The sequence below is a fragment of the Aythya marila genome (genome assembly GCF_965140915.1).
Source record: "Aythya marila genome assembly, chromosome: 6".
NCBI classification, from domain to species: Eukaryota; Metazoa; Chordata; class Aves; order Anseriformes; family Anatidae; genus Aythya; species Aythya marila.
In genome coordinates, this window is record NC_139047.1 from 17,151,546 (window position 1) to 17,380,555 (window position 229,010).

General features: G+C 40.1%; 3 protein-coding genes across 13 annotated transcripts; all 3 read left to right on the forward strand.

Annotated features, from left to right (window-relative positions):
- Positions 1–48,556: 48,556 nt before the first annotated feature.
- Positions 48,557–51,784, forward strand: ATP5MC3 (ATP synthase membrane subunit c locus 3). Its single transcript, XM_082762917.1, has 5 exons — positions 48,557–48,702; positions 48,824–48,902; positions 49,813–49,890; positions 50,265–50,458; positions 51,533–51,784. The coding sequence occupies exons 2-5, from the start codon at positions 48,864–48,866 to the stop codon at positions 51,645–51,647; spliced, it is 426 nt and encodes a 141-aa protein (XP_082619043.1). The 5' UTR covers positions 48,557–48,702; positions 48,824–48,863; the 3' UTR covers positions 51,648–51,784.
- Positions 51,785–51,903: 119 nt separating this feature from the next.
- Positions 51,904–108,008, forward strand: ATF2 (activating transcription factor 2). Of its 8 annotated transcripts, XM_082762913.1 has the most exons (16): positions 56,135–56,199; positions 56,836–56,863; positions 59,476–59,516; positions 62,863–62,907; positions 65,588–65,656; positions 66,253–66,322; positions 68,560–68,656; positions 71,622–71,740; positions 73,921–74,049; positions 80,075–80,253; positions 80,582–80,696; positions 80,862–80,948; positions 89,164–89,313; positions 91,839–92,045; positions 98,753–98,858; positions 104,811–108,008. In XM_082762913.1, the coding sequence occupies exons 6-16, from the start codon at positions 66,275–66,277 to the stop codon at positions 105,035–105,037; spliced, it is 1,464 nt and encodes a 487-aa protein (XP_082619039.1). In that variant the 5' UTR covers positions 56,135–56,199; positions 56,836–56,863; positions 59,476–59,516; positions 62,863–62,907; positions 65,588–65,656; positions 66,253–66,274; the 3' UTR covers positions 105,038–108,008. The 8 variants fall into 8 exon arrangements, with proteins under 8 accessions (XP_082619037.1, XP_082619035.1, XP_082619041.1 ...); XM_082762910.1 differs by lacking the exon at positions 62,863–62,907 and having other exon boundaries at positions 56,151–56,199; XM_082762914.1 differs by lacking the exon at positions 56,836–56,863 and having other exon boundaries at positions 56,168–56,199.
- Positions 108,009–122,303: 14,295 nt separating this feature from the next.
- On the forward strand, positions 122,304–218,874 carry CHN1 (chimerin 1). Of its 4 annotated transcripts, none has more exons than XM_082763765.1 (13): positions 122,304–122,548; positions 141,660–141,698; positions 144,487–144,542; positions 152,091–152,122; positions 153,241–153,354; positions 169,858–170,146; positions 191,465–191,542; positions 201,760–201,844; positions 212,047–212,220; positions 212,936–213,013; positions 214,197–214,334; positions 215,323–215,428; positions 217,954–218,874. In XM_082763765.1, the coding sequence occupies exons 1-13, from the start codon at positions 122,530–122,532 to the stop codon at positions 218,123–218,125; spliced, it is 1,380 nt and encodes a 459-aa protein (XP_082619891.1). In that variant the 5' UTR covers positions 122,304–122,529; the 3' UTR covers positions 218,126–218,874. The 4 variants fall into 4 exon arrangements, with proteins under 4 accessions (XP_082619891.1, XP_082619893.1, XP_082619894.1 ...); XM_082763766.1 differs by lacking the exon at positions 122,304–122,548 and adding an exon at positions 132,680–132,714; XM_082763767.1 differs by lacking the exon at positions 212,936–213,013.
- Positions 218,875–229,010: the final 10,136 nt, after the last annotated feature.

Consider the following 229,010-nt stretch of genomic DNA (forward strand, 5'->3'; position numbering starts at 1 on the left):
GCAGCTTGTTAATGCCCTTTATCTGACACCTTATCTGTTGCCTTATCAGAGACAACACAAAACTTTACTGAGGGTGGCAAATGATATCACTGACTGCAGAGAAGATGTATTATTCTCTGATTATTTAATGAAAGATCCAGTAGAGAAAGTTTCAACAAATTTCATGTGAAAAAGAGATCCTCAACCTTAACTAAATTTGAATGCAATATGTTTATGATGCCAGCATTCAGCAAGCTTTACCTCAGTGACTGTGTGCACAGAATGCATTTGTTCATTTTTGTAAACAGTGTTGGACTAACAGAAAATGCATGGCTGTTGCTTGGCACTGTCAACATAGAGCTGCAACTCCAAGACTGAAGGTTGAAACATAGTAAATTAAAGACCATCCACTGATAGGGACTTTCAGAATATCCAAAAAGCAAAAATTTCAGAATATCTCCAAAAGCAAAAATTCCAAGAACACCCTAAGGAATGTGTTTGGCCCTAGCTTAGTGGGACAGAAACTACTAATTCCTCATCAAAAACACTCCCTGTCACATCATGTGGCTTCCTTGGGGCACCTAAAGGCAGGTCAAGCTCTAGTTAACTCTGGAAAACTCACAACAAAAGATACAATTGCACAATAGCTCCATAGCTATTTATTAAGTGCTCTAATTCTGCAAACTATGCAACTTTACCTATCAATCTTCCTCAAAACTTTACCTACATACTTAAGATTAAAATTTTATCTGGAGATGTCATTTTATTTTGCTGTGAATCAGTACATCAGCTCTTCTATATGTGCACTCAGTTGCTCCCTGAAGAGAGAGAAACTTAGCAGTACTGTTTATATTTCCTGCTCATTACACTGTAAAAACCCTTGGAGAACTGATACATTGATTAGCACAAGTCAGAAGTGCATCTTTGACTTGATCAATACATTTGTGTGTTGCGGACTGGCTAATGGCAAGTGTCAGAGTGCCCACCTGTTTGAAATAATTGCAGGATAGAAGCATTAACCTATTGAAAGAGTGCATTTATTGGGCACAAAGAAAAATTTATGATCTTCAACTATACAGTCTGTGCAATAACACTGACTGCCAAGTAGAGAAGAGATAGTTCAGCTATATTAAAATAGCAGGTAAATCTGGAGTCTGGGGTTTGCTCCAGGTATTTAAAGACCTGAGCAGAGCATAATGAAGGAACAGATGTACCACTTCAAGCCAGTATGGTACATGAGTAGCCTCAAAGGAGTGTTGGAACACAAAACGAAAAAGGTACAACTGTGATCAAAAATATATATCCAAATGTTCAGAAGATACAAATACCTACTTAAAAACACCCCCTGTATAACATCTCCAAAGCTTGATATATACAAGCCATAGATTTATTTCATGTCACTCACACAGGATAGGGTACATTTTTATGGCCTTGTAAATTATTTTATTTTTAAAATAGCTTTTCCAGTTGACCTGAAACACTTTGTGGATTGTTTTTAAATATTCTTATACTTCTGACTGGCCATGTTTTTCATTTTGAAGTCACAAAATGGAGGAGGAACACTTTTATTTATTTATTTATTTATTTTTAAATCCTATAGACCAGTAGCTAAAATTCTCACGAGATTGTTACATTCCCTTATTGGCACTCAAGAATGTTTTCCAGGAAAGCACCTAACCATCACTGTAAGGTTGTTCTGAGATTAACTGTTTTCTGCTGCTGCTATTCTATTCCAAATGGACTATTTATATTCTCTAAAGGAGATAACTATTGTTTGGTGGTTCGACATTGCTTTTGTAGAAGTAATGTCTAATTTCTGGAACACACTCCAAGGAACAAATGCACATGACCTTCAAAGCAGAACAAAAAATGCTCAGAGCAGGAAAGCTGCACAGAGGTACTTGGCCCACCAGGCCTCCTGGACCAGACCTGCCCACTGGCTTTACGTGGAGGGAATGAGATGTCCAAATGTTTCCTGCCATACAGAGATGGAAAGGGAATGATTTCCAGCAACAGCTAGCCTATGTTGGACTGAGCTACCATAGGTTTTAGGGCTGAGTCCTGCAATTCTAGAGCTGCCAAAGCTGTATCACTACAGCCTGGGAAACACAGATTGCAGGAAACTAGCCACCTCAGGGAAGTGCACAGTTCAGTGCTTGCACCCTGAGTGGGTGTCCTAACTTCCTTCAGAGGGGTCTGACCCATAAATGTTGAGCTGTTTGATCTGAAATCAACTCCATTTGCCTTGCTGCAAGGGGATCTCTTTCCATTTTGGAGCAGCTAAGCTAATTTTTTCCATAGTCTGTTCAAGACTTGGCTCAGAGACCATATAGTTGTGGCTTTCTTCTGGTGTAATCAGCTGGATCACCTTACTACTACAGGACAGAAAGACTAGGCCTTGAGCAACTACTTCCATTTTCAGTTTGATTATAAAGAGAACTTAGCTCTTAATTTTGTCACGTGCCTTTGAATAGGTGACAGACATGAGTATTTGAGGTCACTCCCTGGAACCTGATGCACTGAAGTTTTGTACTGGTTCCACGGAGATGGAGGTAAAACCTGGTCTTGGGAGGAGCTGTCTTAGAGGGTAAGTGCTGCCACCTGACTTCAGACACAGCACTTTTCCATTTACACCTTGAGATAAGTGAAGGAGTAACAGGGAGTTTTTCCTGCTTGGTATGTGCAGTGTTGAGTTGACAGAAGATGTGTACTTTTCAGGAGTTTTGGGAAGTGCTTTTAAATGTTTCTAACATGCCTGGAAGAGTCTGAAAGCATTTTATTTATTGAGGACTAAGATTGGTAAGGGTGTTTTTTGTTGTTTAATTCCACAAGTTATCCTATATTCTTTTCGCTGAAGCTAGCTGTATAATTAAGAGAAACTTACCCTAACATTATATTTTAAAGGAATACTAAAGGAAAAGATGCTACTGCTGTAACACAGGAAATCAACATAGGGCTATTATTAACATCATGTAGTATTCCTGCAACCCACAAAGGTTAAGAAAAAAAAAAAAAAAGATTAAAAAAAATGGACTTCAAACAATGATTAAAGGAGAGCACTGAACTGATAAAGCAACCAAGTGATTTTTTTCCTCTTTAATTTGGCTGCTTGTGTGAGAAACCTCTTAAATACTAGTGTTAATCTCACTCTCTTTTCACTAGCTGTAGGCTGATGCATTCATTATTAAGCAAAAGCTATCCCTTTAGCAGTGCTGTGGCAAGTGCCCCTATTAATTGAAAAGTGCCCTTTGGGACTCGCTCTCAGTACAACACCAACTGGTTGCCCCTGGTAAAAAGGAGAGCTCCAGGGTTTGACATTGCCTTTAATTAAGTGTAAAAACATTTCAGGAAGGTGGTGATAAGTGGCCAAAAGCAACTACATCCTGGGCTTCATCACTGAGCTAGATATGCCCATACACGTTGAAAGGCCTTCTTGTGCATTCAAGAAGAGCAGTGTAAGGTAAGATGCTGGGTCTTTTGAAGTGTTCATCTTTTGTCTTCATAGTAGCATATCTAATGCATAAGTTGTAATACTGGCTTAGGATACAGTTGCTTCTATGAAGTTCAATACTTCTTGGATGTTCTGCCTTACAGTAATAACTTCAGATGGGAACTACGTTGTACCAGCAACTGTAGAATCTGTGATGCATCTCCTGTGTCTCAGCAGTTTTCACAAACTTAATAAAACCTGGCACTGATTACAAGGATAGAAAGCTCTGAGCCTAGAAGGTGTGGTTCCTAATTAGAATATGCCCATTCTTTCCTCAAATAAGAGGATATGGCTTTCAGTTTGTCACATATGTACCCTTTGGTTGTGTTTCTTTGGTTGCCTCTGCAGTTTGGTATGTGCACACTGGCATCATGTAGTGCCTGGTGAAGACCCTGACAGTCCATGTTGGAAAGCAGTAAAGTGTACAGGGAGTTGTAGCTTAAAAACTAAGTTTGGAAAAAGTATGGTGTAAAACACTGAAATGCCCATTTTATTGGTAACCATGGGTAATATCAGTCCAAGGTTTGTCAGTGCATGGACACAACCCCTAAGGCTTGTGGGAAGGTGGAAAGGGTACTTGAAACCTCTTCTTCAAGAATAGGAAGATGTTACCAGTTTGATGAACACTGGCTATGGAAAGGTGTATTACACACGATGAAACTCCTATGTAGATATCTATACTCTATGTATTTAGTGTTTGCCTATAGCACTTAGCTGTTCACATACTCCTGAAGTTAGTGTATACAGCTGGAAGTTGGTGATGTACATATGGTAAACTTCACTCTTTCTCAGCCTGTGCCATGTAGTAGAACCTTATATTGTAACATTTCATGATGCTTTCTTACATACGCCTTGTGTGACTCCCTAATATCACTGGATGGATGGTTCCAAGGAACCATGATGAAGGTTCGGTGTCACTTTTATCCTTGCCATTTGTTGTGTGAGCAATTGTCAGTCTGCATGATGTTCACCTGAACTGAATAAGGAATCATTGTCATCAGGATTTTAGAGCATTACAACTTATTACTGCTAATATATTCATACTGTAAATCTGATCCTTTTTGGATGTGTCCTATATAATAGAATCTTTCACTACGTTATTTCACACAACTTCTAAGCAGAACCCCAATCCTACTGGGTGGATGTTTCCTAAAGAACTGGGGCAAGTGCTTATAAAGGAAAGATTGCCATAGGAGTTTTATAGAGTTACTGATGGCTGTTGTTAATGTGTTCAGCTTCAAAATTGCCTTTACACTATATATGTGGATAGGCTAATAAAAGGGAGATCAAATCTGAATTAATTTTTGAACACTTCAGAAATGTCATTCTCAGAAAATGTGGAGTACTTCTGTCTAAGCAAACATTTGGAAAGACTTAAACTCTTTAAAGTACTGCTGGAGCATCAATTATTTAAGCTGCAAGATACTTCTGAAGTATGTGTTCATGAGGATTATTTTTCTCAGTTTATGCGTGAGAGTACAATGAAAAAACGAAGAGACTTATTGAGGAGAATACAATAAGCACATAGCAAAAGCTCCAATTTAACCTCAAGACTTCCTATTCCTGGCACTTCCTGCTCTTCTTGCAAATCTTTTGGCTCAAACTGTACATATATCTAACACCTTTGGAATCTGCATGGTTTCTGACCTGGAAAAATTGAAAAGTGATGAACAAAAATTTCTGTTTACTTATGGAAATTTTTTTTCAATGAGTCATTTGCATTGTTGCTGAGATTACCATCAAACTGAGAATGGAGTATGTCACATGCAACTGTATTAACTGTGAGACCATGCTCTTCAATAATTTTGTAGAAAACTTAATCCAGGTTTTGTAGGGAATCAGATATTCTCTAAATGTTGTCTACTGCACAGTTCAGCAGAGATCATAGAATCATAGAATATCCTGAGTTGGAAGGGACCCTTAAGGATCATCAAGTCCAACTCTTGACACCGCACAGGTCTACCCAAAAGTTCAGACCATGTGACTAAGTGCACAGTCCAACCTCTTCTTAAATTCAGACAGGCTCAGTGCAGTGACCACTTCCCTGGGGAGCCTGTTCCAGTGTGCAACCACCCTCTCTGTGAAGAACCCCCTCCTGATGTCAAGCCTGATGTCAAGCCTAAATTTCCCCTGCCTTAGCTTAACCCTGTTCCCGCGGGTCATGTCACTGGTGTTAATGGAGAAAAGGTCTCCTGCCTCTCGACACCCCCTTACGAGGAAGTTGTAGACTGTGATGTCCTAGGTCATGCCTGTAAGAATTCATGTATATATAACTTAATTTTTTTTTTTAAAAAAAGATGGACTCAAACAGTATTTCACATTTTTTTTCTCTCTTAAATTAAGCAGCAAAGGGACTGCTTGAGCCAGATGTTTCTCTGATCAAAACATATACTATAAGATTTAAAAAAAAAAAAAAAAAAAAAAAAGGTGCTATAAGTGAGACTATTTCTGCACATAGTAGAGAAATAGATTTATCATGTACAAATCTCTTTCCCGATTTCCATGTGTTTTTTTTAGCTTCTGAGCTAAAATATTGACCAGACTGAACATGAGGCATGCGCTCTTGGTCAGGCTTCTAGATCCAAGGAGGAATGGAACAGTTGAAAGTCTAGAATGACAATTAGATGCTTTACCCCTTCCCACTCAGCAAAAGCTACTTGTGTTTTGTAGAATATGCTGCATGGGCTGCAGCAGATCTGGAGACAGTGGAAGCTTAAAATAAAGGGACTATGGATGTCTGTGCCCTATCTTTTACCAGGTGAGCTGCTCTGCCAGGGTTAACTTCAAGCTTTTAAAATGGATGAGGACAACGCACCTCAAAGCTGTAGAATAAAGGGGGTGGCTGAATTGTAGGTTTGTTTTTTTTGTTTTTTTTTTTTGGTGGTGGTGTGGTGGTTTTTTTTTTTGGTTGTTGTTTGTTTTTTTTGTTTGTTTGTTTTGTTTTTTGTTTGTTTTGTGTGTGTTTTGTTTTTTTTTTTGTTTGTTTGTTTGTTTTTAGGTGATGGAGCCTAGTTGTTAATAAATGTCCAGCTACCAATATAACTCACAGGAGCCTTAGAGAGGGGTGACTGCAAATGCAGGTACCCATCAGTCTGGTCTCACAGGCTTACTGGAAGAGCTTGGTCCCATCCTCAAGATAACTGTACGCTAAGGTGATACCATTCCTTAGGAAAATTTATTTTTCAGGCAAAGATCCCTTTTAGGTCTGCCACTCTGGTTTGGTTTTGTTTCTTTTTCACCCAAGGCCATTTTCAGCCCAACCATAGCAACTCCAAAGTAAGCTGCTTGAAAAATAGATGATGGCAAATGTTCTCCTGGATAACCTTGGTCAGAGATACAAATTGGCAGTGCTGTTCTTGTTGGCAGGACTTCCAGTTGGTGCTAGCTATCACTGGGAATTTTCCTCTCTGCTGTGCTCCAGTGTTACATTCTGTGCAGTGGTAGGGCTATCAGTCGCAATTCTATTTCCATTTCTCCCCAGCATGAGAGAAACAACCAGAATCCTAGCTTGCAATCTGTCTCACTAATGCTTAAGCTGGTGTTCACAGCCCTAAGGGCTTGTAGGTGATTTAATTACATTCATTTCATAATTTCAAGTGATGGTATTTTGTAAACATTTTTAATGCATCATCATTAATATGCTAAGGAAAGAAATCTATTTCTGCCAGGAAAGAGGAAATAAATCTTCACTATCTCTTTGGTCCACTAGTTTACATTTAGAATAGAACACCTTTTCTGAAAAGCTGTTGGAGACATATGCTCCCATTATTATCTCACAGTGATTTATCACTAACTCTAAAATAAACATTATATCCAAGTTACCTGCTTGCTACTGCCCTTCCTATGCTGTTTCAGAATATCTTAAAGGACCAGCATATGTACACTGATGTGGGTTTCTTGTGTTTTTTCCTTTATTTTTGGTCTGCACTCAATTTTTGTATTGCTGCTACTCTTTTTTCAGCAAATTGTATGAAGTAAGACAGAGGGAAACAAAATTGCTGACTGCAATCCTAGGTAGAGAAGGTGAAGTGCTGCATAGAAAACGCTTCTGAAATGTCCTGATTAGAAGGATGTTGAGCCAAAAAACTTTCATGCTGCAGGGGAAAGGAAAAACTCACTGAAATATAAGGTGTACTATGCTGTTAAGGCTGAGAGGATCTTGTTGTCTGCGTATTTGGAGCTGGGTGAGTTGGTGTAACTCTCAATAGCTTGGAACAGGCACAGACTATGGTGTAAATCATAATTCTGCTGTAAACTGCCCAGAATCTCTGTTTGCGATCTGGGGCATCTACTTCTCAGCCATTTGTGCAAGTAGTGAATAGCACTGTTTCCAGTGGAGGTGAGAAGGCAGCATTTTCTTGTAGCTGGAAGAGTTTTTTTGAGGTTAAGGAAGACAGAGCAACAGAATGTGCGAGGTTGGAGAACTTATACAATTGTATGGTTACATTTTAAAAGGAGATGACCTCTTGAGTACTCCCTGAAGAATGAATCTTTTTTTTAATTTTGTTTTTACAAGTTCCAAATAGCAAATCTTCTAGTTCTTGCACCCTGTCCACAATTAGAGCTCAGCTGAGGAATTTGGTCACAATATGCATCATTGTTCCAACCTGAACAATGAGAGGAAGGAGGCAGAAAGGTCACTACTCAGCCTTTCGTTACTGTCCTGTTAGCTCCTTTGTTTCTGGTGATCACTACTGCAGTAAAATTTGTTAACAGCTATATGAGAGAAGCTAGCCAAGCCAAGGCATCTCTGCTCTTTCACTAAAACCTTCATCCAATGTCAGTAACTTTCCCTTTAAGCCTGTTTGTTAAATGTCTTAGGCAGTGGATTAATCCTGAACATTTAAGATAAGTGTCTTCCTTTTGGAAAGGCTGACTTAGAATCACAAATATTTGTCTCTGCATTAAACTACTAAATTGTGTTATGTTCTGTGCCTCCTGTGGTTATTTGGAGATTGTGCAGTAGCAAAACTGTACAGAAATTCTGATTGAAATATATCATCAGGTATAAAATGTTCATTGACTACAATGGAGACTACTGCTTTAGAACTATGGAGTAGCACTTCTTGGTCTTATAACATAAAGAATTTTTATTTTTTTTTTTTAACCTTGTCTATAAACTGATGTATACGTGAATTCAAAGTGAATTAATGAAGAATTGCTTAGATATTTGCAAAATACAGTGTCATGAATGTTATGTGGTCCGAGAACAATGTTGTGTCTCATTCATGGAAGTAAGCCTTGTATTGCACATATATATTTTTTTTCTTCAATTTTTTTATTTTTTCAACATCTCTTTAGTTATTTTATCTGTTAACTGCTTAATATAAAATACAGACACCCAGTACAGAATACAGCAATAGTTTTTCCTGGCAAAAACACATGTATCCTGCTAGAGGAGATGAGCTGAGGTTAAAAATAGTTAGCATGTGGCAGTGCAAGATGGGGGTTTGTGGCTCTAAGATCCACTCTAATTATTCACTAGGCCAGTATGCTTCTGTCATCTTCACCAATTCAGAATATCACTTGAAAAAACAAGTGACCCTCACTATCATACATAATGTGGCAGCTTAATTGGCAAGAAGGGGTGAAAAGTAGGCTAGGAAAACCCTTTGAGACTGATGGAGCATATTTCAGTGGCTTCATCAAGGTAATGTTCCCCAGGTGATTGGAGGCAGCAAATATTTCATGAGGAAAAATATAAAGGTGCTTCAACTACAGAATCCAAAACAAATTATTACAAACATGGTTTTTAAGAGTTTTTCATATGCCAAGTGTCTGTGGGGGGATGATTAATTTTAATAACAATAATTATGGTGTTAGAGTACCTAAAATTGCTACCTAAAATACTTGCTTGCAGTGGGAGTTAACTAAAATAGGCTTCCAGTTGTAAAACACATTTGATCTCATCAAAGGAGAGAGGTATTCAATATGCATTTTCTTGTACATGTTAGCACATAGCATGCATGCTGTTTTGCACATGTGCCTAAACCAGAAACAATACTGACGTACCTTTAATTTCATGGTCACAGAGCCTATTGAGATCCATCTGGCTCATAAAAGCTCTCACTTTTTCAACATTCAATTTACAGTTAGATTCTATATACACTTTTAAGTGGAAAACAATGTAGTTGTTGTAGGAAGAATTTAAACTAAAAAGTATCTCAAATTGAAGGAAGACATCTTTATTTTCTGTTATGTCTGGCTTTCTGGATAGCATACTAAAACTATGTAGAAAGGAGCTTCTAGAGTTTCTGGGACAAGTATTTTAATTCTGTAATGTAAAAGCACTAAAATGAAGAACACTTAAGTAGTCAATGCTTTACTCTAAATCAGGTGTCCTTGTGTATGCTCTAAGCAGAGGCAGTTCAGTAGTTGAATGGGCATGGCCAGAGTATTGTTTGTTTTTTATGATAGGACTATGAAAATCTGAACAAAGATAATGTTTATGTTACTGGGGAAAAAAAAAAAAAAAAAAAAAAAAAAGAGGAATTTGATCACACATCCATGGAGGAGAAAAAAAATAAAAATAGAAGTTTTAGCTGATATTTATGATTAGTGGGCTCTGTCCTGATGTATCTGAAATGTTTATGCCTTCTATGACTGGTTGTCATATTTTTCTTTCTTTCTGGCCAAAGCTTTAGGTATTTAGGAGTGTCATTACAGCAGGCCATGCAAAATCAGAGGTCTCTTACTAGAGTTTGTCTTCCTAGAGTTTGTTCTTCTAATAGTTTTCAATACTGATAATTTTTTTCCTGAATCCAATAAATAAAAAGTATGAGGGAATGTTTCAATTACAGAGGTCTGTCAGATTCCACAAAGAACTGAACATTTCTTAAACTGACTGCTGTGCTATATGTTAATTACTTATCACCAGAGAATGAAAGGCTCCATTAGCATCATCTCATGTGCACCTGCCTGCTAAAGGAATATGTATGCACAGGTTCTTGAGTCTAACCATCTTATTTGCAATCCGTTACTGAGCTGGAATTTAGTTAAACATTTTGAAGATGTACAAAATAGCTTGTAGACGAGGCGCTGGTTCTTAAGTAATTGGCAGCAGCTCTAGCTCATTAGAATAGCCTCTCGTCTGACATGCCAAATGTGCCCTGTGTTGAGCTGTTCAATAATCAACAACCAATCGTTTCTCTTCTCACATCACTCAGCATGACAAATCAGTGATATTAACCACATGGGTTAAGGCCAATGCCAGTCATTGTTTACATCTCAGGTTAGCCAATTCTCTTTCAATCAATACAATGTCTCTAAAAATACAATACGAATAGACTGGTGTTGTAGTCTTCATAAAAATCATATGACTTCCCCGCATCTTAAATAGAAAATGCAAATGGTGATATGAAAGCAGTTATGTTTAACTTGAAGAACGGTGGGGGAGAGATTGGGTTGTTGAAAGGAACCAGTTTTCTGGTACCCCACTTACAGGAGATGCCAAAGCCTAGAGTTTCAGAGTGTGTGGTTAAGAGGCACATGTGGAGGAAGTCCCCTAGCTTTTATCACACAGACTCAGCTTGTTGTTCACTAAGTGACTGGTGTTAAATAGCACAATGCTCAAAGAACTGTTCTGCATCTGTTGCTTCCCACTGGTGAGCACTGATTTTAATCTGCTGTTGTGTATCTCCTATTCAGTTAGGTTCCTGTCAACCTCACAGCCTTCTCTGGTCTTTAATAAGCTGCATAATTTAGTCATTTTATCACCTCAGTGTTTGCCTGTGCTCAACATACTGGGAAGTATGGTAGGTGACACAATAGTCTTCAGGCAGTACTATATGCTGCCTTGCTGGTTGTTTTTCAGTTTTGATGTAGAACAACTGTACTTTTTCATTCTTCCACCTCCTAACTTCAGCAAAAGCATATTGTAAAAATGCAGCAATGAATCAGAGAGAAATATTTATCAGAGGCCACTCAAATCCAGCATTCTCCTTATCGCTACTTTTGTAAGCAGTTCTGATGGAAATCCAGAAAGAACTGTAACCATCACAAACTTAAAATGCTTGCTGGTGATATGCCTGTATATGTTAAGCATACCAAACGCTGCTGATTCTGTTTGGAGAGAGCTGTAGGCTGAGTGGAGCAAGGTGATGCACTCTGAAGATGGTTGGAAGGACTTGAGTCACAATTTTGAAGAGGGAGGGTGGAGGAAAAAAATAAGGAAAAGTAGCTGGTAATGTTAGGAATTACTTGATTGCTCTGTTCCTAAGCAATGTGTAAGACCTGACAAAGAGGTGTTTCTCTTGTTCTATGTGGGACTACCTGGTCAATCAGCAGGAGCCCCTCACTGAAGCTCAGGGTCCCTTTTTTCCCTCTTCTCTCCCTTTCTCCCTCTGTGTTTTGTATAGGCATAGGAACTTCATTTCAGATGTTTTGGTAGTGTCATGCTTTGTCTGAATTTTGACTTTATCTCCTGCTTCATTTGTGGTATGAAAAGGTTTTGTTACGCTGGTTTTGGTCACTTTTTTTTTTTTTTTTTTTTTTTTTAATACAGAAGATGGTAAACATCTACACACTATATTCAAATTGTATATATTTCTATAGTGTAGACACTAGATAAATTAAGGGACAGAATACAGGACACTCACAAAATTTAGTAAATATGCTTAATGTCAGTCATTAAATATATATTTATCCAGACTCCCTCTGGTCTGTCTAGGCATAGCTCGAGGCTGTCTCGTGCAGTACACACCGTACTGCTCTAGGCCAACACAGTGGGGGTGAAGTTACTCACTTATTATGGGAATTGCAAAATATAGCTATCCTGACCATCTCAGTATATATTTTCCTGTGCCTTGGCAGGCTTGGTCATTTAAATGTCTAACCATTTTTTTTCTCTTAATGGCTCATTTTATATACAGTACATCATTGTGCCACTGACCTTTTCTGTTCTGACTTGCGCTGATGACATCACAAAAATGACAAGATTACCAGTAGTGATGGAAATAGGCACTTATTATTGTACAAATTAGCAAAGAGCTGGCAGCAACTGGAACAACATGATAGGCAACTGTCTGCTCTAGTACACACGAGGAGACTGCGTCCCAGCCATTGAAAACTGGCGATCAGAATTCAGTGACAAAAGGCTGTTTGCCCAAGAGCCAGCCACCTTCGCTGTGGAAGCATCTAGATGAAAATGTCTGATTATCATCATTAAAACATGGAGTTAAAGCTATTAAATAGCCAATATTTACCAAATTCAGTAGATAAACAGCCTGTTTGTGACAAATACCTCCTGTTTTAAATGTGAAGTTTATTCATGTTTTCTAGATTGAACTTCAGTCCTGACTTCTGTGTGGAACCTTTCCACTCATTTTAATTCCTTTATTTAATTTTTATATTTATAGTAGGTTCTGACATGCTCTAACTGTATTTCATAATGGTTTTAAAATTCTAATAAGATTATAGTAGTTTTTCACTTTTAATTGAAATACATTGGTATTCCTGAGACTTTAATGTTGACTTGCTATAGTAATTTTATTAGGCCTGTAGCAGAGTTTTAGTATATACACACACTCCTTTTTAAAGTTAAGCATATTCTTAGTACCATACTGAATTGGGGGTTTGGATTCATAACTATCCTGCTTTACTAGCAGAGAGCTGTACAGTGACTAAAATAGTTAAATGGATGTCAGGTTAGAGATATGAAAGCTCACAGAAATGAGTAACTGTGTAATCATGCTCTGTGGTGAGAATGAAAAAGATAAAGTTGCTACTCATATAACTATTTCTACAAAATATATACCTGTGATGGTATCTGTGACTACCTTTCTGTCAAGTTGACATGCCCATTTCTATCCACTTTTTTGATCCTAATGGAGTGGATGGAACATAGTAACCTTAAACGTCACTCAGAAATATACGGACTTAGTGATGGCCTTCATACCAGTGTGCCATGCCATGTTTCTCCTACTGCTTCTGGGATTCTGAAGATACCAGAAGTATCTATCAGTATCTACAGTCACCCTGCCTGGGTTGGTATCTCCTTGAGAGATGCCTTTGTACAGCTGCTCAAATGAATGTATTATATGTCAATGACATATGCAAGAAGGAAGAAAGCAAGGGGTTTTTGGAGAGACCAGCTTTAATGTAGACAGATTCATCTTTTCCCTAGTCAGTGAAAATGGAGAGTTATCTTCCATGTTTAGTTCCTATTTCTCAAGCTGTTAAGTGAATATTTCAGGAGTCTCAATTCTCCCTGAGTTGTCCATTATTTTTTTCTTACCCTTCAGATAAAAATTTGCTAACTGTGACTATGCAAGAGACAATGAATTATTTTTTTAATACAGAAGATGGTAAACATCTTGTTAGTCTTATTGCTAACAAGACTGGTAAGACCAAACAGGGAATTGCTATGAATCATCAGAGTACTATAGCTAAATGCAAGGTGTAACCCCCAAATTTCTGAAAGCTAATAACTTCCAGAATATGAGTCCAGTCTCCATACCTGTCTTCCTGAAATCAGTCAGAGTTGCTCTCAGTTAAAGTACTTAAAATAGCATGTGTGGAAATATTTTAATGCTAAGTACTTCAGCCTTTCATTCTATATCTAACAAGAGATATTTGTTTGTGGCTGTGTTTCTCCAACATGCTCTATCTAGACAGCCTGAACAGGCTCGTTTCTCAGGCTAGCACTAGGCTTGGAGATCCCTCATTGTATTTATGTCTTGTGAAAATCCTATTGCACTGTCAGCACTTAACACCATATAATAACTCTGAAGCCAGGCACTCCCATCATGGGCCAGAAGTCACCTCTATTGATTTCAAATACAGTGCTTTTATCTTCGCTCCATTCAGGAAAGAGTGTGGTTGGGTCACCCTCACTATGTATATCATTTGAGTTATACAGGGAAAGTAACATGTTGGAGAAAACTCTTGTACATAGGGAACATTGCTTTATATTTTTTGAGCAGTGTGCATAAAAATAAGAATGTTTTTCCCTTTGAAAATGAAATAATAGTTCCATTGAAATGATAGACATATTGTCACTACCTTAAATGTGGGTGGGAGATGATAAATTTTCCTACTCAATTTGTAAGGGGATTGAGCAGCTGGTTAATAGATACTAGCTTTCATTAATGGCAACTAGTTAATAATTAAGTCTTAACCCCAAATAAACCATATGCAAAGTAAGCAAACAAGTTCAGTGATGAAGACAGTCTTTAACAAGTCTAGTTTGACCAGGTAGAGTTAGCAACAGATTCCACGCATTGAGGCTATTGAGGAGAGCAGGTATTTGACATTGCACCTAGCTTGCTTTTCAACCAATCTGCCTGAAGTACTTGACTAGATTAAAGAGGGGAGGTGTTATTAAAATAAATTAATAAAAACAAAAGGAAAGACATCAATGTAGCAGTAGAACCTTAAGTCACAGGCGGGCATCAGGCATGGCTGCTCATATCATGACCCAGATGCCAAACTAGAAGATACGCAGTGTTTCCCAAAGCAGCATCTGGCTTTTTGGCAGCCTATGCACTTGGGCATCAATGACTACGGATTTGCTTCTTAGTCTTCCAAACTGTTGGACAGCGGTGGCCCTTGGCAAAACCGTAGAACCCTTTCCTCCATAGCATGTTTCACATAGCATTTTCCTTTTCCTAAATAAACTCCTCACTGCCACATAAGCAAAAAATAACACTGCCTAGTCCGTTAATACAAAAAAATAATTCAATGTTGTAAAAAGGAGGACCTTTTTATAGCTTGCTTCTGTCCTGTCTCTGTGTGCATGTTGCAGATCAGCCACTGATCATGACTGTTTAGAATGACTTGGGAAATATCCAGTGCGAGTATGCCCTGCCTGTAAATGAGAAAAGGGCTCAAAGTGCATACATATTCTTACATTTACTTAATGGATTTAAGCTAGTAGTATGTCAAAGGAAAATATGTTATGCTGATATATAATGAAGCTTTCTCCTAAAGCAAGTTACAGTAAAGGAGGGAATCACTATATTTTCATTCTATACCTTTCACCAAAGGCTTTTACAATGATATTAAATATTAACTCTGTGTAGGTTTAATCCCAAGCCACAGCAGCAGCCTTAAGGTTAATAGTCCTTTTAATTAAAGGATAAGTCAGTTATTGAACACAGAAGCTAATCACGAAAGGATTACCACTGAAAATGAACATAGTCTGTGCAATTAGTCTGATAATTAAGACTTAAGTACTGGACAGAGATCAAAGTGCTTGTAATCTGCAATAAAGTTCCTAGAGTTGTAAGGATTTTCAAAATGTTAGCTTGTGCTTTATTGCACCTTCCATTTATTGTGTACCCATGATAGCAGCAAACACATTTTCCCAATGGATATCAGCATGTATAACTGCAACAGCTGTTACTACATAAGCCTGGTGTTTCTCACAATATGATTACTCTGTCAACGACTACCATAAAAGGTGGCATCTGTATTCATCAAACAGAGTTATCAATAAATGTAAAGCCATACAACAATTAGAGATCTCCAAGGAAGAACAAATCCAACCCCCCCCCCCCCCCCCAAAAAAAAAAATGTCAACTACACTATTTAATTACTAAGATTCATAATCAATAAAACGCCTTCATAACTTTTAATTAAATTTTTATTTGAACTGGATGTTTAGAGAATCTGATTCTTTGTTTTCGTTTCATTTAACAGTTGTGCTACTAAAGTACTGGTGGCATCTGCGAGCAACCGGCCTCGGGGGGACACTCCACGTCTGTAATTGCATTTTGTCACCTACAGAGGGTGTTAAGAATCTTGTTAAAAATAAAGGAAATAGTTAAGAGACATCTCACTGTAGCCATTATTATAGTGCAAATTACCAGGTAGAGCAATCCAGAAGCTGTCAGGAAAGGTTAGTAAGAAAGAGTGTCAGGAAATCAACCATTCAGCAATTCATCATGGCCTAACGCTAGCTCTAAAATGAAAGCTTTAAAACAGCATTGTTTTATGAAGTAAGGGACATTATCTTTTTTTTTTTTTTTTTTTTTTTTTTTTTTCTTTACAGCAGTGAATAAAGATAACAAGGAGAGTGGTTCTCTTATGAAAGATATAAAGACATAATGATGAAAAATGACGATTATTTTATCACACAAATTTGCAGGCAAGGTAAAAATGAGAGAGGTTGTTACAACTGAAGGAGGCCATTGCTGTATATTATGTCTCCTTTATTTTTATTTTAATTTTCTAATATGAACCTGATTTTGCAGCCTTTGTTAAGGCAAAAACTGGCAGGCTTTCCAGGTCACTAGTCTGGTCTCTGAAGGCTCTGTAAGACATCACAAAAACAGAATAAATTTGCTTTTCAGAAAATTTTAAAAGCATAGTATTGATAATGTTTGTAACAAAGATTACCTTTGTTAGGGGTTACTGGAAGAGTTTGCTAGCACTTGTCTCACTAACAAATAAATGTCATCTCCCTCTTCCTTTGACTTCAGGACCTAGCTAGTCAGTAAACATCTTTTGATGTTGACTATTGAAGATGTGGACTGTTCCACCACAGCTTCCTGCACACCCCTCAACATGGGCAGAGTGACTAATCCCCAGTGTGAGTACTCATGTATCTTCTGATTGTAGCTGGAGGCACTAACTCCTGTTGTGTGTTGGAGGAGATAGTGCCAGTAAAGCTGGAAATCAGAAAATGTATCCATGTTTCTCATCAGAAAAAAAAAAAAAAAAAAAAAAAAAAAAGAAGAAAAAAAAGGCTACCTAGATGTTGTTTCTACCTCTCCCCAAAGCTTCCATGACTCCAGTAGGAGTGTGATGTTAGCATTCATTTAATAGCCATACCTAAAGCTTCCTTTTGCTAAGAGAAAAAGCAGAGAGGTATATTCAGTGACCTGGTCACTTGCCAGCATTCACATAGCTCTACAATAACTTTTTAATATGTAACTGTAGAAGCAGAAATCCTGCAGATGATCAAAAATGTCCTTGTTTTCCATATGAAAATGTCACAAGAACCACCAGCAGAAAGGCATTACATTGGACTTCAACAGTAAGTGATTTATTTTAATTTATTAATTTAAGACAATTGTCTCAGATTGAGGGCATCCTGTAACTTTGAGTGGTAGATGGAAGGTGCATGAAGATGATAAACAAAAATACTAACAAGCAACAGATGGTATGAGATGGCATGTTGAGGCACTATGCACTGGACTGAAGCCTCTGAAAGCTTTTGGTGTGCTGCATTGTCCTATGCAAAATGATGTGGAAGAATAATGTAATTATCACTTAAGTTTTTTAAATGGAGATGATTGCCTGATGTTTAAATGGCATAAGATTTAATTACAAGCACAAACTCACAGCAAGTTTGCACTGATGAAAAAGGGTTGTGTTTATATGCCGCCTTAATGCATTACCAAGAGCTAGTATTCATTTGTAATGCTAGTGATATTCACTGAAGACTTGTCAGAATCGAGCACTCACTTCTCATAGATATAAAAATATCCTTAAGAACAGATAATAGCATCAATCACTTTTAGTATTTGGATGTCAGACATGTATGAAAACCCTGCTAACTACCTTCAATAAAGAATTTTTTAAATTACTCCTCAAAATATATATACATGTATTTTAATTCACAGGAGGACAGATTAAAAGAATGCTCTTTCCATGACACATTGGATGAGAATCTGTCTTGTTGCAATGCTAAAAATTCTCAATCCATCAATTAAATGCAGATTCAGGGCACCATCTCATATTTCCTTGTCAAATAAATTATGTCTTACATCAAAGACCACACAGAGTCCTGCTCAACAAAACAGGGGTATGTCTGAGCATATCATAAATGTGAAATATGAAAGAGAACAAAATGAGACAGCCAATAAAATGTAAGATTTGTTAGATAGCATATACCTTAGAAAATACTATTACCAGCGCTCAGAATTTGATTAAAGTAATATTTTTAATATCACTAATTTTCCCCACAGACTGAACTTTTTACAACACACAACAGCAAAAATCTGTGAGAAATTACAAGAAGAAAAGTAGCAGATTAAATGATTTTAAAATGGATACATTTCTATTGTACCATTAAGGAAAAAAAAAAAAAAAAAAAGACAAAAAAAAGGATTTCTCTTCTTTTCAACAAAATGTGGAGTTGGAAAAGGATGTATATTGTCAAATGACAAATTTTGAAGATGATATAAAATTTTGCAGGGTAGTCAAAACTAAAGCCATAAGTAGAAATTGCCTATGACTTTCATAATAACTGTCTGGGCAATAAAATTGTAGCTGAAATTCGCATTGCTAGGTGCAAAATAACACGGTAAAAAAGTTTATGGAGAAATCAGCTCTAAGCAAGCTACTGCCACTCAAGAAAGAGAACTCACTGGGTAGCTTTATTAAAACATGAACTTGGTATTTCTCAGCTTCCATAAAGTAAATGCTGTCAAGAATAATTCCAAAAGAAATTTCAAACAAAACAGCAAACTGATTAGATGTGCCCATAATTTGAATGCAGCTTATTGTTCTGGTACAACAGAAAATTACACCAGAATTACAGAAGTACAGTGGGATGATCAGACACAGGGCAGTTTCATGCAAATAACTGACTAGATGGGGACTTCTACACTTTTTAATTCTTTATAAAAGTGTTTTGTGTGTTTTTTTTTTTTTTAAAGGTACCTTAAAAGATGGCTGAAGAAAGTCTACAAGTATTCATATATTTTTATAAATATATTCATATATATTCTAAAAATATATTACAAAGGAAGTATGGTTTGTTCATATTGCTCATAACAGGAAGACTAGGCAGCCTATAGTGAAACAGGGAGATGGCCCATTTGAAATAGGCAATAAAAACAAGTTGAATTGTGAATTCCTTACCATGGCATGTTGCACAGTCCAAAAGATTAAACAGACTCAAAAAGGGGTTAGACAATTTGCAAAAGAGAAATCCACTGGAGTCTAGGAAATATGATGACCTAGATGCATTTGCCAGGTCATACATCTAGATGGGCCTGCTGTGTGACAGATCACAAATATCTCCTGTAAACAGCCAGAGCAGTAGAATTTGTGGTGAAACTTTGGTGTGATCCAAGAGGATCCTACTTTTATTCTGATGGACCAGTTGCAGATTGACCAAGCTGTCAAAGGGTCAACATAAAACCAGTTAAATTAATCACATAATTCTAAAATATTGTTATACATGGCTGTTTTCATATATCTGTATGTGTGTATGTATATAAAGAAACTTTTCTCAACCTAAGTTTCACTGACAACCCTGATCTCCAATGACTTTTCAAGGAACAAAGCCCTGAGCTCTAATCAAAATAAAAATGCATTGATACCACATATTTTGCTTCCATAATGAATGTTGCTCATTTATTCTCCATTTATTAGGAGGTCAGCGTATCAAAGCAGCTTTCACAGATGAAAACTGTCCAAATAACAACCAGCTAGGAGGTGACATTTTTAAGGTATGTAAGTAATTAGTTTCGGGCTGTTGTCATTGTTTTTAAATGGACTAGGCAAAATGGTGCACTTTATGGGCATTGTCTCCTGCCAATAGACTTTCATGTTGATGCGAAGAATTTGTCAGTGTGTACCTTGTTTTCTGATTTAAAAAGAAGTTTTACTGGCTATAACTGACCCGATGCTTCATTAAGAACAAAAAATAAACATCCTCAAAATCTTTTGTTAATCGTGATATGGATAGATAGTCCCTAGCTCATTCTCTAGGAGCTCACCCTTAACAATGATCACAAGCTTCTATTAATCCTACAGCAACCTTCCATTGATCTGGTATTACCTGTATTGGATGAAACGGATAGTAGAAATTCACCTCACAATCTATGCATCAAGTTTCTAAGTTTTTGGAAAGCTATTTTGTTTCTTTAGACAAATATTAGGCATGATATAAAATCTTCAGATAAAGATGCATCTACCATGTGGAAATAGCTGTAGTAGATAAGTACCCTTTGCACTTTGTTCTTGCTCTAAATGTGTCTCCCTGTCTTTTTTCCAATCATTATATCTTGCTATGGATATTTCACCAGCTTAACTGTTTTATAAGTAGCAAATCTCTCCAACTGTAGGTAACTATGGATCATGACCAAACTATCTCTTATCTAACTGCAGTTAAAATAAATAGATTGAACTTATTCCAAATTGCTATGGAAATGAGGTTCCCACTTCTTTTTTTTTTTTTTTTTTTTTCCCTCAGCGGTTTTCTGATATGTCAACACATTTCCAAAGCACAGGTATATCCCATGCGGAATGCCCTATCTCAGAAACAGACTTCATGCCATGTATATGTTCACTATTATAGTGAACTTCCACATTTTTCTCTGTATTTCCATCTACACCCTGAAGAATTACATTAGGTCTGTTTTTGGAGATCTGAGAGATCCTTTCTGGATCCTTTCTGCTGGTCTGCAGTCATATCTTCCAAATCTTTGTAGCCCCCACTTTCCAGGATGCAGTTCTCCACCCTTCTAACAACTGGTGCAGTAGTGGTGTATTAGCCATGTCTCTTCACTATTTCCTTTGTTTCTTTTCCCCATTAATCCATATATCAACGTAGATATTGGGGGGATGGGGGGTGACATACAACCTTTCTGCAAATAAAAATAAATCAATATGTGATATTTGCACTCACTAATTGAAACATGATCAGAATTTCTATCTACCTCCATCAGTACAGCAATATCTTTCAGATAAGAAGGAGGCATGATATAAAATATATATATACATTATGAGATAAAAAAAATAATTCAGTTCTTAATTACAGTGTGAACTTTTTCTGCAGTTGACAATTTTCCTCCCAAGAGAAATAGCTAGCATATGACATGCTGTGCCTAGCTAGATGAGCAAACACAGCATACATATATTCACAAACATGGGAGAAGCATATGAATTGTAATAATTACAGTGGCAGTGGGAATATAAAGGGGATGGCAGTTCATGACATGGATTCATTAATCAAAACTGGCTGAGCTCACATCCATGTGAACTTGCAAAATACAGGCCTCTTCTGGCCATCTGATTTTGCTATAAGCTTCATGTAAGAAATGGGTGAACTGTTTTCCCCAATCTGATACCAGACATCAGCGATAAGGATTTTAATACCTTTTAATAAGGCTGTTATTAAATTTACAACAGTAATACCATAATATTGATGAGGACGAATGAATGAAACAGATAAATGCTTCAGCAAAGTATGCTATGTCAATCTGGTATTTTCAATCATATCAAAGAAATTCAAAATCTTTTGCCTTGAAAGGCAGTAATACGCTCTCACATGTGACAGAGGTGAAAGCAGCATGGTGCGTGGTTACATAACTTCCAATTTAGTTTACGGTATAACCCACATGTACTATTTTAGGAGCTGGCTGCCTGCAGGTCAGTCAGCTGCAGCCTGTTACAGGCCAGAGAGAGATACTATGCTCTCTTAGAGGCTTTATTTCTGTTCCTGTGCTTTATCTCTAACCTGGAGTTAAAGTCGCTGTGCTGATAGAGAAAGCCATTTTTTCTTCTGTGGGGAAAAATATGACTGAAAACATGACAACTTCATTGTGATTTGGTGAAAGCCCTATCTCATCAGCTGCAAGAGAAGCTAAACTTATAAAGAACTTTTACATAAAAGGAACTTTCCTCCAGCTGTATAAAGTATTATTGTAGATAACATCCCCTGTGTTCAGCAGCTTCTAGTAAAGACCTGACAGTGTTTTCTTTCTCTGCCCATTTTCACAAATTGAAACACACAGGTAATCTATTTTACATGTTCACTATTCTTCAGGGAAGATGAAAAGCTGAAAGCAGTGGCAAAACTCTTGACCATTCAGGGGGCACCACATTTCAGCCATCACTCCTGTGTGGACACAAACATACCCCGCCCATGGATCCACCGAAGACTTTAGTACATTTTGTCATGAGAGACTGTAATGCTCAGGAGGACATTTTTCTCTATTCCTTCATTTTAAAAGTGAATTGTAACCGCCACCCCCCAACTAGGTTTGTAAATATATGTTTGTGAAATAGCATGGAACCGTTTAAAATAATTCAGTGTGTCCTATTTGGTTTCTGGGAGAGCAGTTTCCCTGCTTTTAATGCTGTAGTCACTGCCTGTAGGATTGCTGGCATGGCTGCACCTTCCTGTCTGCCATTTTGTGACACAGCTGCACAGACTGGTGCTGGGCACCACCCACCAAAATGGCCGGGCCTATGCAGAATTCACCTCAGTTGCAAACAAAGAATAAACTGCTCTACATTTCCCATTCCTAATTAGATTATCTGTGCACAGTGTGCTGGACTTTTATTTTTTCCCATTCCTACTAGTAACATTTCCCACAAATAAATAAATAAATAAATAAAAATAAAATTAAGAAAAATACAAAAAAAAAATATTTAAAAAATCTTTTGTCAAGAAAAGTCAATTAATCTGCAAAATAATTCAGAGTAGATTCCCTCTGAATACCCAGTGGGCTTCAAGCAGCTAATCTGTGTAATCTACAGTGGGACATCTCTTTCTGTCAGCATAGTGGCTTTTCTGTAGTGGCACTACCACAGTTTTCTTTGTTACTGTTGAGTTGCTGTAATGTGGGGCAGGAAGGTACAGGGGCTCACATCTGTCCATAATGGATGCATTTTCACAGTGCGATAGCCTCACATAAAATACTCTTCTCAGAGGAGGAATCTCAGTTTCTGCTGTCTTCCAAGTATAAACTGAAAACTGTCTCTGAGGTTTTTATATCTCATAGAAAAGGGAGGTTGATAAAAGAGACAAAAACAAGAAAATCTCAGGTTTGTTTGTAAAACCTCTCTCTGTTTTGGATTTTTTTTTTTTTTTTTTTTTTTTTTTGAGGATTTCCTCATCTAAAAATTTTACATTATCATCCAAACCAAAGTAGATCCTTAAATTGCTTTTGAGTGCTCCTAACACCAATATAAACAGTCTTTTGTTTTAGTTTGTTTTCCATTTGGGGCCTGTCCTGAGGAAAGAAAAGTATGGCTGCTATGCTTCCTGCTTTTCTTTTTCCACCAAGGCCAGTAAGCTGTTCTTTCTGCCTCTTCTTTAACTGTTAAATGTTGTATTACTGCTGATAATTTCATTAAAGGCTTAACTAGTGAAATTAGAAAAATAACCCAAACACTTTCTCTTTTATTTATTCCTTTCTTTGCCACATACTTTGCTCATTGTATGTAGGCCAAGAAGAATGACTTTGCATAAAAATCTGCCGAAATAGTAGCTCAGAACTACCCAGATGCACAATCTGGCTAAATCACAGACACATGATGCTTCCTAAAATCTTAAAGGACATCCATTCTGTCAATATTTTTAAGTTTTCTGGAAAGAATGTCATTAAGCCATGAAGCACGTAGGAGTAAAGTTGAGAAGGAATATACAACAAAGCCGAATAGATCTTCTTTCTTTGTGAGTAGGCCTCAATAAAATTATACATTTAGGCTTGGAAATCTACTGTTTTGTTTTGAAGTATTCAGTCTACAAGTAAAAATAATGTAATATGGTGTTCCCATCATATAGTGCTGAATTGTAGAATAGCAGGAGTAGGAAAGAAATATCTGGATCAACCTTGCTGTTGCTTCTGAATCCTGACTACTATTAGCTTCCGTATTATTAATAAAAATAAAGGAGATGGCAAAGACTGTGATGAAAAATAAGCTGATACCATTTTAGCATCAGTTTCCCAGAATAATTATATTTATTTATTGATTCTAAGGTATCACATAGGCAGGTTTTCTTGTGGTTGAGTACGTACCAAAGAACATAGACCAAGGAGATGGCTGAATTAGCAGCCAGTGTGTCAGAAGGTCTTTGGGAGTGTGTACCATTGTGTTTTTCTGCATTGGTATTTACAGTGTAAGTATGTTAGACCATGATTATCTGCATTGCTGAAAAATAACTAGCATTGTAGGCCTGCTGTGGACTGACATATTCTTGCACTTGAAGTACGAGTGCTACCAGCACTGTAGGACGTCTTTCTGCTCTCCTAGAACTGTGAAGAGAATGAGCAACTATAGATCTGAGGATTGGCTGAATATTTGTAAAAGGTATTAACGCTCCATTTTTATGAGAGATCTCAAAGGAACATGATAGATTTCCTGAATCATATAAGTCTAAGATTTAGGTTTTCAAAGAAGCCGGAATTTGTTAATGCCTAACTCTTTGGGGATCCACTGAAAATTCCAACTCAAGAAAAGGTACAGATTCCATTTCATGATATCTCTGCTAAGACCATATGCAAAGTCTTGATTTAGTGATCACTGAAACATGGACATACAGTCAAACGTAATGGAATATTTATCAATAAAATAGGTAAATACTATTCAAAAAATAGATCAAAAAGCTCTCAGGGACTATGGCAGTGTGCTGAACTAACCACTTGATAATTAAATTTTCCATAGCTGGTCTTTTGAAAGCTATCAACAAGCATCCTTCAGCATTTGCTAGAGTTTTTGCTTTTCTGTGAAGTGTGATAAGGGAATTAAATGGGATTTTAAGAAATTATTTTAGCAAGTGGAGATTGCTAAGAATAGAAATAGCAAAGCAGTTTTCTTATATTACTCAACTCTGTTACAGAATTGTTCCCATTATATTTTGTTTGTTTGGATTTTTCTGCATATTAACAATTAATGACAATATATCACTCAAGTAATTTGAAATCTGTGACATTTTAGCTAGAAGTAATATTATGTTAGAGAAACCCCATCACCTGTGGAGTCGTTGTAGACCACTGCCTACATGGACTTGGAGGACAGTGAGCCTTAAAACTAATAATAATTAGGACTCCTGGCCGAGGTGAAAAGCTATTGCCTGATGGAACTATTTTCCAATCATCCTCTTTCCAGCTGAGCTGGACTAGTGACACTATAAACTGGCAATTAAAAGACTCAAGTTTAAAAATACCTTCAGCTTCCCAGGTCCCACAATGGCAAAGGTTAAGTGGATTATATGGAGATAATTCACTCAGCTCCAGGGGGAGGGTGCTGATTGCCTCGGCTGTTGGTTACCTCCCTCCTCACTTGTTAAAGCAATGATTGCTATGGTGGTGTCACCTTTTCCAAGGTAAGACAAGGGGGAGAGGAAAGGCCTAGAAAACTTTCCCAAGGGATACAGCAATTACTATCAGACACTAAATAATACTTGCAAATTTTACTTTGATACGTCCTTGAAAACTGAACAAGGAAGTGGTCACTACTCCTCAACTAATACCTTAATGCTGCTAAATGTTGACATTCGTGCAGATCTTCCAGGAAATACTCCCTGCTTATTCAAGGGAAAAGAAATACGAATAAGATTGCTGGCCTTAATGTGAATGGCTACTATCCCCCATGCTCCAGCTGAATTAAAACCACCAGTTACACCTCTAGTTGTGTGGCAACACCTACACAGTGTTTCCAATTAACTTTGTAAGTTTTTAATCAGTGACAAATGCATTTTTGTAAATTCAATTTGCCTTTTATTGCAGCACCTATAAAATGTCTTGCAGCATTCCGGAACTTTGTGAAGGTTTTACTTGCTACTGACATAACACAGCTGTCGGACCTACAACAAAGGCTAAGGTTTATGAGCAACTTGAATTAGGCTGTAGGTTAAGCAATTAAAGTTCAAGGAGGGGGAGGGAGAGAGAACTTTCCAAAATTTGCACTTGCCAATGTGGAAAAAGCACACCAAAACCACTGCATACCAGGACAAGCAAAGCTAAAGAGGCTGAAGAAGCTATACTGCACTTTAAATTCATTATTTTGGGAGAGTTCCTTATGTGAAAAGGTCACACAGATTTCATTAATAAATCTGCACTGCTATTTGTTTCTTTTTTTAATCAAACTCAAATGCATCCTGTTAAAGGGCTGAATGATTAGATCATAAATCTGAATGTCCTTGAAGATGATGAAGAAACTGCTTATCTGTAAAGCAATCATCATACTGCCAGTTCTATCATTTACACATTTTTACAGGTGTGAGGAAAATGGTTTAATTTTAAATCATTTTCTTGAACTGCTAGCTAAGAAAATAATGCTCACAGAACTTACAGTTAAAAAAGCAACTGGTTTACTTGTGACATATGGAAACAACCCATTACATCTCATTTTCTGTCACTAAGTTCAGGGTATTAAAACAATCAACATTCAAAGTAGGCATGAATTAATATTTCATCTCAGTGAAACAACACTCAGTACATTAACTTCTGCTTCCAGTTATATGATGCAATGCTCCTAAATTCAACAACTCTGAAATTAGTGGGTTTTAATGGGGCCAGAGTATAAATTTGCCTCACTAGGTTTTAAAAGTAAAGCCAGTACAAATAAGATTGGTAACTCTGTTTTTGATATATTAATGCATGGATATCCTTACTCTGAGGGGTTGAGACCAGTACATACTGTGCTAGATTTCTTCTTCTTTGTTACTTTTTGTTTTCCTTATTTCTTGTTTTTTCTTAATTTCTCAAGTATTTATTCAATGCTTTTGGCAGTATATTCTTCTGTTGTAAGCATAATTAGGGTATTGCTGCAATTTCTCCTTTGTGCGTTGTGGGTTATAGAGCTGATCTGTCACGATGTCTGAAATCAGACTGGCTATGGCCAACACCAGCAGCATGTATTGCTGTTGTAGTGCCAGAAGGAGGTTGGGAAATTAATGTCTCTTTGGAACTTTATTAAAACAATGGATGTGGAAAATAAGTTTTTGGATTTATATACATTCTTACAAAAGGAATGAGATATGGAGCAATATTTTGAGGTGGGTAAAACATATTTTGCAATTTCTTGGCTGAATGCATGACCTTTTTTCATTTTAACCTAAATGCTGTCTAGTTTGATTAAATAGAGAACTTTTGATTTCCAGAGACTTCTGATCCATAGAAGTTAAGAGCTGCAAGAGCATCATCTATGGCACTGATGCTAGTGCCAAAATCTAGCTCAGTGGAAGTTATTTCACTGACTTAGATCAATGCACATTATCTGATGACAGTGGAAGTGTTGCATAATTTACTGCATAGAATGTCTACCCTTCAAAGATTTATGTGTTTGTTTAACTTTGTTCTGTCTGGTTAATTAATTGAAGTTGCTGAGATATTCATATGCATAGACTGTTTTATTTTCAACATATTTTTAAAATTATTTGCTAGATTGTTCACTAGTTGAAAAGGCATTCTGATCAAAGTTTATTGCACTTTGCAAAGGTTTAAGCTTCCTAAATTGTTTTCCCCACTGATCCTAGTGAGCAGAGGGAGTAACAGTATCATTAAATCAGATGCATCAAACTTTACTTCACACGGTTTTCTTTAAATGACATATTTGGTTTGTTGTAGATCCTGCAATCTCTTGCTCATAAACACAAACAATAACTTAAAATTGAGCTCGGTGAGCCAGTTTTGAACTGCATGCAGAGAAGATTAAAAGAAATAGTACCAAATCCTCTACTAGGAAAGATCAAATGGTTACTAAAATTAAAGCATCCTAAAACCAGAGTTTAGCCTGGGGTAGGGGGCAGGGAGTTGGACATTTAGCTATAATTAACATCTTCTACTTATAATCTCCAGTCTTTCAAACAGATTGTTTCCCACTATGTGTAGTTTCTTGGGAGACTGAAATCATTGTGATTTAAAAAATAAGTAAAATCTGAAAAGTTTCTGTCAACTTGTATAGCTGTATACAAGGGTTCGCTCTTCAGGCTGTAATTCTGTAATCTTCAGACTTCTATAGACAGTCATAAATCCATCAAACATTAAATTCATATACAAATATTTATGTGTGATTGTGTGATGGTAGAGAAAATATAACTTTACCCTACTTTCTAAAGAACATGTGCGGAAGTTTTGCTTGGGCAGGGACTGTATTAGTTTATCTGAAGCTTGAGATTAGCAACTTTATCCAGGAAAAATGCCTGTAAGGTTCTTGGTGCTATTTCTTCATTCCTCCATTATTTCAGCCCATGTTGCTTAAAAAAATTATCAGAAGTTCTGGGAGGATACAGTGGGTAAGAAGGATTAGCAGACAGCAGTTTACTCAGTGATTTCAGTGGACTATGGTAGTGCATCATCAAGGATTTCGGTGTGTAAGGTGTTTAAGAAAGAAGATGCTGAATTGAAGATTGTAAGATTGGGTCCCTTCTTCTCTGAGATGTGAGATAATTGTTTCCAGTTTTTTGTTTTGTTTCTAAATAAAGTTGTTTTTTTGTTGTTGTTTTGTTTTGTTTTGTGTTTTTTTTTTTTTTTAATGATAAACTCATTTGAAACAATTCCTTTTTCTGCAGATAAGGTTAGTGCTTTCTGCCTAACTTGCTCTTTCATGCCTAAGGGGTGTAACACATATGGTAAGTAACAATAAAATAAGGATCTGACTGTACAACTTTATGAAGGGCATGTGAGACTAAAACCTGAGCAATAAAATTTCCTTTCCTGCTCAGACAGAATTGTATATGCCTGTCATATTTTATTGGTTGTTAAATGGCACATACATTTATGGATCACAACAAAAAACAGGCAATCTACAGTATCATTCTCTATTTGTTATTTTCAATGAAATCATTGGGCAAATTAGACTATAGGAAGTAAACAAATACTTATGCATATGTATGCATGTAAAGCATGAATAAACCATGCTCTAACTATTCAGTATTAGTGGCAAAAAATGTTTCTGTATTTCTGATTTAGCTAAGGAGAGTGACACACCCCATGATCAGAAAGCAATGTTGTAGAGCAGTGCATTTTTAAGAGAAATAGTCACCATTTCTTTTTGGAAAGCAGACAAAAATAGTTTATATATTGAACAATTCAGACTGCTGTAAAGGGAATCCCATTTTAGCTACGTTAGTAAATATCATGCAATTAACATCCAGTGACGTGAGCTGTCTGAAAGAGAAATATTCAATATTAAAGTTACTCCATTACAATACTGAGCCACTCACTTGATTAGCCATGAGAATTCTGAAATTGTTGCTTCTTTCTGCTTTGCTTTCTTTTTGCATGGTGAACAATCTTAATAAATGATAGAATGATAAATAATTTTCAGAAGGAATCAGATATAGCAAAATGGAAAATGTATGTGTCAAATACACAGTGAAAATATGCCCAAAGTTACCTTTCAAAGAATCCAGTGACAAAGTGCTTTTGAGTATGAATGCATATGTATTAATGATATTGCACTCTGCAAACCAAATTGCACTGCTGTTTTCAGGAATATCTTTTCCAAAAAGTGTGAACATTTAATTAATTAGACTAAGAATGAGTAAGTATTGTAAAGGTGGTAAACAGAAAACACACTCCAATTACATTGCTAATCAGTTCTCTGCCCTTTCTTCAAAGCTAGCTAAAATGATATTAATAAAGCCTCCTGCTTTTGCTTAGCCCATGCAGCAGTACAGCACATTGAATAAGCCCTTTGGACACAGTAACATTGACCTTTCTCAGAGAAACTTTTGGTGGGGGGAAAATATGAATGTTCGAGTTTGTTCTTTGCAGGTGCAATGTACAGCCTTCAACCAGATAAATAACTGGTAAGACTGTGCAGCCTGGATATTGACGAGTGGTTTGTCATTCTAATGCCACCTGAGGTAAGAAGATTTAATTTTGTCATAATTCTTGACATCAATCAGCAAGTGAAGAGTACAGGAGTCACCACAGCATGTAGACAAAAAAGGAGTGAATGTGTGGACTGGATTTTGGTGACTAAGTATAATTTATACAACACTGGATGCTTCAGGCAGCTTGTGTCCACCTCCCACGTGCCAGGCATTTTAACTGGATCCTTAGTGGATTATATAGGCTGAGACTAACATGCAGTAATGTTTTTGGGCACTTTCTCTAAAGCTAGACGCATGATAATATGGTGATGGGGGAACTCACAAAGACTCTGGGATCCCTCACTTCTTTTCAAGCAAGACCACCAGCAAAACTGGATCTCATCTCTGCCTGTAACATAAAGTCTCCATAGCTGCTGTTTTTCTCAGTTTTACTGCTCTGCATCCATTAGGAATCATGTAGTAAAAGTCAGGCTAATGATCACAGTTAGGTTTTCAGCTTTCGGCATCTGTCATTGAGAGGAACTGCTATAAAACCTTACCTGCTAATATAAGCAGGTAAGGTTTTGTAAAGAGAGAGAGTATCCTCGATTAGAGTGGCTGATAGGGCTGAATGAAAAAGGTTTCATGTGCACAGACTCCTCAACCAGTGTGAAATGTCTTTGTTGGGTTGGATATGTTGGCTGAGCGTATACATTGGCCTAGCTCTCAAATTCTTCGCTATTAGGTACTTCTGCTGTTGTGAAAAAATATGGGAGAATAAGCTTAAATCCCAGCTGATGTAAGATTTTTTTTTCTATGTTTGTAGCTATGTATATTACTTTATAGGAAATGGCAACAGTATAGGTGTCCAGATTTGGTAAAAATGGCTGCTGAAATGAGTAAAACCTACCATGCTCTCTGACATATTAAGACTGAATGCTCAGAGTTCTTTAACAGAGATTCTCTATGCTGCTTTACTCCAGGAAAGAAAAAAAAAAAAAAAAAAAAGTAAAAAATAAATATTGAGCTTTGGAGGTGAGCTAGACTGCTTTATATCCAGTCATCTTTTACATATTTTTTCAACATCTTTTACATATTTTTTCAACAGCTGTGAAGTTCTTTTTTTTTTTTTCCTTTTTTTTTTTTTTTCCTGGTAGATTTGATGACTGAATGAAAATGCTAAAACATCTGTTAAGGACTGATATAATAATTCTGACACTTTTACATACTGTCTGAAATTCAGTATGGTATATTAGACAATTGCAACGCATGGTAACTTTGAAATGAATTCCAGTGTCTTTCAAAATCTCAGCTTGAGTAACCATAGTTTTTGTATTTGAAATGTGCTTTCCCACAAAGCTATTGTTTACATTTCAAAATAAGAAACAGAGCTTGCTAAACATCTTTGGAGCATGCCTTCAGCTTCCAAAATTTGATATCCATGGTTTGCATAGCCAGGTCTCAAATCTTATTCCAAATACCACTCCTGTGTGGCATTTATTTTTCTGGGTGGACAAGGGTTTATTTTGAAGAATGTATAAATATTTCGTCGCACGCAAGGATCACTCGTAGCCTCAGATATCTTTCCTCAGTTCCTGCTGCCAGCACCTGAAGTTCTACCTGGGTGTCTGCAGGCAGAATTTGGCCGGGGGAGGATGTAGAGTGCATCACAGTGCAAAGCCTTCGAGCTTCGCGCAGCTTTGTCACTGGTGCTCCCTCTGCTGGTCGTGAGGGAGAAAAGCAAAGTTGCAATCCATGTCATGGATTTATGACTGTTCCGTAATATTAAAAGAAAATATTCCCAGATCAGATATGTAAATTAGCTAATACCCAAGATATTATTATTTTTGCATCAGAATGAGATATGTTTCACCTGACTTGTTCAGTGTGTCAATGCCATCATCTATTTTCAAAAACAATTATATTTATAAAGTACCATACTATCTAACATAAATAGATAGATAGATATAGATACAGATATCCATATTTTGAAGCAAACACTAGATCAGGTTCAGGATGTAAACTAGCATCCATGAGAGATTCTGCCCAAAACTTTGTGAATGTATGACCACTGTCCTTTTCCTAGCAGAAGTTGTTCAGGGTACAATAAGTGAAACCACAAACATCTTATTCAGGAGATATATGTGTTGAAACCTACATTGTGTTCATATGTGTTTCCATCCAAGGTGATTCTATACCTCCTGCTAAATCTGCCTTTATACCATGAGTGAAAGGTCTTCTTTTCATCATAACATTAATAACATAAAAAGCTAAAGCACTGAACTAGTTTGTTGAGAATTCTCTGAAGTAAAATTATCTGCCAAGGTAAATGGATGCAATACCATGTTATTTTAGCATATAAGTCTGTGTATGCAATTTCCACTGACTACTGTAGGAGTTTCATGTATGTATATGAAAGGAGAATCTGATCCTGAGCATAGTGTTTGTCACGCAGCTGGTATTTACACATTCATATTACAGTGTAAGTTTTGATAATTCAAATCTAAGGCAGGTACAACTGTGTTGCCCTGTCATTATTCTCTAACCAGGAGAAGATACGTAACTACAGCTGAATGCCTTTAGATCACAAGAAAATGTGTTTCCTCTCATTTTATTTTTTTACAGATAAGTGACATTTCAGGAAAATGTAACAGCAAAGGTAAAACTGAAGATCTTGGTCCACTTAATGTACCTAAGTGAAATGGGTTTCTTGGTCTCACATCAGTGCATATTACAGAAACATTTCAACTCATTTGATAGTCTCTATTGAGGATGAGCATTTCGGACTGAAACAATACACAAACCTACAGACTAAATTACTTTCACCCCAAGAGATATTTATGGCTCTGATCTGTCAAGGGTACAGTTGAATACAGTGGCATGATAATAGGAGTGCTGACTATACAATTGCGTGCGGGTACCTAAGGAGCCAGTATTAGATTAGTGATCTGAGCTACTAACATTAAAATACAGTTTTTTGACAAATACAAAAAGACTTTCCAATGACTCATAAATCTTATATTAGTACTCCAGCACAAAACACCAGCAGCAGCAGTGACAGCATTTTTGAAAAGGAATACAATGAAAGTGATAGCATAATTCCAGCTTCTTGACTTTTCCTCTTATAAGAAAGAACAACATGAGCCTAATTCAAATGCAATTTCCACGTGGGCAGTGATCCTCAAAGGGAGCATTTTCACAATCAGAGAAGAATGCCAGACACTAAAGAAACAATAAATAAGATTAACTGATGTTAAACCTTTAGCATAATAAACATTACTTCACATGTTGTTTTTTTTCATGGTAAAATATTTATCAACAATTCAAAACCACCTACTCCTTTACCAGAATAAACCAAAATTATAAAAGCTTGAAGACAGTTTTCTGCATGTTATTTAGGAGTGGGACTTAGACCAATCTTGCTGAATCTGATCATTCTTGTGTAATAGAAAAAAAAGGAAAAAAAAAAGGGAGAGAGAATACTATGAAAGCGATCTTTCCTCTGTTGTACTCTGGACTAAGACACAGCTTTACCGTAATGCCTGTTAGGTAGAGTTTGTATTTTTGTCAATCCATTAGTTTATCTCACTGGGGAAGAAATTTCCACAGTTTGGCTAAGACACTGAGGAAAAAACTTCCCATAAATCTTCATGTCATGCAGCTTTGCACACCTGAACTCTAATTAGATGTCAATCTCCATGTACTTTTTGTAAATGAATAAATAAAACCAACTTTACTTCCTCACCAGACTAAACAGTCCTGTTCACAGTAGGAGACCACCTTATCTCAATTCTGGACATATCTTATCTCCTTTTACAGGGGAAGGCCACGAGAAACTGGATGAAGTTTTCTCCTTTGGACAAAATGTTAAGTATTTTCATATTGGAGACAGGATTTTCAGGAGTGCGTAGGGAAATCACTCATTTCAATGAAAGCTGAATTCCTTGGATTCTTAACCCTTAACAATGTAAAATTGACTTTTTATACAGTTCTTGAACAGCAAGATGACTTACAAGCAGATGGATGTTTGTGATATAAAGAAATGTGAGTTATGAATGGAACCCCGTGCTAGCAATGGGAGGGGCAGGATATTTTGCACTCCAAGAATGATGCTTCTGAAGATGAATCCTTAAGGTTGAAAATGTTCCAGTTATAATCCCACAGAGTAATGCTTCCTGAGTGAAGTCATGGTATTACCTCAGGGAGCATTTCTGCCCTGGAACTTGGTCATTTTACTGTTTTAAATTAGATGAGTCTATTTCTTTAGCACACTTTTACTGTGACTGCTGTTTATGTGTTTCCAGAATGTTAGTGATCAGTTATTTCTGACATTTACTAAATGCCTGTTTGTAGTTAAACACATTTTATATTTATTCTGTGTCGAGTTATCATGGAAACATATAGGAAAAATGAGAAAATGTCAGGGATATGGACTCCTCTGTAAAGAAGCCAATAGTTATATGCAGTAGGAAGGGCTGGCTCTATTCTAACTCCTGCAGAAAGGCTAGTCTGTCTTCTGTACCCTCTGGGTCATGACAGGTCTTCCTACAAGCACAGCTCCTGCCTCACTCAGCCATCCTGCACAGCATCCTATATACTCCTGGCCACCTGTGCCAGGCAGTGCTCTTGCTGCAAGCTCCTCATCCAGGGAGAAAACAAGGGAGGCTAATTTCTCAAAATGGAAGAAAAACCTGGCTTCCCTCTAGGCAGGCACCTGGGCCAAATTTAGTAATTGCTTTTGCAATCTAGTAATTAAATGCAAGATGATTCTATTGTATGACATGCAGTTTAATGACTTCAGCCTTTTTTCCACACTGCACGGATACATTTGGTGAAGATTTTAAAACACTAACAGCTTCTGCTCAACATTAAAAATGCAAAGCGTAGTATAAGCATAACTGGTGCAAAAACAGTTCTTTAATGTTCTTATGTGTTCTTCATGAGTTAGGTGGGTGCAGTATAATCAGTGCCTGTGAGCTTCCAGTGCAATATAGCAGTGTAACTTCCACTTATGGACTCTGGCAGCAGCAGTGCTCTGTCAGCTAGACATTTTTCTCTAACGTTGTTTCTTCTGAGGAGAATGGATTTGCTGTGCTCTGTACTTCTCTCAGCTAGTACTATAGTTTGGGTTTCTGTTCCTCAGAAAAGCTTTCTGCGTGGAAACTAAATGCAAATGTCATGCTGATAAAAACTGTTTCTTACTGCTACCACAAAGTAGAAAGACGCCATATAGCAAGGAAACTTCTTCCATATTGGGCCTGTTAGTCTACTTCTACTCATAAAGTATAAATTAGCATTAGATTTTTTTTATTTACTTTCTTTAAACTCCATTGGTGTGCTTGTATGTTGCATGCTTCAATTAATGTTTCCTGATAAGCAGAGACATTAATTATGTCATGTCCTTAAGTAGTTATGGATTGCCAAAGGAGGTCCTCCCTAAATTTGTCTAGCGGACATATCCATTGGTCTGTAACAGAAACAGTGCATTTAATGTTACCTATTAAATGTCTTCCCCGACCAACTTTAGCTGGAACAAATACAGACAACTGTTTGTCTCATCCTCGCAGGTGTGCAGTAAAGTGTAGTGCATTGCCTTGTCTAGTTTCCAATGAGTGAATCCCCTAGTTTTCCATTGTTTCCTGTTTGTAGTAAAGTCCATTGCTTTGAATTTCCATTTCCTATTCAAATTAAATTAACAATTTCTCACTTTTATTATAGCACATCACTGAACTCTCAGAAAAAAAAAAAAAATATATATATATATATATATATATATATATATATATAAATTTTGGTTGGGTTTGTTTTGGGGTGATTTTTTTCTTTTTTCTTTTTTTTTTTTTTTCTTTTTAATTTTAGTTAACTGTATACCTGCAAAGCTTCTCTAAAGCTTTGTTTTTACCTTATTTTTCTGATTTGTCAATTATACGCTCAGTGCTTCCCAGGATGGCTACCTCTTTAAAGTTATCAGAAAATGTGGGGAATGTCCTAAGTGGACATTTCTGAAGGATGATGAACTCAAATGCTCCATACTAAACCATGAAATTAATAGATTAAAAATAGATTTGAATATTTCGGCAGCACATAGTTGTCCCAGGTCCCCTGCCTAAAGTAAAAGCAAGTGTTGGTCCTAAACAGTTTGTAAATGAAGTGAAAACATAGAAAGGAAGACAGAATTTGGAAGGTAAGCAAAGTAATTACCATGTACAGTTTAATGAGCTTGCCGAGTTCATTGGTGTTTGATTTCTCCATCTGATTATCTGAAGTATAGATTATCCTTTAGAAAAGATTTCAAGGCTTGAAACTGACATAGAAGTTTTCAGCATCACAGAGTAGCCACCAACTCCTTGAAATTCAATATTGTAAATGGAAAGAAGCTCGCTAAGATGACAAAGCTGATGTCCATTATGCAGGAATAAAATTATGTCTTATAGCCACTCATTGTCTGTGAATACATTAGAAGCTGGTTAAAGAAAAATAGAAAAAGAAATAGTATACTGTTAAAATTGCTGGAGATTGCAGGCTGATGGAGAATGCTTCTGGATGGTTAATACTTGCCTTAATTATTTCTAAAAATCTATAGAAATATTTTAAAATATAAATGCTAATAAATGCAATAGAAACAGATTAATGTACATTTCATGATAGACAGGTTCTAAAAACAAATATGTAAACATACATATGGTTTTCTATTCATCTTACAGCACACATAAAAATCACTTTCTAAATTAAAATCCAAACCTCACTTAGGAATTTCACTTTCTATGAAAACTATTAAGGATACCCATGGGTCACATGCATAGCTTTCTTCTAGCGCAGAGCTATAATGTAAAGAAAGTTTCCTCTACTCTTCAGGGACTGGTTCTCTCCTGAAGCCTGGAGAAAATCACTCCGATAGCACCTGAAGGATCAGTAGAGGATAGCACTTCAATTACAGGCAAGAAGCTGGTCCAAGAAGGAGCTCTCATAATTCTCAGAGTGCTCATTACCTTTGGCTTTCTGCCTTAACAACTGGCGTATGCTATATCAGGTGTACAAATGTTCTGTGCAGTTGTTACATATTCTCCATGCTTTGACTTGGCAGTCCTCTGCCGCTCCCCCCATCTACCCCTCATGCTCCCTTTCACCTTCTGAAATCATTACAGCATTTACATTTAGGTAAAGCCAATCCAAGCCACTTCCAAGCTACAGTTCCCCTCTATGGCACCCTCCTTGCAAAGGTGTCAGTGGACACACATGGGGCAAGGAAACAGAACCAGGATTTCTGAGCCATAGTTGTCTTGGTTTTCGTAGTGCCAGTGTTTTAACAAAAGTTGTGCAGCTGGAACAAAGGCTGGTGAGGGCTCTGCATTGTGCTCTTTGCATGAGCTTATAGAAATGGCCTTTGTGTCAGCTCACCACTGAAAAATGTTTCTATACATGGCACAAATTGGAGAATTCCAAAGGAAAAATTCAGATAGCATTCTGCTTTTGCATCTGGCTTATACTAGTCAATAGTATATAACGTGACAGTATAATAGAACAGTGTATGGAGGGATTCTAGCACTCAGTTACCACATCTGTCTCTCTACATTATCATCATTAGAGTGTTTAGATGCAATTTATCTCCCTTTCCATGTGAAAGATTCATGTTCCTTCCTGTGAGCTGGGCACCAGCCCAACCATGATGGGTTGTGTCCGTGGGGGAACGCCTTCACTTCGACACCTGCTATTAGCCATCATCAGCCCAGCAAGCTCTATTTTGATCATTTATATGTTTTCAGTCCTTAGCCAAGCAGGGAAGGAAACGGTGAGTGTTTCTCTGATGTGGAAACAGGAGAGGGAAGTAGGGGAGAAAAAAAATATAGGTATGTCCACTTTTCCACAGCTGACAGATTTTACAGCTAAGACATATGGAAATTCAGCAAAGCTGGGCTCTGCTGCCATTTTAATTAAATATAAATAGAGAAGAAGGATGCTGCTGGGGCTAAGGCCATTGGCTAAGGCACAAGAGATCAGGAGTGAGTCACTAGCAACTGCCACAGCCTGACACTGGGCAAATCAACCTCTTGTGTCCCAGATTTACAAAATAGCTTGAGTATTTAGACTTCACGTTCCTTTGGGCAGAGAGTGGCTTTTATGACATTTTTCCCAGCATCTAGTACCCTGAGGCCCTGATCTCGGTGAGGTCATCCAGTTATTATCATAACACAAACAGGCCCATCTACGCTTCTGCTCTCTGGCTTAGATCTTACCCAAAGAAGCTGCATGTAAAAAGAAACCAAGGAAAAATACTTAGCTGAAGAACAGAAAATTTTCCTTTCCAGTCAAAATTTTAAGCAAAGTGTCATGGCTATTTCTTTTATGTTATAACCACATTGCTCGCCGCTAATGTAGGTGTAACGGGAAGAAGTGGAGATAAAGCATCTTCCTTTGTTGTCCAGCTTCCAGGCATCCGTGGCCAAGGGAAAGAGCACTAAAGTGATCACAACGCCCTTATAATTGAGTTCTCTCTCATTTAAAACAATAAAAAATGGGGCAGGGTGTACTACTGTAGTGCATACTTTGCCATATCTGGTACCCTCTTTTGGAGGTAGTTCTTGATACGTCCTTTGGAAGAAGGTGCAGGGATCCCTGTTTTCTCAGTCCTGCACCAGGGAGGAAACTGCAGGATGCTCTGAGCTTCTGCTGGGCTCATCTTTCTGGGGTGCGTAGGTGGTGCGATGCCTGCAGCAGGCTCAGGCATTCTCACGCAAGCCCTAATCCGGAATCTCCCCTACACAGGCTGCAGTGACACATCCAGTTGCAGCACACGCAGATGTTGGATACAAAAGAAGCCTGATTTGATTCATGAGATCTGGGATCTGTTAGTGGCTCTGCTACATATTTCCTGTATTGCTCTAGGCAAGGCATTCAGGGCCTGATCCAGCCTCTACTTAATTCAGCAGCAATCTTTCCTCTGGCAGCACTGTGAGCTGGATTCAGCCTCTAGCCCATCACTTTCCCAGGCTCTCCATATTCCTCAGCGGTGCAATAATACCTGTGCACTCCATGGGTATCTGATATGGCCTAAACCATTTGCTTGTAAAGTGGTTTGCTACTTAGGCATAGCATGAATGTGCAACTGAATTAAATTCTTGATTCAGCAAAATGTCCAAACCCGTAATAGGCTTAAATCAAGTAAATACGTACTGGAGAATTTCAGGCTCTATGGCCTTAGGTGTTGATACATAGTCTTAAACGCGTGAGGAGGTAAATAACTGCAGGGGAAGTCCTTGGGGGCCTAACATTAAGCACGTGCCAAGTACCTCGCTGCACACGGTGTTATTGTTAGCCCTACCCATCTGCTTAAAGTTAAGTGTCTCCTTAAGTGCATTGCTCAAGCCATCCCTAAAAACATAACACTCATATGCTTTCTAGCGCAGCTTATAGAAACATGGCAGCCTAGAGACTGGTAAAGATTATTTGCATTCAATTATAGAAAATGACACAAATTCTTGCTTTTTTTCTTTCCAATACATCTAAAGGAACACAGCAACTCAGGGCTGTAGAGCCCATGCTAATTTCCAGGAATCTCGCTTACCCTGTAACCCTTTGCTTTTACATAGTATTGAAATCACAACACGGATGTGTATTTTGAACTAATTGTGTTGGTGGTCCCTTCATGCTTTCTGAACATCTAACAGTTAGCTAAGCAAACACACGTGACTGATTAAAAGAAGAAAGGGAACTATTTTTACAGGAACCATTAAACTTTAACTACCATCTGGAAGGGAATGATTAGAGAAGATCAAAATTAAGGCAGTCAACACAAATACTGTGTGGATACCTCAGGGAATTAATGTGGATAGAAGACGGTGGACTTGTGGCTATGTTAAGAGACAGACAGAGAAGGAAGTGGTGAACACATCCTTTATGACTGCTGCCCTAATGGCCACATACACAGCAACAGGAGCAGAGAAAGAAGAAACCAGGAGCACCTGGGAATAATCAGACGCTTGCTGTCATAAAAGAGAAAGTTAAAGCATTATACAAGAGCCACACCATTTTTGCTCCCCAACAAGTCAGGAAGGAAATTTTTATTGTGGAGGTGTGTTGAAGTTGGCAGGTAGTTAATATTCAAATTAGCCTACTATCTTTACGCAGGCATTTTAAACAGGGTCCGTAATAAATCTTTTAATTGAATGACCTTCTGGAGCACGGACCTGTGGTTGATCTGACTGAACACTGGATGTCACTATTTATACACACTATTAGTCATTTTGGAGGCATCAAAAGCACAACCCAGCCATGAATCTGAACAAGCCAGCCATGCCTTTTTCAAATTAGCAAGCATATGTATCTCTAATTACTGGTGTTCCTCAGACAGCAGCTTCAATGAGGCAATGCTCGGAGGCTGTTCACTTCTCCTGGTGGTCCCCTGCCCACCCAGCCTGCATTGCCATTAGGTGCTCCCTAGCAGGAGTGCCACGGCCCACCTCATATCTGGTGGGAAAAAGCCAAGGTTTGGGTGGAGGGATAACGGGCTGGATGTTCACTGCAGCCTCTCACAGCTGAGAGCTTACTGGGGAGCCGCAGTATCATTTATTTGCTGTTGTGACTGGTCCTGAACAAGCAGAACGGCTCACCCAGAAGGACGGCAGATCCCTCCGCAGGACAGGTAACCTCCACGGAACACATTAAACAAGAGTACTACTGGATGGGACACTGCTGGGAAGAGCACCTCCTAACTGTGGTATCAATGCTACCCCTATAGAAGGATACAAAATAAGTAACTGCAGGCTAATTAACAGTTGAGCGTAGCATTGACCAGCATGTGTGGCAGGTCTCATTAACAGTGAATGTCAACAACTGTGAGGAGGCCAGTCCATTACAGTACTGTGAGAGAGTGTTTTTAGGAGCTAGGAGGAGGAAGAAAAGATGAGTATCTCTGAGTTCAAGGGGTATGGAAAGCAAATCAATGCTAGGTTAACTGCCAAAAAAACTAAGGACAGAAGACAGGTAAGAGGAGATAAAGATTAGGGTACAGCAATGTGCTCAGAAATGAGACTGACTATTTTTGTTTCTTGAGCTTAACGTAGTATTTTGGTCTTTGACTTCTCAATATCATAGGAAAAGCGTGTTACGTATGCTTAAAAGCCTTTGAAATCTTGTTAACTCTACCTGATTTCAAAAATTTACATTAAAGAAAATATGATCAGAAATACACACTACTACTCTGAAATGTACTCCTACAAAAGCTTAGTAATTTTAGACCTTGATTCTCAACAGGATTTTCCAGTGTATTCAGGTGTCTACCTGTCACTTCGCATCCTTAAAAAGGCTGGGACCTTTGAAATGTTGTCTCTTCTGCACATTCTTAAATTCCATGTTCTTTCAGAGAGATGTAAAATTTATTTTTAAGTAGCCTTCAGTGCTTTGCTAATTTAAAAAAAACAAAAAACAAAAAAAGTTTTTTGTTGTTGTTGTTTTGTTTTGTTTTTTTGTTTGTTTTGTTTCCCCCCCCCCCCCCCCCCCCCCAAGATCCTGCCTGGACAGCAAAATGTCTAAAACTCAGTAGCTATGACTGGAAATGTCCAGTTGGAAATTATCTGTCCCAAATCTTATTTTATTGCCAGTATTTCAAATATTTTTTGAGAATTCTGGGCAAAACATTCTTAGCTACAAAATTATATTTTAAATTTGAGAACAGTGATCTGTTGAGGTGAAGCTCGGGAACAGATTTTGCTCTTTCCTAAGCCATTTCTGGGTTTATATACAGAGTAGTTCTGCTAACACAGGTAATCTGTTCAGTGGGGCAAACAGGAGTCAAGTGCAGCTATAATATATTAATATGGTATTAATGTTGTTTTTATCATATATTATTATGGTATTTATAGATCATATACAAACCTCTCGTATATAATGTTTACTAAGCAGCATTAATTTTGCCTTACTTCTATACCACTTTGAAATTGGGTAGGGGCCAAATATGCCTTTTGCACAAACCTATTCAGAATCTGGAAAGGCAAAAGCCGCAGTGCAAAAAGGCAATGTTCTGTCATCTTCTTCTCAGACACAAAGCAGTCAAGGGCCACCTGAAAAAGCAGTGCTAAAATCCTGTAGTCTGCTGCCTCGGCTTTCATGCAGAGACCTGTTAAGACTGCTCACAGCATGTAACAGCCGATGGCTCTCTCCCACTAACAAGGTGCAGAGCATTCGTTCTCCACATGCAAAATTCCAAGCACCAAGCCAAACTGAAAGAGAAATACGCTACACATTTGTTGATTTTTTTTTTTATAATGCCCACAAGCATCTACAGATGTGATCCCATGTAATGAAGCACGTGGCCTTAATCTGGAATTATTTGCAAACAGCAGGATTTGCTGGCAAAAGGGATGGCACTCGCTGTGTTATGAAAGCTGTCCCTCTAAAACCATGTTTGGTTAGCACCTATGCCCTGCTGAAATTGGCATAGCTAATTCTGAGTGGGAATGGCGCCAACACAGCAGATGGGAATGAGTGCAGGCGTGCCAGAGAGCCAGCGTGTTCATCGGGTCTGACTGCTGGGGACAGAGCTGCGACATGGCAGGCTGTCCAGAGCTTCTGGGCTCTAGGTGCAGAGCATAAGAATAAACCATCTCCTCTGTAACCATGAGTAAAATTAATTATAGTAATTTAAAAATAGTTTGCCTGAGACACGCAAAGTGTGGTATTCACCACCTGACTTGGAACAGCTATTTCCCTGGGTTCTGACTGTCACTGGGTCTGGGAGGGCAGGACCTGGCACGGGCTTGGTGCTTTCCCACAGGCTTTCTGCTGAGCATGGCAGACCAAGGAGCTTCAGGATGATAATGGATGTTCTGTGTTTATACTGAGCCTTTTGGGCAGTGATCCCAAAGCAATTTGCAAGTGTGTGAGAATTTAGACTCACACTTGGAAGGTACATCACTTACAATTGAACAGATGAATCTTGCATGTACTAATGGCTATGGTTCCATCTCTCCCCACCCCCAGAGACTACAAACTGGATCTATAGTCTCTCCAGAGAGGGTGGAGGAAGAAAAAGTCCTTCTGCCACAGTCCTGGCATACATATATGTACCCTGCATTTGCTCTTTACAAGGCCAGTTAAATAAATTTTACAAACAGCCAGTTAAATAAATAAATAAATAAATAAATAAATAAATAAATAAATGCCCCCCCCCCAAAAAAAAAAAAAAAAAAAAAAACAGTAAATCCTATGTTTTTTCGAGCACTGGACAGCTACCTTTTCTATTTCTCTTTGCAGCTTGTCAACAGCCAAATATAGTTCCCACAAAGACTTGCCCAGAACCACTTACATGATTCTAAGAAACAAAAAGTCCAAAAATCTCATAAACATAGCTTAGGTACTAGTGTTTAAAAACCATGAATCTTGGTGTTGCCATTCCCCTTGCACAAAAAGCCTGTGCTTTCAGAAGAGGCCACTAACAAAGCATCCCTCCATTTGGGGTGTCTTTGACTTCAGCAACCAAGGCTTATGGGTATTTCTTGAAATGATGGTTCTACTGTGGCCAAAGTCTTGGTTGTCTGTGCAGTTCTCTGGATGTCTGTTTTAGCAGGAAGTGTGTATCATGTGAACAGTGTTGTAATTGCATTGCCAGCTGTGTGCTCTAAACAGTGCAGCCAATGTGGTCAACCTCCAGCTGAACACTGTTTTCTGTTAGAAAAGGTGTTTAATGCTGTTAATTAGAATAAAGACCATTGCTGAATGTATTCTAATTTAATCTCTCTCAGTGATATTCTGTAAACTAACAATGTCTGTGTGTGCTATCCGATTGCCTGACTGATCATTTCAGGTATTGGCTGTTCTTTGCAACACAGCACAGAGACCACCTGAACCAGCCATGGGAAACATGAATCATCTGAATAAAACACCTCGCTCACGGGAGTTCAGTTTCTTAAGTAACAAATGAAGAGGTACTCTAATTCCCCAGGTTCTGTATTTTCTGTGTGTTTATAATAAATAATTTGATTAAGCATCAATAAATTTTTTCATTACTGCTTTTTCTCAAAAATCTATTTCCAAAAAGTATTGTGGTAGATACATAACAATGCTTAAATACATGGAAACTCGTCCTGAAGGTGGCGATCGTAGCACATGCGGCTATAGATGGGAAACATAAAGCGAAACTATTTGTGAACCTGTCAAGCATTTCATTTTATATTGCAAATGCAAATAAATTATAAATTAAATGTAGCATCTGTTGTTTTGTTGTTTGTTTGTTTGTTTTTTTCTTCAGAAGATTGATAATTTTTCCTGAAATAGAAAATAAATTTCAAAAACAGAAGATTGTCTTTGACCTCATGTCATGCTGGGCTTCACAAAAGAGTGGCTATATTACTACATATTTACACTGTTTTGTAACATCCTGAAACCAACCAGCAGAACCTGAACACTGGACAACAGAGCTTTGTTATCCAGAATGAGAGTGATTCTACTTGTCTTTCCTGACAGGGCTGCTTTGGAGCCTTGGTCTTGCTTTCCTCCAGAATCCAGTAGCTAGGATGAAGATGAGAACGCCTCCTTCCCTTGCTTAATTTTTGCCATAGCGGAGTAGTTTCCCTCTTGATAATACTCCAGTTTTGATGTATAATGGCTATCGTAGTAGTAGAACATATGCATATAATCATTCTGTTATTTAAAACAGATCTTAGAGACCCAAAAATGATACGGCAGGGATTACCACAATATTTGCTTCAAATCACATCAAAAGTCTCCATAGCATCTGCATACCTTCAGAGTTTTGCTAAGTGCAGACATGGTCTGCTGTTTGTCTCTGTGGTTAATGCCATCAGTTTCTAGGACTTGGGTGTTAAAATAATCAATGGATAGTTGAGCAGAATGCTCTATAGCCTAAATTAGTCCTATGTGGTTAACTGCCTTCAGCTCTTTACTGAAGGGAGACTAAAAGAAAATGAATCTCAGCAAAAAATAGCTTGGGTAAGTACTCTGGGGGACAAAGATTACTCAAGAAACAGATTCTCCCTTTCCCCTGTAAAAGACAACTTTACAATGATGAGAAAAAGGCTTCCGTCATCTGCTTTCCTGTAAAGCATCACATGCAATGCAGCCAAGTTAGCAATTAAAACTTCCGATGTTACTTATAGCAAGATTTGCCAACTACCAATAATCAATAAGACAAACAGGTATGAAGAGTGTATTCCTCAAAGCAGAGACATATAACTATGGCTTCATTCCTTCTTTCCAAAGCTAAATCAGTTTAAATATTGTAAAGCTTATTAATTCTGCTCTATATACATGTAGCTTCTTCCCACAAGCAATTGCTCCAGTTCTCTGGTCGTCGTGATTGGGAAGAGTCAGCCATGCAGCAGTGAATGGGAGAGGTGCATGATATTCTGTGCTGAAACGTGGCCCAGGCAGTGGAAAACACTGACAGACCCTGACTTTGTAAATCAATATCAATCAATGCCCTACAAAGTACAGCATAAATCTGGAAGTTCTGGAGAGCTAACCCTGAAGTAATAACACCACTCTACGTTTTAAAGCATTTCAAAAACATTAGGACATCCTCAGGGGGCTTTTGATCCAATTTCACCCCCCTTTGGGGCTCTTCCAAGAACTAAGGGTTATTGGAATATATTGGTTTTCCAGACATATCTCCTCTTCAAAACAGAACTTTTAGAAACACTAGTGTGAGTGTGCGATATGCTTGGAGGTACTAATCCTCTTCTGGGAAGTAAAATTCAGCCTGAAAGAATAGGTTTTGATCTAGGAGAACTATCTATTTAGACTTTGAACAATGGGATTCTCCTGATTAGCTAAGATTTCTCTGTCAGCAAATACAGAACATATAGTCATCTTTTACAAGTTATTCATAATGAATATAGAATACTGACAGAGCCTTTGGTGCAAAGCACTCTGGACAGAGACATTTATTCAATGTTGTACAGTGTTTTATTTGTTGCATTTCTAGATATATTATTGCCTAAAATCTCTGTCTGAAGAAAGACCAACCTACACATAGCAGACAGAAATGCCATTTTACAAGTACCATGACCAGCTTCCTTATTACATGATTCCTGCATGGCAAACCGAGCAGGCAGAAAGGCTTGCCAGACCTCTTCAGGAAGTCACCAGAAAAATTCTGTCTGTACACCATGTGTGTTCTGCCAACACTCAGGTTGTGTGACAGTCATGGTCTGAAATGCGCAGATACCAAACCACTGAGGGTCTCAAAGTGAGACTGGACCTTCCCGTGGTGTACCTAAAAACACAGACACGGTGACCAGAAATCTTTGTGGTTTGAGTTGAAGGGGCCTAACTGGCCCTCTCTGGGAGAGACCCCTGGAAAGCCAGGAATCTCTTTCAGGAGATTTTGTGAGTGTGAGACGACATTCTCAGTTGAACTTAAGAGTTTCAGGTACATGGTGAGCAATTCACGTCAGTGCCTGGTAATATTATGGAGAGGATTATCCTTGAAGTTACTGAATGGCACCTGTGGGACAATGCAGTCTTTAGTCCCAGCCAACATGGGTTCATGAGGAGTAGGTCCCGTTGACTAACTAGATTTCCTTTTATGATAATATCACCATCTAGTTGATCAAAGGAAATCAGCCGATGTGATATTTTTGGATTTCAGTCAAGCTTTTGACACAGTTTCCCATAGGATCCTACTGGACAAAACGTCCAGTATACAGATAAACAAAAACATCATACGATGGGTGAGCAATTGGCTGACAGGCAGGGCTCAAAGGGTTGTGGTAAATGGGGCCGCATCAGGCTGGCGGACGGTCACCAGTGGGGTCCCCCAAGGCTTGATTTTAGGGCCAGTCATCTTCAATGATTTTATAAATGATTTGGATGTAGGACTAGAAGGTGTTTTGAGTGGGGCAATCAACAACCACATGAAGTTTAACACGAGCACGTGCCGGGTCCTGCACCTGCGACGGGGCAACCCTGGCTATATGTACAGGCTGGGCGATGAGACGCAGGAGAGCAGCCCCACAGAGAGGGATCTGGGGGTTGTGGCTGACAGCAAGTTGAATATGAGCCAGCAGTGCGCCCTGGCAGCCAGGAGGGCCAACCGTATCCTGGGGTGCCTCAGGCACAGCACTGCTAGTCGGTCGAGGGAGGTGATTTCCCACCCTACTCTGCGCTGTTGCGGCCTCACAAGTGCCATGTGCAGTTCTGGGCACCACAGCACAAAAAGGACATGAAACTGTTGGAGAGTGTCCAGAGAAGGGCTACAAAGATGGTGAAGGGCCGAGAGGGGAAGACGTATGAGGAGTGGCTGAGGGCACTGGGCCTGTTCAGCCTGGAGAAGAGGAGGCTGAGGGGAGACCTCATGGCGGCCTCATGAGGGGGAGTGGAGGGGCAGGTGCTGATCTATTCTCTTTAGTGACCAGTGATAGGACCCGAGTGAATGGTGTCAAGCTGCGACAGGGGAAGTTCAGGCTGGCTATCAGGAAGAGGTTCTTCACCAAGAGGGTGGTTGTGCACTGGAACAGGCTCCCCAGGGACGTAGTCACGGGACCAAGCCTGTTGGAGTTTAAGAAGCGTTTGGACTGTGCTCTTAGTCATATGGTCTGAATTTTTGGGTAGATCTGTGTGGAGCCAGGAGTTGGACTCAATGATCCTTATGGGTCCCATCCAACTCGGGATATTCTACGATTCTATAAATTGGAAATTACACCATTCCTTAGGGCACCAATGAACTTCTCTGGGGACCAAGCAGCAGGTCAAACCAATAGGAAATAGAGTGAGATTAACAGAAGTCTTTCTTTATGAAGAACTGCTTGAATTAAGCTGAACATGGTCCCCAGAGATCAATAACTGTGTTTCTGACTCCTCCTAAAAGCAACAACCGAGTTGCATGTAAAATATAATATCAGCTGTTATGCCTTAAGAGCAACAATAAACAAGTGTTTAATGGTGGTTTTTTATGTTGCTCAGACCAAACAGCTTGTGAATGCATTTTTGCAAAGCATTCCAGAGCAGGAATCATGACAGAAAATGCACAACACTCCTGAGACTCCAGGTTGATTTTAGGAACTGACAGGAAAATATGTGACTTGAGAACAAAAAGCACAGTCTGTTAGGGAATGTAAGATCACCCTGGCAAAGATGCAGAAGACATATAAAATGTACTTTTGGATGGGTAATAAATACATTTATTTTGAGGTGAATAGAATTTAAATATTCACTGGTATGTCTTTGGTAGGGTGGTGTTGATCAGCAGTACAGCAGCGTGTAAGGAATTCCACCAGGGCAGCACCCACACTTGCTTTATGTTTTTTTTATTCGTGGTGCTGGAAAGGTTTGTTACCACAGCGGCGTGTGGGTGGATTCTCATTTTTTTTCAACAAGAAAAGTTCTGACTAACTGGTAAAGGTTTTGCCACTGGCACGTGTATCTTCCTCGGTGTTTGCGCATGTACTTCTATTCCCAAACCATGGGTGCAAAGTGTGAAATAGGAAAAAAAAAAAAAAAAGCTAGATCTGCTTTTCCTAGCCTGAAGGCCAGGCAAGGCCACAAACACCCTCCCACCCCGCGGCCCTATGGAGGCTCCGTGTAGGACAGGGCGGGGGCGGGGCTGAGCGCGGGGGCGGGGCCACGCGGGGGCGGGGCCCTCCGCACCGCCCCCCGGCGCTGCCAATGGCGCCGGTACAAAGTGACCTTGGCGGCTCCCCCCCACCCCTTCCGCCGCGCTGCATCCGGGCGCCCGCCACCGGCCCCGCCGCGCCTGCGCAGAGCCCGCCCCTCCCGCAGCGCCAGCCCCAGCCCGTCGGCCCTGAGGAGCGGCAGCCGCAGCCGGAGCCGGGTGAGTGGCGGCGCCGCCATCCGCCCCCATCCGCCCCTATCCGCCCCTATCCGCCGCCATCCGCCCGGCCGCCGCCACCCGCCCGCCCGGCCGCCCCCTCACCCTCTCGCTCTCTCCGCAGAGACGCCGGATTGTGGCCCCCGGGGACGCCGCCCGCCAAGATGTTCGCCTGCGCCAAGCTCGCCGCCTCGCCCGCCCTGGTGAGCGCGGCGCCCCCGGCCCGCGGGGAGGCCCCGGCCGCTCCTCGCTGCGCCCCCCGGGGCCGGGCGGCGGCCGCGGGGCAGCGGGGGCCGGGAGGGGCCCTGGGGCTGCCATAGGGGGAGCCCCGGGGGGCGTGGAGGGTGGTAGGGGGGCGGCGGGGTCAGGGGCTGCCTCGGTTGGGGCCGGGGTCCTCGTCAAGGTGAGGGGCCCCTTGAGGCGGGCAGGGCCGCGCAGCGCCCGGCGGCTGGGCCTGGTGCGCAGCGCCCCGCTGTAGGTCAAACTCCAGGCAGTGCCCGGCCTGCGCGGGGCGGGGGATTCTTGCCCTTGTGAAGACAAGGGGCTGACCTCCTTCCAAACGTCCTCTCTGGCCTGCGGAACAGCCCCTCTCGCAAGCAGCAGGCACGGCACGGCCTGCAGGAAGAGCTTTGTGCGAGAGCAGGGATGACCTTAGGCGGCTGGAAGCCCAAGGACATACGCAGGCCTCTCGTGAAGGAAGATTCATTCATTTGTGCCTTGCTAGGCTTCAATGTCTACACTACGTCCTTGCATTTAGCAACCTGGGAATTCATTTTGGAATATTTTATTTTCTCATTTTAAAACGCATATCGCTGCCAGCTGGTCTGTTTCCCCTTTACTTGGTCGCTGTTTTGTTACGTTTCCTGTCAGTAGGAATAGCTTCATTGAATAATCTAGCTATTCACAAAATGTCATCTGAAAACGGTGCTATCAAATTGCATGGCAGCATTTGTTTCCGTATAATCTACTGTATATCCAGCAGTGCAAAGATTTCTGTCTTTCTGTTAAGACAAATGGGTTAGCAGATGATAGTCTTAAAACCTTAAATAAGACTTTACAGGAACAACTGTAATCAAGTGTTTCTTCTTTATAACTTTTTCCCTCCTTTTCCAGATCCGTGCCGGATCAAGAATCTTGTACAGACCAATTTCGGCATCTGTGTTCTCTAGGCCAGAGGTCAGGACTGGAGAGGTACCTTATATACAAAATTCTGTATCTTCCTAAATTACCTGGTGAGCCTGAATGTTTTCAGCCTAGATTTCACTTGTACTAACTCAAGATTCTCTACTTTGAAACCTACTTTATATCAAACATCTAATAACACTTGTTGCTGTCTTGCTGTTTCCCTCTGAGAGAAGTCTTTTGTGTTTGACATTGATTGCTTTCAGGTGAATGGGTAACATTCTGAAGTCTTTAACTCTTGGTTATAGTCTCATCCCTTGCAAGAGTAACTAGGCTCTGGTTCTAATGCAACTTCTATAACTGCAGAATAACACTGTATCAAGCTGGTCATGGAAAATGATCTGTGTCTGAATATAATGTTTTCTCATGTTTTGTTTTCTTAGGGCAACTCAACACTTAATGGGGCCCAAAACACTGTCTCCCAACTAGCACTTAGAGAATTCCAGACTAGTGCTATCAGCAGGGACATTGACACTGCTGCCAAATTTATTGGTGCTGGTGCTGCCACAGTAGGTGTGGCTGGTTCTGGTGCTGGTATTGGAACAGTCTTCGGTAGTCTAATCATTGGCTATGCCAGGTAATCACTCTCTCTCGTATAAAAGTCTTGATTTATGTGCAGATGTATCTTGATGCAGCATTTGCAGATAAGCTAAGTTGTAGTAAGGATCATGGAACTGTAATAAATTCTGTTAATAATTACTAGTGTTAAACACAGCTAAATAGCGTGACACTGCAGGATGGCTCTGATAAATGCAGAACTTGGTACAGTTTACCTGGAAAAGTGACATGAAAGAAATAAAATCATTAGAGTGGGTCAGCGTGTTGGTCACTGAAGTTCAGTGTTCCAGCATTCTGTTCCAGAATGGAATTCAAAATCTAACCTGGATCTTTTTCCATAAGAGGGGAGAATCTCTAAAGAGAAACTGAATGAAACAGGCATAAAATAAGCTTTACTTCATTATTCTTTCAACCACTGAAGACTTGATTATATCTTATTTCTTAATAAAGAAAAGGAGGCTCACCTACATGAAGAAACATAAGTGTTTTCCATACAAAGCTAAAATGTTCGCTATTTTTTTAGTTTTGGCATCAACATGTCAATAGAGGTTGTGGAATATTATTTAATGATACTATGATGGTTTCCCTGCCTCTCCCAACATCACTGCCACCACTTCATGTAGGGATAATTCATTGCCTTTTTGTAACAAACTGCTACATACTTGTTTCTTTGCTCTACATGGTTTCAGTTCTTTGATTTCATTGTGAGCTACTTAATGTTGTAGACATAGTCTATTTGGAATAGAGTTCTAATGTTACAGATATTAAATAAATGTATAAACCATAATGGTTCCTGCATGGGACGAAAAGTAAATTCAAAGGCTGAATATAGTCATATAGTCATAAAAGCTATGTTATTTCGGCATATACAGTCTGCATAACCCGAATTAAGTCTTAATTGCCACGACACTTGTCTTCAATGAAATCCTTGCTAAAAAATATAACAATTTGTGCATGGATTTACTGGATTTCCTGTTATAGAATCTGTGGAAGGGAAGTATGAGCTTTTGGATCTGTCAGGTACATTAAACTGTGTATGAAAAACATCTTGAACATAAAGATAAAAAGGTCTTACACCTTCGCTTTCTTTTAGAAATCCTTCTCTGAAGCAGCAGCTGTTCTCATATGCTATCCTGGGATTCGCCCTGTCTGAAGCTATGGGTCTCTTCTGTCTGATGGTTGCTTTCTTGATCCTATTTGCCATGTGAAAGGAGATCTGCCTATAATACTGGCATTGGAATGTAACTCTGCATATTTTATGGGACTCCCAAAATGTTGGTGTCATGGAAATTGATGCTATTTCCAAAGTCATTTCATTAAAGATAACAACTTTAACAACTGTCAACCTGTCGCTTGCATTTATTATCTTTCTCATTAGGATATCTGGAAGACAGCATCTTGTTTTTCAGACCCTGGGGATTTGTCCTGTTAATGACATATCACATAGGACCCTTAAAACAATGACTTCAAGTCAAACATTTTTAATGTATGTGAGAGCGGTACGTGTTTGTAAAAAATCAATGCAGCCTATCCTAGAGAAATCAGGATACACTGACACAGCACGAAAAGCTGTATTGCTGGCCTTGTTCCTTTACCTGTTTCAAACTTATCCAGAGCTGTTTCTGTGCACAATGTGTTTTTGTTTTTTTTTTTTTTCCCACAGACTAGCTAGCACACAGTATATTTTTGCACTGCTTGGTAGAAAGAGCCAAGCAATCCACAGTCATAGGAAAGTTCTGTTTACCTTTGTTCCCAGTTATACAATGAATTTTGATCACCCTAGAACAAATTTTCTGCTTGGTTCTGACCACTATCCAGGTTGAATTAAACTACTGGTCAAAGGCATTTAATTGTGGCTAATAAATGTTATTCTCTTACTTAATTAGAACATTCTTAGCATCACCTAATTAAAACAGAACTTCCAGCTTCCTAATTTTGTAAAGGCAGCCTTGTGTTTTCTTCTAAACTTTTTTAATAGCAGTAGGATCAAGGCAATTTAACAAAATGTCTGCAGTATCAGCCCTTGCTTCTCACAGCATCTGTCTTCTAATAACCTAAATGCATTTAAGTTATCTACATATACAGCAACATACTATGTGCTCTTACATACTAACTTGGTGGGGAGCTTTGAACATTAAATAATAGATCTGATCTTTCAAATATAGAGTGGACTTTGGAAGAAGGTGAGTAGGTTTATGAGCTGCCTTGTCCTGCTGTTACTTGAATTGAGGGAACTGGTGTGACCTGTAAGTATACTGTCCTTCAAGAAATGGAGAAACTCACTCACAGCTCTTAGACTGGTGTGAGATGCAGGTAAGGCCTTTGTTTTAATCTGAATTTAAATACAGTGTTCGTGTAGCCTAACTTGAACCTAGCATAAGAGGCTACTTCTCCTGTATTTTCTTTGGAGAGAACAGTCATGTCTGCAAAAGGATTAAACATTACTCTGGAAATACGGAAAACAACCTTTTATTTAACTGCAAGTTTGAGTGTAAGATGTGTGGTATCTTGAAGTATTCAGATCTAGCGTGGTATTAGTAGTGCCCTGTGTGATATCTAGAAATGGTTCTCTGGGGATTTTTTTCCCTAGATGTAGGGCAAATAATGATTACTGGAATTAAAGCTCATCTGTGTACTGCTGTCCTTCTGGCAGTAGTTACATCTACTTACCTGTATTTCTTTGTTCTCCCTGAATCTTCATCTTCCATTCTTTCAGTGCTGTAGAAATCTCTGCAGGCCTCCAAGGTTGCTAGTTTGCATTTGCCAATATCTTGGACTGGTCTAGGCTGATAGGGAAGCTGAATTACACTCCCAGCTCTACTTAATGCCAGATAAAAATTAAATTTGTGGATTTAAATATATTTGTGTGTGTGTATATGTATATTCTATGGTATTTAGAGCTAACTGGAAATTCCTCTCTAATTTCTGCTCTCCAATGGAGAATATAATGAGCTAAGAATTCGGTGAGTTTTTTCTCATCACTTCAGACTTGGATAATTGTTTTAACTCTACATGTAACTGCTAGTCTGTTCTACAGTCATTAACAAGAATTGTGTTGAAGTTGCTTTTAATTAATAGCACTCTAATTTCAATGAGAGCACTTAATTCAGGTTTCAGATTTCTTTATCACTGGGATTTGGCCTACCAAGTAACTTCAGCCTTGGTTAAGCCTAGCTCTGGATCAGTTAATAATACTTAGAAGTTGGTCTACATATGAAATAGCTCTGCTGAGTTACGATTGTGTGCTTGGTGTAGGGAGTTCTGGCTAGCAGCTGTTCTGGAACCTCGATAAGGAAGCTGAGTGACCACAATTACTGGACTTGTATCCAGTCCTTTCCCTTGTGGTTCACTTCTGTCAACATGTAGTCTTCTCTTTACGGTCAGCCTTGTTTGAAAGGCAGCACATAGACAGATTTCACACCTGACATATCATAGTAGTATCTCCGCATCTCCCCAAGCTTGACACATATTAAATCACTCCACTCACTGGTTAACATGGTCCAAAACCAAGCAAAATTGCTGTTAAGTTGTGCTAACTTTGGAAGAATTGGATGTCAGCGTTACAGATAAAGACTAATCCAGCTCTTTCAAAACATGGAGGCAAACCTTCAGGCAGGGAGGGTTATCCTCCTTATAGACAATAAGAGCCTTAGCCAATGAGGAATGGGTGGGTTTTTCACATCCTAGGGCACATGGACTCCCTTTATTCCTTTATTTTCCCTGTTCTTGAAAAACAGCGTGCTTTCGCTGGTTGTTGGAGCACTTAAACAGCTCAGTTAAGTTTGGGTGGTCTTCCAAAAAAAATAGGGTGTTCCTAAAATGCTCACAAAAGAGATAACTAAAAACCATTTATTTGAAAACCATTTATTTGTCTGCATATTACAAAGATATATATATATTTATTTATTTTTAGTGACTGGGTAGCAGTGATCTGTCTAAAAGGACTTGACCACCTCCATAAGAGCTTACATCAAGAAACATTTCTCATAGGTCAGAGAAAACAGATATAAAGTCCCATGAAGCAACAGTAGGCTTCACTTTTCCTGAAACCTTTGTTGTTGTGCTTTCAATTTGGGAAGACTGATATCCTCCAAACTAAGGACTCTGTTCTTGGATGAAGCTAGCTGCAGCAGAGATCTCCACTGTCTCTGAAGTGCTCTGCCTGCTGTTCCAGTAGGTTCAGCATCATTCCACCTCTGAAAGTGATGTGCACGAGTGTTATCCTAATGTGTGGTGAAAGAAATGTTTATTTTAACCAGTTATGTTGTTATGTTTTTGCTGCAGGCAAGTGATTCATGCTTCCAGACCTGCTTCTTTCTTTGTTTCTTGTTTTTCCCTGCTTATACTCTGTATGTGTTCTCTGCAGCAGTTTGAGGCTAAAGGCAAAGAACTTGCAGTTGAGCCTTCTGCTCAGACTCAGGATGGATGCCATGTAAAGGTAAATCTGAAACCGAAGAATACCTGTTTCAGATGCAGCTCTTAGTTGCTCTGTGCAGGAAGTTTAGAACTGCATAGATTTTTGTTCCTTTCTGCGGTATCTCTTGTTTGAGCCTTTCACGGCATACTTCGTAAAGAAGAATTCAAATTAATTAAACGGTTTTATCCCACTTTATCGTGAAGGCACAGTACAGCACTTCTGTGAAGTTCTGCCAAAGCATTTGACAAGAAATAAGGCATACCATGTTGAGTTCTACAAGTTCAGGGAAACGGGCGATGCCATTTACATAGTGTAGAATTTGCTTATGCTACTGGAACTAATACTGTATTTTAGAAGATTTTTTTTGTTGTTCATACTATCAGGTCAGGATTTTGATCAGTCTCAGGAGAAAGGATTGGTAGTTTAAAATTTCATCCATGGCTGGGAGCACATACCAGCTAAACTGTGCTGATGTCTATGATTAGGGTATTTTTGAATTCATCCAAAATGTTTCTGATTCCTTCTGTGTAAAAAAATTAGGTGAAGCTGCTTATGTTTTATGTTCTTTGTGCTTTGCTGCAGTGTTTTTGGTGGAGTGGTAAGTTGGAGGTGTTCAGCAGAGCTGTGGCCACAGGCAGGAGGCAGCTCCGGCCCACTGGGCTCCCCTGCGGGCAGGGCTGTGGTGTGTGGCGGAGCGGGGAGCTCAAGGAACGTATCCATGGCAAGGGCTGAGCAACATGGATGTGACATGACTCAAGCAGAGCCCCCAGCACTTCATAACCACCCTGCAGCAGCAGGGCCAGGGCTGTGCCGCAGCTCCTCATCAGCGCTTCCACACGAGCCCTCCCTGAGTGGTTTTACCCCGAGTGCAGGAGGAGGCACGGATCTCACAGGGCTTGGCTCCCAGGCCTGAATTGTACAAGATGTGGCCAGGGAAGCCTCAGGGCAGGCATTTAAGATCCCTGGCGAGGCAGAGATGGGTTTTACTGCTCTCAGTAGTAGGCAGCCGCCTAACGACCTGCTGTGACGGGCCCTGACCGCCCGGCAGGCAGCGCCTCGCCGCCGGCCCTTGCGGTCACCCATCCACGCAAAACCCGCGCGGCGCCCGCTTAGCTTCGGCGGCGCCGCGGCCGCACCCAGCCGCGCGGCGCTTCCGGCCACACAGGCACCCCCCCCCACGGCCCCGACCGCCCCGCCGGCGGCGCCCAATCGGCGGCGCGCGCCGCCCCTCGGCGCCACGTGACCCGCGCTCCTCCGCCACCCGCGGAGATGTCGGCGGCGCTCTCGCGAGAGGCGACGGAAGCCTGTGGGGGACCCGGCCGTTAACGCGCGCTGCGGGCCCGGTGAGTTTGTAAACAGCGGCACCGGGCCCCTCCCGGCACCGCCCGCCCCGCAGCGGAGCCCCGGGCCCGGCCCGGGGGTGGCTCCGCCGCCGCGCGCCGTGCGGGGGCTGCCCGGGAGGCGGTAACATGGCGGCGCCGCTCCGCTCGGCGGCCGCCCCCTCCCCCACCGCGGCCTGCGGCTCCCGGCGCCCCTAGAGCCGGGCGGGGCCGGCACCGGGGCCGCAGCGCCGCAGGTAGGGGCGGGGGCGGCCGCGGCGGGGCCCGGGCCGGCCTCCCGGACCTGCCCTGCCCTGCCCTGCCCCAAGGCTGCGCGGCACGGAGGGCCCGGGCCGTGCCCGGCGGCGGGCGGCCGGGGCGCCCCGCTGCAGGCGAGAGGCGTGGGCCCGCCCCGCATCGTGCGGCTCCCAGGGCGCCGCCGTAACGGGTGCGGGTGGCTGCGCGGGGTCTCGGCACGGGGGGGTTATCGCCCCGGTGTGGGGCGAGGGGGGGATGGGGGGGATGGAGGGGGTGTTGCCGTGCTGCTCCTGTGGTTTTGTCCCCCCGCAGCCCCGTTCGTGAAGTGGGAGCCGGGAGTGCGTTTCCGTGCCCCAGCCTCGGGCTCTGACACTCGCTTTTCTTTATGTTGCCTTCTCCCAGGAATGGTCGTTCTCCTCCCCAAATGAAGGTAGCCACCTGTTTCTTCATGCTAGAGCGCAAAATTCTGATAGGGATAGAAATTCTGATTCATCTGCTGCTTTGCGAATAACTAACTCAGACTGAATTTTGTGTTTCACCTTTTAAAGTACTATCTTTATCCTCATCTTGTCTCATCTATTCTGTTCACAGCTGTGAAAGGCCTTTCCCAAGCTCTTGCTGGCTGTAAAGCTACATATGGTTACCATTTGTTTTTTATTAAAAAAAAAAAAAGGCCAATGTTGCTGAACTTAAGTTTAAGTTACTGCTGTGTCTACATAAGATGGCATTAAACGCTAAATTCAACGTTCGTTTCAAGGATGAGGAAAACTTTTATTTGTGGTCCAGGGCTTCTAGTAAGTGTTTTGGATGCATCTTCAACTTCTCATTGAAACGTACATGGCTGCCCATTGATGGAACTCCAGCTGTAGGTGCAATTGACAAGCTATTGTCAGGTTAGGCATTCACTTGGATTCTCCAATCTAAGTTGGAAGAATCAAAGTTGGAAACTGCTATAGTAAGAGAAGCAACAATTTTGACATGTTGTCATGAACTGCTTATTATAAATATGCATCGAAAGAAATGTGAAATAAAAATAATTCCATGTGTATGTGGGGTGAAGGTGCTTTTAAAAAAATTCATTATGAGTTTGTTTTACTACTGATGTGCCATGCTAATATTTAATCAACTATTTGAGTCTGTGATCTTTTTCACTGTGCAGTCATATTTCTGTCCTGATTTAAATTCTAGAAATCTGAACATCTTTGTTATATCTTTTTCCAGAAACTTCTTGACTGTGCAACATGTAACATAAGGTGCTTTCAGGTCCTAAATTTAATCATGCATACTTCTATGAATAATTTTTTTATCATGTTGCTACTGTGTTTTTGTGACAGCACTGAGTGGCCTGAAATATGCTGTTCTTTTGAATTCTATTAATTAAATTTGGGTGCATCTATTGCCTAACATTCCTCTCTCATCAGCTATTCTTTTTCTCCCCAAACCATTAACTAAACTTACAAATGCGTGTTTACATTTAAAGAGTATCTGTTATTTCTAATATGAACATTTTTATGTCTTAAAATGATCTTGAAGTAACATTACCTATTTTCAGTGGAATAAACATGATTCAATAGTACTAACTTTTCTTTGTAATAATGAATTGCCTTCAAATTATCATGTCCTCCTGCATAACTTAAGCAGGTTTGTTTCAAATCAATAAGGTGCACTCTAAGAAGACGTTGAGTAGAGTTAGTGATAGAAATATGAGCTGATATTTAATAGCTATACAATAGCTCGTATTTCTGCAACTTGGTGCCACGCTGTTTCCAATTGTATTCTCTGTCAGTTGCACTTTAGCAGGAACTCAACTTGAGAATTTTTCTGTTAGCTTCGGTTCAGACTTGTGTTTGTCTTCAGTAAGTTATTTTGAGCAGTGCAGTGTGGTTCCATTTCTGGGTAAATGCCAACGGTCACTTACTTTGTTGCTTATAGGGTGGAAAATCAGTAAATCTCAATGAGCAACGGGAGTCCTGTAGGGAGATGATCCTAATATTTTAAGGATTTTTGTTCTTACTTGAATTCTAAATTATCATACTCAATGTTTGTTAGGTTGATGGACAATACTAAAACATTCACACCTAGGAAACTGAGCTGATGAAAGTAAGTCCTAGTATCTCACTAAGCAAATCATGAATAGATCAGGGGAATATTAACTCTAAATTTCTTCTCTGAGGCTCACCGGCTTTTGACTTCTTTTTAAGAGCTGCGTTCACATAGCATGAACTTCCACTAATCAAGGCAGGAGCTGCCGTCCAGAAGCTAGGCCTGGGGACCTTTCTTTATTCAGTCAGTGCTCCCTGTCTACCAGAATTGTACCTCCTTATGCAGAAAGCCTGATCCTTCAGCAAAACCAAAGTAACTTCATTGTTTTGTTTCTGTACACATGACTCTCTGGCCAGTGGACGTCTTGTTCTCATTTGAACTTGTTGAGTCAATCGGTCCTCACTTCTCACACGTTTTTCCTCTTACACAGTTGCTGCCTTCTTGTTTATTGTAAGTTAATTTCATACCTTCCTCAGTTTGTCTTAGATGTCAGTTACAAACACATAACTTAGGACATCAGGAAAAAGTGTTCAGCATTAGGCTTTTTAAAGAAGAAATCAGCTGTGTGCTGCAGGTTTTGCATTCTTCCTTATTGTTCCTCTGAAACTGACCATGTGTCTTCTAGGAAATGGAACAGCCACTCTAGTAAGCAGCAGAGTGGCAGTAGTGAAGAAGTTGTTCCTGTTTTCCTCTTTGCCAGTTTTTGGGGCTCACAGCCTTCAAATGTTCTGGACTATGACCATCTGCAACATTCTCTTGCAGAATCTACCGAGTCACTTTCTGGTGATTCTGCTTCCTTTATGAAGAGGAAAGTTTGATTTTTTCCATTTTTTTTTCTCCTTCAGTCTACATTATTCAGTTTAGTTAGTTTGTTTGTTTTTTACAAAAAATTCTATGGTGGCATTACCAAAATACAGTTGGTAAGAACACTTTTGAAAGTGGTCTCTAATGGTGAAGTATTAATTACTTTTGATTCATCTTTCTTCTTTTGCATTACAGGAAAGTGAAAAGATAACAAAAAGCTGTTCCAGTCTCTCTGGGTAAGTGGAGTGATGGCTTTTTCTTCTAAAATGGAGTTGTTGATTTTATTTACTTTAGTTCTTGTAAAAGTATTACTTTTTCTTATTCACTTTACATCTTGTAAGTGATGTATTCTACATGTAAACATCTGATTTTTACTGAAAGTAAAACTTGTAAGGTTGACTGCCTGTGTAGGAATGAAGATCAAATATGGGAAGTGATTAAAATTTATGCTGTACAATGCTGTATTCAAGTATTGTAAGTATAAAAGGTACTCTCTTTATTTTGATTTGCATTGACTAGTTTGGCTGCATGAGAAAGCCAGTGCTTTTAATTTTGGAGTGGTTACATTTGGAAAACAAAAATAGCTGTTTCTTTTTCTCATCTGAAGAGGCATCTCTGTCAAAATTCCTACATAGAGCCAAACGAATCACTAAATGTAGTTCTTCAGGTAACTGTTACTGTTGCTCTTGACTGTGACAAATATATTCAGTCCGCTTGACTTTAGTTAAAAGCGAATGTGGAGATGAAAGAGTTACGCACTTCAAGTAGAAATTGTAGATTGATAAAGACTTTGAAAATCTTTGACCTTGCCCTTTTATGTTACAGTTTTGTTTTATAAGATGGAACTTTTAGGGTATGATCTAAAAAATCTTATGCTATTAACTTCAAGCAATTGATGATTGAAGCTATGATGAGGGCTACGTTAAAGCTTACAGAGGGTTAATAACTATACACTAAGAGTTTATGGTGCAATAAAAAGGGGCACAATCCCAGATCAAATGTAAAGAATAAAAAAAAATGTTGAATGTACATGGTTAGTCTTGAGAAAATGCAAGCATTGGAAAAATACATCACTGATGGTCTAACTTAAGCACTCTGTGATGTACACACATAAGAGAGACTCAGTGCTAACAGACTACCATAATTCTGATTTGTGTCCAAAATCTAATACATTTTTTTTAATCCCACTTGCTCGTTGTGTTTTCTAACCAGAATATGTAGATGTGTCTGTAAGTGGTCAGCCTAGCTGCAAAATGTGGGTTTGCAACACATGTAAGCTGGCAGACTCAGACTGTCCTCTATGGACTGTCCAGTTCAGGCATGTGTGTGGCAGCATGACACTCGTGAGAATGTCTGCTCTTTCTTGCTTGCGGGCCATCAGAGGAATGCTGGAGGAATAGAAAAATTCTAAGGGGTTTTGGTGCTTTTGTTTGTTTCTTTGTTTTGTTTTTCCTTCCAGATTTTGTCTGTTTATAGTTGTCTGTCTTCTCAGCAGATCCCATCCTTTTATGTTCAGTTCAGGTTGTTTTCTTCTGTGCTGTTTGTATCAACTCCAAAATTGCAGGAGGTTGCTACAGGGTTTAACGTAAGAAATTACAGAGTAAGGCTGCATAGTCCAGGAACAAGTTAAGGCATAAAGGTCTTTTGGCATATAGCATGTTTGATGCTGATAAAGTGTTCAGAGTTTTTAGGAGCAAGTCTGACAAGTATTAATAGGTACGTGTAAATTATTTTTCTCAGCAAATTTGGAGATGTTTTTACAGGATTTATTAATATACATGCATACGTTTTAAACAGCTATTTAAATGTTTAATAGAATAAATTTGAAATGAGGTGTCAGTTGGATTTTCCATGCTTCTGACATGTAGGGAGTTAAGAGAAAACAGAACATTTACCAGTAAAATAAGCCAACAAGACATTGGCTAAGCGTACTATTCTCTTCTTTTACAAGTTGTCTACAGGAATGTATTTTACAAGCAAGCCTCGGAGGATGCAGTAATAGTTTCCAGAAAGTGTACTTTAGATGTTTAATTGAAGTCTTATAAAAATATACAAATGATTGTTGAAGCTATTTTTGTGGTACACATAGATGAACTCTAGTGTGGTGTGTCATAGAAACACCTTTACTTTTTAAGTAAGCACGCGGTCTTAAATATTAGTAAAATGTTTTCAAACCTTACTGTTATCGTTTCTCTTTGTATTTAAACATGTATACATACTTGCAGGTATATAGTTTACTGTGCTGTTTGCCTTCCAGATTATGAGTGATGAGGCATGTGACATTTTAAAGTACTTTCGCTTCAATCTGGTTTTTCTTTGTACTGTAAATACAGAGTAAATGAACACCAAAAATGTTAGATTGCGTTCTGGTTTTAGTATCAAAATTGATTATACTGCTGAGCTTATTTGATGCTTTTCCTGCTCAGCTCTGATTCTGTTTCTCACTGAGAATTGCAGTGAGAATTTATAGGTTTCTCTATGCTATTGAAAGAGGTTAGGATTGGAAGGCTTGTAGAAGAAAGCTGTACTTCAGTGGATTGTAATAATAATTATTTCACTGAAGTATTTGGTTTATCTGAAGAGAAAAAGTTAAGGGCGGACTTTCATTTTCAGATGGAATTGCTTCAAGAACTATCTTTTTCTTCTGGGTGGCAAGGTGTTTGCTTGTTACTTGGTTGATGAAGATGTGTAAAGTTTATCTGTAGCGTTTGGATTAGAAGTTCGTGTGGGTTGGGAGAGTAACGTTTTTTTCAAGATGGCATTTATCTGTCCTCTGTATAATAACACATAAGGTAGTGTAATAGAGAAAGAAACTAGGTCCTTCCTTAGCCTTCTTTCTCCAGGCTGAACAAACTTAGCTCCGTGCTACTCCTCTTGTATGAAATAGTCCAGCCCCCTAACTATTTTGGTGGGGCCCCAGCTGGTTTCTCTACAGTTTGTCATCTGCTGTGTTTTTAAGGGCTCAAAGCTGGACACAGTACTACAGCTGTAGCATCATGAGTGCCAAATAAAGGAGAATAATCACTTCCCCTGATCTGCTTGCACTGCTCTTGCTAATTCAGCCCAAGATGCTGTTAGCTTTCAATGCTGCAAGTGACATGCTGCTGAATTGAGTTCAGTTTCTTGTCCTCCAGGAGTTACAGGTTCTGCCCCAAAGCTGCTTGACAATCATTTGGCCCTCAGCCTGTAGTATTGCATGGAATTATTTTGTTCTAGGTGTGAGCTTTGCATTTGACTTTGTAATAGGTAAATACAATCCTTACTGATGTGGCTAGACTAATGAATGTGAGCCCTTTGTTTTCCCATCCTGTCAGATCCGGTTTCTATTTAGATTTATAATGTCCAAGGTCTTGTTGGAATGCATGCGTGAACTCTTTTAAGTGCAAAAGCTTTAGTGCTTCAAGGGACTTTTTTTTCCTCAGATGTTAACTGGAATCCCTTTACAAGGCAGTATCTCACCAAGTTCCTTGTGGTCTGCAGTCGAGTAATATTAGAAAGTTCAGGACATGAATCTGTCTCCAACTTTTTTCCACTAAGTTATCCAGCAGGACAACACTTTGTTTTTTTTTTCTTTATAAACAGGATATTCAAAATTCACAAGCTTCACAAACTAAAACATGAAACCAGGTAACTACTTCATATGCAAATGCATGCTTTGGTAATATTTGTTTAAAAGAGAAAATGGACAGACAGGAAAAATTCATCTTTATAGATTGTGACCTAAGAAAAATGCTAACAGTGTGGGTGTTGTAGATTTTTATGGCTGATACTATGCATTTGTCAAAGACTCAGAGCAAGCTATATTAACAGATATAATGCTTTGTGAGCAATTTTGTTAATTCAAATCTTCATCCTTTGGAATAAAAAAATTATCATCTTCAGCCATTTCTGATAAAGATATAACTCTTCTGTTCATCATGTATATCCATATGTGTGTATTGCAGCCATATTTCACTATATGGTGCCCCACGATCAAGATTTAACAAAGCTAATTCCTTTTGAGACCTAAAGGAGACTGACCCTGCTATTTTTGGACCTGCATTAAAAAAAATAATCTGCTTTGCATAGCTGAACAATGCCAGTGCTTATGGAATGGCTTTTAAGTGTCTGTAGAGTTTGAAATAATGTACAGTAATTAGGGTGGAATCCTAAAGCTTCATTGAGAAGAACCTTAGTTTTTATCCTAAAGCTTTAGTCATGAGTATTACATATGACATTGTTAATATTCTTTAATAGTGATAGTACCAAGTTCATAGTTTTAACAGTTCACAAAATATTTCACCTTTTCAGAAACTTGAGACAGGTTATGGACTCTCTGCAAAGAACAGCAGAGCAATCTCCATCCCTGACTTGCTTTGGCATCCTGTCTGCAGGACATAAATGTTTCCCTGGGCTGTCAGTGCCAAAGACTCTAAAGTTTCTGGCAGCCATTCATCTCTTCTTGGTTTGTGATCTCAGTCTCAGTATCCTCGTTCTGTTGAATGTATATATTTAGAAGTGACGCTGGAATCTCCCCCCGATGTTTTGCTTCTTTGCTATTTGGTGTCCATGGCCAAGGACACCGGGCTCTCCTTCTCCTTGAAGTAATACCCTTTGCAGCTGTTTTTACCGTACAGTCTTAGAGAAAAGGATCAGGTAATATATGCCCTGCAGATATGAATCTCTGCGGTATTACGTCTTAAATAGTTTGCTTAGGCTTATTTGAGCTGTTTTGTGCTTAGTGCTAAATGGTGTATATTCTTAGTATAGTTAGGCAGCTTTCAAAAGCCTTACAACTTTTCATGACTACTCTTTTGGGGGAGAGATGGATTTATTCTGCTTATGATCGTTAATCACAAAGACATCTCCATACATCAAGCCAAGCTGAGGTCAGAACTAACACTGTTAGATCTCCATACTTAGATCTCCATGCTTAGAGATGAACATGTTTCCTCCAGAGTAAACCTTCAGATGGGTTAAGAGTGCTTGTCGTCTCCTGGCTAATTAGATAAATTGGTGCTTTTTTTTCCCCATCCCGTTACTTGACCTCAGAATGAGATAACTTTAGTGATTAGTTACTCATCACTATTGGGTTTACTGATGTGACAGTATCATAATTTTATGTTTGCTGTACCAGTACTTCATTATTTTTAGTTGTTGATGTCACTCTATCTACATATTACTATTATGCTTGTCTAGCACAGCTTGACCCAATTCCATGCATGTCCCTCTTTCTCTTCCCAAAGTGGCCTGATGCTACCTTGCTTGTAGAATGAGAGTGTGACTGAGAAATGCGCTCTCCTTTCTCTTCTTCCGCCCTCTCTCTTTCTTCCTAACCCAGAAAACAGAGCCAGTGGATTCATTTTGCTTTGCTGGAACCCAAAAAAGGAAGGGGCTAAGGGAAAGGCTCATGCTATAGTAAGGTCCACTAACCAGGAAAGTATTAAAAAGCAGTAGAACCCAGTATGAACTTGAGAGATCTTGCAGACAAATGATTCAGGAACAGAAAGCTCAAAATTACGAGATAAGGGACAGTTATACCTCCTGGCCACAGCTTCTTAAAACCACCTTATTCAAAAAATTAGTACAATATCATTGATATGTCGTAGAATTACAAGGCTTTTTTTGTACTGGTATCTTGAAAAATTCAAGTAAGTCACCACATTGGTACCCAGGCATATGGTACAGATGTGCCCTGGTCTTACCAAGGTGGAAGGGGAGGGTGAGACAGCAGATCTGCATGAATTTTTTTCCTTGCTCTGCTATGGGAACAAACAATGTATTTCTTTTCATTCTCTACTTTACCTGAAGCTTCCTTGCATAATTTAGAATATATTACCTAAGTTCGATCATCAGAACTGAAAAGACCTTCTTTGCTTGTAAAAACTTCTGTGATACAACAATTTGTTGCAGGCATTTATTAATTAATAAATTAGTTGGAAAAAAATCTGTAGTTCTTCAGTATTTTAATTCTTCTTGGTGGTATCCTTGAAACTTTATTAGTTTAGTTGTTGCCCTCACTGAACTTTACAGATAATATGAGGGCTGATTTTTTTCACTTTTGTACAAGAGTTCACACTTCAAAAATGAGAGGTACTGGAATTTTTTATTAGAAGAATATGAATGAAGTAGTTTGTCCAAAAGAATTAATAGTAGAAGCACCTTTTTCTTTCTGAGAGAGGCAATACTTAATTGGTCAATCTGGTGAGGTAAACAGTTTCTTCAAAAAACTGTCGTATTTCATTGTAACATGGCATTTGTCATTACAAAATCATGGATTGTTGCATATTTAACAGGCATAGTAATTAATATTTACTTTCAATTGCAGTTCATTGCCATGAAAAGGAGGATATGGTAGCTTGCCCTATGAAACAGGTTTATATGTGATATCTGGCAGGTATGTGTATCAGTATGTGTGGTAAGTATGCAAATCAGCACAAAATATAAGAGTGTTAGTATTTATTACTTCATTCTTAAATGTTTTTAGTCTGTTAGTAATTCAGTTGTATGGCTGTGATGTTATTAAAGTACATATTTTTGTAGTTATGTTTGTAAAAGATGACATAAAGGACATCTGCTAACTTTGCATTACAGATTATGAATAAAAAAAACTTCAGAATCAATCACGTTCATCTGTTGGCAGTGTATGCTTGAGTACTCAGTATTATCTGCTGCTTTGTTCTTTTTGGGGGCAGGGAAATGGGTAGTGATCACAGTGTATTTTCATTTCAGTAGCAAGCTGTCTTACTGTGTTTTCAGGTATCTTCTGCAATTGATCATTTTGTACACAAATACTTGCCTTTCTGACTGAGATGCACATTTTAGACCTACTATGTTTCTGTTTGGTCCAGATGCTACTTATGTCCTGGGTATTTAGATTCTTAGTGCAGCTAGAAGGCAGAAGTTCTAGAATATTAAAATCTCCTGTGAATGTTAATGTATTGATAACTTGTTGCGATATTTATAAAATGCTTTCCACTCTTCTTAATACAGGTAGCACAACGACCTGTGGAATATGAGTGATGACAAACCCTTCTTATGCACTGCCCCTGGATGTGGCCAGGTAACAGTCTGACTTGAACTTAATAACATTGATCAAGTAAAAGTAAAACAGTGAACTGTATTTCAAGGGACTGAAGAAAAGGGGGTTTATGATGACTGGTAGAAAGTATGGTGCTTTCCAGTTTTGCTGAAAAGCAGATGACAGCAAGAAGTTCTAGCATTTTAATTGTGTTTATTCAGAAAAATATTATCCATACAAGGAAAAGATAATTAAATTACCCTTTCTGAGCTGAACACAATTTCATTTGTTAACCTTGCCTTATTTGTTTTCATGAAAATATACATATACATTTTCATATTCACTAAATGTAATTTGTATTAGGTAAGCTGCATTTTTCAGAATATTACAGTGTTAGTGGGAAGCTTATTGTGAAGTTTGCAGGCATTCTGTGTTTGTCTATGAAAAATGTCAATTTTTTTCACTTCAAAGTAGTTTATTACTTTGATTAATCTTCATATCTGTGGTGACTGCAGATATAAAATAGCTCTTATTTATGTATGTTTTTGTTTATGGGAGGTGCTAGAAGTATACATGCCACAAAATGTGTTTCAAATCCTATAGTGCTTGTAACATACTCTGTTAAATAGCATTAGTAGATATAGCACTGAGTGAGCAGAAAATAAAAAATACTAATAATGAATGCTTTAACAGATGGTCGCTTAAAAGGAAGCGGTCTTAACACTTTTAATTTAGTAACCTGAAAATTAATGAATTTACATTTATCTGCTGCATGAAATTGGCATCCCTGCTGCCTTTATCGAGAACTAATTTCTTAAGCTGGATTTTTTCCATTATATTAGTGCACTTGGATTTATTTGGATTTTGAGTTCAAAATATTTCTATTCTTATTCTGAAAACATGATGACTGACAGTGTTAATATTATATTAATGGAACATTTTGTATTTAAATCTGGAAAGAACTAAGATTTCTTATGTCTAATATGTTCAGAGACATGAAAAGTAACAGAAGAGGACTGCCTTCTCCTAAGCAACATTTGTCCTCATTCTATTTGAATCTCATTTTAATGTAAGCTCTGTCAGAAGTGTTTTGGCAACTAAATCTCATATAAGAAGCATCATGGGGCTACAGCAATCCTCGATTGAAGTGAAGGAGAAGTTTATGCCCCAGAGAATGGGCAAAGCTTCTCAAGATGCCAGATCGTGCTAGATCTGAGAGAGGCAGTCTGAATATGGAGAACCTGTTCCCTTCAAAGGAGCCTTTCCATCACATAGTGCAGACAGATGTATTTGAGGCTTACTATGATAAACAACGTTTGTGGTTTATGTTATATCTAGACATAAGTTGTAGGAGCTATGGATAATCAGACATTTAGTCCTTGGCAAGGGGAGTTCTAATTAATAATAAAAAAAAAATGTGTCTGGTCTGTATTATACTGCCTTTCAGTAATCTTACATTTTTAAATCCCCTTTCAGCTCAATGTGTACATGTCCTTTCTCACAGAAATATTCTGGATAACTGTGCTGTGAGGTCAACTAAGCTTTCCGTTTTGTTTTCCAAAAAATATGTTTCATGGGTATCATACGGGACGTATGTGGAGTGACTTGAATGATTGGGGAAAATTCAGAAACATAATTTGGGTTCCAAATGCTCATAAAGGAAAGTAAGAGAATATTTTGTAGATATGTTCTTGTTAGGAAGCCTGTATGTGGGGAAACCTTTTTTTTTTTTTTTTTTTTTTTTTAGGTTATCTCAATTGAAACACTAGCTTTACCTAAAATTACAGAGAAATAGTGAATTGTAGGTTAATAGAAGTAAGAATCTTCAGCACATAGTTTGTCTACCTACTGCTTCTTTCAGAGTATACCCCAAATTTTGGAGGAATTATGCAAAAAACTGCTGGGATGCATCTGAAAACTTGAGAGTTCTTAAATTGCTTTTTAGATTGCTGATAAGTTCATTCACAGCCTTTCAGTTGTCTGATGTTCCAGTGTTTCCTATTCTGTCTGCCTCTTACGTTATATAGTAAGCTGTTAGGAGCAAGAGATATACTTTATTTCTGTTTTATGCTATTAAATACAGTAAGAGTGTGTTTCTGATGATCTGATTACAGATCATTCTTTTTATTGTGATAATACAAACAATACAGAATTGAAATAGTGATAATCAAAACAGAGTAAAAACTGTTTTACATGTTGTCAAAATGCCTTTCTGTAGAGTTGTGTTTGCTGTGTTCACATTCAAAATTAAAACTGTTTCTTAAAACTTTCTGCCACAGCGTTTTACCAATGAGGATCATTTGGCTGTCCATAAACATAAACATGAGATGACACTGAAATTTGGTCCGGCTCGTAATGATAGTGTCATTGTGGCTGGTTAGTATATACTTTTATAACTAGTTTATTCACTTTTCTGGTGGAATGTGCATACGTTTTATGTATTTTCTGTATTTAATGCATAGACTTCTATTAAGACACTATGCAACATTTTCTTCAGTGTAGTTGTCTGCATCATGTTTAGTAAATGTTTTCTCACATAATTTTGTTAAAATCTGAAGCCAGTTATTCTACCTAAGTAACTTTATTTATATCTGATACAAGATTAAGTATTTTTCAATAATCAGTTCTTTAAGAATTAATTAAATTGTGTAGTAAGCATTCAATAAGAACACTCTCTAATAAAGGCTACGCCTCACAGGGTCTGTAACTAGGTTATGCCATATTTAAGGTTTACTTTCTCATTGAGATTACATGTCTCTTAAATTTTAAAATACTTGGAGTTTTTACATACTGTGATGACATTCATAGGATCATAGAATATCAGAATTGGAAGGGACCCACAAGGATCATCGAGTCCAACTCCTGCCACCACACAGGTCTACCCAAAAATTCAGAGCATATGACTAAGAGCACAGTCCAAACATTTCTTAAACTCTGACTGGCTTGGTGCTGTGACTACGTCCCTGCGGAGCCTGTTCCAGTGCGTGACAGCCCCTCTCAGTGAAGAGCCTCTTCCTGATACACAGCCTGAACCTCCCCTGTAGCAGCCTGACACCAACCCTCGGGTCCTATCACTGGTCACTAAAGAGAACAGATTGGCATCTGCCCCTCCACTCATCAATTAGGATATTAGGAGAATGAACAAATAAATGAATTATTATCTTTGAATAAAATAGTAGAAGAAAAATAACAATTTTGGTTTTAATTATTTGAAGTATTTTTTATTTTAAATTCCAACTACTTTTATTGTATTTCCACCTCTGAATTCATAGTGTATTCTTGGTCATTTGTAAGTACTATTTTTTGTCAGGGATCAGAAGTAATTGCTAATGGATCATTGCAATCTATGCTTCAAAGCTCTTCAATGAAGGTAGCACGTGCTATCTTCATGCTAAAGTTAGAGTCGGAATGTTTTTTTTTTGTTTGTTTGTTTTCAGTGGTGGAAGAGCCTAAATGAACTTGCAGAGATTTTCAGATATCTTCAGAACATTTTTCTTTTACATGGGTAACTTGCTAGGATGAACAGACAAAAATGAAGTTACTCTTAAGCCAGCAGTTATGTTTTTTAAAGTTTCAAATGTGATCCTCAACAATTAAACCATAAGGAAGGGACCTTGTCAATAATTGTGAGAGAATGAAACAATGGCATCATTCCAACTTTTTGCAACCATGTTCTAGTGTATAATCTGTAGTCATAAATGCTACATTATGTTAGTGAAGATGCGTATAGTACCACTTAGGATATTTCAAATACAGTTACTTTGCAGCAAATACGGTTATCTTTGACCAGATAATAATAGTGAAATAAGGGGGTTTTACATAGTACCAAAAATTTCATAGAAAGACCTTTTTGAAAATGTCTTGGCAGTAATCAGCAAAATACCAAAGTTCTTCTGATTCCAGCTCAGTGGTATGGCCATCTTAGGAGCCAGTACAGTCTTGTGTGCAATATCACGCTTCTTTTTAGTGTGTTCCACACACTTCAGAGTAATCACTGCTGTTTTCACAATATGAGAAGAAAAATGCAAACTGTGAGCTTTAAATACACTTTTGTTTTTATTAAAGCCTTCGTGTAAGCATTATCTTTGTAACTAGAACCTGCTAGCTCACCAAAGTGCTCTGCTATGCTAGACTAGGCACTTGAGAATAGCTCCCTCTGGTTGCTGGACATGGTCGGAAGAAAAGCTTTGTTAACCATCCAGCACTGTAAGGGGCTTGCTTAGTGGTTTTCGGACTTGAATTGCTTGTCTCCAGCAGGTGGAGTAGGGCTTGTGGTCGGTTTTCCTGCAAGACAGAAAAGAGTGTGTTTTAAAGACAAAACAGAATTCTTAACCATGTCATTTTTCTTTCCCCCATATCTGTATTCTTCAAAAGGAGACAGTTTTCTCTGTATCTGAGAGTCTAGTTGTCTATCAACATGACTAATGAACGTCAGCTTACAAAAATTAAGAATATTAATGTAAATGCCATATATTACAATGTTTTATAATGAATGTGATCTTTCACTTCTCTCTGTTAGCTGCTTTTTATTAATATATAGATGGTTTTTGCTGGCTAAGAGACCAGATAATTCTGTCTGAAATGAGCAAATTTTATGAAAGGCTGATGGGGGGGAAAAAACAGAAGAACAGCCATTCTATCACAACTGTAGGATTTGGGGTTTATGACTTTAATTCCAGGTAGGTGCACTGAAGTACTTTGATAAAGAATTTTTGTTGGCATTCTTTTCATTGTGTAGTTATCTTTTGAGAATGTTACTATCATGAGAAAATCAAAACAAATCTGTTAAGTATTAACTTTAAGGTTTTCTTCTTTTAACCAGTCTTCAAAATATGTAGCTGATTAACATTTTACAAGAAAATGGAATGTAGGAGCACCCCAAACATTCAAAAATACTTACTTAGTTTTCTACACTTAGTTTTCTGAAGAAAGTGAAGTAATTTTGAAGTCAATTGCTAAAGATCTTCAAGTGTTAATACTCACACTGATCCACTATAAAGTCACTTAGAGTAAGTAATTAACTCTGTTGATACCATCTTTGTGTAGGCTAAATACAGGTTTCTTAAATTTGAAGGTTACCTTGCTATGATTACATTATTTTTAAATTAAGTTAAAGGAAATCCTTTGTAACATAAAATTCACTTTATTCGGATGTTTTTTTGACTGTTCCTTAGTTAGCTTGGGTTAGTTTTAATGAGAGTTACTGATATGTAATTACATGAATACATATCTTGATAGCATACTGGTGCTCTCTGCTTTTACTCTGAAAAAAATTTACAATACATATGTTCACCGTATATTTAAAAATAAAATTGTGGGTTTTTTGTAAACTTCATTTCAGATCAGACACCAACACCAACTCGATTCTTGAAGAACTGTGAAGAAGTTGGCTTATTCAATGAATTAGCAAGTCCTTTTGAAAATGAGTTTAAAAAGGCTTCTGAAGATGACATTAAGAAAGTATGTTCAAATACTTTTTCTTTTCAGTGCTTCTGCTGCTTTTATATCACAAGTTCCATTTAAGAAAGAGAGCAAACTTGACTTATATATATATCTTTTTAAACTATACCAGTAATCATTGTCCAGCTGCTTATCTGTTCTGTGGAGAGAATACGAATTTAAGAATCCCTTCTGAAGATTGATTTACCTGAATTTACGTAGATAGAATGGACAGTGGGGCATAATGACTTTGTCTGTCTTCTTCAAGAATCTAGTCTATGTGTTTAAATTAATTATTAGCTTGGTTGAAATTTCATTAGTCCCTAAATAAGCAAAAAAATCAGAAAAGTAATGAGTTTTTGGAGAAATAAAAATATTTGAGAAGAAAAAGGTGAAAAGAATAGTATGTGAACACTATTTTGAATGTGCTTAGATTTAAAATAGCAATGTTATTCTCAGAATCAGTAATAACAATAATGAGATTAAGCACTGACAAAGTTCAGCAAAAACACTAAATTTAGAGGTGTCTGTAATTTGGTTATGATTATATTCACTTTGTGAGTTAAGTAAACATTTTTACCTATAAATTATTTATAACAATCTAAACATCTACAATTCTTTTTTTACTTCAGATTAAAATAGAAGCAAGATTTGTTCTGTGTTCAACAATTTCATGTTTTTGTGAGGAACTTCCCATATGTTTAAATGTGTTTTATTCTATCTATTTTAGCACTTCCTAATTATAACTGGTTTAGGGCCCAAACACTTCTGCAAATGAAAAATTTTTATTCAATATCTCCTATAAGTAATTCTACCTTTGGTCGATTACCTGGTTGATTCCCATAGACAGTGATATAAAACAAACCCCCCCCCCCCCCTTTTTTTTTTTTAATATTCGTATGTACAGATTTTGTAGAATCTGTCTCTGTCTGTTTTTTCTGTTTCAGTAAAGATTTTAGTATGCACTTATAAATAAGATGTATGTTTGGTTATTTGGTATTTTACATATAAGATGTATATTTGGTCATTCCTGACCAAAACAAAAACAAAACAAACGAAAAAAAAAACACACCTCACCTGTGCTTTGTTCCTACAGCTATGCCAAACAACAATATTTTTTTTACTGCGGCATTATAGGTTTTCTTAAAACTATACATATGATAATACCAGTTCTAGTACCAATACTATATTTTCTGTGTACTTCACCACTGTCTTAGAGGAGGTTGTAGGTATCACAAAGTATTTAAAACATTACAACAACTTTTTGAATTGATACTCATTATCCAAGCTGACCAGAAGAAACACAGTCACACCATGTATCTCTGGTTGATTAACATAAGTAAGCAAACGTTGCTAGGGGTGGAAAATTTGCCATAATAACACATTTCATAGGGGTTGTTTTTTTGTTTTTTTTTTTTGAGAGGGAAGAAGAGGGTGACTTCAGCTTTTTCTGTAGTGTTTCATATTCAGCTGTAGTGTGAAAAGAGGTTCCACCTTTAACAATCTTCCCTCTTTAACAACATATTCAGTAGGAAAACTAGGGATTAAGTAGAAAAAGCATCTGGAAGAATATAAATGGAAGATGAGCTTTGGGGGAACTTTCTTCCAAAGGTATTTGGACAGTAAATTAGACAGCAGTACAGGCCTTCAAATCTATAGTGTTGCTTAAGTATTTTTATAACTCAATTTCTCTGTGGCATTTCAGATGTCCTGGTGGATTTTAGCTGTGTAGCAATACAAAACTTTCTTTTTTAGTAATTATTTGCTGCTCTAAGCTTGAAATGACTAGTCCACGGTAGCTTTTCTACTTTGAAAGTGAAGTTAAATTTTTGTGCTTTGTAGCATGTTAAATTTTTGTGCTTTGTAGCAATTTGTATAAGGATAACATCTTAAGTGTATCTTTTAAGAATAGCATAGTTCTTCCTCAGTTATAATTAAATATAAACTCTAAAAGGGATTTTAATTCTCAAAAAGAATTACTTTATCTAGCAATGGATATTGAAAGGCAAAGTCTTACTGAAGATTGGTATTCATGCAGGTGCTGGAAGAATTAGGCTTGACTGGTAATGTACCTGTATCAAGATCCTACAAATATCAGCACCTTTTTGTTATCATAAGACTGATTTTTTCCTTAGTTACTTATGTTTTTTTATATATTTGAATTTCTTAGTGATTGACTAATTTTATACTATTGTTCTTAGATGCCTCTAGATCTGTCTCCTCTTGCAACACCAATTATAAGAAATAAAATTGAAGAACCTTCTGTTGTAGAAACAACTCATCAAGATAGTCCTTTACCTCACCCAGAGTCTACTACCAGTGATGAAAAGGTCAGAGAATGTTTTTTTTTCCCCGAGTTCATTATCTGAATCAGATGGTCTGTAGGTTTATTGTACCTGTTTATACCCACACTACTTAACTAGTTGTAAGTAAAAGACTTCCTGTTAACCAGATTTGTTGGATGCATACTTACTCTGTTCAATTCTTTAGTTAGCTTTGCCCAGCACAATTATTTCTTTAACCCACACTGGTCATCCAGTAAACCTAGAAAGAAAATAAAAAATTAATATTCACACTATGTTAAAAAAAAGGCTAACAGGGCTCTTTGTTCTGTTTTATGCATCATCAGGTAGTATTCATGAAAAAACAAAAAGTGTAGTTTCTCTATTTTTTTTAATAATTTCAACAGTTTGAGACTCTTTACATGTACTTTTTTGTGTTCATTCTGTGTTTTCTCATAAACTGTTTTGTACAACATAAGGGGAAGTTCTACAAAAAATGCACGTGGATGAATGGGCTATCTTTCACAATTAAGCATGAAATAATTTTGTTTCAAGATTGGTAACCTACAAAGCTGATAGGCTTCAGCAGTATGTCCAAAAGTGGTGATCATGAGCAGTTTCTTGTATAATGTTTACTTGAGTATCACGGAGGGATGGATTCCTGGGGTATTGTCTGTGACTACAGAACGTTGTGATAAAACTAATTTTCGAATTACTGCTCTGCTAGTACTAGAAATAAATGTTTTAATAAGTTCAATATGTGACTTGCAGTGTTTTCATCAAATGGAGTTCTCTTAGAAAACACAAAATCAAGCAAAAACAGTGAAACATTAATTATTTCTGTTATTACTTCAATAAAAAAAAAATATTAGGAGCAGAGAGTAGTAAGCAATATGGTTGCTCTAGTCAGTTTTTCTTTGTGCATCATTAATGGGCAATCTGCATTTGAGGAACTCAGATACCTTATTCCCAAAATTAGCAGGACTTTTCAGGATCACAGGATAATTCATGTTGGAGGATATTTCTCATCCAACTTCCTGCTCAAAGCAGAGTTTAGCTTTGAGATCACACCAAGGAACTCAAGGATTTGTGCATTCACTGTCTTTGGAGGTTTCAAAGTTAGACTATACAATGTCTCTGCAACATGTTCTAATGCCAGGCTGTCCTTGTGAGGGAAATGTTTTTCTTGGTATCCAATGTGAACCTCTTCTGCTTGAACTTGCTTCTCTTGTCCTCTCAACAGGCACCAGTTGGGAAGAGCCTTAAGTGTGTGACAAGAAAATCGAGGGAGTTTCAGTTTAGATTTGTCTTCAGAAAGCTGTACTGAGTTTTGTAAGTTAGCAAAGATGAGGAATCGTAGCTAATCAAGGCAATCACGTAGTAAAATAGTAAAAATGGTTTAAAAATACGTGTAAAGAGCTTCTTTGACCTAGCAAATCACAGTCCAAATCTTAAATCTATATTTCATAGTTTGGAGAGGTTAGTTTGTTTTTCTCTGCAAATATGTATTCTAAGTACTCAGATTTTGGCAAGAGAAAATATTTTTCAGTAGTGGTTCAGTATCTCATTAGCATCGTTACAAGTTAAAATTGTATCTAAATGTTTGGCAGTGCTTATAAACTTATTCATGGTGTAATTTCAGTGTTGTCACTGTAACAGTGCTGAAGTGAAAAGCTGCTGCTGCTTATTGCTGTTCTGATGTCTGATTGTAGAGACAAGCTGAGCAAGGATGAGGGTGCTGCTTGGAGTGTGCTGCTGCTGCTGAATGTGGCCTGCAGAAGTTGAGAAATGTGAGCAGAGTGTTGCTGTTTTCTCAGTTAGATTTTTATATTCTCCTTCTGTAGGTGTATTGAAGGAGGGAAAGTTTGTGTTTGTCTTTTTTTCAGGGCATAACTGGTTTTAAAATATATATGCCTCTGTAACTATTTTATTGGCTGAATATGTTTTAGTAGCCTTAAATGATTACAGCCTGTTCATGTATGTGTAAGAAGGTTCTCATTTTCTTTGTAGTTGTCAAAGGAATATCTTAGAGATGTTACAATGATGCTTAATTCTTTTCTTAGTTTTCTGCTAGAGTTCTCTTAGTTCCATTGGGCTTCATGATGTTCTGCTTGGAATAGACCAAGATATCATTGGAATTTTATAAAGCCTTTTAGCTGTAAAATAATAAGCAATCGAATCCTCATTTTTTGTTGAGAGTTTTCAAGCTCATCCTAGTTTCTTATTAACAATATTTTAGAAGAGAACCCTCAGAATTTCATAAGTTGTTGCTTAGTTGTTGCCAGATAGCCAATTCCCTAAGTTAATTATTTTAAAACCAATTGTTTTCTTACAATAGTAGTCAATTGCAGTAACAGTCCTGTCAACATTCACTTCTGTGTAAAGAATTCCATGTGTTCATTGATTGCATTTGGAAGTTATACATGATACTTGCTTTTAGATGCAAAATACTTGCAAATATACATCTCTGAAAACAAATATAAAAATGTAACTATCATCTTCCGTAAAATATTTTCTGAACTTCTGTGGTTATTAGTTTCAAGAATAAAAGGATTGGAGAGGTTCTTTCAGTAAGTTTTTAATATCTTTGAACAGGCTTAAACTTCTGTCTTGTAAATGTAAGGTCAGTTAGGGTCATGATTCTGCCAATTTATATATATATTTTTTTTGTCCTTGTTCCTTAGCAGAATATATTTACAAACTACTTGATTTTAGACAAAACGTACACTTTCATAAGAACAATTATTTGACCAATCTTTATTAGACTGGTGTACATGTTGGTTTTTACATGTTAATAAAATGATACTTTACAGTGGAGTGCTTTAGATCCAGTACTACTTAAATCTGCAGCTTATGTTAATGCCACATTGTCGAAATAATTAGCACATGCATAAATTTCCAGAGTGTAGCATACAGTAAGTTAGTATAAGAAAAGGAAGCTGAAAATGATTTGTTTTCAACTGAGTAAGCACTCATCAGTAAATGTGTTACTCCTTTGATGTTTGGAGATCATTTTTATTCTAAACAAAGTGCAAATGCTGTATTTAATAAAAACAGAAAAAAAGTGTATTCTTGTGAAGATTTTCTTTTCAAAATACTACAAAATGAAGTTGTGTTACTGCGCTAATCTTCTGACAGTCACTGAAATATGCTTACCATGGAGTGCTTCATGTCCAGGTTGCGAACTACTTTTCTCCAAATGGGGGGTCTAGCCAGGGACAGACTCAGTTCAAAGGCAAGATTAATTAGAACACTCAGTGATGAAGGTCTTGTTATTCATAGCCGGTAAGTATTCACACAGCGCTGTAACTTATGCATAGTTACCTGGTTGAAGCAAAAGTTGAGAGGCCAATCCCAGCTGTTTGCTCAGAAGCGGGAGGTTGTGCTGACAAGACAGTTAGTTCTAGGTGGGTGTTTGGAAAGTCCTTAAGTGGGTCCCTTCTTTCAGCAAGTCTGTATGTATTCTTGTAGTCTTGGCTTGCACATAGCAGCCACCGTGTTCTTGGATGCTATTGGAATGATACAGCATGTTGATTGCATGTGTGTGCACACTGGTGACTATGTACAGATTCAGCTGCTGTTCAGAGTTTATGCATTGTTGCAAATTCAAAAGGGCCCTTTTTCACTGGAACTTAACAGTTCTTGGGAGACTTTCACATGCTGCCTCTCAGCACATGCTTCTCTCTTTGGCCTTCTCTATTCTAGTAGCTATTGTCCTTTCTGCTCACACAGGCGCTTACAAAAGCTGCTCACACAAACCCATAAAGAAGGGGCTGTGTTGGCATTACTGTTGTTGAGAATGTATGAATGTCTGGTTAGTTTACGTTTTTGTCTTAAAGCTATTACACACATGGTTTTGTGGCTGCTGTTAGCTAACTGGGTTTTCCACCTTTTTATATAAAGTAGCGTTACTGTGTCATGGATATTCAATTTGTGGTATTCACATATCTACATCTATTTTTATACATATGTATGTGGTTGCCACATGCATGAAAATATTTCACGTGAAAGGAAGAACAAAAGAAAAAAACCTCTTGTAACTATGTTGGCCCTGGTAGGGGCAAACATGGGTGTTCCCGTGTCAGATCCCTACAATGGGAATGGACTTTCTGATGGCTATGCGAACCTACTTGGTTGCAGTAACAATAACAGGTAATAGTGGCAAACAGCAGAAAGGAAAGGATGAAGCTGGAACTAATGAAGAATGGCACAATACTCATTTCTCAATTAACTATTGCTAAAGTAGATTCAGAGCAGATATTCTCCCCATATGCCTTCCTCTTAATTTCTCAGTCATGAAGTTTAGTCTCCTTTATGTTTTTCTTGTTGACTCTTCTCATGGAGTAAGACCTGTCTAGCTGTTACACCAGATTACTTATTTGCAAAGGAGTGTTTAATCCTGTCCTAAGAATGTGCTGTAGTCACCTCTCTATTTTTTTTTTTCTGCAATTCCATGCTGTATTTCTTCTGTTGACTATATGCTCATCCATAATCCTAGGTACTGTGTTCAAATGTTATAATGTATAATTTTGCTAGATTGATACTGAAGAAATAATTCTTATCTTTCTCTGTTACTCTCCAAAAACTCTATTCACTGTAAATAGAATCTTTTAGATCCTTGGGGAAAAACCCTGAAAAAACTAATAAACCTTAATGACAAATCTAGCCTCTGAACTTCTGAGGGGAACAAGTTTTGTCAGCTCAAGTCCTGCATTTTTTAAAGCCCAGAATTTGCCAGCCTATTTACACTTCTATAGAGTGCTCAGAGGAGCTTGTTCATTTTCCAGTGGATATCTGCAAGATAGCTAAGATCCTACTACTTAAAGCTTTGTTGATGAATATTCAAAAATACTCAAAACTTGTGTTTAATTCAGTACAAAGGTAGTCGAGGTAGACTTGTGTTACAGGTATGAGATGCTCCATTTGAAATCACAGAATCACAGAATTTTCTAGGTTGGAAGAGACCTCCAAGATTACCTAGTCCAACCTCTGACATGACACAAGTTCTCCGTTAAACCATATCACTAAGTTCAACATCTAAACGTCTTTTAAAGACCTCCAGGGATGGTGACTCAACCACTTCCCTGGGCAGCCCATTCCAATGCCTCACAACCCTTCCAGTAAAGTTCTTCCTGATATCCAACCTAAACCTCTTGCCAGGATATTAGGAAAATGCTAATTGGAAATAATTAGGAAAATGATAGGAAAATGCTGTTTAACAATAGAGCAACTAAAACTGCTAGTCTCAAGATCATAGCTCTGTACCTTTGATTGCAGTAGTTAGTGTCAAAAGACTAAATAACGTGGAAAAAATCCTTTCTGAAGGTAAATCTGAAGTCTATCAATTTGAAGGGTTTCCTGAGAAGGAAAGCACTGTTTTTAGTAAGGCGTTAATAGGCTTTCAGAAACAGCAAAAACAGGTACTAGATTCTAATTTATATTGTCCTTCACCTGATTGCTAAGCTAAGAATTATAGTCGGTTTTGTCTACTCTTCAGTTGCAACTTAGGAAATTCAGTTTCTGTGCTCACGTCATTTCTGCTGTATGAGGATAACCAGACATTTTGCAAAGTTATCACTCTTAGCATTGGTTACTTAATAGCACTCTAGTTATGTATACATGTATACAAGTTAGGGTTAGAGACTTAAAGAAGAGAGATTTTTTTTTTCCTTTTTACTGAAAATTAAACTGTTTTTGTTTAAATGTACAACAATGGACTGAAACCGGAATGTACATAAAGACACGATAAAATGTTTTCTTTGTTCAGTTTGGGTAGCCGTGATGGTGCAAATAGTGCCACGGGTTTCTTGGCATTAAAAAATCTTAATATCTGATCAAAAAGGAATTGTTAGTAACAGTAGTCTTATTATAAATTGAATCAGGGTTGGTCATAAAACTAAAATAACACAAACAATTTCATTTTGGTGGCTTAAATGATTCTTCCAAAAGGTTTTTTTGATTTTTTTTTAATTGTATAACTTTGCATGTTGTTATACGTTTGTTCTATTGTTTCCTTGAATTACCAATTAATAATTGTATTTTACAAACTCATTGATCTTTGTTTTTTCCTCAGGAAGTGTCACTACAGCAGACTGCACAGCCTACATCAACAATAGTTCGTCCAGCATCGCTACAGGTTCCTAATGTACTGCTTACAAGTTCTGACTCAAGTGTTATTATTCAGCAGGCAATACCATCACCAACATCTAGTACTGTTATTACCCAGGCTCCATCCTCTAACAGACCAATAGTGTAAGTTATATAAATCTCAGTCAAGTTTCTTACAGCTTCTGAAACTATTTTTTCTTGTTTACTGTCCGTTACTGTTTCTAGAGTTAATGTACGACTTTGAGGTGCTTTAGTGTAATGTGGTGCTTCACAACATACAAAATATACAATTTTCACTACATGTGAAATATAATTCCATGTTTTCCACATCACTAAGTTCATATTTTTAATTGCTAAATAAATATTACATTAGAACTGTTTTAAAATAGATATATACATATATTTATATAATATAAAAGCTTGTTCTCTTCTCAGGATAAGTTTTCTTTTATATACATCATTCCTTTTTCAGTCCAGTTCCAGGTCCTTTTCCTCTGCTGTTACATCTTCCTAATGGACAAACCATGCCTGTTGCTATTCCTGCATCTATCACAAATTCTAATGTGCATGTCCCTGCTGCAGTTCCAGTAAGTAAGCATGATGCTATATTAATTTGAAAGTTTAGCAGGTTTGCATAAGTGCAGCATAGAACTTTAAACAGCTGTTTTGGCTTCAGAGGGTAGTGCTGTCATATGCTCTGTATTATGATAACATACTCAGGTTTTCTTCATTTTTATACTTTATCTGGTCAGCTTGTTAGACCTGTCACCATGGTGCCTAGTATCCCAGGAATCCCAGGGCCTTCCTCCCCACAGCCAGTGCAGTCTGAGGCTAAATTGGTAAGTGAAAAACTCCATTATTCCTCAAGAAGACTAACTTGAGAAATAAATTAAATTCTTTTGCTTTTTAAGAATGGCTTTAGTTTTCTTTTGTTAGTCTAAAGTCTGCAAGTACAAATTTAATAAAAACAGAAAAATACCTGCAATTATTTTATAGTTATGTCAGATTCCAGCATGTTAGTTCTGTTGCTAACAGTCATTTTGGTCTTTTTTTTTTTTTTATTATTCTTTTAAGTGAACTAGATTTTCAGCTGAACTCGTTCTTGCTTTTTGTATAAAAGGGTAGGAAACAGTTAATATAAAGACAAGATAAGTAGCTTTTCAGTGATGAACGTCACCTTCAAAGAAGCAGAATATAGTTGCTCCTAAATAATGTGATGTTAAAAAAAAAAAAGGAAAAGAAAGTTTTATGTTTTTTGGTCTGTATTTTTATCTCAAATATAGATCATCTGGCAAGTTTTTTTTTTCTGTGATTAGCATTACAGGCATACTTAAGAAATTGTGTTGTGTGGAAGTTGTTTCTGTGGTGTATTGGGTAATTTGGTAAAATCATGACTAAAACAGGCAGAGGCTTTTGAAAAAAAAAGTTAGTGATCACATAAGGTGGTAATTTGAATTAACTTGAAAAAAAAACTGCTACATTAAGTAGTTGCTTTGCTGTTTATTGCTGTCTTTTTTTTTTTTTTTCTTTTTGCTTGTTCCAACTTTTCAGAAGCAATAGAAAACTATTATTAAACAATATCAACAAAAACGTATCGACAAAATGCTTGTATCTGTTCTCTGGAGTAATGGGGTACCAGTATAGTGGGAACACTAGTCCACATTCACCACGTACTAAAAGTATTATGAAGTCATCAGTGAACTGACTCTTCCTAATTCTGTCAGGTTATCCTTCATTTTCTTCCTCAGTTGAACTTTTAAAATAGTGTAGAGAGGGACAGAAAGGATAAAGGTCTGTTTCTGTGCATCCTTGTAACCCTTGGGCTGGAGTGAGGAATATCTTCATAGCTGAGAAAATGTAAATGTAACCAGGTCTGAAGGGGTGAATTTATCTTAAATGTGGGAGGGAAGAATGTAAGAAAGTGAAAATGAGAACTCTGCCCTGCCCTGCCCTGCCCCACCCCTGCTGGCCAGAAATTGCACATTTAGAGTTAGACATGCGTTAAGTTTTACTTTGTGAAATCAAGGAGAAAGTAGCGTCTCCTAAGTTGGGAAGGAAATTAGGTTCATACTGAGTGGTCTGTTCTTAAGGAGCTTTAAAGAGGAGAAGGAGACACATGCATGTGGTAAATACTTTGATCTCACGTTGGAAGAATCAGTCACTCAAATGCAAAGAAAAACAAAGATCATTAGACTTAAAATTTGACAGTCTCATTAGTCGACTCGTTAGAATTTAGCTAATATATGCACTTCAGTGATTGCCTATCTTTTTTTAAATGAGACTGTAAAAAGTGTATTTGCAGTATTTCTTATTTCCCTCCTTGTCTCCTAATAGAGAACATGAACAGAATTCAAGAATATCAGAATTATGTGTATTTCTTTTGCTCATTTACTTTTATATAGTGCCTATTCACAAAAATAAAAAACTTAATTTCTTATCACTACTAAAATAAAAGCAATTTAATGAGAAACTTAATGTTTATGCAGAAAAGCTTCCAAAAGAAAGACTAACTCACTATGCCATGTAATACATTGTTCGTATATATGTCATGGTTTATTAACTGCAAAGTTCCATTTAATCTTAAAAATTAAACTTTTGGTGATGCCAAATCCATTTTTTCACATACCTCTTGAAAAAAATTTTGCTTGCTACATACTAAGTTCTGCAAAGGTGTGGTAATCAGTTTCGTTTTCATTTGTGCTCTTGGCTATGCCAAAAGAAGGCATCTTTTTTTTGCAGCTGCTTCTTTACTTTTTATTTCATTAATAATTCACTTCTGAAGGTGAAATAAAAGCTATTTTATTGAATTAAATTTAATAACCAAACAAACGATGTATTGGCTGATGGAATAGATGTTCCGTCTATGTAGAGGAGACTGTAATTTTGGACTTACTGGTAAGCTTTAAACAAAGACGAGGCGGGAACACTTCTTACATTCTTTGGTGTACCATATTCTCCCTTCTGCTTTATTTTGGGATGAAGTCTGTCAGCTTAGTGTTCTTACTGTCTTTTGAGGAGAAAACTGAATGGAGGGAGCTGTGATATTCCTTTCTCAGTGATCAAGGCCCAGGAGTCAGGACTTTATAGATCTTTGGAATTGACTTGGATGTTGCATTTTTATTTATTATTTATTAGTTGGAGATTTTCTGCTGTTCTTTAAAGATACATATTTTTAGTCTCTCAGATTTTTTTTCATATTGCATTATCAAATGTTGAAATACAATATGTAACAAATATATATACACAAAAACCATGCTCAGACAGTTTCCTAACGTCCTCAGATGTTCAGGTAAGATTTATAATATAGGGGATACAAAATTTGTAAAGCTTATGAGTTGCGTGTGTTTGTTTTTAACTCCAGAGGGTTTTGTGATACAGACTTCTGGTCATCATTGTTTGCATCCTTCCTTTCTCTCAAGACTATACTTTCCTATATACACTTTTCCTATATCATTATATACAGTATTCTGCATTTCCTGCTGTCACATGTGTGACAATACTATTTCAAGGTATTCTTAAGACAGATCTACCTGCTTCAGAGATTCTGAGTAAAGTTCTTGAACCACTTAAAACAACGTTTTTTTTATATTTTTTTTTACTTGAAAATACAATTACCCCAGATTGCTGGATTGTTGCCAGATATAGAGCTGTCATAAGTAGGAGTCACAAGTCTGTATGTTTTGGATGAAACACCAGGTACAAACCAGGAAGGGAAACAGATACTTACCTTTGTTTGTACCTTGTGCCTTTCTTTACAGAAGCCATCTCTGCAGTTCATTTCTTGCATGACTCTTCAAGGAGCTAACATATTTTAGTTTTGTTACCAGAAGAGTAACCTGTACTTTGATTTCATTCCTCATCTCAGTTATGTTTCTCTCTTACCTATTTACAAAAGGCTACTGTAATATAGACATAAGATTTTTTTCTTTAAGGTGAAGGCAGGAACTTTGACCTTTACAAAAATAAAATTAGAGATTGCAGTGCTATTATTTTCTAATAGTTATGGTGATTAATTATTTAAATGTGGGTTTGGGCAACATAATCTCTACATGTTTATTAATGTAAAAATATCACAATTTTCTTCCATATTGATGAATTACTTGTGATTTGCATATACCAAATTGTATATATATAACGCCCTGCGGTTCTATATTTAAAACCATGAGTGAACTTCAGTAAAAACAAATTGACATTACAATTTCTGAAAGCTAAAGCGTAAAATAACTGGCAGACTTGTTTGGTAATGGGCATAGGACACCTTCCTGGAGCACATTTTCAGGCACTGTTAACTACAGTTTTGAAAGTGTTTGGATCCTTTTCCTCCTGTTGCATGCAGAATTCAAGTGAAATATGGTTAGAGATTTCATTCAGGCACAACTGCCTTTTACTGGTATTATTTTGAAAATATCTTTATATCTTGTACTGAGAGTGGCACAGAATAGGAGTGAAAATGAGTTTCAAACTTTTTCAGAACACTTAAAATAAATTATCTGTTTTTATCACTATTCTTTATTTCTTGTGTCAGAGGTACTAAATTCTACATACTTCATTAAAATCAAACACACAGATCAGTTTTGTGGTATTTTAGAGAGACTCAAAAGTAAATGTAATAGTTCTGTTTAACAAAAAATGTTTTCAGATAAGGAGGGGATCGTAAGGAATTGGAACAGATGATTTTTAAAGGTCCCTTCCAACCCGGATCATTCTGTGATAAGGATGCATAATTATAAGTATTACAGACTTGCTTCTAATCAGTTTGTGAGAAGATCTGCTTTCCATATATGAGCCATGAACTATTGCTAGTTGTAACACATCCCTGTTTTTTGAATGTATGGATTGTGGATGCAAGCTTAACGTTCAGACCCTTCTGCATGGATTGCAGAAGTTTCTTAAGAAATTAAAAAAATGTTTTAACTTTCACTGAGTGTTCCCCCTACCTTCTCTTCCCCATATAAAACCTTTTGTCACAAACTGAGAAATACTTTGCACACAGTGGGCAACCCAGAGGCTTTCTGCAGGAGGTTTCTACTGAGAACTGACAGAGGGCAGCTTGGCAAATGTTCAGAAACCTACATTAACTTGCTTGAGCCTGGCATGGGACCTTGTGTTCAGCAGAATTCTTCTGACCTGTCTCTCTGCATGCCGAGCTAATCAGCAAACACCTAATGAGCCTACTCTAAAGAAACAGACCCTCTCACAACCTACTTCATTTTCATATGTTCTCTGGGGGTGGAGAGACAAGACTTCATAAGGACTGATGATGCTGCAAAGACCACAATAATGATAATTAACTTGCTGAATTTAGAAGATTATGCTGTTAATTAGTTGCAAAATAAAGATAAGTAATAGAGCAGCAGATGGTAGGATAACACCCAGGAGAAGGAGGGTTATTACTCTGATGAGCTTTTGTGGCAGATATGAAATATGGATCTGAGTTTTTCATAAATTGTTTCTGGAGAATATTGTCTTGTTTCTGTGAGCTCTTGATGGAATGATCTAGCCCTACCAAATTTTGACAGATGCGGTGAGGATTTGTTTTCAAGGATATACATGAACAATAAAACTTTGCTAATAAAGACTTTAAAAGCTATTAAGTTATCTGAAAATACCGCTTTTAGTTTGCCTCTAATAGGCAAATAATGTCAATCTTTGGTTATCATAATTTCCTCGCATATTAATCATGACATACGTTTATTCTAATATTTGTTTCAATATACTTGATTTATAAAACCGAGATTTCCATAGTGTTTGGCGTGAATATCTCCCAACTCACAGGAAGCACAACATCCATGTAGTATTTTACTACAGCATTGCCTTCTGCAATAGGAATCTTTTAAAATGCATTCGTTTAATATCTTCTTGTGAGAATCTGTAAAAATACTTGATTTTCACAGTATTTCCATATTTGTGGTTAGTTCTAATCCTAACTATTGAAACTTCAAGTTTGAAACTGTGATATAAAACTAAAGCCAATTATTTTGCATTAGTTTCCAGAGAACCCACACTTAGATTTAACAATCTAATTTTCAAAATGAGTTTATTTACTTTGAAATGTACAAAACTGTATTTTTAAAATGTTATCATTAGTGTGGAAAGTCCTATTTCAGCTGTTTGCGCATCCATTATGCCTGATACGTGTTAATAATGTTAATAGTATTGTGGTATTGCCTTCACTTCTGCTACTTCCAAATGAAACGTACAATAGATACATTTAATAGCATTGAATTCCTAATTTTTTTCTTTAACTTTGCAAATACTTTTGTAATGCAGAAAGGAAGAGGTAGAAAGAATGGACCTAGACAATAAGTTACTTGCCATATTTGGGGAAAATGAAAAAGCAAAGCCAAAAACCACCCAAGTGCTAATTTTATTTCATCTCCCAAATTTTCTGAATTGGACACTCTTTTGCTAAGGAAATGGACATGAAGAATGAAACTTTCTAAAATAGCTGGCTTTAAGTAAATACTATAAAGTATTTCTAACAGTTCATGTACTTTGTTTTTGTTGTGGAGGATGCTTATATCAAGGCTTGCTCATAGAGCCACAGGCAGAGTTGAACAGGCACACTGGCTGTACTGATATGGTGTAAATGTTTGTGCTCCAGTGCCATGAAGTTAGAAGTTAGCCTGTTGTTACTGAATTTATGTATCTAGCCCATTAAATTGGATGGAATCTACTGTTTTTACTTCTCATGGCAGTGGAAGAGAAGACTGCCTGTATATAATAAGTTGCTATGTCGTGGTTGAGTAATTTTTGGTAGATGTAACTTTTCAGAACCTGTTGATGTCGTGGCTTGAAATAGAAAGCATGCCCTTAAAAGCCTCAGTAGGAGTTGAAATACAGACAACATAACTAATTTGTTATAACTCCCTAGTCTTTATTTTGACTGTATGCTTTTTGTGTCCTGCTAAAGGGCAAGTTGTGATGCAAGAAATACAGCTGAAGTAATTCAGATAGTAAATGAAAATATATAGTGAAAAAAACAGGTGCTAACTTATGGAAAGGATATTCAACAAAACATTAAATACATTGTATTTCCTTTTTTTTTTAAAAAAAAAAAAAAAAAAAAAAGTGATTTGCAAGTGGTGTGTCTCTGTGGTAGTCCTGGTAGTAATTATGGAAATTATGCCATTTAATGACCAGAATTAGTTTGAATTCTAAAAGGCGAGGAATCATCAAATCAACCTTTCCATTTTTGTACTTAGATCATAGAGCTTGGGTTTAGTAATTTTGATTAAAAAGAAAGCACTTGGTCCTTTCTGCTCTTGTTTAGCTGAAGACAGGGACTGAGTTTTTTTGTTAGGCGTTTTTCTGAGGTGAGTTAGGAAGGTACAAGGAAGGTATAAGTTGAATGCTGTGAGTTTGCTTTACTGCAGTAAAGAAAGAGTTATGAGGTATCTGTAGCATTAGGAATTTCAGTGTACTGTTTGCATGCTAAGAATTTCAGTTGTTTTTTTTCTTTTAAATACATTTTTATTATCCATCTTTTAAAAATTTTTAACCATCTTTTAAAATGGTGCTATCTTACCCTGAAGTCTGCAACTATTCTAAATTCCTTTAGTTCAAGTTGAGCACTGGGGGAGTTGCTGTAAATTTCTTGTGTTCGTTTCTTGTTCTTGGAAATTTATAAAGGTGATACAAAGTGAAGTGTGGAACAAGACTTAATTAACACTGAATTTTTATGTACACGTTTGTGTTCAGAATTATTTCAGTGCTGCTGCAAGATCAATTATTACAAACATTTCAGTGTTTAGAAACTGCCATCATTGTGAGTTACACACATAATGTACACCTGTTCTCTTTTCCTATGTATATTAAGTCCCAACCAGCATTATTTAAGAAAGTTTTGGCAAGTCTGTAGGCAAACTAATGTCTTATCCCAGTACTTTAACCATCAAAAAACAAACAAAAAAACCTCCCACAACCTTACTGTCTCTATACTTCTATATTGTTGGCTTTGTTGTTTGAAAATATAAGATGTTTGAAAACCAAAATTCTCACAATGCATGGGGAAAAGTGACCTATAGAAGTCACTGTTTGACGCTTCCCTACCAGCAAGCCAGCAGAGGAATTTTAGGATTTTAATGATTCTCTGTGTAGTCTTCAAATGGGACGTCTGCTAGTGGGTGATTACTTGCACCTTTCAAATATAGAGAGTCAATTTTCCATATCACAGACACAGTTTTTTTGCAGTTCTGGCAGAGGTGGATTTGCAATCTGTTGTTTTAATTGTAAAACAGGAGCCAGGGAAACCTGTCATGGTAGGAGAGAGCTGTCACTGTATTCCAGTGGCTTAATTGCTGAGAGCTGTTGGAATGCTGTAGTTGATAGGGTGTATCTACATAAATGGATGCAAAGTCCTCTGCTTATTTTGAGCTGGCCAAATGCAGCCTATCTCTAGCATTATCAAGATGCTCTATTAATAGTTAGTATTTTGTCAATGTTTTGTTCATACTCTAAAACATGAGGATACAGGAGTTCATCAAAAGAACAGTTAAATGTTGCTGTTAATTAAAACTACACACAAATGTATTTGGCGTAAAGGATGTGGTAGAAAATGGTTATTTTTATTGAATTCTCAAAAATTAAAGTAAGGAATGGAAATTTGTTAGTCAGCTTCAAACCAAAGTATCATGGCTTACTGAGTACTATGCTGGTATTCCTGCTACCCTCGGGGTTTCAGGTAATTTTATGCATGTCATTACAAGCGTAATACCAGTTTCAACAATTATTTGTTCTTTGCTTTCAAGTCACCTCTTTGTGGGCACAATTCAGGCAGTTTTCTGTTTACTTCTCCATGCAGCATACAGTCCTGTTCTTTCTGAGATGCTTTCATGATGCTTGCAAGTTGTCATCTGCTAGTAGGTGTATGTCTAGATCACTGTTGAAAGCCTGTAAAAAGGCATACAGCTATTTTAGAGATGGAGCTCCTGTTGGCAAAGTGAAAATAACTAATAACTAACATACATCATAACTCCTCAAGTGATGCTATAATTGTTACAGTATTTCCATGATGTGGGGGAAAAAATGTGTTGTTGTTTTTTTTTCTTTCAGAGATTGAAAGCAGCCTTGACCCAGCAGCACCCTCAGGTAACAAATGGAGACACTGCCAAGGGACATCCAAGTGGGCTGGTTAGGACTCAGTCAGAGGAACCACGACCACAATCACTACAACAACCTGCAACTTCAACAACTGAAACACCGGTATGACAACACAGTGCACGTGTACTTTCTGCCTCCTTCACTGTATGGAAAATAGATCTTTTTGCTAAAATGTTGGCAGAATCTCAGTGTGTAGTTATGCAGCAGACTGTTTTTTCTTGGTGTATTTTATCTGCTTATGACTATACATAATTTTGAGAGGTTGCTAAGTCTCTACTGGGTGTGTTATCCTGGTGTATTACATCAATATTTCTGTAGCAATAGGATGTTTGTTGTAATGTCCTTAAATATTTCTAGAACGTGTCATTCAAGATGACAATTTCGAAATAGTTGTTATCTGTTTGTTTGGATTTAGAACTGACTCCTGATTTCTGGAGTGCATTAACAGGAAATCTTGTGGTAACTGAAAACTGTACAGCTGGTTGATATATAATTGAAGAAAACTTAATTTATTTTGCATTTATATTGCATCTGTCTAATATTTTATGTCATAAATGCTCTTAGTGTTTGTTTGTTTGTTTGTTTTAACTGCCTCAGTGATCATGGTTGTGTTACTTAGTTTGAAGGATCTTTTCTGCTCTGCTACAAGAATAGTTTCAGTACATCCTTCCAGGTGCTGAAAGGAGGGTTGTAAGGCTAGGGATGGTGGTCTTCTCCTTTTGGGGTGATAGATGAGAACAGGAGAATTAAGGACAACAGCTCTGACTCAGAGTAGAAGTGGGAACCCTGCTGGAGAAAAGAGCTATTTCCAGGAGAGAATCCTGGAGGACTGCAGCTGTTCTGCTTCTAAGAAACTTGTTGGAAAAGTGTTTCCTTAAGAAAGTGAATGGGTAACAGTAGAAGTAGTCAATATTTCTAAATAAAAGGCCAGTAAGACAAATGTGAAAGGTGTCAGTGTCTTTTCTCAGGTGACAAGTGATAGGATGCTAGGAAACAGCCTCAAGTTCCACCAGGAGAGGTGTAGGTTGGACATTCGGAAGAATTTATTCAAAGAAAGGATGGATAGGCATTGGAAGGGGCTGCCCAGGGAAGTGGTGAGTTGCCATCCCGGGAGGTATTTAAGAGACATGTGGATGTGGTGCCAAAGAACATGGCTTAGTGGTGGACTTGTAGTCTTAGGTTGACGTTCAGATTTGATGATCTTAAGAACCTTTTCCAACGTATGGTTCCCAATGATTCTGTAATACCAAATTTGTAAAACCTGTGTACCCTTGGCCCAGAAACCGAGGGACTGAACCTGTTTATGCCTGTAGCCATGGGTGTAAATTGCAGCTGCAGGGAAAGCATTTAGATTCTGAGATTGGTCAGTGTAATCAAATAATATATCAAAACAAATGTTTGGAGCAAAAGAGAGAAAAATACTAGCCATTGGAAGATGATTTCCTTCATGCTATTTTCCCCTACTACCTGAAGTTTTTTAAAAGAATATTGTCATAATACTTTGAAGCAGCATTTTCAAAATGAAAAGATTGTTATAAACTTATTTTTTTGTTACTTAATATCTAGTATTAAAAAAAAAAATATGCAAGTGTGCTATTCCTAAAAATCTAATAGGAGTTCCCAGATTTTTTGTTACCTGTCTAGAATTTATGACAAATTGGTATGCCAGATGCTGTATTTGTGGGTTTGGTTTTTTAAGTTAAAACTGTAACTTTCTTACTGTGCTGTACTGAATGTACAGGTGTACATGTACAGCTGTGAAGATACCATATAGACAATTATGTTGTGTCTGTCCTATCTGTTGAAAGAATTTTAAGATCCATTATGTTGTTACCGTAATTCACTAAATCCTTGTCTAAGGTCTCTCTACACCTATGAAGGGAGTATAATGTGTAGTCTAAGGTAATGAAATACTTTGATCCTGTCACTGTGTGTGGGTGGATATAAGGGAGGTTGGTGTGCAGTGGTGGGGAACATTACATTAACAAATAGGAAATTGCTGTTTGGAGATCTAGGGATCAGTAACTATCAGCATTGAGAGCATTTGTCAGGCAGTTTCTGTGTACTGGAAATAAATAATTCTGTGATATTTCAATTGTGATTAAGTTTTAGTGAAGGGTATTTGGGAAGAGTAAAGAGTAGAGAATATATTTCCTACCAAATCTAACTTTTCAAATTTATTATGGGTGAAAGGCTTCTAAGAAGTTGACTGTTTATGTAAAGACTTTGTCATCATGTGTCATCAAAATTGGTAAAGAGAGAGACCATCTAAATTGGTGTTGTTTCTGTGCTTTATTCATATGTAAACGTCACATGAATTTAACTTTATGAAGTGATTGACATTTTAGTGCAATTTTAAACCAAAAATAAAGCCATAATTAAAATGTTAAATGTTAATGTTACATGGTAAGTAAAGAGTGTAAATACAGTGTAAATAAGTTTTTAAACCATAGTTGTGCCAGTAAATTACATAGCTTTCCACAAAAGAAATCTGTATAACATGAATGTATGCAGAAGCGTTGTGAATGCTTTTCTCAAGATGTGCTGTGTATTTTTACTGGTGCTGCAGTTTGAGTTGTGAGTAGTATTACACTGACAACTTCTTTAATACTTCTTGTTGTTTTCAGGCATCACCAGCTCAGCCTACACCACAAACGCCAAATACAGGTGGTCGGCGAAGAAGAGCTGCTAATGAAGACCCTGATGAAAAAAGAAGGAAATTTCTGGAACGAAACCGGGCTGCTGCTTCCAGATGCCGACAGAAGCGGAAAGTCTGGGTACAGTCATTGGAGAAAAAAGCTGAGGACTTGAGCTCACTAAATGGCCAGTTACAGGTATGCTTTTTATTACAAGTAAAAATGATTAAACTTTACTATTCTTGGACAGTGATTCTGGATCAATGGAACTTAAAACTTTGCACAAAATCTGAAATATAAATGTCTTTATGGGTCGCATAAGAATTGAAAATTCAGTATTAAATTGAATATACCAGCAAAATAAAAATATAAAAGAATATTCAGATTTTTAAGATGTGTAAACTTTAGGATCATGCCCATTTATCCTTTATTCAATTTTAAATAACTTTCAGACGGTGATACTAAATTAGGATGACAAGATCTGTTGGAGAAAAGGTTTAATAGCCTATTTACCATTTTTACCTTAAAAAACGCCTTGCTCCTAACAATTTCTATCACAGTCTGAGTTATTTAAATATATTTGGGTTGATTTCCTTTGGTTCTTTTTAACTTCACTGTTTTTTCCTTTAAAGTGAATGTAGTGCTCGTGAAAGGTGCCAGATTGACATCACTGGAAACTGAAGGCCTCTTTTGTGCACAGAACAGGTACAGCACAGGCAGTGGCAGTGCAAATCTCACCACACTGCCCTCTGAGTGTGCATAAATCCTATAGGGAGGGATGTATACTGTAAGATCGTAGTCTAGTGTATGTTGCCAGTCATTTTTCTACCTCTTCTGAGGTTATCAGTCGTTGGAAAGCTGTCATGTGGACACATTTTTCTCTGTTTCAAACAATCCATGACCCTTTTGTTTAAATTAAGAAAATATGTTTTAACATTTAGTAGTAATGTTTTCCAGCAGCACACAAGAATGGGCACAAAGTATTGTTTCAAAATAAAAAATCTAAAAGCTTTATTTTGAGAATTAAAGAAAGGGACACTCATGTCATTTCCTAAATGAAGCATCCATTTAGAAAACTTTAGTGGAAAGTATTTTTGATATTTTAAAGTTTACCTTGCTGTTTCATCAGAGTTGTTCGGTGAGTCAAATTCATAGGTCTTCTGTATTAAAATCTTTCTTTCATGCTGTTTGATGAAGATGTCCCAGGTCAACCAACTGGGAGAGTAGGGCTTGCAAGATTACTTTTCGTTGTGTAACCACAATTACTATGCATCAATCATCTTTAGCTTTCTGAATAGACTAGAATAATCCAGTGGGAAGGGACCTGCAGACACCAAGTCCAACTGGCTGACCACTTCAGGGCTAACCGAAAGGTAAAGCATGTTTTTGAGGGTGTTATCCAAATGCCTTTTGAACACTGACAGGCCTGGTGCACCAACCACCTCACTAGGAAGCCTGTTCCAATATTCGCCCAGCCATTGAGTAAAGAGATTTTTCATAATATCTAGTCTATCTTTAAAACTACTCAGCATCCCAATCTGTAAAACACAAGAAATTCATATCTAAGTACACAAGGTGAAATCATTTGCTGTGTTCTAAGAACCATGACCTTTGACATGACATCACAGCATTGCTTAAATTACTTGCAAATACATGGTCTTCTCATACCTGTTCACGGTGTGTGGACCTTTCCTTTAATGTAGTCACAGCCCTCACTGTAAATCCATTAATTACAAAATGATATGTAGCACTATAACTTAAATCTAAGAAACAAGTTAAGGTAGACTTACAGGAAGAAAAGCAAAGAACAAAAAAGATTGGCTATATTTCAGCTTTCTTAGTGGAAGTAGTTTCTGGTAAGATAGGAGCTGCCCTTAACTTATGAATATCTATTTTTTTTAATTGAAAATGATTTAAGTACTGCATTGTAATGGATAACAAATTGTCACACACCTTATTTACTATAGCTGTTACTGTAATACCAATATTAATATTGTTTAGTTACAAAATTGCATAGTAGTCTTTTGCTTCTAATTAGCAGGAAAGAATCCTGCTTTTTAATACTGTGTGTGTTCAAACACCCACTTATTGGATGAAATATAGAATTAGCGTTGTTTGTAGATATTTTAATACAATGCAGTCATCTAGAGGTATGCAAATTTACTATCTGATAATGACAAGGAAGAAAGTTAATGTCTTTTATTTAAGAAATGCAGTAGTAGCACTAATAGCACAGGCAAAAAAAAAAAAACAAAAAACTTTGTCCCATAAAGAAGGCCATAGATTTTCTCCTCTATAACAGTTGTGTTTTTTCTAAATTAGTGTTGCTGTTTGTAGCAGGTACTGTTTTTGTGGTTTGTTTGTGTTTTTGTGTTTTTGGTTTTGTTTTTTTGTTATGCTGACAGTCAGGGTCAGCCCTCCTGGCCACATCCCCTCCCAACTTTTTGTGCACCCCTAGCCTCCTCAGTGGCAGGGCAGCAAACTTTTAGTGTAACTGGCTGTCCATGTAACATATTGTTGTATTTAACAGTGTACGTTGCTTAAACCTATAGTTGCATCTAAATTTTGATTGTGGTTTTTAATTATTTGTTTACGTATCTGGAATCCAAAAGATTTCCAGATTTCAAAGCATTAATTAAGTAATAGTTAACTGAAAAAAAAAAAAAGATTTTTTTTTGCAGTCTGCCAAAAGCAAGGCTGTTAACTGTGAAGAACAGAATGACTTGTAAAGAATGTTGAATGTCAGAGAAATAATTAAATTGTATTTTATGTGAAAACATTAATCAATCTTCTATTTCCGTAATAATTCTTCACTTGACAGGCTAGTACAGCTGATCAGCATAGTGGGCAGTAATGACCCATGCTTGCTTACTTATGTTATATTTAATAGTAAATTTAATAAGTTTGGAGTTTTGCCTTAGTACAGTTTTATGGACTGAGTGTTAGGGTTTAGCAGTTCATATTTTGTTTAATATCTAAACGACCTGCTCAGCTGAATTTGCTGAGATGTTGTATTTCCAGAAGTAGGTTAATACAAAAATGACTAGAAATTGCATTGCAGTGCTTCACACAACGTTTCTGACTTTTTTCAACACGGTAGATTTCTTGTAATGTCTGTGTCAAAGGTTCTAAGGTAAACATCAAGATTTTTAAGACTGGAAGTTCTCTAATGGTACATAACAATTTTGAAGAGCCTTATGTGGTTTATGTATATTCTTCTGTTCCATAGTTTTCAGCTTTCTGTGGATGAACTTCTATATGAGAAAAGTGTAGCTCCTTACTTCAATTTTTTTGAATGTAATTTTCTCTTTAGGCATTTTTTTGTTTAAAAGATAATTTCAATCAATTACATCCTGTCAATAGTGCATGTAAGTTAGATTGGCCTTTATTGGTCTTTATTATACATTAGATAAGTTACTTCATGCTTCCAACTTTTTCAAATTTTACTGTTTGCTTTTTGTGGACTGTTTTCTACTCATATGTTGATTTGTTTATTGATCTTAAATTTTATATACCCTTTTGTTTTGCTTTTGTGCAAGATATGGTATGCTATATATAAGACGTTCTTAACGAACTGTTGGCAATGTGTCCCCAGTGACCACCCACTTGCATTGCAGTGTCAGATACTGAAGTTTGTAACATGGTCCCTATTTGGTCACTGTTGCTTTAGTAAATTTAGAGGGCAAAGTATTAGTTATTGTTACTTCAGTGTTGTAGAAGAATGTCCTGTCTTCCTTAGGAGATCTTTTTAGGTGTTAGAAGACCTCTGTTATCACCAGTCAGTGGTGGTTTGTACCAATGCTGCAGAAGCTGCTTTAGGAAAGCTAGGTTAAGAAAGAAATGCACTTAAGTAAAGGTCCTTTCCCACACAACGGTATCTTGTTGAAGAAACAGTGTTTCCTGTTTCTTCTTTTTTTTTTTCAAAAAGAAACAGGAAGACTGGTGTTTAACTCAGGTGCAGATGATCCACTGGCCCCAGATCTGCCTGTCTCTGGTAACAGTCTTGGTAAATATACCTCAAAATGTTACCCAACACCTTGCTTAGTGTAATGGTTAAACTGGTTCCAAGTGCATTTTGAATCCAGAAAAAAAAAAGGCAGATACAAAGAACATATTGTACATAGCGTGGTGTACCTTAGTTAGATTGCAGAAGGGAAAATATTTTATGAAAAACGGAGTACGGGTAAAAATAGATATGTTTTCCTCCAGAAACCTGCCTTATAATGTTAACATGCTGTTGAAACGTGTGAACATAAAAATTCCTTTAGTATGTGAGGTGTATTTCATGCTTGTTTAAAGAAACATTAATGACTACTCTTGACTTGATTTCCGAAAAATGAAGGGGACTATTTGTCCTGCGCAAAAACTACATCTTTCTTCATGCAAAGTGTTGAATTGTTTATTCCATATGCTGCTTCTTGTTAGCCTGTTTTCTGTAAAGAAGATCACATTAATTTATTTTGAATGAGTTGGAGAGATTAAATATTGTCACATACGTGATGAGAAAACTGCAAAGTATATGTAAGTTGGTTCTGTCAACCTCATTTTATGACCCGTGAAAAGTGGCCTGTGCTGGTGACATGTATATGGCAACCATTGACTTGCCTTTTTGTGGGATTTCACATACCTTGTGTCTTTGCTTCTACTTGCAGGAATCATTTGTGAATTGATTATGGCACTATTGGTGCACATAGTGTTCATGTTGCTAACAGTCCTAGCTATGTATTTAATGAGTATACCTCAACACTTTAACTTAGTATAGCAATGCTGTTCCATTTTTTTTTTTCAAATTTGCTTTAATGTAAGATAAATTCTGTGATTCTGTGTGATAATACACTTGCTTTTTATGTTCTTGTTAGCAAAATTCTTAGTATTTGTAATACAACTGAGATTAATCTATAAGCTGCCTTTTCAACCATTTTTCATAATTACTAGATTTATTTGCAGTGGTAAACAGCTACTTCATTTTTATATATCCTGTTGTGTATAAAATTCTCCCTTAAATGGGAGAGATGAAGGTAGAAACTTTCTGATTTTTTTTTCCTGATTTGGTCATTTATTTTGCCAATGTTCCTATAAACTAACAGAAGTATATTTCATATTCTTGGACTTCGCTGCTCCTGTACGTTATTAAGAAGTGTCTCAAAACTACATCAGCATTTTTTTTCTTTGTCAGTTCTGTGCAGCTGCCTGCATGGCACCCAGAGTTGTGGCTCCTCAGTAAATAATATGGTGAACTAAGATGAGACTGAGAGCTGGAGGTACAAGTAGAGTGCTTCCTTAACAGCCCAAGATTTCAGGATATGTAATTACAGCTGGTAGAGATTTTGGGGGTGGGGGAGTTGTCCTGTGGTTTTTTTCATTATGACTTTTTTTGTTTGTAATCACAATTCTCTTTTATTAGAAACATCAGTGAAGTCAGATTTTTGGCTCTCTTTCAGCTCTTGTTTTTGTTTTAAATATAAAGTTTTGACAAGGGATATTTGGCACAATAAAATGACTGAACAGAAAATTAGCCCTTAATAGTTTTTTAAGAGGACTTTGCAAGTACAAAGGCTTGACATTTTTGTCCTCTAAATGGAGGGAGAGGACATGAAGAGAAGCTTTGTCTTGAAAATCTGATAGTTCAGTTACAGTATTTGTAAATCATTTTACATAGTGTAAGTAAACCAAATAAATTCTGTTCTTAAAAGTATTTTCATTATTTTAGAATCTTTTTAGTTATCCTTTTTTCTACATAATTTTATTTGCAATCCAATTATTTTATGTTTATTTTTCTTTAAATTGCTCCCTAATGCATAAACATATGTATTTACCAATTATGTTACGTGTGGTATGTATTACACTCGTGTAATACAAGTTTTCTTACAGTTTAAGTAACTTTAAGTATTTCATACCAATGGAAAAGACTTGGATTTAAAAGAAATTAACCCGTGAAAAGCATATATCATGACAAGATATGGGGATCAAAAAGCATTACAGATAACCTGATTCTATAGATATCTAAAGCTTTTCTACTGTTCTAAATGAAAATGAATCTGTCACAATGCCATACTGTTCTCAGTTTGGATTGTCAATGCGGTTATGTACTGTTTCCCATCCATAGATATCAAACAGCTTTACAGGGCAGGTAAGTATCGTCCTCTCTTTTACAAATGGAAAAACTGAAGTGCCAAGAAGAAAAATGACCTTGCTCAAGGTCACCCGGTAGTGGAAAGGCACAGCCTGGGAATGAGCCCTGTCACTAGATTCTGCAAGTGCTGTCTCCTAGATTACACTCCATTTTAGTGGTATTAACTGACACTTCAGGGTTTTGTCATCATTATTAATTTTTCCTTCATACAACACTTGGTTTATGCATGGTTGCCAAAGAGAAATGTAAAAATCAACAGACATTTTCCAAATTCTTCTCCACTACTTGAGATTTTTTTTCCAAAGTACAAGTATAGTTCCCAAAAACAATTCTGCATTGCCTGATTTTTTTTTAACTTTTTTTTTTTTCCTTATCATTGGCTGTGGCATCTGTTAAAATGTGGCTAGCTAAATCTAGGTTTACTCTGATTAGAATTCATAAAACCCTATAGAAGAGTCTTACAGTAGCTGGATCATGTGAATGAGACTATTTGTAGACTCTGCATCTGCAAACTGTAAATGTTGTATTTTCCATAAAAGCATTTCCTAATTTAAAAAAAATCATAAAATAAAGTTAGTCAAGATTCAGATAAGATTTAATATTCTAAGATAAAAGAAACATATACATTTTTGCTATATATAGACTAAATGGAAACTTCTTGAATTTTATTTACCCCTAAGTGAACAACTGAAAATCTTATAAAACTTAATACTTACCTTCAAAATGTATGTAGTTTGAGCCTGGTGAAGTACATAACTTTCTTCTCCTCTAGAATGAAGTCACCCTGCTGAGAAATGAAGTGGCACAGCTGAAACAGCTTCTTCTGGCTCATAAAGATTGCCCTGTAACCGCCATGCAGAAGAAATCTGGCTATCATAGTGAGTAATGTTCCATTACCTATAGCCTTAGGCTGCATCAATGAAATACTGCCAAAGTGAACCGAATGAGCATTAAAAATGAGAAGTGCAGTTCTAATATTACATTAAAGATTTAAAAAAAAAATCTCGAAGGTTACTGCGAGGCAGGAATGAATATGGGATATTTAGAAATATATTTTTAAATCATCTCAGTTGACGTGTTATATATCATTGAAGATTTTATGTTGGCTTAATAAATGCATATGGTAATTAGCATTTATGGACTATAGGTTACTACACCTGTTTTGGAAAATATGATTAAAGTATTAAGAGCACATGATAAAGCTTTTTTTTTTTTTTTTTATACTTAGCCTAGTACAGTGAAAGGTCCTTGTGGGTTTTTTCTTTATCGTAATGAGATTTCAGTAGAGGTAATATAACAGCTGTCCTCATTTACCATAACATCCAGGATCAGTCAAGCTATTAAAATAATCAGATGCAGGTTCATGGCTCCTACTGTACAATGTCTTCTAGATTGTTTTTATTTCCGCGTTAAGCATCTACTTTTCTATATACAGGGTATTTTAAAAAGCAGTTGCAATACTGAAGGGAATATGGAGAATTTCAGTAGCACTTCTTTTCTCATACATATTTTTACTGAAAGTTGGTCATTTGATTTTTATCCTTCCAGCATTTTAAAGGTTAATTATGCTTTCCTGACTTGTAACTTCGTTTTTGGATATGATACACAGTGCCAGAACCAGCTGCTGCTGCTGTAGAATAAATGGCCAATTTTGTCCATTGTACACAAATTTGTTACAAATAACTGAGCCGGGAATGCATTAGGCAACATTCATAATATATAACCCACAGCTTTCGTTTTTATGATTTAGTGATATTTCAGGATATTTGTAAATGTGAAGATTGTTTCTGCCATATGTAGCCACTTCATTTTAATTTGCTAGTGTCAGTAATTCAGGAGAATAAAGGAACATTTTGTATTGCATGCAAACAGATCCTCAGGTGCTTGCGATAAAACTTAATGGCCACCATCTTTACTTGTAGTCATTGTAAGCAGTTTCATCAGAATGGGCAATATTTTTTAATTTAAAAGATTCAGGAGATTTAGCAACTCTCTATTGCCACATATATTTAGAATACTGATTTTGTCAGTTTTGAGCTTATAAATCTTGGTCCTTTGATCTCCAGTCATTTTGACAAGACAGAAAATAGCATCTTGGAGTAAATTGGAACAGTATAGAAATATGTTTGGGATTTATATTAACAATGATTGCTGCAGGGATGAGGCCATTATGGCTCCCGTCTGACAGAACAACATAATTTCATACAGAAGCTACTAGGAATAACATTATACATGCAAGGGTTTCTTTTTTTTTTTTTTTTTTTTTTTTAAAAATAAAAAATACAGGTTTCTTGAACGTTGATGTTTGGAGGATACGTGCTCCTGAATTTGCATAAAAAATATTTAAACATAAGTCTGGCAAGCTAATTATATGCTGAGGATTTCTTTGTTGAAGTACTAATGGCAGACAGTTTAGTAGTAGTGCTTATTTTCTGCCCTCAGAAAAGGATTATGACGTTCCTAATTTACTAAGGAAAGCAAAATGAATAAGTATTAAAATCCATATTCCTGGGAAAAGCCTATATTTTAGAAAACAATAATAGTAAGCAACAAAATTGGAGGCATAGCTCACCTAGTTTTTTAAAACCTTTTGAAAGTCAAAGTTCAGCACAAGTGATAGTTGCAATGACATCCCTCTGGAAGAATCCTGTCACATCGTCTTCATGTGAATACTATTAGGAAAACATCTTGGCTGACTGATTTACCCACAGTACAATTTATGGGAGGAAATAATAGTTTCAGCTAATGCGTTTATGAAAATACAGTTGAAAGAAAGTATTTTTAAATAAAGATACTATGTTCATCATGTCATGTAAGTCCAATTGCTTCAGAAAAGTACCAAGTGGTTTAACAGTCTCTGTGGAATAAACTGAAGACACCAGATTACAGAGCTCCTGCAGTGCTGAATATTGTGCGCTGCTGAGACTGTGCTAGTTTATACCATGCAGACTGTCTTTTAGCAGCTAAGTCCACAATTTAATGGGGTTTCACTTATGATGCAGTTAAATAGGAAGAAATAATCTATTGCTTTGCAGGGTATTTTTGGCACCTACTTACACAACTTTCAAGATTTTTTGGATTTTCCAAGCATGTTTTGCCTCAGGGCAAGTAAAAAGCACAACAATGAAGATATCCTTTCTTTGAAAACCATTCTTGGAGTCATATTTTCATTATTTCAAAACCCTGCTTCAAAAGCTTCAAAAAAGTGCATCATCAGGACAGGAGAAAAAAAAGAAAAAAGAGAGAGAGAAATGGTTATTGCACTTTGAAGCAGTATGAATGAAATTCTGTAGCAGTTCTTCAGTTTTCGGATAGTTTAATTTTTTTATTTCCCAAAGAAGAATGGTACTGGTTCTGAATTTATTAACACTTTTTTTTTGGGGGGGTGAGGGGGAGTGTCATGTAATATGTAGGAGGCATCTAAATGTTGTTCATTTATTTTTGAGTTCTTCGATACCAGATTACTTCTAAAATTCATCTGCCATAATCAGTTTTTTCTCATTTTTTTCTGGACTCAGAGGAGGAAGAAGGTGAAAACTTGTGAAAATTCCAGTTGAAAAAAAAAATGGTTTAGATATTTTTCAAAAGGACATCATAATCTTCAAGAACAGGTGTACAAAACTGAATATAAAGGAAGATAAATAGAGGCTGTAGTGCAGGTGGTATTATATAAGTGCTTTTGTGTTCTTTCCCTAGTTAAAGAAACAGTAGAAGTTCACTAACCAGTTTCAGACCTCAGGTAGCTCAAACCACTGTGTTCCTACAGGCTGTGCTGGATAGGCGACAGTCCTTCAACTGCAAGGAGTATTCACAAAAGCCAACTCAAGCCTAGAAATGTAAATTTACCAGTGAGTCCCTCTGTAGTCCCTCTATAGCTGACAATTATCATGGGGCTTCCTTTCTAGAGGTATTAGGGGACCAAAAGGAGTTGTGGATCCCATTATGTCAGTGCTTGGTGTTCTACATGTATATTCAAATGCAGTTTTGTATTCAGTTTTTGGCTGCTATTCCTGTAAACTCAGGACTATGAAGGAAATCACACTAGCTATTCTTTAGGGTAGCACCTTGTTTCTGAATATTACTTTGCGTTCATTGCAAGTATTGACACTTTCAGTCAAACCCATTAATATAGACTAGTGTTAAGTCCGTATCTCATATAGTCATTTGCCTGCTGTAAGCTCACCACCACAACCCCAGCACCTGAAAATATGTGAATGACGTGATTTTATCTCTTCAGCACAGTGTGTTCATCTGCTTAATGGTACAAAATCTTCTGTTGTATGTTGGTGATCATGAGTATTCTCATAACTGTTTCTTCTGTTGTCTGTATGGTCTTCTGGAGCCCAGCACAATCAGGAAGTCAAGCCCTTTTCACATTTGTTGTCATTGTGATGTTATTACAAAACTTTCCTTTTTGGTAATAATTTATATGTTGAAGGATATAGAATAACGGAAGATCTTTCTTCCCTGGCTGAATGGTAATCTATCACTTCCTCTCTGCCTTCTGGCTTACAGTATTTAAATCTCATCTTTTTTTTGAGGATAAGGATGATATTGCCAATAAGAATCGGGGAGGGGAGGGATCAAAAGCAAAAAACAGCTAGGTTGAGATTCATAAGAGAAGAAAAGCAAAAAAATTGAAGAGGAGGAAAAGGTGTGATAGCAGGGAGATTGATACACAATTTCCCACTCAGTGCTTTTTCTTTCTGTCTTAAGGGAAGAATATGCTGCTCTCATAGTGATTCATTATTTTTCAGGAAGTGGCACTAGAGTTCTTCTGTTCTTAAGAAAGTTTGTGTTCCTTTTTATTTATTTTCACATCAGATCCTGCAGAACTCAGTAGAAGTGTAGCAAACGTGAAATCCCATTGAATAATGTGAGCTGAATTGGCACTCATTTATATTCTTTCTATTCTTGAATGGACAAATCCTACTAAGGATTACAAATGTATTTCAGTAGCAATTTAGTTTTGTTCTTGCTGTATTCAGTTGCTATGTAATCTTAAGGTTTGGTAATTGTCAGCAGACCTAGCTCAATATCATCTATCTAATGCATATGAAGTTTGAAAGATTTTTTAGGGAAAAAAAAATAAATCTGTAAAATAGCTAGCCTTGTGGATAAGAATAGTATGACGTTTTCAAATTATTACATACTTGCCCTTGTAATAGGGCTATAAGAGAAATTGTTACCTTCTCCATCTAGACAGTAGTCCTCCGAAAGAAGTATGCCATTTCGCTGACTAACACATCCTCTTTGACCTTACCATTCTTTTCCAGAAACAGTCAATATTAGAACTGTTACTTTCAGGCTATGATGAGGAGTGGGTTCTTAGTATGCATGGGGTTGCTTCGAAGATCTTTATGTTGGGGACTTGAGTGAATTTTCTAGTATGACGTACAAACCTCAGTACATCATAAACTTCATTTCATCATTGTATGTTCATGCTTTGTATGCAGTTCAGTTACTGCTATTAGCCAGGTTTTATATGGAAATGAGGCTATGATAGCTTTTAGTGTTAGTGTCATCCTTTCCCTTCTCTTCTTCTCTGGATACCTTGAGCTTGTAGGCCAATCTCAAGCAAACCTGAGAGGGTTTGCAAAGACTGGTATAGTCTCCCATTGCTGCATAGTGACAAGTGTAGTGTTCCAAGCTGTGTTCTATTGCTATGTCACCAGCAGTGGTTTGTGTTTCTCCTGGCTATGTCTGTGTGTCTCTTTCTATGTTGCATTATACAGTGGACAGTGGTGTTTTAAAAAGGACTTCATCTTCCATCTATATATTTGGTTTAAGTATTTTTCACAAAAGTTTTATACACTGACTTGAAAAACACTAAGTAGCATAAAGCAATACAGAAAACTTAAATCAGATGTTCAGATTTAATTTTGAGTGAAAAGCGGTGTGTTTCTTTCTGCTTTTTAGTCTTTAATTCAGAGTTCTGCTCGTCAATGTTTGCATAATGCCTTGGCTAGCTTTTGCAATTCTCAGGTTGGGCAAAAAAGGATAAGATGTGCTAGCATGGCTAGGACATTTGTGTGAGAGACAATTATGCTAACTTTGTAAATTCTAATTTCATAGAGTAAGAATTATTTTTTTTATCTGTTTACCCTTTTGTCATGAGGGAACGTGATGCAACTGAAGGGCTAATTCACTTCAGTTTTGTGGTGAAAACCTTCATAAAGATATTACAACTTTAATTTTAAAAATAATTTTAAATCTTATTGAAAGACATTTGTATATTAAACAAGTTACTGAACTTTTACTGTGTTACAAGAATGTGGGTTGAAAACTTGCAGAAGTATTGTCCACCTAATACAATGCTATAAATGACATTTTTTTCCAGAGGTGGTATTCGCAATCTCAAGTATTATTGAACATAGAATTAGCCTCTTGTTTGCTTACTAAGCAAATGCAGTAAATAGCACTTTTTAAAAATCTAAAGCCAATTCATGTAGCACTAGGAGATCTGGTAGTATTTTTAATCTATAAATATTGCTTATTGGCATGAGTATTCACCATTTGAATTAGGCATTGCACCCATGAGCTGATTGACTGATGTACTAGGCGGGACATCAGACAACATTAGTTGTGATGTTGACGATGTGAAAATGTTCTTGTTTCCTGAATACCCCAAAATGCAATCCATACTTTTGCTTTTGTAGTAGTGTTTTCGGGGGGGGGGGGGGGGGGGGGGGGAAGATTGTTTTGCAATTTGCTGCACTACATCATACTGTGAGTATGAATTATTTGAATTATTTGAGAGGTGATTGCTGTTATGTTGGAAGTAGTGTGCATTGTGAGGGGGCAAAAATAAACAACTCTTTCTTCTTAAGCTGCAGATAAAGATGACAGTTCAGAAGACATATCGGTGCCAAGCAGTCCACACACAGAAGCTATTCAGCACAGTTCTGTCAGCACCTCCAATGGCGTAAGCTCCACTTCCAAGGCTGAAGCGGTGGCCACCTCCGTTCTCACCCAGATGGCGGACCAGAGCACAGAGCCAGTGCTTTCCCAGATCGTCATGGCGCCTCCCTCCCAGTCGCAGCCATCAGGAAGTTGATTAAAAACTTGCATTGCAGCAGTTTCTTAGATACACGTTTGTGACTTTAAAGGGAAATCAACAAAAGACCAGTCTCCTTCTAGGAGAAATTGTAGCTTAAAATTAGTCATTTTTAAAAATCAAACCCAAATTTGGCTTTAACGATTGGCAGGTGAAGGTGAGACAGAACACCAGTTACTAGTCTCTTTGCAAAGACTTTTTTTTTTTTTTTTTTTTTTAAGTATTAGGTTTACTAGTTATTTTTTGTGCTTAATGTGTAAAGTGTGTGTACAGTACAACGTGGTTTATTTCATTTTTAATTTGGTATTATTTCAACAAACATTGGGGTGAAATACTAAAGGTCATCCCCCAGACTGTGATAATAATATTATGTGACATTTTATACCAAAGTTCTGCATAGTCCCTATTGACTTTGCAATGCTAGCAAGGTCATAAAGCACTAGGCAAGAGAAAGACAGTAACAGTAAATTTGCTTTTATTCTTTTTGCCTTTTTGTTGTTTTGCACATTATGAGAGAAAGAACATTGGGAGAAAAATGTTTGGGTTGTTTTATGTATAGCATTTTGGTTGACTTTTTAACCGTTGGGGTTTTTAATTTGTTTAATAGGGCCAGTACAGTATATGAGATACAGTACTCTTATGCACATACCTATCCTAGGTGAGGATCATTACTAAATAGATTTTTTCTTTTTTTTTTTTTTTTTTTTTAAATTGATGTCAGGTTATTTTTTCTCCTCCAACACTTTCATTATGGGAGGAGGAGAGCTTTATTTCTCCAGTTAGGTAGATATCTGTAACTACCCTTTGTTGCTAGGCTGAAACCAGTAAGCAAGCATATTGTAAAATACAGGGTTATCAAATATGGAATACTTAGTATTCCAAGGTAGGTTGATATTTTGTGGATTTTTGAGTTGCAGACTGAGTTTACTCATGGTTTTGGATGCCAGAAAAGCCTAAAATCCTTCTTCAGACAACTCAAGACTTTTTTTTGTCATTGTCTTGTATTTGCAAGCTAACTTGTACTTAATTCTTGTGTAAGCACTGTCATCTTTTAGTAGCAAAAATTTTGATACCTTTCTTGTGGAAAAAAAAATCAGTATCTACCGTATCTTGGAAACAATGTAATTATAATGTGGTGTGTGTGGTGTGTGCGTGAGAATGGTTCAGTAGTTAATGCCAGCAGTCTTTTGCTTGAATGTTTAAAGATGCCTTCAATGTGATGCTGGCTGATAGGTGATTGCAGTTTTAAAATGTTATTTACTGTGCGAACTTGGATAACTAACATTCCATGATGTAGTTTGTTTCTGATGAAATGATTGTAGGTACACTTTTTCTCATTATCCAATCATCTGTAGGATATTGAGTTTTTTAAATGTGCCATTATCTATTTTGATTCTGTACTCATGTTCAAAATACAGTACAATATTTTACAATAGATTAAGTTGTTTAAAAAAATTAGATGTGTGCTTTCGGGTCGGAAAACTTTGTATAATAGCAAAAACAGATGCATAGTAGCAACTGGCAGTAAAGCAGGATTCCATTATGTATATAACAAAGATTTAATGCATTTATAATGGGTTGTGTAGTTCATTTGCTCTTCCTTCTCCACACTATACTATGTGTTTTTAAGTGTCAGTGCCATCAGATTTCTATTTGATTCAATTTCAAATCAAAAAAGTGTAATTGATCCACAGGAAAAAATCATAATTTCTACAATATATATACAACCATACTATAACGAAAACTGGACAAAGAAATATCTAGGTCATATATGTATCATTGCAGGGCTTTAAGCATGCAAATAATAAGGATTCTAAATATTTTGTATTTTAAAACAAAGTTGAGTTGATAACCTTGTGTGTTTAAAAGTCTTATGTTCCCAATTTCAAGAAAAAAAACTATAACACTTGAGTGTTTCGGGGATGGTAAAACACAATGGACATCTTGTGAGAAGGAAATTAATTGCAAAGGCACAAAATGTGAATTCTGCAAGAAAGCTATACAGTCACTTTTCATTGTAGTTCTGGTGGACTAGATAAGGCCTCATTGATTATGCTATAATTTGCTCTCCTAAACACAAAGGCTTTTTAAACCATATTTATATAAGTGGATTTTTTTTTTATAACAAAGCTGTCGCGCTTGTATAATAAGTACATAAGTGTATAGGAGACGTGTAAACAGTTAATGACTTTAACAGTGGGGCTGGAAAAAGAACCATTAAAATCTGTGTTCAGCAAATAGAGAAAAGTTATTAGTTGTACTACCATGGATTCCGTTTCGAGACGTATGTCACACTACTTCTGTACTTAGCATTTTGGGTCTTTACATTGGACATGTTTCACAAACTGTACTGTTTTCTTCTATGTGCAGTTTGCATGAGTAAATCATCAAAGAGAATAAAATCTATCTTTAAGTTATGTTCCTATTTTAATGAAATTATAATTGTTCTAAAAGGCAGCACTGTCTTCAGACTTCTTTGTTCATCATTGCAATTACCAGCATTTTTCTGGAAGTCATTACTATAATGTAAAAAATGACATGATGTGTGTAAAAACACGTATGATTCTTTAGAAATTGAGCCAAATTCCATTGCTCTGCAGTTGAGATCCAGCAGCTTCTGAGGAGTTAGCCGTGTATCTTCAGGTCCGGGAGCCTAAGGTAATCTACAGAAGGAGTTCACAAACAGCTTGGTGATCACAGGCTTTGCTCAGCCATTTCTGATTGCAATGAGTGCCACAGCAAAAGTGTTGTGTGTAATCAACTTTTCCAGCTAACTTTCAAAGTATCTTAACCTCGTATGAATGTAGATGAAACTAGGAAATTACAGATGCAGTCAGATGAACTGCTTGTATTTTTGTTGTGAAAGGTTGAGAAGAAATAGTGCCCTTGTGTTTGTTAGAATATTAAAAAGTAGTTTGGTCTTATTTGTGAATGTAGGAAGCATGATCTATGGGGCGCTGCATCCTGTTATCATTTGAAAAGCTCTAGACTGGACTCTGATGTGGAGGATTTGGGGTTAAAAAAAAAAAAAAAAAAAAAAAAAGGTAAAGTTGTGTACTTGCAAATTATTGCATGTGTTGACCAAAGGAAATTAAATTTAAACTTCACACAACTTTAAGGCCAATACAAGAAGGTCCAAGCCCCTCTTCCTTCATTATTTTCTTTTCCTAACTATATTCCATTTTGAGGAAAAAAGCTTGAAGGCTATATAACAGGGCAGCAGGGGAAGAAAACAACCTACCATCTCCACTGTGTAAAAAACAAAACAAACAACAACAACAACAACAAACTCATTTTATATGTAAATATCCGATCCAAGTAAGCTTTTTCTCTTTAAAATGCTAATATAGGCTGGGCAAATAAAGATATGAAGATGGAACTGATGGAACTAGATGACAAGTGTTGGATGAGTGGTGATTTCAGCTACTGGAATTACAGAAGTAATTTGCTTAGAGACAGACACAAACATTTTAATTGGTCATCATAAATGATAATGAGGGGAAAACATAGTGAAATTAAGTGCATCCTAATAAAGTAAGGTATGTTAAATTATGCTGAAGGAAACTCCAGCAATGCTTCTTGACATGATTAATATACTCATGACAATGTGTCTAATGAAGGTTGTTTGCATTTATGTGCTGCCTGTTGCCTCCCTCAGTGGAGAAATAATTTGAACTGCACTCATTTACATTGCAGAGCAGTAAGCATAAGATACCTTGGAGTAGTATTTTCTTTACATTTATTTTTAACCACTGTGTCAACAGTGGTACGGGTATGATTTATTTAACCTGTCTTATATAACACTGTGTAGGGATAGGTCTAGATGATACCATCATGAAAAAAATTGGATTTACATTAATCATTGATTTTATTAGTTTTTAAATTAAATTAAAAAAAAAAAAAAAAAAAAAAAAGGTTCTTGTCCTTTCAACTCCAACTTTTAATGTGACTTTTTTTCTCCCAAAATTTAAGATCATGACCTTTCTTGTTCTTTGTTTGCTTCCTCTCCAAAATATTGTTCTGTTTGGTGAACTCAGGAAAGTGTGTGTGTATATATATGTATATATATACACACACACATACATACATATATATATATATATATATATATATATAAAATATATATTTAGTGTGGAATGTCATGGTTTTGCATGTTGCTTTCTTCCTGGTTATGTTTGCTTTCTATGGCAACCTTTATTTCCAGAAGTTAGTAGTCAGGAAAGCAGTTTCTGCATGCTGTGTATCACATCTTCAGCTAAAAAGATTATGAAATCTTGACATCTTCCTAGAATTAAGTATATTACAAAACCCGTATTTAGATTTGGAAGGACTTCCTGAATTTCCAGCAATGTGGAATGTTTGGTGTTGCCCAAGTCATCACTAGAGATGCTCTGTAGAAGTCAGGAGCGCTACTGGGGAGCACAGGGTGTATGCTGATGGTTTCATAATTGTGCAAAATGCAACTGCCTTCAGAGCTTCCCATTTCCTAGGCAGGGGGTTAGTTACAATCTGATTGCAGGGCTGTCAGTAGAATAACAAGACAGGTAAACTTGATACAGTTTAAACCTTACTCAAAGTCTCTGTCCATCTACTGTTAATCATTTTTATAATGATGCATGTTTCTCCAAGCACTTTTTTTTCCTATTCATTTTTGGGGAAGAGGAGAGGGAAGGTTCTTAAGTTTTACAGTGAACTACATATAGCAGAATTTAATCTAGGAATTAATCATAAAAGTCTTGTGATTATGGAAGTATATTTGTTACTTTTTTTTTTTCCTGATGTGTGCACCTATCAGATAAGGGTGCACACACCCACAGAACAGAAATGGCTGTTAAAATATGCCAAGCACCAAGAGCTCAAGATACCAAGGATCTTGTCTGCCTAAGAAAGCGTCACTACTTTGACATGGTTAAACTGGCATAAACACACAGCTTTAGAGAATGTAAACTTTTGTTTTGATGTCTACTGGTTTATTTCAGTCCAGCTCATGTTTCCTGAGAATGACAGTATTAAGCTACATTTAAAAATAAACAAATAAATACATCATTATCTTACAATATTTAACTTAAACTAAAGCACCTTCTGTAATCAGGCTTTCCCAAATAAGAGAACAGAATCTGCTTTAGCTGGCTGCTAATCACCATCTATGCCTCTGTCTTGCTGGTAAACAATAATTTAGTCAAAGAAAATGTGAGTGTAAATGACTTTCTGTGTATCGTGACCTACTGATCATATGTATTTTTTTGTTGTTTTTTTTTGTTGTTTTGTTTTGTTTTGTTTTGTTTTTCTTGTAACCCAATATTGCATCTTTCCAAGGCTGAAGTTGTTCCTCTGAAGTCATTGTCAAACCTAGCACCTTGCAGTAGCTTAGACTAACAGGGAAGCTTTTTCCTGAATATTTTCTCAATTTAGATCTTCAGCTGCTCAAAAATCTATGCTGTTAGTGTTCGTGGGTTCTCTGAATGCTGCCATAAGGCTCCGCCCTGAAATGTATGGAGAACTTGCCTAATTTAGCTACAGCCATTCAGACCCTTCCTTGTCTGTGGCAAGCAGCGATTACCGTGGCTGTTGCCAGTGGAGCTGAATAGCTGTTAACAGCAAGACACTTTGGTGTGAGATGTATACTTGAGATACATTGAGCATATATCAAAAAAACACCTGAGACTTAAGTGTTCCTGAAGCATGTTGGTATGCAATTTTACATTACACAGGAACCTCACTTGTTTTACACACACAATGTGTGGAATATCTTTCGGGTTTTGTCTGGGGATTTTTGGGGCTGGCTTTTCTTTCAGAATGCCAATGGAAAATGGCATTAACTACAGAAATAGGACTAGGAACTGTGCTGACCAGGAGGCAATTCTATGGGGCTGATGCACAGCCTTGGGGAGGGACAATGGGCATAAGAAGGATGTAAAACGTGCCTAGGCAGGTCTTTACGGTGTGGAGAACCTGGGCTTTGGTCTTCACCATGCTTATGTAGTAGATAGTTTGGCTTGGGGATTGCTTTATGCTCAAAATGCTTTGTATCCAGAAAATGATTTTTTAATTTTTTTTTCTCCTAATTTTGCCTGGTAACTTATTGCAGCCTAGCTAGTTCTGGGCTTCCAGCAGCAGCCCTCCTGTTCCTGTCCTGTGCTGCATTTCTTTCCTTTGCGGGTTCTGCATCATCAAATGGCTCTCCTCCAGCAGTGCTTGTGCTACACTGCAGAGGTAGGGGCAAAGACTTCCTGAGAATCTTTTCCAAAGTTTCTCTGACCTTCCTAAAGCTCTGTCAGTGTGCTGGCCTTCATACTGAATCCTCTTGTTTGGTTTCACAACGATCAGAATCCAGGTGCTTGGGAAAACACTAGCTTGAAAATAACTTCTTAAAAAATAAACAAACAAACAAACAAAAAAAATACCTACAATTTCAGTTGTCCATCTCACAACATGTATCAAGAAAAATCTTGTAGTTCAATCTAAGTACTGTGCACTGATCACTGCACAAGTATTTCACGGAAGTGTAAAAAGCTGGCACATGGCAGTAAACCATAAACAAAGAAGCTTAAATAGGATGCAAATACATTTTCTAGTCTTGTCATCTCTGTAATTGTGCAAGAGCACATTTCAAAACAGCTTCTCTAGACATGCAAGTCTCCAGTCTCTTCAGCATTTAGCTGCAAGTTGCACAGGCTGTGCCTCTTGTATGCAAACATGCTAATGCAGATCACCCTGTCAGTGTGCAATCCCATTTTTGACCCTGCAGTACTCCTTAGAAAATTGAAATAATGATGTTTTTTATTGTTCTTACATGGATGGTTTTCACACATTTTCTCATAGAAGTGCTGGGTGTTACGTTGCTATTCAGATTGTGAATTTTGCTCTGATGAACTGTTGAACAGGTTCCTATGTACTCAGAGCAGTGGTACTTAAGATCATCTAATGAGAAAAAAAACATCCACATATATAGATTTGTATAAATGCAAAATTAAGTAAGTATGTTTATTGGAGCTGTTTTGACTCCATGAGTAAAAATTAACTGTGCTCTAGTCTCTTACTCCTTAGAAGTTAATGGTTCACCTCTCAGCCTTCCGTTTTGCTGCACAGTAAGGGAAATCCTCCTGCTTGTTTTGTTCTCATCCAGCACCAAGCAGCTTGCGGATGCTAAACAAGACACCTCTGTACAACTCCAGGGTGTGCACAGTAGAACTCGATTGCACCTTGGAGTATGGTGTGACAAAGAATGGAAATGTCATCGTGTACATCACGGCTTGCCTGTACATGTTGAAATTAAAATGTCCCAGCACAAAGTATAATATCCATAACTGGGGCTTCTAACAGCTAGTCCTGATTGGGCATTATTTTTTTCTACTGCAGCCTGTATTGAGGATTTATCCAAAAATAGCACAGGAAATACAGTGCACAGTTACTGGAGCAAAGCATTTGTGGCAGTTGTCCATGGCACGCTCCAAGTCTGTGAACTGCCTCACATTTGTCTTTCATTTAAAAATGTGAAGACGACTTTGGTAAGTGCTGACTGCAGCTCAGCTCCCTGCCTACCAAGCAGGGGGCTGGAGAGAGGAGTTGCAATCTATAGTTAAACAAGGAGGATTTATAAATTGGCAAGTAAAATTATCCTGTGTTAGTGATGTCTTGCTTATACAAGACAATGGATAATAAATTATTAACGGAGTGAGGTAATTCCATTTTATGCTATTTCCTGCTGTCTGTAACGAATAATTCAAAATCTGGGGGTTTCCAGTTTCTCAGGAACGAAATGCCATCTAGTGGTAACTGCTAAATGTTTTGAGCAAGTACATTCTTTACATTATCATAAAACGTGTAGGTATTTGTGCTGATATCCTGCATTTTACAGCACATTGAGCTGTAAAAGCGCTTGAGAGAGGAAGATGGAGAGGCTGGGGAAAGGCGCAGCTCCCATGAGTCTGCTCCTCCATCCCCCGTTGTGCAGCGCTGCTGAAAACTCCCTTCTTTCCTCTGCTCCTGGTGCAGGCAGCCGGGCTTTCCCCTGCTAGGGGCTGGACAAACTTTCAGACGAGCTGGCAGGCGGCTGCGTCTCGCCGTTAGCTAGTAGTAGCAGACAAAAACATTAATTTGGCTGATGTTGTATGAAGGGAAGCTGAAAGCTGCCTTCGCCGACTCCATGCTCACCTGTCCCTCTCCTGGTAGGGGGCTTTTCCCTCTGGTTCTTCATTCCCAAAGGAGGTAAGGGGAAACTGTTCCCTCTTAGTTGCACAAGCCCCTTCATAGCACAATTTGTTTATATTCTCCTTAGAGAATATACATGTAAGCTTTAAAACACATCAAAATTGAATTTGGCCTCTCAAATACACTCCTGGAAGAAGTTGCTGCCATGAACTAGCTGCTGTGCTTTGCTTCCACAGCACAAAAAAAAAAAAAAAAAAAAAAAAAAAAAAAAAATTCCCCTGAAATTATATTTAAATGTGAATGTGAGCTGGGGGTTGGGCCCAGCAGTCACACCCTGCTTGTGATTTGAGCCCCCTGGTGGGCTCTGCTTCTGTTAGAAGCAGAGCTGACTGAAGGCAGAGCTGCACTCTCATCTGCCTGTGGTTTTGTGCTTCATTGTGATTGGGGCAAGTTCTGCTTTTGTTGATGCATCTGCTTTTTTCCACAGTTTGAATAGCTCTATCTACTGCTTCATGCTACCCTGTCTCAACACAAGATGATCACAGCATCTGCCTCACCAACCGTACTTTGCCCAAACTTTCTGTTAGCGGTGCGTCCTGGATGTAGCCACAGGCCTGAGGTTGGTGCAGCGATTTGCAGATCGCAAGACCAGCTGTGCAAGCTGATCGCTGACTTGGCTTCAATTAAAACTGCCACATGCACAGCTGTAAAGAGGATCCAGCTGCATCTCATCCTGTCCACCCGCAGTGTGAGGAGCTCTGTCCTGCATGGAGTTAACTCAGCTGCACTTTAGGAATTCCCTGACAAAGGAGCAAAACTTGGTGACTTTGGTGGCAGGGCTGCCTTTGCAAGGAGCCTGCAGACACACGGTGACCTCTTGCTGTCAGCATCCCAGCCCAGCAGTATGCCAAACGGCTGCCAAATTCAGGGAAAACCTCAGACTTCACCTCATGAGCCACGTGAACGGCAAAGTGGGTTCAGAACAAAAAACAGCCCCAACAGTGCTGAAGGCACAGAGTAAGGTGGGAGATGAGCTTCTTTAGGCCTGCCACCAGAAGAGCTAGTGCCTGCTCTGTGTTTTAGTTCTCCCTGCCAATCAACACGACCATCACCCAGGTATGGGGTCCAATTTCCTGGCATGCCAGAGGGGAGTTCAGGTCAGAGGAGCAGTGCCTGGTGATGACAGAGCTGGAGAGAGCTGAGGGCTCAGGATCTCTGTGTGGGAGATGGAAGGTCATTTATAGGCAACGGGGTTTCAGGCAACCAGGATTTCAGCTTAAGGGGTGGAGGGAATTCTACCTTTCCCTCCCTATTTTCTGCTTGTATGGACTCATTTCTCACCTCTGTTTCCTCCTTCTCTGGTGATTTTTCAGGTAGAAAGCAAGCTGTGTTAGAAAAAGCAGGCACATGGCATTTTCTTGGCTCCTGGCAGTAATGGCTGATGAGAGTCAAAGTACTCAGCTCTAAGGGGTCTGTCCCAGCCCCATACCACACCTTCTCTTCCACCCACACGAGCTTTGTAATCACAGTGCAAAGGTCCAGTGAGCTTCAGCTGCAGAGCTGAACTTGATTCAGCTGCCACCTGCAGTGCTGGGGTGGGCATTACTTGGTTGCATGGGTCCCCACGTGTCGTACCTTGGATAAAAGGACCAGGCTTCTAGCACAACTCCACCTCTTTTGAAAGAGCAAGGTTGATCAGTTTATAGGGACGGATGCTAGTTACAAGGCTTGCTTGTAGCATAGCACATTGCTTTGACACCTTGGAACAGAAACCCACAGGTTCTTTAGCAATTCTGGTGACTCACAGACCGTCACAGCAATAGCCAGCTGTTCTTGCACCTTACAACAAGCTTGCTTTCCTCACTGTGTATAGAGCTGTCCAAGTAACTGATACATTTTATAGTCCTATAAAGAGAATCAATAACACACCAAGTCTTAGTAATTGTCTCTGGCACTGCCAATTTAGGACCTGGATATCTGTTAATTTAGTTCTGCTTTGCGAGGAGCTTTTCACATGTCTTAGTTGACAATAAGCAAAACATTCACAGTCAAGGGATGCAAGTGTTTTATTGTTAAAGGAAGGGGAAATAACACTCTTTTCTCCCCTTTCTCTGCCCTCCTCTCCCCAGCAAAATGGTGGCATCAGTTACAGCAAAATTTCTCTCTATGGAAAGCACATAATAAGTCATGCCTTTTGGCACAGATAAAAGGGCTTAGAAGGGATCAGGTAATTCTGTCCTTTCATAAGGAATCATTGCTGTAAACTCACCTTCACTAGAACTATTTTGAGACTGGCAGATCAATTAATGAATAGTGAAAATCTCAAATCCTAATTAAATCCCACTATTACTTCCAAGGGTGGTTTGTCTCCTCTCCAGGAATACTTGATTTAAACAGCTTGTTTGTTTAACAGGAAAAGCTATTGATCCCTTCAATAACACTTTAAAATCATTAAGAGAAAAACTTTAATCTATTTCAGCTCTTTGAAGTTGCTTTGGTTAATGTCATCTCCCTGTGATCCTGAAGAGCTAATGCTGGTCTTGAAAGCTATTTCCAGTGTTACTCCGTGCTTCTCTTTGTGCTCTGCTGCTGTTACCTGAGTGCTTGCAGAGCTGGCTGTGATAAGTGCAGTAAAGCTGAATGGTACCAGCAGTGCGTATGTTTGCTCGCTCAGTTTGAAAGGTTTTATGTTCTCCTTCGGAAGTCTTCCTGGCAGAAGGCATGGGAAACATGGCTGAGCTGCAAAGCAGTTACCTAAGGCTTTTGTTATCTAAACACTCTGAGATTTGAACTTGGGAGCATCTTCAGCCCATCAAAGTTCATTCTACAAGGGCAGTTGCACGTTTCCACTTGACAACTAGGTTGCATATGTCAATAGAGTAGGAAATTCTCAGAACATTACTAAAGTTCAATTCTTACTCATATAGCCTACTTCCTAAATTTTTGCAAAAACTGCATTAGATCAGGAGCTGAATTTTGCCTTACCGGTGCCTATCCACCCTTATTCATACAAAGCAAGTTACTGAGCTTTAAAATACCCTTACAAATTTCATGTGCTTTTAAGCTTGAACATTTTTCAAAGAACCCTAAGTAGCCTAGACGATGCAGCTCTGAGAAGCAAGATGCGTGAGAACTGCCAGATAACTAACTCCCTGATTAAAAACATTCTGTTTTTATTTTTGAATGGCTTCGGTAATATTGGATTATCTAAGAATGTAGAAATAATTTAGAGGGCTCTGGTATTAGAAAATCAAATAATTGCACTAAGAGAGAAGTATTTTAAAGAATGTGGTCTTAAAGTAGTTAAAGAGTAAACAGAATTTTTCATTATTTATTGGGAATAAAAGCTGCAAGTTGAAGATCTGGTACATAATAATTCTCACTTGTGGATGTTCTACGCAGCAGCTCTTTAGAACTGCAGGTCTGGGTTGCTTATGAGAAAGTTTAATATCTTTAGCAATTCTTCAAAGCCATGCAGTGGATCTAGAAGCCTTGATTTACTGCACTGAGACCACCGCTGATTCTGTGGCATAGTTTATGGCGTCAAGTAGGAGCTCATCTGCTTGGGGTTAAAGATGTTCTGAAAATCAAGACTAGAAATATCTCGAAGATTTTTTGATGGCTTGCTTGTTCTTGGTTTCCAGTGTTTATGGATAAAATTATATTCATAACAGTTTATTCCCAAGACTGTTTGGCAAATGGCTTGCCTTATGCTTTTTCAATTGTAATTACCAGATTTTTTCAAATACATACAAGCTCTGTTTCAACTAATGCCTTAATATGTATTTTTAAACATGGTGTAAAAAGGAAATATTATGAAAGTTAAATAGAAGCTACAAGCTGCATTTTAGAGGCAATATAAACACACTTGGGTGTTTTACAGCCAACAGTATTATCTCCTTTGACACTTGAGGCTTGTCCCTAGGAGACAGAAAGCAGAAACTTCCTGGAATTTCTTTAATTACCCTGTTCATTTCACTTAATAAAACAAGCAATCAAAAACATATTGTGGGTTTTGTATGCAGAACTCTTAAAAACGTAACTTGGAGTGCATGCCAGTGTACATACAACTGAGCAAAAGTGCAAGCAATTTTGAAATTTCCTAATATTTTATTAACTTCATGAATAATTGATCATGCATTAGAGGTAGCTGATGATAGAACATGCTAGTAAGAGTACACACAAGCAATAAGAAAGCTTGCTGCAAGTCTAGCATTAAAGAACATTTAGACCACAAATAAAAATACTATTTAGCAGTTCTAAGTGGTTTGGTCACTTGCCTGTTCACATACCGCTTGCTCTCAGTGTCACCTGGAAACTGGTGTGGGAGGGAAGCTCCGAGTGCCACCGTCGGTCCTTCAGGGCTCCAAGGACCAACACGCTGCGTGACCGTAATCCCCAGTGGGAGATCTGGCACCTCGTTTGTGTGCTCACACCCGCAGGAACATCACACCCTAATGGGAGGTAAGTCTCACTTAGTTTTGGTCACATCTAGCACTCTATGCAATAGCAACTATAAAAGAAATTTGGGTAGCTCGGGGTAGCTCATATAGCACACTTTGTTTTCCAATGCTTTTCCAGCTCCTGCTCTTAGAAAGAGCCATCTTTCCTTTGCAGGGCTGTAGTATTGGAAGTACTTTTACATTCACGTTTGAAAGTATTTGAGGAGTTTGGGTGAGGTTTATTGAATAAAGAGACCAAAAACGCTTAGACCATTTTAGGATTCTGCCTCATTAATTCATTTGCATGACAATCACCTTTAATTTCACCCCTACAGCACTCTTAAAATCAAATGGACTAAAGGTGTGAAATCTTGGGGAAAAAATGGGAATGAGGCTGTTCTTGATATGAAAACGACCTTTGAACTGGACAACAGGGAAGAATTACCTATCTGAGAAGCTTCAGGTAGCCACATAATTCAGAGCAAAAAAAAAGGAATACTTCGGATGTAGCCAGCCCAGCATCTTCAGTGCTCCAGTGTCAGCGGTGTTAGAGCAAAGAGGGGGCAAAGGTGGTTATTCTTGTAAGGTGTTGCATGGGAAAAGCTGGCTATGAAGAGTAATTTGGGTGCAGCTTTTCTTTTTAAAGGAAATTACATCAAAGATTAAGATCATAGGATTTTCTCAAGATCCATAGATCATATCTACTATCAGTATTATCTGTTCATGTTGTATTTCTCATCACATTTGTGTAGATGCCTTGGAAATCCCATTTAGTGGGAGCCGTAATGTGAAAGTCTTTAAGAATTATTTTGAAAAGGGTTTTGCTCCAGCAGCATAGAGAAGAGTGAGCTTTTTTCTTTTGATGCTGTCAAAGTCAGTCAAAAACGGCATGATGTCTCATAGCAGCAATCTAAACACAGCAAATAGTTTTGATGTTAAGCAAACAGCTTTCGTTGAGTCTTGAAATTAGGATCATGTTCCTGTGCTGCTTCCCCTTAGATCTTGGGACATTCACTTCTAGGGTAACCAGAAAAAAAAACTCGTTCTAAAGGTTGCTGGTGTCACTTTGTCTGTTAAACATTTCTCATGACCCAGAGAGCCAAAAGCAGTCCTGTTAAGCTCATTTTTCACTTCCCTGATGTACATCACCCACTGTAAAGTTGTTAGGAGATACAGTGCAATGCCTACTGATCAGGACAGGACGCCAAATGTGATCTTATAATGTTGTGGTTGTGATTTAAAACAGAAAGAATGGTGGATATGGTGCACGTATCTTGCTTTCCTTGGCAATGATCATCAAAATCAACGAGCAGGTTTCTCCCTGTAGCTGCTACTTTGCTCATCTGCACCCTGCAGATAAAAGAAAAAATATCTTGACAGCTTAAAAAGGAAAAAAGATTTTATTGCCGCAGAAATCTACAGACTGGTGCAAATCTGAGCAGGGTGCTGAATACGTCTGGTTTGCAAAGGTTGCTCGTGGCTACTGTGCTTGGCGCAGGGATTCTGGCTCCCTCTGTGCCTGTACAGCGTTGGACAATGCTAGGTTTAAATGACTTCGCCATTAGTAATGAACACCAGTGGCATCAAAAGGCTGGTGACATGCAATGCCAGTTCTCTACTTGGTGATGGGCTTGATGTTACATCGAAGTAGCTGCCGCTTACAGAAACATTAATTTCAACCAGAAAGCTTAAAAAAGCTTGGTAGTCAGTCTTCCAACTTTTTATTGATGACTTCTAAATTAGATAGAACAATTGAATTTATCTTACTGAGCAAGTGGTAGAAATCTGCCTCACCGTTTTCCAGGGAGTAAATGTTGCGTTGCAAATAAGAGGAACTGGGAGGGTGCTCAGTAGCACAGCCGCTGGCTGCTCCCCGCCCGCTCCAGGCACTCCCAGCAATTACACATTAGAAACTAAATTAAATTCTGCACATGACAAGGCTTCTATGGAGCTGTTTTCCTGCTGTCAAGGGGGTCTGTTGCATGAAGACAGTAACTGTGATGAGATGCTACCCCTATTCAGGTAACATTTCACCATGTCTTCATTTTTACTATTTCCCATTAATGCTGGACAGCTTTAATTTATGTGCTTTCTTTTTTTTTTTTCCTTCGCACAATATTATATTTACAAACTGGAAACCTTTCTTTACAGTTGTGTATAAATCTTTATAAATGTCAGTAATTAATTTTAAAATCTCATTTATCAACATATGATTAGTGAATTAGTTAAGGTTTGAAGAATAAATGTCTGGTAATTAGAAGCAATTTTGTACCAGACCCTCAGACAAGGTGATGGATCAAAGGAAGACCACAGTGGGTAGCGGGCCACTGCGCTCTGCGCTCAGCAGCAAAAGTGAGGGGGCACAAGGACAGGGGCCAAAATGAAGACCTAAACACTGGAAAGCAGCCCTAAATCCCAGAAAGGAAATTTAACACAGGGAGTGAAGCAGTAGAAACTGCCTGTGGGATTTAAAGAGCCATGAGGCTTAGGGGACAAGGCAAGAAACCAACTGAAAGACAACGAGCAGACCAGAGAATAGCATCTTACATCTCTATTACTCTTCTGCAGACCTTCTTCTTAGGTACAATCTCAGTAAATGCACCCCCAGAACATTCCTACCAGGTGGCAAGTGTAATGCTTTTCCCAGAGGATGTGATGCTTACAAACCGATTTTTAAAAGGAGGGCTCTTCAAGGGCTACAGATCGAGGGGAACAGAACACCAACGTTGTCCTTGCTTCTATTTAAATCAGTGGCAAACTACTCGGTAGTGCCAACCTGGATCCTCTTCTGCATGAGGGAGCAGCAGGCGGGGGCCTTGTGCTGGTCGCTCCAGCGTTTCCTCCCTCCTCACCCCAGCAGCAGACGGCAAGTGAGTTGAGCTCCAGCTCTCTAATGAAATTCCCAGGCTTGTTGAAACGTTATTACGGGTGCACTATGATGTGCTGGCCTGGAGAGGCACAATGTAGTTTTAGGACAGTGTTATGTGCATGCTGCCTGTGCCACCACCTACCAGGGCAGGTGGGGAGCTCTGGGTACGAGGCTGACCACAAAGTCCCTTCCAAAGCCGCTGCTGTTCTTCACACGCCAAAGCACACTCCTGAGCCATGCAAATAATTTAATAAGAAATAATGATCCAGCTCAGTTTGTTTTGAAAACTCAGATCAGCTGCAGAACTCTTCCTGGCAGAGTAAAATATGATGATAGCAACTAAGTGTGGAATGACCAACACACTTCCTTAAATCTTAGCCATAACTGCATTAATACCAAAGACTTGATTAGACAATTGAAATGACTCTTAAGGTCAGCCTGAGTAATTTGATCAACTGCAGTATTGATAATGCTTATTATGAAAAACAGTATTACTTTCTCTGGAAAAGAAAACATTTCTAATGTAAACAAGTAGTTCGTGAGATAGTGATAAAGATTTTGGAGTAGTAGAAGAATAAGAGCTGGTTATCTAATTCAGGGACATTAAAGGGAAAGGTTGCTATTTAATTCCAGGAAATGTGGGGGGGGGGGGGGGGGGGAGTATGAAAGTTTAATCCCTTTCAAAAATAAGGGAAGCAAAACACTCTGTGCATGCAAAGATTAAATTGTGGAGGCAGAATGGCAAAGATTATTTATGTTGCTTCTTCCAAACCATTTTCCATCTATTTTAATCTCCTTATTTCTCAGTAGCCCAGCTGCTCAGAAAACTTTCACACGTTATACTTGCAAAATTAAAAAGTTTTGTGAAAGCTACTATTCATTTGGGAGGAAATGACTGTGTTGAGACGAAGTGTTCCTTTAAAAAAAAAAAAAAAAAAAAAAAAAAAAAAAAAAAAAAGCTTTGCACACCCCCTTGAAAGAAAACGCGTTGCAGGTACTGGCTGAGCCTGAGCACAGGTCCCGCTGCTCCTCAGTGCCCTCACCGATGCCTCTACCCTTCCCCTGGAGGCTGCGGGGTCTGCAGGGCTGTAATTAACTGGATTTGAGTGAACTTTTCGTGCTGCCCGTGCTGGAGTTGCACTCTGCCTGCGTGGCGGGGCGATGCTGCCGGGCTGGGAGCCATCGCGGCTCGCGCGGGTGCTGGGGGAGGTGGCCGAGTGCTGTCTAACTGCTGGGGTTGGGGGTTTGGTTTGGGGTTAAAGTCGCAAACTGCGGCACAGAGGCACACCGGGCGCGATGCTCGTTTCGCTCAGATGGTTCCGCTCCTAGGATGCACGGTGCCGGGCAGCTGATGGCAGCCGGGCTGGTCGGAACTTCTCGCGCCCCAACAGCTCTGAGAGGGGCTGCACAGCGCCCTGCGGGACGTGCCCGCTGTCCTTCCGCCCTGCCCCAAAAAGTTGTTTGGTTTTTCACAGGGAAGGGGTGTTTGTTGACAAGACCGCTCTTTCTTTTGTACCAGCTGCGCGCAGCTCCGAGGCGGTGCCTCAGGAGGGCTGCGGGGACGCGGGCAGACCGTCGCCCTCCGGCCGGCAGCTCCCCTCGCCTCGGGGGCACGGGGGCCGCCCCCTCGCCCCACAGCCGCCCGGGGGGGGCCGCGGGCTCCGCTCCCGGCTCCTTCCCTTTGTGCCCCGGCGGCGGCCGCGTTGTCACGGCAACCGTCCCGCGGGCGGCGGCGGCGCAGGCCGGGCGGGCGGCAGGAGGCGGGCCGAGCGGCGGCGCAAGATGGCTCCCCGAGGCGGCGGGCCGCACTGAGCGCGGGCAGGCAGCGAGCAGCGACACCGGGGCCGCGCCCGGCCCCGCCGCGGCCCCCTCGGCTCCGCGCGTCCCCCCCCGCCCCAGCCCCGGGGCGGCCCCAGCGGCGTCAGCCCCAACGGCCTCGCCTCGCCCCGCGGGCGCGTCCCGCCGCCGTGCCGTGAGCGCCGCCGCGCCAATGCCAGCCCCGCGCCGCCCGGCCAGCCCCCGCCGGTGCCATGGCTCTGACCTTGTTCGGTGAGTAGCGGCCGCGACGCCCTTTGTCTGCCGCGGGGCGCGGTCCGCGGGCGGCGGCCGGGGGGGGCCGGCGGGAGCTGCCCCGGGGCGGCCGGGCAGCGGCGGAGGGCTCGGGGCGGTCCCCGCCCGGCAGCGGCAGCGGCTCGCGGGGGCTGGCGGGGCCCCTGCGCCCATCGCGGTGCCCCAGTGGAAGCGGTGCGGCTCCGTCCTGCTCCCCGTAGAAGTTGCCACCTGTTCTGCCGGGGCTGGGCTGGGCGCCGCTCCTCAGCCCGGGCAGCGCCGCGCCGCGGGGTCGGGGTCCCGCAGCCCCGGGTGCCGGGCGGGGGCGGAGAGCGCTCAGCCCACGGGTGTGGGTGTCCCGCAGCCTGCCCTGCCTATCGTGCCGTGTCACGACAGCGGGAGCGTGTTCGGGAAACCACGGCTCGTTACACGGGGCAAGCGTTGTAGTTTTGTTAACAAAAACCCCAATCCTGGACTGTTGGACATACACACTTCTGTTGTGCGTAGCTAACGTGTCACTGCGACCTTTGGCTGCAAAACCGAGGCTATTCTAACGTCAGCTTCTGAATAACGCGGCGTTTGTAAGTCAGGTGCCTGTTTTCTAAGCTTACCTGATTAGTTTTTAACTCATGCGCATTTTATCTACTTAATGACGTTTTTCTATTAATATAAATTTGCATTACAAAGGAAATTGAATCAGATGCTTGTGTGCTATTGCATCTGCTGTTAGAGTAAATGACATTGATGCATGTAAAAGCTAATGAGCAAACAGAAGATGGAGTGGGGTGCCCTGCTGTGCCTGGTTTCTAAATAAAGTCTTGCCAAGGGTAAAAAACTCAGGACTTCATCCTTAAAAAAAAAAAAAAAAAAAAAAAAGTTACAGTAAAATGGTGTAGCAAATAAGATTACCATGTGCTGATAAATTAATATGAAACCCTTCATAAATGTAAGAGCTTTGGAGTACACCTTAACACCATCAGTGCAAGAGCCTGAGCAGGATTTGCATGAAGGCAGAAAGCACGCAGGGTGTTTGCAGATGAAGTTGTGATTAACTTACCATTTAGTTATCGTGGCTTCCTGTGTTGCTCTGTGTCCGCTGAGCTGATTTAGCTTGCCACACTTGGTCTCTTAGCGCACAACTAAGACAGACCAAACATGCTTTAGACTTAAAGAACAGCCTTCAGCTTTTATCCTGAATTTTGGCTGGCTGCGGGTGGGCACATTTCCAGTCACCAAGCCGCAGCTGACCTGTAGTAACTCATTGCACATGTAAGCCATGGAAGAATATTTTTGATTAGTGTTAACATGAGCCTCTTTCCTCCAAACCAACATCAGCAAATGTGGGAAAAGGTGGGGGGGAAAAAAAGTACCTGAATGAATGTATCTGTATGAGGGATTAAACAGCTGTAATTGTGCTCTTTTAAGGTCACACCTCTCTGATACCAGTAGAACTGTCCTGGGCAGACACCTCCCTCAGGACCTGTTCGCTTTGGTTCTATGCATTCACACAAATTCTAGGCTCGATATAGCACCTTTTTTTTCTCTAACCCATAATGGTGTATTTGAAACTTCAGATGTTCTATGTCTGCTTGTAATAGGATGTGCTATAAAGCGTATAAAACTTGAGATAAATGACTTTGTCAGCTTGGGGAGGAAAATCCACCAACTTTGCAGGGATCCTCTCAATTAATGTGTGAGCACAGCAAGAGGAAGAGGAGAGGGATGGGAAATGTCTTAACGTGCTTTCATCCATGCTCCCGATGCCTTATGGCTGTTTCAGTGCATAATCAAAGCCTGTGCCGAGAGGGGACAGAGTGAGAGCAGGGTGATGTTGTCGGGGCTCCAGATTAAGACAGAAGCCTGGTTATCCAGCAGCTGGGAGGCCAGGTATGCCACATTGTTTCTCCTCGGCAGAGAGGTTGCGAGCTCTCTGTATGCAGGAGATCGCCCTTTGCCACTGGCTACTGGCCATGGTTCGCACCTTCAAGGTGTCACCGTGTGGCTTTCGGAAAGCTGGTTGGTGAGAGAGGAGCTCCTGGTGTGTCAGCAGTGCTTTTCCTCTCCAGGAAGAGGCTGTTTCCCTTGTCCTGACTACTTCTTCCTTTGCAGTCACAGCTAATTGTCACATTTTCTTCCTATGTTGCATAATAATCTGGACAACTCGTCACTTTCTCAGCCTTAGTTACTTTAAAGTTCTCTGCATCCTGTCCTGTCTACCTGGTCGTGACCTTCCAGGGTGTCCTGCGCTCGCTGCTGCTTGTGTGGGTGTTGGTGGGGTGCTGCCCACGGTCCCTTGACACGGGGTACAGCAGCCTCAGCCCTCAGCACCTTGTAAGGGAGAGGAGAAAGAGCAGCCCCTGCTGGAAGCAGTCGGAGAGGGGAAGGCATGGAAGCTCCTGGTGGAGCAGGTGTGCAGGTGTAGCGCTGTTTTTCGTCCTGCAGCAGGTTCACCACACGCTCAGGTTGTGGTCACTGAACGTGTAGCCCCTTTTCTCTCCTGTAGCCACTTCTTCCTGCCTGCTGCAGCAGGTGGAACAGAGTTCAAGCTGTGTCCATCCCTGTCCCCTTGCAGCCCACCATCAGTGGCTTCGTGTCCTGTCTGCTGTCATTCCACTGGGATAACTCGAGTGCGGGAAGGATGACAATGTCAAGGAAAAGGGGGAAGTTGTCCCATTGCTACAGCTGTTTGCTAAGGGTGGTTTTGTTTCTGGCTGTCCTGAGAAGTGTTTAAAGCAAGTCAACATCGAACTTTGAAAGGAAAATGTTTTTTCATTGTGTTTCAGTGCTTATCAGTTCACTTTCTGTTCGTTTGTTTGCTCATCAACTGTCTTGTGTGAACAAAGGAAGACATTTCAAGATGGCCAGGAGAGCTCTTCGTGACCATATGTATCATTAGTTATTCATGCTACTGCCTCCTTGCTCAGAGCACACCCGTGGCTGAAAACTCCCCTCCTGCATACTGGTGGGAAGAAACAAGAAGTGAAATGATTCCCATTGAATATGCGGAAAGCCTGATCCCTGATGAGTGGCTGCAGGTGAATGGGATTAGAGACAGAGCTGTAGTCAGAGTGACAGATATGGTTAGTTAAGGAGATGGTGAATAAGGACAGTTTAAAGAGAAGTTTATAGGCAAAAAAGCAGAAGAAAAGAAAAAAAGCAATGCGGTCAGGAAGGGTAGGGACAATGCAGCTGATTATGCCTTCATTTCGGGTGTGCATAGGTTGTTGAAAAGGCACCCAAGTATTAATTTGCCTGCTTAACAGAATTCTTTTCCACAACTATGAGCTCTGGTGTATTGCTGCACGGAAGTAATTTTCTATTAATCTGTCTATTGCCGTGGGTATGAGGCAATCCTCTGAAATAGGCTCTGCCATACTTGAAATGCTAATTAACAACTGGCTGTGTTCAGCTCTGTGCATTGTGGTTACTGTTCTCCACCGAACTGCACTGTCTCACTGCCGCTTCGAAAAGCAGGCTGTGCTCAGGCTGCCACAAGCACATAGATGTATTTCCTGATGGGACAGCCTTGAAGTAAAGGTGTCATATAGAAGTGAAATCAGCCCTTGTTCTCTACATGCTTGTTTTGCCTGTGTGGGGAAGACCTGTAAATTTTTCTGTGCTTGGTTGGCTTAGTCAAAGGAATGTGGCCAAAGTTCCTCTAAAAGCAGCTCACCAACGTGTCATCCAATGTGTGGAGTCGCTGAAGTAGGAAATACGCAGGACTGGATCTGCTTACTTCTTGCTGTCTGTACAGAACAGGAGGTAAACAGATGGCATGCAATTCAAGTTGTTCACCTCTGTGTTCTTAGATGTAGCCCTGAACTTCTCTTAAAACTTGTGGCTAGCTGTGATGGCAAAAGTTTACCAACAGAGCAACTTAACCAAAGGGACAGTTTGTCCCAGAAGAGTGGGTTTTGAACCTGTTCCTTCATGGGAATAGGAGAGGTAAGTTTTTCACAGCATTGGTGCATTTATGACAGGGCTTTTGGCACTATAAGAAATGTAAGTGTGGTGTGCTATAGGAATGGTAGACACAGACTAATTTTAAGGGAGATTTTGGCAAGTTAGCATTTAGTTGTGATAGGAACTTGAAATTCTTTAATTAGACAAAACAATAGGCAAGGGCAGTGCTTTTTGTCTTTTTTTTTTTTTTTTTTTTAAGCAAGATTTAAAGATTTAAAAGTGAAGGTGGTTTAAGCGCGGATGGAAACCATGTTAGAGGTGAACTTGATCTTCCAACTCCCATTCATGTATCTGGGATGGAAAGTTGCCAAGTGCTGAGAATCATAAGATTATTTTCTCCTAGTTGCTGTCCTAACCTTACCTAATTTGCAGAACCTAATGAAGCAAATAAGGAGAGCAACCTTGAAAAGCTTTTGCTGGCAATGCAGTCTCAAGAAAAAATCGAAAGGGAAACCTGCTTAGGAACTAGGAAAAGAAGATGGATCTATTAACTGGCAAATTGGTATCAATTGATCAAAATATCACAGAAGTGACACTAACACTTATAAATGAGGTTGAAAAATGTCAGTCATGGCTTCTCAGCTCAGTGCTTGAGGCAATGGCTAGAATAAAATTGTATTTTCCATGAATTGTGAATATTGTACAATAATCTTGAGAAAGCAGAGGTGTGGGGATTATTTCTGAAGCTGGAAAGCTTGTGGGCATGAGTAATTAATATGGGGTTTGGGAATTTCCTCCAAAGAGAGAGATTTCTAGTAACCAGTAGAAGATATTATTGGTTTGCCTTGGGCTCTCCAGGAATCTATCTGTTCTTACTGGAATATGTCAAAACACCTGCCCAGGAACTGTAGGCTAGAATTAAGTCAAGAATTGTGTGTAATAAACAATTTCCCTTCTCTTAACTAAAGGGAAGTAAACAAGGAAGAGAGGAAAATGTACACGGGTAACTAAAACGGAGCACGGAAAGGTTTAAAATCCTGCCAGCATCAGCACGAGCCCTCTGAACTTGTCCCCTCCTAACGATTGTCTGCAGCCAGCCTTTCATCTGATAGAAACCCTCTCGTGATGCAGCCAGCTCAGGCACAGCACAGGACAAATTCACCCCTTCCTCCTTGCCTTCGGATGACCTGCTCAGACCTGGAGACATCTGCGTAGCACAGGATCTCACCAAGCAGGGTCAGAGTAAAATGTCCTTGGGATCAGAGGATCAAGGAGGATCTCCCAGGCTTCACTGATGTGGAGTCCAGCTCAGCTGAGGACTGATGTACCTGTAGGTTTTCTTCTGTTTGTTTTGGACTCCCTTTATCTTTCTGCCTTGTTGGGTGTGGGGACTTTATTTTCTCACTGCTTCTCTCCAGGAGATCTTAGCTGCTTCTTTGAGATGTATTAAAAGATTTCCATATAATGGAAAGCATGTCTCAGTGTCAAGAATGTGTTTACATAATAATGGCAGTACCCTAGTTAAATACTGTGTTAATCAGCAAACTCAAGGCATAAATGCAGTACAAACCTTTTGGCAGACCCTATTATTTGTGCAAAATACAAGCACATTAACCGGAATCCTTCCAGAGTACAGGCACAGGTAATTAAAAAAAAGCGCCATTCCTTGTCAGATGATTTTCTTTCTTGTGAATTTGGGGCGTAGCGTGTGCATCTCGAGCTGTTTAGCTGCTCCACCTTGTGGGCAGATCGCGCAGCTCTGCAGGAGCGTGTTTGTGGATGAAGCAGAACAAGACAAACCCAAGAACTGGCCAAAGGGCTGTTTTGTAATTATTTAACAAATATAATCATAAACTGGCTTGATGTCACATGAAAAATCGAAGGTCTCCATGTGAGACTTTTGCAGATATTCAGAATCTGTCATTTCAGTCTGATAGATTCTGCATTGCACATCTTCGTAAATGATGGCAGAAAATTAGCCCTCTAGATTTTGCCTTTTAATTCTGTCATGAAACTAAGAAAAGCATAATATAAAATCACAAAAATGTTTGTTAAAACATTTAACAGTCCTAGTGGGACCTTGTAGTTGTCTGACATCTGGGACTGGAGCATTTGCTCTGGCCAGATGCAGGAAGGTGCTGGGAGGAGTTCCCGTCCTGTGCTGGTCCCAAGGATTTAAATGGAAGGTGGAGCCGTGGTCAGTGTCTCAGTGTGAGGAGAGCTGGGGACACCCAGCTGGCCAGCCTGCAGTGCTTACTGGATGTGTGACAGCCTCTGCGGCTGTGAAAGAGCTGACTGATGTTTGACATTTCCAGCACTCATTTGTCCATCCTATATCTGAATTTAAAAAAAAAAAAAAAAAAGCAAAAGCAAAATCTCTGAAGTGACTGCAGCATTTCTGGAAAACGTGCTCACAAAATCCTACTTATTCCTATGGGAATCTGTTTTCCATGATTTATTTTGATTCCTTGGTCCCCCAATCTATTTTTGTGTCTTGGCTAGCAGCTCTGTGACAAGCATTGCAGGGAGATCTGAGGCTGCTGTGACAGGCAGGGCTGGTCAGAGCTTTTGGTTGCAATTGTGTTTAATGCTGATAGGATGTGGTGCTGTGGTCTGTTTTTTTGCATGCCCCTGCATTCTCTTGGTCCCCTGGGAGAATGTGTTAGGAGAACTGCAGCCTCTGCTCATGCCCCCCTGGCTGGGCTGCAGGCGAGACCTTGCTGCTGATGGTGAGCAGGCACTTGGAGTCCCTGGCGTCACTGTGGGGAGCCCACGGTCACATTCATCTGTGGTGCAGGTGGCAGGAGTGGGCTCTGCCCAAGGCATCGCATGATTGGGGCTGGCTGCAAAAGTAAAGGTAAAAGACTGCTTCCTAAATACAGGAGGTGGTTGGTTGCATACTGCTTAGTGTGTGCTGCAGTGGCCAGCAGAGTTACAATTGCAGCAATTTAAGTTGGATGGCAAATGCAATAAGGCATCATGTAGCAAAGTCTTAGAGAACTTCTGCAGCCATGGAAAAAGTTACCAAGTTATTCTGAGAGCAGAGCAGTTGGGGGACTGTGAAAAATGGAGTAATGGTAGAGGTCTGAAAAGCAAACCCAGTTTTAGCGCAGTACCTGACAGCTCCTGGCTCTCACATTGGCAAGGTCCAACTCGGTCTCCTCAACACTGAGTTAGTATCTGATAAGTATACAGTCCAGAGCAGCCTATAAAAGTTGCTGATAATTATTTGGTAGGGGCAATCTTCCATACGTTTTCATCTGCACTTTATGGCTTCCATATGAATCTGGACGCAATACTTCAGTGCAATGTTGGATCATTTTTCATTGGGGGGAAAAAAACACAACAGGATGTAGCTCTTCCTTGCCTCTGCCTTATGAACTGAACATGCACACAATAAAGGAAGCATGATTTTGACACAGCAATTAATTTTGCCGATTTCCTTTTCGGGTTTTCCAAAGGGTATGTTCAGAAACGTGACTTGAAGGTGTTGAAACAACCTTCAGCATTTTAACAGAAGCAGGGAAATATTTCAAAATAAAGCAGAGATTTTTCTTTCTGTTGAGAAAATACTTGGAAATTTTGTGCTAAGTATTACTTCAATGCCAAAATCTACATGGTAGAGGAATTACATCAGGTACTGGTTATCTGAGAAATAACATTTGTACCATAAGAACGGCTGCAAGTATGTAAGGAAGAATTACTGGCCTGAAAAACAGAGGAAGGAGAGGGAACTAATGAGGGCTTTTCCCGTTGTGTGATCCTGTGCTGGTGGCACCACCTATCTGCCCACTGCTAGTGTTGTTGGTGCCGGCTGTGGTCACAGCCCCGTCCCTCCCCGGTGGCAGAGCAGCAAGCTGTCCATAACCCGGTGCAGCATCTCTTGTTCCTTGGCTTTTGCTGAAACTGCCCTGTACAAGAGGACACCTCTTCCACAGGCCACCTCCAACCCAGCAGCAGCCCAGGATGGTCGCCTTGCCCTAACTCACTCCTCTGCAGCTTCAGACGTGGGTCCATGTTTGGGTATCCCTGGATTGTTTTGGGTGTCCCTGCCCCGCTGTGGCATGGCAGGCACTGGGACAGGGGCAGGGGACACAGCAATGCTGTGATGTGGCACGGGTGGATCTGCCAGAGCAGGCTTTGGGGTGGTGGGTTGCAAGCTGCTTGAATGGAGAGCGCACACATGAGGAGCTGCTGAGCTTGATGGCATCTCTTCCACCTCCTGCAAAGGACCATGAGGAGCAGGAAGGGCTTTTCTCTGTTTGTTTGTTTGTTTATTTATTTATTTTTAACATTTTTTTTTTTGCTGGGTTAGCCCTGCTATTATTTGTCATTCTGAAACATAAAAATGTAAACATTTTTTTTTGGAAGGTTTCCTCCTTCTGCTGTGCAAAAGCAAGCATGGAAGATCCAGGCAGGACTTGCCGTGTCGCAGAGCTGTGTTGCATCTGCACTTGTCCCTGTACGGAAATCCTGTAGATCCCAATCTCTGACAATTGCACGAACACTCTGCCTCGCAGCTGTCCCCATCTAGTCACGTAGGTAGGCCAAAATCATTTTTTAAACTATAAACTGGAGTCTTGATCAGTCCTACAGCTTTCCAAGTGTCTGGTTTTTGAGTTTTCCCAGGTCGCAAGTGGCCACAATAGAGCTCTCTCTATAAAGTCAAAGTAGAGCTAGATACACCAAAAGAGCTGTTACCCAGAGAGGCAGTGCTGCCTAGGGGATTGTTGGGTTGGCAAGATCGGAGAACAGAGATACCGATCTACAGGGTGACTTCGTCTCTGTGGGCCTCTGCTGCTGTTGCCGGCAGCTGTTCGTATCTTTTGTAGGACACAGTCTGCTTTTTGCTTGTGGACACTGCCATGGGCTCTCATTTCCACTGAGGATGGGCCAATATCGCAGAAATGCATCTGGTAATTGCTGAAGACCTTCTGCTTAACGTGGTGCTGGGGTAAATGAGAGGTAATAAACCCAAGCTCCCATTATTTGGTGACCCATTTCTTGTTCTTGTAGTTTAGTGGAAAAAGGGAGAAAGAGGGTCAAAACAGGGTGAAGAAAGCCCTGGAAATTAAGTACTTGGAGAGGAAAAAAATACAGAGTTACCCAGGAAATGACTTGAGGGTCAGCTTCAAGCATTGCTCATACAGAGCTTTCCCGACAGCTCTCCTGTTCCCAGTGGGCAGTGGCAGAGCTCTGTGCCGAGCTCCTCTGCCCACAGCCTACTCCCTGCTCACAGAGCTCAGCCTTCATCCTTGGGAGCGCAGCCAGAGCCAAGGACAAATGGAGAGTCCACGCAGGCTCATGCTTCGCAGGCTTGCAGAGCAGCAGGTATATCTACGGAGGAGGGAAAGATTTATGAGAAATAAGTATTTAGTGCTATAAACAGGGAGAGGCTGATGGGTAAATGTTTTTTGCCTTAGTTCTTTGACTATAGTTATATTGGTGAGACATGGAATCGCCCAAAAGGAATGTGAGATTTTTATCTGTTCTACCTGGAACATCCTATTTGGCGTCACTGGAGGCCTCTTGAAGTTTTTATATGAGAACAGAGGTAAGGAGTGACACCTCCAGCTTTTGGATTGGGGAATAGCTTGCAGCAACCGGATAATGAAATTTGGAATAAAAACCTAATTCCAATTCAAGAAAAGGCATCCCACCACACTGCGTCCATTTCCCTTCCTCCAACCCTGCCAATAATGTGTTTTAGGAGTTTCCTTCATAATACTGTAAAACAATGCTGGTTCCAGGCAAGGGTACTTTACTTGGTAGTCTGTCCTCCTCCTTCCAGCCGTGAGTGTTGATGTATTGCATCTGTTCTGGAAATAAGGACGTAAATGCAAGCCATATTTTTGCATGAGCAATGGCTCATATTATTGACGACTGTTTTAGAAAATGAAAAATCTGTTTGTAATAAGAATCATAATTGGTTTGTTATAACTCTGATGGTCTAAGAATGTAAATGGGTCAAGTTTGGGAAAGGAGAGGCAACAGCGTCTATTAGACCATGACAAAGAGAGAGAGAGAGAGATGCTTTGGAGCACTGAGTCCGTCTTGAGACTGCTTGTAATAGCAGTCAGAAATCAGATCTGCTCTTAATTTTCTCTGGGGTGATTCTGGTTTTGCCTGGGCTGCTAATGGGTGGTTTTGTTTTGTTTGTTTTTTCCCACAGGAGGCTAATGAATTCACAGCAGCTATCTTGGTCTGAAATGCAAGGGAGGACAAGTTCTCAGCAGATTTTTACCAATGCATGGGGAGACAGGGTCAGCATTGTGCTCTTTTGTTGTGGTTCAGCTTTTAGTAAAACCACAAGACTGTATTTAAAAATGCTTTTTAGAGCAGGAAAGTGAATGTATGTTCATTATCTCAGTGCTGGATGTGAAAAACATTCAAAGCATCCAAGCGAATAGTGATAAAACATGCCTCCCCATTCAGTAAATTAGGGCATTATGCAATGGATGGAGGGGTTGTATTTCAGAAGTGCCTGAAAGCTCTTCCTTTATTTAGGGTCTCCTCTGCTCAACCTTGACTGGACAGATTTCTTATTCAGGGGAAGGGATTAATTTACGGCTAGAAGACACTTTTATAACATATCATATTGTTCTTTTTCATTATTAGGGTGACCGGTCAGAATATTTGTGTAATCGAGCTCCACTCAAAATTCCCTCTTGGAGGATATGTTAGAGAAATGGAGACAAAAAGGTATTTTTGTGAATGCCTCTAGGCTGCGATTACAGAAGTTGTCACTGGCTGGAAGTTAGGGTAAAACTGATGTGCCATTGCTGGTGCCATTAATGCTTGGAAGAGCTAAAACAAGTGATGGGAAATGAGCTTGGTCTCTGTGCAGGAACGTTTTTAAAATGGGACAAAGAAGGATTTGTGGAAACAAAGAATAGGAAAGGAAATGTAGAAGGGCAAATATTTTCTCCTACATTATGACTCGCTCTGGTGGGAATGAAAACTGAGTAAGAGTGATAGCTTTGACAGGTATTGGTGCTCACTTCCATGCAAACTTACCTGACCATGATCAAAACAGTGTCTCTAATAAAAGCCAGCCTGGATTTACAGTAGGGAAGCTTGACTACAGCGTTTAAGTTTGTGTTACCAGGCATTAATCTGAACTGCTCTGAGACTTTACTGTCCTAACACAGAAGTTATTTGAACAAAGCATCTGTCAAATCTAAAGAGGTGATTTATCCAATAAAGGCTATTTTGTCAATTTCAAACGTGCAAAATTTTTTTGCAGATGACCTTTCCTGTACCCCTCGGGAATGACAGGGAACTGCCCAACTCATTTTCCCAGTGCCTTGGGGCTGCAGACACTGCATTCAGCTTTACTGCAGTGGGTTAAATAAATAATTGATAACTGTTTTTTTCTCTGAAATGGAGAAATTAAAGAGGCAAATTTGATTTTGATAACATTACCAATTGGGAGCTGTCTACCATGTAAACCAGGCATTTCAGGATACCTATGGGTCTGTAGAGCTATCATCAACCTTATGGTGATACACATCAGAGGGTCAGAGACAACTGGTGGTCAGGCTCCCCTGTCAGCACCCACAGCCACGTTAAGTAGTTATTCCCACTATATGGCTTTTTTTTTCTTTTAATTACTATTATTGAGAAGAGAAGATGGTGTTTCCAGAAATGCTGGAAATTCCCTTCAGCCTGTTGTCTGAAGGCAGAGAGACTGCTGTAAACTGAAAGCAGAATTAAATTCTGTGTTTGTTAAATGTCCACAAGGTGGCACTTGGCATCTTTTTACTTCTCTGAAATCTATTTTTTTTTTTAATGCTCACAGCAACGCTAAGAAATAATTTTAGAGGTTATGGAACTTTTCTTAAACAGTCAGCTAACCGTGCTTTCATGGGAAGTGTATTTTTTCCCTTATCAAACTGCAGTCAAGAAAAGGAAAGCAGCAACTGCATACTTTGCTCGTTATTGCAGACATGAAAATTTCAGCTGTTAAAAACATCTAAGTAATTTTTTTTGTTATTTTTCTTTTTTTTTTGATTGTCGTATTTCATTCTTCTAGTCAGATGTGACTGTTTGTCTGGCAAAAAGGAAGAAAAACAAGTTCTTGCTTCCCTGGCTTCAGTTCAGTGAAGATCTAGAAACAGATCAGCTGCAGCCTGTTCTAATCACACAGCAGATGAATTCATTTAACAGCAGCAGTGCCTGTGATAGGCAAAATATTACTCATTAAAGTTTTCCCATTATTCATAAAGAGGCAGTAATAGGAGACCTGATAATAAAATGCGCTGAACTCTAGCTGTGTTCAGTGGATGGCTCGTTCAACCCCATTAGAAGCATTTCCACTGGATTTATCATCTTCAGAAAAGGCACCAGGATGGCAGTGTGATTCCCCGCCCACTCACCCACCATCAAGAATGATGCCATTTTCAGAGCATGGCCTTCTTTTAGCTCCTTCATTTTCATTGAGAGTGCTTAATTAGTTATGCTTGTTTGGAGTGGTGTAAGCACAAACACGTGAAGACAGAAGGGCAGAGGAAAATAACTCTGTTTTGTTGCATTAAAACATTCCCAAGGCACAGCCTGTGCAACTTGTGCCATGCTGCAGCCAAAGGGAGGCTTTATTCTGAGTTCCCATTTTCACTTGTTTGTAACTTTCCCACAAATTGTTTTGTACTGTTACATTCCTCCCAGATGGGAATGCCTTTGGGAAATATGAAGAAAATGCGTTCAGCTGTTTCCGTTCTCTTGCTTATGTAACTCAAGCACAGCTTAGAAGTCTGGATCTGCCCACGTGTGTGGGGTTTGATGGGCTGGAGATCAAGGCAAAGGCTTTGAAGATGGAGGATTGTTGCTGGTGCCCCTGCCCGCTGCCCCATGGCCTGGGGCACATGCAGGCCTGGGACCGCTTCGCTGTGGCTGGGCCTTCCTCCCACGGGAGGAGAGCTGTGTGAGACGCAAGCAGCTCCTCCTCGGACCGGGCGTGCAGGCTGAAGCCCAGCTTCCCGCTGTGGGGTGTTGTGCTGCCTGGCCTCCAAAATGTGTTGGAAGGGAGAAAAACGACGGTGGTTTATGTGGGAGCTTTTGTGCTGCAGCTGCTTTCAGCACGTCACGGTGCCTTGCCTGAGGAAGAGCAAGACGCGTCTGCAAGTTTTCTAAGCTTTTCTTTTTTTCTTAATTCAAAAGAATTAGTCTGCCAAGAATAACATTAAAATAGCTTCAAAGAGTTGGTAACAGTCTAGAAGCGTCAGTCATCGCGGCTGAGTGTCAAACAGTGTGTTGGATATTCTGGAGAGATGAGAAGATGCCAGGAATAGCCTCAGCCCTGCAGGGATCTTCCTGTCCCCTTGGCAGATCCTGTAATGCCCTGCTGCAGCAGTCATGAAACCCATTGTTTGCCAGATGGGTACGGGTTATCTGTACCCCAAGGTACTTGTTCTTGTCTCTGCTTTTAGGAACGAATAGAGCAGCATTTTTTTTAGATTAACATTTTTGTTGTTGTTTTATTGAGTCACTTTTAAGCCCCAAATAAAATGAGAGCATTTCTTGTAACATGGTAATACAGTAGTTTTGAAGAGAAAGGGAACATACCAAAAGTTGCTTGAGGTCTCTTAAAAAACAGGAGGAGCCGCATGCTAAAGAAGTCCCTGTCTGTAGGAAAAGACTTGGCACGAGGCACAAGGCCTGACCACGAGGCACAGCAACCACCCCCAAAGCCTTTGGCCACGGCTGGCTCCTAGCACCATTGCTCTGCCCCTGGTTACACTGATCGGCTGTGGGCAGCAGGGGGATAGTGGAGGGATGGCGTCCTTGGAGAAAAAGCTGTGGGACCCCAGGTCTCATCTGGCAGTGGCAAAAGACCCATGATGTGTTCCCTCCTTACCACAGCACGTGTGTGAGGACTTGTACAAAACGCTGTCTGTGCCAGAGACCTGCGTCTCCTATCTACCCTGAAACCGTGGTGTAGTAGTCCATCTGTTTTACTGCTGCTGCCTCGGGCGGTGGCTGCATTCATCCTTTAATTACCTTGATGCTATTTGAGTTTTATTTTAGTTGGAACGCATAAAAGCCCTAACTGCTGGGGCCTGTTTGGCTGCCGCTTGAAACGTTTCGTGATGGCTTGAGTTTAGTTTCTGAAATGTTGTTGGCACTTGCTCTCTGAAAACAGAGATGAAATGACATTTTGTGTTCAACTTTGATGTTTTTGTGGCTCGAGAATCTCACCAGCTATATAAATTATAGCTTTGTTTCTGTAAGTCAAGTGCTCTTATGTGAGCCCTTTGGGCATATAGAAGGTGCTAATAAGCAACATTTTGAGCCTGGGGAGGGATTTTCCAGAAGTTGTTTTTTGGGCACAAGAAGGAGTCTGTTGTATGGGTCAGCAAATGGCCATGGCTGCTTGTCATCCGTCTCTCCGGGAGTTCAAATTTGATGCATGCTGCTGCCAAATAAAGCAAGATACATAATCTAAAAACACATGCTAATACTTATTAGGCCGTAGCATACAGAAGAAGGTTTTATACTTGCATCTTTTCCTATTTATCACTTACACCATTCTTTGGTCCTATAGCTGTTCAGAAAATGTGAAATTAGATTTACTTCTCCTGATCGTGCTGAGGTTTGGTCCCCATAGCTAAGGATCGCCCTCTTCCACAAGGTTTGCCATTTGAGGGAGGCCTCACCAGTGTCTGACAGGGATATTGCTGAATACAACCCGCGTTTGGGTCAAGAGCTGCTGTGCCAGCAGAGAGCTGGTTATTTCCTTCCAGACAGCATTAAACTAATTTCCAGCATGATGTTATGGATCACCATGCTGCAGGGAATGACATGCGGTAAAAGAAAAACAAAACCAAGTTCCCTATAGCAAACCTCACGGTAAGCCCTCAGCTGCTTCATGGGGTTACCATGCATGGTTACGCTGCTGCTGCTCTGCCCTAGAGCTGGCTGCTCTGCAGTGGGGAGGCAGCAAGAACCATTTCAAGCAGAGGTAAACACTTTTATTCTGTCTATAAAAGGAATACACAGAGACAAGCAGTCTAAACAGTTTGAGGCAATAGTAACAGTTTTCATTTCTACAGTTAAAACGTGCACTTGGAAAGTACTAAAGTTGTCCAGATTATATAAATGGATAAAATGGCAGTGGGTAGGAAAGAGCAAAATAATGAAGGGAAATGCTACGTAGTAGTGTTGCAATTAGTCATATCTGTGTTTATGGAAAAATCAAGAGAAGCTTACAGGGCATTGGTGTCTGTATATGAACTTCTCCTAAGTTGCTGCATGTTATTCTGTTGGCAGAAACACTTTTCTAGTGCAAGCACAGATTTCTGACAGTCATCTTGTGCTTTTCACTTCTGAATTGCAGGTGTGCCATGCATGAGTTTGGGTAGTTCCCTTTTTCTGTCATTAGTGGGTGTGCTTCAGGGAGGGTAAGCCGGGCCCACACAGCAATGCTTCTGTCCCACTGAGACATTTCTGCCTGTGAAGGGTCTGCTGCCTGGGCTGCTCTGGCTTCTTCTGCCTCCCTTCTCTTTGCCTGACTTTAGGCAAATTTCAGGGAAGCCTTCAGTAGAGGTGAGACAAGATGCTGAGCAGGCAGAGTGGGCTGGCTAGGTGAGTCGTAACAGGGCAGCAGAAATAGGCAGTGATCTCTGCTGTCCTTCTCCACTGGAGAGAGGGTGGGGGGCCAGCAACCCATGCACAGAAGCGGAGACAGCATGACACAGTTGCACAGGGGTGTAGGTCCTTGCCCAAACCAGAGGCACTGCAGTGAGCTTCTGCTGTCCGGACTCGCCAGCTGTTACAGGTCTGCGATGAGGTGCTCGCTTTGCAGAGTAGTGTGATTTTGCTGTTGACTCAAGAGTAAAAATCAATCTACAGGGTAAAGGACTGTGCATTTACTTTCACATGTCCTGCAGCATTATTTCCCTGTACCCTTTTACCTTGCCTATTGCTTTAGGATTTAAACTGCTTTATCAATTTAACATATTCTTACTCTATTCTGTACATATACATATACATTTATTCTCTGATGGTCCTCTGAGGAACTTAAAAGTACAGGTTTGGAGCAGGCAGCTGTTTCTTTTCTGATCTATTCTAGGCTGGAAAATTATTAAAGATCAGTATGGATTCAGGGTAGAGAACTTGAAGAAGTCCTATTATATAAAACTAAAATCTTGCACCCTTCTAAAAGAAGCAAAGTTCTGAAGAATCCAAGAGCTGTCATTGCTTGGGATGGCAGGAAATTATCAAACATTTTCATTTTTAAAGCTTGGGAAGACTGTTCAGCTCCGGCACCTGCCACCTTAAGTTTGAAACTGCCATTTCTGTACACAGACAATGTGCCTGATCTGAAAATGTCCTCGCTGGTGAGAGCGGCCCTCGTGCTGGCAGAATTCTCACCAATACTGGTAGGATCACATCTGGGCAGAGCTGGTAGCATCGGTTTATGCATTTATGTCTTCTGCAGTGCTCCAGACTGCTGGAGAAGAGCAGCTTTAAGTTGAATCGCATCTCATTTAAGGCAGAAAGCATGGTTAAGATAAAATGCTATGCACATTTCAAAGAAAATTATTCAATTTTATCATGGAAATATTAGCAGAGCTGAGATACTGTGCTGATGGGAGCTGTATAAAAATTTGAGAAATGTCAGTGTGGGGTTTATTGTGTTAATTAGGAGGTGGTGCAGTATTAGTGAGAAAACGTATTTTGGGTTCAGTGTCTTTTTTTTTTTTTTTTTTAATCATGCCTTAAAGTGCTTTTCGGGTACTTCGGACGCCTAATTGGAGATACTGTACACAGAAGCCTGTACTGTCTGAAAATCATAATAATGCATTTCCAAATGCTGATGACTTGGCAGACGGGACCATATCAATTAGTCTTTAAAAACAGGTAGTTAACAGACCAATCCAGTGCATATACTCGTTTTATTTTATCGTCGTGTAGCAGAGCGATTCGGGTACTAGAAACATCCTTGCTCAGAAAGGAGCACTGCAAACCCTTCCTTTGCCGTTGTTGCTGCACCCTGTACTTGCTGCTACAGTGTTTGTATCAGATAACATTTTTTTAAAATCACAATAGAAATGACCTTTTGTATTTTCATTAGCTCATGTGGGATGGCCTGGGGGTATTCTAACACTGGTAAAGCAGTAAAGCTTACAGACAGATTTTCTAACAAAATACTGGTGCACAGCTGCATAACATAAATCATTCCTTCCCATTTCTGAATGTTACATGTTAGTTATGTGGAAGTTACTGCTGTTCTTGTCTGACTTTAACAAGGTTTGGGTTTTGTTTTTTGATTTTTGTTTTTGTTTGGCACAAATATTGTTGCTTCTCAGTTTTATAATCATGCTGCCTTTAGCCGTAACAGTTATATGGCTTGAGTGCAAGCAAATACGGGTTAGACTGCCAATATATTTGTATTTTCATAGCAGTCAGCTCATACTTTGCAAATATGGTGCATGTTGTCCTTCACTTAAGTTATTTATTTGTAAATCCAATCAGTGCCTACGTTGCCAAAAATAAGCCATAGCAAAAGGGAATTCAGCTGGTGGGGTAAGAATCCTCTTCTGGGACTAAACCCATTACTTTTACTTTCAAGTTTTGCCATTTTTCCATGTGACACTACAGTGCAAAGGGATTACATTGTAATGCTTCTGAAATGAATCCACTTGCTCTGCTTTAATTAAAAATATCCAAGTAGGAGTGAGTAACCACTGCTGCATCTGTTGCTGCTGATTTTCTGCCACTGACCTAGCATAGTGTGGGCAGCTGAAGATCTCTGCGTGTGGCAGGTCCCCAGGACATGGCGGCACATCTGCAGGGCCTTCCAAAGGTCAAAAAATAATGTTCTGGGCAATGGCAGTTTGACCAAGTGCTGCCTTAATGCTAAAGTAATAGTGAATTGTATTTATAAACCCTGCTAACACCAAGACAGTCCGCAAGGACTGCACCTTCTCCATTCACCACTGAAATAACAGGGTAAAAAGTCAAGCAAAATGCTAGCTCAGACAGGTTAGCGAGCATGCTGGGGTGGGCCTGGGGAGGGTCTGTGCCAATTAAACTGGAAAATATCTCCTTCCTCTGAGCTCTGATTTAGAGAGATTTGGACATGACTGTAGGTGGGAGAGATGGGCTAAGGCAAGAACTTGAGGGCAGATTGCTTTACCCCGAGGGGTGGAAGAGTAAAAGCCTTTCCCAGCTTCAGGCTTGGTTTTGGAGGCATTAGGGATGCTGGAATGGAGATGTCACAGAGGCTGAAATTAAAGAACAGGTCCCCAGATTGCTAGATATTTATATAACCTCACAGCAAAAAGTACAAATCGGTGTTGTTTGGAGGCAGCAGGCGGTTGCAGGGAGAGCTCAGAACTGAAGACCTCGGTGAGAAGAGATTTCCTATAGCCAGGCTGGTGCCTGGCTGCCAGGCCGCTGCAGCTCTGGGCTTTTTCTTACAGGGAGAGCTGAGTAACTCTGTCTGCTTCAGGGCAGGTAACAGATAAGCTCAGCACCCTGCAGAAAGCCTCAGTACCTTGCAGAATCAGACCTGAAGCTGATCGAAGTCAAATAGCGGATCAGAGATTGAGTTTGTGACAGAGCCCTGAGCAAATATGTCAGATCACTTGTCAGCAATTCATAAGGGAGACAGAAAACACTGTTGGCTCTTTATTATTTATTTTTTGAGTAGTAAAACTATGGATTAGAAATATACTGTTACTTTTAATACCCACTGACCACTTCCAGGCAGAGTGTATATTCAGTGTGAAAAGCTCTCTCCTTTTTTGCAAAACATTGCATAGTATTTCCATGCTTGGGTTTTGTTTTTAGGGGTTGTTAATTGCTATCCAGAATAGGAAAAAGCTAATGGCGGGAGTTGGATGAAGACTGATTTATTAGAGTGTAAACTGAGATTTAAAAATCTTTCTAGTGTAACTTAAAAAGAATCTGAAAATATGTACGTAATAAAATAATACGCATTACCTGCCTCCTCCAATCATTTGGCTTCTCATCTGCATGCTTGTCATTTTGCAAATGGTTTTCTAAGAAAATATGTTTTCATGTATTCTGTTTAAGTAAGGAAGGGGAACTTTTAATAGGTTGCTCTGTACTTCATTAGTAAAAATGGTTATACAATTTAGGGGCAATATTTATCATAATAAATCTGCAAGGGCTTCTGGAGGGTTGTGTCTATGTTAAAATGTTTCTAATGCAACACTGAAAATTGACATTGTCCTTTCAGATACTGATGAATACAGACCACCGGTTTGGAAATCTTACTGTAAGTATCTCAAGCAAATTTTTGTTTGTTTGTTTTTTTCTTCTCTAAGTCAGAGCTAAAAAAAGTTTCAGTGGGATGCTTTAAAAAAAAAAAAAAAAAGAAAAAAAAAAGACATTTTTATTTTCTTTAAAATGTGGTTTTACAAGCATCAAAAGTGAAAGCATTCATTGCTATTAGAGAGAGATGCAGCTGTTTATCCTCAAGGCTAACAAATGCAGGTTATTCAATGGGGGCAGGTTCCCTGCACCTCACTGACACAACAGATCATGCTCCTGTTTGGGGCTGGCCAGTGTTGGTGGGGCTGCCTAGGCTGGGGCTTGAATAACCTCTGTTCCTGCCTTAAGGTTACACTGGTAAACTTTTAGGGCTCCTCTACGTTAGTAACTTGCATCGCTAGAGTTGAGACTGGAACTGGTTAGGAGAACTCAGAAATGATTTTTCCTCAGAACTTGCTGATGCAGTAAAATGAGAGCATTTGCATGGCCCAGAGTGACCGTGAAACCAAAATTAGGTTTTCTGAAGGCCTGACGAGAAGGACCTGGTTTCCTACCAACTGTCATGTAACAGAGATAGCTGGGGCCTGAATCCATGAAATCTAGTGGCAAGGCCTGTCTGTGCCTTTTGAATCACCATGTGTAGCGCCAGCAGCTTGTCATGTGCCACATCAGCCGCTTAGCAGTAAAGAATTTGACTTGAGCAAGTTCTTTTCTTGCAGTGGATGGCTAAAAGATAAAATTGAGACACTTTGCTCCCTGGCATTAAACGTCATCACTCATGACTGCAACACGTTTTTCTGCTTGTTACCGAGTTCTGTGTGTTTCGCTTTTGGATATGAGTCACAGTTCTGTACCTTGCCTGAGCTCAGGGAATGCTGCCTGCTTGGGCAATTCGTTCCGTGCCATGATCAGGAGTAGGAGAGCCCAGATTTGTTAATACCAGAACTTCACTGGTAGCTTGCAAAGAGCTGAAGGCTTGGGTGCATGCAACATGTGTGTACCAACTCTCCTCCACAGTCATGGTTCACCACGGTGAGCCTTTCCTCAGCTCAGAATGAAGCGTGTGGTCATGGGGTTTGCTCGTATTTCTGTCTCCTGACTGCTCAAGAGGAATGGCTTGTCTGACTTCCCTGGTAATAAGTGCAGCAAAGGAACTGGTGTTGAACAGATTGAAGTGCACACACCAATTAGAGGAGGAGGAATAGGCATCCTGTTTTGTCACTTAACGGGTCTACCTGCTGTGCTTCTGACTGGAAGAGGACAAAAGGTACTGTCTTCTGAAAAGAGGAATTTCCTTCCAGAAAAATCTTTTCAACCTTGCTTGAAGTAAGGTGGGAAACAATTCTCAATTTCTAGCCAATTTCTACAGAGCATGCTGATTGAGTTTCACAGAAGAGCACTGGAGAATCACAGAGAGATCCATGTACGCTTTGTGAATTTCTTTTTTCATTTGAACTTGACTCTCCAGTTCTCAGAATTGGACATGGACAAGGGCCAGCGCCATCAAATAGGGCTTTTACAATGGAAGCTAAAGGATCTGTGCGCTAGGCAAATAAATGGTCATGCTATGCTTGAAATGAAGATTGCTATTTTATATGTGTATGCTGTTTTTCATCACTTGCAAAAATCATTTTTGTAATACCAATAGAGAATGGTCAGGATTGATTTTAGTAACATCAGGAAAAAACATTGTCTTTTTTATTTGGAACAAAGGGAGTAAATTTTTCCAGTCGATCTTGTGATTGCCATATCATTGGGCATTTTGCCATTTTTTCCATTCTCATGTAATTTAGCACATAAATAATGTATTTCTCCATGGAGAAGACTCATCGTCAAATGAGAAGTGTAACGAAGTCAAATCTTACTGGGTAAGTTAATGTGTGGTTTTATTACCTGAAGAAGGTGACAGCACACGTTGTTAGACCTTGGTGTTAGTACTAATGTTTGAAAGACAATTGAATTTTAAAAGATTACAGTTCCAAATGTCTGTTTTATTTGTTCTAGAGTACTATTCAATTACTAATTTGGTGTTGATAACCTTGTTTAATAGGTGACTTGTCAAACTCTTGTTTGCTCTTTTTGTTTTGGGAGTCAGAAGTCACTCCATCTGCTTACTAAACAAGAAAGTCCATACATTAATACCATTAAATTTACAGCTAGCTCCTATGAATTATACTGGTTTAATAAGGCTTATATTAAAGGAAAAAAGAAAGTTTGGAAGATAGTGATAAGTTTAGGTCATAATTTGGACCTTAACTGCTGCTGGACTCCTGATGTTGTTAGATCTGTAAATGCAAAGGTCTTTTTGTTGTTGTTGTTGTTTTTCAGCAAGGTCATCACTGAGTAGTGAGAAAAGCAGAGGGTTTGTGCAAAGTTCTGAATGACTCCTGTAAGCTCTCATATTTTGGGTCACCAAAAGTGTGCCCAGCATAGTAAGATGGGACTCCATCCGCTTACTGAAAAAAATCTGCTATCTGCCTGATTTGACATATAGTAAATTTTAATTTGCATTTATCCTAATTCCTTTTCTGATCTGCTTGATGGAAGGTTGGACAGAGACTCCCTAGTGCTTGAGCAGTTAATCGTAAAAATAATCAATAATCCTGATTTGGCTGGGAACATTCTCTTTTCTGACATCTTGTAAGTAATTTTTGAGACCTTGATATATGTACATTCGCATTTAAATCTTGCAGCAAGTCTTCCTTTTCTTAACCAGAAAAATGTAATGTTAAAATGCCTAATTGATGTAGTGATTCTGTATTAATCAAAATTTAACTTTTTTCTTTTCTTAGTGTATCAGTTGCAACAGGAAGCTCCCCATCCTAGAAGGATTACCTGCACTTGCGAGGTAGGTATTATAAAACATTTTGTTTTATAAAGCCCAGTAATTCCAAATCTCTTCTCAGTGTTGTGCAACCCAAACAGTGCTTCCATGGCGCTGTATGGCACTGTGATTGGAGTAAGTAGCCTTGGGGTCAGTGGTGCATGGAAAGCCACTTGATCTAAAAATAGAATTAAAATACATTTTGAGTTTGCTGTATATACCTGAGAATCATTTGCCAGTTTTTAACTTATTCCTACATAAATGGAAACATGCCTTTCCTCTTCCTTTTGGGGACAGAAATTCCCAGAAGAAAGAACAGAGCTGTAGAGGGGGAACACGCACCTGTTGTTACACACATTGCTGCAAGATGCCTGCAATAAATCAGCAGACAGAAGACTGAAACCTCCTCTCACTCTTATTTGAGTCTTAGTACTAAGAACTCATTAATTCTAGTAGCTAAACTATGCCCAGCCACAGCTTTTAAGGATCCACACAGAAACAATGGAACCCTGTTGAGATGCAGCGATACAAATCACTGTGATTTGTAAAAATGAGATGCTCACAGGGCCAGGTGCTGAGGCAGACCCTGAATGGCCAGCGTGCCATGCACGGTGTTGCAGCAGACCCACACCTTTTTGGGGTTGTCGTGCTGGTAGGTGCCATCGGTATCAAATACCCCTGCCAGCAAATATTTGCTCAGAACTGCATCTCTCATGCAGCTTCAGTTACGAACCTGGAGAATATTAATTTCAGTTACAAAAATGCCAAAACATTAGGTTCAACATGTCAAACAGCATTACGAACCACATCTTCATAACCACTGGAAGTTATTACATCGCTGCAATAAAACTTGAGCATTTTTATCATGTGCCAAGAGAAGGGGAATTAATCCTTGAAATATGTTAGTCATTTTGACATAGTATTAAATACAGAGGGACATAGCACTGTCAGGAACACTAATAGCTTACAGTTTAGATCAAAAAAAGGATTACTATACACAATTAAATAGGTGTTTTGCTGTCATCTTTCTAAATGCCCAATTGTGATTCTATGAAGTAGTCTGTCAATTTTTAAGATAAGAGGTAGAGATTTAACAGAAATTAAATTTTTCATTTAGAGGAAGCACTCCTGTCTTCTCTTAATTTGATGGATTTGTATTTTTATAAAAGTTGTAATAACAGCTGGTTGCACTTAAGCAAGGCATAGCTGTAGGAAAGAACAATACATTAATTTTACAAGAAGCATTGTAGCAAAAAGTTTCCCTTTAACCTATGTTTCCATTGCTAATGAGTGTCCAAACAGGGAAAATCCTGCTAAGGTTGTTGAGCAGATATCTTTTGTACATCAAATAAGGTGGGAGGGAGGTTTGAAGAAGAGATCTGTAGAAGACTTGAGCTGTGAAAGAAGTTTTGTTTACTCTCATTGCGATGTTATTAGGAAGGTTCTTTTCTATTTTGTGTGTTCTTTCTGTTAGGGTTTTCCATTACATTACTATACAAAATACTTGAAGTCTTGTAATAACAGGCTTGTAATTCTAAGGGGGCTGAATGTCCACTTTTAGCAGCAGGACTATTTCCAGTTTGAGAGTAATAACTTGGCACGAATGGAGATTTTCCCATTGACTTCAGTGGGACTATTCATGGCCAATCTGTTCGCAAGCTTTGTTGTATCTTATCGTGTCCAGGCCAACCGCTGGGCAAAATAGACGTGGACCCCATGCCAGCTGGAACCTCACACACTGTTGAGGGGGGCATCATTTTCTGTTTCTCTCTTTTTTTCTTCTTTTCCTGTACTATGACCCATGTTGTCATTCTTCACCCACTTTTCCCTCTTGCACTTTTTCTCAAAAAGCAGAAGGATGTTTCAGAGGACAATTACAAAAATGTTGACAGAAAATAGAGTGCTGAGAGCCCTACCAGCCTGTTGTGGCTCAATTGGATGGCAACCTACCTTTGTATTCCATCGTGCCTGTGCTCACCTGGCTAGGATGAAGTTCTTAACTCCCTGCCTCCCATGTGTTTAGTGTTGTTAAGTGTTGTCGAATAGCTGCTTTTTCTTTCCTCTCTCCAAAAGTATTTCACTGGTGGAAGACATGCTAGTATGTGTGTAGGCACATGTATGTATGCACATACATACAATGTGTGAAGGATTTTTGGTAGTCTTCTCATGCTGTTCCTTGTGAGGTGCTGATGCTATGCCTTTGCAATCACTGCAGTCTTTTGTTTGCTGAGTCTTATCTCAAAGCTCTGCTGTTATTTACTCATGTAACAACAGCCTTATAATGTATGCTCATAAAGTTGCCTGGGCCCTCTGCCCAGCAGCTATTCTTCAGTTTCTTCAGTTAGATGCTTTGAGAGCTGCAGGTGTGATGGTTTTAATGCTTACAGAATTAGAATCTTCATATTTTCTATATTCTTTTTGGCTTCTTAAAAAAAAATAACAGAAAGAAATATAAGGGGTGGGAAAATATCAGTAGTTTTGTACTAAGGAAATCTCAGCAGATAACATCATGATTGTAATTATTGCCTAGCACAATGCATATGTCCCTGACATTCAGGGAGAAACTGTAAAATGATAGAAGCATCCAGCATATCTAATAAGATCTCTTGCCATTTTATCCCAGACTAGTTTAACTGCAGAGAGTTGTTCTGAGGTCTTTTTGCCCTGGGCAATACGAAATCACAAGCAGATTTTATACTGAGTTCTCCATCATAGTATTCTTAGAATACTATTAGCCTATCCAGGCAAATAAGCAGAGATATAAATGTGTATATATAGTATTGGCATATTAAAAATGTTTCCTCCCTCTGGACTGATGGAGATCCTTCAGCTGTTCATCAGATCCAGGTTGCCCTCCTTTTAGAATCAAACAAGAGACCCATTCATGTCAGGCAAATACAAAAACATCTGTATAAAGCTGCTTCACATACAAGTTACACTGACCGCTGTAATTCTCTCATCTTAATTTCAATATTGATAATTATAAAAAATAAAATTTGTTAGGTATGATAGAGGTGGTTTACAGGATTTAGAAATTAGTAAGAATTGGACTAAGTAAAAGAGCTGTGGAAAAAATCAGTCAGTTGCAGATAGCTACAGAACATTTTGCTGCAGAACAAAACATATTAAGTACATGTTTTCTCATTAAAGTATCCCTTTATATAAAAAGCCTTTGAAGCTTATTTTTACCTAATAAAGGTAAAATTGAAATAATACATTACAATGCAGATAAGTGTTTTTCGTTATAAATACTGAACAATTAATGCAGCTGCTTCAGATTTGATGTGAAAATATATTCAGTGAGCAGTAACATGTTTAACCTTTCTCTGTGGTCTCAGCCTCTCCTGCTAGTGCTGAGCTTTGTGACCTGCTCTTTCTCAGCTGGGTTTCTATTAGCAGCCATGCATGAGTCAGTGGGGAGCAGAGTCTTTTCCTAAGTGGTTGAATTATCCAGCTGTATAAACAAATTCATAAATATTAGGACGAGAATTTTGGCCCAGAGAACATCAAAGAGGTCAGTGGGAGGGAGCAACATGTAATTTGGTAAGATATTAGCACCTAAATTGCTCCCCTTGCGTTATTGTATTCTAGTTATTGAAATAAGCAAGAGTGAGAGTGATGATTAGAGGAAAAAGCACTTGTTAAAGAATAGTTGGAAGTTACAATGTAAAAAACAACAGCAAAAAAGAAAAAACACACAGTCTTTTATTTTAGGTGCAAAGGCACGTGGTGTATGAGTGCTGATACTGGGAGGTGTATTCAGCAGAATGACCTACTTAACATGAAATGCTCAAATACAGAGGATTTGAGTTTCTGCTCTGCTACACCAGTTTTGTATCAGAGCAACATGCAGTTCAGAGGAGGTACACTGAGCTAGGAAGAACAGTGCATCCACTGGGAATTTTTTATTGTGAACACACAGTGGAGCCAAGGCTTTTAACACTACATAATGCTCATTTGTAAACTTAAAATATTATGGAATCATCAACTTTGAAGAGCATTGGATTTCTGTGTGAGACTTGCATCAATATTGTGATGCCATTTGTCCAGTTAATCTTGTATTGCCTCCCTGGGATTTCTGTTTGTTGTACATACAATCTTTTATATACACACACCTGTGCACATGCAGGCACATTGAGGGTATCCTTGCCCGTCTTCTGAAGGCATTCCATGATAAATTTTAAATAATTATGCGTGGAAAAAATATCAAACAGTCCAATGATGGAGGCAATCACTGCCCTTTCCTGCCCTGTAACGAGGCTTCATCATGATCCAGTGCAAGCAGTTAACAAGCTGTTAAACGGCATCTCTGCGTAGCCTCATGAAAATGGCCTCTGTGAACGGTCAAGAAGCATGGCAGAGCTTGGGCATATATAATGCACATCGTTGTTAGAGCTGTTTGCAGAGATGGCTTAATCTATGTCACATTCATCCAGAACAGCGTCCCAGCCTTCATGGTAAGGAGACCCTTTTCCAAAGGAATGGTTACTGTAAGGTGCTTGCCAAGTCTCACCCATTTGTCTGTTTATTCACTTGGTTTTCATGGCTTTACCTCAGTTGGCAAGGGAAAAAAAATCAGAAATAAAGCAATGGTGGATAACTTCATTCACCTTTGTGTTTCTTGCAGGTATCACAGTGAGGTTTGAAACTTCTCTGTGGCCTCAGTGCATGTACAACACAAATAACAAATTGAAAGCCAGTATCTCACAATTAATGCAGCTACTTCCCATCCGACTTGCAGATGAAATTTCCAATAACTCTGTGAGGCCCTGTGAATAAGGGCTTTTTTTTTTCTTCTAAGTAAGAAGCAATATTAAAACTGTGCCAAACATAGGGTAAGCAAACAGCAATAGGACTGTTTTCCCATAAATAAAGATTTCTGAGAAGTCCAAGGACATAGCATTCAGCCAGTCTTTGCTGCACACAAAGCAAATGAAGTAGCTAAGGCTGCTTTTACTCATACTCAACAACACTTTGGTCCAAACGCACTGCCAAATCAGACAAACTGCAGAGGACATTGGGCTGTATTTTCAGCTAACAGCTTTAATTAAAATGACCACTTTCTTGCTACTTCTTTGTGTTTTTGTTTGTTTGTTTGTTTGTTTTGTTTTGCTTTGTTTTTTGTCAGAACATATTTCCTTCCTAAGGTGGGTTTTAGTTCCAGTCCAGCTGGCTGTTTTGGTTTTTGAATCCTGAGCTTGAGGCTGACCCAGTGTGAAAGTCAGGAGCTAACAAAGCTTCAGCGCTGGCTTCTTTTGGTTTTTGGTGTTCATGTGTAACTGGAAGATATGCAGGTACCTGCAGCTGTAATTTACAGAAATACGATGTGGCAGGAAGTCCAAACAGACATGAAAAATCAGGAACGTTGCATAGTGTTAACTTAGAGCAAATGGCACGCTTTCTTTCATGCCTAAGTTGGTATGAGTAAAGCTGGTGTAATGATACTCATAGGAAGTGTTGTAGAAAGCTGAAGCACAGTGTTTACTGTCTTACATGATAAATCTGGCCTACAGGATCTCTGTTTTTGTAAGGTCATGTGGACAGCACTAAATGTGTAGCCCAGCTAGTGCTGAGTGAATGAGAAGGCCCCTGCTGAGTTCAGATGGAGTTGCCTTCGAATCTAAATGCATACATTCAATCTAGGTGACAAAAAGCTAATATTATGAAAAGTAAAAAAAAGTTATGGAAAAATAAAATACAGAAAACCAGGCTATAAAACTAAGTGAATTCTGTTTAGCCACAGTCTGAAATGGGTTCCTGTTGCGCTGGGGTTTATACAAACTAACCATGTTGCACATCAACATTTATACAGACATTTTTGCACAGTTTGTAGAACTGATCAGGAGAGAGTCGATGTTAACAAAAGCAGTTATTTTGCTCTTTAACTCATCATCCACCAAGATGGACTGCAAACCATGCTAAAATCACCTCTGAGCCCATTGGAGTTTTGCTCTGCTGCTTTGCCCCAGTCTTCTGCCAATTCACATTTTCAAGTCGTTTGCACAGAGGGCAGTGCTACAACTTGTCGTGTGATTTGCAGGTATTCTGAGGGGGACTTGTCACATTACTAATCCACTGCTGAAATGTAATGATTTTGCCTATTTTCTGGTTCTATCATATACATTCACTGTATTGCTGAGATGAATATAAAATCACAACAGACAGACAACAAAATCTTATTCATAACACAAGTCTCAGGGAGTTTTTAAAAAATAATGTCTTTTCTTGAGAGTTTTAAAGGTATCTGTGCAAAGATAGGAACTGTTGCAAGCTTATATCATAATAATAATAAAATACTTTCACTTTTTCTGTTTTCATATTGTTTTCTTGCTGTTAATTAACTAGTCTGATTTTAACAGAAATATGTAAGAGGTTTTTTTTTTTTCTTTCTTTTTTTGAAATGATCTAGTCTCCTTAGGACCTTTGAAAATAGTTCACGTTGGTTAACCCTTGTTTGTTTTCATGTGGGAAAGGGAAATATTTTAGAATATGATTAATCTTTCCAGTGATTGAATGTTTTTTTCAAAAATGATGAACCATCAAAACAACTTTTTGTTTGCTGGGAGTATGGAAGAGTTGTCATTAGACTGTAGATCGGGTAATATTTTTTGACGTTTTGGACATCTGAAATCTTTATTTATACTCTACTGAGATAACTAGAGGGAAGTGCTGATTTTAATAGGCATCTTTTGAAAAGATGGAAAAAGGGAACTGAAGTGGCAGTTTACTGGAAGTATTTTGTATTTTATTATAGCTGGGTCATTTTAGACTCTTGTAGTTCAGGTTGTGTAATTGTCAAATTTTATTCCCCCCAATTTTTCAGCCTATAAATTTAGCAAAGAAGGATAATCTGGTGGTTTAGATCATTGTGCTGATTTGTGGGAGCTCTGTCTGTAATTCCACAAGTGTCAGAAATCTTCCTGGACAATTTCAAATAAATTACTTCATCTGAAATACATAGCAGGCACATTGTCTCCTGACACCTTGACACTGTATGATCTCTGGAGCATGGACTGTCTTCTGTTACATAGCGTGACATATGCATACATGCTGCGGAGGTCTTTTAGGTGATACTGCAGATCACACATTTCAGTGAAGTCTAGTACTACATAATTAGGTACTTGCTAATGATCCCTTAATCTGCCTCATGCCCTCACTCTGATGGGATATGATAGTGGTTGAATTTCTCGCAGCAGAGACAGCAACAGCTTTATGATGGGCGATACCCTGTACATTTAAGAGTTTTGTAGATGTTTCACTGTGTAAATGCACTTAATACAGTACATTTATGTGAAATGAATCTTTCATTTAATTTCTTGACAGCTTGCACAAACAATGCTCACTACCCAAGTAACCCAAGCTGTTCGTTCTTTCTCACCTCTTTTTAACCCGCTTAGAAGTGCAGTGTTCTCCCGAAGCTCAGCCTTAGCTCTCCTTCTGTTCCACTCCCATGGAAAATGCTATGGTGGAAAATGATTTTGATCCATACTTCTCTTCCTAGTTCTAATTCTGTGTTACAGTGTGCTTTCTGTGTCAATGTGAAACATTACAATTTCCGTTTGTTTTTTCTAGGTAGAGAACAGACCCAAATATTATGGAAGAGAGTAAGTAACATACATCTCAACGTGGTTTATCCCCAGATGTTGGTTGATAATATTTACAGAAAAGGTTGAAAGTGTTTGCTGTGAGCACGTTGCTCCTTAAGCCTGTTTTGCAAAGAGGGACATGGGCCTGACACGCCAGTGCTCCCTTTCACAGGCAGCTTTCCCTTGCAGCAGGTGGCTTCGCAGTATTTTGCTCTGGTAGCTGCTCAGCTGTCTCTGTGTGGGACCGTGGCAAGGTCAGGAGTTGCCTTTTGGTGGGCAAACCATGAAAAGTCAGTCCTGCAATGCAGAACTGCATTTGCACCTCAGCCCTGTTGTTTCTGCCAGGCTGCTCCTTATGCATTTGCAACAAGGGACTTGGCTCCATTTCCTTGCACTGTGTCTTGTGTGAGCATCAGGTTATTATTACAGCATTTTTGTCTACCTAAAATTGCAGGGGCATTTTCTGATGGCTATAGATATTATTGAGTGATACCTTAAGTGAGAAAACGATGTGTTTCTGTTTTATAGGGGGTTGTCTCCAATTGACTTTTGCAAAAGATGTATGTGTATAGAAAAAAAAACACAATATTTGAAACACAGATGTAATGCATATATAACATTTACGTGTATATTTGTCTTCAGAATGCTGCAGCAAATATGGTTAGGTTTAGTGTGGGGAAAAAAACAGATCTGATGTGTATATTCTGGTAGAAGATAATGTGGCATTGCTAGGTTCTTACAGCAGTAATTGCTAATATTCTGTGCAATCCCTAACATTTTAGCAAGTTGCCATAATATCCCTGAACGCTGCAAAGTGTTGGATTGCATGCCTCTGGCACAAAGCATGTGAAGCCAAGAGGAGAAAATGGACTTCTTTCTACATACGAATTTCATGGTTGCAGATTGTAAAAGCAATGTACTTGTTTCATAGATGAAGAGAAGCCTTCCTAAACAATTTAAAGTGACTTCAAATATGGGGGGAAGGGAGGTTGATTTAAGGTATAGGTTCCTGCAAAACAATCATTTTACATTTATTTTTCTTTTTTAAATACCATAGTTGGTCTTTTTTCAGAAGAAGAGGAAAAGGTGATTTGAAAGTGAAAAGGTGTGTGTTTCAAAATGTCTTTGTTCCTCAGATTCCATGGCATGATCTCAAGGGAGGAAGCTGACCAGTTGTTAAGTGTTGCAGAGGGAAGCTATCTCATTCGTGAAAGCCAACGGCAACCTGGAACCTACACTTTGGCGTTAAGGTTGGTAATTAATATTTCATTTTGAAATTTATAAAATATTAAAAAGATTATACTGTTGTGTTGACCTTAATGCTTAAACTTCCTTATGTTTTTTTAATATATTTTTTTAATCATGGTAAGCATTTAATGAACTTGAACCTTTTTTAACCCTTATTAAAGATTTGGTATCTTTAGCCTTTAGCCTTCTGAAGTGCTTTAGCCATTTCTGAAGTGCTAACATTCCTTATTGTTTGCACTGCCAAGATAATAGCAGTTGTGCTTTTGCTGGTTGTCCTTCATTTGGCTTTTTTCCATGATGAGACCCCATGTGTAGACACTGAGGGAGCAGGCAGTTGAGAAATAGAAGGAATCCTATGAGATCCCATGAGTGGTCGGCTCTGTGGGTTACTTGCTAGCTAGCTGTTGCTGAAGAGCAATTAGTTCTTTCTAGTTCCTCTACAGAGTGGCCAATAAATCAGTTGATTTTTTGTCTGAACCCCTCCTAACTAGCAGTGTTTGCAGATCTGTTTCCTCGTTCTGTAAAACTCTAGCAAGTAGATCAGATAGTATCAGATAATAAATATTCACATATTTAAAACATGTAAATTTTAAATAGTTTAATTACTTTTAAAGTAATTGAGATTATTTTGGTCTGAGCTGTCAAATGGGAAATGGTGGTTTTTTTCTGTTTTGAGTTGTAGTAGTACAGGAAAACAATGAAAGAGAAATATACAGTTACTGAAAGTTTTATGTAGGTAAAATAAGATTATGATTAAAATAAAAATATCCTGGAACACTAAGTTAACGTAAGTTAGTTTTCTTTCTCAGAAAAAAGAAAATGTATGCTGTACACAGATAATTGTTTCTGTAGTATTAAGATTCCAAATAGAAACATTATTAACATTCATACTGATTTGCATTAGCAATGTGAATGAATTGGTATTGCTTATTAGGGTCTAATACTACCTCTACTTCTGCTCTTACAACATTCATTCACAACTTAAAAGAGAACAGTTGTCTTAACTCTGATCTTGGAGACAAAGAACTCCTGCTGTTTGCTCCTGATGATGCAGAATGCACAGGGCCTGGGCCTGTGACTGATGAAGCTGCTGAGCATCTTGCAGGATGCACTAGTGTAGTTTGTTTTACAAATGCTCCTCAAGTCCTGCAAGACAAAAGACGGGTCTTTTCTAGGTTTGATGGTATCTTTTCCAAACTGGAAAACCCTTTTGAAAGCCATAAAAACTCTTTTTACAGCGAATATAATAGAGAATGTATAGCTGTTGGTGATCATTTTGGGAAACAGTTTGAAATGATAGCAAAGGTGTTGTTATTTACTTACTCTGAAGAAGTGCAGCATTTGGCAAAACACCTCAACCTGAACCTGCAACACACTGTAGCCATTTCATTACATTGGAGCACAGGCATGATTACCTGAGCTTGATTACACGTTTATTAAGGGTTGTGTCCTAGAATGCTGCTTTCCTTTTCCCGGCAAGTAATGCTCTGTTGTCTTGCTGTTGGCCTTTAACATCTATGAGTGAGGGTCTTTGTTTGCTTTCATACTTCAGGTGGAAGATCTCTGTGAACTGCAGTAGAGAGATTTCTTTTTTCTCTGCTGGGAAGTATGGCATGAGTCTGCATTCCCTTTGGTTGAAGGCAGAGTTTTTGCTGAGGTTCCGTTCTTCCTCTCCCTGGAATTAGATACTCAGAATATACCAATATTCCCAATGAATGTGGTTTTGATTCTGTCAAAAATATCTTGGTGTTTGTTGTTTGATTGATTTACTTATTTTGTAACACATCATATCTAACCTACTTCAACGTCAGGTATCGGCTATATAAAGTTACTGAAATAGTTTAATTGGAAGTTAGAAAAAACCACCAAATAAAATCTTGGCGATAAAGAAAGCTACACCAAGAGATAGAGGCAGAATTCCTTATTATGACTATCCGAACATATTTTTGAGCGCATCATTCTCTATGCTGCAAACTGATAAGAGATTAATGAATCGTAACTCATTTTTGAAAAGTGGTTGTTGATCTTGTTCTGAAATTAATATACAAGATCATCTCATAGAGGGCTATATTTTAGGGGAAAAACACCCACTTTCTCTCGTTTTGTCGCTATCCTAATTGCTTGCTCCCTTCTAGACTGTACTTACAGTGGGCATCTTCCAGAAGTACTTGGATTGTCTTTGTTCTGCACTGAAGTTTTCCACTTGTTAAACAGCTTTATTCTTTCTAGAAGATAGGGAATAAACTGTTAACACCACGAATCATAACTCCTTTGTAGGCAGACAGAATTCACAGACATGAAAACATGTTTTTGTGAAATCTGGAACAGATTGGACAATCACATGAAGCTGCAGCGCTCAGCTACAGCCAAAGAGCACAGAATCCAACTGCAGTTGGTGCATGAAGCTCTCTGAGGTGCCATCCCGCTCCTAGTGCAGCTCTTCTGCATTTCACTTTTTTAGCTCATTCTAAGGGATACCTTAAGTCATCATAAATGGAGCAGATCTGAGAAGAGATCTGGTTAATTGTTTGCAAAGAGTTTATACCCAGTTATACACCTTTGTACCTGTATCAGCAAGTTCTGTGACTATGAATACATGGGGCTGGATACAGTACATAGTCCAGTCCAGTATCTGCTCTCCAATACCTTTTAAGAGCAGATGTTGAAAGAAAAGCATGCAAACAAGATGAATATATAGTAGTAGTTATCTGGTGTGCTGTGCCCTCTCAATCTCTGAAGATTTGCTGTTCAGAGACTTCTGAGCAGAACTGTTATAGATGCTGCTCTTTCAGGGTCTCGATGGAAAGAATTTTTTTTCATATAGTAGCATTCTGAATGCATTTTTGAACTCTCATAGATTTTGCTGTGTGCATCTGTAGCCTTAACTATGCCTTAACTATGCTTGATGGGGAAAAGCATCCTTTTTTGTGGATTCCATCTCATAATTTCATTTGACACTTCCTAGTTTTTGTATTACGAGAAACAGTGAACAATTGATCCCCATTTACTTTTTCCATGCCAGTCACGTCCCCATTATTCTTCTCTTGATAGGTCAGTGAGCCCTAGGCTATACATTCAGGTTTTGTAGTGAGGCTGTTCCATACCTCTCATCATCTCTCTCATCTTTCTGTGTGCCTTTCCCTTACTCTGTGATGATCTTTTGGAGGTGAGGGGACCAGAACTGCACATCCTGTTCAGGATGAAGTGGACTATGAAGATTTCTTTCTTTGTCCTCTAAGCCTTTCCAAATGATTTTTTGGACCACTATGGAGCATTAGGCTCTGATGCTTTTATAGAACTAACTTTAGTAAATCTAAAGGACTTGTTCCTGAGCTGCAATAGCTACATACATAGCCTAGCACAGATTAAATGATCTCATGTAGGACAGGACAAATAATAGGTTTTACAGGCTTAACAAAGTCAGTCGGATGTTCTTAGTGCAATGCTGTGGAATGGTTAACTGAATTCAAAATTCAGATATTGAATATTTATTTTTCTTTAATAAGGTAGAGCAAGTGATTCTTACCCCAAAAAAACTTCTCAGTTATGTTGCCTGTGAGTTACTATAAAATCTGCTTGCCTTTTGCATAAGAAGCTGCATTTTGATCATCTGATGAGCTATTTTTGTCCACTTTTGACCATTATTGTGCAGTTAGTTTGCTTCATGATTTTAAGGTAGAGTACCTTTTAAATCGAAATTTGAAACAAAAGAGGTTTTGTTTTCAGAAAACAAAATTTTCAAAATTTGTAATGGAGGTAGAAGTATGTTGTTATGGAAAAAGAAAATGATAATTTAATTATTTTTTTTTTTTTGTAAATGTATGAGTTTGGTTAAATATTCAAAGCTGTCCTTCAGATAAAATGGATGCTCAGAGCCTAAGAAGGTCAGTGAAATTGTATCAGTTAAGACACCATGTGAAACAGAATGAAACGTAAATACAAATGAGAGCATCAGATTAGCACCCTATTTTTAATGCATATACTTAATCATGAATGCATTTTTTTGCAGCTTATTAAAAAAAAAAAAAGCACAACAGAAATCACCAATGTTTACTATTTAATTAGAGAATGCTAATGAAAAAAATTTGCATCCCTGAGGTTTAAAAAAAAAGACTATCATAAAATTATTTTAGATATACACGTGTGTCCATATACATCAGGACATCTCTGTGACTATAAAACATACAAAATACATTTTATTGTTAATTAGACTTTCCAAATGAATGAAAACTGAAAATTCCTAATTAACTCCTGGAGGTATTAGATCTGCTTTTAAATGTGGCAAAACAGTAGTACAGTGCTTAATGCTAGGACGTATAGCAAATGACAGTAACAATACGACATGGTTTGCAATGTAGCCTTTTGTGGTTGAGAGCTTGTTTAATAATTAGGATGAGGATAAAGAGGAAATGGGTAGAGATTGTGCTAGCGGTAGGCGTTGAAGTGTGATGGTACTGCATGTTCTTTTGAGCAGATATCTGCTGTAGCACGTTTAGTTGGTTACCATGGTTTCCCTTCCTGCAAATTCTATTGTTGTGATACTGAGAATGAATTGAAATAAGGTTCTGCAGCAGGATTAAAAAAGGTAATAATGTTAGCTGTGATTATGAGTCATGTTTTTTTTTTGTTGGTTTTTTTTTTTATGTTTGGGGGCTAGGGCACATTAAAGATTATATGGCACCAGGAGAGAATTCTTAAGGCAAAATAAATGTCAGAAATTAGTAATCCCTATTTTAGTCAACCAACTGCATGTATTGTGCAAGAAATTGATACATTTTCCCTCTCTTCCTAAATTATGAAATTGCATTAAGAAACTAGCCACTAATATTTTAAAAGGAGTCATAATTGGTGGGCTCTTAGAGTATAATGCTGCAAATGAACCTTTTTAATTTCAGAGGACAGTCACTTTGATAGCTGAATGCTGTCCATTTTCAGTAGGCTCTTCTGGGACACGTATGCAGTTCTCTTCCAGAATATGCACTGATTGCCCTGGGATTACTTACCCATCTAAAATTCAACATCTGCAAAAGGCTTCTTGACTTCAGAGGTCAAAACTGCGTGCCTGCATTCTGTTAGGAAGCCTAGTTGTACACACTGGGACACAGGAGAGAAATGGGAGAAAGAGAAATGTTTGAAACCACTTTCATTGGCAGTAGTTGAATTACATTATTTTTTTTTTTTTAATTATCAATGAAGCAAAATTTGGTCATACCTTATCCTGAATCCAGAGATGATCTCTAAGTAGTCTGAGAGAGGGAAGCCAGCAAAGCAGTACCTGACTGCATCCCTTCACCCTTAGTAACAGTATTCTGACATCATGTCACTTGGTAGGAAAAAAAATACAAAGACCTTTTTCAACACTAAACTTTGCACATCCTTCTATCGCTGTATGTTTTTTACCCAATTTGCAGCTCTGCACCAGGCATTGATTGGCAGTAGCAAGGGCTAAATTCAGTTTCTAGGAACCTTTCTAGGATATTTACACAACATTTCTTGGTCCCCAGCTGAGAAACGTGGGAATCTATGTCCACATAACTGTCTGTGTGTATATATACACACATGCATACGCACAACCTTAAAGCTTAGCTGGGCTAAGTAGTGTTGCTCTAAAACCTGACCAAACATATCTGTGGGGTATGCTTGTTTCAGTCTGGCCCATTTTAATCAGTTTTCTCTATTCTGTGTGAAATGATGAAAGAGTGCTTCTTCCTCTGTGGCAGGCTGAAGCTCTCGGGGAAGGACTCTCCTTTCTCCCAGAGGCTTAGGCCGTCACACTTCCATAGGCACAGAATTCAGGTGAGTGTTTCAAAAATTGGCCACTAAGGTATCTAAAGCTTCTTTTAGATGGAGGAAACGGTTCATGCCTAAAGCTATTTCAATAGGCTAACATAGCAGGTATGCCAGCTGATATGCTGGGCTTTTTTTTCTTCCTTGTGAAGAGCCAAATATTTCTTTTATGAAGGCTTAAATTCTACTGAAACTAAAGCTGTCATCCTGTTGGCTGGAAACATTGTATGAGCTAGAGCTTGCCCCAGGGAAAGGAGCATGCTGATAAATTTTGGAGCTTGCTTTTATGCTCTGAAATAAAACAATTGGACCTCTATTTAAATGACATTCCATGTAAAAGAAGTTTATTTTTCTATATAAAATTTTGTACTGAATAATATACTCTATTACTTTGTCAGTAAAGTGGAATGTTCAACTACCAGTAAATAGCAGAGCTGTCCAGCGTGCTGTCTTAGGTAAGTGCAGCTGGGCACTACCGAGATGTCTTCGCTTAAGTATTTAGAATAATAATAAATAGCTACTAACCTTAATGAGTAATTAACTGGTTACCTAGGCCTTCCCACAGACTAGAATGCTTTTTTCCTTATGGTTCATGTCTTCTTGCTGTGTTCCTGTTCTCCTTCCCTCCTCTTCCCATCTGTTGTTGTTGTCAGCTCTGTTTTCTTTTGGCTAGAGTGTCTAATTTATCTTTGGCAATTCAGCTTGCTGCAGACTTTCTCCCGCTCGTGTAAGTTCAGTACTTCTCAGAGGAATATTCTCTGCTTTGGTAGCAGCGTGAACTTTTTGGTAGCTTGTCCAAGAGCTGCCTGCATTCAGTGCATGTAACTCAGGTTCATTTTATGCCATGTCCTTCACCTCTGACTGTAGCTTCTGCTGAGCCACAAAGATCTATTGTAACCTGGTGTACAGCGAAGGCACTTGGGTTTGTGGTGAGGCACCATCGTGGAGCTCAGGTCTGGGTTCACTTCTTGGCTTCACATATGACGTAGCTCAAAGCTTTTCTGTTCTCCATGCTTTACTTGCTTCTCCGTTAGGGAGAGTATTTTCTTTCCTGTGTTGTCTCACAGGTTTGTTCAGTACATCAGCCTAGGATCTCTTAAAAATAGCCTAGACAAAGAACTGGAAAGTTGTGCCCCATCTCTCAGACCACCCTCAGTCAGAGCTCCTGAGCAACAACCTGTATTGTACTGTGCTGTTCTTAGGGCCTGCCCAGGCTGAAGCTTCTGGGTGCTATCAGACTTGAAGCAAAAATGTCAAATTATAATGCAATTGGTTGAAAATTAAATTATGTATTTGTGTACATAGCATACACTGCTTGATCCTCCTTTCCCCCATTCCTTCCCTTTCAAAAGGATGCATTTCTTTTCTGTCATCCACAGGTTCTACTGGAGTGTCTTTTTGCTCTACTGCTCTTAGAAAGTGATAGAAGCCTATCTTCAAGTTAGTCCTTTGGTTGGCCTCTGCTTTTGTGTGCTTTTGAAATACATATTTATAAACCTTTGTGCTTTGAGAAACAACTTTTTTCCTGTGCCTCATCAGTAAACATAAAAAGTCCTCCAGCTGTAGATACTATGGATGCTTTAGAAATAGGTTTTCAAAATAACACACAATAGCCTCATATTGTCATTTAATCTCATAATTGTTTTCATCAAAACGTTTATGAATTATTCAAACACCAAAAGAACTGACAGCAATAAACATTCTGTCCCACTTTTCCTCTTCCTTTTCCCTCTTTTATGCTTTGCTGAGTTTAGTGTAGTTCGTCCTGTTTTCATAGGTGCTAGGAAGAGCATCAAGCTTTTTTTTTTTTTTCTTTTATAACTTGAGTAAATGGAGTCTAACAGTTTCAGTAATAAATCACAGTCTGCCCCGCTTACTGCTGCAGTTGTGCCAAGGATGAAATTATATTCTAGAAAACCAGAATGTAATAATAGAAAAGTTGTTGGTCTGATCTACTAGTGGCCCAGAAATTTCTGTTATTTCAGGCAATACCTAAACACACAAACTAGGTATGCACATGTATTTGTTTGTATGTATTACATACATTTTAAAACAGTTAGGGTACCAGCTGGATGGAATCTTTAAAGTTATTCTGTTTCACTGAGTCCTATTAAAATGAAAAATCCATGGTATGCTACATAATTTTAGTGGGAATATTATTTTACAATGAGTTTTTATCATCTGTTCTCTCCCACTGTTAATTCACAAAGCATTTTAATGGCAGATCAGGCATCACCCTAAGAGAACTAAATCCTTATAGATGGGGAAATGCTGCAATATAGTAATTAAACTATTCTTCTATCATTTATTTATGTAGTCATGGTTAAGAGACATTAAGGGGAGTTGCCTATGTAGAGCAGTTAATTTTTTTTCATTAGCAACACAACGCTGTTTTGAAAATAACACAACATTGAACACATTCCCATAAAAAGTTTACAGATTTTAGTCTGGTGTATTAAAATGAAACTTTATTTGAAAAGATTTCCCAGTATAAAGCATTTTATTTTTTAACAGCTACTGTGCAAGACAATTTATACTCCTTTGAACAACTGTCAAGCACGTAATGTCCTAAATTCTTTGCAGTATGTGCAGTGCACTGTATGCAGATGTCACATTACAAATACAGTATGCAGTCAGTGCCCCATATGCTGACTCCCTCTGTGCGCTGTCGTGCCCTTACAAATCAGAGAACTGGTTCCTGGCTCTGACCAAGTTCTCTTTGCTGCCTGGTTGTACCAGTGGTTGCATGTGTGCACCATGGCTTGGGCACGTCTAACAGCACGTTACTGCACGTGTGAGAACCAGGGAGGCTGTGCTGTGATGTTGGTGACCACCTGTCACTGTGGTCCATTCATTTAACCACTCCATTTCTTTGTGGGAAAATGGAGGCAGCAGGTGCTGAAATCTGTAGATGAAAAAATTCTATTTTAGGACTTAAACGCCTTTTATTTTCTGTACAGTCCAGTCTTCACAAGTCTTCTCCACAAAGGATTTTTGTCTTGTGAGCCATCAGACGTTGCAATAGGTGTCAGAAGAGCTTCAATGGAGATTTTTAGCCTAGGAGTAATTGTACTTGTTGCTGCCAGTGAGTCACCTATGGCTTTTTTAGTTGTGTTCAAGTGACTGTACAGTTAATAGTTTGTTGGATTGGTGAATCTTTTATTATCATACATATAAACATTGTTTCATAGGTTTCATTGTTACACATGACAATAAGAAAGCTTCACCTTTTTTGCCTTTTAGAAATGTTTGTGAACTTTTCATTTTGTATATTTATGCCTGTTCATCGTTAAGGAATGTAGCTTAGAAGAAAAAACGGTTTAGAAAGCAGTTGGTGAATCTCACTGTTGTATTAAAAAAAAAAAAAAAAAAAAAAAGAAGTGAGTGATTACCAGATCAGAGGTAGAACACACTGAGAAAACAGCTTTTAAGTAAGTTACAAATAGTGTAATAGCTTTAAGTAAGTTGAGTAAGCCTGCTCTGAAGGTTAGGATCAACAGTGGTTAAAGACAAATCAGATTTGACAAAATCTCTCTGGAAAATAAATCTTCCTGTAGTTATTTTTAATCTAAAGGAAACTTAAAAATAATCCCCTCCTCCCTTTTTTTTTTTTATATTTAAACTTCAAGTTCTTGAATAATATCCTATGAAGTTTATATTTAGAGACAAAAACAATGTAGGAACAATAAAAAAGCAATGTTTCTCCACTCCCCTCTCCAGAAAAGTGTAGTCTTTTTTTCATCCTAGCAGATAATGGAGGGTAACAGAATGACATAAGTATTGGTAAGTTAATTGCACTTGAAAAGCTATTTAATGATAATGACATTTCTTTGGGTTTTCACTTGATATCTTGCACTCATGTTTTCTTGATATATTGAATAAAAATATTAATATTGTCTTATCAAGATCAATTAAAAGCAAGTTACTTTTAGTATGAGAGCGTCAGTACCAGCAAAAAGAATTAAGGTGCTCATGAGTAACTTAAGCCTCATAGGAAAAAGCATTGTAAATCAAACCAAAATGATTGTGTTTGAGCATTATGTTGTGGCAGTTCTCTCTCAGTTGTAATGATTACAGTGAAATTTCCATTGTAGACCTAATGTTGTTCTACTTCTAAATTTACCAGAAAAAAAAAAAACATTGGGTATAACCTACAGTAAGAATGTTATACTCAGGATGCATAAAATTTGCATGCACATTTAGAATTTACTGAGCAGACAGTGGTGAGAGTTGATAGCTTAGCTTAGAAAAATTAAAGCCCAGTTCTGCTTTAAAGGAATACAAAAGATCTCAGTAGCATGGAGTCATGCTGTAGAATTAATTCACAACAAAAATTTTGAAAAATGTTCTCTAAAGGAACAAAACTATCTGCTTAATGTGAAGCTGTGAAAGTTGCTAACGTTTCCACTAGTAACGTTTCCAGAAGGTGTTTATTCCATGCATGTCAACAGGTTTCTAAAGTAATACTTCCTTTTAAAGAGAAAATATTAGGCTCTTGCTGCTTTCCCATGTATGTATATATAGAAAGAGGCTTAAGTGTCTTAATCATTAACCACAATGATTCTTTTCCCAGGAAACTCCAAGGTTTTGTCAGGTACAGAAAGCAGTAGACATTACCCAAAATATTGGTATTGATTCTGATCCAATCATCACAGCAATCCCAGGGACTTCTTATTGAGTTTAAGTGGAATAGGGCATGCAAGCACAGTACTAAGAATGTATCATACAGGAGCTTCATTTCAAAACCAAATGTTATTTTCAAATGATCTATCACTCATCAGAAACATTGTGTGATCCAAAGTGCTAAGTGGTCTTACTGCATATTTATTGATCAGCTGACTTTTGTTCACAATTTGAGATGGTTAAAATCAGCTGTTAAAGATAAGACATTGAGACAAAACATTTTTTTTTTCTCTTAATTTTATTAGATTTATTTACAAAGCACACCACTACATTGCCAAGGGTTGATAATCTTTCCAGCCTTCATTGTTCTCAGCAGCTGTTTCCCTACAGCAGTTGCCTCTCCCTTGTGTTGTCCCTGACACTGCTCATCATCTACACAAAGGTGCCATTGCTCTGGTTCTCCCTGCCTGCTGTTTGCAGCATTCTCCTTGCACGATATTGTTTCCCTTTTGGACGAGGAAGTCTGGGGAATGATGCAGTGAAACATCCTTTGGTCTCAGTTGAGAGAGGCTGCTGGGAGGCTACTGTCAATGATGCAGCACCAGCTCAGATTTTTTTATTTTATTTTTTACCTGATCAAGTGAGTTGGAGGTTGTTTCTATATTGGCGTGGGGTTGCCACATTTCAGTTCCAACTCTGAGATTTTTTTATTTTTTTTTTCTGAAGGATGCCACTTTTTTTTTTTTTCCCAGGTTAAACTTAATTATCATACATTCACCCAGCCCATGGGTCTGGTGAGGTTTTAGGGATAACTTTACACCTAATTAATATTCATCAAGCTATACTTAAGTCAGTCAGTAAATACTGCACTTCCAAATGGCACAGGAAAATTCTCTCTGGCCACAGTACTCTGCCACTTTTCCCAATTTTATCAGAGAATGGGGATTTTTTGTATCCACTTTTTATAAAATGCACCTTTACTTTTAAGAATTAACGTATTTCATTTACACATCTTGTGTTCTTGCAAGCTACTGCTGACTTTCAGGTTTCGGAGGAGGTGCCGTTTCTCAGGCAGGTACCCTGGGAAGATGGCAAGTCCCAGCGTCCTCTGGTCGTCCTCAGAAATATTGCCAATTCATAAGAAATCATTAACAAATAAAACCAAAAATAAGCTTCTCTCAGGAGTCAGAGAACTTCTGGGGTAACTGTAGATTTTGGCAGCATGCAAAACTTGTACTTCTTTGATGAGGAAAATGGCCAAAAGAGGATCTGTGGGATCATTTGTTTTCTTTTGCGTGGACATGGCATGATCAGGAGACATTCCTGGTTGCAACGTTGCTTACATTTCTGTAGCTTTTTATGGAGTGTCAAGACTCTAGTCTTACGTATTGGGTGAGAGTTTTCAGAAGTTATAGCTGAAATTCTGACACCTAATTTTAAGCGAGACTTCTACCTTCTGGCCTCAAAGTGTGTTAAGACACTTTCTCCAAGGGAAGATGAAGCCCAAGTGACCTTCAGGCACATGTACAGATCTTAATATTTCCCGGCTCCAAGTACGAAGATGCTCACAACTTAGGAGGATATGAGTAGCCCTGTGGGGTGTTAACTTAGTGGTCTCACAGCAGCTTTGCGTTTTATATAATGCCTTTGTCTTTAGGTTGTGGCTAGATACTCTCCTGATCATAAAATAGCCTGTGAAAGAGGTGAATAGCTACTGTACAAGTCTTTATTTGGACTGTAAAATCCATCTTCTTAAATGGTAAGAAAGTGTGGATGGGCTCTCAGTCCTTCACTTCTTCCTTTTGTTTGATCAATGAATGCTGCATACAGAGTAGGTGGCAGAGTCTGAAGCCCGTCTTTCTCATGCTATGATACCTAATTCAGCTCCCCAGTCCTTTATTACTACCCACATTTGCTCTACCATTTAATCCGTTTTCCCACGTTGTTATCCACTCTGCCCCACTGGCAACCAAGGGGACTAGACAGAGTGATTGCTTTTCAGACAACTTGCAATAAGAAAAGTCTTTTATCTGTAGCCCTGCTGCTTGCAAACAAATGGACAATAGACACAATGAGACTGTTTGACGGGTCAGAGGTCTATCTCTTTTTCTTGGAAAAACATCTAATGTTCCCCTTTTTAAACCAAAAGAGAACATACATTATCTGTGCCCTGTTTTCTATTTCTTAAACAAAAAATGGCTGGTACTAATGCTTGCCTCTAGGAAGAGACTATCAGGAAGTTGAAATATCAAATATTGGCTCTACTTAGTTTCCACGGTGATGTATAATTAGCTAGGCTGCAGTAATGTTATAGAAGGTAAACATAAGGAAGTATTCCTGCTAATGGAAAAGTTTAAACCATAATATTAAATAAGACTGAAGGGACTGAAGATTAAATTTGAATCGATTATTTGCAAATGGATGTGTAGGTTTGCATTTATATTGTCATTTGATCAAAATAGTATCATTGTGTGGCCAGAAATTTAAATGAGTTTGAAAGAAATAAAATGGAGGATTATTAGACATGGTATTGATGGTACAATCTCTGTAAGAGGTTGTTGGTGCATTGATTTGTGTGAGGTTTTTTTCTTGCTTGTTGCTAATACCACTCAATTTGAAAAACAATAAGTTTCCCCGGAACATATCCAATAAGGAATGAATAGAGAGAAAGTGGTTCGATCTGGAACAAATGGAAAAACAGATAAAGGCAAACCATTCAATTTTCACCCCTTGCAGCACCTTTTCCATGTGATTATGGCACTGATCTAGAATAACTTGTTTGTCTAAATACTTTCCTTTAAACACTAATTGTTAAATTATCTTAATGTATTTTAAACTGAGAACATTGAATGTGGCCTTCAGAAGGCCACATGTACAGAAAGAAATTGATGTTCAGTTCCCCAGATCCGTGTAGGAAGAAGTTTCAGTCTGAGGTTACAGGATGAGTTTAGGCATGGGGTGCTGTTAAAGAATTAAAACTGTGGGATGTTTTCTATGAGATACATTTGTTGAAATGTGGGGTCAGGAGTGGTGGGATAAAGATGATGTTCTTTTGGGAATCCTATTCCTTGTAATAACTATCCTGCTTTATGGGCAGCAATCTGAATGGATGTACAATGTAAAACCTACTGGGGTAGGACCACCTTCTGACCCTGATGGGAAGAGGGTGTCCTGGTTTCAGTTAGCACAGAATTAATTTTCTTCCTAGTAGCTGGTGGAATGCTGTGTTTTGGCTTAGAATGAGAAGAGTGCTGATAACACCCCGATGCTTTAATTGTTGCAGAGCAGTGCTTATACTAAGCCAAGGACATCTCAGCCTTTGCTCTGTCCTGCCAACGGGCAGGCTGGGGGGTGCAGTAAGAGCTGGGAGGGGACAGACCCAGGACAGGTGACCCAAACTAGCCAAAGGGGTATTCCATACCATCTGACGTCATGCTAAACAATATATAGGGGTGGCTAGCCGGGGGGAGGGGGCCGGACTGCTCGGGGTTAAGCTGGGCATCGGTCAGCGGGTGGTGAGCAATTGCATTGTGCATCACTTGTTTGTACATACTATTATTACTTTCGTATTATCACCATTGTATCATCATTATTATTATTGTTATTATTATTTTTGTTATTTTTTTTCCTGTCTTATTAAACTGTCTTTATCTCAACTCACGGGCTTCACTTTCCATTTCTCTCCCCCGTCCCAGAGAGGGAGGGGGGAGGGTGAGCGAACGGCTGCGTGGTGTTTAGCTGCCGGTCGGGTTAAACCACGACAGAGGGTAAACTTTTGGTGTTTCTCTGCATTTGGCCATCTTGTTCTTCAGAGCTTTGTTTTAGACTCTGGAAGGATGTTATTGAAATCAAGACAACGTGTGTAGTGATACGCCCTGAGGAGCTTTTCTGTGCCTTATCTTCCCTTGATAAGATTAGTGTAATACTTTCTCTTAGAGAAAGCTAAGAATAATAAGTGACTTTCTGCTTCTATAAAACTGCTGTAAGTACTGTCAGAGCATATGTTACCAATAAGAACAGCAATTCACCTGATGCACCTCCTAATAAAAATCACTGTATTGCATGTTATCATTTAGATATATTATTTTTCACCTTCAGACTCACTCTGTTTTTCTTGTCAAATTTTAACGTTGTATGTTCTCTGTGTGCATGTTCCCACTGACTTTGGCAGGATGCAGTGAAGGTTGCTCACTTTAGCACTGTGAGGTACTGAGCGCTCTTAGCTCATATTGACTTTACTGACAGTGGAGGATGTGCAAGGAATATGGCTCATGGTGAAAACTTGTTTGCCACATACTAAGTTGACTAGTTTTTGCCACTTTGTACAGTGAAGTATTTACATTGCTGTATTAATTATGTTGCCATACCACTTGTGAAATCTAGTATAGCCTAGTTCCTCACTTATTTGTCCTAACTTAGAGCAGGAGGGGTAGGTAGGAGTTCCTACCACTTAGGCTGTAAGTTAGGACACTACCTTTCTACTCCCTTAATGACTTGTGTTCACTCTGGATTACAACTTGTGATCAAATTAGCATTGGGTAAAAGTGCTTTTTTCCGTTTTTTGTTTTTTTTTCAGTTTGATTCAGTGAACTTCTAATTTGTGTGGCTTAAAAATGTGAATACAAGTACCAATTCATTTCAAAAAAAATGCCCCTTCAGTTTCTACACATCGTGTCCTCTTTCGTTAGTGAGCCAGATGTGGATTCCTGAGAGCCCCCCAGGAGTGTGTTGCTTCACATTTCAGTTTTCTTTAAAAATAGCAGCTCCCAAAATTACAGTGGCTGTCAGGTTATTGGTAGGGGGGATGGTTTGCTTTGGCATTTCTGAAAAACAGAGGAAAAATATACATCCCAAGACAAATGATTTTGCCCATATTTGCAGGAAGAATGCATGTATTTCACCTGAGGCAAGGTATAATAATATGCTTTCTGCTATTGGGCAGTGCCCCATGGAAAAGAAATCACTTTAGCAAAGCACCGTATTATTTTATTCCTTCACATCTCCTATGAAGTTTTTGATTGTGAAATAAAAATAATCCATCCTTTCAAATTCAGTTTTTAACATACATTTGGCTGATCTGACCTCACAAAGCGTCCTGATGCCTTGAGCCAGCCTTGCTGCTCTCTGACCATGGAGTGACCCAGAAGCGAGCTGTGAAGGCAGCTCCTTGCCTCCGTCTTCTCTGCAGGAAATGCACTGGTTATTGCCAAGTGAGCGCAAGCACTGGTGTGTTCTCACAAGTTGAGATTGCTTTCAGGCAGCAAATTGTTACAGGTTCAAAGTAGGGTTTGAAAAGGTGCTAATGTTCAGGTAGCATTGGTGTTCTTGCTTACGGTTGCCTAAAGACTATCAAAATTCTGTTCCACCTAGGCTGCAGAGTTGCTAGCATCAGATAGCTTATGCATTACATGTCCTGTATGTTACAAAGATTTGCTTGAAGCTCAAGACTTAACAACCATAACACAGAAGGACTTTTGTACAAAGCTTGAAGAGTTAGTCCTTGGCCTTCAGCCAGGAATAAAGAATGCTTGCCCTTGTGCCATTTTGTCCTGTGCTGCTCCACTGCTGGCAGCAGTTCTGCTTCACTGTAATTGTTGGCACCAAAGCTGAGCTGAGCGCTGAATGGCCTCTTCCTGCAAGAAAGCAGGGGTGCAGAGGTCTGAGACTGCATCAAAACTCCGTATTGATCAGCTGTAATAGAGGACTCTGTTATGAGAACTCTTCATATCAGAGCCAGGCAAATTAACTACAGCGATGCAGTAGTAAAGTACTAAAAAAAGCCATGAAGAGTGTGAAGTAATTTTCAGTTTTTCCACAGAATAATAGAGAGGCTAAAAGAATGCGAGAACAAATAGCTCCTTCTGGGACAGTCACTGATTTGGCTATCTGTCTGTGGCTGTTAATCTCTCCTTCCTATCTGTGCTAAGTGGTAGTTGAGTTTTTCAGTCGCGTCTGGACTGAACACAGGGCATAGTCGCAGCTTTAAGTGATAAAGTTGTGGGGTTTTTTTATTTGTTTGCAAAGGCTTGATTACTCTTTCTTATTCTTGCTTACTGTTCTTTAAAAAAAAATACTTTCCCATTTCATTGAGGCAGATTTGGAAGTCAAACCAGAAACTTCAGACTCTACTACGATGGAAAGCACTTTGTTGGGGAGAAACGTTTTGAGTCCATCCATGACCTGGTGACAGATGGATTGATTACTCTTTATATTGAAACCAAGGCAGCAGAATACATTGCCAAGATGACAATAAATCCAATTTATGAACACATAGGATATACAACTTTAAACAGAGAGCCAGCACACAAAAAACATATGCCAACCCTGAGAGATGCACATGATGGCAAAGAGTCTACAGGAGAGGATGAGGTAGCAGAAAAGAGGGTAAGCAATTGTTAACCCACACTCTTTTTTCTGATAGACTTTTTATTTTGTAATTTTATTCCCTCCCCCCAAGTCCTAAAAGTATCTGTAGATACTTAGTCTACATAATTATTTCCGGTATTGCATTAATAGTAATATTTTAGTGTTGTAGTTGTGTGTGTTTTTTTTTTTTAATCGTACTTGTGCATATTGCAAATTTCTCATTCAGAGATCTGTTATTTATCATTGTAAGGTTCCTTTCTTCATTTTTTTTTCATAATTATAGATGTTGCCATTAAGTCACTCCTTTATGTCAAATAGGCTATTTTGTCTTAAAATTGTTTACAGTGTCTAAAACAAGTGCCTGTTGGTCAAAAAAAAATAATATTAATATATTCTCTATTCCCCAAACAAAATGCATTCCATAATCTCTTCAGAAGTCTGCATACAATGACAGTAAAGTTGTCTACATTATAAATAAGCCTGTTCATTAAGATGATAAAATGTTAAAACATTTCACTTGGCTAAGTTCAGCCTGTCAGAAGCTGACAGAGCTATTTTTGGCCTCAGCCAGACTTATGAAGAAGGATTGCTCTCTTCAGAGAGTTGCGTTATCAGCTGAGAACTGACTGCGTCCTGGATTAAAAGAGAAAAACGAACAACAAAGAAATCTTAGAAGCAGTGACAACAGGAATATTGAAGGAGGTTGGGAAAATATCAGGCAGACCAAACAGCTGCCCGAACATTTATTCATGTGATAGAGACTAAGCTTAAAGAAAACAATATAAATTCTGTCATGTTAAACTAATTACTTTGTTTGTTGAAAAGCCAGCATGGGAAAGTCTTTTTAAAGTGTATTCTTACATAAGCTTACATGTGAATGCATGTATAGTACTCTGAGATGCTCCCCTACCTCACTAATGTCACAGTGATGATAGGAGTTATCTAATATGCTTATATGGCTTGCAAGGAATACTAACCTCAGTTTGGGTCATTTGTTTGTTTTTCCAGTCAGAAATATGTCTGTGATCTCAGTTTGTCTTGAGAGGGAAGGAAGGGTCTCACTAATGATTCCCAACATACGTGACCATCCTAAAGAAACTAAACTCCCTGTGGAGTCCACAGGGAGGGGAAGGTCATAGCTTTGGTCCTTCAAATCCTTCTCCAGCAGATTCTGGAGCACCAGACCCAACTGAATTTGCTGAGAGATGAAGCACCCAACTAGTTTAAAGTACGAATCTTCATTGTTTGTCCTCCTGCGATCAGACCATGCAACAAAAGACATTTAACAAAGCCATTTAACAAGGCAGGCATACTGGTGCTAGCTGACCACATGAAATATTCAATTTGTTGCCTGCTAAGTACTGGTGGTAGAGGTGTGACAGTTTCTGGCAGCTGCTGACTTGCAGCATGCTGTTTCGGAAGGATTTCTTTGCTTGTTATCAGGGAGGGTTCACTGTAATGCAAAGCCTGGGTATAAATCTATAAGAGTTCTGTAAGTCAGCACTTCAGGTGTGTTTGGTAGAATTAACTCTCGCTGCGTTTGGTAGCTTTCAAGTGATGACACGACTGTTCTGTCACATTTTTTAGGCTAATGGATAAGTTTGTAGTAAAGGGATTTTGATGATTATTATTGAAGGATATTGTTGTGTGTTTTTTTTTTTCTGTAGAATAGTTATGTCAGACTCAAAGCATGAAATGTCAACGAAGTATACAAAGAGTTTTGAACCATGTTTCATTAATAGCTCAAGAACTATTAAGTATCTCTAACAGGCTGAAATTGTAGATGAAAACCCTTTACAGAGATTAGCTGTGTAATTGCAACATCCCACACTGTTTGGAAGTTAAAAGCAATTCAAGTTGCCTCATCTGCAACGTAGTTAAATTGCAGTGGTGTTTACTGGCCTGAAGCCCAGCTTTTGAATCTTTTCACTTTATTTGTCTTGGAGCCTTATGATGTGGACACAGTGGGGCACGCAGACATCACAGTGCAGTTAAATTTGGAGATTTCAATTTAATTTAAAGTCATTACCAGCTGAGATTACTGCCCTTGGCTACAAAGAGAAGGCACTGTGTGGCCCTTTTGCTGTGGGGTGGTGCAGAGGTCACATCTTTGCAGCCTTTACACCTCTCAGCACCCCTTCTGGATGATGACATGGAGAGTCCTGAGTATCACCCTCACCCAGCAAATCCTGTGACCAGAACCTGGTGTTGGCAGCAACCTCAGCACTTTGAATGAACCCCAGGGTCCAGCTAAGGCTCGCCAAATCCTTCCTCTCTCCTTTGTAAGGCGTAGGAAGTGGGGAGGAGGGAAAATGTGATGGCTTTGCCAGATAGCTCATGGAGGGTGCACCATAGGAGTGGTGGGGAGAGACCTCGGAGGGCTCTCCCAAGCGCTTCTGTCACTCTCCACAGGGCTTGGCTACTTGCACACCCAACAAATCTGCCCCCTCAACAAGCTGGGAGGGCTGCTTCGGGTTCAGAGGGGTGAATGTGAGTGTGGCAAGCTGGTGGGCTGCGAGCCCTGTGGCTGAATCACAGCTGGTGCGACTTTCCCAGTCTCAGTTAATTTTATACAAAACACTGAAATCAGGAGGTGGATATTTGCATGACATAATTTGCATTTAAAGCAAGAGTCCAATACTGTATGGCAGGAAATAGTTGTCTTGACTTTCTTAGAAGCCTCCCTACTATAAAAAGGTAACAGGATAACAGCAAGGATGTAGTTAAATAGAATACCGGATTTCTCTGCTAAATTATAAACTTTTTGTTGATAAAATTATAGGTAACATAAAAAGAAGGTGTATATCTTATGCTAAGTTGCTTGGAAGGTCATTCTACCCTTCTTGTGTAGGTTGCTGCTTCTTATTGATATTTACATGAAAACTTCAATTTATAATCACGCACTACTTACCTTATTATGAACAGTCATTTGAGTAATATTACCAAGGTATAAGAAAGGTTTCTTGTAGGACATTGATAAATAGATCAAGTATTTTTTCTTTGTCTCTGGTTAGAGGGATGGAAGAGTAATTCCTGTTGTCCAATATGAAGTGAATATCACTGAATCGATGTTGACAAGTCTAACAAAGAATACAAAGAAAATTGTCCAAAATCCAACAAGGAAAAAAACACCCTTGTCCTATCATCCAAATAGAAAAACCTGTGTGCTACAACGTTAGCTCAGGGATGATGAGAACATTTCTGCAAGGAACCATATTTGTCAATGCATCTTTCCCTGACTACGGTATAAAACTGATAGATTTTCTCTAATTTTTCACTGTACATTCTTCTGTAAACAGAGGAAAAAGTCTGGGGTCTTGGGCATTGGTCACCCTGTGCCAGGATACATTCCCAGATTTGCAGGAATGGATGTTCAAATTCAAATCAAAGCTTTATGACTGTTCCCCAGTCCTGTGTGAGTGGTGTATAAAAAATAAATCTTTCAGAAGAAGGAAAGGAGAGAGACACAGGCGCTGACTGGGGAACAGCTGGTGGGAATATAATTTCACTTCCTGACATAAAATCAAGTAGAGGAAATTGGGCAGCCAGAGAACACACCTCCGGCTTGAGGATGAAATATTAAAGAGCACTTCTCCTAGCCTTGAATTTGGTATGGGGCTGTGGCAGGGAATGCCACTAATGTATGTTGGATGCCTCCTGGCATGCACTAATACTACTTTTCAGCTATTAATTCATAGTAGAAGAATTTATTGTATGTTGAGTGACTTGTCATACGCAATACATTAAAAAAGAGCCTTAGTAAAGGGGAAGGATTATAGACTGCAAAAGATGATAAGACGAAAATTACATGATTTTGAAATGAGGGCTGTAGGACACAAGTCACAATACTCCTAAGTACTTAGTCCTGCAAAAGACCATATTGTGGTGTGATTTAAGATGCAGTTTTTAACAAGAAAAACATGAGAATATAATCCACTACCCAGCATGAGCTTCACTGGTTATGAGAAGGATTTTGACTGCTTACCTTGTACAAGTATATATTAAAAATAAAATAAAAATCACTGCTTGATGATTTATGATTCCCATAAGCTGTGAAAGAATTAAATGGTCAGAGATAACTGGAGGAGTAAAGATTGAAAACAGGAGAGAGCTTGTCATGCTTCAATGCCCTGAATAGATATTTTAGCTGCTGTGCTAAAAAGGTAATGCTGGTTCCCAAAACAGTCTGCAGATTGTTCAGAACTCAATTGTGCAGCCATCGTGGTCTGTGTGTTAAGAGAGAGGCCTGAGATTTGTTTGAAAGGGAACTTCCCATGTGGATTCAGTCTGTATGGCCTAATGTGGAGGTGGAAATAATACCCGCTATCACAAGATTTACTATTCCGCCCGTGCCTTGAATACTGATGCATCTCTGAACGTTTTTCTCTCTCAAAGGTAATTATGGCCTTGGAGGAGATGACTTGATTCAATTAAATACCTTATAAAAATGGTAGCTCTCGAAAATTAATAAATATCTATATATATATGTCAAAGCCCTTCATGAAAGCCCTGCAAAACATGAAATTATTTTTTTTTTCATTTTGACATGCTTTTGAGATAATAATGTAAGAAGGTGTATGAGTGATTTATCCAAGATTTAGCATCTATTATAAGAAAACAAAATGATCAGTTATGAGCTGTCCTGTCTTTCAGAATGAAAAGCTGAGGTTAATGTTAGGATAGCAACTGAATCACATTTATTCTTGTTTACATTTGTGACGAGTGCTATTTCTTCAAGAAACTGCAGTAACAGCAAATCAATTAAAACCCCCTTCCAGACTATACTACATTCAGTTCAGTTCCCAAAGATGGAAAGAACTGAGAAGAGGTTTGTGCAGCAGTCGTCCAACAAAAGCACCCTTTTGTTCTATTTTTAATGGTCTGAGTGGTGATACCATTTTTCCTCCGAGGTAATGAAGGCTGATTGTCTGCAACTCTGTTCAAGGAGATTTGGAAATGTAAATCTGTGTCATTTTAGTAGGAAACATGCTTTTAAGCCTGCCTCCAAAGATAATCCAGAGTACAAAGTTAATTGCAATTTCTGTGTACATTTCTAATGGATTTGTACCAGCTTCCACACAGAAAATCAAGGATTGTTCCTTAACAGTTAGGGTTGTTCCCATAGGGACCAGTCTCACTTCCCAAGCTTGAGCTGATACTGATACTTTCATTAGGGACACTAATACTTTTCTATTCTTGTTCTCAGTGAAATATGTTAGTGAGATCTGCTCAAAATCTTCTTTCACCAAGACTCATTTGTCTTCAGGGAAAGGATATCAGAAAATGTAGCCAAGAAAGTTAGAGTAGCCTGTTGTAAAATCGTAATCCTCCTTAGCAAGGTCTGTGATGGAGGAAGACAGCTTTGAATGTGATTTGGCACCCAGTAATGCCAACATGGGGAGCAGTAAGGACTGGAAAGAAGGCATGGTCAGAGAGGAAAGTGTGCTTTGGGGGTGAATAAACCTTGATCTGGAGGCTCTTTGAAATATTTCCACTTAATCAAATTAACTTTTTTTTTTTTTTTTTTTTTTTTTTCCAGAAAAGATGGGTGTATAAGATGTAAGTCTCTAGACAAGCCATATCTAGAACAAGGATAGTGACAAAGCAATAATGCTATTAAATGTATTGCTTATCAATGTTTACCTTGAATTACATTTAAAGACACACAAGGCTGAGCACTGAAGACTCCCAGGGGTTAACTTGAGGAGATTGTCAACTCTTTTCTCACAAATGTTCCTTCCCAGTCCCTGCGCGGGTGTCCATGACAATCACTCTGTAAGTTTAATGTAATTTATAAATAAAACATAACTCTGTGGAAGGCAAAAACTTCTATTTATTTCTTCTGGGCTTAGCCCATCTTTCAGCAGGCACTTCAAAGCACAGACAATTTTGTCAATACCAAGGAAGTTAGCCGAATGAAGGACGAGTCTGCTTTTTAGGTGGCTGCTGCAGCATGTCGGCAACATTGTACTCCGCAGAGGTTGCCTCAGTCTTCCTCGTCTTCTCTTCAGTGCATAGGCATTTCTGGCAGTACGGACCTACTGCTGTGTTACATACGCCACTATACATGGCACATGCAGCTCAAAATTAAACTGCAAGTGCTTATGGTATATTTTCATAAGCACATTCGTTTTTAGCTTAACTATTTGTTTATTGAGACCTGAGAAATGCAAGCTAATTGTATGTGCTGTCCAGTATGCAAACATCAGCACAAAGAGGATTACTTTCTACAAACTGCAGATTGCTTTTTCCTCTCACAGTTGCTGAGAGTAACCTAAGGCCTTATTTATGTTCAGTGTGGCAGTAAAATTGATATACTAAAAAGATTATATAAACTGATCTTGTTTTAAGATTCAGAGCTTCCAAATGAAGCATAAACTTTGCTAATTGAATCCCCAGGTCACACAATATCTAGCTTTTCTCTTTTCAGTGCCTCATGATTGCAGAGGGTAAACTAGAAAGCCAGACTTTTCAAGGGTCTCTGGCTGGACCTGTGGCTCAGCTTCAGTGCTAAACATGGTTCCCTGGCTCTCCTGGTTTTCCAGAGCAAACCCTTTCTTCTTCTCTCCTTGCCACAACAGTCAGTGTTCAGCTGTGCCCTATTAGTCCCTGTGCTTTACAAAAGGCATCCCAGCTGATTCCAGGTAACCTCACAGGACCTCACCTGCCTGGCTGGCTCTGTGTGGGCCCGTGCCTCCAAAGAACATTAATTTAATGCCCACACAATAATGCAGGGGATTACTGTGGAGTGAAAGTCATATGCCTGTGCTGGTAGCCTGACTGCATACTGCTGGTCTAGTATTATGAAGTTAAAAATAAATAAGGCTGCACAAATTTCAGAAAGTGAAGAGTGGTTTGGGTCAGGTTGTGTTTCGAATGCACGCAGCACGTCTCCTGTGGTGTTACTGTGCTGCAGTAATGGTTTGCTACCATTTTGTGGGTACCCACAGCTGAGGATCAGCATCCCACCTCAGCCTTGTTTCATAGGTGCAAGTCACTTGCCTGCCTGCTGAGAAGACGTTCCACGTTACCTTCTACTTTGTCACTTAAGTGTGGTTTTTTGTGGTCTGGCACATATGAGATTTGTACGCAGAGGTGGAATCTTTGTAAAGTCCAGTGCTTAATTACAGCAAGGAGGCCATCTGTCCTGTGAAATCAGGGGGCCAGTCCCTCAGGCTCACAGACCAGGCCTTCAGCAAAGGTGTGGGGAGTAATGGCACTCGGTGCGTGTCCTGTGCCTGTTCAAGCCTTTGTAAAATTAATACTGAACAAAATTGTTAAAAAGGCTGTAAAGCAGTATGATTGCTGTGCAATTAAGCCTGAAGAATACTGGCTGTGTTGTTACTGATAAAGTGAAGCCATTAGCAAAGAATAAGGTGCTGGTTTTTTTCTGCGTTTCTGAGCATTCAGAGGTAAGTCCATGTGAAGCCCTCACTGGTAAAGTGCGGTTCTTTCCAGGGTCAATGATGTTTGATGGTTTGGATCTGGTTACATTTTTAATGCCTTCTAAAAAGTAGCATCTAGCCTTAGCTTCTCTTTTGTTTACTGACAGAAATTTCCTTCCTTTTCCATTGGCGTAGCCCAGCAGAGGGAGGGAGGAACCTCCCTCAGCTCGTGAAGAGCCAGAGCGGGTGGCTTTGTCTGGGCTTTCTTCAGCAGGAGAGAGGTTTTCTGGTGGACCAGGGTATGGAAATAGAGAGGTCCAGCTCAACTCCTGATGAGCAAGGTAGAGCTCATGGCTTTAGCCCTAACAGGAGTGGGGCTGCTTCCCATCACTCTGGGCCTTATACTTGTGGTTTCCAGAAAGACTGATTAGATGTATAGCAGGGAAACCCCACATAAATTAAGGCCTTTTTTTAATTGGAAAAAAATAAAATGTTCCCCTTGACTTTTTATGTGTTCTCACAACTTTTTTTTCTAGTGGTCACAGAAAGGAGCTGGTGGATCTTTCTCAGAGCAGGCACATGATTGCTATTTATTGCTTATGCCACAAGCCTCCCGGGTGGTGAGGGACTGCAGTGGGTTGTTAGCTGGCAGCTCTGCCGTTTGTTGTTCTGTTTCCATAGCTGTGTGAGTTTTGGATCTTTTTTTTAAACTCCTCCTCCCATCTGGCATCTCCTAATTATTTTCTATTACTAATCACTTCTACAGGAAACAGACTGGACTGTTGAATTAAGAGACCTATAAAAGGATAATTTTATTATTTACAAGTTTCTTACCTCACTGAGACTTTATAACGTGACACTGTATAGCTGGTGATAATCACCTTGGGCTACAATTGTACCTAATCTTATAAACTAGGCAAGGTCAGGTCTGGTCACTTATTGAATATGAGACTCCCAAGGCAGTGCCGGGGCTGCAGGAAGTGGTGTTAGTAGCACCTTTTGCTGTGAATTAATATCCAAGATGTCGTGTGTTTTATACCCTCTGCAGTTCTGCGTACCCTGCATGACTCTGTGCTGAGGGTCTGATTACCAGGAATTTTCTCCTCTTACCTCCATCTCTATTCAATTAGGGTTGCTATTTGGGAATGTGGTTTATTCGTTGTTTTTTTTTTTATTATGATTATTTAGATGGCAGGGAGAAAACATTTTGCATTGGTCAGTGTTTATGTGTTCACAAGTACACATACATGTACATATCAGATGACTAATGTACAAAGATTGAAAGCACGACAAGCTGTGGAGGTCTGGTGTCATTCCCTGTTCAGTTGGATAGTCAGTCCCGTGATAGGCAGCCACATCTGCTCCAGTAATTGCCCATTCATAAGTGGTTACCAAATCCATAAGACCTCTGAAGAGTGAAGTGCATGTTTTAGAGGTGGTAGCAGAAAGAGAAGTAGTTAGAAGTATTTGGAAGCATTGGACTATGAAAAAAAAAAAAAAGAGCAATCCTTTGTCTTGTGGTTAATGCTGCAGAAGTTGATCTGTTCCAACCCTTCTTTCTTTACTTCCAGTTTTTCACAAAAAAAAAAAAAAAAAAAAAAAAAGATGTTTTCAGATAAAATTCCTAATGCTTAGTTTTAGCCTCTAGCTGAATGTTTTTCTTCTCTGCTCTTCTTACTTTGTTCAAATTCAGTTTTGTTGCTAGGCTCAAAAAACTGCTTGCTCTTATTGCTTCAAACCTGTCACACTAGTCATCAGTGAAGACATCAACTCTTGACAGTCTTGCAAAGTCTTCCTTAGATCATTAACTTTTAGAGCATTAAACTTTTCCATATTTAACATTTTTTTGTGCATGGCATCAGCAGCAGTTAGGAACAGTGTTGCTTCTGGCATTCACCATTATTACAGTCCTAATGTTTATGCAACAGGAGAACCATGAAGTTGGAAAATCTGACTCTTGTTGTTGCTCTGTCCTTTGTCATCTTAGCACTAGTATTCCTCACATCCATACAACTTCAAAGATAACTACAGGATGGAGTGTTCCTAACAGACCATATTATAATGTACTTAGACTATCTTGTTTTATGTGGGGATTTTTATTGCATTTGTGTAGAGCTAAAGCAGTTGGAATAGTTTGCCTAAGGAATATTAGAGCTAGTATCGCAAAGTATAATGTCCTGTATTAAACCTTATTAAACTATCTGAATTAGTACATTTTCTTATGGCTTCCAATTTGTGAATTAGATTAGTAGCACTGCTTAAAGGCAAGCAGTTTTTCCCCCTTCCTAAATGAGAGAAGATAAATACTGTGAAAATATGGAAGGCTATTCCCAATTTCCATTCTGCATGTAATAGTAAAACATTTGAAAAGCTCTAGGCCTTATTTCGTGTACCAAATAGCTTATTGCTTGAAGATTTCTGGTGATTTTGCATTGCTGGAAAAGTCTTGAAGCATTTACCAAAGTTAATATGATAGTGAATTACATCTGCATTCAGGCATTTCTGTGAATTGGATGATGATTAGACTAACAATGTGCTTAATACAAATGCACAAAAATTGTGAAAAGTATCATGTGTTTTTCTCTTTCGCAGAGTTTGAAGCGTTCAGTCTCTTCAGTGATGGCTTCTCATTCACTCTAGCCTCTGAATCATTGCTAGCATTTGTCGCAGAGCTGCAGCCTGGTGCTTGGAAACTGCCAGTCACTTTCATCATATGCTGGTGTGCAAGGCAGGCTCTGCTCAGCAGGCTGGCAATGCTGGGAGCTTACAGGCTAACTTTTTGTGGCCCTTCTCTTGGGCTGTTCTTATCACTGAAAATACAAACAACTTCAGAAATCTTCTGAGCAGTGCCACTTAAAGTGGTAGTTTGAGGGTGGCAGTATAAAGAAAAAATTGCCCCTTAAGATGAGATGAAAAATGTGACTAAGAAGTAAGCAGTTATGCTGGATAACTATTTCATTGCCATTGTAAATAATTTAATTTCCTTGTCTATTGTCAATAACTGAATTTAAGAAATTGAAATATACCCCGAACTTAGTGGTTTTTTAAAGTTTAACATGCCCTATACTCAGAAGAGCTTCTGTCCAAAGATCATAAATCTCTGAAATCCCAACTGGCAGATCTTTGACTTACTGAGTGGGGCCTGGGAGCAGCGTATTTCAACTGAAAATAGAGATCAGCTGAAAAGTATGTTGCAGAAAACTGCTGGACTTACTGAATGAAAAATAAAATAAAGCAAAGTCTGTCCTCTGTAACAGAAGTTGTATAACCTGTATCATGCTGATTCCTGCTTCTTCCCAAAAAGATCTCCCTTAACTAATCCATGTAGCCCAAATTTATGATGGGGAATTGCATAGCCAACCCCGCTGTGAATCATTCAAAATGATTTGAATCACTTGCCAAGGCAATCGGCTCCAGGGCAGACGCGTTCTGCAGTGGAACTGGGGATCGGACAGGCAGGGCTAATTTTTCCGGCACCGAGCCCACTCGAGGGAGCCGCCAGGACCCGGCAGCCCTCGTGAGGGAGGTGAACGAGGCGAGAAGGAGGCGTAGGCGGAGCCAGCAGCGCCCCCTCCCCGGCCGTTCAAAAGCTGCCCCTAGGGAGCGCGAGTGAGCAGGAGCGCAGTGACCAGGACTGGCGGGTAGGGCAGGGCGCGGCAGTTAGGGTGTGGCACAGCCGTTAGGGCGTGGCACGGCAGTTAGGGTGAGCAGAGAGGGCAGAGCGTTCCCCCCCGCCCATACGAACACCTCCTCTAATGGCGGTCTACCGTGTGTGTTGATCTGCTCGAGGGTAGGAAGGCTCTGCAGGAGGATCTGGATAGGCTGCACCGATGGGCTGAGGTCAACTGCATGAAGTTCAACAAGGCCAAGTGCCGGGTCCTGCACCTGGGGCGCAATAACCCCAAGCAGAGCTACAGGCTGGGAGATGAGTGGTTGGAAAGCTGCCAGGCGGAGAAGGACCTGGGAGTGATGGTGGATAGTCGGCTGAATATGAGCCAGCAGTGTGCTCAGGTGGCCAAGAAGGCCAACGGCATCCTGGCTTGTATCAGAAACAGTGTGGCCAGCAGGGCTAGGGAGGTGATTGTCCCCCTGTACTCAGCTTTGGTGAGGCCGCACCTCGAGTACTGTGTTCAGTTTTGGGCCCCTCGCTACAAGAAGGACATCGAGGTGCTTGAGTGAGCCCAGAGAAGGGCGACGAAGCTGGTGAGGGGTCTGGAGAACAAGTCCTACGAGGAGCGGCTGAGGGAGCTGGGATTGTTCAGCCTGGAGAAGAGGAGGCTCAGGGGCGACCTTATCGCTCTCTATAGGTACCTCAAGGGAGGCTGTAGTGAGGTGGGGGTTGGCCTGTTCTCCCACATGCCGGGTGACAGGACGAGGGGGAACGGGCTAAAGTTGTGCCAGGGGTGTTTTAGGTTGGATCTTAGGAAGAACTTCTTTACTGAAAGGGTTGTTAGACACTGGAACAGGCTGCCCAGGGAGGTGGTGGAGTCACCATCCCTGGAGGTCTTTAAAAGACGTTTAGATGTTGAACTTAGCGATATGGTTTAGTGGAGGACTTGTTAGTGTTAGGTCAGAGATTGGTCTCAATGATATTGAGGTCTCTTCCAACCTAGAAAATTCTGTGATTCTGTGATTTTGACCATTTGAGACAATGTTTTTTTGAATGCATCTCTCAAGGAAGAAATTTTAACAGCTATAACTTTCTATAGGAAATGTGATTCTTCCTGCCCTTGCATGAAGATTTTCACGACAGAGGCATTGAAAAATGTTAATTAGGAAACTTAGAGAGAATAAATAGGAAAGATGAACTGTATGTAGAAAAGGAGTAATGGGAAAATTGGAACACTGGTCAGCAGGATGTAAACAAATTATTTTCTGAGAATCTAACCAGGGATTTGAAGATTCTACGAGTGGCAATAAACCGATCATTTGACTTTGGGACTTTTCAGAATGCAATTCTACTACCAATTTCTCTCTGGTTTCATTCATTGCAAGTTTCAAATCAGTCCTGATTTAAATAGTTATTTATGCAAAGAAACTGGGAGCCAACATGAGGGATTCATGTGAAGGATGATCAGCCTTCCTCATTTTCTCCTTCTGTCTAATTACATCGCATAAAATGAAAGCAGACCCTGACCCACTGCAGTGGTGCAGCTCTGCCCATGGACACACATCCACCTAGAACATTGTTGATAGGGTCTGCCAGAAGTGCTAATTGGCATTTAGGATTACCACGTTTTGTAATTTTTCTACAGTGAGCTGGTCCATAAGTAGGTTTTTAGCATTGTAAATTTTGCGTGAATGTTTCCTTTCAATGTCACAACTCTTCTATTCTTTCAGAGTAAAAGATGTTTTCACCTTGATTCGTGGAGCTGAATAAAGTGTTAATTAAAGAAAGATTAGGACACTTTGCACTTTCAGTCTTATTTCTGCTAAATAAGTATGATTATGTTCTGGAAGTATGTTGAAGAAAGAAAGTGTGATAGCACATGTATCATAGCAACATAGCTTATTCAGGAAGAAGTGGATGAATTGAAAATAGAGGATGTGCCAGAGGATGAGGTGTGGTCTGAAATACAAAGAGTGTTTAGAAATTAATGAGCTGCAGTTTTTAATTACAACATATATTGAATTATTCCAAACTGAATTACTGTGTAGAATTTAAAAAAAAATAAAATACTAATATTAGAGGCATTAGACTGCCAGAGGAGACTAATGTGAAATGAATATTACACATCAGGTAAGAAAATATTACAGACAAAAAGAAATTTCCATCTTGCTTGCCTATGTCATACCATTATCCAAGACTCCTATTCCATAAGAAATAAATTTTAAAACCCTATAAATATAATAATAGAAAGACCTTGTGGATTTCATGGTTATCCCTAAAGGTATGAATTTTCAGATACAAAAATATATAAAGATTTATTTTGAAGCCTAGTTTTAACAATACGATTCTTACATGGGTACGATAAAGGAAGTGAAGTAAATTTATTTCATAAAGTTTAGCCACCATCAACATTCCCTTGCTAAGAGGCAGGTAAGGTCCCACATCAAAGGGTTTGATTAAGCCTCTTATGTGCTTTCTCTCTCTCTCAGTTTGAGGAAAACCTTATAACAGTCTGTGTCAGATAAGAAATAAACTAACTGTAGCTTCAGAAGATTAGTCTAACTGCCTGTTTCTCCTCATGATACTTAACTGTAGTATATTAGTAACAAAAAGCATTTGCCATAAGAGTAACATTTATGCAGCTGCCAATTTGCATTACATTTTGACTATGATCACTCCTCTAGAGCACATTGTCTTGGAGCATTTGTAAATTACTTTGAAGTTCTTTTTGCAATAAAAAGTGCCACAAGTCAAGAGATTTTTGCTAGAATTAAGCCTTGCTGCAGTAAACATTTTGGTCACAAAGGCACAGGTCCCTCTAGGCCAGCAAGGAGCCACAAGCCGACCTCTGCTCCATCAAGTCCTCTCCCCACAGGTCTCATAGCTACAGGAAAAGCTGCAGCAGTTGATGACTTTAGCAGATGCAGTTGGGGCAGTGGGGATCGTATTTGCAGGGAAGAGCTCTGGGGCTTTGGCTAGTTCACGGCAAAGCTGGAGGACTGGTCAGTCCATCTCACCCACAGCACAACCCGTCAGGAATTGTATTACTATTTCTACAATATACCTAAAGTTGTGGCTAGTGCTTGCAAAACCCAGCTTAGCATTGTTATTCATTGCAGCACCTGCATCCCTGCCTGTGCACATTTGCACGTGTCCACGTGCACCCCTGTAGCGCTGAGTGACATTAATTTTGAACATATTCAACATAGTGCCCTGGGGATATGTATACCTACTGAGGATGAAGAAAATCCCTGGTCTTAACCCTCCTGCTTCAGTGGACACTGGGTCTGGTTACTGACCTTGCTAAATGTGAAGTTTGGGGATGTTAACAATGTCGCCAAGAACCAGAACAAAAGCTGAGCTTGTTCCTGGAGGTACTCTGAGTTTTCTTTTTTTTTAATTATTATTTTTTCCATTGATAGATCATGATTATGTACCAAAATAGGTATATAATTTTCCCTAGGAAAAGTATGTTGTGTTTGCCACTGAAAAGTGTCTTGCTTGTTTCGCTATCCAGAACAACAATGTTGTTTTGTCTTTGTCAGTTACCAAGAGAGAAAATGGTCACAGCGGCACTTCTTGTCAGTGCATAGCATCTACTTGCTGTTTCCAGAAGGCCCACATCAGTAACTGTGGGAAGCAGATCCACAGCCAGCTGGGACACCAGCAAGGAGTAACCAGGCCAACCCAGGTCCGAATTGAGTGCAGTGGCTAGTCGGGTGTAGGACCAAGGCTATGGCAAAAGAGCGGCTCTGTTGGCTCAGAGGTCTCTCCGCTTGTTTAAGAGTTTGCTCACTTGTTACGAAGACAAGGTCTTCAGGGTGTGTCTGGAAAGACACCAGTACAAACATAAAATCTTTGCAAATGGTGCTGATGCACTCCGTGCTGCACAATACAGTACCAAGATAATTCACTTTTTATGCGATAATTTCCATCAGCTTGTCCATTTGGCAACTTGTTCCCTTAATTTAAACTTTAGATTTTTTTTTTAACTATCATACTTTAAACCAAGCCAAAGATTTGTATGAATTAAAAAGGTGATCGGCTCTGGGGCAGACGCGTACTTCAGCGGAGCGGGGGATCAGACAGGCAGGGCTAATTTTTCCGGCACCGAGCCCACTCGAGGGAGCCGCCAGGACCTCGTGAGGGAGGTGAACGAGGCGAGAAGGAGGCGTAGGCGGAGCCAGCAGCGCCCCCTCCCCGGCCGTTCAAAAGCTGCCCCTAGGGAGCGCGAGTGAGCAGGACTGGCGGGTAGGGCGTGGCGCGGCAGTTAGGCCAGCAGTTCGTGCAGTTAGGGCGAGCAGGGAGGGCAGAGCGCTCCCCCCCCGCCCATACGAACACCTCCTCTAACGGCGGTCTAGCGCTAGCTCAGCTGTAATGGTGTACACCAGGCACAGCGCTCTCCAGGAAGTCTGCACACACCCAGACCGACTGCCCGCTCAAAACTGCGGCAGTTCAGGTGTCCGGGTGCAGGGAGTGCCTGAGCCTGTTGCTACCACCTGCGGGGGGCAGAGAGACTGTGTGCGTGAGGTGCGAGCAGGTGGACGACCTGGTCCGCCTGGTGGCAGAACTCAAGGAGGAGGGAGCTGAGCTTGTTCAGCCTGGAGAAAAGGAGGCTCAGGGGCGACCTTATTGCTCTCTACAGATACCTTAAAGGAGGCTGTAGTGAGGTGGGGGTTGGCCTGTTCTCCCACGTGCCTGGTGACAGGACGAGGGGGAACGGGCTAAAGTTGTACCAGGGAAGTTTTAGGTTGGATATTAGGAAGAACTTCTTTACTGAGAGGGTTGTGAGGCATTGGAATGGGCTGCCCAGGGAAGTGGTGGAGTCACCATCCCTGGAGGTCTTTAAAAGACGTTTAGATGTTGAACTTAGCGATATGGTTTAGTGGAGGACTTGTTAGTGTTAGGTCAGAGGTTGGTCTCGATGATCTTGAGGTCTCTTCCAACCTAGACAATTCTGTGATTTATTTATTTAAGGTTTTAATTTTTTTTTTTTTTTAACTTTTAAAATAATTCTTGATATAACATGCTTCTTAACATTCCCTACTGTGGAAATAGTGTTTGCTTTTATCTTTCAACATAATTTAAAAAATCATTACAATCTAAAAAATAGCCATTTCTTTAGCTTTGCAGTATATATATTGGGGGATGGGGGGAAAGTCTGATTTAATTAGAAGCAAGTCCATTTGGAAAATTTTGTTATGAAAAATAGATTTTTTTCAGCAGTAGTTTCCCATCATTCAAGTTTGTCTTAAACCCAAACTCACCTGTGGGTAACTGAAAAGGGGGATGCATGGTGAACAAGGATTTCCATAGGGCTGAGTGCTGTGTTGCAATTTTAAATGTCTCCAATTTTACATAAAAAGGGAAATTTCGGGGCTTTCCTTCTCCCCCCAGTAATAATTTTGTAAAAGATATGATAGGGAACAATCTATGCAGTGTGGAATGGGCCTCCCCCAAGGAGGACTGAGTTGAGGAAATTGGACTCACTTTCACAATCTGACTGATTAGCTTTTGTAGACTGTATATTGAGCCCATAAAATATGCTCATAAAGGGCTCAGGCAAGGAAGGATTTTCTGTGCATATACATTTGGCTAGGTTAACTATGCACTGAAACAGCACGACAAAATACACAGTGGCTAACTGCATAGAAAACCAGGCTCGGTTTTCAAGTATGTTGCTCCTTGAGATGTGTACAATAGGCTGTCGTCTTTGATTTTTAAAAAATGCATGCAATATGACTGCTGGTTAATACGGTTATTAAGATGCATTCCTTAGAGGGAAGAGATTGTATTACATATGAAGCCTGAAACAGTGAGGGCATGTTTAGTCACTGCAGCATGACAATGCCATATGAGAATGAAAAACCTGCGGTGTACTGCACGTGCATTTACGAGACCGAAGGAAACATGAAACTGTGTTTGAGGGAGGAGCCAGGTGCTCATGAAACAAAACACTGTATTAAGCTGGAAATGCACATGGGGTTCAGGATGTCTGAGCAAGCCTAACATGAGCGTTTTAGGACTTGTGAGATTAACCCAGTGCTTTAATCTTCAGCAGGTTTTGTTGTTTGTTTTTGTTTTGTTTTGTTTTCCCTAGAGTAATTTTAGTTTATTACTCAACAAATGGGAAAGGCATTGATTTGCCTTTTTAGAAAGATAATTTGTCTGATGTTGACTGAATTATATGACTGGATTAAACTTGCATAATGTGACTTTCAGAGAGTGACTAATTGGAATTTACTGCAAGCCATGGATGACTTTAAAATCAATTCTTTAGAGTCTTCATAATAAGACTTACTGATTGTGAGGTTAGTACCATAAAATATGCATATATTATCCAAATAACACCGAGAACAAATAGTGCTCAAGAAAATAGCTGCTTCTACTGCATGTGAAGGAGTGCTCCAAGGGGAAGAAAGGAAAGCGGTGTCACAGTAGGACCCCAGACTGAACCACCGTTATGGCTGAGGTTTTAGGACAAATGAGAACATTTGAAATAGCAGGTTATAATCTTCGGGGGTTTTGGTTTGGTTTGTTTTTTTCTTCCTTCCCTGTAGTCCATATGTACAATGTACAACCTCTAAACAGATGTCTCGGTTTAAAGGTTGACGTTTTGCTGGGCTTGGGTTTGTTTGTTTGATTTTTAAGTCACTGAAATATACAGGACTGAGAGGCTGTTTGCAGTTGTGTGCTTTGCTGAGAGTTTGCTTGGCCATTAATTTCAGTCATTCTGGTTTTGGTTTACCTCAACCCTAGGAAATCATGTTCTTAAATTAAATTTTTAAAAGTTCTCCAGTCCCCCTCCTCCCGTGGTCTGCCCTGTATACTGCTTCCTAAACATGCAATGATTGCTTATCTGTCACAAACCAGTTAAAAAGTAACATAAAATCAAGACTTTACTTTGAAAAGGGGAAGGGAGAAGACTTTCCTCCTTACATTTCTACCTCTTTTTCACCCCATGTGTAATGGACAGTCTCTAATAATTGTCCCCATTAAGGCAGACTTCCGACACAGCAAGCTCTGAAGACAGCTGCTGGAGAATGGAAGTGCTGGAGGAGGCTGGTGGGTGGGCATGCAGGAGCCACCAACAGAACAGGCGTTGGATCAGAAGCCAGCCATGGATGTAAGAAGAGCAGGGCTTGCAGGCTGGGAATGAGAACAGCATAGGGTGATCAGAGCCAATGAGAGCCTCAGAAGAGAATTGCATCCTGCAGGATTTGAGCTGAATCCATAGATCCATTATTTCTCGTGCACTCCCAATGGTTTTAAATCACCCAGGGCACCTGGAGGATGGGAACTTGCTCCCTGCTACTTTAGTAACTGATGAACAGATAATCTAAAGATCTGAACCTGCCTGGTGGCCATCTAGGTGTGTACAACAAATATTGTTTTCCAATTCGGATTTCAAACTGAAGGAAGAGGGCTGTGTTAAGAGCACTAGCTTGCAACAGCAAACCTGTAAAGTTAGGAAATGGCAGAAGAATGATGTATGCGTTCCATGATTATGTCATCTGAAAGCAGTTTTAGGATGGTGAATTTTAACTATAACACTAATTTATGTTGGGAAAGTATATGTTAGAAATACATAACATTCTATTTTTCATATTTTTTCATTAAAAAAAAAAAAGTTTTCTTAAAAACGTTTTGGTTTTAACTGTCTTTCAGTCCAGGTTTTTGGTGTGCACAAATATAGTGCATATAGCACATGAAAAAGGCTGTATGTGTAGGTGTATGCAGTAGTCCTTTATTTGTGTACAGCAGAAAGTGCTTTCTACTGAACAGTGGCAAACTGATTTATGTAAAACCAATAAGCAGTCCTTGTTAGATCACTGTAACATGAAGCGATGTTAGAATTAAAATTCATAATCTTATAACTACTTTTCAGATTATAACATGTTTTCGTAATTACAGCCATGAGATATGACCTTTCCCTGTTGGGTAATTTTGCTTTCCCTTTTATTGTCAATCTTAAGATTTAATTTTCCAGGATCTAGAGATCGGTTTCTGCTAATATGACTCTAAAGTGCAATTGAAAATAAATCAGTTCTTCAGAATTAGGAAAAAGAAAGCTGACAATTAAGGAGTAAGCATACAAAAAAAAAAAAAAAAAAAAAAAAAAGAAAGAAAGAAAAGGAAAAAAGGCTCTCTACCAATGACTGAAAATTCAGAATGCTTCAGATTAATTCTGAATTCTGAAAATTCAGAATTCAGATTATCTTGCTTCTTAAGTGAAATTGTACAGAAACTAATAAGAGTTGATTCTGATAGTAAATGTACTCTTGGAAATGGCTGGGTTATTTATTTCCAACAAATTAAATTTTCAAAGGGTTTATTTCCAAGTACCAAGTTTTGGTGATATATTTTTTCCCTTTAAAATAAGAGGAATTTGGAGTTCCAAGGAAGCATGTAACAAAAGTGATTTTCCAAAACTCCAGTTTGCCTCCTGTGCCTGTTGTCACCTGAAGCAGTTTGGAGAGGGCAATTCCTCTGTGTCAGGTTTAGGTCTACCTTGTTCCACAAGGACTTTTGCCTGCTGTAGTCTCCAGGAATGAAACCATAAAGTGACTTCAAGCTCATGCAGTCCTTTCTTCCTAGCTAAAGGCCTTCTTCTTCCTCCCCTGTGTCACTACTATTCTTACATATCCACATAGACAAGATGGTTAGTTTTGGGGATCTCTTCCCGCTCAGCTCTTTTTTCTTCATTTCCTGTTGCCACGTTACACTTACCAGTAGGACATGCAGGAAAACATGAGGGATGCGTAGGTACTGACCTGCCACAGAAATTAGTGGTTAAAAGCAGGACAGGCAGATTGAGGTAACCGTTGGAAAATGGTTTCTCTACAGGGTGGATCAAGCACCTCCTGTTTGTGATGAGGCTGTGAAGTGAGCTGGGTACTCCTAAGGCCTGTGTAAGCCACTAACGCTTGAGAGCTTCACCCAGTATCCTATCTAGCCAGGGTTTCGGTTATTAGCTATTGACTTGCAATGCAAATTAGTGGTTGGTGAAGCCCATATGTTGGACCTTAATCTCTGCAATTTGCCCCTGTGTGGAAAGGCAGCAGGTTGCTAAAACCTGGAGGGAGGGTAGCGGTGGCTGTGCAAGGGATCCAGGGAGGCTCGTGGTGAGCATTTCTCTTGCTGTATTTGCACAACTGAGCTAAACGGTGACACTGCAATCCAGCTGCAAAACACACCAATTCCACCCAGAAGCCTGCGACAAACTGTGCTCGTCTTGGCTTGTCACTGAGTCATGAGAGATAAAAATACCTTTGCTGCAGAAGGGAGAGCGGTTGCGGTGCCGCAGCCTGTGCAAAGGGGTGGGAGGGCTGGACCCTTCTGCAGGCAGGTTGTGCCCATGGAGTGATCCTCAGGGGACCTGTATGCCTAGGGGGGACAGTGGCCAGCCCCAGGGCGTGGGTCACAGGTGTAGGTAGACCAAAAGTCTGGGTTTGCTGTTTCTGAACTGTTTGCAGATGCGTGGGGAGCACTAGGAGGAGGAAGGCAGGAGCAGGGTGGCCGTGGTGCCCCGTGGGGGTCCTGTTATGCTGGGGCTGTACTGGGTGCTTGTGTGAGACCCTGCGTCCTCGCTTTGGGCGAGGGGCAGCAGGGACCAGGTCGCCCTAAAGGAGGGCACCGCAGCTTCTGGGCCTTGGGGTCTTTGGCAGGAGGGGGCCTGCGGTGGGCTTCTGGTGCCTTGGATCCTGACGGGCATCCCCGGCGTGAAAACCAGGGGCAGGTGTACCTAAGGGAACAGGGGCGAGCTGATGATCCCAGATCCCAAATAATGTGAAGGGGGTGGGGGGGGGCGAAGCGTCGCGGCGAGGCCCGGCTCCCCTTCCCCCGGCCTCCCCCCGGGGGGCGCCTCAGCCGCCGCCGGGGCTCCATTGGCTGCGGGCGCGGGGCCGCCCCCGCCCGGCGCAGCGCCCGCCCCGCGCAGGCCGGCGGGAGGCGCGCGGCCCCGCTCCGCAGCCGCCGCGGCCGGGCGCCGCTGGAGGGCGAGGCTGCGGGCCCGGCCTCCCCGCCCGCCTCCCCGCCCGCCGCTCGCCCCATGCCGGCGCCCAGCCGCCTCTCGGCCGCGCCGGCCCGCGGAGCGCTCCCGGTGGCCGCCATGGCGCTGGCCGCGGGGCGAGTGTGAGCCGGCAGCCCGCAGCCTCCCGTCCCAAAATGCCGTCCCGAGAGTCCTGGCCGGGGCCGAAGGCTCCCCGCGCGGCCGTGCCCGGCGCCAAGCAGGAGCGGCGGCAGCAGGACTTGCTGCTGGCGGCCCTGGGGGTGAAGCTGGGGGCGCAGAAGCCGGCCGCGACCATCTGGCAACCTCTTAAACTCTTTGCTTATTCGCAGCTGACGTCGCTTGTCAGACGGGCAACGCTGAAAGAAAACGAGCATGTTCCGAAATACGAGAAGGTCCATAACTTCAAGGTAAGGGACTGCGCGGCTTCGCACGGCGCCGGGCTGGTGCGTTCGTTTTACGAGGGGTCCTGGGCAGTCTGTGACCGCCCCGAAACTTACACGCTTCGGTTAAACCCCGTGGCCGGCTAAACCCGTTAGGCATCCCTGGGTCATAGCAGCAGAGGAACGAGGACCTCGCGGGTTGCTTGCACACATGTGTTTGCTTTGCTCCTATGTGTCGCACCTGGGTTATCCTTGCTGTTTAAACTTGTTCCACAGCGAGGGATGCTAGCCGGGAGAGAAGCTGTCAAAGTTTTCTTTCAGCTCCGGTGATCGTAATTCAGTTTTACTTATGACAACGTGATGCTGAAAAATCGTTTAGGTCTGTGATGAGAGGATTAAAGCGATCTTATCTGGGTTTGTGACTGGTAAATAGCTTTGGAGGTAAGAAGCATGTTCTGCTGCATCTGGATCAAGCAGATGGTCGGCATTTCCCTCCGTTTCTGGCTTTTCTCCTGTGTTAATGAATTGAGTGTGACGAAAGGAGCATGGCTTACTGTGGGGCTGCTGGAACTGCTGACATTAGCCACCTTGTGCTGTAATAAAAATTTACTTGGTCTTCTCTGTAGCTTCTAATTATTGTTCTAATTTTTAAAAATAAATTATGTTCTTTATTAGGACACGTCAGTGCAGCATATGCATGTTTTGTGTCTACATCTGTAATAAGTGTCCAGTAAAGATTCAGTAATTCAACCTTTTGGCAGTCAAATGCATTGCATAATACGCAGCCTGTATCTCTCAGATACCAAGCGAATTGATGTCATGCTGAACTGTACATGACAGCACAAACTTCATGTACAGTACTTGAAGCCCAGATTTTCTTTTTAATGTGTGTTTTTTTTTCCCTTATAGCTTTTGCTTTTATTTATCTTATCAGAAGGGAAAATAATCAATGTCATATAGGTCATATAGGATGTCACATCATGTTTTGTTGGACTTGAGTTCTCTAATAAAGCACACATTTGAAAATCACGTATGAAATGTTACATGGAAGTAGCATTTAATAGGAACTCTTGGCATGATCTAATCCTGCTGTCTGTCAGTTAAATGCAGAGGTTGATTTTTTCCCCACAGGATCCTGAGGCATCCTAGAGGTCTGAAATATCTTGCAACTTTCATTCGTTCCTTAGAATGTAAAGATAATTCTTGTAGCTGCCAGTAGATAATGATTTTCCATATGCTACAGCCTGTGCAGGATAGTATGTATTTAATTTTACATACATCTATACCTGTTAGTTGCTTTCCTTCAGCTGTCTGAAACAAATCTGTTTTGAAAATCATCCAATAACTTGATTTTCATTCATTTGGTTTTGTTTTTGTGTTTTATTTTGTTTTTCCCCAAAACTGTCTCTGGAAAGTTTTAAAGCCGTGAGTTTTCCATCTCCTTTTTTGAAATCAAACATGTCTGATCCAAGGTCATAGATACAGCACAAACTTTGCATACAGATTGTTTTCTTTATAATGGTTGTACTGTAGTCCCTTTTTATGTAAAGCTGGTAGAAGAATATACCTTTAAAAGTAACTGTTTTCTCCAGTCAGTGCCAAGCAGTCAGCCTGCACAGATAATTTTTGCTATGAAAGAGAAGAACAGGACCTTGCACCTTAAGCGGTGTGCAGCAGCCAGCCTGCCTGCCCAAGGAATGCTGCTGCCTTAACAAGCCCTGCCCATGGACCTGTCCCTTTTTTAAGAAATAATCATATGCCCTTCTGGGTTATCGCTTCTGGGTTACAGACCTGAAATGAGCGCGGCTCGTTGATTCTCAGTTTTATTGCTCCTTGCCTCTGTCAAATTTTTCTTCTCAAATGTATAGGCGTCATCATTTTAAATGTCTAAATAAGTATCCTAGGTCACCTGCCAAGCAGCAAATGTGCCACCCTTGTGGGAGAGGAGGAAATGTCAGTTCCAGAATCCTTTCCAGGCCTTTCCTTGGAGCTAGGCTTCTGGAAAAAATAACTTATAGGGTTCGGCTACCCAACAGTGACTGCTGTCCCCAGGGGCTCCACCAGCAAAAAGGAGGACATACACTGCTTCGTGTCTCTGCAGCTGATGTCCTCTTCGTTGCACGGGTACAAGGCAGCAGATAGGGACCTCACACCTCTTCCCAACTGCTTCTGTGGTCAGTCACATCACTGTTAATGCAAATAAAGGGCTTTTAGAAATCCTTTTATGCTGGAAATGCTGTAGCATTGTGGTAGAAGGAGGAGAAATGGAAAATTGTTAATGCACAACAACTAGCACTGGGTCTTGAGAAGAAGGCAGGAGCAGCCGCTCTGCAGAAGGTCCAGGTTAGCTAGTGCCAGGGGGGCTTGGGCACAGATGGGGAGACCCAAATTCATCCTCTGCTTCTGCACCGTGTGTACTGTGGGCAGTGGCAGCCAGGGAAAGAGCAAGCACAGGGACGTGGGGGGGCTTTAAACCCTCTGGCTGTTGCCTCCAGCAAACCTTACATGTTGCAGAGGATCACCTAGGGAAGGGGTGAGCATGAAAGCTGGTTTTAACTCTGAAGCCATCAAGCTCTCCTGAACAAATCTGCTCAGCTACGTTCTACTCAGAGGGCTGTTGGAAAGAACGTAAGGGCAGTCCTGCGAGGAGTGCTGACACAGGGTTGGTGGTTTTTGAGAGGTTTTGATCTCACTTAACTCTGCTGGCACGTGAGGTGCCTTTTGCCTGGCGTGGGCAGCCTGCCCGGCTGGGGTGGGCAGACACGTGCAGCAGGGCTGGCCAGCAGCGAGCTCCTCGGCCCTGTAATGCTCTCCTGGCGGGCAGCACTCGGCTGCTGGGAGCACGTCTTGAGCACGGACATGCAGTGGCTGGGTTCTCTTAAATTCATCTCCTTAAGTAAGGAAAGGGACAATGGTTTGCAGATGGCAGGTCTGACCACTTTTTTAATGCATATGCCTCAGGATAAGAGCTAGATGTTAAAAATAAATAAATAAATACTTTTTATGTATATTTTTTTTTTTTCTAATTTATAAAAAGCTTCTATTAGTGTTTTAAGTACTAACAAAACCTCCTCTATGAATGTAATATAAAAAATTAATTTTCTGTTAATTCAAACATATCAGCTAAGAGAAATTTTAGTCGTCATTGTTTGATGCAACATTTTATTTAGCTCTAACTGAATAATTGGATCTGAAGGTGAGCTAGGTCTGGGAGTGGGACTTGATTGGGTCTGTCTGTCTGAATATTTCATTTCTTTTGCTCTCCCTCTTTATGCTATGCTTTTCTGCAATCCAGCACGCCAAATGAGAAAAGGGAAGAAAACTGAGATTAACAGCAGGAAATCTTCCTGGCAGTGAATTTGTTAGTCAGTGCAGTAATCTCTCCATCACTTGGCAAATGTAAAATACATCCAGACAAAGCACCTTGAAGGTCTTTACCCCACTCCAGCCCATGTGGCTCACGGCCCCAGGACTATTTCGCTGCAGTGGCTGGCTGCTGGTGTGCCTTCAGCTGCCGCCGACCCTGAGGGCTTGAGCCCGCAGAGCTCTGCAGGAGTTCGTAACCACTGACAGTCCCAGGCACAAAGCCACTCTGCTGCCTGGATTAGCACCACGGTGCTTCGCTGAAGCAGGGAGGTGTCTGCAACTGTCAGAGCTGGGCTGAAGTTTGTGCTTCCTCACACCGCATTCCCTAGAATGTTGTCTTGATTCTCTTTTGCACCTCATATAATTTGTATGTCCCCAGAAAAAAAAAACAAAGACTCATCAAGGAGCAGTCTCTGCTAGATGGGCTTTGCTGGTGTAGATGGACTCGAGCATCGCTTTTGTGGAGACACTGCTGATACTGAGGGTTATTCCTTGGGAATAACAAATAAGCTAACCTGGCCCTGGCTCAGATTTTGCTGGTGTAATTGCATCTTCACTAGGTGTTTTGCCAGTGTAAAAAGTCATAACAAATTAATTCCATGCAAAATTGTGTTATTCTAACAAGAGCTGCTCGTGAGAGCTGTGCCTAAACCCTGAGAGCCAGAAGATGGGCAGTGCAGAAGAAACGCTGCAAAAAGACCCAAAGCTGTAACAAACTCGTAATGTTGAGCAGAGCCATTTTTCTGGGACTTCTGAGATGAACCAATTTCTATTTCTGATCTTCTGAAAAGTGGGGCAAGTGCCGATTTGGGGCAAATCGGTCTAGCTCCACTGAAAAGAGTGTGCCGCTTTTCATTAAGTCCAGCCCTGGCAACAAACGTATTTTCAAAACATCTTTAAATGAGTCACTGCACTCGAATGAATATTCAGGAGAACAGGGTGCCTCTAGCACAGTCCCCCGAGAGAGCCTCTGCATGTATTCAGAGATAAGAAAACCTCAGGAAATTTTAGGTTTCTTTAGACTCCTAATATTTGGGGAAAATGTTCAAAGGCATGGAAAATATCTGGAGAACAAAAGTGAAGGAAAAGTCTCCACAAAACTGCTCAGAAGATCTCAGCAGTTCTGCACAGCTGCTCCGAAAACTCATAGTGTAGTATAAGGCAGTTCAAGCCAGAAAAGCTTTTAGGGATTGATGGATATTTTTTTCTCCTAAGGTATTTAATGTTACTTTTACTTTTAAAATTTTTGTGGAAAAGCCTTGGCTTTTCCAAAGCAGCTTCCAAATAGTCCATTATTATTTAACCCTCTCTGGTTTCTGAGTGGTAGTCGCTGAATTCAAGATTTCCTCAGTTTAAAAAAAAAATGTTTTTTTCTAATTCTTTATTTAATCTGTAATTCCTTCACACCTTACCAGTGGTTTTAAAAGTCCTTAGATGTGAATCTCGTGTCTTCCATGTGCCCAGCCCCAAGGGTGAACCAGCTCATGACTGTGGTAGAAACGCACTGCTGGGGCAGACTGGGCATTTGCCTTCATGAGCCCGCAGTGCTTCTCATGCTCTCCCGTCATCAACACTATTTTTTTCCAAATTAGCTTGTAGCATCATTAGAAAAGCATTTCTCTTAGGAATCTAAAGTTTTGTATTATATGTATATCATATATTATATATTATATTTATATCATTACGTGTAGTATATATGGCATGTATATGGAATGAAACAGGCAATGTTCCAGTTTCTAGATATCAATTTAAAGAAAATCTGCTATTCCATCTTGAGGGAAAGGTGACTGCTTTCATTGAATTTACAAGGAAGAAAAGCCTACAACCTGCTGCTTCCTCTGCTGTTTTTTGCCGTGGCTCTTGTAGAGCACAACCTAACCCCAATTTCTAGTTGTTCTCATTTCTGCTGACATGCTCGGCTCAAACCAGAAAGTCTACAAGACGTGACAGTGCTTCTGGCTCCAAGCAGGCAAGGACCTGGAGGAAGGGTCGCCTGCTCAATGTTTGTGTCAGTGTATCCGCTGCTGGTAATGATGCTATTTATACATGATGCTCTGAATCAGAGTCTCCCCTCTGTAGAGCTGTTGGACAAAGTCATTACCACTGGCTCCCCACAGGTAACACTGCACCTAGTGTAGGCAAAGTCACCTCTGGTTTTGAAGATCTGTTCCAATGTTCTCAGTTACTTTCCTTTCTGTTACAGCCTCGCATGTAAGCAGATTATCTTACAGCTGCGGCGCTGCCGTGTGTGTTGTCATGGCACTCATCTTGCTTCTGAGATTACTCATCAGCAGCAGTATTTGTCTCACAGTAGGAAAGTCGTGTTCTGTAATATTTGGAGCCCTCAAGACTCTTGTTTTAGAGGACCTATCTAATCATCATAATATGTGCAAAGATTGAAATGAAGCGGTGGCTGAACTGATAGTTGAGTCCATTGATTTTCCTCACCAATCTCTGCTGTACCCTTCGCATCCAGGCAATCTGTGTCTGGACCAGGGATGGATAAAGAGGACATGCCTACTGGGTGCCAGCATGAGCACGCTCGCTGCCTGATAAAATCCGCTGTGACAGTGGAGACAGACATTAATAATACAGGCTGAGTTCATCGTTTTAATTGAGACTTACAGCGTCTCCCATATCCAATTAAAACCTTGGTAGAATCCCAGCAGGCAGAGTTCGGTTGATGGAACTGCAAATCAGTGAGGACCACTGAGCTGACAGGCTCCATCAGCAGTGTCCTGTGATCCTTAGGCATGAGTTTGAAAGGCGGCATAGCCAGCAGAACTGCAGCCCTGGAGCATCATGCGGTGTAAGTGCTGGGTGCATGCCATTTGTTCAGTCCCCAGCCAGCCTGGGCTCCTCCCGGAGCACCGACAAGGCTCCTACGCAGAGCACAGGACTCTGGAAGAAGGTAAAGCTGCAGCGTTTTTCCCATCCTTTTTCTAGTTGATATATTTCATCCCAGCACAGGATTTCCAAAACCCATTGTTCTCACCAGCACTCAGCGTGGAGAGCCATGTAAGAGGCTATTCTGCTCTGTATGGACCATGGGTCCTGTTAGAGCTGCCATTCGGGGAGACCATGGCAGCAGCCTCTAAATAGGGAAAGTTTTTTTTATGGACTGTCAGAAGGCCTGTTTTTTGTGTTCAGTGTTTATTTTGCGTATACATAATTTGCCAGATCCAGCCTTGCTTTCTTCCCGGCAGTGGCTGTGTGGAAGCTCTGCAGATCCATCATGTTCTTTCACATCACGTTTCCAAAGCACTTTGCTGATATTCCTTCATTTTCCTCTTACCTGCCTTGACAAGTTACATAGTTTAGGTCTCCCAGTTACGAATGCTAATTATCTGCTGGCTCATTCTTGGCTTTCAGATAGCAGTCAAGGCTAGCTGAAGAACTGCCTAATAAAAACAAAAAGCATTAATAATAAGTGGATTTACGAGATACACAGGTAACTTCAGCAGTGACCTTTACAGAGGCTGAGAAATATCTGAGAGAGATCTGCTTGATGAGTTCACAGCTTGTGGTATAATCTATTGTCAGTCATCAATTTAGTTCGGTTCCCTTAAAAGTTTGTCTGTTTTTGTAAGCAATATTTTATTAAATTCAGAACAAAAATAAATTCAGTTCTATAACACATTGTTACTAATCAAATAAGGTAAGATATTTTTCCTGTGCATAAGAAAATGTCTTTTATCCTTCCGACGTACAGGATAGCTTAGTAATTTTATCTAGATTTTGAAGTAGGTATTTTCCTTTAAATTTATCTAGAATTAGATTTTTCTTTTAAATTTCATATTTCCCCTGGAATTTTACAAATTAAGATTATCTTTCTCTCCTGCTCTCCCATTTTCCATGTTCTTAAAAAAATCACTCACACTTGAAGCCTTATGGAAAGAGAGAGAGAAAAAAGGTTTTAGGGCGGGAGTGAGAATGGAAGGGGTGGGAGATATAAAGCCCCAGTTGGCAATTGAGTGCTCTCACATTTTATAAGACAGTAAAATCTGCATGTGGCAGATGCTCTTTTTATAAGGAGAAAGACACCCCTTGTAATTTAAGTCAGGATCTCTGAAATTCTGCTGGGTGTGTTTTCAGAAATTTTTCTGGGAAAGCATCTTTTAGTTTTGAAAATCAGCAAGTCACTTGGCAGGTTTTTAGAATGGGGAATTGAATATAAAAGTTGGAGTGCTGTATGAAAGGGTCGTGTCATAAATGCAATATTGTTTGCAGGTGCTGGCCCTCTAACTAGCAAAGGGATGCAAACGTGTTCCTTTTTAGCATGCTGCCAGGCCTTGCTCTGCAGGATGAAACAGGATTAGAGGGCTGTTCTGACCTCCGAAGACCGCTTTTTTGCAGTTTTCTGGCATGGCTCACTTAACTGATTTCATTTCCAGAGGTGCTGTAGATTCAGAGCTGTCCAGTTCCGCTCCATGGCAGTGGGGAGATTAACGCTCTGGCACCACCACACTCTGTGTAAAGACAGCACCGCTTACAAACCCCAAAAGCAGCTTCAGAGCTGATCCTGCAGGGTTGCAGGTACTGGGGATGGAAGGACATCATAGGCCTTTGGGCGTCCTAATTAATACTGCCAGAGAACATCCCCAGAGCACGTCAGATAAAAGTCAAGGCAAGATAAAGCATTATGGAAAAAACTACCTGTAGATTTTAGGTTGTTTAAATTTTGCAACCAAAGTAGTGGATAAGAAAGTAATTTGGATGGAGCAGTGTAAAGCTAAGCCATCTCAGGACAAATGTTCTACCTGAGAAGTTAATTTCCTAAGAAAATTATGTGGCAAGGCATTTCTGTGTGTGGATGGAGCCTGGGACGCATGGGATGAGAGAATGAGGATCGTGAGACAATGACCCTGAAAGCCAAGTCAGTCTTGGTCTCGTGAAGAGTGACCGATGCATGCAGTACCAGTAGGGAAGAGAGGAGTCTGTTTTGCCCCTGCCCTTTTTAGTTGTTCTTTTTGAATCACATTTTTGTTTTCCTCAACACAAGTTTTGAGAAGTATTTTAAAGAAGTGTTTTTGGGGGAATGTTCTTTTGACCAAAAAAAAATAAAGTGACTGAAAGGAAGCTTTTTTTTTTTTTTTTTTTTTTTTTTCTGCAGAAGTTGTGTTAGTCCTGGAGGCATTAAAGCATAGCATTTTGCTTGAGGATATTAGAATGTGCTCATTCTGGGAAGGGAAAGCTGCCAGAGACCTGGAGGGGGGAAAAAAAAAAAAAGCACAGGACTGAGGAAGAAAGCCAAGAGGATGTGGGTAGTGCAGGTGGGTAATGGAGAAGAAGGTGTGAAAAATCTCTTTGTGCTAGGAAGAAGCAAGAAAATGGAGGTTGCAGCTGCTGACAGCCTTATCATCTGCTTCATAGAAGTCAGCTGGAGCTGGGAGGAGAAGGGAGCACATTGCACCTTCAGAGGAGTGGGAGGCAGTGAGGGTGGCAGCTGCTCGAGGATGGTGCCAGGCTGTGAGAAAGCTGCACCTGGCACCCCTCCGCTTCCTCCAGAGATGTCAGGGCGTAGGGCGAGAGGCAGCTGTAAGCCTGGCTTAGCACGGGCACCACCTGAACAACTAGGTGCATTCAAGAGCAGCTCTGCAGGCTAATGCAGCAATCTGCCTGCTGCGGCTGCCTCACGGGCAGCAAATGCTGCAGAGCTTCAGGGGAGGCTGCAGACCTTCCTGTAGCCCAAACTGGAACTCTGCCTGCATTGCTAGGTGCTGCTCCGTGCTGTTGCTTGTTGGAGGTGTCACCTGGGATCCAGCTGCTGCGTACAGCTGGCAGAGGGGATGCCGACCTCCTCTGCTAGTTATAATCGGAGCACTGTGGTTAAAACCAGAAACACGGACACGTTTCAGGCAGCCCTTCTCTTTTCTCTTCTGCGCTGGTGTGATCAGACACTGCATGCATGTGAGGGTACTGCCCGTGCTGGTACCACTGAGTGACTGGAGAACTGGCTGAGTTAAGCCTAAAGCTTTTTTATTACATTTCACTGCAAATTTTGTTACTTTATGATCACCAGTTACCAATTTTTTAGCCAGTCTATTCTAAACAGACATTCGAAGTCTTGTACAGTGGCTTAAGCAAGCAATGATTTTCTCTACAAAGCACCCTGTGGTTTCCTACAGCATGCGCTTTATCAGAATAAAATCCCGAGCGGCTAATGGTGTCTGAAGGATTTGTAGCTCATGTGCGAGCCAGGACTGAAAGCAGCATTGGCTTTTTCTTCCCTAGCTTTGAACTTCTTCCTGGGTCCGTGAATTCTTGTTGCCATTTGCTAGATTAATTTAGATTTTCAATATGTGGCATTAGTCTGGAGAGAATTAATTTCCTTTCAGAGTCATTCTGAACTGGAAAGCCCCCAGCTGCATTTCCAGGACTTCTGTGCAACACTGGTGCTTTTGCCTGGCAGGACAATCTCAGCCTGAGGCAGTCACGCAGTGCCCAGCAGAGAGACATACCTCACCTCATACACACCTCACAGAGGTGAACTCCTGAACCATTGCTGTCTTGGGGCTGGAATCCAGTCCAGGGAGAGGGGTGCCAGGAGCAGGGAGAGGGGCTGCAACCACAATTGCTCCCGTGTCCCACAGCAGTGCAGTGGGAGCAGACCCCAGTCCCAGTCCTGCTGCTCCAGATGATGCAGGATGGACAACTTGCTCTTCCACAGGACTGCATGCTTCACAGCAGTTAAATCTTTGTGTTGTTTTTTGTGTTTTGTTTTGTTTTTCCCTCTCCTGCAGTGGTAAAATTCCAGCAAATGTGCATGCAGTGCCTTCTAAGAAAAGGAGTTCTGGCTGTTTAGACACATTGCTATTGATGTCTGTGAAACAGTTGGGTCATTTTCTATAATTTTCCTTTCTGCTACTGTCTTCCAGGTGCATACGTTCAGGGGCCCGCACTGGTGTGAATACTGTGCCAACTTTATGTGGGGCCTCATTGCTCAGGGAGTAAAATGTGCAGGTAACGCTTGTTCTGTCTTATTTTTCTAAGTCACTCCCAATGTTTTAATGACTGAATTTGCTGCCTGCTCCACTGTAAACCCATGCAACAAGGGTCTGATCTGTCCTTGTTGAAATCAAGGAAGGAGATGTGTTCCCTCTGCTGCTGGTGTCCCCATGTTCATAACATCACTGTGGTGACGCACAGCATGTCTCGAGTGCTCATGGGGGGAAATGACAGCAATCATTGATTCTTTTGTTTGTTTGTTTGTTTTCAGAATGGAGGGAAAAATAGGTAAATGTGTTATTACCTTTATTTCCTGTATAGCACTTGTATGTATTGGTCGGTGTGAGAGACTCGTCAAGGGTCTCTATGTGCAAGGTGGGCAATCAGCAAGTTTCACGTTGTGGCTCGGAAACAGACACTTGGGTTCATTTTCTTTCTAAGCCAGCAAACTCAGTGTGCCATACACCCCAAGTCATGTTCCAAGTTTGCAAACTTTAAATAATAGTAAGAAAGAGAAATGTTGCATAAACATGCAGGTGCTGATATAAATGTGTTACACGCATGGGTGTCACTGCAGGCATTTCTAGGATTAAGCCTCTCCAAAGTAAAACACTTTGGCAGTTTTATTGATATGATTCTTCTGAAAAGAAAGGACAGTCTTCTCTTTTCAAAGGCGAAAAAGGATCAAAGTGATCAAAATAGTTTACTGTATTTAAAATGTATTTTATGACATTCTAGTAGCCACATTTATATAAACGGTGCAAAGAAATGTTGATGTATAAAGACCTGCATATGTTGCCCTGGAAACTGAATTTTCAAGCTAATTTAAGAAAATCTGCTCTGTCTAAAGCTTTTTGAAATCTTGTCTCAAGCAAAAAAGAGAACTCTTTATGTTATTTTGCAGTTCTGTGATAAAAATTTAAACTAATGTATAGCCAATTGTGATTGAAATATTTTAAAATCCTTCCACCAGAATTATTTGAAATGCAGTATTCTATTATCAATAGACTCTGCACTGTCCAGGACTGTGTATTAAATAGTGCTCTGTTTTAAGAGAAGATTATGTAAAAATGGCATTTTCTTCCTCAGTATTTTTCCCTGTACTGAGTATTTAGGGTTGCAGCCATGTCCTCCACTGATGAGTTAAGACTCAGTAGTTACTGCATTTGATGTTGCACAGGGTATATGGACAGTGTTAGAAGAGAAAGAGGAAGCCTGATTTTCTTCTTGAATCGGTTTCTGAGTAAAGCACTTATTTTTTGTTGACACATAAGCTAATAAATGTGCCATCTTCCTTTCTCACCTGGTGTAGAGTTCCCAGTTTTGTTGTTTAGAAGAAGTACTAAATATTTTCAGATTTTTGATAACTAACATTCATCCAGAAGATCAATAAAACCAAACAGTATGAAGGCTCACAATGCTATGTGGCAATGTGGAATGAACAAATAATACTACTTTTATAATTAAATCTGAAGTGCTTATGATTTTGTGCTGCTTTTTTAGAATATAACTATAGCTTATTCTCTGGTTTTATGTAGATATTTCTAAAAGACTGTTTTTCTTTCCTGCCTATGGGAATAGTAATAAGTACTGCATGCCTTCTTTCTTCCTCCTTGACAGTATAGAGGAACATATGTGTATTAGATGACTTCACAGTTTCAGAAACTATAATTAGGGCTTTCTATCTTGTGTAAGGTTTCATATTGGTGTCGGTAGCTTCCAGCATCTTCGATGATCTTATTCATATTTTAAAATCCCACATCATACGACCACGCTCGCTTGCTGAAGCATCTGTGGGGGTTGAGGCGCCTGGTGGGAGAGGTGGCCTAGGTACTGCTCAGCCAGACCTACAGCCACTGAAAGACCCGTGTCCTTTGAGCAGAGGCCAAATCCTGTCCTCAGTGTGATGAGTGGTGACCAGGGAAGGCACACTCTGAGACAGGAGAGCTTTATGTGGAGGAAATGCAACAGAGCATTTAGCACACGTGTTAAGTGGAGAGGTTAAGGGTATGGAGAGGCCTTCAAACTCCATGAAAAAAATACTAATTAAGCATGGTTCTCTGAAGAGCAGATTTATGAAAGCTGCACTTCCCAGCCTGCAGATGTGGTTTGCTGTGTGTGGCCTGCGTGGCTTTTCTGGAATTGAGGGACCAGCTCTCCCAAGGACGTGATCCTCACTGCAGGGCTAGGTTCTAGCTGCCAGTCAACTTCAGTGATACCTGACAGAAAATTAGAGGCTTCCCAGATAATATTATTCTCATACGTTTCATAAAGCTCAGCAGCTGGGCAGAGGAGATTTTGGTCTGTTTTTTTGTTGTTTTGCAGATCAGCAGAGGAGGGCTGATTAATCAGCATGGCTTAGCCTAGATTGTAAGTTTTTGTATTTCATTTGATGGGATTTTGTTTGGCTGGATTTTTGAGTTTGTTTTAGTGCCGTTTTGTGTCACCCAGATGGTTGGGTTGCTGTGTTTCTTTCTGTGCCTGACCCGCAGCAGTGCATGCCTGGGCCCACCAACCCAGGCCACACAGACCGCCAGAGCAGCACTGAGATGGCGGCACGAGGGCAGAGGCACGCAGCACGGTGGGGCCTAGGTTGCCACCAGACCCAGAGCAGCGTGCAAGAGCCCAGCCTTGAGGGCTGTGGCTTTGGCTGTGAGATTGCATGTTTGGGGAAAAAAAAAAAAAAAAAAAAAAAAAGTAGTAATCATTTTGCTGCTGAACTGAGCCATTTTGATGTGGAAACAGTGAGGCATAGTGCACAGGGAGCCACACGAGGCCATTGCTTTCCAGAGAAGATACGTACTTCAAAAAAATTACAGCTTTTAGCAGGAGGCAGCCCGCTTGTGTTCAAATGGGGTTCAATGTCACCCTGGGGAAATCCACAAGATCTGTTTGGTGGTCTGTGTAATCATGTTATTGGGAATACCTATGAGCAAAACTGCACTGATCATATGCAATTGTATACTTTTTAAAGTATTTGCTGTTATAGCAGACAGTTGCACGTCTCAAGAGGAATCTGTTAGCTGTACAGAAGTGAGAAGAAACATAATGGATTACTGTTTGGGCTATACTCAGCCATCCCTCAATCCTCTTCTCAGCAGAAGCACAAAAATATGCAAGAATAGGCATGTGGGACAGCCCAAGACTGGTCAGCAGAGATAAATGTCATCCATTTCAGAACAGAGGAGGGGAAGCTGGAGGAAGAAGTGGAGCTTATTTGTAATGGCTGGTAGATTGGCTTTTGTTACACAAACAAGCCAGTTCTTTGCAAAATAATAAACCAGAAGCAAATGCTCAGAACCATACTCGCACCATAGCAACCAGCAAGGATGCCTTAGCAACTTGAACTGCCCTGACTCGGGCTTTGTCACAGGCCAGCATGACTGAACGTGTCCCCTCAGCCAAAATACAGCCTTGAGTGAGCTCTGTGCCTTGTTGGGCATTGTCCCATATAACTAGTCTCCGGAAGGTGGGCTGTCCATAGCACATGCTTGGCCAGGCTTTATGGCAGGCAGAGAAGGAAGAGTATGTCTCTTTGCTTGCAAGATTTGCTTGTATAAGAGTGAATCCTTATCACAGGCATCACCAGCCCTCCTGGCTCAGAGGGTCATGCTTCCAATTTTTGCATCCTAGCCACAGGCCCTTAAAGTTTCTTTGAGCTGAAAGCTCATCTATATGCAAGGAATCTGCCTTTTCTGATGTTGTGCTCCATCTTCAGCATGCTTTCCTTTGGGCTTTTGCCATAAGTAGAAATCACTGAAGAAGTGTTTGAAATTATAATGCCAGCAGCTTGTGTAAACACTGAAGCTCAGCAGAAGCTAATGAAGCTCAGTTCCAAATCCAGTGCATAAACTTAAAAAATAAAAAAATAAAGTATTCTTAATTACATTCTTAAGAAGGTAAGCCTCCTGTGGAAGGCTCCCTGTGCTTAACAGTGCTCATCCCATTCCCCAGAATGTGTTCAGGAAAGAGACTAGAATAATATCCAAAGAAAAGTTGTAGAAAACACCGGGGAGTTCATTTAATGAATCATACAAAAATGAAAGATTCAGAAACGTTAATGGAGACTGGTGTGTTATCAGAGCCTAGAGCAGGGCATTCATGCTGTGTTGGTACACGGCCCAAGCAGACTCACAGAGCAGCAGGGTGGTCAGCTTGTCAAGGGCTACAGGTTTCCTGCCCCTCCTCAGCCCATCAGAACTATTCAGTGCTTTGTATACTCACCTCCTTCCTTTATACCCTTTTGCTTATTGTTCTTAAGTGATTTAATCAGGATGTTTTTTAGAACAGACCCACACCTGTTCATTAAAAACACATCCAAACTTCTTCTGAGGTGCATAGCCAGGTTCTGCTGGTTTCCTTGACTGTGTAGAGCGTGGACAGAGCCACAAACCAGAACAAGAGCAAAGCCACAGAGACAGGGTTCAGGGTCAGGGGCTGTGGGAAGGGGACTGTTAGGAGAACAGACTCTGCCCACCTCAGGCAGGTGGAGATGCTGTTGGAGGAGATGCACACCGCCTGACAGGCTGTTCAACCAGCTCGGGATCTGGTGGTGTTCCTGTGAGGAATGAGCTCCAAAATTTTGAAATGCTAATCAGGCAGTGGAGCCTTGCCTCAGAGCCGTTCCCATGGGGAAGCTGTTCCCATGGGGAAGCTGAAACTGTAAGTCCTAAAAATGTCTTTATCTCCAAGCCCACACAGACCTGGAAGCCTCAAGCAAGCCAGCGGCCCATCAAGGGAGCTGTTGAGGAGGTAGGCAGGTGTCATGGCAGGGAACCAGGGAAGTTTCTGACCAAACTTATCTCTGTGATCGTTCAAAACTACCATACAATCAAACCACCTCCACCAGATATCTTCTGTTGAAAGAACATTTCACTTATGTTTTTCAACCAGTTTCTGGAGGCACGGAACTATATGTTCTTTTCATTTGGAATAAGGGGGAATTGGCTTGCTCCAGGAGGCTTCTTTTCTTTTTGTATTTCATAAGCCCAGGTTTTTCTGTAGCGTTAGGAATTTTGTTGCCAAGTAACTAGCTGCCCTGTAGAAATTCTTTCCTAAAGAGCAATGTACCCAATAGTGCATGACATAGTGGTATGGCTGCTAGCAGGTTTAGGGGAGCCTATATATGTGCTTAGAAGCAATTTTGCCATAACATTGCATAATGAAGTGCTCAGGACTGTGGCAGGGCTAAGGCTGCTCCCAGATGTGAGCTGCGGGTTACCAAAGGGCATGCCTGAGGCAGGGTGGCAGCCCAGTGTGGCTGCCTGTCATCTGCTTGGCACGGCCCTGCCGGAGAGGGCAGACCTTCACAGCACAGCCCTGCCACGTGCTTGGAAGCACACGGCGCAGCTTGTGGTGTCACTGGGATGGCTGCATTAGTGTGCCTGTTGACATGCACTGCGTCCGAGAGAATAGGAAACATTGCGTTCTCTGCTCCAGAGAAGAGCATTAAATTATTAAAGAGAAGTTACTAGCTCATGACTGATTTATGAGAGCAAACTCCTTTCTAACCTTTTCACCCTTGCAAAAGTAACGACACCAATAATGTGTGCTCGAGTAGAACCCATCATCTTCACATCTCAGGTGGCTTACCGAAGGCAGCGGCATTGTCCCGTCTGTCGGGTGCTGTGGTGGTCCTGCCCAGGGCATTGCACTGCTCCAGTGTCGGCGGCTCTGCGCTTCCCACCTCTCCCACGCTTGCCATAAATCTCTAAAGAATGCTTCATGCTTTTTGCAGATAACATACGTCTACCTTTTAGCTCTTAAAGCTGCTCATCGGAGTGACCAAATGCACGATTTTTCTTTGGGATAATTCACAAATACAATTAGAGTGATGTGTATATAATGTATGGGATTGTTCCAGCGAAGCATGGTCAGCAGCCATGTTAACCAGTAAATTGTAAACCAGGGGAGATCTAAAACTGACTAAAATCAAATCAGCAGGATAACAAAAAGTGACAGCTAAGTGTATTTTAGACTCTGCAAGTATTTATAATGTGTGCTCATGGGGCAGTATTAAAATACATGTATCTTTTGGTTCTGCTCATGCGTTGGTATGAGTGCCTTACTTGTCTTTCAGCTCAGTGGACGAATATCAGTATTAGCTGTTTCTAAAACATTGCAAAACCTTTTTCTGGGCATCATAAGAAAGTATTGTCACGCTGGTTTTAAATTTAATACCTCTCATAGGAGCAATGTCACAGCCCACCTGAGCTTCTAGGTCAATATGCTATTAAAGTAAGGGTAGCTTATCACAGACTTTTAAAGCTGTCATCTAAAATGACTTTTTTTTTGCTAAATTTCCAAACTTCCTATATGCTTTTGAATTTATGGCTGTATTTTTTTAGCCATACTTGGTGTATTTGAAAGGTGGCCACAGTTTGATAGCACTATAAAAAGGAATGGTATGCATGACTTACAGTTCTAGTCCTGAGAAATCACCTCTGTAAAGGTGGAATTCTGATTAACTGAAGTCAGCAGAAGTTTTTCTATTGACCTGCCAAAGGTCATGAGAGATCTTTTAAATCTGCCTTGTATTATTATAGGATTTATCGGCAGATATGGTGCTTTAGGGGAGACTTCTGTTTAGCCAGTCAGTGGATAGGTTCTGATGAACTTCTTTAAGAAATGGGTAAGGCTCTTCGTTACATTAGAGTAGATCAGGGGTAAAATTGCTAATGCCAATTTAGGTGTTCTGGATTTGTTTTGATATAACTGAAAGTAAGTAAATCTTAGATTTGAAATCAGTCTTTTGGTCTTACTCAGTGAACCCAACCAAATCATGAAGATCACATGTGAAGGAAGCAAACAGTCCTAAGGCTTCACTATGTGGAAGCACAAAGATTTGGGACTAGGCTTTCCTGTTCCTTCTTAGCCAATTCTCAGACAGTGGGTTTCAAAGCTTTCATGAAGCACCTGCAATGAGAACAGAGGGCATTTTTATTTAATAGTGTGCAATTTATAGTGTAATTCCTGTCTTTTAGTAACAAGTAAGCTGGGTATCATTAGAGTAGAAGGTTCCACACAGCTCTGTGGAGCAGAGGCTTGACCTCATGGCTGCGTGCTTTTTACCTTTGCATTAGCAAGACAGGTGATCATGCTTCATCTGCATGTGGCTCTGGTTGTTAGGTCGGTCAGGGACTAGTGACTGAGACATGACTGTTGTTAGCGCAGGAGAGGGACCCGCCTCATAGAAAACATAGCTTTGGGAATTTCAGCTTATTTATTGAAGCAAATATGATTTCTCTATTGCAAATTCACCAAAATCTCTTAGAACTGTATACTGATGTTGAATCGCTAAAGTAAGGTGATCTCCTACGTAAGAGGTGAAGAGCCTTGTTTGTTAGAAAGGTATCACGCAGCCCAATAATACCAAACATAGTGCTCATGTATTTTGTAAGCATTAACTATCTGAAATATTTCTAGGTTTTAAATGTTTCTCAGGAGTGTTTGTAAGCCCTTAAGCAGTGGGATGGTGCATAAAATCCAATCGAGTGTAAAGGAAGAACAACAGACAGCAGAGGAAAGTTGACTTTTTCTTTTGTAATTATTTTTCTGGCATTAATGAGGTCAGATCCAAAGCCAATCTGAATCTGTAGGATTAGCAATAACACAATTATTTTCTGAAGCAAGGTTCTCACATTGGAAACATCTCTGTAAGTTAGCTATTTTAATGAAATAAAACTTTCTTGTATATAAATATAATTAGGATGATCTCAGTGAATGTGGTAATTGCTTTAAGTCATGTATAAGATACTTGGAAGCATGTTTTTTCTATTTTTATATATTTTAGTCTTAATTAGCCCTGGATTCCCAGAGATGTAACTCTGAGCTACATTGCTATCTATGTGAAGTGGCTAATTTGTACTCACAAAATTACTAGTGAGTCCTTGTAAGACGCAGCCATTCCAGTCCTGTAGACAATAGTTTTGATAGACATGTTAGAGCATTTCTGATAAATATTTTTGTATTTTAAGCTTTTCATCCATGCTTTAGTAGGTGCTTCTTGCAGCAGTTTTAGGAATCAATGTACAATAATTAATTTGTATTCATAAATACTATTACTACTGCAAAGTTAGGGTTTCAAATTAAAGGAAATCAAGAATTAAGGTTTTCTCTGGGGTAAGAGTTTGCTTCCCTTCTGTGTGTGCATTGAGATATTGCCCCTAATTATTTGGCTACATGCTATTTTTACTCCACCACTTCATCCTTGTTCTGAAAGCAGAATGGATGGTACTTGCTTACTAGCACCTACCTAGTAATTTTTATTTCTCCTTGATGTTAAAAGTGTAGCCATTGGGCTTGCTGAGGGCACAGTATTGAAACTGTGCTCCAAAGATGAATAATTTCTCCTCTGCGTTCCCACAAACCTCTAAGGGATTTTGCAGCACCAGAGAAAGCCAGAACATCATCTCCTTCCCATTTTACAGCTGAGGCACTGAGATTCTGGAGGATTCAAGTCAGATGTTTCCAAAGAATTTTGGGACGTGATTTTCCAGAGTTCAGCCAAGGAGCACTGGTGGTATTTAAACGTGGGTAGAGGTGCGCTTGCCACCACTGACAGGCACACTCAGAGTTTATCCAGTAGTGTCGCTTGCTTGCAGGAGCAGGTTTCACCTCGATGGCTTTGCCTGAGGTGTGTTCACCACACAAACTGACAAACAGGAGTGAAATACAGAGCTGGCAGCTCCCCAGCTTGGGCATTAATCGCCCTCACAGGGCAGGGGGCGTTCCTGCACAGAAAGCTGAGGGGAGCTTTAATCAGGCTGGAGCTGGAGCCCAGGGCTGGTTGAGGTGATTGAGGTGACATGCCAAACTTGAACTGCAAGCGGAGAGGGGATGCTTTACAGAGGAGCCCGAGTGACAGTGCTGGTGGCTTTACAGGCCTGTTGAGTTAACACAGTGCTGTTAGCAGCAGGCTGCAGCTGACATGATGGAAATTAAACTTCTGGGCTTTACTGTTTTGTAAAGAACAAAGTCAAATAATCTGTGGAGCATTAAGGAAAAAGACAGGTATTGGCAAAAATCCAAAGGGAATCTCTGCATGCAGCTAGCTGTTCAGTACTGCAGTGGGAAGTTAAGGATTTCCATCGAGGAAATCATTGATCCTCCATTGATCCTTCCAGCGCCTACATCCCTTAATTCTGCTGCTGTGGAAATGCAGGGGGCTGTGTATGGCACCGGAGATGTGTGGGGCTGAAGTCTCAGTGAATACCAGGTACAGGTTAGACCATGGCAAATGCCTTGACCATGCCATGCCATGCTGCTTGCCGGCTGGGGTTTTCTCACAAAAACCTGTGAGTCTTTGTTACAAAACAGGAGAAACTGCAGTGAAAATGGGGGCACTGCCCTTGGCTGTGGGTAGTGCAGGAGCTGGCTGGGCACACCAGCGCTGCTGCTGGTGGCAGCATGTGCTTAGCTTAAAAAGTACTGCACTGCTCTACCCATCTTCACTGCATGGTGTTGTTTTCCTATGCTTTTTTTTTTCTTTTTTTTCCTTTTTTTTTTTTTTTTTTCCCCAAACCCTGATTAATATGTTTTGTGTGGTTTTGGAGCGACCAAACGTTTTTCCATAACCTGATTATCTGATTTCAATTAAGTTTCACTTAAGCTAAATTTCATTCTCAGTATGTGTGCAATGAAGGTGTGGAGTTGTTTGTTTATGTTTAAAAAAACAAAACCCACAAATATTCCCAAAGCTACTTTTAAAATAAATAGAACTGTTTTGGTGACTGCCAGCTTCACGGACAGCCTGTGAGCCTGTATCAGAGGAGCAGTCCTTGTGAAGTGCCACCGGCAGTGTGGGGACTCTGCAGCTGCATCTCTGCTCCCCCTGTGGGGAAAAGGGCCCTGTCACCAGTGATGCTGTGCTTGGGCTGTCGCACCTGGAAATCCACAATGACGTGGAAGGAAAGTTTAGGTCATGGTGGCGACACAAATACTGGCGGGGAACACAACTGGCTCTTACGCTTTGATTTAGTAAACCCTGGGGAAAGTTAATCAGTTCATGCTGGATCTTTGGGGCATGGAAGGAATGTATTGGGTAGAAAATATGTTGCTTTAAGTCTGTCCCAGCCTCGTGCGTTTGGTCGTTAGGAGGTCTCTGCAGAAGTAGTAGGTGCATGATGAGGTCAGGATCCACACGCACTCGGCAGCAGTGACCTCGGGATACATCTTCACCAAGCACCAGCCTAATCGTCCTTTCATTTTTCTCTCAGATTGTGGTTTAAATGTGCACAAGCAGTGTTCCAAGATGGTCCCAAATGACTGCAAGCCAGACCTGAAGCATGTCAAAAAAGTGTACAGCTGTGACCTTACCACGCTAGTAAAAGCACACTTCACAAAGAGACCGATGGTAGTAGACATGTGCATTAGGGAAATTGAATCCCGAGGTAAGGCGTAGTTAATGGGCTCTCGTTGCTTTACTGATAATCCGTTTAGATTGATCTGGGTCATCTGGGTTTCTGCTGAGTGTATGATTGCTCAAAACAGGTTTGCACAAGACATTTTATGACTGCCAATTACCCTGCACTGTTAATATTATACTTCGTATTATTTCATGGTTCGTACCCATTTATAATTTTTATAGATTCTGCTAGAAATTGCTTAATGAACAATTACTGCTTTATAGCCATATCTTGGCACCTATCTTTCCAGTAATATTTTTATTAAAAAATCGAGGGAATGTGCTAAAGCAAAGCCAGTTAGTATTGATGTTTCCTCTTGCTAGTTCCCCTAGCACACAGAATATCCTTTTCTAGAGTTAGAATATTTGTTTTCATTCTGAAATGATGACTGAACATCTCACATGCTAATCTCAGTTATTTTTAAATCCGTTGTAATTGGCTTAATATGTTTCTTCAGCTCTGAAATCATTAGCATAAACGTAATTTAGTGCTGATTTAACAAGGCAGCTAATGCAGAGGTCAGGGTTAAAAGGCCAGGGTGAGATTTCATTCTGAAAGGAAAGCCTGATAAGGCTTTTAAAACTGGTCTGCTTTTTCTCCCTTAAATGAAGAACCTGGGGAAAAAAAAAAAAAAAAAGAACTGGGTAGAAGGAAACTAAAATTAATACTGATTTTAATCTTGTTAAAATATTCATTGCAGGTCTTAATTCTGAAGGACTGTACAGAGTCTCAGGATTTAGTGATCTTATTGAAGATGTCAAAATGGCATTTGACAGAGGTACGTTCTTTCCCGCATGCTGTACCTTCATGCTGCTGTGTTAAATAGACACGTTTTTTCTGCACAGCCCCTGCCTGTCTCATGCTCCACCGCGCAGGCGGTCTGAAGGAGTCTGGAGGCTGTTCTGGCAGAAGAGTGGGGGAGTCTCCCCCATCAGAAAAGCACATCAGCTTTTCTTTGGCCTTTATTACCAAAATCTGCTCTTCTTCTTCCATCAGTGTCTGTGCTTCAGTGATGATGTACACAGGAAAGGGTAAAGCTTTCTGAACTACTGCCCTAGTTTGCAAGTAAAACTACGCTCAAGGGGGTGGGGGAAGGATAGGACAAGCAGTGAAGTGCCTTAAGAGGACTGTGCAATTTAAATTCATCTTTCTGGATGAAAGCTCCAAAATAATAAGATAAATACAGTCATGCAAAGTTTGAATTATTACAGTCTAAAGGAAGTCAGTGAGAACAGACTCTTCTCTCTGGCAAAAGGCAGTAGGAAAATTAAAGGCTTTCCAGCTGCAGTTTCCCTATGCCAGTAGAAATCAAGGCCAAAATCCATTCTGGAAACTTTCTCTCCTGCTTCAGCAGAGAACTGGACCTATTCACACAACATCTGCCTCCTCTGCAGCCTTAGTAGGGTGGGGATGTGCTGGAGAAGCCAAGGTTTGGATCCATGTCCACTGCGGTCAGGAGTAGGTAGTACACTGTAGATAAATGGTGAACATATGTTTTTCTTATAAAACAGGGAGGCTGTGGACAAAATTGGTTTCCTTTGCCTTTTTTTTTTTTTTTTTTTTTTCCCTCAGACCTTCCCTGATTTGTCATGCAGTGCTGACAAACGTGTTGTTTGGCAATGCAATGTGTACAGAAATAGCTAAAGTTCCACACGTTTCTACAACATAGATAGAGCTAGAAGAGGCAAGCAGGTTTTTTTCCTAAAAAAAAATAAAAATAAATTTCTGTAGTCATTTGAAATGAAGAAAGGATAAGTATCTATGTAAAAGTCTTGAGGTTTTAACTGTGAAATGATGAACTTCACAGCCCAGTAATGCACTGTTTTGCTTATAAATCCAAAATGTATAGTTGTGTCCAATTTAATAATGTTTGCTTAAGCAAGTTATTATTTTTGTTTTGAATGGTATTTTACCTCTCTTTGCATTTCCAAGGCTTTAATGTCAATGCCTTCTTCATACAGATGGGGAGAAAGCTGATATTTCTGTGAATATGTATGAAGATATCAATATTATCACTGGTGCACTTAAACTGTACTTCAGGGATTTGCCAATTCCACTCATCACGTATGATGCCTACCCAAAGTTTATAGAGTCTGCAAGTATGTATAACACATCTTCCTCCTGTTCTTCATTCTCATTCTTTTCTTCTTTTTGTGCATGACTTGCCTATTGACATATTCTGTCCCAGCAACTCTTCTGCTGCATGTTCTATTTAGTAAGGATCAAGGAATAAATATGTGTTGCACGTTACAACACAATCACACAGTACCACACAATTGTAGGTACATTTTTCTTCCCCTTTGTCACCAGGAATGCTTCCTTTTCCTCACATTTACGTATTGCGTTGTTTTGCCTGTGTTGTGTGAATACCTAGTATTGGATAGTGACACTTAAAGTCTTTGCTTTTGTCTTGCTAGAAAGGTGATTTATGAAAATGTTTAGAAATAAGATAAGCCACTTGTTTCTAGAGATGTCCATTTTGAGTGTTTTTACAAGCTGATAAGTGCCCATCCTAAGGCCACTGTCAGGGCTGGCCTCTGCAGGCATGTAAGCCCAACTGGAACATCTCTGCCAAGCATCCTGGCTGCCTGGAGCAGCTCTGCGACTTGACAGGCACACCGTGCCCACCTGGAGAGGTCTGGGGTTGGCTGTGGGTAGAAGGGCCAGATGCTGGGCTTGCCGCTGCTCTGGAGAAAGCTCTTTTCAAACAGTGTGGACACCATCAAGGAAACTGATGGCAAAGTTCCCAGTACCTTCTGCTGTTCCAGGGCTGCACCTGTAGATTGTTTGTGCAAAACTAGTTCAGTCAGCAGGGGCTGCTTGGGGATTTTTTTTTAGTAGGCTGCAGGGAATCCTTTGGAGTATAATTTTTAGGCAGTTTTCTTTGTCTAAAACCAATCACGTCCTGACCGTGCTTGAAGCACCTTTGGATAGGCAAATCCTCCACAAAGAGGTTTGGATAGGTTCTGTAAATAAGTAATTCAACAGAGCTGTGAGGTCCTGCTCTCCTCTGCAGGCCACCGTTCTTGTCCTTCCATGCGTGACATCCGGCTGTACATGTGGTGACCATGAACATCTGTGTTTCAGAAACCACCGATCCGGATGAACAGCTGGAAATTCTCCATGAGGCGCTGAAACTGCTGCCGCCTGCACACTGTGAAACATTAAGGTATCTCATGGCACATTTGAAGAGGTAGGTGGACTGTCTGGAAAGAACTAAGCCAAACTCGTTTGTAGGAAAGTCCATGTTAGGACCTTGAAAAGAGTTTGGGCAAGGCCCACCAAATTCTGCAAAGCAAATTTAGAGTTGTTCCTGGAGTCCGGCTGTGGTGGTAAATGGTAGACTGCACAGTGGTAAATACCCAAACACTGTTTTTTACCCCACTCCAAGCATTCACAAAGTATCTGAAGGACATAAGTTAAAAAAAGCCCACAGTTTTGAAACACAAATGTCATTCGCCTAACAAATTTGCACTGTGTTTAACGTGAATGTTTATGGTAAAATAAAAAAACAGCCTGTAGTATTGCTGGGAGTAGTAAGTTACTCCCCGGGCAAGGAAATAATACAGTTTAATGCCTATGGATTGGTGGCTTTTTCTGCTGTTTCATCTAACCTGATCATCCCTGACACCCTAAAAAAGATGGTGGATAGTGTGCACAGAGTTAATTGGCCATCTAGCCCCAGGTGCAGTGGGGTTTGCCAGCATGGATCCCCCCATGCCAACTGCCACTAGGAGCATCAGTTCAGTGTGAGGTTTCTCCACCACCCTCAGATGTGATTGAAACTGGTCATTAGGTTTAAAAATTGCTAGACAGATTGACAGATGAATAACCAGTGCAACAGCACAGGTCCTATTTATTTCAGGAAAGTAGGGGGGAAAAATCAATATGACATGTAAGGGTATCAATTTCAGCTTCCAAATAACTCAAACTTATTGGCAATATATAAGAATTACTCTCTTTCTTTAGAAAAAGACTTGATTTTAAGCTCTTTTTTTTTCCTTTTATAGTTCTTCTACAAGTAGGAATATGTTGACTCTGCTGAGTACCTCAGGCAAAATTCATCTACAGGGTTTCTGCCTGATTTGTCCATTTATTTCAGTGACATTTTAAATGTATCTCTTAGAACAGACAGAGGGATGAAAGACTCGGAGAAATAAAAAAAAAAAAAACTTACTGCTTGTCAAGTGTGAAGTTAATTTTTCCTTAGCCTGTTCAAGAGTTAAAATTGCTGCTCCAGTTAGCAAGTTGCTTTGGCACGTCGTATTTGTGGTATAGGTGAACAATAAGGTAGAAATTCACTCGTTTTTAAACTTCCCATTGGTATGTTTGTTAAAACGGGCTGTGGGGATGCAAAAGTTGTTGTCATGCTGCTGAATTCAGGTAATCAGACACAGCTCCTTTACCTGAGATAACTACTAGTTGAAGACACAGAAGTTTAGAAACATCAATCCCACTTGTTTTAAAATAAAAATTCAAACAGAAGACAAAAAAGGGAGAAAAGGCTTATCTTTATATATATATATATTTATTTATTTATTTATATAAATATATATATATATTTGTATAACAAATCTTTATATATATATATATATTTGTTAATGCAACAAGAGTTGCCAGAGCAGTGAAAAAAGAGAAATTACAAAAAAGCTTTCAACTACTGCCCCTGGATATATAGTTGTTTCTGGGAATCCATATGGAGATTCATTTGTATAAAACAATAGTGTATATTTTAAATTTTGCATTATACAAATTTATTTCCTCAAGTGAGGCAGTTCACCAGGATGAATCAAGGCAGGAGTGACCCTGCTGGCACTGGCTGAGCAGACATGTTTCTGCAGTAGCCCTGGCAGAGAATGCCTCTCCTGGGGGTATGGTTCTTGGCCAGGAGTTAGTTTCTGGAGGCAGCCTCCACATGTGCCCAGAAGCAGGGCCTCAGCCCACAGCTTTGATGAGGTCAGGTTCCTGTGGAGCAGCAAAACGCGGCCTCTCCTCATCCCTCCTCTTCTGCAGATGGAGACCAGGCAGCAGGAGCCCACCATGGGCTGGGGCTCAGCTGCTTGGCAGATGTTAGGGTCCACAAAAGAAGAGGCAGGGTGGGAGTAGGCCTGTCAGAGCACAGACTAAATAGCATGCTGCAGATGCTGTGAAAATGAGCTTCTAGTGAGATCCTCATGGTTTCAAAGCCACCCCAAAGTGATGATTTCATTTCTTTTTAGTACGAGCCACAGGACGTAATTTGTGCTGGAGGGGAATGAAGTGCATTCAGGCCAGCTTAGCGCACTTAGCGTGTAATGCGTAAAGGCAGTGACTTCACGTGTACCTTGCCTGCATTGCAGTTGCATGCGTGAGGGAGCAGCAGTGTGACCACGTGGCATGGAGTCACATCATGCATCTCTGGTGAGCTCAGCTGCTCACGTAGCAGCTCCAAGAGGCTCTCCAGGAGCATGGCGTGCCTCCCAGGGGTACAGCCTCCAAGTGCTGCAGATTAAAGAGAAAAAGCAAAATTGTCCCAGTTTCACTGAAAGTGCTCATCAACCTGTGTTCCTGGTGGGAGGACAGACATCTGACTCAGGTCAGATCCAGGTCTGGGAGAAAGGCAGAAAGATGTTTCCGGCTTCTCCTCCCTATTTTTTTTTGTCAAGTCTGTGCAGGTACTGTGTGGCACAGAAGGCATCTTTCAGTCAGTGAAAAACACTTTTCTGTCCTTTCTTACAGAGTAACACTTCATGAAAAGGAAAATCTCATGAGTGCAGAGAACCTGGGCATAGTTTTCGGACCAACTCTTATGAGAGCGCCAGAACTGGATGCGATGGCTGCATTGAATGACATCCGTTATCAGAGACTTGTGGTGGAGATGCTTATAAAAAATGAAGACATTTTATTTTGAATATTTTGGGGGTTTTGTAATAAAAAGGAAGCAACAGTGTTCTATGGATGAAGGAATATTTTAAAGTAATTTAATGGCTCTCGTCGCTGCATTCCATATTTGCTAGAGCTTTCGATGTATTCAGGATAAAAATGAAGGAACTCTTTGTCATTTCTGTAGTGCCATTCAGCTGATGTTGAAAAAGGTTAACACATACTTTCCAGTACTAGTAATCCTGGGTGTTTATCATGTGAAAATAAAAAACAAGAAGCCTACAGCTATTGCATGATTTGCTCCCTGTTCTCCCTGCTCTGGTGAGAATCATTCCATGAAGAAAACAACTGATCTGGTGCAGCATCTTTGTTCTGGATAGTTTGTGGTTGTAATTCAGCATGTTTCTCAGTGTAAACCTGTTGTGAATTTGCTTTTATGTTCTATGTAATTGGTTTCTGATACTAAAAAGAAGGCCGACTTATGTGAAATTGAGCCTCTGGCAGTTTATTGACACTTCATATCATTCTCTGCCACTTTTTTGGCTGATTTGTTCTTGGTTTTCTTTCAGTTTTTTCATCATATAGTAATTTGTTTTTAACAGAAACAAAACATGTACTTTAAATGTTACTTTAAGTAATTCTCCATGATGTTTATGGTGGTTGCAGTGAAATCTGCAATGCTGAGCAGTGTTCCTTTATTATGATTGCTATTTCAATTGTAATTTTGTATTTTTATCTGGCATGCATATATTAATTTATTAAATTTTGCTTTTAGAACTCTAACACCAAGCTATTTATTTGTACTTAATGAACACGTTTCAAAAATGCTGTTTGTTTCACTTTTTACATTGATAACTTTCACACTGAACAGCCTCTGAATTAAAAGAAACAAGTTAGTGGGGATTGTTAGCGTTAGGTAGAGGTTGGACTTGATGATCTTGAGGTCTCTTCCAACCTAGAAATTCTGTGATTCTGTGGTTTCGGCCTTGACGCAGAAAACAAATTTCATCAAAGGTCTTTACAATTTCTGACAAGACCACTCTGATCTAAATACTTCAGGGCCTGATGCTTTGTTAAGGTTCCCAGGAAATTCTCCTTATATTTCGTTTGAAATTTTCTTTCTTCATTGTCCGGGGTGCTTCTACAGAATGCTTCAGAACTCTTACGTAAACCAAAAAAAGATACCATCAAGCTATCTACTCCATAAATGATGTATACTGCTGTAATTAACTATATACAAACTGGCGTTGCAGTTCACCATTACACAGCTATAGATGCCCTGAGTAGTTGGATACACCACCAAATTCCAGATGCAAATACCTTATAGAGTATTTGTTTTGCACTGAAGTTGGGGTGAGGATGAAACAGCAGCTTTGAGGAAAGTGGAAGTTAAAAGTGGAAGCCAAAGTCCCAGCTTGAAGGGTTGGCAATAATTGAAGAGAAAAAGGAGAAAGGAGTGAGTGAATTTTGGGCACGTAAGCAGGGTCCTGTGGGGAAGAAAGACACTATAAGGTACTAGGGGAGATGCTTTGGTTGGGCACCTTTCCCAACACCTGCTCCAGAGGAGAGCAACCAGGTGAGGCTGCTTGGAGGTTTCACCCATTCCCTCCCCTCAGGCACCAGGAGGAGGAGGAATCATTTTGCAGTTGCAACCAGCTGATCTCCCTTCCTGTGAGCAATAAGTAGCCTCTCAGCACCAGTAGCCTTTCTGCCAGGAAGGGGAGGAGCAGCTCTCCTGGAAAAGTGAGGAGCAAAGGCTTCCAGAAGGAAGAGGGCGAAGCTGGGGATGCCCATGGGTAAGTGCATGGCAAGCGTTGGTCTGGGCTGGGTGGCTGCTGTGGGGCTGATGGAAGGGACAGAGCAGGGAGAGGCTTTCAGAGGATGGAAGGCATCATCCCCCCACTTTTTTTTTTTTTTTTCCCTCCCACTGTCCCCACAATGTGGGATGTTTTCCCTCACCCCTGTGTTGCCTGATGGCCCTAAGTGTCCCCCATTCGCTGCTGCTTCAGCTAAAAAGAAATTACTCGCTTTTACTTAATCGTCATTTCATGTTAAGTGTCTAGTTAGAGCCCCCCATTTTAATCTTGTTATCATTTTAGTTACTATCCTAAGGAAATTTTTGTCTTTCCTGAGTGATAACCATTCAAGCAGGTAGTACGCAAATAAGTGTTGTCTTTGCAGTAGGCTTAGTACTTCTTTTTGCCAACCAAGAAAGTATCTTGCATGTGCATATAGGCAATCACGTTAGGTTATACTTATTCAACTTTTTATGGAAATACAGAAGCTAGTACTCCTGGTACTCATACTACTTAATTGAAGATAAAATAACCTAGGTCTGCTGGTAGCAAAGGTCATCATTGACTCTATTTGTTCCTTAAATGAATTGACTTCCACAATGAATAAACATTATCTGTAGTTTGTGAGTTGACCTTAGGGTTTCCAGTGCTGCAGGACCTGTATCTGATGGCATGGTGGGGGTGCTGGAGCTACCACACTGGCACCAAAAAGGGCACAGGGGGAAGTGGGGGGGGGGGGGAGGGGGGACGGGACCTGAGGAAAAAATCCTGCCTTGGACTTCTAACGAAGAAATGAGAAGCATTGGAAACAAGTACAAGAGGGTGGTAGTGGTAAAGGGACTTGAGTGGGATCTGAAGGAAAGCAGATCTTTCACTGAGGACAAAGGAAGATAAAATTATTAAAAATGATTGAGGCAGGGAATGACTTTGTCTTATGAAAAATAAGCATTGGAACTGTTGGGGAAAAATATTTAGGGCTATGAATGGGGCAAACTGTGAGTCTTAGGGTGAGAAAGGAAACCTTTCGGTGGTGGTGGGTCGACGCTCCTAGCAGAGGAGAAAACTTGGAGGTCCCCACGCATCTGGTGTCTGAGGGTGCTGAGTTGTGTGGGGTTGCTGCTCGCCTGGATGAATGCACACTGCTGGGACCGGCCATGCCCTGCACCAGGGGGATGGGGAAGCAAGCTGCCTCTGGCACCCGGATGGGAACTTCTGCTTGTCCCAGATTAGCTGGCAGGATAGAAAATGTATCATAAGCAGTTTTGTACTATACCAAACTTTTCCTGCCCCAACGACTAAGTAGGAAGTAAAGGCTCCTAGAAGGCAGCTGTGATGTGCTCGCCCTGTTCTCAACCTTGTTTTTGCCTGCTGATGAAAGTTCTGCAATGTTTGTATTACAGCTATAATTATATTGCAACAGGGAGAAAAAAATAAAAATTGGTGAACTTAGCAATCATGGATTTCTTCTTTTGTAATGCAAAATTACTGCTTAGCAACTGCACACCAGACCTAGAAAGCTTATGTAATGCAAGAGAAGAGGGGTTAGGAAGCGTGTTGTGGATTAAAATGATTGCTGAGCAAGTCATGTAAGGAAGGAGCTCGCTGTGCCTTGGGCGCACACTAACAGCAGCACAACTGAACAGCCAAGATGTGCCAGAGAGCACGCTGTGGAAAGCTGGGGCTCGCTGCGGTGCCTGGGTCAGTGCACAGGGCTGGCCGTGCCAGTGTGCACCCCAGTCAGCCTCAAGCCTGGGTGTTGGGCTCCCTGGTGCCGCCAGCCAGGCCGCAGCCTGCCTCTGACTGGCTCTACAGAGCCCCTGCATGGGCTGAGGGCTTCCCTGTGCTGGCCTGATCTGCTCCCTGCACGGGCTGCTTCTTGGTGCCACCTTCTGCACGTCAGTTTGGACAGCACAAGTCATGAGCTGCTCTGATTTCTATTCCTGGCCTTGTGGCCAGAGTGCTATTTGTTCTGGTTTGATCTCTACGAAGAGCAATGTCAATGAGCTGCTCGAGGGATTTGTTTAAGACCTCTTAGTTGGGCATCCTTTCCTGCCCCTCACGTAAGTGTTTTGTCTCAAGGACATGCGTAGCTCCTCACATTACTCAGGTCTTTATCACTACCCTGCCTCAGTGGATTGCAGCAAATGATTCTCAGGCCTCTGGGACACTTTGATTAATGTATTTCCTGAGGCAATTAGGCATTGTTTTGAAAAATACGTTTGGCAGCCAACTAGGCTTCATTTTCAAGAGCTATATTGCCTGCAGTTTGTTGTTCTCACTATGAATTTTAGAATTTGAAATTTGAGCTGCTTCTCTGCTTCTTTTTCCATGCTGCATCAGTAATGCAAATAGGACAGTCCAAATTATCAAAATTACCTTTTTCTTTTTTCTTTTTTCTTTTTTCTTTTTTCTTTTTTCTTTTTTCTTTTTTCTTTTTTCTTTTTTCTTTTTTCTTTTTTCTTTTTTCTTTTTTCTTTTTTCTTTTTTCTTTTTTCTTTTTTCTTTTTTCTTTTTTCTTTTTTCTTTTTTCTTTTTTCTTTTTTCTTTTTTCTTTTTTCTTTTTCATTGTTATTCGTATGGTGGTGTATTGTAGCTCTCACTGGGAAGATCACTCACTAAGCCCAGAAGAATTTAGCATGAAACTGTTCTGCTGTGACATCTACCCCCAAGTCTTCTATTACTGAGCAACTTCATCAGCGAGCCTCGGCCTAGCTGAACTGCTACTGCTTGCTGGGCTCTAGTCAGAGAAGCCACCTTTGTTTCTTTGTCTGCTTCTATTTACGTGAAGAAATACAATAAGAACCAGGACAGGTGCTGTCTTCTCTTGGACTCTCTGCACCGTGGCCTGAGTAATAATCAATGACTTTTTTCCTTTTTCCCCCTCATTACACTGGCATGTGAGTGTGCTGAAAGCAGCCAGAAGAATGATGCCCTCAGTGCTGTCATGGCCACATCCTTCCCAGTGTCTGTCACCGAGCGTCACTCATCTGTGCGTGGAGAGGGTGCAGGAGGAGGAGAAAGTAGAGAGAGACCACCAAGTCTTTACAGAAAGTGCCTTGGATGCAGCCATTGTCTCCTAGGTAGACAAACTTCCCAGTTAGGCTAATCTGAAAAATAGACATTATTCAGACCGGTAAAACCTCTTTGTTTCAATGCCAGTTTCTCTTGTGCTGCTTTAGCTCCTGCATTGTTTATGTTACACTTCCATTGCTCCCTGTGCTGTTTTGTGTGTACTATTTCCCCAACTGTCTTGAATGTGAGGTTTTGAACTTCTGTCAAATCCCAAATACTAACAAGCAGGGAAATCAGGAATTTGGCTTCACGTGCACTCCCAAACACAGAGTCAGCGTGGACTTCACAGAGTGGAAGTGACCTCCTGGCTCCTGCTTCACACATTGGGCTGCCGGGCCTTGCAGCCACCGCTCAGTGCAGCCTGTATTCCAGCACGGTGTTGTTATTTTTTTAATCCTTTGGCTACCTGTTTGAAAGCATTTCTTCAGTAGAGAGTATTTTTTCCCGTCTTCAGTTATAAACACAACCTGTAAGCTCACTGTTGGCCAATGCAGAGGACAAATGTGGCAAAGAGCTTGCAGCCTGCAAGGGGGCAAAATAAACCTGGAGCGTGGCAGGTGAGAGCTGCACAACAGGAACCACAGAAGCCAGTATTTTCCATTCATTACCAGCAAAAAGCTGTGCGAGTACTGGCAAAGATCCCAAGGTAAGCAATAAAAGTGCGTATTTTGGCACGGAGTCAGTGGCTGTCGAAGTACACCCCACAAAGGCAGGCCTGCCATGGGAAGGAGCAGGGCTTAGCCCCTGGGAACCGAACCTCCTGCCCCAAATGCTGCCATGAAGGGGGTGCTGCCTTCACCCGTAGCCGTAGGTGAGATGGATGCTTTGCAGATATCCCTCCTACGTGCTTTCTGGGACCAGCAAGGGCTTGGGGAGGGGGAGCCCGGTGCGAGAAGGGAGAGTGCTCTGCCAGGTAGTTTCAGAACTCAAAATAAAATAGACTCGCTTTGCACGGTGTTTACTCAGCTAACACTGGCCATGAAAGACTTGCTAGCACAAAACAAGGTGCCTTGGGGCTCCCACAGGCTCATGGAGGTGTTTTGCAAGGTCGTAAATTTTATCCTGTTGTGCTTTCCCCAGGAGCGATGGGAATGGCTCTGGCTGTGGTATGCAAGCACTCTGTGGCGTGCAGACCTCCAGGGCACCTCCATGCTCCGAGATGGAGCTGGCCGTGTGGGGTACGTGCTGTGGGGTGCTCCGGTAGCCAGCTGCTTCTGTGCTTGATAGGGATGGCACTGGTAGGAATGGTTGTGGCCAATGCTGTCCTTGTGGGCCTGCACTCAGAAGAGCTTATGTCAGTGACGAGCTGGGATGATGTGACTTTCTGGTGGACTGGGTAAAAGAAGGAGCTAAGCAATGAAACGTGCTTCCCACACTGCCAGTTCTCCTTTCCACTGGCTGCTCAGGGGAGCTCCCCAAAAATGTCTCTAGGAAAACTCTGAAATACAGCATACAGGCCGAAATGTGTCAGGTCCCACAGGAGCTGAACAAGCAGCTTGCTTTTGTGTAGCGCTGTGAATGGTCTGCACTGCAGTTACTCCAACAGAGAATCAATCCTTATTTTAAAACAGATGTGTATTTAAACATGTAAATGTGAGGATCCAGAGAGCTCCTTCAGGCCAAATGCTGCCTTTCTTCTGAAAGCTTCTGTATGCAGTGGCATGCAGGTAAGATGGTAGATGCATTTCCAGAAGTCATGCAGTGCCAAGCTCTGCTTTCGACACTTGTAGTAACTCAGCTTTGTACTATAAAAGCAAATTTGCATCAGATATGTACCCACAACATAATATAATGATACAAGGCCATATCCTGAGGCAGATGCATCTCAGAGAGCCCTTGGGTGCCCAACGCTTGATTAACCCTTGCCCAGGTGACAGCCTGGTCAGCACATGACAGGGCTGGCAGTGCCCACTGGGCCCCCAGGTCAGCCCTGGGACACTCTCTGGCCAATTTTACTTTCATCTGTCACTTCTGTGCCTTGCAGGGTTTTCTATGCCTGCAGAGAGAGAACTTCTGCTTGGTGGCTAAGGGTGAAGCTCAGAACAAGCCCCAGGGATGGCTTTGGGGGTGCTGAGCTTGGCTTGGCACCGGTTTGTCACAGTGATCTGAATGTGTCTAAATCGAGTGAAGCCTGGGTGTTTTCTGCCTCACTGGCCTAGCCTGTACAGCTGCATGATGTTTGTCTGGGCACTGGAGGAACAGAGCTTCTGGGCAGAGGGGTGAGGGACTTCCTGCTTCAGTCATAGAGTAACAGTTCAGATCTGATTGCTTTTTTGCTCTGTATTTATCTCCCTAGAACAAGTCTCTTGCATGGGACCTTTCTGCAGTAACAGGCAGTAGTGGTGGTTTGTGTCAGGCCGAGTGCATTTTCCAGAGATGTAGGAGGCTTCCAGAGAGAGATTTGCCCTTCTGGGGAGGGGCAGGGACTTTAATAATTTTCATACAGGTGTGGCCCAACCCCATCCAAGCATAACTGAGATTTCCCTAAGCACACCAGCAGTGTCTGAGGAGCTCTGCAGTGCAGGAAGGTCATTGTGAGGGGACGTGTCAGCCCTTTGCTGTCCTCACAGCACTCTTTCCAGAAGCATGCTTCTTTCTGATGAGGTAAACGTGCTCTGTGTCTGTGCTACAACATGTCAGCTCTGTAACCACAGAGGTTACAACCATGCTTTTGACCCGAGTTCTTGGTATTTTAATTCTTTGGGCTTGGGCAGTAGAAAACAAAAGAAATGATGAAAACAAATTGCCACGAACATCACCGGGAATAAAATACATCTGCAGGATGGCTCAGTATGGAAAGCTACAACTTTATCTTTTTAAAATTGTAGATTAAATCCTACATGCCAATTCAAGATGATGTCTACAAATGCTTAGCATGTTCTTATGTGCACTGGGCTAAGCGGGAGAAGTACGGTCCGTTAGGAACTCTGGATTTGCTAATTCCTTGAATGTGCTGAAAATATCTATTCCTTTTGTGCTCTGCCAAGAGATGGCTCCCAACAGCGGCCTCTGAAATGCGGTGCTGTGCCCATCGCCCCTTGTTGCTCACCTGTTGTGACCTGGTGGTGACTGTGAGCAGTGGCTGGCTGTGGGAGGTGGCTCCCAGTGGGATGCGTGCCCTGCTGCGTGTAGCTGGAGGGGTAACTAGCACGTGGCCAGTCCACATGATGTCCAGACAGCTGCCTTCTCCTGTCCAGCGTGGCCATAAGCTGCTGTCACCAGCAATGCCGCTCTTAAGATGCCAAACTGTATTATAATCTGCATCTACTGCATTTGCAAGCTTAAAATTATATATATATATTATTTACTATATTATTGCTACTTCCGAGGCGATCAGCTCTGGGGCAGACGCGTTCTGCAGCAGAGCGGGGGATCGGACAGGCAGGGCTAATTTTTCTGGCACCGAGCCCACTCGAGGGAGCTGACAGGACCCGGCAGCCCTCGTGAGGGAGGTGAACGAGGCGAGAACGAGGTGTAGGCGGAGCCAGCAGCGCCCCCTCCCCGGCCGTTCAAAAGCCGCCCCTAGGGAGCGCGAGTGAGCAGGACTGGCGGGTAGGGCGGGGCGCAGCCGTTAGGGCGTGGCACGGCAGGGCGGGGTGCAGCCGTTAGGGCGTGGCACGGCAGTTAGGGCGAGCAGAGAGGGCAGAGCGTTCCCCCCCGCCCATACGAACACCTCCTCTAACGGCGGTCTAGCGCTAGCTCAGCTGCAATGGTGTACACCAGGCACAGCGCTCTCCAGGAAGTCTGTGCACACCCAGACTGACTGCCTGCTCAAAACTGCTGAGAGAGACAGGTAGCTGAGGAAGAGGTAGTAAGTCTACCCAGGAGGATGCCTAGGGCGAGGAAGTCGACTCCACACCTCAGGACTGCCTCCACCAGGACTGAAAGAAGGGTGATGTGGGCAACTCCCTTCTCAGGGGAACAGAGGGCCCTATTTGTCGGCCTGACCCTTCCCATAGGGAAGTCTGCTGCCTCCCTGGGGCCAGGGTCAGGGACTTTGCCAGAAAGCTTCCCAACCTGGTTCACCCCTCTGACTATTGTCCTCTTTTAATAGTCCAGGCTGCAAGTGATGACATTGAAGAGAGAAGCCTGAAGACCATCAAACGGGACGTTAGGGGACTGGGACGGTCAGTGGATGGAGCGAGAGTACAGGTGGTGTTTTCGTCCCTCCCTACGGTGGCAAGGAGGGGTACAGAGAGGACATGGAAAGCCCACCTGAGAAACACATGGCTCAGAGGCTGGTACCAACATAGAAATTTTGTTTTTTTGACCATGGGGCGCTCTACTCTGCACCCAGCCTGATGGCCGCAGATGGGCCATCTCTAAGGGGAAAACGGATCCTGGACCAGGAGCTGGCGGGGCTCGTTGAGAGGGCTTTAAACTAGGTAAGAAGGGGAACGGCTGAAACAAGGCTTGTTAGAGCTGTGCCGGGGGAACAATGGCAAGGCTGGGAAAGAAGGCAATGGCCCAACTGAAGTGCATCTACACTAATGCACGCAGCATGGCTAACAAACAGGAGGAGCTGGAAGCCATCGTGCAGCAGGCAGGCTACGACTTGGTTGCCATCACAGAGACGTGGTGGGACCACTCTCATGACTGGAGTGCTGCAATGTCTGGCTATAGGCTCTTCAGAAGGGACAGGCAGCACAGAAGGGGTGGTGGTGTGGCTCTATATCAGAGAGAGTTTTGACGTTGTGGAACTTGAGGCTGGGAATGATAAGGTTGAGTCCCTATGGGTTAGGATCAGCGGGAAGGCCAACAAGGCAAGCATCCTGGTGGGGGTCTGTTATAGACCGCCGAACCAGGATGAGGAGACTGATGAGGAGTTCTACAGGTAGTTGACAAATGTTGCAAAATCATCAGCGCTTGTTCTTGTGGGGGACTTCAACTTCCCAAGTATATCCTGGAAGCACAACACAGCCCAGAGAAAGCAGTCTAGGAGGTTTCTGGAGAGCTTGGAAGATAGCTTCCTGACACAGCTGGTCAGTGAGCCTACCAGGGGAGGTGCCCCGCTAGACCTTCTCTTCACAAACAGAGAAGGACTGGTGGGAGATGTGGTGGTTGGAAACTGTCTTGGGCAGAGTGACCATGAAATGGTAGAGTTCTCCATTCTTGGAGAAGCCAGGAAAAGGACCAGTAAAACCGCGGTATTGGACTTCCGGAGGGCTGACTTTGAACTGTTCAGGACACTGGTTGGTAGAGTCCCTTGGGAGATGGTTCTGAAGGGCGGAGGAGTCCAGGAAGGCTGGGTGCTCTTCAAGAGGGAAATCTTAATGGCGCAGGAGCGGTCTGTCCCCACATGCCCAAAGACGAGCCGGCAGGGAAGAAGACCGGCCTGGCTGAACAGAGAATTTTTTAGTGTGGGGGGGGATTTTTTACTGAGAGGGTTGTGAGGCATTGGAATGGGCTGCCCAGGGAAGTGGTGGAATCACCATCCCTGGAGGTCTTTAAAAGACATTTAGATGTTGAACTTAGCGATATGGTTTAGTGGAGGACTTGTTAGTGTTAGGTCAGAGGTTGGACTCAATGATCTTGAGGTCTCTTCCAACCTAGACAGTTCTGTGATTCTGTGAATACACACTGCTAATATTTTCAGCTGTTATGCCCTTACTCTCCCTGCTGTAACATCCACCAAGTGGAATTCGAAACAAATCTATCTTGATGAGCAGCTGAGCTCTCCACGTGGCAATACGCGTACCGCCAAGGGATGGCTGAGGTGCAGGTGGCTTTACCCTCTGCAAAGGGGTAAATGAACGAAGGCACCACAAAATGGGGTAGGCAGAGTGGGGAACAGGCGTGTAAGCACCCCGTTAGTGGCAGCATTGTTCAAGGTGATCTCTGTTCTCTTTGTTAGCTTCGGTCCCACTTCCCCTGCATGGCCTCTGCAGACATCAGAGCCCCCTGCACCTGCTCTTTCCCCCACTCTAGTCAGGAATTGCATTTGTGCTTGTAAATCATGACAAATATTTCAGTCAAAATCTTGTTCCTCGCTGTCAGAAGCACTTGGCATTGTGCTCACTTGTAATGGGGCTGTGTGGTGTCACC

Excerpts from the sequence above, each read along its gene's own strand:
- CHN1 (XM_082763765.1), top strand. Across the intron at positions 144,543-152,090 it reads GGATTACCTGCACTTGCGAG|GTAGAGAACAGACCCAAATA; the intron begins GTAGGTATTATA and ends TGTTTTTTCTAG. Across the intron at positions 191,543-201,759 it reads AGAAGGTCCATAACTTCAAG|GTGCATACGTTCAGGGGCCC; the intron begins GTAAGGGACTGC and ends ACTGTCTTCCAG.
- ATP5MC3 (XM_082762917.1), top strand. The coding sequence starts at position 48,864 with ATGTTCGCCTGCGCCAAGCTCGCCGCCTCGCCCGCCCTG. Across the intron at positions 48,903-49,812 it reads TCGCCGCCTCGCCCGCCCTG|ATCCGTGCCGGATCAAGAAT; the intron begins GTGAGCGCGGCG and ends CTCCTTTTCCAG. Across the intron at positions 50,459-51,532 it reads CTAATCATTGGCTATGCCAG|AAATCCTTCTCTGAAGCAGC; the intron begins GTAATCACTCTC and ends GCTTTCTTTTAG.
- ATF2 (XM_082762911.1), top strand. The coding sequence starts at position 66,275 with ATGAGTGATGACAAACCCTTCTTATGCACTGCCCCTGGATGTGGCCAG. Across the intron at positions 92,046-98,752 it reads CACTAAATGGCCAGTTACAG|AATGAAGTCACCCTGCTGAG; the intron begins GTATGCTTTTTA and ends CTTCTCCTCTAG. Across the intron at positions 98,859-104,810 it reads GAAGAAATCTGGCTATCATA|CTGCAGATAAAGATGACAGT; the intron begins GTGAGTAATGTT and ends TTTCTTCTTAAG.